This window comes from Rhinolophus hipposideros (genome assembly GCF_964194185.1).
Source record: "Rhinolophus hipposideros genome assembly, chromosome: 20".
NCBI classification, from domain to species: Eukaryota; Metazoa; Chordata; class Mammalia; order Chiroptera; family Rhinolophidae; genus Rhinolophus; species Rhinolophus hipposideros.
The window spans coordinates 31,402,646-31,614,137 of NC_138066.1; the positions used below are offsets into that span (position 1 = coordinate 31,402,646).

The 211,492-nt window shown below is 50.9% G+C and overlaps 7 protein-coding genes across 41 annotated transcripts; 1 reads left to right on the forward strand and 6 right to left on the reverse strand.

The window, feature by feature from the left end:
• Positions 1-3,570: 3,570 nt before the first annotated feature.
• On the reverse strand, positions 3,571-32,031 carry LUC7L3 (LUC7 like 3 pre-mRNA splicing factor). 5 transcript variants are annotated; one of them, XM_081027661.1, is made up of 13 exons: positions 27,078-27,143; positions 17,234-17,300; positions 16,087-16,172; positions 14,053-14,092; positions 13,428-13,546; positions 13,196-13,340; positions 12,743-12,817; positions 11,611-11,715; positions 10,657-10,818; positions 9,998-10,281; positions 9,350-9,510; positions 5,616-5,756; positions 3,571-5,510 (listed from the first exon to the last, which is right to left on the reverse strand). In XM_081027661.1, the coding sequence occupies exons 6-13, from the start codon at positions 13,316-13,318 to the stop codon at positions 5,260-5,262; spliced, it is 1,302 nt and encodes a 433-aa protein (XP_080883787.1). In that variant the 5' UTR covers positions 13,319-13,340; positions 13,428-13,546; positions 14,053-14,092; positions 16,087-16,172; positions 17,234-17,300; positions 27,078-27,143; the 3' UTR covers positions 3,571-5,259. The 5 variants fall into 5 exon arrangements, with proteins under 5 accessions (XP_080883787.1, XP_080883785.1, XP_080883786.1 ...); XM_081027659.1 differs by lacking the exon at positions 13,428-13,546 and having other exon boundaries at positions 27,078-27,743; XM_081027660.1 differs by lacking the exon at positions 16,087-16,172 and having other exon boundaries at positions 27,078-27,345.
• Positions 32,032-32,353: 322 nt separating this feature from the next.
• ANKRD40 (ankyrin repeat domain 40) lies at positions 32,354-43,216 on the forward strand. 2 transcript variants are annotated; one of them, XM_081027664.1, is made up of 5 exons: positions 32,354-32,611; positions 37,618-37,766; positions 38,132-38,611; positions 39,977-40,158; positions 40,814-43,216. In XM_081027664.1, the coding sequence occupies exons 1-5, from the start codon at positions 32,478-32,480 to the stop codon at positions 40,958-40,960; spliced, it is 1,092 nt and encodes a 363-aa protein (XP_080883790.1). In that variant the 5' UTR covers positions 32,354-32,477; the 3' UTR covers positions 40,961-43,216. The 2 variants fall into 2 exon arrangements, with proteins under 2 accessions (XP_080883790.1, XP_080883791.1); XM_081027665.1 differs by having other exon boundaries at positions 32,457-32,611; positions 37,683-37,766.
• A 572-nt stretch (positions 43,217-43,788) lies between these two features.
• Positions 43,789-86,311, reverse strand: ABCC3 (ATP binding cassette subfamily C member 3). The gene is made up of 31 exons (XM_081027663.1): positions 86,180-86,311; positions 75,284-75,460; positions 74,827-74,952; positions 74,468-74,605; positions 73,487-73,612; positions 73,201-73,262; positions 72,327-72,458; positions 71,027-71,218; positions 67,762-67,939; positions 67,495-67,656; positions 66,859-66,951; positions 65,391-65,594; positions 65,147-65,293; positions 64,653-64,740; positions 64,219-64,285; positions 63,859-63,985; positions 63,608-63,784; positions 59,113-59,280; positions 58,632-58,824; positions 57,548-57,662; positions 57,229-57,376; positions 56,922-57,129; positions 56,343-56,653; positions 54,779-54,978; positions 54,477-54,603; positions 53,320-53,421; positions 51,127-51,273; positions 50,791-50,949; positions 50,029-50,195; positions 47,385-47,579; positions 43,789-45,332 (listed from the first exon to the last, which is right to left on the reverse strand). The coding sequence occupies exons 1-31, from the start codon at positions 86,207-86,209 to the stop codon at positions 45,224-45,226; spliced, it is 4,575 nt and encodes a 1,524-aa protein (XP_080883789.1). The 5' UTR covers positions 86,210-86,311; the 3' UTR covers positions 43,789-45,223.
• Positions 86,312-93,594: 7,283 nt separating this feature from the next.
• CACNA1G (calcium voltage-gated channel subunit alpha1 G) lies at positions 93,595-156,321 on the reverse strand. Of its 17 annotated transcripts, none has more exons than XM_081029875.1 (38): positions 155,345-156,321; positions 148,103-148,214; positions 147,784-147,917; positions 147,347-147,444; positions 145,090-145,249; positions 144,301-144,601; positions 144,043-144,135; positions 141,001-141,784; positions 138,694-139,070; positions 126,537-126,688; positions 125,552-125,737; positions 125,352-125,466; positions 125,115-125,270; positions 122,221-122,289; positions 120,684-120,768; positions 120,407-120,600; positions 119,153-119,584; positions 118,164-118,264; positions 117,828-117,951; positions 115,965-116,033; positions 115,648-115,832; positions 114,615-114,741; positions 112,971-113,096; positions 112,315-112,404; positions 111,547-111,739; positions 109,601-109,654; positions 104,382-104,533; positions 103,528-103,637; positions 102,634-102,767; positions 102,282-102,352; positions 102,069-102,147; positions 101,843-101,964; positions 101,158-101,502; positions 100,319-100,462; positions 98,244-98,378; positions 96,377-96,551; positions 95,877-96,046; positions 93,595-94,689 (listed from the first exon to the last, which is right to left on the reverse strand). In XM_081029875.1, the coding sequence occupies exons 1-38, from the start codon at positions 155,584-155,586 to the stop codon at positions 93,958-93,960; spliced, it is 7,128 nt and encodes a 2,375-aa protein (XP_080886001.1). In that variant the 5' UTR covers positions 155,587-156,321; the 3' UTR covers positions 93,595-93,957. The 17 variants fall into 17 exon arrangements, with proteins under 17 accessions (XP_080886001.1, XP_080885992.1, XP_080886003.1 ...); XM_081029866.1 differs by having other exon boundaries at positions 111,526-111,739; XM_081029877.1 differs by lacking the exon at positions 122,221-122,289 and having other exon boundaries at positions 111,526-111,739.
• A 4,448-nt stretch (positions 156,322-160,769) lies between these two features.
• Positions 160,770-168,385, reverse strand: SPATA20 (spermatogenesis associated 20; the record flags this gene model as incomplete). 5 transcript variants are annotated; one of them, XM_081027101.1, is made up of 17 exons in its annotated part: positions 160,770-161,524; positions 161,669-161,749; positions 162,483-162,682; positions 163,556-163,767; positions 164,036-164,204; positions 164,545-164,737; positions 164,826-165,035; positions 165,133-165,207; positions 165,423-165,527; positions 165,631-165,761; positions 166,110-166,311; positions 166,410-166,553; positions 166,632-166,786; positions 166,961-167,025; positions 167,112-167,291; positions 167,409-167,527; positions 168,202-168,297. In XM_081027101.1, the coding sequence occupies 16 exons, from the start codon at positions 167,483-167,485 to the stop codon at positions 161,354-161,356; spliced, it is 2,370 nt and encodes a 789-aa protein (XP_080883227.1). In that variant the 3' UTR covers positions 160,770-161,353. The 5 variants fall into 5 exon arrangements, with proteins under 5 accessions (XP_080883227.1, XP_080883228.1, XP_080883226.1 ...); XM_081027102.1 differs by lacking the exon at positions 167,409-167,527 and having other exon boundaries at positions 166,653-166,786; positions 168,202-168,385; XM_081027100.1 differs by lacking the exon at positions 167,409-167,527 and having other exon boundaries at positions 168,202-168,383.
• Positions 168,386-170,866: 2,481 nt separating this feature from the next.
• On the reverse strand, positions 170,867-181,733 carry EPN3 (epsin 3). Of its 5 annotated transcripts, none has more exons than XM_081027112.1 (10): positions 181,580-181,733; positions 177,610-178,316; positions 176,513-176,631; positions 175,757-175,837; positions 175,414-175,539; positions 174,380-174,467; positions 173,676-173,942; positions 173,379-173,495; positions 173,024-173,251; positions 170,867-172,829 (listed from the first exon to the last, which is right to left on the reverse strand). In XM_081027112.1, exons 2-10 carry the CDS (start codon positions 178,169-178,171, stop codon positions 172,495-172,497), a joined length of 1,923 nt encoding a protein of 640 aa, XP_080883238.1. In that variant the 5' UTR covers positions 178,172-178,316; positions 181,580-181,733; the 3' UTR covers positions 170,867-172,494. The 5 variants fall into 5 exon arrangements, with proteins under 5 accessions (XP_080883238.1, XP_080883239.1, XP_080883236.1 ...); XM_081027113.1 differs by having other exon boundaries at positions 176,513-176,601; positions 181,436-181,694; XM_081027110.1 differs by having other exon boundaries at positions 181,436-181,694.
• Positions 181,734-183,008: 1,275 nt separating this feature from the next.
• Positions 183,009-201,801, reverse strand: MYCBPAP (MYCBP associated protein). 6 transcript variants are annotated; one of them, XM_081027109.1, is made up of 19 exons: positions 201,672-201,801; positions 195,528-195,655; positions 194,763-194,922; positions 194,516-194,619; positions 193,550-193,733; positions 193,186-193,301; positions 192,486-192,636; positions 191,232-191,347; positions 191,031-191,146; positions 190,436-190,547; positions 189,705-189,894; positions 189,066-189,253; positions 187,886-188,032; positions 186,991-187,416; positions 186,485-186,606; positions 185,656-185,771; positions 185,056-185,201; positions 184,696-184,866; positions 183,009-183,191 (listed from the first exon to the last, which is right to left on the reverse strand). In XM_081027109.1, the coding sequence occupies exons 1-19, from the start codon at positions 201,712-201,714 to the stop codon at positions 183,090-183,092; spliced, it is 2,838 nt and encodes a 945-aa protein (XP_080883235.1). In that variant the 5' UTR covers positions 201,715-201,801; the 3' UTR covers positions 183,009-183,089. The 6 variants fall into 6 exon arrangements, with proteins under 6 accessions (XP_080883235.1, XP_080883234.1, XP_080883233.1 ...); XM_081027108.1 differs by having other exon boundaries at positions 201,443-201,771; XM_081027107.1 differs by having other exon boundaries at positions 183,012-183,191; positions 184,696-184,869; positions 201,443-201,771.
• Between the last annotated feature and the right edge of the window lie 9,691 nt (positions 201,802-211,492).

Genomic DNA, 211,492 nt, shown 5'->3' on the forward strand with positions numbered 1-211,492 from the left:
CTTTTAAAGAACTATACTTAAGACCCTAAATTTGGCACTCAAGAAACCTTTTAAATCTGCCACACATTGAAGGCGGGTTCATTTTACGAAATAACATTGTTTCCACGTCTATTTTATTGTAGGCACTACCTACACAAAACCTTTCCCTTTTTTTAACTTTCAATTTTATTAAAAATATCATACATACAAAAGCACATAAACATACAGTTCAAAAAGAACCCGCCCACCCAGCTTGAGTAATAGAGCAGCACCACCAGTTCCTCTGAAGGCTTCTCCTCGGTCTCATTTCCCTCCTGCCCTCCAAGGCATAACAATGCATTTCTTGTTAATCATTTCCTGGCTGTTCTTTCATTGACCAGATATTTAATCAACAGCCTGGTTTTGACCTTCACAGAAATGGAACCAGAGTGGATGCCTCCTTCTGTCACTTGTTTGACCACTGAGATTCATCCGTGCTCACATCTGTAGCTGTAGTTCGGTTTGGCTTCTGTGGAATTCCATTGTAGGAATGTATCACAGTATTTATTCAGTGGACTGTTGATGGACATTTGGGGGGAGGGGAGTCTTTCCAGTTTTTTCCCTTTTCTCCCTATTTCAAATGATACTGTTACGACATTTTTACATCCATCTCCTGGCACACGTGTAAAGAGTTTCTCTAGGGTATGTATCTAGTGTAGAAGAGCCACAAGAGAAGTTATGGCACAGCAAGTTAGGCCAAATTGTTTTCCGTTGTTCCTAAACATTCTTAAATCTGTTGACAACTGATCTACTTGGAATGGCTGAGGGGAAGAAACAGATCAACTATGAAACTCTCAAATTGCATTTTTAAAATAGGAATTAAAAAATCTGATACAACAATGAAAAACATTTATTTCTCAGCTTTGGTATACTTGAAATGTACTTTTAAAAACTACATGTTAAAATGTAAGAGTGCTGTCTCCTATGCTTCAAATGTTTCTAAATATACTGACTGAAAACAGCAAGATTCAGAACACACGGTATTCTATTATATATATAAAAAAGATCTATACATATATGCTTACATCACCCACCTCCCACAAAAAAAAAACCACTCGGAAGAATAATTGCTAACAGTAGTAGCTCCTGGAAAGGAAGAACAGAGGGACGGGAGAAGGCAGACATAGATCACTAAATACTTCTACTGTTGTTTTCTGAACCATGTACAAGCATTATAATTGTAATACAATTATTTCAAAAAGCAGTCCCCTGTGGTTCTTTCATAAACAACTAAAAATCAGTCTGAACCCAAACTTGAAAACCTGAATGAAGTCCCATCCCACAGAAAATATACACAATAAATTCTCTAGTGTCCTTTCCGTTTCATGCACTTCAGAAAAAAATGTTTCAAAACATTCATACAGCTCATCTACAACGCATTTTTAAAAGCATAGAATGCAAGCTCAAAAAACTACCCTAAATTGTGCAGTTTTAACATCTTTAGAAACTTAATCAGAAGGTGGCTGAACTCAACCTGTATGTGGCCAAGGTGTTCTCAAACCTTGGACATAGGGTTAGTTATCCTATTACACTAACTCTGTTGAAGAAACCGGACAGATCGCCTGCAGGTGAGGGATAAGAAGAGGTAAATAACTAAGTTGGGAAATAGGACTAGTTTATTAGAAGCTCAAGAAGGCAAGAAATGTATTTTATTCCCAATTGAAAAATAAAGGTACTATGATTTAAGAACAAAAAAGTCTTAGCAGAGGGGAGGATGCCAGAGCAGGAGACTCAATTACCAGGTCCCTTTGAGCAGCACAATAGAAAGTAAGCTATCAGACCAGTACTATAGTTGGTAGCTGGCCAATTAAGGTTCAGTCAATTTATTTTAATTAATGAGCTGTTGTTTAAATCCTTGTCTTTTGGAGATATGTGCTGAAATATTTACAGATTTAAGACTTGCTTGAAAATAATAGGGGGTAGGGGATACACACACAAGAAGTAAGACTGGCCACTGAGTCTTAGAGGTGATGAGTTTTAACACAGGTTAATTACACTATTCTATTTTTGTCTTTGTTTTAAATTTTCCAAAAGAAAAACTGCTCTGATTCCAATCTTATCAAGTAATCTTCTGATTAATGAAAATTGAGGAAATATGCACTAATCAAATGACAACTTTTAGATCTGCAAGGCAGAAATGTGTATTTCTTGGAGTAAATTAGAACACAGCTTCCATACTGGATTCTTGTGAATTTGGTGAGTAAGCAACATTTCCCATTGAGCCTGATAAATTCTGGGTGTTGGGAGTGACCCAGCTTCTAGATCTCCACAACTAAGGCCAGATCTTAGTCACTGACACCTTATGGGACCAGGCCTCCCCCTCAAATCCTACATAACTTCAATATGATATAGAGATGAAGATGAAGCCTTTCATGAACTCATTCACTGTACTTCATTAAGTCAGCTATTAATTATAGGACAAAATAAATCTGGTATTTTAATACCTTGATGTAGTACCTTAGTACTTTAATAAATTTGTTTTGTTTTTCTTAATATTTAGTAATAGAATATGGTACTATCACTTTAAGTTCTTTATTCCTACAACCACAATCTTGTCAAACTACACAAAGCAGTGTGTTTAGGAGGTGGCTGGCTGGCTGTTAGATTTCTCCATGTTATCTTAATCCTCAGGAATCCTCTCTGACAAATTCAGAGATAATCCATTTGCTGCATCTCCAGGATCAACTAGGTAAGCCAGGAGTGCACTATCCCCATTTCATACAGGACCTCTGAAGTGGCAGTTTCATTATCTTCCAAAGCTTAGCGGAGGGTATTTTAGTAAATTCTGTAACAGTTCATTATGCCTGTTAGAACGAATAGAGGCATAACAGTGAGGCACTGGACCATGAAGCAGAAACCTAGAATCTATGTGCTAGCTCTCCAACACGGAGCCAGATCACTTTGGGTAAGTCATTTAACCCACTTACTCAGTTTCTCTACTTATAAACTGACGGTCATATTTGAAAATTATAAATCACAAAGAATTACTATGATATATGTAGCTGGAAATGATACTTTTATACAGTTAAGAAAGCTGGCTATAAGTAGAAATTTGGTTACCAAATTTGCCGTATGTGAGCAAAGGGAAAAAAAGTCACCTGCTTAACTACCAGTTTTTTAAAGAATCCCTGTTGTATGTACTACACACCACGTACATAGAAATACATTTGTAATCTGACAAGACCAGGTTAGAAGAAATCTTGATACAGGATTTAAAACAAAAACCAAAAACTAGTTAAAAGTTCTTGAATGCTCTTCTACATCATTATATCATAAATAGAGGATGATAATGTTTGTCAGAAGGGTATTCTGAATTTTCTGCTACTAAAGATCTCTCTCAGGGATGTAAAAATATATTCTAGTTCGCTGTACAGCTTTGCTATTAAAAAGCAAAATTCAAATTTATTCATAACCACCCCAAATTGAAGCACCATTATTTAAAACATTTAAACTGTGGAAATTCTATAAAAGTCTTCAACAGAACAATCAAATAAATTGTACACTGACACCTCTAGTAACAGTGTACTTCTTATATTTAAAACAAGGGACTAATTCAGAGTCAATAGCTTTATTAGAAAAAGATTAATACTAAAACTTTTCAATGACAGAGACAATCAGATTTGTAACAGAAACTCAGAGATACTTTATTTTCACTTCTAAATCCAAAGGCTAGGTATAGCAGAGTTGTAAAAATGGAATCCCACTTAGTCTGATTCACACGAATACTAACGTTTAATCCCGTTTTCAAAGTCCAAGAATGAAACTTGCAATTAAACACTGAGCAAGCCACATGTTTAGGTAATATTTCTTAAAAAGTCTTAAAGAAAAAAATATGATACAAGACCTAAGTTTTCAGTGGCATTCATATGCTATTAACACGTTCTGAAATCTGGTAGGTCACATCAGTCCTGAATTAATTTTTAATAATAATAAAAAAAAAAGCTAACTGAGCTTTATACTTTTTCTATGCCACTATAGTTTTCTTTCACCTCATTTTAATGTCGGTCTTCACTTTATGCCGTTTTCATTTTTCTTCCAAAAATCTTCGAACAGTAGTCCTATAATGCAAAATTTGGGGAAAAATGATAATTAGACAACATGTAAAAGGCAAACTTTTATGACTAAGTGTTGGCCCAGTCACTAACTGCTAATTAATATATGTATATGGAATGTTTGTATTCTTTTTAATTATCCAGGCATCAATGTGGTCTTAAAAGCCATGTGCCTGTGTAGGCTTGCCTATGTGGGAATGGCTCACACAGACATAACACTATATTGCTGTCCCAGAAAAGGAATGCCATCGACAAATCAACTAATTGGTACTTCCTTTCATTAGGAATCTTCTATCCCACGCCACTAGCCCAAAGAATGAACAGTTTATAGGTTTTAAGAACTCTTACAAAACCTGACTTTTAATAGTTCTTTAAAAACCCAAATTCATTCTATATGGTTCATTAGTACTTTGCAGATTGAAGGTGTCTATCCTTGCTATTCACTGCTGCTTTAAATGTATCAGCCAGTGATTACTCCTATATTCCTATGGCTGACTGCAAATTCTCCTACACAGTAGGAAATATTAAACACATACCTCTTAAAGACTTGAGAACTGCACTGAATGTAACAAGGCGAATAATATGAAGTGTTTATTGTATTTAAAATTCTTTAAAGATATCTAATTCTGGGCACCACTGCATCCCTACATACAGTTGAAAAAAAATTCCATTCTGTTAACATTTGATTTGTAAGTTTCCACGCAATACACAAAAAACCCCTCTGTGCTTCTTGTAAAGAACAAAAAAGATACACAACAGTTAAGCGGTAAAGATCACAGGCAATAGCATTCAAACATGGATGTGGGTAGAGAAAGGAGTACCTGGCATGAGTACCTGCTTAGTTTGACTGAATCCTTGATTTTTAATTTGGCTTTTCATGGGCCGCTCACAACACCAACGCTGTGTGAGGTATGGTAGTCAGCTGCAATAATTCATAAACCCTACACTTCCATCAATCCAATGCTACTGGCTCTCGAGTTACAGAACAAACTGCATTAGAATGCAAGGCAATAAAGCAAAAAACTAGAAACATCCTTGACAAAGAAATAACTAGCAGTTTAATTAAAACAAAGTAGTCCAACATGTGCCTCAGAAATATTTAAGTTTTTAAAGCATATGTCTCTGCCAATGTACCAACACAAGATGGACTTAATACCAAAAAGAAAAAAAAAACAGTTCAACCTTTTTATTAAAAAAAAAGAAATGACAGCAAAATCCCTAAAAAAAGGATAATTAACTTTTCAATGGCGACTATTATTACAAATGTGGGCAATAATTTCCAAAGAGGCACACTAATGGGCACGAGTCTGCTACAAAATAGCTGAGACAAAACAATGTACCTCAAAATGTTTTGCAGGACTACACTGTCTTTTCCTTCAGAAGATGTATGTCTTCTTACTCGGCTTAGTTCCATCTTCATCTGTGCATACTTACGCTGCACTGTCAAACAGTAACAAAAAGCCCTAATCAAAGTGAGAAACAATACACTTACCTCTGTCTGATCTGAGGTCTTATCAGATCAGTTTTAATTGGACTGAGTGTCACCTTCAGATTTAATGTCTTCACTGGTCCCATTGACCTCATTCTTAGTATCACTTTCCTTTGATTCAGTGTTTGTGTCTTCACTCTGTTTTTCTCGACTACTGGACTTCACACTACTTTTTTTATCATCAGATCCCCTCTTTTCTGCCATAAAAGAAGACATTGATCATGGATTTTCAAGTAAATAAAATACATACACGATACTTTGAAAAGTGAATCAAAAAATGAAAAAACAATCACTTCCCACAGACTGCAAGTAACAGTTTGGTGAATCTATCAAAAGCACAAAATCTGTAATTTATGGAGGAGGGGGGAATCAGGGAAAGCAAAAGCTAAAAGAGTGGGCAAATTTTCTCAAACTAGTGAGAAGCTATTAAGCACAGGCAACTCGAAATGACCACAGAATTTAGCATTTAAGTAAATTTCATTTAGAGTAAAAAACATCAAAAGCAATGGGAAAGATATGAAAGACAGTACACAGAAACTGTGTCCACATGAAATAAATTTTTAAAGGTAAAAAGAGTAACTGCAAAAGGTGAAAAAATGTTGAATAGGCATGTTTCTCCAACTATCTTTAAATGCAAAAAAGATTACGTGTGTGTGTGTGTGTGTGTGTGTGTATTTGAACGCCCATGAGGGACAAGCCCAATGAAAAGAAAGTAGATCTTATATCCCAATTCAAGTACTGAACTTCTGTGCTTTGCTAAGTAATATATAGGCCAACTCAGAGTTGTTTTTCCAAAAGGAGAAATTAAAGTTCAACTCATCTGCAAATAAAGAATGAAAAAAGTAAATCCCGATGGTTTTCTTCTGTTTTCTTTGGAATGGTGAAACCTCACATTAGAAATGAAAAGTGGTATAAAGAGAAAGGATATTCTAGCTTTTTTAGTTCCAAGTATTGCCCAACAAGATTTCTACAGAAAATGTTAAAAGAAACTACAAACTTTCTAGAAAAATTATTTTCCCCCTTATAACTAAGTTAAGAACAGCTGGTCTCGCAGAGCAGTTCATAAGATAGACGTTTTAAGAGAAGCAGAACCCTCTACAGATTCTGGACAAAGTTGTTAAGACACAACATTAATAACCAGAAGAGGAATGGTAATGAAAACAAAATATGGTATGGGGACACTCATTCAAAGAATGTAAGAATTGAAGATCTTGTGTGAAGGAGCATGTCCAGTCCGTAACACCTGCAAAATGCACAAAGCAATGTCCAAGTAGCTGACTTCAGGACTTGCTTCATGTTTGTCTGTCCACTTATGAGAACTGTGCCAGTACAGTGTGCTCTAACTGACCTTGTGGAAAAGTCCTCCCTTTGTGCCTTATGGGCTTCTCCGGTGCACAGGTAGCTTCAATGTGGAAGAGTCGTCTTGTTGCCCCGTAGAGGACTAGTAGTCAGTCCAATAATCTTATCTTCTGCCCTATGTAAATATGGTAGATCTTAATAGTCCTAAGGACATCCACGAAGTGTGGTGGATTTTAGGGCTATAGACTAAAAAAGGAAGCTCTCTTGACAAAGAGAGCGCACTAAATTGGTTGGTGGTAAGGAAGATAGGTTTGTGTGAGAAACCACTTTTCATTTGTGGAGTTAGATAAAGTGCTTCTATCACAACACCTGCAGTAGTGAACTCCCTCTTACTCATTTGCCATTATCAAATGCTTGCTACGGCTCATATCTGGTCTCAAGGTTCAGGCCTTCAGTCATTTATATACCTAGGAGTGCCTGAATGGCTACATGGCATTTTCAAAAGCCAATAAATCATATCACTTCTAAGAGATCCCAAAGTTATTAATGGCATATCCAATCTTTCAAGATAGACCTGATGCAGAGTTTTCTCTGAATCAAGTCCTCTTTCCATCCATCCATATCTCACCAGGAAAATCCCTATCCGTCCATAATCTAAACACAACGCAGTTCATTGCATTTAAAAGTTTCATTACATTCCACGATATCATTATTACAATTAGGATTATAGCCAATCCGTTCAAGATATCTTTTATCCAGAAATTACACAAACACATCTGTTTTTAGTCAGGCCAGTGCCATTTATTGCTTAACTGTGATCCCAGATAGTTACAAAGGCCAGCTAGCTTTTGTCCCTGAGAACTAATCCAACTATTTAAAGTGACATGGATGATAGAAATTTAGTTCTCAAAGATAAGTAATTTGATCTCTAACATCAACATCTGGCTCTTGAGAATTGACCGCTCACCCCAAAAAATACATTATAAGGAAAGTCTTCCAAAAGTGTTAGGTGAAACTTTCTTAAAACTAATGTAAAATGTTAACCCTTTGTAGCAATTGCCTTTTCAATCACAGAATTTCTAAACTTAAATGGCAAATAGTAAAGCTCATGAGACTAAGTTTTAAAAATTATCCTTGTTTCCTACTTTTTAACGTTTGCTCCATATTGAAAAACAAAAAAAGCCAATACATGGAAAATATTTTTTAAAAAGAAGTTGCACTTATTTAAGGAAAAATAAAAGAAGGCAAAAAGGAAAAAAACTATTGTTAGTGCTGCTTGTTCTCTAGCTCAATCTAGCAAAAACCTGTGCCTGGCCAAAAAAAAACACCAAAAAAAGAAAAAAAACACCACACCAAAAACCCAAAATAGGATAGTTCCATAAAAGAAAATAATAATAAATGGGTATCATATAAAAGTCCAGTATTATAAACTCAAACAGCAGCACACATATTATGTTGGTGACCAAACATGGACACAGATAGATAGAACAGGACAGAACAAGCAGAGCCAAGAAAATTAGGCCCTTTCTCTCATTCCAAAAATCCATGCAAAGCAGACCAGCCCAGTCAATACAAAATGAAAGATGCTCAAGGAAACTGAAGAAAATGCAGTAAGAAGATCCTGATGATTAAAAATTATCTTTCAATAAAGGCTAAGCTAAAAGATGAGAATATCCTTGTGAAAACATGCCAAAGACAAAACGAGGAAGTCCATTCATACTGCACAGTAAACCAGCTACTGGAATGCCACAGAAAACCAAAGAAAAAAGTAGAGGGAAAACAGCACAATGTTTCAATAGAACACGTGATTAAGACATGTAAGGAGTTCAACTTCTAAGAATTTAGAAGTTAATTACTGAGTTAAATGAAGGCTGTACAAATGAGGACCAACAAAACAATGTAAAACAATGTACATTTACTCTGCAAGACATATTATGGAACCCTACAGCAGATTAAAAAAAAAATGCTGCCAATAACCAAGTTAATGTATTCTAAAGCCTAAAAATCCTGAAAGGTAATGCAATACTTGGAAGAATCTAGATGATAAAACTTCAGGTTATCAACTGAAGGATGTAGTTTGTTTTTTGCTTTTTTAAAACTTTTATTTATTTAAGTGTGTTTTTCCAGGACCCATCAGCTCCAAGTCAAGTAGTTGTTTCAATCTAGTTGTGGAGGGTGCAGCTCACAGTGGCCCAAGTGGGGATCGAATCAGCAACCTTGTTGTTAAGAGCACTGCGCTCTAACCAACTGAGCTAACCGGCCGCCCTGAAGGGTATGGTTTTATTGTGTTCTAAGAAAACACCATGTCGACTGTCATTCTCACAAATCAAAAGCAGGAGAAGGGAAAATAATGCCTATCTCTTGCTGAATTTTAAGTGACAAGGAGTATAGCTTGAAATGGAACTCTGCCTGTGTCCAAACAAAAGTGAGTGAGGGGAGACAAGAGTATGAAAAGAGTCTCTTGCTGAATTAAATTGTCACATAAACTAACCTTTCTCCTTAGATTTTCTATCTTGTTCTCTGTCCCGACTTTTGCTCCTATGCTTGTATGACTTTCGATCCCGGCTTTTTGATCTTCTTCGATCCCGACTACGAGATCTATGTTTTCTTTCTGATCTGTCATGGCTTCTGCTTCTTCGTCGATCTCTACTTCTTAATAATTTAAAACAAATTAAAAGCAACTTTAACTGATCTTACAATGAGAAGAAACTTTGAAGAATTATAGATCATTGAATAAATATCAAGATTAAGCAAAACTTACCCTTAAAAGGCAAATGAATATTAATCTACTACTAAGACATATTTACATTACAAATCTTAAGAACAAAAAATTACTGAAAATCTTTCTCACTTGTAACCTCACTCAAAATAACTTATAATTTAAATGTTTTCTTAGGATCAATGAGAAGCACTTCGGGACCATCTAATACACTAACTTCCTAATAAGATTGCATCAAACCTCCGTAGACTGGTACTAGGAAATAGCAAAGAAGTTGCCTTGAAGATGCACAAGTTCACGGATTCAACTCTTATAATCCATCTGAGTGCTTAACAATACTTAAGAGCGTCTTAAGTACCAAGGAATAACACCAGTGACTACTGCTGTTTACTGCACATGCACTGTGTGCCAGGCACATACCTGCTTCTCCTCCTCTCTCTACTTCGTGATCTTTTGTGGTCCCGAGACCGGCTGCATCTCCGGTCAGAAGTTCGGCTTGAATGCCGACTTCGTGAACGACTTCTTTTTCTTCTCTCCCTGTCACGAGCCCTTTCTTTTTCTCTTTCTTCCTCTTCTCTTCGTCTTTTCCTTTCTCTTTCTTCTCTTTCTCTCTCCCGTTCTTTTTCTCTTTCTTCTCGTTCTTGCTTCTCCTTTTTTAAACGCTCATCACGATCAGGTTCTTCAGTTCTTTTTCTTAACTTTTCCTAAGGAAATCAAGTACAATTTTTATAGAACAATGACCTTTAAAAACACTTTCAAACAATGGTTAACTAATGAGAAGCATTTATAGACCAACGGAGGAAATTTGATGCCCTAAAAGGGAAATTCCCACATCATGTATGTAACACAAGATATCATTAACTAAATCCTCAGGAATATTCTTTCTCTGAATTCCTGGCACTAAACAGTGAAGAAAATAGAATACTTTGCTAATCTAATGACTAGCAAAATTTTACAGGGGTTGTATCACTGCTTCAAATAACACCACTGTCAACAAGAGGTTTATATCTATGGAATCAATTTTTAGCCATACTATAGTATTAGCTACAGCTAAAATGCATGTTTAAAACAAAACTTACTTTTAATTCTTCTACAGTAGCTTTAATTTTGGCATAGCCCATGTGCTGTTTTCCCATCAAATGATCATCTACCCGGGACTGGGCATCTCCTACTATCAAAAAAGCTCCACACACTTCACAAACTTCCATTTGTTTTTCTTGGGCAGCAAAACTTTCAATTGTCTAAAATGATAAATCAGTTATTATTAGTATAGTTGAGGAAGAGAGAAAAAAATCCCAAAAAAGTACTTATCATTTAGACTAGAGTTCCAATTTTGTGAATTGCTACTCTCCACTGTCTACCCCCACCCATCATTAATACCAAGCAGCAACTGGTCAACCTTTAGAAAGGGAAAGCATGGCAACAGCACCCAACTTTCCCTATCGTCCCGGAAGTGCTGAGACCCCCATTGCTCAACTGTAACCACCGAATTCCCCATACCACCTTGGGAAAGTTATACTACCTTTAAGAAAGTTACCCATTTCACTCTGAATTCATTTCTTGCTTAGGTTCAAAGGCTAAAGGTGTCACCTCCATATTAAAAATGTTTTTCAAAGTCATTAAGGAATTGAACTCAATGAGCATAATCTGAACATCTATTCAATATTTGGGAACCAATGATCAATTATATTCTACCATCGATATCTAAAACATACATATTTTCTAATTAAAAGTTTTAATAAGTCGACAATATTTTAAGAGTATACCAATTATGAACTAAGGTAAACATGTACTGAGTAACAAAAGAGAAAATAAAGCCCAAGCCCAAATGAATACTTATGATCTAAGACACCAGTTAGTTGGCAAGCCAGCAACTAGAAGCCTGTATTTGTAGTTTTATTGGATATACAGCCACACCCATTTATGTATTGTCTAAAGCAGTTTTCATAATATACAGAGCTTAGTAGCTGCAACAGTGTAGCCTACAAATCTAACATATTTACTACGCGTGCTTGAATGAAGTTGCTACTCACCGAAGTTGTGGACCTAAGTAATTCTCTCTCTTCTTTTAACTGTTCAACTAATTTCATCATTCCCTGGGCTTCTTCTACTTTTCCTTCAGATCCTAGTTCTTCAATCTAAGCGAGATTTTAAAAAAAAAAAAAGAAAGAAAAAGAAAAGCACTGAAGACTCCTTTCTAACCAAACTATCCAAATATTTTTTTCTTTTCTTCCCCAAGAGTCATTCACATTTAGTGGTTGTTTAGGGTCTTTTTACTTGGTTTTGTTTATTGAAGCCTCGTGTTTAATTTACCCTTTTGATTTTTTACATCATTAATGAAATGTACTTGACATGCAATAAGCTGCATTATTTTTAAGGTACACAACTTGGTAGTTTTGACACCCATGAAATCAATACCATCATCTACGTAATGAAAATACTCATCACCCCAAAGTTCCCTTGTGCCTCTATAGTACCTACTCCCCAAGCAACCACTGATCTACTTTCTTTCACTAAAGATTTTTTGCATTTTCTAGAATTTTATGTAAATGGACCCATGTACTTTTTTGGGGGGGTGAGGTTGGCTTCTTACTCCGCCTAATCATCCATAGGTTACATGTACCTATGTTACATGCACTTAATTCCTTTTTATTACTGAATAATTCCATTGTGTGAAACATCACAATTGCTTATCCATTCACTTGCTGATAGACATTTGAGTTTTTTGCTTTGTTTTGCCTTTTTTTTTTTTTTTAAGGGTTTTTGCCTATTATGAACAATAAGGCTGCTATACACAGCAGCGTATAACTCTTTATGGAAACATGCTTTCATTTCTCTTCAGTAAATATCTAGGAGACTGGCTCATGGTGTGTCTGTTAACTTAAGAAACAAAAAGTCTTGTCCAAAGCTGTACCATTTTACACCCCATGAGCAGTATATGATAGTTCTAGTTTGCCCACATCTTCACTAACACTTGATATGGTCAATCTTTGTAATTTTAACCATCCTGATAGGTATTCAATAAAAAACCCATTGTGGTTTTAATTTGTATTTCCCTAATGACTAATAACCTTTACATATATTTATTTATTTGCCATCTTTATATCTTCTTTGGTTAAGTGGTTTATTCCACGTATTTTCTGACATTAATGCACACAGTTTTACCTGTTGCAGGAGTACATCAATTTTATCTGTTAGAACCTGAATTTTTTCTTCATTTTTGCCTGTTGGGCCAGCTGCCTATTAAAGACAATAAAATGTATTATCAAAAAGTAAAAAAAAGGTAAATATTCAAACTCTCACATACCACACATATTTGTGTTTTACAATAAAAAAATATTGAATCACAAGGATAGTGACTTAATTATCTTCAATTTCTGTTAGCCAATTACATATTGTCAGTTACTAATATTCAAGAGAAAAATCTTATGTTAGTAAAATCAGTAGTACATTTACTAATAAAGACTGAAAAAATAAATGCCTTCTAAGTTTCATGTCATTCTAAAAGAACACAAAGTAATAAACGAACTTGAACACAAGTTTCAATACTAGGGAGGTCTCTGGGTCTCCAGAGAACAAGGACACTTTACAAAGACTGCAAATGAATTTCACACTCACCCCAGACGACTGCTGGTTTTGAGATAATGCCAAACGAGCATGGCCTCGTCTAATTCTACGTTCTACTTCTGCAAGTAAGCTCTGCAGATATCGCAAAAAATCTCTCTCATAGCCAACTTTCATAAAACGAGAGCTTTTCTCATACCTGATAAAAATGAAAATAAACAAGCGTTACACTTTTTCCAAGTCTTTATTACGACTCATATTCTATTTTTCCCCCCACATATTCTACCTTAACTAGTCTCGTGGACTACTGCATTTAGGCTGAAGAGTAAACCAGGTGTTTAAGAAGTGAATTTCTAGCTTTCCTTCATCCTGGTAAAGGGAAGGCTGTATTTAGCTTCCTTCATCCTGGTAAAGGGAAGGCAGTATTTAGCTTCCTTCATCCTGGTAAAGGGAAGGCAGTATTTAGCTTACTTCATCCTGGTAAAGGGAAGGCAGTATTTAGCTTCCTTTATCCTGGTAAAGGGAAGGCAGTATTTGGCTGCCATTATGGTTGGTAAGAGCATGGATTTTACAATCAGGCAAATCTAGGTGCTTCAACACCAACAATAGTACATTGGATCTGTGACCCCAGACAAGTCTCATTTATAAAATCAAGGCTATTAAAAAGCAACTGTGATGTTTTTAAAAAAGCTTAGGCTTTATGCTTGGCATTTAGTAATGTGTACTTATGTGGTGGCTAATAATATCATTAATGAAGCTACATGACTGTCTACCACCCCCAGCTAGTGAATAGGACCTCAATCAGACATTCATTTTACATTAATTCCAATTATTTCTTCAATCTTTGTCCCCTTTAAACTAAATAATGATGGGTGTGGGGTGAAAATGACCCCCCAAAAAGGGTAACTTACTGTTTTCGTAGATTTTCATCATGAATTTTTTCACATGGACCTGAAGAGAAAGAAATATGAATGCATAAAGTATTGGTGACGTTAACAGCTTTTTCTCTTGCCAAAAGAGTTTTCTTTAAAAAAAAAAAAAAAAAAAAAAAAGGAAAGAAGATCCATTTTATCATTGAGTAGTCTGCAGACGCCTAAATTGAGCCTACTGAATCATGAAGCAACACGCCCAAGTAAGCATAAAAACTGTTCTCCTCAGTCTTCAGGATCAGTTTAATGGAGAGCAACTATAAGGTAGGAAAAGAGAAGAGGGAACAGGAGGAAAGAGAACATTGTTCCTTACTGCCACCCAAGAAAAAAAACTGTGAGAAGGGCGGACAGGTCTGAATCACGACTGACATCTTACTAATTTTGAGTATTTGCGCATCAAATCAGACAATACAAGACTAGCTCCCTGGTCCCACCCCTTCCCACCACCAAAAGGCAACCAATTTTAACCCTTTTAGTTATTTCTTCCGGGATTTACCTCTGTATTCCTAAATCCTATGCTTATTTTACTTTCTCTTCATTTCTTAGACATCAAAATTTTAGGTTAAGTAAATATTCAGTGTTTATATTTTGTCTATGCAAATACTATTAACTGCTGAGCCAAACAAAAGGTGCATTATGATGACGCTTCTGATACACTCTACTTTGTTAGGATTTTGTCAGAATTCTTTCATTTTAACTTCTATTTCTAAATTGTTCCAAACACTTTTAACTCAACTACAGAAACTATCTCAACACTAATATCCCTCAAGATTCAAAAGATATCAGAAAATCAGCTTCATTTTCTTCTGTGAGCTTCCTGACCTGCTTCAATCTGGGCTGCTTACTTTCTAAGCTCTCTAACAGAGTTGTCATCCTGAGAAATTCCTTTTCTGGTCTGTATTGGATGCAGTTTACTGGATCTCTTGTTTTTCTCCTTCTTGGTTTATGCCCCTGTGTTGGTAGTTTCCACAGAAAAGGTTCATAGGAGATAAATTTGTTGATACCTTGCATATCTAAAAAATATCTTTTCACCCTCACACTTTCCTTTTGGCTATGTAGCTAACCTGGATAAAAATATTTTTCAGAATCCTCAGGGTGTTTCTCCAATGTCTTCAAGCTTCCCGTTTGCTACTGACAAATCTGAGGCCATTCCGATTCATAGTTCTGTGTGTCCCACCCCTAGGGTTCTGAAATTTCCCAACCCTGTGCCTTGCTATGGATCTTTCTTCACTCACTGCTGAGTATTCAAACACATTCGACCTAAAGACTAACGTCCTTCATTCAGCACTGCAAATTTTTAAATTTCCTCCCTTCTGTTTTCTCTATCTAGACCCTTCCTTACTCAGCTATTAGAATGCTAGACTGATATTTCAATCTTTTCTATCTGATTACCCAACATTCACAAACCTTTCCACTGATTTTTATTGCAGATTTCTCCAGGTCTAATTTCCAAGGGCTCTTTTGGTTTTTCAAAAGTTCCCTTTTTATATAGCATCCTATTCTTCCTAATATTTTCTTGTATTTCTCTGAGGATACTACTGTGATTCCCCGAAAATAAGACCCAGCTGGACCATCGGCTCTAATGCGTCTTTTGGAGCAAAAATTAATATAAGACCCAGTCTTATTTTAATATAAGACTGTGTATAATATAATACAATACCGGGTCTAATATTAATTTTTGCTCCAAAAGACGCATTAGAGTTGATGGTCCGGCTAGGTCTTATTTTCGGAGAAACGCAGTCAATTTAGTTAAAACTTTTCCATTTTGTTCTCCTGCTTTCCCCATTATCTCTAACTCCACTAAATTCTTTTTTTCTGTTGGCTTTGGTTAAACTTTCGTGTTGAAGGTTTTCTTCATATGTCTGACTGGTTGGTGTTCCTTGACTGGCAAAACACTTCCAAAATCTGACTGCAAGCTGGTATGCACAGGCAGCTTTTGTCAACTAATATGGGCTTTACCATTGCAAAATCAGGCAGCAAAGGCTTTCTTTTAGGAGACTCCCCAAGGGTCAGTACCTGTAGATCACTTCTCTGGAACTGTTCACTTTCTCTAAAGAATCCTCTTCTCTTCTGCCTGGGGAAAAACATCTGGCTGTATCCTTCTAGGAACAGGGCAGAGGAGGGAATGGGAAAACCCCACTATTAAGAATATAGACTTGTTTAATCTCTTACAATCTCATTTTTACTCTCTACTGCCCTGTGCTGTGTCTGGAATCCCAATATCTAGACTCATCCTAATGTGTTGTTAATGCTCTAGGGCAGGCAAGCATTGAGCATTAATTAACTTCTCTTTTATGTACCATCCTTGAGAGAAGAAGATAGTCACTCAATTATATATTTGTTTACATTTTATAGTTCAGTTGAACTAGTCTCTTTAGTCCAATTTCTCCAGAAAATAACCACCTAGTCTCTTGGGGTGTATGGATGGGAGAAGCAGAATCACCAAGTGCATAGGTTTTAAGAGCATGACACCTAGACTAGTGGTTCTTAACGGGTAGCAATTATGCCCCCCAGGGACATTTGGCAATGCCTGGAGACATCTTTGGTTGCCACAATTTGGGGGGGAGAGGAGGGCTGACATATAGTGGTGGGTAGAGGGCAGGGACGTTGCTAAACATCGTACAATGCACAGGACAGCCCCCCTAAAATAACAGTCTACCAGCTCAAAATGTCAAATGTCAAGGTTGGGAAACCCTAAACTAGACTAATACGTGATTTTCGGCCCATGACTCAACTCTGCCTTCTGCGGTACCTGGTGCCTCCAAATCCTGAGCCTGCCCAGGGTTCTGCTGATCAAACACTTGCTTCTGTTTATCCCCTTTTGCAGGCTTTCAGGGTACAGGTTTCTCTATTCTGTTGACTCTGCTGCTACTCTTCCATCCACTTGTTATCTTCCAAAATTTTGTTGACATTCTAATGTTATCTCTTCTTCTGTTTACACTTTTGTTTTAAAATTTTCATTTTAATGGAGGGATTTCAGGAAGGAGTGGAAATATGTATGTCATTTAACTAGACTGACATTTATTAACACATTTAAAAATCTAAGCCAGGAAAGAAATTACTTTATCAACAAACTTTTAAGAGAAAACTTTTCAGAATTATAAAGTACCAGTTCTTTTTTAAGTCACAAGTTTGGTAAGAGTTACACAGAAAATTCACTTACCAAGATCAGAACGAGTGTTGGTGAACAATTCCGCAGGACAAAAACCACAGAGATAATATTTACAAACCTAATGAAGAAAAACAAAGGTACTTAACGTTTTTAAATTGTTCAGTTTTAAAACTATACTGGAAAAGGATGCCAAATAACTATTTTCTCATTTCTTGAGCTCCATCTTTCAACCACGTAAGTTTCAGAACAATTTCATTTGTTAAACCATTTGTTAGGTAGTGATTTCTGGACTCCTGGATTTCAGTAAAAGATGTACAAGGCTGACAAGGAGTTACCAGTTTTTAAAATTACTGCCTACCCTCTCAACCACAACAAATATGGGAAGATGTCCAGAAAAAAGGAATATTTATTTTTTATTAAAAAACAAAAAACAAGGGAATGGTTCTTGCCATCTGTGGCAGCATGGATGGAACTGCCCAGGGTTCTGCTGATCAAACACTTGCTTCTGTTTATCCCCTTTTGCACGCAGTGCTAAGTCAGACAGAGAAAGACAGATGCAATGTCATTTCTCTTTTATGTGGAATTTAAAGAAAATGAACAAGCAAAACACAAACAACCTCATAGGTACAGAGAACGTTTTGGTGGTTGCCAGATGGGATTGGGGAGGGGGAGTGAAAAAGGGGAAGGGTTGTCACACAGCAGTCATGGGGATTTGGCGTATAGCACAAGGAATATAGTCATAATAAACGTGTGGAGTCACTGGAGTACTAGATTTATCTGGGTGATAGATGAAGGGTGGTTGAGAGCAGGGTGAAATAGGTGAAGGGATTAAGAAGTACAAATTGGTAGTTACAAAATAGTCATGGGGATATAAAGCAAAGCACAAGGAATGTAGTCAATATGGTAACAACTATGTATAGTGCCGGTGCCAGGTGGGTACTAGACTAGGCAGGGGGATTACTTCTTAAATTATATAAACATCTAATCTGTACACCTGAAATTAATGTAAAATAATACTGAATGTCAACTGTAATTGAAAAATTAAAAAGGGGGGGAAGGATAAAGGGGAACAAGAAGTTCAAATTTCCAGGTATAAGACAAATAAGTCATGGGGATGTAACGTACAACATAGGGAATATAGTCAATAATATTGTGGTAGCGTGATACGGTGTCAGATGGTTGCTGGACTTATGGTGATCGCTTCTTTAGGTATACAAATGTTGAATAACTATGGTGTACACCTGAAACTACTTTTACTTTGATGTATAAATTTATTTTAGTTTCTACTTCCCAAGTTTATAGAAGTATATACTAGCATTTTAGAGTGGGTTCTATCTAAAGACTAATTTTTACTGTTTTTTAAGAGGACTTCTATTGTCATTATACATAACTGATAAATATAAGACTGCTTGCTGTTCTTTATGTTTAAATGGGGCCAATCTCTACGACCCTCAAAAAGGCTCATCATTAAAACAAAAGGAATAAATATCTCTATGGTCCCTCCTGATTCTAAAACATAACCAAATACAAACTTCAAGTATATCTAGGAAAAAATCATGTAATTTTTGAGATAATGAAAAATCAATAGTTAAAATTAATTGAACCTATTTTTAATAATTTATCACTGAAATCAAATCGAATTTGGGCTTTACCATGTATTGTGTGACTTAACTTTTCTGTAAAACTGAGTACTACTAGTTCCAAGGTTTGTCATAAAATGTCTAATAAATGTTATTTTTTAAAAAGTAAAACACCTTTGTTTTTCCAGAGCTATTTAAATTTTTATTCTGAAACCTAAGCCTTATTTATATGAATAAGGCTTTCTAATGGTAGTAGATTCTAGATGGTCAAAACGCCAAGTCTAAATGTACTAAGTCCATTTTTTCAATAAAATACATGAATATGTGAATCTACTAAGTATTACATGAGATTTTAATTTAAAATGGCACAACAATCATTTAACATGAGCTATAACTGAGGCTGGAAATACAAAAACAAGACCCACTCCTCAAACTCAGTCTCGTAGGAGACAGACATGAAAACAAAAAATGGTATACTAGAACGTACATGCAATACTAGAAACCGACAAGGGAATTAGTTTAGTCAGGAATATCAAGTCATTACAGGTGGTGAAGCTTGACTGGTTCTTAAGTTCAGAAGTGGAAAGGTTGCAACACATGCTAGGTATATAAGGAAACAAGAGAAAGAAACAGCATGATATAGGCAAGTATTAATGGGTGCTCTTGGACAGCGCAGTTTGAATCTTGGTCACCACTTACCCACTGTGGAACTATAGATTGTAGTTTTTGCCTTGGTTTCCTCATTTTAAAAGAGACAACAAATATTCACAGTGGGATTGTGAGATTTGAACTGTTTGTTAAATTGAGAGAGACAGGCAAATCAGTCAAGATTTTTAAAATACTACCGACTATTTTAAAGAAAAAGTTTTTAGGGACTATATAGACCTATCTGTGGGCTAACCAGGTACTACCTATAATTTAGTCCAATCACCCCATTTGAGACAAGAAAACAGACCAACCACGTGACCTGTCCCGAAGGAATCTAGCTACTTCAGAATCTAAATTAGAACCCATTTTCTTAATCCAGTTCTGTGTGCTATTTCCACTCTTTAGCTCTCCTTAAGATACTGCCACAAAGCAATGAGTGGTACACCAAAATATTTGTTCCTCTATCCAATAAACTAGCTATTTAGACTGCTTCTTGTAACCCTAGGGCTCCCAGGGATTGGGGGTGTTTAACACTTAAGTATTTTATTCAGCAAATCTTTAATAAATGTCCTTCATGGATCTGATCTAACCATCTAATAACCAAAGGGGGAAGGGGGTGAGCAGAATTCTCATGACTAATTGTGATTTAACCTCTTGATAAATTTAAGGCAACACCAGTGACAGAAGAGTTCAATCTCAATAGTACACTTTAGTGAACTCACTACCAGCTAACAGAATGCAGAAATACAATCATCTTGGAAATTAACTAGAAAATTCTAACTGCAAATTTCCTTCATATTAAACAAAGTCAAACTGTCAAAAAATTTAACAATATCTGGCATTAGATATGGTGTTGGGAAAATAACGTTCCAAACAATACTAGAGGGTAGTGGGACAATTTGGTAGCATCCATCAAAATGTAAAATGTGCATTTAATTTCACCATCATCTTTCTAGGAACCTATCCTACAAGTGACTCAGCTGTATGTACTAGAATGTTCACTGCAGCTGGATTGGTAATGGCAAAAGAATTAGACATACTATACAGATCCACCAGGAAACAAATAATTAAATTCAGGTAGATTTGCATGTACCAACCAAAAGATTCCACAGTATAAATAGAAGTTTTTAAATATTTATATATTATATTAATATATCTATGACAATTTCACTTATAGGTATACATGTGTTATGTGTCTGTAAGTTGTTAGGAAAGATTTGGAAGCATGCATGCCCCTTTTATTTTATTTTATTTTTTTTTGCATACCAATTTTTAACTTATCCCAGAGATTTAGCGATGGGGAAGGGAGGCAAGGACACTTTCACAGTTTATTTCTATGTTAAATTTTAATCTTTTTATAGCAAGCATTTTTACTTTTGTAAAAAATAATTTTAACGGTTTAAACTCAGAAAACGAAATAATAAAATCAATTCCCAATATACTAATGGAATCAATCTTTAATTAGAAATTAATGTAAAGAAGATACAAATTTTGGGAGAGGGTTTAAGTATAACATACCAGCTAAGACTTACACCTTAACAAAAACAGTCCTGTTTTTTTAGCATTCACTTCTTCAAAGCACTAATCAGTTCTGGTCATCAATTTGGACCAAATCCAATCACAAAAATACCCTAAGAATATCTTACTGATTTTTTGTCTTTATGTAGTTGAATCCAACAGCAAGCAGTATCATTCTCTCTTGAGCTAATTAAATATTTTCAACGTTGTCCGCATTATTTTGTTAAACTGCTTTCCCGAAATCAATTGCATGCCTAGTTGTTCCACACCCCCGTGGTCAGGTCAGCTACATATTATTTACAAATAGTAAAGCCTTCAAGTCACTAAATCATACCGTGTTTCCCCGGATATAAGGGGACAATCAGCTGGACAATCACCTCTAATGCGTCTTTTGGAGCAAAAATTACTATAAGACCCACTCTTATTTTGCTATAAGACTGGGTATAATATAATTAATAATATACTATAATATATAATATAATAGGGTCTTATATTAATTTAAAAAAGGTCTTATATTAACTTTGCTTCAAAAGACACATCAGAGTTGATTGTCCCACTAGGTCTTATTTTCAGGGAAACGGTATATAAATATATTTTACAGGGTGACCGGATGGCTCAATGGGTTAGAGTGCGAGCTGTCAATAACAAGGTTGCCAGTTCGATTTACGCATAAAATGGTGGGCTGCGTCCCCTGCAATTAACATTGAAAACGGCCACTGGACTTGGGGCTGAGCGGCCCTGGCGAAACACACTGTTCCCCAAATTCCCCAATTTAAAAAAATTAAAAAATAAAAATAATAAAATATCTTTACAAACACCTACAAATATAGGTCCCTAGCTAAAATCTTGTGGGTGCTGTAAAGAACTTCTTTTGGAATTCTAGGTTACTAATAACCTTGATAAGCAATTGCTTCCAATAGATACCAAGTTCCATTTTATAAACAGTCATAAAGATAACTTATTCAATTTCTATTTCTGATAATCTAGGACTATTTTATACATTTCACTCTGTAGTCTTTGGTCACTTACACCATTAATAGTTTGACTACAACTAAGAAGTAAATGTTTCTTTTTAGCTAAGAGTCAAGTTCATTTTTTTAAAAAGATAAAACCACAAAAGAATAAAAATGTAAGAATTTGTAACAAAAATATTCAGTCCCCGATAACAGTTTCATGTTTCAGCTGTAGGATGATCACACTTTCTCCACTGTTATTCATTTCCATGCCTTTTATTGCATATACCTTTGCAGTCATGGGTCACTGTTTTTATTGCCTACATAGACTTTTGGTAAAAATTTGATCAATTTCCCACAGCAGCCAGATAGTAAATATCTCTCCTGCTTAGAAATCTTCAATTGTTCCCAACTGTAACTTAGTCCCAACTTTTAATAAGGCTTAAAAAACCATTCAAGGGGCAGCCGGTTGGCCTAGTTGGTTAGAGCGCAGTGCTCATAACACCATCACCACAGGTTCGATTCCCACGTGGGCCAGAGAGGTGCGGCCTCCACAACTAGAATGAAAACAACGATTTGACTTAGAGCTGATGGGTCCTGGAAAAACACACTGGTTCCCTAATAAAATTTTTTTTACAAAATGCAGCTGAGGTTACTTTAAAACAAAAACATTCAAATCCATGTTCCTGCCCATCTATCCACATGCCCCCTCCCTAAACAAAAACAAACAAGGGCCCCAGCTATAATACTAATTTACAATTTCTCAGGTCAAGAATTTTCCCCAGCCCCTAGGAACATTTATTTGTCTTCTCTCCCATTCCCTCAGGCTAATTCCTAAAAAACCCTTTAGGTCCCAGTATTTTTTTTTCTTTTTGGGGAGAAAATCAAAATTTTAATTACACGTGCATGGGAAATTCACATAAGTATGAAAATTCCAAAAACAGTGAGGCGACACTGGGTATGAGTAAAACATTTTAGACAAAGGAAAAAAAGGTTAGGATGGGTTTTAGATTTCAGAAGTGTGAATGGGAGATTTACAGGGAGTTGAGGAATGGGGGAGCACAAGTGGCAGGAAAATTCTTGCTAGACAACTCAGAAACAGCGGGACACAACGGGTATCTAGCTAACAAGCTTGGAGTCTTCCTTAGGTCCCAGTATTTAAGGGTCACTTTAAGATGTCTTTCCAGAGCACACCAGTCTGGGTTAGGTGTTCCTCTCATGTGTGCTTTTCTAGACCCTATACTTTTCCCCAATGGGTGTTTATCACTGTGCTATAAAAGCACTTTTACTCTTTCATATCTGCCACCAGACTGGTGGCTCTCTCAAGCCAAGTACTCTACACTATACTGTACGATAACTTAAATGATACTTTTTGTTGAATGAATAAAGGAATTCCCCCAACTTACAAGAAATGATGAGAAAGTTAAACATATTTCATAAAATAAAGCACTGTATTGTATTACTAATTTTAGCTACTTTCTCCCCTTGTGAAGAAATCAAGTCTAATGATCAAGTAGCCTGCGCGGACAGACAGGCACACACAAACACACACACATTCCCTAAAGCAATCAAATATTAAGGTAAGACCTTAATATTTTCAGTGTGGTAATAGTACTGTGGTGTGTTTTTTTTTTATTATTAGTTTCAGGTGTACAAGACAAAGTACTGTGGTTTTTTAAGTCTTTGTATTATAGAAATACATAATGATGTCTTTACTGTTGAAGTGATAGAACTGCTTCAAAATAACGAAAGGGGGAGGAAATAATACTGGCCATGTGCTGACACGCATAATGTCATATTGGGTATGGGTACATGGAGAGGTCATTATACTGCTCCCCTACTTCTTGTCTGTTTTTGGGAGAAAAAGCAAACAGCAGTTAAATACACATATAACACAGACTGCTGGCAATTCAAGAAGTCCAACACTTACCAGGAACTATATAGAATAAGGCAGGAAATGCCTCCATTTCTAACAGAAAGAACATTTTGGTGACTTTGAATTAAAACTATTAAAATACTAGATGTCTGGCACTATAATTATTATTTTTTTTGCTTCCAATCTTCCTTCCCAAATTCTGAATCCCTTTTTTTTAGATGTTAAAGTAAAAATGTGGACAGAAGCCTTAACTGTTTTTTTCTTTTCTAAATAACTTTTAGTGTCAATGACAACATTTGCTAACATTCTGAAGATTTTAGAAAAGAAACATTTAGTTCAATTCCCTTCATAAATCATTAAACCTTCACCGAGTAAAAGGCATAGCTGAATTTGATAAATGATGAAAGAAATCTCATTTTCGATATTAGAATCAGAGTTAAGCCAGAAGTTACATAACTTCACATTTGGGTTGAGCGCTATAATGTAAAAACCTCAATTTGAACTACAAAATTTCTGTTATCTATTCAGATGATTACAAGGCTACTAATGCCTTTTCTGGCAAACACTGAAATCTTCCCATGTGGGCATACTAACGGAAAGATGCTCACACTAGGCAGTTAAAATCACATGCTTTTGTCATCACTGTGGTTGGTGAGGATTAATAAAGCAGAGCAAACAAACTGCTCAATGCAAAATACTAATTAATCTCAAGAAAATATAAAATGTCAACAAACGAGGTAAGAACGTATGCCAATGACTCCTTGGAACAGTACTAAAGCTGATTTGACTTTAGCTCAGATCCAGAGCAATCTGCAAAGAAGGTGGAAACGCCTGTTAAATACTAATCCCAATCCCAGTAAGGCACTTTTCAAGATTCAATTTTGATTGTAGTTATACATACATCATTACAAAATAAATGAAAGGTCGATAATATGCATTACAGAATGCATCCTTCACTTAAAATCAAGCTTTCCCAAATGCTACTCAATTAAAAACCCAGAACTAATATAGGTCAGGAAGCAGTAGAATGTATGAGGCCATTTTTTAAAATGCAGATTTCCGGGGCCTTCCCCCAAACCTATAGAATTAAAATCAGAATTGGGGGCAGGGGTGAGATACAGATATCTGCAGTTTAATCCTACAGCTCAGATACAGACGTTTAGGAACTACTTTTAACACTAAGGTAAAGTTTCCATTTCAATTATTAAACAAAAGAACCCCACCCAGCTGAAATCTCTTTTCCCATCTAGTGCAAGTCTTGCAAAAAAATTTTTTTATATATAATAGCAATGCAAAAATATTTTGAAACATCAGGTTACAGTGATGGTGAAACCCTAACAGTATATGCTGGGGTTGTCCATTACTCCAAGATTTTGGCGCTAACAGCCAACAGCATAAAATACCCAAACGACCCGGAAGTGATGCCAGGAACCTCCCCAGGTTTATTATACCCTACAGTAATTCCGACTTATTTAGAAGAGGCCATGTGCTTTGTTCTTGGTTAATGCCAACCGTTTCCCTGCAGACCTGAATCTGAAAAACCAGTAACTGACTTTTTCAAATCCCTGAATCTAGAATGAAGTGCAATGTGTCAGTACAATGTCATTAAAGGCATAAAATATTTCGGTGACAAGTACCAAAGTGAGCAGCACTAAAACGGAAAGGAAAGCAGATTTATTACAGCTGAAATGACATAAAACCTAAATTGCTATTCTGAGAGCCTCACTGCTAATGTTATAAACCTGTAATATATCATGCAAGGTGGCAATAAATACCACCAAGAAAACAAAGTTTCTCCAAAACACGTGTTCAAAACCAAGGAGGCACAGACCTGGGCTGCTCCAGTTGATGAGCAGGCAATCAAAAGCAATTCTCTTTCCTTCAAAAATAGATAAATGTCCTCTCTGCACATCGACTAAATCATAATGTTGGTTTTGTTGTGTTTTGTTTATTTTTTTGGCAAAACTCAGATGGGAAGATTACTCAGTTAAGTGGTTAAAGTTACTTTACAGTGACAAAGAGATGCCTAGAAGAAAAAAAAAGGGTCTAGACGAGCAACAAAGTTACTGTCTTCTTTTGGACAAGTGGGGGGATCCCCCAAATATTACAGAAACAACAAAACAGCTTTTAAAAAGCTTCACCTCTCTTGAGGTCAACCACATATAGGTGAATCTGACCCCACTCAGTGAATTCTACAGTAACACTTCATACTTGGAAATCAGGCGGCATCCCAATACTTGGGTCAAACACGTTTTAAGGTACTGAAAGGACTCGTCTAGTACTAGCCTGTTTTCACACGCTGCAAAACAGATTCTACCGATCAAAGCCTCTGTTTAAAAAGAAGCAACTACCTTTCTACAAAAAGCAGCATTTAACTATTCCTTCATATTTTGATTAGCAACTGCTTTGAAATTACCCTGTTGTTTGGTTATAACCGCAAGCCAAGTGAAATTTAAGTTCTGTACCTCTTCTTCAGGTTAAGACCTGAAATAAACGTAGACTGCATGTTCAAAACACCTGATGCACATTATGGTATTTTCAGAGAATCAGCTGCATAGAACTGTGGAAAGGGAGCAGGATGACAGAGATTCAGTCCCTCCAGTCCACTCGCCAGCAGACCCGGGGTGGGCGAGCCTCTCAAGGCTCACCTGTGCCTGGGGTTCTCGTATTAGTCCTGACTCACGGGGTGTTACCGTTACTCCACTGAGTCGCACGTGGAAGGAAAGGCCTTGACAACCGTCTGTCTCCGTGAAGTGCTTACCAGAACGCACTGCTAGCAAACACTATTTGTACATCACAACGGCAAACCCCACCACGTTATGACCTCTTCCAAAAATTTATTTCCCTACAGGAGCGCCCATTCAGAAACTGGACCGTTCCTGAAGTAGCATACTGCCACGGTTTTTACCACGAATTTGGGCCACAAATTTCGGTCTAAATACGACGCTCAATCCAACTAACGGGCAAGAATTTGTCCTCCTATTTCATTAACGAGGTGAAAATTCAGGAGCCCCCTAGACGGAATACGCCTTTCCCGCGCTTCTTTGCCTGATTAAGGTGCTTTTCAATTCTGCCAAGAGCCCTCTGGACTTCCTCGATACTAAAACAACAACCACAACAAATCACCCCTCTTCCCCGGGTCCGCGCGGACTCCTCCCTCCCGGGCCATGCTCTCAGCTCCCGCCCGCCAAGGGGCCGGACACACTCAACCCCGGCGTGGCCCCGGCACCAAATCGCGCCGCGGGCCCTGCGGGCCCAAGTCCGCCCCGCTCCCTTCCCCCACGGCGCCCCGGCGGAGGCCCAAAGCCCGCGGGACTTACGCTCTCGTGGTCCCACCGCACGTTGCTGCGCTTCTCATCCGGGGCGAGGTTTCGGTCCCGGCCCATTAACTCATCCAACAATTGCGCCGCCGAAATCATGGTGCTTTCCTCGGGCGGCTGCTCCCACCAGCCCTGGCACCAACCGAAGACAACGCCAGCGACACCGTCGCTAACCTCTTCTGCCCGCTCGCAGGCCGAAAAAGCCTCCTCCGAAAAGGAGCCGATAAGACAAAATGGCCGCCGCGCGGGAGCTTTCCCAGCATGCCGTGCGCGCGCGTGCGCCCTTGGGGACACGCCCAAGCCTGGGAGGTGAGGTCGGGCCCGCTTCCGCCGGCCCAGGGGCGGGGCCTGCCGCCGCCAGGCCTGGATTCCGCGGTTTGCCTATTGCGCACGGTGGCTCAGCCCGTGGGTTTGCACGAGGCCGGTCGTGCCGGGCTCTTTCGCAGTGAGAAATAGGAGCCTACGTCTTGAAGTTTTGACACGGCTCCGAAATGGAGAAAAGGGCAGTGTATCCCTTTGTCCCACTCAACGCACCCGGTGCCATCTTCCAGTGGAGAAAAATTGAAGCTCAGGACTCATTCCATGTTCCGACTCCATTTTCCCAGTCGCTGCATTTGCCGCCTCTTCTACATGGCTTGGTCCTCGCACCCGGATTCCCCGGATTCCCTGGGTGGGAAATCACAACAGAAAGAGATAGGGCGGTTTCTAGAGGGTCACGTGGAGTATGGCTGTTTCCCAGTCTGGCGTTTTAAAAGAATTGTCGATTCATTCAACAAATACCTGAGTGCTTAGGTGCCAGGTAAGCGCTTGAAGCTTGAAGCTAAGCTCTGCAACTGTCAGACACGCTCCTTGCTCCCTTAGACCTCGAGATTCAGTGAGGGAGACACTCGCTAAAGAAATAATGCCAAATGTGTCAATATAAATTGTGGTAAGTACTCTAGGTAAGGGTGTGGACGCCAAAGCCAGATCTGGATTATTTTACTATAAGACCGGGTCTTATGTTAATTGTTTGCTCCAAAGAGCGCATTAGAGCTGATGGTCCGGCTAGGTCGTGTCTTCGGGGAAACACGGTGTGCCCCTGTGTGTCTTCCTTTCCCCATCTGCAAAGTGGGGCTTGTGACATTATGACAATAGTCCCCTGCACACATGAAGTTACTGTGAATATTAAATGAATCGATACAATGTAAGGCAGGTAGAACAGGCCCAACACATTTTGAGTTCATTCATTTAATCGTTAGCTATTATGATGAAGAGGAAATGCAGGGTTCTGTCAACCAGTAAGTGAGCAGCCTCTCTGTTGGAAATGACATAAGCCCTAAAAGATGGTAAGTCTCCAGCCAAGCAAAGAATTCAAGGCCTCATCCCTAGTACTTGAAAATGTGACTGTATTTGGAGATAAGGCCTTTAGGGGGTGATTAAGTTAAAATGAGGCCTTTAGGGCCGGCCTGGTGGCTCAGGCAGTTAGAGCTCCGTGCTCCTAACTCCGAAAGCTGCCGGTTCGATTCCCACATGGGCCAGTGGGCTCTCAACCACAAGGTTGCCAATTTGATTCCTAGACTCCCACAAGGGATGGCGGACAGCACCTCCTGCAACTACAAACGAACATGGCACCTTGAGCTGAGCTGCCGCTGAGCTCCCAGATGGCTCAGTTGGTTGGAGCGCATCCTCTCAACCACAAGGTTACTGGTTCGACTCCCGCAAGGGATGGTGGGCTGCACCCCCTGCAACTAGAAACGGCAACTGGACCTGGAGCTGAGCTGCGCCCTCCACAACTAAGACTGAAAGGACAACAACTTGAAGCTGAACGGCACCCTCCACAGCTAAGACTGAAAGGACAACAACTTGACTTGGAAAAAGTCCTGGAAGTACACATTGTTCCTCAATAAAGTCCTGTTCCCCTTCCCCAATAAAATCTTAAAAAAAAAAAAAAAGAAAGAAAGAAAGAAAGAAAAGAAAAGAAAAATGAGGCCTTGAGGGTGGGCCCCAATCCAATCTGGTGTCCTTAGAGGAAATTTGGACACACCGGACACCAGGGATGAACAACAGAGGAAAGATCATGTGAGGATGCAACCAGAAAGTGGCCAAGGAGAGAGGCCCCAGGAGAAACCAAACCTGCTGACACCTTGATCTTGGACTTTTAGAGAACAGAACTACGAGAAAGTTCTTTAGGCCAGATGCCATTTCTTATTCATCCTTCTAGTCTCACATTCTCCCACAGTATATAACACGTTAGGAGGTAGCTACGGTTCACTCCTAACCCCATTATAATCTGGTTGCCATCCCCACCACTCCATTGCAACCTCCCTCTCCAAGATCACCAATAATCTCCTTCTGGATAAATTCATTCTATACTTTTTAGTCCTTTCTTTCTTCTTGCCTTTTCTGCAGCATTTTACCCGCTGAATCACTCTTTTCTCCAAATCCTCCCACTCCATTGCTCTTCCTCCTACTATTCCAGCTGTTCCTCTTCAGTCTTATTTGAGGTTTTCTCCTTTTCTATCATTAAAATGTTGGGTATTCTTTGGGATTCTATCTTTGGCTATCTTCTTTCAGAACTCAATATACTCTCTTGGGGCGTCTCTTCCATTCCCATGTCTTCAACTAGCACTTTTTGCTGATGACTGCCAAATCCAAATCACTAGCCCAGAACTCCTTCCTAAGTGCCACACTCATATACACAACTGTTTAATGGGCAGCTCCACTTGAATGAAAATCAGAAAGGAAAGCACAGGTTCTGGAGTCTAACTGCTTGATTTCAAAACCTTGCTCCTTCATTAAGCTGCATGGCATTGAGCCTCAGATGATAATAATAATAATAATAATAATAATGGGTTATTTTGGGTGCTAAATGAAACCATTCATAGATAATTCATGTACAGCACTTAATGTATTGCCTAGCAATAAGTGTTGATAGTAGCGGTAATTAAAGGTCTTCAGAAAGCTCAATTCAATACATTCAAAAGTGAATTCATCACCTGTACCTGAGATCTCTTCATTCTTTGTCCCAAATCCCAATAAATGGCACCACTATCTACCCAGCCAGAAACCTGGGCGTTACCCTTGTTTCCTGACCTCCCATCCTATTGGGCTCCTCCTTGACTTAACCTTGTTGTAACATACCTACAATCCATTGAGTGTTTCCAGTGTCCAGGCTTTACACATAGTCATTCAATCCATAGAACAATCCTACAAAATAGGTGCTATGATTATCATCCCCATTTGGCAGATGCAGAATTTGAAGCACAGAAAGGTCAAGTAACTAACTCATCCAAGATTATATAAGAGGCAAACCTGGGATACAAACTGAGGCAATCCAGTCTCAATCTCCATGCTCACAACCAGTATGCCATATGCCATACTGTTCCTCTTGTAATACTTTTCACATTCTGTAGTTTGCCTCCTCTCTCCTGCTAGACTGTGTGTTCTTTGAAGTCAGGGACTCTGATTTAGTTTGCAGCAAGCAGCATCTTCAGTGGTTAGAACAGTGCCTGCTTAATACACCCAGTGAGTTCGATATAATTCCCTAGAGATAAGACAAAGTATAAATAAATTGAAGCAATAAAATAGCCATCAGCTTGCATTCAGCTATAGCCAAGATTAGAGATTTTGTTTGTGGAGAAAGGTGGGATTTTTTTGTTTTTTTTGTTGTTGTTTTTTTATGTGAGTGTAACCAGGAGCTTGGAGTTAAGAGATAAGCCAAGGATGAGTTTAAGAAATTAATATTCACCAATTCAATAGTTATTGCAGAGCACATGCTACAATCCTTTTAAGGAAGGGAAATTTGACAAAGAAACTGTTACAACAAGAACTCAGTCTTTCCAGTGCAGTCACTACTGATTTTTTTAAACTGCTTTTTAAAAAAAGAGGTGACTACCTACTCCCATGTCATTCAAATTGTGTTAAAGGGCCCAATTCCAGTGCCATGCAAGGCAGTTCAGATGAAGTACATGCTATATCTGAGAATTAAAATTTAAATTGGGAGACAAGTGAAAATGTAAGTTCAATCAGAGTTCCAGTGTGCAGTGGGGGTCAATTTAAGTGTGCAGTTAATTTATATTCACCACCACCTGGTATGCACTGTGTACTATGTTAATTATTGTGTCATAATAAGTAAACAGACACATGTTGGTTTTCTTAAACAGTAGCAAGAAAAATGCTTACTGCACAGGTCTTGGGCAGCCCCCAAAAGAGGGAAATGAAAACTCCATGCCTAAATTTGTTCATTTTTATTTCATCTCCTCCGTTTGTTCAGGCCTTCCTCCTTTTCACCACTGGGTTATTGCCTTCCTTAATCCTCCTGACCCCACTTGCAAGGTTCCATCCTGTGCCATATTGGAAAATGTCTTGCAGCACCTGAGCTCAGCAAAACAATTTTTTCTTTTTCTCCCACTGGGTAGTAAAATATTGCCAGGCCAGGCTCTGAGCATCATTAAACTGACTAGGCAAAGAGTCAGGCAAAATACTATTTATATCCACACCATCGCTCTCCCTGGAGCTCCTGGTATTAGGACCAGGTTAGCTCCAAAGCCTCTTTGGTGTTCTTTTCTTTCTTTTTTTCCTTGCATGACCTTACGTGAAGAGTAATTAATGGTGATTTATAAGCAGTAATAAATTACAGTTTATAGACTCGAGGCAGAATATAAATATTTTGCCTGAAAGCCAATTTAGAAGAAATCTCTGTTAGAAGAAATAAGATGCAAAACAACAGCAATTGAAATAAATATTAGAACTGAATGGTCCCAAGCACTGTCAAAAGAAGAAAGAACAGTGTAATCTATGTCTGCAATAATGGGCATATAATAGTAGGATCGTTTTCAGCCCATTTCCCCATCCTGCTGGGTAACAGTTGGCTCAAATAAGGAAAAAGAGCCAAACCGGGAAGGTGGAGGGGGGGAACCTACCAATTATTTTTGATGCCTGGTAAACAGCCTGCGCCAGAGGATAAGGCTTTTCTGGCTCTCAAGTATGCTTTTTTTTTTTTCTTTCCATGTGTCCGTCCTCCTCCCTTGAAGCTGTGGGGTAGGGAGGTCTAAAAATAGTCCATGAATCACAGCAGATAATATTGTGCAGCAGTTACATAAACAGCCTGCCCGGGCGCCAGGGCCCAGGGTAGGAACGGAAAATATCTGGGTCAGCGTTGTCACTCTGAATAGGGTCCCCCGGAGCCGGCCTGCGAGAGGCGCGGCCGGGGAGGAGGCCTGAGCCAGCCGCAGGCGGCCGGCGGGAGGGAGCAGAAGCCGCGGGCCGGGCGCAGGCGGCGGCGCGAGCAGGGCGGGCGGTGCCCACTCTCCCTCCCCATGGCCAGGAGTGGGCCGCCGCGGCGGCGGCGCTGACGGGCCCGGAGCGGAACGGGGCGGGGCGGGAGGGCGGGCCCAGGTGGGACCTGGGTCCGAGGGGAAGATGAGCGCTCTCCTAGAGCAGAAGGAGCAGCAGGAGAGGCTGCGGGAGGCCGCGGCCTTGGGGGACATTCGGGAGGTGCAGAAACTGGTGGAGAGCGGGGTGGATGTGAACTCCCAAAATGAGGTCAACGGCTGGTAAGTGGGGAGCGGGGGAGGCCCAGGGTCCCAGCTGCGGGCCCGGGCGCCGGACGGTCGCCCGTGATCGGGGCGACACCAGCAAAGGCGTGGCCTGGCGCCTGGGGCCTCGGAGGTTGTGAGCTCTGGAGGCCTGCCGGGCCCCCCTACCTGGTGTAGTCCGGAAGGCGGCCTGCCTAAATCCTGACCCACGTGGTCCTCCCGAGGCAGCGCCCACCCGACCCCTGGCGCCCCCGCGAGCCCCGCATCCCCCGGCGAAATTGGCTTGAACGGTGCAGGCTACGATTCTCACGCTAATACGGAGCTCATCCCGGTTTGAATGTTGAATTATTTTGCCAAAGCTGCTTCTGAAGAACACAACTGTGCAGAGCCAAAAGCATAAGCAACGGAGCAAATAGGAATCTTATAAATGAGTACGATTTCTTTTACCAAGACCAGGAAAAAAAAAAAAGTCACTTGCATCACTACTCTGCTTCTCTGTGTCTCACTGCAGCAGTGATTGCTGCTGCCTACAGCTGCCTGTTGAGGGAAGACTCATTCATTTATTCTCTACAGTGTTTTGCTTTGTTTTCCTTTTACAAGCTCAGAAACAGAATTTGATCCAAGGGTTTAGATGCCTGCCTGCAACTGAGTCCTTGCCAGTTAACTCAGAAGTCTCATTTTAAGATGTGCTGGTGGTCAAAGTTTTAGTGTTACGTTACTGAGTGTGGTATTATTCTGCCTTCTTCACATTTAAATTTAAAATATTCATTTGATCCAGTCTACTTTGCTGGCTTAGAGTAAAAATCGGTTTGCAAATGTTTTATTTTTTTAAGTGGAATCCTTTAGAACTGAAAGCAACAATGGAGATGGGTTTCACCCCAGAAAATAACTTGCTCTAGGTCACACAACTATTAATATAATAGCCAGGACCAGAACCACGGTTTCCTGACTCCTCACAAATCTATCTACCTCCTTACTCTAAAGAAAACAGCCTGGGTAACTTTTGAGAAACCTAGGAGACAGATACTGCTGTTTTGTTTTGTTTAAAAGTGTTTGCAAACAAGCTTGCTGTTTTGTGTGTACCTTTTCTGACATTCTTCGGTGTTTCACAAGCTGTGAATCACTGTTCTGGCACTGAGAGGCAGTGTTGTGTAGAAGAATGAGGCTGGTCTTTCCTGTCCATTCCTGCCTAGCTATTCCAACTTGATGGAGTCACTTCATTTTCAAATTATTTCAGGAGAATATTGTGAATATTTAACAAGATGAAGCATAACATAAATAGCTAACATTTATTGAGCTTGCTCAGTAGCACAAACGAGGTTCTTTACATGTATTATTCACAACTACTCAGGGACATAGCTATTGTTATTCTCTCCATTACAGATCAGGAAACTGAAGCCCAGAAAGGTTAAGTAATCTCCCCAAGGTCATAGCATTTACAGTACCTAGTGGAGCTGGGAAACAAACCCAGCATCTGACTTTCAGACCCCACTTTCCTAACCATAATGCCTGCCACACAGTAGGTACTGTTGGAAAAACAGTAACAGGCCCAAGGCCCCAAGGACAGCAAACCAAGACTTAATTGCAGTTTCAGCCCATCCCAGAAATGTGACCTTATGCCAATCAGTCTGGGATTTCCTAATCGATACTAGTGTGGTAATCTGCCTGATGAGAACCCTGTTGCCCTTCCCCAAAGAAAAGCACACTTGTCTGAAAAAAATTATCCTTCTTGCCCTATGTTGGTAAATTTCTTGTCCCGCCCAGTTTCTGCCTATAAAAATCTTCCATTTTGTGCAACTTCTCGGAGCTCCCTTCTGTTTGCTAGATGGGATACTGCCAAATTCATGAATCATTTAATAAAGCCACTTAGGTCTTAATGTAAGTTGAATGAAATAACCTAAAGAGGCTTCTCATAGACTTAATTGGGCCCGATGTTTAAATAGGCATTTCAAATTCAACATGTCAAAGGTTGAATTCCTAGTCTCCGTTCATATGTTTGACTGCCCAAGCCTGCTTCTCCGTGTTCTCATCTCCGTATCTGAGGTGTTCAAGCCAGAAGGTTCGGGTACCTTTCTTGCCTCCTGTCTTTTCCTCACACCCCACATCCAGTCATTGACTAATTCTGCCAGCTCCACTTCGGCTACCGTCAGAATCTGACTACTTCTCACTGGCTCTACCACTACACCTCTGGTACAGAGCTGCCGTCATTCTGTCGCCTGGATCATTGCTTCTAACCGTTATACCTTATAGTCTTTTTTCAACACAGCAGCCTAACTAAAACTATAGGCCAGATCATTTCACTCTCCTCAAAACCCTCTTATGGGTCCCATCTCACTCAGAGTAAGAGCCCATAGGAAGAGTCCTATAGCTTCTACTCCCTGTCCCCCAATCCTCCCTCCTTACCTCTATGCCTCATCTCCGGATTTGCCCTCTTGCTTTCTTCATTCTGCTCCCCTGGCCTCCTTGCTTTTCCTGAAACACCAGGGCACAGCCATAATTCAAGGCCTTTGTGTTTCCTCTCCTCTCCATCTAAAATGCTTTGGCTCCCTCACCTTCTTTAGGTCTTAGCTTAGACGTCACCTTGGTGAGCCTTTCATTGACCCTCAATTTAAAATTGCACCATGCCCCTCCCCTGCCTCTGGCATCCCCTAATCCCTTTCCTTGCTTTATTGTCCCTTTAACACTTACCACAAAGCACTATTTTGTTTATTTATTTGCTGACTGCCTTGGTTCCTCATCTGTGAAATGTTGATAACATTATTTAACTCATGGGTTGCTTAGATTGTTTACAAGATTAAATAAGTTAATATATGTAATGTTTTTAGACCAATGTCCAGCATTGTATCTGTGCTTATTTGCATTATATCTTAAAGCATTATATCTGTGTTTATTGTTAAGCAGTGTGCTGGATAATGAGATATAAAGATTATCCTCTAAAAACTTACTCTCTAACATAGAAAGCAGGATGGTTACTGCTGTCAGTTTTTGGTTGCTCAGTAACCACAATTTCTGCACTGATGAATGATGCCCTGGTCCCTTTGGTCTTGAAATACTTCCCAACACTAATAGGATATTCTGGCTGCAAATTTAAAGCTTCAGGAATTGAAGTTCAAAGATAGAACTCCCACATCAATTGTAATTGAAGTGTCATGCATACCCCGTGGCTTTAAGCAACCAGTATGGCTTATGAAGAAGTTGAAAATATAGCCTGGCGGCAGGGGCTCTGAGCTATGACTGCTCAGAGCCACACAGGTCTTGACTGTAAATGATCACGCAGGGCGCAGGGTTGACTTAACCCCACTTTAAGGGTGATATTTTAGCTAGGTGGCTTTTCCCAGTCTCTCAGACCCACTGGCCGTAAATTACCTCCTTCACTCTTAAGCTTGTCATGAACACGTTTGTCATGATTTACTACTAGCAAGTGAGCACTTTTTCCAAAAGCGAACATATTTTTCTCATCATGCTCCATTCATTTTTGAGCGCTCGCTTATTACAATTATTCACTTTTCAAACCTATGCCACAAATATCCACCCACAAACACAGTCTTGGCTGCAGTTTGCCCAGAGACAAGGACGCATTGGATCCTTCTACACCTGGCAACATCTATCTTCTTGGTTTACTCGTTCAGCAAAATGTTAATTAAGCCCATGTATGCCCAAGCAGACACTTTCTTATCTTCTCATGGAGCTTATGTTGTAGAAGTCTAGATCAAGACTCTGCCCTTGTATTTCCCAAATTGGCAGTCTTTTCGTCATAAAGTGCCCCTTAAAGGCACCTGAGTAATCTAATTCTAATGAATACTATTGTGGAATGTCACTCGGGAACCAATGGAGTTGCTCCCAGACAGCCAGACAAGCTGTAAGTCATGAATGTTAAGGTGCCCAGGGTAAAATCAGCTTTTTCCTGGAACCAGATGAACTTTCTAGCTATTCTATTTCCCAGGTTAGTGACCTAATCCTCACTATTGAACATATGTTCTGTGCTTTACCATATCTGTATTTGGCTATAAGCTCTAATTGAACTCTCAGTGCAATTGGAGAGTTGGTAAATGAGGGCATTTCAAAACAGAGCAGGAAAAAGTATTTTCCTTCCATTATATCATTCAACTTTGGCAACTGGGGATGAATTTAGTCGCTCCGAATCCTTTCATTTCTGCTAAGATGGAGTTTTTGCTGGCATACTAATTATATTTCTATGCAGTGTTAAAATAACCCTTCCGAGTGTGCATAATCTCCTCCTCCTCCTCCTCCTCCTCCTCCTGTACAATATTAAATAATTCATTTTACTTAAATGAGTCTCGTATGTTAGAAGAATTCTCAAGTTTTGGTGGTTGATAGACATTTTAACAGTGCCTTGGGAATTAAAGTCTGTGTGCAGTGCCTTACATTTAAGCCGATGAGTGTATATTTGTAGCCCAGAGAGAACTAGAGAAGCCAACTTTTTTAAAAATGGAAATTTGGAAATCCTTTTGTGTGTGTGTGTGAAGGAAAGAAAAAGAGGAAAAGAGTGAGCAACTGAGTGTCAGACAGGAATATCTGCTGTGATGATGATAATTTTAACAGCACAGCATGCTTGTAGATAGAAGATAGTTATTTGCCTGCTAATATTTATTCTTCTAGTGATATTTGCTGCATATGAAGCAAGTTTCCATAATCCCTGGAAAGGAATATGGCAATATAAAGATATATTTTAGAGAGACTGGGGCAATCTAATGAGTGATACTGACAGAGTAACACTCAGCAATACCATTAGAGTTCATCTAGCCAACCAGCCTGCCAGCCTTCTGGAAGCCATGGAAATTAAAGCTACTAGGATAAATTTGCTTCTCCCAAGGACCAGAAATGAAATTTAAAAATAAATTGTAAGCATACTAAATATTTTGATCGTCTGCTTTCTGAAAAGAAAAGTTGAGATTACCAGCCTGGTTCCCTGGTGCTAGCTGAACTCTTGCGTATATTTATTTACTAACACGCAGAATTTGAAATCTCAGATCACTCTATTTTTTTCCTTTTCTTTGGGACAGGACTTGTTTACACTGGGCATGTAAACGCAATCATGGTCAGGTAGTCTCTTACTTGTTAAAATCAGGAGCTGACAAAGAGATTCTTACCACAAAAGGAGAAATGCCAGTCCAATTAACATCAAGGAGAGAAATCAGGAAGATTATGGGAGGTGAGTCTGCATTTGTCAAATAAATTGAAGACTTGTGTTATTATTGGCTACATTCTTGATGCCATTCAAACAACCCGTCTGTTTCTAAAAGCAATGACTGTGTTACTATGCAAGATAGTAATTCCATGCTGTTTCTGGAAAGGTAGGCATTATAAGGTTTTATTTTTTAATCTGTAAAATTTAAGGTGATAAAAATGGTAATTATAAACCTAACGAAATATTCTTTTCTTTTTTGACTTGAAAAGGCACTAAACACTGACCAAAGTATTTGTCATATCCCAAAAGATACTAGCTTTCACAAGACAGTCTTTTCTTAGTAATGTTTAAAGGGCTATGTAAAAGTTCTGTGTTTTCTTCTTTTTAAGTGGAAGATGATGATGATGGCGAAAACCTACCCCAGCTGAAGGAGTCAGAACCGCCCTTTGTTCCCAACTATTTGGCCAACCCGGCTTTCCCTTTTAGCTACACCCCTGTGGAAGAGGATTCGGCCAAGCTGCAGAATGGGGGGCCTTCCACACCTCCTGCATCACCCCCTGCAGATGGGTCACCTCCATTACTCCCCGCTGGGGAACCTCCCCTGCTTGGGGCCTTTCCTCAGGACCGTACCTCTTTGGCACTCGTTCAAAACGGGGATGTGTCTGCCCCCTCTGCTATACTCAGAACACCAGAAAGCACAAAACCAGGTCCTGTTTGTCAGCCACCAGTGAGTCAGAGTCGCTCACTGTTCTCTTCTGTCCCGTCCAAGCCACCAGTGTCCCTGGAGCCTCAAAATGGGACATATGCAGGGCCAGCGCCAGCATTCCAGCCATTTTTCTTCACTGGAGCATTTCCATTTAATATGCAAGGTAACCCCTTATTAGCAAACAGCCTCTGCAAAGGGGCAGATGTGTCCAGAGGTGTAGTACTTTACTTCCTGGTTTTTTTGAGGGCGCTGGGGAGGGACTTATTTATTTTGAGCTTAATTACAGATTTCCAGAAAAGTTGCAAGACTTGTACAAGGAACTCTCTTTACTCAGATTCACAAATTGTTTACCTTTTGCCCATTTACTCTGAATTATTTATGCGTGTACTTCCTAAGAACACAGATAGTCTCTTACATAATTGTACACAGTACAATTATCAAATTTAGGAAATGTAATCTTGATATATAATACTGTTCTTTAATCCACAGTTCATATTTAAATTTTGTCAGTTGTTTCAACAATGGCCTTTGTAGCTATCGTCACATACTCCACTGTGCCCTCTGCCCAGGATCACCCGTTACATTTACTTATGTTGTTTTAGTCTCCTTTGATCTGTAACGTTTCCTCGGCCTTTCTCTATCATTTTGGACCTCAATATTTTTAAAGAATCCAGGCCAATTATTTTGTAGAATGTGATTTCCTGTCATTCTTTCTCTATTTATTAGTTGGTATTCTACTGTAAAGAAGGGATTTCCCTTCTCCATTCATATCAATATAAGCTCATAGATTCTTATTTTATTCATTGGGTTATAGTCCATTACTGTTACTTTGAGGCCATATTTGCCCAGAGGGAGCTTCTTCAAGCCAGTTCTTATGTCCCTTGGACATGTCCTATCATTCTTGGAGCATTTCCTTACTTCCTGGTGCAGTAAGATGTTTATTCCCAAAGCTAAAATGCCTCCCTTTATTAAGGTGTACTGAATTGAAATCCTAGTTAGACTCTAATTTTTATTAGTAGCTTTTTGCCCTTTTACTGTTTATTGCAGGGAATTTCATACTTCATAAATACCTTTAGATCCTCAATTGTTAAATCTTTTTAGAGTAACTCATGTACTCATATCTTACCCATGCCTTCTTTCATTTCTCTTCTTCCCCTGCTGTGCAGTTTGACTCCTAAACCCATTCTTAGCCTTTACCTCCTTAGTTCCAGCAGCAGAAGTAAATTATCCTTCTATACAGCTGTGATGGTTGTCCTCTTCCCCAACCCCCACCCCATCCCACCCCACCCCCTTTTTCTTTGTGAACCACAGTCTTAGATGTAGGGAAGACAATGCAGGAAACTATGCCAGCAGAGCCTGAATTAGGCCCGAGCAAATTCTGCTGATGGTGTTTAGTTTTTCTCATTTGGTGGCACAGGCCTCCAGCATGGGGCATGGTTAAATATAAACATCTTCTGGAAAAGACCTTAAATTACATAGGCTGATTATGCCAGAAACATTCATTGACATTTATCCCTCTTTTTTCTAGAGCTGGTACTCAAGGTGAGAATTCAGAACCCATCTCTTCGAGAAAATGATTTCATTGAAATTGAACTGGACCGACAGGAACTTACCTACCAAGAATTACTCAGAGTGAGTTGCTGTGAGCTGGGTGTTAATCCGGACCAGGTGGAAAAGATCAGAAAGTTACCCAATACGCTGGTAAGAAAGGTAAGGCAAGTCTGTTAAACATGAGTGGTTGGTTGCTTTTTGCATTTGGAAAACATCCAGTTTCCTCCTTGGTTATATACATACTTGAAGAAAGGAAAAGAAAATAGAAAGGGAGCAAAGGGTGGTTTTCCAAAGGTAATCACTGAGCTTTCTTTTCCTCTACTGGGGACATTGACATTTTTGAAAGTTGTAGGCTACCAGAGAGAATTTTCTGAACTATCATTCACATATACCCATTTTTAGCTATTTCTATAGTGATCTGTAAGGGTTACCTTAGTGCACTCTCAAAACCAGGTTAAATTATATGGCAAACCCACATACATTTGTGGTCCTCCCAACATCTCTGGGTTCTTTGAACACCAGGTTTCTGGCTTCTCGGAGCACCTGAGGAAAACTGATTCCTGCACTGCTTCTCCCTTCAAGGTGTGCTCATCTTATAGCAGCTTCTCTTAATGGCTTCCACCAGTCCAACCCCGCTCACACCCCTGGGGACCTCGCTGCCCTCTCACTGACAGCCTGCCAAAAGGAATTTTCTTTTTTCTTTTGCTTCTAGGCTTTAAAATGAGCCAAGATACTCATATCAACCCAACACAGGACACCAAACATATAGAGACAAATGGCTCCTCTTAATCTGTTTCACCCATTTTTGTTTTAGGATAAAGACGTTGCTCGACTCCAAGATTTCCAAGAGCTAGAACTGGTTCTAATGATAAGTGAAAATAATTTTCTGTTCAGAAATGCTGCATCCACACTGACTGAAAGGCCTTGCTACAACAGGAGAGCTTCAAAACTGACTTACTAATGCAGCAGGGACTTTTATCACTGAGCATTGTGACAGTGTGTGTCACCTCTGGGCCAAGGACAAGCCATTGATCTAAATGCCTTGGATGCCTGGGAGGGCCCCCGGTGCCACTGAGCAGTGCCCACTAACATCATTCTGCCAAGGTAGGAACCCCTGACCCCCAAGCAGCGGTGCCACTCTTCCAAGCCTCTTGGTGCACAATAAACCTATTGCTCGAAGCTGTGAACACCTGAGAAGTGGCCTGGAGAGGCAGAAGCGACAGTTCTCTAGCCAGTGTGTTTTATGTACAGCATGTAAGAGAGTTGTCTAAGCAGAAGCTGAGAGGGAGCAGAGCCTATTTCTAGCTACTCCTGTTAGTGCACCTAAGGCCCAGGATACACTTTTCTCGGTGTTGAGTGCTCACAATTCTCAAATGTGAACTAACTGGACAGGAAAACTGGGGAAGCACAGGTACTGGACAAACGGGCTTTAGTGTGTCTTGTGACTGAGGTTTCATATAACATATTTATAATATTACTCAGGTTAAAAGTATTTAAGAATACATTTACCTACTTGTAAATATGCTGTTAACCAAAAGAGCTTACCCTCCCCCACTTTTTCCTTTGTAAACATTCAGGACTGTTTCTCTAGTCTGCCATTGCCTAGACTGTCCTCACGGCATTAACTCCCCTCATGGTCACTAGAGGGCTCTCCGATGCTTCCCAACAGAGCAACCGCTTTTTTTTTTTTTTTTTTTTTAACTCTAAAGTGATTCCTGTCATCTATCTGTTTCATTGCACCGAACAAGAAGAGCACAAACATTGCCTGTCCATGTTCTCCACTTTCATTTTCCACTAGAAATGAAAAGCAATTTTTGAGACTGAATTTGTTGCTATTTTAAAGGTTATTGTGGGAAACTGAGCTAAAGGAGTTAGGATCTTTATTTTTGTATCAAAGATAAAGGTTATTTTGAAATTATTAGGATTTTTACACAACTCTGAAATCTGTTTCTTTTATAAGCAAATTGTTTGATCTTAGGGATTCCCCCACTACCCACACCAATCCACTTAACAAAGTCAATTGTGGGTCTACCAGGCTTTGTTCTGGAAAAAAACACACCCGATTAAACTCTTGAGCATGACATAAGAATTTTTTAAAAGAATGCATTCAAGTATTTTTTTTCTTTCCTTCAGTGTTATCAATGTTAAAAGAAAAGCCACTGTCTTGTTAAAATAGCTTAACTTTAGAAATAAGAATGAGCACACTTAGACAGGCGAGCCAGGGGTCTGAAGCCAGCTGTTGAAGAGCCTCCCTGTCTTAAGAAGCTTTTTCCCCATAGTGCCTATAGTTTCCAAAGAAACTTAACTTCCTAACTGTGTTAATTTTATTGGAACACGATTGAGAGAGAATGTGCAGAATATGTCAGTGGAAGCGAATGTGGTGCTAAGATGATGGCCTCCTGCTGCTGCCCAAATGCTGAGCTGAAGTTGAGGTGTTTTCATGGCCAGCTTCACGGAGTCACTGTTCAGTGACTTAACCTATATTCCACCCATTACTGAGGGTGACTTACTTACCCTTGTACAGTGTTTGCATAGCAGAGTAAAGGTTATTTATTACTCCCTTTGTCGGAAGTACTTTAAACAAGAAACCTCCCTTGATTTCAACCAATCAGAAGCTAGTTATTTAGATATACTAACCTTTTTCCCCCCTTTCCTTTGAAAAAAGTTACAATTGACTGATAAAATTAAGGCTAGTTCTACCTGGAGGAAATAAATTCAGTATTAATTCGTGTCTGTATCACTGGGGTTAAAACTCTTCCAGCCATCCAGGTCAAAGAGAGACTCTGAAGCAGTGGAGGCCCCTGGCCGGGAGGACTACAGAGTAGCTTCAGGACATTCCCAGGGCTTAAGAAACGGGGAGCGAGGGTCTTGGCATCTCAGGTGAGAGATGGGCCCTGCATTGACTGGTCCCTTTCCTCTATAAAGTCCTCTGTGGTTCAGTGACTTGTATGTATGGCAGTAGGATAAGACTGCACAGTTGCTGGTAGGTGAGTTTAAAGTCTTAATCTATGCATTCAGAGAAATATTTTTATATGCTTTGTGTAATTTATAACAAAGATTTCTTTTTAGTTTTGTTAACTGTGAATTCACCCCTCCTCCTCCACTGCATATTTAAAGCATGAGTTCACACTGTGTAAACATTCACTGAAGGTTTTTTTCCTTTGTGTGCTGACTGTTCAAATATAACAAGTATTATTAAAATTAAATATTAACTGACAGAGCCCATATTCTTTAATTTTGGCTTTCCTAAACAGCAGTATACTTCTAATCATAGGGGCTTCCAATTGTTGGACAGTCCCAGGGACGAGACACTCCGGAGGAGGAATAGAAGGGACCATTTCCCACCTGAGCCTGCATCCTGCTGCTGCTTTGGTGCTCATGCCTTATCAGTAACACCTGGAGACAGATATTTCGTGCGCTGTCTTTCCTCCCAGTTCACAGCAGTCAGCTTCATTTCCCCGGAGTAGCTGAGCCAGCTAGATGGAGGTCATCCTCTATTAACCACATTTTTTGATTATCCTATTTACTTTACACAACTGAGCCTCTCCTTTGGGCTGGCAGCACCTGTCAGGGCCTCAATGAGCTCAGAAGCAAACTCCCAAAACAGGAGAGGAAATACAGCCTTACACCTTCGAATCTTTAGTTGACAATGATGCTGAATGAATCTGCATTTCTGTTGGTTTAGGGCAGCCAGAGCCTCACAAAGCAGACGTCATGCCAAATTGGTCTAATAAATCAGTGAGCATAGCAGAGACCTTTTCTTAGCACCAAGCAGAGGCAGAATAATTTGGGCATTTGTGTTTTCATACTTGCTTTATCACAAGGATGGAAGTCTTCTTCCATACACTCACAAACATCCTGGGCAGAAAGAGCCTGCCAAAAAAAACAAAATGTGATTAACCTTTAACAAATGGTCCTGCAGCTCAGGCCAACCCAATGCATAAAGAAAAACCAGATCAGAGGAGACATCTCCACACCTACTGCAAACCAGTTAGGGTGGGGGCAGATAACAAACCATCACCCACAACCAGTCACATCATACTAAGAATAAAGGTAGAGGAAATGAGAGAGATCAGAAAACTTAGTAAGGTAACAAAGAAGAGATCCATTTCAAATATAAGGTCTTGTGCAGGTGGACTCTGACCTGTAGAAAATAAATGATTGGCTCAAGAAATCAAATTTAATTCACTCCCTCATCTCATTTACCAGCCTGGGACTGTCAGGGCAGGGGCAGCCTGGGCTGCTCTGTGCCCCTCCCACATTCAGCTTCAGCCGGACTGAGGAAGATGAGTGACTCGGAGGCCTCACTGGTTATGGGGACCTGTCCGGAACAGACTTCTAAAGGAGCAAGGAAATGAAGCACCACGCACTTCTCAGTCCCTAGAGAAGCAGGCTAAGAGGTCTGAGGGACGACATAAATGTGGAGGTGTTCACAGCAGCTTTCCCAAGAGGGCTTGGGTCAGATTTCAGGGGCTTTATTTTTCACCTTTTTATAATATCTGCACAGCAGAGCAGGAACTACTGGCAATTACCCAGTGAATTTTGGCTGTGAAGGCAATATTTCCAACCCAAAACTCTTGGATCTACAGTCTTCAGATAATTGCAGCTATATAGATGTGTATAAAGTCCATTTCTACTTCTTCCCCTTCCTCCCTGCCTCCCCCAAAGGTCCTAAGCCCCACACCTGTGACCAAGCAGAGAAAGCCTACATCTGGGTGTATATGTTGACCATGTAACTCCTTTACACCAGTGCTCTATTTTTAATGGATTCAGGCCAGCACTCCAGAGTACAGGACTCAGTTCCTGGGGACAACCTGGCCTGGCAATCTTTTGTTCCAAGAGGAAAAAAGCTTTATTGGAAAAAAAAAAGAATACTTCAGAGTAGAAAATATGAAAAATCATAGGGGGCAGGGAGGTCATTCCATGAAGTGAGTGAAAACAGTGTAGTGGGGAAATAACACAAGATTGGGTATCAGGACACCTGGGGACAAGTCTGGGCTCTGCACCTCAAACCAGCTGTGACCTCAGGCATATTGGGTACCTCTTGGGCCTCACGTTCTCATCTGCAGCATTTAGCACGATTACCCTGTGAGGTGCTTTACAGGCAAAAATCCCACAAATTCCCCAGCATTTGCCTTCAAGTCCATTCTGCAGACATATTTGGTGTCCTTTCCCTTCCTGAGGAAAACCAGGAATGGCCAGGAGGAAATCCCAGGAATATATTTTAGGCAAGTCCAGCATCTCTGGCCATCCCATAGAAGATGCCTCTGGCTGCAATGAGGTTGATTGGAGAATCAAATTCAGCTACTGTCCCTTTGTCCAGGACCAGGATCCTAGCCAAAGAAAAGAAGTGGTCAGGTATCTGTCCGCTCAGACCTAGCGTCACAGCCCAGCTCTGCCCTGGGTGTTGCTCAAGCCCTGCAGTGACATGCCAACCCTCCTGTTTCAGTCAACCCACCCAACGCAGCCGCTACACCACATGTGCACACTTGCAAGGCTGGTTATTTTAGCCACTCCGTTTGCTCTCCTGGCAGACGAGGCGGTTTCTGGGATCAAACACAAGGATCCTATTCATCTTTGCTAGTCGGGGCTCCGAAAACCTTCGCTAATGAGCCTTTACCCTGGCCAGGGTCACAGGACTGTGCGCAGGGAGCCACAGGCCTGTGCGCTGGGCCCTGTGCATTTCCATCTGCTTTGTGCCAACTCACAAAGGCACACGGCGGGAAACCGGGCTGCAGTGAGGCTTGACACTGGAATCTGGGCCTTTGGCTGCAAATCTGGCTGCCGCTGATGGGTGGATCTCCCCCCAACCCCATCCCCCCATACACATATAGTCAGGTTTGGGATTAGATTCTCCTGCCAACTAATCACAGGGTGCACCTGGTACAGACAACAGGCTGGCTCCCAGGGTGAAACCAGAGTAGAGAGAGGTCTCCCAAGCCTGGGGAGATGCCCCTCGATGGGACGGTGTGAACCACACTCTGTTTCCCCACCTATGAGGCGCCTGGAAACGTGTCCTTGGAAGGAGTGTGTGGACATCACTGCCTGGCCTCTGCCTATACTGGAGCCAAGGAGGCTGCCCCTCCCTTCAGGGTCTTCTCATTGCTCTTAGAGTACGGACTGAATGCTTTACTCTGGTCCTAGAAGTACAGCATGTAGGGCCTGTCCCGCTCTCCCCCTCATTTGATTTTCCTGCCCTTTTCGCCCTTTGTACCCCAGCCTCACATGGCCTTCCTACCTCACGGCCTCTGCATGTTTTGCATTCTTTGCCTGACATTTTCAGCTCCCTCCCTACCCCATCTCCTCCCCCGCTCCCAAACTCCTAGTTATCCTTTTGGGCCTGGCTGGGGCTTGCCTCCCCTTAGGAGACAAAGTGTCTTGGCTGCCCTGGATGAATTGGCTTCCTCAGGCCCACACAAGGACCCCTGCTTCCTTCCTGCAGCCTCTCATTACACATTCAGTAGCATGATTATTTGATTAATTTCTGCTGGCTCTACTAGAATAACTAACTGCCCACCCCCAAGGTCAATTGGAGGCTTTCTCCCCTCAGGGCTGCTGGTGAAAACCATTTTCAGTTAGGCCTGGAGACATCCTCTCAGCCCAGCCCTGTCCCTTCTCTGGACCCAGGGCCCAGCACTTCCTGCCCAGCCTCCCTTCTCTTCTCCCAGTGGGGTCCTGGATGGCAGTGGGGTGAGGATGGAACAGACAGACCATAGTATCTATCAGGCATTCTCAGCTTGGTGCCCAAGCCCCTGGGGGCTGCGTGGGCACACTTCTGAAAGAGGGATAAGGACCGCCCATTGCCCTGTCCATGGCGCAATCCCTGCCTCCCCATGCCCTATGGGTGTTTATTTTGTGAATGAAAGTCTGTCAGTGTATTCCCACCATACTCCTTCAGCATAGATTTGTGGCAGCGTCCTGCCTTCCCTTCGTCACTTTGAGCTCCCATGACTCCAAGGGAGCCAGCCTGCCATGCCAGCACCAGCTCACTTCCATGAGGCATCTGAGTCACCCAGTCCCACCCCTTGTTCTCCAGCACCACACCTTGACATTGGGCACAATGAGGGAATAGGTCACAATTCTTCCTTTTGGCTGAGTGAGCTGCCTCGCCAAGGAAGCCGTAAGATTCCGAGGGCAGGGTCCCTTCCCCAATCTCCTGAGGAAGGGTGCTAGGGAGAATTATGATAAGGGGATGTTTCCCGGGATCACGTGCACTTTAAACGCTTTATCTCATGGACTCTTCTATAACCCTGAGAGACAGAGGTTCATGAAGGTTTTGCAAATTGCTCAAGGTCACACATCTCTCCTACGTCCAATAACCCGCCCTTCCTGATGGCCCAGGTGACACCACTAGGCCCATCCTTGCTTGGGTTCTGGGTTCCCACCTGGTGTAGTCCATGATGGTGTTGAGCCGGTGTGCAATGGTCAGCACCGTGCAGGCCTCAAACTGGGTGCGGATGGTGGCCTGGATGAGGTCATCAGTCTCCAGGTCGATGGCTGCCGTCGCCTCGTCTAAAACCAGGATGCGGCTCTTGCGGAGAAGGGCTCGAGCCAGGCACACAAGCTGCCGCTGACCCACACTGGGAATTGGAAAGGCAGACGCCTTCAGCCGGCCACCCCCCACCTGTCTCCAGGCTTCATTCCCTGAACTGTTTCTGTCTCTACTCCTTTCCCATGGCCCGGGACTGGCTTTCTGTCTCACCTCTTTCATTTCTGCCTCCGCCCAGTCCTCTTGCAACAGAAGCTGGAGCCTAGGTCTGGACACTAGAGGATTAATGAGGGGCCTTGAGGGTAGAGTCCGTGCTCCACAACATTGAATCTCCAGTCTGTCTTTTTCTGTGCTTTCTTCCCCATCCTCACTCAACTAGTGCCATGAGGCTTCACTCTATCAGTCATTTACACCTTAGTAAGGGCACACTGAAATGGCTCTTCCTGGATATTTGCATATATGACACCATCTCACTGAGCGTCATATCACACAATTCAGACAGGCATCTCCCACTCCCTTGGGAAATACAGGCCAGGGCTCTGCTGTGGGAACAAGGAAGGGGCAGGGCAGGGGAGGACCTGGGGGACTCCCCGTGTCTGGTCACTGGGGAAGTGGAGGAGGGGGCGGGATGTATACCTTCAACCTCTTGCCTTGGACGCCAGGGCTAGGGAACAAAGTGAGGCTGTGTTCCCAACCACAGAAGCTGCAGCACCCCCACCCCAAGGACAAATACCTCAGTCCTTCCCCAAGGGGTGAGTCATCACTGCCCGAGTGAAGGCAAGACTCTCTCCCTGGCCCATTCCCGCAACTAATGAAGGTTTTGGCAGCAGAATGAGCCGCCAGATAGAACGCAGGGCTGATTTATGGTGGGACTGGCACAGGATACAGGTTATATTTAAAGTGGCTACGAGCTCAGCGAAGGAGGAGGGGAGCCCATTTCTGTCTCAGATCCTGGTATATGTGGGGATGGAGGGGACGCTCTGGGGGAGGTGCTGATGGCAAGGAAGGAGGGGAGAATGGGCCAAAACCCAACTACCGTATGGGATGATGGGGTGCAGGGTCTGGAAGCCTAGGCTTGTCCACCAGCCGCCCCCAATATTGTTGGGTAAGTGAAATCCCGCTAAAATGCACATTTAGTCTCACAGGACTGCTTGGGGAGTGGAAGTGTCTCACTGGTGGCTATAACGCAGCAAGGAAGGGTTTCGGGCAAAAGCCCTCGCTTCCCTGAGTTCCTGCTCCTCCCCTTGCTAGCTGAGCAGCTTTGGGCAAATAACTTTACACGATGAAGCCTCATTTCTGGCCCACAGGACTGTAGTAAAGATTAAACAAGACAGTGGAATCCAAAGTGTTGTGAAGACTACTAAGTGCCGAGCAAATATAAAGGTGTTTTGTTTGCTTTTGAGGTCTGGGGAGAGTCTGTGTATGGACCAAGTAGAGTAATAAGAGTAAATAGGAGTAGCTAAACGTCTCCGGAGTAAATCTCGGCCAAGTGCCTTCCATTTCATCACAATGGCCCTAAGACTGCTCTGTTCAAACAGTAGCCACTGGCCACGTGTGGCGATTGAGCACTTGAAATGTGGCCAGTCTGAATGGGGATGTGCTGTAAATGTAAAAATACACATGGGATTTCAAACTTAGCAAGGAAAAATGGAAAATATCCCTAGTAACCTTTACGTCAATTATACGTTGAAAAGGCAACATTTTCAATATACTGGGCTAAATAAAATACACTATGAAAATGTATTTCATCTGTGTGTTTTTTCTCTTTTGGCTACTAGAAATGTGGCTACTAGAAAAAATTTTAATTATACGTGGATGGCTTACATTATGTTTTTATTGGGCAGCATGGTGCAAAGAGGTATGAGACTGTTATTATTCCCATTTTAAAGTGAAGGGAAAGGAGGTAGAGAGAGGTTAAGCAACTTGCCCCAAATCACACAGCTAACACAGGTATGGGACGCTCAAGTCTATAGATTCAGTGAGAAGCGACTTCTGGCTCTCCCTGACGCACAGCCCAGCGGCTGGGGATATAAAATCTGAGGCTATGAGAAAGCAAAGGAGGGCCTGGAGAGCTCATTTTGCCCATTCCTAAACTACAGAAGAGATTGCATCCCTCTTGGAAAATATCTATGATTTCCCTAAAACACTGGCGGTTTCCTTTTACCTGCTCCACAGGTTTCAGTCCACAACCCTCCCAGGCCAGCATGGCATTGACAACCTACTGGACAAGACTGAATGGGGCTTTGGAATCTCCCAGACCTGGTTCAAGTCCCAGGCATGGCTTCTCCCAGCTATGTGACTTTGGGCCTGCCTCAGTTTCCTCATTTGTGAAGTGCGACCTCTGAGGAATCAGTGAGACAGTGCTCTGTGCCTGGTACACAGAATATGTTCAAGACAAAACAAGGTCCCCTAAATGCACCCAGGCTGAGAAGGGAGTGAGAAGGGCAGGAGGAGGGAGCCTTGACTCTGTGTCATTTGATGCGAGATTCCCTAGCTGTAAAGGGTGTGCCGTTTCTGACCCACCCACCCCCAGCTGTTACCTGAGATTCTCTCCTCCCTCAGAGCACTGGAAGTCCAGGCCTCCAGGCTGGGAGCTCACAAAAGTGTGCAGGTGGGACAACTCCAAGGCCCGCCATAGGTCTTCTTCTGAGTAATTGTCAAAGGGGTCCAGGTTCATACGCAGGGTCCCCGAGAACAGGATAGGGTCCTGGGGACACAACAAGGCCTTAGACGGGAGGCCCCATAAGGTGCCATGGGCCCCAGGGTCAGGGAAAAAGAAAGGATTGAGGTGGCAGCATTTACACTCTGTCCCTAGCCCTCCAGGAGGGAGGCAATGGCCAAGGAGATAGAAAAATGCCTGTGGGGCAGTGATAACCCTCAGCTCTGCCAATCACAAAATCCTCCGCTAAAGCAGAGACCGGAGCGCTAATCTGACTCCCAAGTGTCCAGTCAGCAGGAAAAAAATACCTCAAGGAGCCAGTAAAAGTGAAATGTAATTCAGACCTGTGAAACAAGGAAGCCAGGACAGAATACCTCAGAGGTGGGGAGACGCTTCTGGGCTCTGATGTCTCTGGCCTCATTTGTTGGCCCAGGAGGTTGAAGGGCAGGGTCTGATTGGGCCAGGGTACATCTGAGCCTTCCAGGTCCATGACATGTGGCCGCTCTATGGCTCTGCTCTTACTGTCTGGCTCTCCAGCCTCCCAGACAGAGGTCCCAGTCTTGGACCTCAAGCTACAGAACAGGGGTAGGGTCTGCTCCCCAGGGTCACTGGCCAGTGTGGCCAATGCACATCAAGCTCGTACCTGGGGGATGATTGTCAGCCGAGAACGCAGGTCGTGGAGTCCAATGTCTGCCACGTTGAGGCCATCGATGAGAATTTCACCCTCTGCGGCCTCCAGGATGCGGAACAAGCAGAGGGTCATGGACGATTTGCCAGCCCCAGTGCGGCCCACAATCCCCACCTGGAGGAGGTGTGGAAGGGCCGTCAGGGGGAGGCCAAGGGGTTAGTGGGGACACCTGCAGGACTTCTCCAGAAAGGCCAAACAAACATTCGAGCTGGAACACTAGCTCTCCCAAAGACCCACACTCCCCACAAGGAGTATGGCCACTTCCCAGGCACAAACCCACCCCATGCGCACCTTTTCGCCACCATGCACGCGCAGACTGAGGTCCTTCAGCACCAGTTCCAGGCCAGGCCTGTAGCGCACAGAGTAATTCCGGAACTCCACCTCGCCCTGCTGGGGCCAGTTCACGGGAGGCCTGCTGCCCTCAACAACCCAGGGGGCCTGGCCATGAGCGGAAGACAGGTTCTGCATCAGGGTGGCACGTCTCCCCGAGCCTGGGCCCTCCCACTTTTCAGTTTCCTTCTCTCCCATGGTCCCTGGGGGAGAGTCCCTAATGCTACTATGGACCACCATGTGCTTCAACGAATCCTTTATCCCTCTGCCTTTATTTCCCACAGAGTTGCTCCAAAACCTCCCCATCCTGCCCTCTCCCCTCTCTCCTTGTGCCCCATGCTCCTGAGCTGCCTGCCCGACCCCCCCAACCTGCCCTAGCTCCTCCTTTCCTCCTTGAGTGGCTACTCTGACAGAGACTGGGGTCACAGTGGTGAGCAAGACAAAGTCCTTGCTCCCCTGGGGCTTACATTCTGGTAGAGAGACGCATACAATCAACAGATAAGCAAATCTACATAATGTAAGAAGGTGATGAGTGCTGAGAAGCACTTGGTGTTGCTGTACTATACAGGGTGGTCCGGGAAAAATTCCTGGAGGAGGTGATATTTAAATAAAGACCTGAAGGAAGTGAGAGAAGAAGCCAAGTAAACATTTGGGGGAAGGACATGCCAGGCAGAGGGAATAGCAAGTACAAATGCCTCCAGGTGTGTCCTGGAGCACAGGGACAAAGGTGAGAGGGAGGAGACGTGTAGTGGGTGGCCCCATCATGGGAGCCAAAATGCCTTTGCAGGCCATTTTAAGGATTAAGATGAAGAGCTATTAGAGAGCTGTGCACAGAGAAATGATGTGATTTGATGTGTTTTTAAAGGATCCCTCTAGCTGCCACCAGGTAAAGGGAGAGGAGAAAGTGGAAACAGTGACTAGTTAGGCTTTTAACATAAATTGGGCATAAGATGATGGTGGCTTTGAGACAGACTGACTGCATAATTTGGGAGGCCCAGTGGAACATGGAAACATGGGGCCTTTTGTCCAAACATTACTAAGAATGTCCAGGTGGCAACAGCAGAGCATTAAATCAAGTATGAGGCCCTTCTAAGCGTGGGGCCTTTTTAAGAGTGGGGACCTGTGTGACTGCACAGGTCACACACCCATGAAGTCAGCCGTGCTTCATGGCAGAGGAAGCCAGACTGTCAGCAGTCAAGACAGCAAAGCAGCTAGAACGGACCAAGAGGTAACAAAAGAATGGGCAGCAGTGTTGATGGCAGAATTTTTTAGGATATGGAAACAGGATTATGTGTGTAAACAGGGGAAATAGGAATAGTAGACATAAAGACGGAGAATTTGAAGCTCCCAGTGAGTGGGGGATGATGGGGGCATGCTTGGGGAAGGCAGGGTACATGAGTGCGAGAGAGAGAGAGAGAGAGAGAGAGAGAGAGAGAGAGAGAGAGAGAGAGAGAAGGGCAGCAAGGGAGGTGAAAGCACTGGCATCGGTGGAACATAGAATCCAGGTTAGATGAGCCGATGGACAGAGGGACAAAGGCCGGTCACAGGATTGGAAGTCCCAGCGAGGACAAAATACTGTGATAGCAGAGGGCATGGAATACATGAGCTGAGAAGGACGCGAAGGGTGGTCTGAAAAAGGGATCCTTGACACAGAGATCTCAGGGATGGTGCGGCTTCTGGGCATGAAGAGGTCTGTGGTGTGGCCATGGAGGGTGTGAATGGAGAAAAGTTTGAATCTCCCAGTGGAGGACAACTCGCTCCCTTTCCCCAACAAAGGGCAGGCTGCCCCACCGCTGCTCCTTCAACCAAGCTGGTACCTTTGGCTGGAGGCTCACCTTCTCTGATCACGCCAGCTGAACGACCCCCCCTTATTTGCCCTCTTTGGGTGTACGGCCCCAGAGCCCTGCAGGGTGTCTTACTCCCCCTACTACATCAGAATGTGCTTAAGGGCGGATCTTTATCTTGCTCAATGGGGAACCCTCTACACCTCCTAGCGTGGAACTCTGGTTGATACTCAATAACGGCTGAATGGATGAAGGAAGAAATGAAGGGCCACCTGAGTAACTGGCTATGGGGTATAGGGATGGCAGGCCACCTAGCACCCTTCCCCAGCCATTCCAGATCCCCCCACCCCAGTCTCATCCCTTTACCCACCTCGGTCTCCGTCCTGGAGTACTCTTTGACTCTCTCCACAGCCACAATATTAGACTCCAACTCTGATAACATTCGTATCATCCAGTTCAGAGCAAATGTCACCTGGCCAAAGGGACTGGGTCATGGGAAGGGCGATCTCCACTCCCCCCAAAATGGCTTTGGGAGGAGTTCAGACTCCTTGATTATGCTCCTGTCCCATGTATGACCCGGGAAGTTCTGGGTAAGCCCATAGGTGTACCACCTGGAGCTCTAATCACAACTATACCTCAGTGAGAATGCAGACTTAACCAAGGGCCACCTCACCCAGTGTTTCCCAAACACTAATATGTACAAGAAAGACTTCCCCGATAACTTTCTGATGTAGTAGGTCTGTGGTGGGACCGGAGATTCTGCATTTCTAACATCCTCCCAGGTGATGTTGACACACTGGTCCCTGAACCGCATTTTGTGTTCCAAGGAGTCTTGACAGACATGCAGGATCCCGAACCCCACCCTGGGCCTACTGTATCGGAATCTACATTTTAACGAGATCTCTAGGTGATTCACATGCACATTAAAGTTTGAGAAGATTGATCTGTCTGGATCATCCTTTGTTTACCAAAGCATTCAAGACTTGAGCCAGCTGAGGCATTGAAAATGTGATCTACTTCACAAAATTCCAGTTGCAGTTATGTAACCCTTTGGCAATACAGGCTGATATCAGAGTGACCTGCCTGGCCTCCAGCCCAGGCTCCGGTCATCTTCTCCATGTACTTTCTCTGAAGGCATGTAAAATGAGGTGTATTCCAGCCCACACTTCCCTGCTCCAGGAACTGTCCAGATGGACCTTCTAGACCTTGTACACAGTCAAGACAAGTTCTGTTTTGTCTTTTGGGGACAAGCTGCGAGATAATTGTTCCAACTCCCCAAGGTAAAGACTCTCCTCCATGCTCTTATGACATTTTGTTCTTCCCTCTACCAAGACCTGCTCACCCGGCATTACAATCCCCTGCTTGTGGAGTGTCTCTCCGTACTTAACTGAGTTCACAGGCCTGGCAAGCTGAAGTTGTGGCTGGTTCCCACCCTGGGCAGAGCAAGGTGCTCAGGAGATACCTGTAACACCTGTGTGGCCTCTGTCCCAGTGGGGGCCCCGCCCTGGGACACAGACCCCTGTGTACCTGTAGCGCATAGGACACAGAAAGGCCCACCATCCCTGGACTCAGGGTGCTTCTCCCAATCACAGCGAAGAGTGCAGCAAATAGCACAACACAGTTCCCCACAAACTCCACTCGGACCCCCAGCCACCTGCGGGGATCAGACAAGGAGGAAATGGGGCAGGTGCAGGAAGGGGGGCAGTTTTCTGTTCAGGAGGAAGGAGGGGCTAGGACGCAGAACACCAGGGTCCCTCCTGCACAGCCCCTAATGGGAGCTCCAGGAGGAGTGTGCGTAGGGGGGAGTGGGAGGTGGGGAGGCTTCTGACCTGTTGGAAGCAATGTTGGGGTAGCAGCTCCTCTGGTTGGTGTCTACCCTAACGTCATTAATGGCCTCAAAGTCCCGGCTGCGGCTGTAGGCCCGGATGACACTGGAGCCAGTCACCGTCTCCGAAAAATGGGAGTAAACGGGTGAGCGGCTGACAGATTCCAGCCGCTTCAGTTGCCGTGATGTGGCCACATAGAAGCGCTGACAGAGGATGGAGAAAGAGCTTGGGGTCAGAACCATGGAAGCCCCAGCTCAGTTCTGCATACCCTCTTAACCTATCTGGGCTCCTCCCAGCTACCCCCACTCGCCCATATGACCTCGCTCCCTTCCCCTACTTGAAAGAATCTGAGACTGGGGGTCCTGATGTGGCTTCACAAACTCATTCCGCCCTTTCCCTCTGCTCAGCTCTGCTTAGTCTTCTAGGCTTCCCACAAAGCCTTTCCTGATTCCTTCCCGCTGTCAACCCCCTTCACCCTCTGTGTGGGCCTGAATTACAGCACTGACCTTGCTTTGCCTCCTAAGTCAGTGAATATGCCTATCTCTACGTAAGGGCCCTAGCAATGTGCTCCCACTGTCAAATGTTTTTGCAAAAATAAGATAATCTTATCTTCTTTTTATTAAAGAGCCTCTCCTTCCCGTGCCCCTATCCAATTGTTTAAGTTTCAGCCCTGCAAAAACACAGTTCTGCCTCTAGCTTCCATCCTCGACCCTGTGGATCCCAAGTTGGCTGGAGCCGTACAGGACGTGTGTCTGAGAGTCTCCTGCCCAGATCACAGTCTCCACACACAGGGGCTGCTACCGTGTTTCCCCGAAAGAAAGACCTAGCCGGACCATCAGCTCTAATGCGTCTTTTGGAGCAAAAATTAATGTAAGACCGGGTCTTATTTTAATGGAATATAAGACTGGATATAATATAATATAATATAATATAATATAATATGATATAATATAACACAATACAATACAATACAATACAATACAATACAATACAATACAATACAATATAATACCAGGTCTTATATTAATTTTTGCTCCAAAAGACACATTAGAGCTGATTGTCTGGCTAGGTCTTAGTTTTGGGGAAACAGTAGTCACCTTGTGGATTAACTTCAGCAACTGGTTAATTCATGGCAGCACAGGGATTCAGCCATACGAATGCCTTTTACAGTTAGCTCTATCTGAAAGTTATCAATTCATCTTAGAAATATACATACATATATATGTTTAGAAATGTAGAAAAAGAAGGGAAGGATAATGTACCTCAAACTCTTAACAACATTTTTTTAAAAAATAGCCAGCAGGAAGAAGTTCCAGGATCAGTCACAATTTACAAGGATATCATGTTATCCTAGCAACAACCTTATGGGGCATGTTCTATGATTCTCTGTATTTTATAGGTGAGGAAAATGAGTTTCAAAGAGGGAAAATAACTGACTGCCATCCCTAACCAAATCCAGCTGCAACCCTGGGGTCTGACTCCCTGGTCACCTGCCCACACAAAAGCTCCACCCACACAAGCACCTCGCCCTCCCTCCCACAGCCATGCCCACCCACTTGCTGCGCACCTGCACAAAGACGTAGAGGGCAGCCAGAGGCAGGATGACCACAGCGAAGAGCGGCGTGCTGACCACAATGACCACGATGGTGGAGATGGCGTTGTAGAAGGAACCCAGCAGCGTGAGGATGGTGGGGGCCAGAACCTCATCGATGACGTAGATGTCCTTGGAGAAGCGGTTGAGGATACGGCCTGAGGGCGTCGTGTCGAAGAAGGACTGTGGCGAGCGCATCTTGTTGTGCAGCAGCATCTGGTGAAGCAGGCGTGCAGCCTGGACACTGCCCACCGCCATCGTGATGGCCGACAGCACCACCAGGAGCCCTGTTAGAGGAGGCAGAGGGGCACTCACTCACCTGGGCCAGGTGACAGGCATGCAGGGGCAGGTTCCGGGACAAGGGATAGCCGCGGTGGGCTAGACAGGCTCAGAGGCACGTGGACCACTAAGAAGGGTTAGAGAGGCATGGGGGCAGGGCAATGGCTGTGATGGTGAAGGGAGACTCAGAGGCAAACACGTGGTTCGGGGGCCCTAGCAGCCGAGAGGTAAGGAAGGGGCCGTTGGAGCCCCTCCCAGGTATCTCTGCAGGCTCACCTTGCAGAATTCCCAAGGAGGCATAGACACCCAGCCTCAGGGAGGTGTTGTTCTGTTTGCCAGCCACCACAGCCTCGTCGGTCCAGGCACTGAGCCATATGTTGGCCCCAATGGCAGCTGCACTTTGACCCGCGTACAGCAGACAGATGACCAGTGCGGTGCAGAACCCGACAGCCTTGGCATAGTCCCAGAACACCTTCAGCTTCACCTACGTGGCCGTGGCAGTGAGGGCAGAGGACTCCCGCGAGCCCTAGGACTGCCAGAGGCCTGCCCACCCTCTCCAGCCCTCCTCGTTCACCCTACTCACCCTGCCCGTCTCCATCTTCTCCTCTTCGATCAGCATCCCATTTGCCTTCATTTCTCCTGACTGCGCTACCTTTTCTGCTGGACCCAGGCGTCTTCGGGGCATAGTTCGAACCTGGCCCTCCCCTTCCGAGGACATGGCACTCAGCTGTCTGTAGAGGCAGCTGGTCAGGCCCAGAGAGGAGGCCTCGGACACACCCACAGGACAGAGCCCCAGGTAGAGGCCCAGGATGTGAGTCCCAGGGAGAAAGCACCCCACCTGGCAGGCCTTGGGGAGCCCTGGCGCAGCTTCCCAGAGGGTCTGAGAACTCTCAGGAGCTCACCTCATAAACTGCTTCCGGACCTCATACATAACTGACTCATTATCCATCAGGTCCGTGTGGCTGCTGAGTGTGTCTTCAATCAGCAGCACCCCCTCACCCTCTATATCCTCCAAGGCTGCCACGGGGCGGAGGGGTGGGGAGAGGGAGAGAGGAGACAGAGGTCAGCCAGCTCCCTGTAAGCCCCGTATCCCCCATCCCTACGCCAATGAAGGGGCCCAAATGAACAAGCGTGAGATAAGATGAGAGGGGTTGAAAGGGCAGCAAAAACAATAACGACAAAAAGAAATAACCAATTCTGTGTTGGGAAAAAGGGGGCAGCAAGAAAGAATTAGGTTAGACAAGAAGAAAAACTTCTCATTAGGAGAAGGGGATTCAACTATAAAGGTTAGGAGCTTGGGCTCTGAGTCAGGCTGGCCGAGCTTAAAGCCCTCTTCCTCACTGCATGACTTTAGGCAGGCATACCATTGTGAGAATTAAAGGAACAAATGTGTGTCAAGTGCTTAGCAAGGAGCAGAGCACTTAGTAAAAGCTCAAGACATGTTAGCTCTACATATAGCAAAAGGCAAGAAAAACCAGGAAAAGGTCTGTGAGGCAGCCCAGAGTTTGGGGTTGGGGAGCTGCGACTAGACAAGTGTGGGGTGTCTCATGAGCCCATGCTCTTCAGTATACCCCACGGGATTTTTCTGTTTGTTCATTGTTTCATCTCAGTGCCTGGAATAGTGCCTGGTCATTAGCTCAATAAATATTTGTTGATGAATAAATGACATTTCCAAGCACTTGCATATGTAACAAACAATTTAGCTATGAAACAGCCTTGCTGTACAGAGTAGGCCTGGGCCTTTCTGCCCTTTTGGCAATTGGGAAAACTAAGGGTCTGGGTGCTGAGCTGCTGACCCAAGGTCTCACAGTGAGGTGAGAGGAGGAGAAAGGACTTGACGATATCCAGTTCCCTTTCCTTCTTGGAGATGTCTGACCATCACACAGATAGCCCAAGCACCTCCCTTATACAACACTGGGTCTGTCCAGAGATACTCAGAGACCCCCAAGACAGGGAAGACGTCGGGAAATAGAGGGCCAGGGATACCGGTCCCGCCGTCTTCTTCCAAGTGCTCCTTGCCCTCATCAGGAGCATAGTTGTGGAGGAAGTTGGCAAAGGAGTTGTTACGCTGCAGGAGGGCTGGGTAGGTGCCCACTTCAGACACCTGTCCGTCAGCTAGCACTATGATGAAGTCTGTCTGGGGCAGAAAGCTGATGCCATGCGTCACCAATACTCGTGTCTGGGGAGAAGGCAGCAGGCGATCACTCCCACCACCCTCCAGCACAGGTGCAGAGCCACAGAGTGAGCGTGAGGCACCCATGTACCAGGCAGTATAGACAGGCACTTCAGGAACTCACCCCCTGCCCACCACAGCTGGCTCAGTGCCTCAGTTTCCCCTGCTGCCCATCCCACACTCCTGCCCATCAGACTCCCACATATCCAGGTCTCACCCAAACCCCATGGCCATCAGTTCTTTCCTAGGGCCCTAGATCTCACCTTAGCCCCCTTAGCCTCCCGAAGGCCTCACCTTGCCTGCCAGCACACCTTCTGGCCCGATGACTTGGTCAAAGATATGCTTGGCCACGTGGGAGTCCACAGCTGACAGTGGGTCATCCAGCAAAAAAATGTCAGCGTCACTGTAAACAGCCCGGGCCAGACTGACCCGCTGCCGCTGGCCCCCAGACAGGTTAATGCCCTGGATGGAGGAGGGAGGTAGGAAGTGGGTACAGGGTAGACACACGAGAGGGATAAGGGCCCTGTCCATTGTCATTCAGCAAGGCAGACCTCTAAATTCACATTTCACATGCCTGGTCCTGTCCTTGTGAAGCTGTAAGACCATGGAAGGAGGGTGGTGGCTCTCAGAGTCCTCCTGGGGCAGGTGAGGACATCCTGCTCCCTTTGCTCCATCACCACGCCCAGCTGGTTTCCCTGCCTGCCACCTTTGTTCCCTGGGAGACTGGAAATTCCCAGGAGGTCCTTAATATACCTTTTAATCTTCCACCACCCATAGAGTTTGCAGGTGACTTTCATAACAATTATCCCATTTGGTCCTCACATCAGTCCTTCCAGGGAGATATCATTAGCCCCATTTTCTAGATGAAGAAATTAAAGCCCAAGATGTAAATGGCTTTGTCCAAGGTCCTGGACTATTAAGGGCCCAAGCACGGACAGAAAACCAGCATCAACCCCAAGATCAGGTGCTAGAGGGGAGGTAAGACATCTCCTTAAACCCCCTCCATGATAAGGAAACTGAGGCACATAGCAGCAGAGTTGTGCCCAGAGGGCAGACCCTAGATGTATAGCTTGCTTTCCTACCATCAGGTCCCTCATTCCCTCTGCAATATGGCCCAGCTCTTTGGGGTACCCTGAGAAATTCATCCCTGGGGAGAGCAAATTTGAGGCATGGGGAGCTGGAGCAGCAAGTGTAGTGACTGAAGCATGTAGGCATGCCTGCATTCAGCCAAACAGTCTTTCTTGAGTGCCTACTATGTGCTGGACACTATATTAGGTTTGTGTGTGTGTGCGGTCCAAGAGAGATGGGAAGGAGCATGTCATAGATGGGGAGTTCTCTGGGTTCCTATAACTCCAGACTCCTACCTAAAAGTCCCCATTCCCACTGCTCAGTCTCAGGCCCTCATTGACCCAGACCACCATGGAGCCTCCTCACTGGGGCCTGTGACTTTGGGCCCCTCCACACTAGGGCCAGAGCAGCTTTTCAGCTGTTCCAGTTTAAAACCCTTCACTCACATGTCGAATATCAAAATAAATAACGACGGTAATGGATTATAACCCATTGAATCAAATAAGAATCCATGAGCCCATGTTGATAAAAAGAAATTGATGAAAAATAAAAAAGAGGAAAAGAAGAAAAAGTTCTTTCTTACAGTAAAATGCCAGCTAATAACTACTAAAGGAATGGAGTTCGAAAATTACCATTTGGCAAACATCATAGGAAACACTGACTCAGGTAAGAATCATCAGTGAATGTCATGAAATAAAATCATCAATGAAAGACAGCACCTCAATCAAATGATCAAAGTTAACATTGTCAATAAGGCACAAATTGACATCTTGTGCCTCCAGATAGGATGCATGAAAAAACCCCACATATAATCCAGACCTAATTGTGTTCAGATTGAGAGACATTCTACAAAATAACTGGCCTATACTCTTCAAACTGTTCAGGGCCTGGAAGACAAAGACTGAGGAGTTACCCAGATTGATAGAGAATAAAGAGATACTACAAGTAAATGCACCGCATGATCCTGGACTGGATCTGAGACCAGGGAAGAAAAGAGCTTAAAAACAAAAAGACATTATTGGGACAAATGATGACGTTAAAATACAGTCTGTGAATTAGATAATAATATTGTATCAATGTTAAATTTCTTGATTTTGATAAATCAACCACAGATATGCAAGAGAATGTCATTGTTTTAAGGGAATACACACTGAAATTTTTAGTATTAAAAAAGCACTAAAACTGTAAAACTCTTAGAAGAAATCATAGGAGATAAGTTTCGTGACATTGGATTTGGCAATGACTTTTTGGATACAACACCAAAAACACAGGCAATAAAAGTAAAAATAGATCAATTGAATCACATCCAAATTAAAAACTTCTGTGCATCAAAGCACACAATCAACAGAGTGAAAAGGCAACCTTGAGAATAGGAGAAAATGTTTGCAGCTCATATATCTGATAAGAAGATAATATCCAGTACAGGAAGTCCTCACTCACTGTAAGTCATTGATAGGTTCTGCAACTTGAAGCTAAACAACATATAATGAAACCAATGTTACCATAGGCTAACTGACATAAACAAGAATTAAGTTCCTACAGCATCTCATCAACATTATAACAAAACAATATTGAATAAAATAATGCTATTGAAGACCTATGATATACATAAAGAACTTGTACAATTCAACAACAACCACAACAAAATAAACAACTTGATCAAAAAATGGGTAGAGGACTCAACCAGACATTTCTCTAAAGAAGATATACAAATGGCCAACAAGCACATGAAAAGATGTTCACCATCGTTAATCATTAGGGAAATGCAAATCCAAACCTCAATGAGATACCATGTCACACCCATTAGGATGGCTAGTACCGTGTTTTCCCGAAAATAAGACCTAGCCGGACAATCAGCTCTAAGGCATCTTTTGGAGCAAAAATTAATATAAGACCCAGTATCTGTTATGTTATGTTATGTTATGTTATGTTATGTTATTCTTATACTAATTTTTGCTCCAAAAAACAAATTAGAGCTGATTGTCCGGCTAGGTCTTATTTTTGGGGAAACACGGTATCAAAAACCAAAACCACAACCCCCTTCCAAATGGCACAGGTGTGTGGCCAGGATGTGTAGAAGTAGGAACCCCTATGCATTATTGGTGAACTGTAAAACGGTGCAGCAATTATGGAAAACAACATGGTAGTTCTCCAAAAAATAAAATAGAATTACTGTATTATCTAGCACTTCCGCTTCTGGGTATATACTCAAAAGAATCAAAGGTAGGGTCTCGAGGAGATATTTGCACACCCATGTTCATAGTAGCAGTGTTATTCACAATAGCTAAAAGGTGGAAGCAACCTAAGTGTCTATTGACAGGTGAATGAATAAACAAAATGTGATATATACATACAATGGAATATTATTCAGCCTTAAAAAGGAAAGAAATTTTGATACATCCTATAACATGGATGAACCTTGAGTATATTATGCTAAGTAAAATAAGCCAGTCACAAAAAAAGCCAGATACTGTATGACTCCATTTATGTGAAGTACCTGGAGTAGTCAAATGCATAGAGACAGGAAGTAGAATGGTGATTCCCAAGGACTGGGGGAAGACAGGAATGAGGAGCGGTTGTTTAACAGGTACAGAGTTTTAGCTTTGCAAGATGAAGAGTTTTAGAGACTAGTTGCACAACAATGTGAATCTACTTAACGCTCCTGAACTGTACACTTAAAAATGGTGAAGAAGGTAAATTTTACATTATGCGTATGTTGCAACAATTAAAAATAAATACATAAACTAAAAAGCAAAAACTTTCACTGATGTCTTATGGTAAAACCTTAACCAAGGTCTTCAAAGCTCTGCCTTGCCCTATCCTCTCCCTGCCCCTTCCTAACCCATCCACCCACCATTCCTCAGCTCGCACCTTCAAAGACTTTCCATCACTCTTGGTAAACGCCACAGTTCTTACAGTGGCCTGCAAGGCCCTCTGTGACCTGGCTGCCTGGATAGCAACCTAGCCTCATCTCCTCCTCCTCACCCCTGCTCACTTCCAGACACTCTGGCCTCCGTGCTGATCCTTAAATGCCCCAATCACTCTGCTGCCTCAGGGGCTTTGCACTTGCTGTTCTCTGCCTCTAAGACCTTTCCTGCAGACAGGCCTCCATGTCCCCAGACATGGCCCACTCCCTCCCTTTGTTCAGGTTTCCTATTCTCAGTAAGGCTTTGCCACGGCACTCGGACAATACAGCCCAGCACATATTCCTATATCCTTTCCCTGTTTCATTCTTTCCCCCTTAGGATTTATCTAATATATTATATTATCTAATATATTTTTTACTTCTTTATCTTGCTTATCATCTTCCCCCCACTAGAATGTAAGCTACATGAAGGCAGAGATTTTAGTCTAGTGTGGTCACTATTATATAACATTGCCTGGCATATAGTAGGTGTGTAATAAAATCTGATGAATGAATGAATAAATGAATGAATAGATAATTCTTTCTCAGCTGTTAAGATTCAGCTCAAAAGTGAGGGTTTGCCTTATGCAGACTGCCCCCTCACTGCCCTTCCTGTACCCTGCACAGGCCTTGAGCCCCTACATGTTCACAAGTTGGTCTCCCTCAGTAACAGGTGTTTCCCCAGTGCCTAGTACACAGCTGGGCATATCACATGAATGTGTGAATGAATGCACGCATGCACATATGGACCTGGGCTGGGTTAAGGTGAACAGCTGTATATGCTGACGCCCCAGAGGACGGGAGGGGACCATGTACCTTCTCTCCAATCTCTGTCTGGTCCCCACCAGGCAGCACCTCCAGGTCAGCTAGCAGGGCACAGGCCTCCAGAGCCCGTTGGTAGCGCTTGGGGTCCAGCGCTTGGCCAAATAGCACATTTTCCTGAAGAGTGCGGTTCTGGATCCATGCCTGCTGGGGCACGTAGGCCACGGAGCCCTGGCCACAGGAGAATCCCACAGTTACCTTGGGGTTTGCAAACTTCCTTTCCCAGGAGTCCTCACCCCTCTCACCTTCATATACACTTTGCCTTCCAGCTTCTCCATCTCTCCCAGCAGGGCAGATACCAGGGAGGTCTTCCCACAGCCCACGGGCCCCACCACGGCCACCAGTGCCCCTTTTGGCACCTGGATGTCTAGGCTGGGGACAAGGAAATCAAGAGCCCAGTCAAACTAAAGATCAGGTTTTTAGCCCCCACCTTCCACTTAGAGACCCAAGTCCTGCTCGCTTCCAGATAACCACCCTGACAAGTGAGGCTTTTCTGGCTTTCCAGGCCAAAGACTGGGGGGTGAAGATTGGGGGGGTAGGCGCTGCTATGGATCTGACATTCGGTCCCCTTTAGGCATCTGAGAAGGGGTGGGAGAAGTTAGTACCTGTGCAGGGTCGGGGGCAGGTCCGGGGCCCAGGTAAAGGTGCCACTGTCTATGATGATGGCATAGCCTGGAAGGGTCAAGGTGTACAGGGTCAGGGGGGCCCAGGGCACAGGGGAGAAGGTCGCTGGGGATGGGGTGGTGGGAGAGGTGTGGGGAGCCCTAGGGGAAGGGGCTAAGGTATGAAGGCAGGGAAACATGGGGGCAGGGAGAAAGGGCAGGAAGTCCTGTGGCAGTAGGAGCCCCAGGGGAGGAAGAAGAGTGGTGGTGGGGGGCCTGGGAAGGAGTCAAGGAGAGGAGAGCAGAGAGCTGGAGAAAGGAGAAGGAGGACATAGAGGAAGAAGAAAAGGGGTCACAAGAGAAAAGTTCAAAGCTTGGAACAAGGATTTTCTGTAGCAGGGCTGTGGCAAGGGCAGCCCAGGTAGAGGTGTCTGGACCTGGAGTGATGGTCTTTCTTTCCACACACTGGGGGTCAAGTTCATCTTGGCTCAGGAAATGCTGGATCCGTTTCAGAGACACACTGGTCTGTAGGAGGGTGTGAGTCATCCTGGAAGCTGTGCTTTTTCTATCCCACTCCCTCCAAACTTGCCTGGCCCCCAACTTCCCGGGTGAGGCAGAGCCCCCTGAAGGCCCAGACACAGGTTCTGGGGCCCCTCCCATGCCTGAGTCTTCCCTGGCTCCCACTGCCAAAGACAGGGTCCAGGTTGGTAAGAAGAGGCTGTCTCCAGAACTCAGGTTTCCAGGGACCCCACCTGACCTTCTCAGACCCCAAATGACCACTGATTCTCATGACCTCATTCAACTTTGCATAATTCTCCATAAGGCCAGATGGAGATTCCAGGAACTCTCCTTGATTATCCCTGACCCGAAGTGACCCCAAAAACCTTCCCTCCCTCACTCCAGCAGAACCTCCAGTCCCCCCGGGGATTACCTGGGTCAGGCTGCTGATTACAAAGGGCAGCATGCTGAGGGGGTTCTTTAAGATATTGAACAGGGTCACAGACACAAAGGCCTTCTCGGCGTCCAGCACGTTGTTTGGGTCCACGGACACGTACACACTGATGGTGATGAGAGTCACCTGGGTAGCAGTGAGGGTGGGTGTCAGGGTGGAGTCTACTGGGCCCAGAGGCCTGGGCTGGCCAGGTGGGAGGGCAGCCCCGGAGGGAGGGCCTCACCAGGAAGGGGGTACAGATCCAAATGAAGACAGATATAGCATAAAGGTAGGTAGCCTGGCGCAGCAGCCTGAGCTCGTCTTGTCGAATGCCTTCCACCTGCTGCAAGAAGCTGGGTTCCCAGGCATACAGTTTCAGCAACTTGATGCCACCCAGGATCTCGCTCATCAGCTTGATGCGGGAGTCCTTGAACTTCATTTGTTCTACCTGCGGAAAGAATAGCATTGGCATGCTCCACTCCCTTCCTCAGAACTGTACCCACAGGGGCTCATACCATCCATGTACTGGCACACACTGCAGCCATTCAGGCTGCTTATCATTCTTCCTCCCTGCTGGGCCTGTGCTGTACCTCAGCCTGGAATGCCCCCACCAGCCTCCCCTCCCCCCCACACACAAAATCCAGCTCCAACCTCAGTGCCAGTGGCAAGGTCCCTCCCAGGCAGCATCCTCTGCCTTCTTCCCGGGGTTTCTAAGGCACATTGTACTTGCCTTTTGTCCCTAGAGCAATCTCTGTGCATGGATTCTTCCCCAGTTGGACTGCCAGCCTTCTGACCCTAACCCAGGGTGTAGCATGCCAAATTACTTTATTCATCTAACCCCTATTTATTGAGTGCCACTATGTGCCAGGCCACGTGCTAGGTTTAGACATAGGGCAGATAATGCTGAACGAGTCAAACAAGGCCCTGGCCATCATGAAGCTGACAGTCTGATGGGGGAGGCAGGTAGGAAGCAAACAATTACCTGAACAAATGCCTAATAAATTAGTATGCGTACTCTGACGAGAAACAACAGGATTCTGTGAGTCTGGGAAATCAGGGTTTATGCTGGAAGGTGGGGGAAGGGAAGGAGTTGGGCAAGGAAGGGAGGAAAAGCATTCCAGGAAACCGTGTGTGTGTGTGTGTGTGTGTGTGTGTGTGTGTGTGTGTGTGTGTGTGTGTGTGTGTGTGTGGTGGCGCACCGGTACCTAGAGCTTGGTGCTTTTGGAGAAAAGGAAGGCCAGCTTGGCTGAAATTTGGCCATATTTTAGGGGTGAGGTCTTGCAAGGTGAGCAGGGGCCTGGTGGGTGATCCTAGGGACATGGTCATTTATACTGTGTGCAGGGGGAAGCTGCTAGACTTCAATACATGTTTGTAAATAAAGGACTGGATGACTGGCTAGTTACAGTCAACACAGTGTGGCAGGAGAAACTCTCATTAGACCAGAAGACGTAGGTTCAAGTTCCAGCTCTGCCAGATTCTGGACTGCCATAATCTCTCTGGGCCTTGGTTCCTCAGCTGCAAAATAAAAATATTTCTAAAATGCTTTCAGAGTTGTTGTGAGGATAGAGGGAACTAAGGTTTGTGCAAGTGGCTTTTAGCCATCCATACTCAGTAAGCAAGGTCCCTGAGAGGCCCCAGGTTAGTGAATGCCTTTCCCTAGGTACCTCGCCAGGTGCTCCAGGCAGGAGCAGTGCACCTGTGACAGCACCCACCTGGAAAGCACGCATCTTCATGGCCACAGCTCCGTTGAGTGGGATCAGCAAGACCACGAGAGCAACTCCAGCCAGCACAGAGGGACCCAGGTTCTAAGGCGGCACCGGTGGGCAGATAAGACAACCAGGTAACCAAAGTGTACAGGTAAACAGAATCCAACAGACAAACGGAGGCTTATGGATCTGCAACATAGAGATGGGCAGGAAGCAATAGATGGGGGTCAGCCATATAGACAAAGAAAAGCAGACGTACTGGTGGAAAACCAACAGGATGAAAAAATGTGCAGAAGCAGCCAGCCATCAGAGAATGACAACAGATAGGGACAAACAGCGGACATGAAAGGGTGTCCAAACAGACAGGAAGGCAAATACAGACAGACAGACAGACAATGACCGCCAGTCACACCCACCCTGCCCCTAGTCCCTCTTTCCTCCCCTGGGATCTTCGAGAAGGATAGTCGCCCAGGCCGGAAAGATTCCAGCGTCTTCACAGTCATGGCCCCCAACCCCAGCCTCTAGGGAAACACTTGTGTCCATTACGTAGCCCCCCTGCTGACCCAGAATAACCCTCTCTTGTCCCTTCTCAGCAAAGTCAAGGTCAGAGGAAGGGGGCAGAGGTCAGAGTGTAAGAGTCACCTGCCAGAGGAAGTAGATGGCCAGTATGATCTGCAGAGGTGTTGACCATAGCAGGTTGAGGAAGGGGGCAAGGTCCATGAAATGCTGGGCATCTACTGACATGAGGTTGACCATTTCTCCCACAGTGGACTCACGTTTCACTGCACTGGTGATAACCAGAGCCTGCAGGTGGGCAGCAAGGGAGGGACGGGGCCTGTGAGCCTCTCCAAAGCTTCCAGGGCCAGCCTCGCAGCCCCTCCCCCCACCCCGGGCCTTGCTCCAGCTAACCTTCCTGTAGATGACACCTATGATTGCCGTACGAAGCCGCAACCCCATGGCAAACATGCAGTGGTAATACTGGTGTAAGATCACAGTCTGCATCAAGGAGCACACGAACATCAGCCCAGCTATCAGGAAGCCCCACCAGCTGGGGGCCGTGGGGTTTGAAATAAATCTGATCAGGAGGCTGCAAAAGCAGGAGAGAGGCGTGAAGGTGGGGAGGGCTACCTGGGCTACTACCCTCTACTACTGCCCTCCTTTCAGCCTCAGCCTCTGCTTTGCCCCAACCTCTGAAACCTCTCAGGTGAGGGCTGCTGGCCCTCCACTCCCCCAACCAGACCAGGGGGACACAGCCTGGTGTTGCCTCAAGACCACGATCCTCCATCCTTGCCCCCTTTCACTTTCAAATCCTTTTCTATCTACTGTGGCCCCCACCACCCAGTCCTATCACTTTTACCACCAGCCTCACCTTCCTAACGTTCTTGCTTCCTGGGACCACATGGCAGGAAGTAATGCCAGATGTTCCTTGATTCGACTGTCTTATGCCCTATCTTGGGCTACTGAGCGCTCAGAGCCCACTGCATGAGCACACAGACTCTTGTCCCTGAAATCCATTCTCTCCAACATCAGCTGGCCCCAGTGCTGCCCGTGACCTTTCCTAGGGCCCTAACCCACCTACTCCCACAGCCTTCTTTACCTCTTCTCTCACCTTTTAGCCAGTCTCCACTCCCTGCCCCTCTCCGCAGCTACCCACTTAAGTCTTCCCACTTAACTATCCACTGAGAACTCCCCACCAACCACAAACTTCCCTCCCAACACTTGCCCTCTTCCCTTTCTCTTGTTTCAGGAGAGGTGTCCCTCTGGCTTTCCAGTCTTGATCCTGTCCCCCTGAACCCTGGATCCCATTCACCTCCTCAGGTATATGCTCCACCATTGCCCCCTTTTCTCCTGACTCTCAATAGCTTCATCTCTGCTGGCAGTGCTGTCCCTTCTCCGGTTGACATGAGCAAGTCTATTCCATGTTAGGAGAAACCTCCCCTCTACCTCCGTACTCGTAGCCCGGCCTCTCCTGCTGTGGGTTGAGAGTGTCTCCCAAAAAGGTATGTTCAAGTCCTAACCCCTGGTACCTATGAATGTGACTTTATTTGGAAGTAGGGTCTTTACAGATATAATCAATATGAAGTCACATTGGAGTAGGGTGGGCCCTAATGCATTGATGGTGTCTTCATAAGAGACAGGAGAGGGAGATTTGCACACACACACACACACACACACACACACACACACACACACACACTAAGGCCATGTAAAGATGGAGGCAGAGATTGGAATGATGCATCTACTCCAAAGTTTAGGAATGCCCAGGGTTACAGGCAAACACCAGAGGCCAGGAGGCATGGAAGAGATTCTCATTCAGAGCCTCCAGAAGGAACCAACCCCATCGACCCCTTCATTTCAGACTTCTGGCCTCCAGAACTTTGAGAGGATAAATTTCCGTTGTTTTAAGCCACAAAGTTTGTGGTGATTTGTTACAGCAGCCACAGGAAACTACGATACCTTTCTTCACAGGAAGCTCCTAGATCTCTGTGGCCCCTGTCTCTAGAGTAGACGCCCGGCTCTCAGGCCCTTCCCCTCTATCTCAGCCTCTATTTTTGGAAGTCACTAACAAACTCCACGTTGCCTTCCTCAGGCTCTATTTTACTGGCCACCTTGTTTCACTGGAGGCCACGTCTTGTCCTGGAAGTGCTCTGCTCCTCCATCTCTGGACCCTCCAAGCCAGGTAGGTTTCTGTTAATCCCTTACCTGTCAGAATTCCCTAGGGCTCTGGCTGGGGCCTCTGCACGGGCTGTCTGGCAAAGCTTAGCCACAGATATGAAACCCTGGGCTTCCACCCCATGCCTCAGAAAATGTAATCGCTAGCTAGCTGGGAGTCTCAGCTTGGAGGGCCCACCAGCACCTCAGGCTCAGTGTGGCCAAGACTCAACTCAGCACCTTGCCCTGAGCCCAGGCTCCTCCTCCCACTGAGGTCATCATCTCAGAGAAAGATCTAGCATCCTCCAGTTACCCAGGCCAGAACCCAGTCACCCTTGACCCCTCCTTCTTCCTGGCACACCCCCATCTCCCGAGTAGCTTCTGAATCCTACCTCATTCCTGGCCTGGACTCTTGTCTGCCCTGGTTGGCCCACTTCCATTTGGCCACCTGTCCTACATCGCCCACACTACTGGCAGGGAATCCTTCCAAAATGCAAACCAGACGCCCCTCCCTGGCTGCACATCTTTCAAGGATTTCCTTAGCTCTCCCCCTTTCCCTTCATTTTTTTCTGCTTCTCCCTCTGGTCACGCTCTCCTCCAGCATTCAGAAATCCCTGGAGTGCCTGAGACATGCTGTCTCAGGCCTTTGTGACGGCCTGGGCTGCGTCTTCCCCTCCTTCCTCACCTGGTTAACTAACTCCTGCTGTCCTTCCAAACTTGATAACCTCCCTGACTGGCAAGTGTACCCTGCTCCTTCCCAAGCTGGCTTCTTTACCCCTCCCAGCATTGTCCACACACTGAGTACACCTCTGCCTGCACGGTACTCTAATGGATTTCTACATTGGTTTCTCCCACAAGACTGTAATACTACATCTTATTTATATCTGTATCCCTAGCATCTGACACCATTTTGGTACGCTGGGGCTCCACAAACATTCATTGAATGGAGGGGCAAAGTGTTGGCGGCTCAGCTGCTAGGCAGCTCTCCTTCCCACCCTCTCATCCAGACCTCCTTCAAGTCCAAGCCATTCCTGTGACAGATGATGGAGCCTATCACGTGGAAAGAGCACAGTAGCTGGAGTTCAGAGCCCTGGACTCAAATCCATCTTTGTCAGCGGTGAGCCTTTGGGCAAGTCATTTCACTTCTCTGAATTTCTGCTTCCTCACTTGTTTCTTTGGTTGTTACTGTTTTTCATTCAGTTTTTCTGCTCCCTCATTTGTAAAATGGGAATAGGGCCACCTCTATTGGATTTAAGAGAGACTATTGGTTAACACATCCACCAGGGAGCGTGGCACACAGGATGTACCTGGTTAATATAAGTTGGATGTGAAGGGGGAAACTGAGGTGCAGAGGCATTGGCACTGCCAAAGGGCACACAGACAGTGGGGAGAGCCCCTTTGGTTCCTGGTCTGGGGCCCTTTTCACTACATGTTGTCCCATCGTCTGAGCGCAGTCCTCAGGGCCAGCCAGCCAGCCCCCCTGCCCAGGGAAGGGCCACAGCAAGGAGGAGCGTGGTGAGACCTGAGCAGCTGTGGGCTGACGAAGGAGAGGAGGTCCTGGATCAACATGAAGCACATGCTGAGAAGGAAGCTGGGGCCAAAGGCGGACAGCAGGGCCTGCAGGAAGGAGGCCTCTCGGGGCCTGGGCCGGTCCCCCAGCAACTCCTCATCCTCACTGGAGACTGTCTTCCCACGTGCCGCCATGGCCTTGTGTCTGGTCCAGGAGGAAGGAGCAGTGAGTAGGAATAGGCACCCGTGAAACCAAATGCTGGAGAGCAGTGGGGAGAGGGGAGATGGCTCTCAGGACTCGGGGGGGGGGAGGTGAGTGATGGACAACATGACCTTCCAGGTGCTCTAGGGCAGATGAGGGGTATAACCCCTCATGAGGTTCTGTATGAGAAATATAACCCAGCAATGCCCAGCTTCTCGCCTGCCCAGGGAGGATGCTGAGAGGGAAGGGACCATGGGCAGGGGAGACAAGTGGCCTCATCACCAGGGAGCTAAGCAAGGAGGGAAGGAGAGAGAAGGGGTGCCCAGGCAGACTGGGGGAACCGTAGGAAGCCATGGAACCCAAGACACTGCTGACAAAGCCCAAGTCCCTTGCTTCTCTGACAGCCAGTCGGCTCCTGACAGAACAAACACCGAACTCTTGGTTGTGGCGGGAAGGGAAGGGGTCAGTCCTCGGGTCAGAAGTGGGCAGGGAAGGAGAATTGGGAGTTCCAGCTCTCTTGACTGGGCAGTTGGCCAGAGACAACAGGGGACTGCCAGTCTCAGCTGGAGGGTCATCTTCTCCAGCCCCCACCTCCAGACAGGAGGAAGCAGGATGAGAGGAGAGGCCGGCTTCCACCTTCTTCCCCCAGCCCTTCCTCTCCTGAGGGAAGTTTCTAGAGTCTACCCTTCATGTCAGGCAGGGTGGCACAGTGGTAAGAGCAGCGGAGCCAGACAGGTGGGTGTGGATTCCGACTCCGCCACCACCAACTAAGGGACCTTGGGTGTGTCATTAAACCACTGTGCCTCAGTGTCCCAATCTGTAACATGGGGATAATAGAACTTACACCATAGGGCTGTTGGAGATTGAGTTCATCTACGTGCTCAGTGCTGTGCCTAAGGCAGAGTAAGTATTCCGAAAGTGGCAGCCATTCTCTGGCTTCAGTCGAGTGGGGGAGAGCTGGTCTCAGATCCTACCTCAGGGCCACCTGCACCTGCTCTTCTATTGACCGACACCAAGCCATGTGTCATCCCAGGTTAACCAGCCTCCCTTCCGGAGACCTGGGTGCATGAAGGCGCTGGGTGGCGGGGCGTGGGGACGGGGAGGGCCTCACCGTGCCGTCTGCTTCTGATGCTTCTTCCAGGACTCCAGCAACCTCTGTACCACCACCTCAGAATGGTCCTCCTTGTTCAGAGACCAGAGGTCCTGTTCCTGCAGGGGACGCCGGTAGCCGAGGATGGCCATCCTGAGGCAGGCAGATGGCCCCACATGGGATCAGAGTTTAGCAGCCTATAGCCAGGACCAGGGTCTCCAGAAAGGAGGCTCTCCCTAGGGTGCTGTGGCCAAGGGAGGGGTCTCCTTTACTGCCACAGTGAATAGGCTGTGGGGTGGGAGGTCACAGCCTCCCACCCCAAGTTCCTACCTCACGCCCCTTCTTTGCCTCCTCCCCAGATGCCCCATTGACTCCTGGGGCCTGGTGATGAAATCCATGCTGGCTGGCACCCGGGATGAGGGCAAAGCCAGGTGGATGGAGCCCCAGCCTTAGGTGCCTCTTCAGTGCAGCATGGTTAACGAGCTGTCACCCAGGTCACAGACACAATTATCCTGCTCAAGCTGCTTTGAGGGGTGGCCAAGGAGATGACAAGCTGCAAGCTTACCCCAGACAGAAAAGCTTGGAACTAATTACAGTTTCCCTCCAGTCCCTGAGCCTGTCCCCATCGCCTGCCAGGTGCAGGGCTGGCCTATGGCCTGGGATCAGAGCGGGGCCAGGCCTGGCCTTTGCACTCAGCCCTCAGCCCAGACAGCTTTCCCCAGCCTCACCAGCCCCGCTGCCTGCTGGGGGGAGGGTTTGGGATGGGGTGGGGGGGCAGCCCAGCCCAGTTCCTCAGGCTCCTGAACCTCCAGCCTGTTCCCCTTCCTCCGTCTTTCTCTCTATCTCCCACCCTCTTCCCTCTGGCCCAGGATGAATGGAGGAAGAGCAAACTCACTTTGTGAACCACGAGAAAAACAGACGGGAGAAGAAGCCAGCGTTGGCCTCAGGGCACGGGTTCTAGAAGGTGAGAGGGGGATGGGGGAAATCAGGAGTGCCTACCACCCTCTCAAGGCAGATTAGAGGAAGGAGGCCCCCACATCTTCCAGCTCCAAACCCCAGGTTACAGATTGTGGAGAGGACCTGGAGATGGAAGGGATGAACTGGAAGGGATGTGGGAGGCCGGTAAGGGCTAGGAGTGGGCGTGGAACCCCAACTACCACCGGCTTCCATGGAAAACTCACAGGATCGACGTTTTTGGGGGAGAAAAATGGTGGCTTCTCCATGAAGCAGGACAGGATGAAGGCAGAGAGCACCAGGGCAAAGTAGATGTAGAAGGTGGTGAAGCGGAAGGGGTCCAAGATCTTGCCCTGGGAGGACAACGGGCAAGAACATCAGAATGTCAGGCTCCTCCAGGGTAGGAGGTGGCCCCCAAGGGCACCTGGGTCCCTTACCCAGAGGATTCGGAGAGAGGGGAAGGGTCACCTAGGGGCTGCCGTTCAATAAGGGCTTGCCCTGCCCTAGGCACGTGTTGAGCTCCTTACCTGCATCACACGTCCAACCCTGCCGACAAGGAAATCTATGACACCTGGCTGGCAATTAAGGAAATGAGGCTCCAAAAGGCTAAGGAATTTGCCCAAGATCACACAGAGAGTAAGTGGGCGATTCCAAGCCTTATGAATATACTTGACGGCCTCCCCTCAGATGGAGAAATGGGGAGATGCTGGATTGATCCTCAGCGTTCCTACCCCCATGCCATCACCACCACCAAAGATCAAGAGGAAGGCCAGGAATTGAGAAAGGTGGGAAGAAAAAGATCGTGGGACTTCCAGGTAAAGCCAGAACTACCCATGCTTGTTTGCACACATGTGTTCATTACACGGACATTAGCGGACACGCCTGTCAGACACTGCAGTTGGTGGTGGAGGCGGCTACAACACAGCCCCCTGCACTCCCACAAATATCCAATAATGACTCCATTCCCCTGAGTTACAGCGGTCCTCAGCACCCCCTACCCCCCACACCCCCACCACCCTACATCCCACTAGTCTGTTTCCAGACAGAGATACAGCAAGTAGAGAACAACACAAAAAGGACTGAGCCACAGAGGAGGTCCTGGGAGCCACAGAGGGGTAGAGGGGAGGAGCCTGAGACCCAGCAGTGACCTTGAGCCCTGAGGTCACCTCCTAGCAGCGCGGACCAGGCAGGTGCCCCTTTCCCCTTACCTTTTCCACGGCTGAAAGGATCTTGGAGCGGAAGGGGATGATGGCGCAGAGCACACACAGGAACCAGAAGACGATGAGGACCCCTGAGGACTGCACCCCCTTCAGCCGCTCATACTGGATCAGCAGGGTGGCCAGCAGCTGTGCAGGGAGGGCGGGGAGGCTGGGCCAGAGCACACACACATCTGGACCTACCTCTGTTCCTCTCTATCCCGTGTGGCCAGATGTTTCTGGGGGCAACCCCCTCCTCTTTCCACTGCTAAAGTGTCCAGCCTTCTCCTCAGAGTCCATGGTTCCCCCACTGCAATCCCCAAACCCACGGAAGACCTTCTCCCACTCAGCTTCCCGGGCCCCACACTGACCATGGTGACCCCCACCACCAAAGGGGTGACAAAGAAGACAGGAGCAGGGGCCCAGCCGTGGACCAGGCCGTGGAAGGAGTAGAAGAGATCAGCCCAGGAGACGCACCACAGCAGGATACCCAAGACCTACAAAAGGGACACATGCTGGAGCCTCCATCCTGAGGTAGGGACAGTCCCTCTTTGCTCCTGAAGCCACCAGACCTGCCGGGTCTTGGCCCTGAGGGCCTGAGGGCTGGGCGCTGGCCAGAAACTTCTCGATGGTGGGAGAGGCTGGATGGAAAATCTGCTTGCACCTCCCCAAACAGAGACTCCCTGAGTTGGCCACAAACCCACCTGGCAAGCTGCCATGGTGCCCAGCACCGGGCAGTGAGGTCAGGGAACCCTGTCCAGCTGCTGCGTTTGGGGAACCTCCCCCCAGGTCCCAGCTCCCCCCGAAGTTGAGCCCTGAGCCCCTGACCGTCTTGAGCCTGGAGAGGCGGGAGAGGACGATGTAACCCCGGTGGCAATGCCGCAGGTAGAACAGGTAGCAGGGCAGGGCGGTCCACAGATACATGCAGGGCACCCAGGCCAGCAGGGAGCTCTGGAAGCAGGGCGTGAGGTCCGGGTTGTCTGTGTGCACCGACAGATTGGAGTCCTGGGGACAGAGGGGACAATTCAGTGCTGTGGCTGCCTCCTGCAGAATTGGGCTTTCCCACAAGGGAGGAGGCTGGACCACAGAGACGCTCCATGCACAACGGGGGTCAGAAGGTGTGCGAAGACGAGAGAGGGTAAGTGTGCAAACAGGCATCTGTGAGTTGTGAACTCTCCTAGGAGGCTGTGGTTGCCCCCACTTCCTCATATTTTCTCTCTCTCTCGAACTGCGGTAGAATTTAAGTACAATAAACTGCACCCATTTAAAGCACACAATCCAATGGGTTTGACAGCGGTGCACACCTGCGAAACCACTCTTACAGGAGAGATAGAGAATATTTCCATCATTCTACGAGTTTCCTTTACTCCTTTACAGTTCATCCCACCCAGGCAACCATTGATCTGCTCTCTGTCATTCTAGTTTTCTACTCATTTTTAAAATTAAGTTTATTTTATCAAAGTAACATAGGATTGAAGAGCCCACTTCCTGTCTAAGCCTCTCCCAGGAAGGGACAGGGAGCTTCCTTGAGCCTGTGTGGCCTCTCCTTTAAAATGAGGGAGGCCAATCCCCACCCCACCTACCTCACTGGGTGGGTGTGAGTGCAAAGGAGCAAGGGGATGTGGAGAGAGCGTTGTAAATTACCAAGCTTAGGGTGACCAACCATCCCGGTTTGTGTAGAACTGTCTGGGTTCTAGCACCAAAAGCCTGGTGCTAGAATCACTGGGGAATCACTGAGTCCAGACAAGACCCCCTCTCGTTGTTGACTATAACTCTTTTTGGAAAGAGAGGCAGTTATACATTCAAACATATTTTACTGAGATTCTTTCCTCCAACACCGTCAATCAACTCATCTTTTTCCCCCTTCTTGCTTAGACAGCTCTACCTTTTTAAAACTGTGTGACACTAAGTCTTTCTTCAGGCGTAACACTAGGAGGATAACATCTCCCAGCTGGTCCCTCTCACCTGGCCCCTTGGCCATCCTACCAGCTCAGGCTCTCACCTCTTCCTAGGTAATTCTTATGGGATTTTCGTCTCTGCCTGTCTGTGCTTTAGGGGTCTATATTCCTGTCCACACTCTCCTAGTCTTCCCCTTACTCCCTGGTCTTTTCTTCTAAGTCTCTTCACCAGTTTCCCCCTCTTGGCATTGGAGTTCTCCAGGGCTCAGTGCTTTCCTCTTCTCCATCTCCTTTTCCATCTGCTCTCACCCCCTTGGCAATCTCATCTAGTCTCATTTGCATGCTACTGACTCCCAAGTTTATCTCTCCAGCCCACCACTTTCCAAATCCCCAGTTCAATGTCCAGCTACCTACTGGACATCTCCACTTTCCACCCCTACAAGAGCCTGTAAGTGACACCTGTGCAGTGTCCCTTTCCACCAGCCTCTGACCTGTCTCACTGCCTCTCCTGCATCACTCTAGCCAATGACCCCCTTGCTGTTTCTGAACACACCAGGCCCATTCCTGACGCAGGGCCTTTGCATTTCCTGTTCTTTTTGCCTGGAACACTCCTCCCTCAAGCACACTTAAATCTTCCTTTTTCAATGAGACCTACCCTGACCACCTTCAGCATTCCCAATCTACCCTCCTTACCCTTCCCTGCTTTTTCTTTTTCTCTGTAGTATCTATCACCTTCTAACACGCTATATAATTCAGTAGTTTACTATATTTTTTCTCATCTCTTCCAGTTGGCATGTGAGTTCCTGGAAGGAAAGAATCTTTATTTCACTTAGTGATGTATCCTATAATAGAGTGCCCAGCACATAGTAGGTGCTCAGCAAAAATTTGCTTAAATAAGTTAAATTCAATATGTATTGAATAAATGAATGAATGAACGAAAGGATAATCTTACACCCTTCCTCTAAACCTTCAGTGTCTCCCTACTGCCTAGAAGACAAAGTCCAAGCATGTCGCTATGGCTTTCAAGACCTCCAGCTGGACTTGAATTATCTATCTATGGGAATGATTAAACTATCTATGTTTATGCTTGAGTTCTCCCATCTTAAGAAAATATTTCATGGAGTGATCTGCAAAGCCCACCTTCCTTTACTCACCTTACTTTTACTCTTTAATCCCATGCGGGTCAGCTGTCTGCCCTCCAGTGCCCTGGCCCACTGCTGCGAGACGACCCTCCCTGAAATGCAGCTTTGTGCCCCTTGCCTCAGGCCCAGTAGAGGCTCCTGCTGCTTATGGAATCAAATCCAAGCACTCTACAGCCTTCTCTTTCCACCTCTCTTCCCACTGCTCCCTCCTCCTGCTCACTTCACTCGACATTGGCTCTGAGACTCCTATTCCTACACCTTTGCTCAACCTGGTCCGTCTTTCTTCCATTTACCAAAACCCTAACAACTACAGGGAAGGCGTGGTGGGCCCAGCTTAGCATCTACCTCTTCCATCTTGAGTACTCTTCGTCCTCTGAAGTCAGCATCTACTGAGAGAGCCACCTTCTGGGAGCATCGGTCTTCCACCTGACAATGCTTTGGCGAGGGTCTGCTATGAGTCAGGCAGTAGCTTGGGCATACCCAGGATAAACCTGTCCCTGCCTTTGGACACCATGCAGTCCAGGGACACACGGCTTTGGGACATTTCACTCAAGCCCCGGTGAGCAGAGGTTTACATCGTGTACTCTAGAGCCCTGTATTCGGTAATTGCTCAAGGAATATGAGCAAAGGACCCACCAACTCCTGCTGAGCCCCTGGCATGCTGGCGTGGGACTGGGCACTGGGTCACAGCAGAGCTGGGCACCTCATTCGGCTTGGTCAGGCACCACAAGAGGAGGGCTGCCGACACAGCTAATCCAGCCCTGGCCCATGTTTCGTTTTGTTTTTATCCCTTTTGAAAACATTTCTTATTCAAGTATAATATACATACAGGAAAGCACACACATCTTAAGTACACAGCCCAAGTTATTTTCACATACTGAACACACCTGTGTAACCAGCACCCAAATCAAGAAACAAAACATTACTGGCACCCAGAAGCCCCCTGTGTCCCCTCCCAGCCACTATTCACCCCAGAGAAATGTGATCCTTACTGTTAATCACGTGGATTACTTTTTCCCATTTGGGAATCTTCCTATAAAAGAAATTGTACAGTATGTATCTTTTATGTCTGGTTTTTGTCACTCAACACTACGCTCGTGGGTGTCACGCTTGGGGTTGAGAGTGAGTAGGAACACGCCATCCTCATGTCTGCAAAGTGGTCTATTGTATGAAAGGACCCATGTGTATATCCATAACACGGTCAATGGCAGCCCCACCCTGCTTTCAACTCAGACATCCCATTAATCTCATCTACTTAGTTGCCATCCAGATAGCCTGCCCAAGGCCACCTCTAAGCCTGCAGTGCACTTCCCACCGCTGGGCCCAGCCCAAGCCTCACCTCCTACAGGAAGCCTTTCTGGGGCACCCCAGCCTCTGACCGGGCTTTTCCTTCCTTTGTCCTACATGGCCTTGGCAGCCAGGTAAGTGACTATTACCCGAGAGTGATAAAGGCCCCTTCTATTTCACTGGCACTTAATGGCAGCACGTGTGTGGTCATTAACTGATTGGCTGATTCAGAACAACTTCCAGACGTAGAGAGGACGAACAATATTAGGCTCGGCCTGCAAAAGAGAAAGCAGGCTCCACCTGATCTGGCAACACGTTCACAGACATCAAGGAGTAGGGGTCTGGGACAGGCACCCAGGCCTTGTGATGCCAACCTGGGGTTTCGCCCCACCCCGTACCACCTATATCTGTACCTGTGAAACCTTCCTAAAGCGACATGAGACTGTGAGGAGAGACACCAGGCCCTACTCCTATTTCTCTCCTCTCCTGCCCCACACCCTGCAACTCCCAACACAGGGCCAGGTATGCAGGAGCAGCCCACAAATGGTCTATGAGTTGATTGACAGGGAGCCCGAGTACAAGGGCATGAAAGGCAATCCATGCACGGGTGTACATGTTGTTGGCACGGCTCTTTGAGGCCGGCAGGGAGAGGCCACAAGAATAAACAAACCCCGATACAGAAGACCCCACGTGAGCGGCCACTTTTGAGCCATGGAACTGAACCGTGGGCGAACTCCTTCATCTCCCTGCATTTCAGTCTCCATGTGTGAGTCATAATGAGAGTAACGACAGCGTCCTGGCCAGCTCCCCACAGGGGAGAGAATGAACAAAGCACCTTGACTCAAATAGGGCGACGCTTGGGAAAGTAGGTGATGGAGCAACAGGCTGTTGGGACCTTGTTTCGGTTGCACAGGTAACTTGGACTGTGGCCACAACCAAGAGATCTTAGGTGTGTAAGGACTCAGGCAGCTGCTTTGACCCACGAGGAGGTCCAGCCGGGCTCCTTTCTTTCAGATAAGCATGTCCCAAACGGGCAGAACCCTCTCCAGAAGACAGCGGGTACCTATCTATGCCTGTGTCCCTAGACTGTTGACCCCAGAGCCCTAGCTAGGACATCGACGGGACATGTCCTACACAACATGTCCAGAACTGAACTCCCGCCCATGCCCTCCTCTTCAGCCTTCACACCTTGATGGATGGTAACTCCTTCCTTGTCCCAGGCCAGGCTCCTTGGAATTGCCCTTGATTCTTCTCTTTCTCTCACAGCCCATATCCAACCTTTCCGCAAATCCTGACCTCTCTACCTTCAAATGATCAGGCTGAACTAGATGAGAGTACTATATTCAACTATTCTTATCCATAAAAAATGCAACTTCATCTGGCTCTCCCTGATGCCTCCAGAATCCAACCGATTCCCTGAGCCCCACTCTCTCACCTGGATCACTGCCATAGCCCCCTCTCTAGTCTGCCTGCTTCCACCCCTGCCCCTTGCCCTGGCACAGCAGCTAAAGGCAGACCTTTATGAAATCTAAGCCAGACCATGCTACTATGTTCAAAGCCACCAAGGGCTCTCCACTGTGCTCAGAGTAAAAGCCAAAGTTCCCACATGGCCCTCAAGACCCTCATTATCTGCCTCCCCCATCTCTCTGACCTCATCTCCCCACCCCCCTCTCTCTGCAGCTGTCACCCACACAATTCCCACAGCAACAACACTTTCCTTAATAATGCCATTAAACAGCTGGATGGAGCTGATAAAGTGTGGCACCTAGAATAGACTACACACCAGGGTCTCCTTCAGGGGCACGGAGGCTGAAAACCCTATAGACCCAAGCAGGGGACAGGTAGGAGTGAGGACCCTGGTACCCTCTGCCCACCTAGGCCATGGCTCTGTCAGGGACTTCCCAGCCAGCCCTCCACCCCCACCCCCACATGGCTGCCCAGGCTTGCTGACAGCCTCTGTCCTGAGAAGAGTAATTACTTCCCTAATCCTCTGGGGTGGGGGAGGGGGAAGAAAGTATCAACTGACAAGTTCATTTATCTCAGCAGAAATGGAAGCGCAGAAAGAGCGAGGTTGGGCTCCGATCTCCATTCACACTCACTGACCTACCATGTCTGAAACAGCAGCCTTTGGAAAGGCCTGGGGTGGGGGGCAAAGCCTGGCTGTGCGGGGCCGGTCTACAGCCCACAGGCCTGGCTGGACTGGCCAAACCACAAACTCTGCCAGTTATTTGAACACCACTGTATTCCAGGATTAAATGTTCACATCAGCTGAGACCCACCCACGGCTGGAAAGTGACTGGCCCCAGTTCACATGGGCTGATATCAGGACTTGAATACAGGAAGTTTAGCTCCTGCATCCCCACTCCAAACCATGGGCTTCTGTGGTACTTTCTCTGTGCTCTATAGGGCTCCAGCATGACATCCCACCTTGGGGATAGAACACATGTATCCAGATCACCTGAAACATTTAAAAATCTCCTTTCAGCTTTGCAGCCCCCTCTCAAATCACCTCCTTGCTGTGGTTCTTCTCACAGAGCTGAGGGGAAGGGGCTGCCATCTCACAGTAACAGACTAGCTGGGGTTCTGGTTGCTGCTGGATTAGAAACCTGAATATCCAGTTAGAAGGAGAAATCCAATCTGAGGTCTGGCTTCCCCCCCATTAGCCCCCCCTCCCCCAGTATGGGAAACAGCTCTAGGTGGGGGAAGGGGAGGCCCAGCCACCCAGCACTTCCAAGTGTCAGCCCTCTCAGGGGTCCTGCTCCACCTGTTGCCCCTGAAACAGTCCCACCAGGGAGGGGTAGACACAGCCCAAGCACTCTGACCCTGCCTTGTGAGTGGGTCAGCCAGTACTCCCCGAGGGGACCTCCCTCCCTGGGGACAGGCCTGGTGCTCCGAGACCATTTCCCAGTCTGGGGTCCAGTAGGCAGTCTTGGCAAAGTTCACTCCCAAATGCTACTTCCCTGACTCACTTCCTTTCCTAAGTCCAGGGGTCAAGGCAGAGCAGCAGGGTGGGAAGAAGCCAGCCTGGGGCCACAGGGACTAGGGGCCAGGAGCTCAGAAGTTAAAGCCACCCAGAACCAGCTTCCATGCCCTCAGCTGGGATGGAGAGGGGGGTTCTAGAAACCCTGGCATGGCAGGGAAGACTGGGTTTCTGAGGTGGGGAGCTTTGGTGCCCACCTGCCTACCTCTGGGGCCCTGCTTCTACCAGTTCCCCACAGCTTCATATGTCATTATCTTTTAGAGTCAAAGTTCAGTGAAATCAGAGTTTTGTTCAAGTGACCACCTACTCAGTCTAGGCAGCAATCCAAGAGGAAGCCTGGAAAGACCATGATACCCAGGAGCCCAAAATTTTGGAGGGCCCTAATCATGGCCTGAGGCTGAGTCCCAGAATCAGCACTGGGCTACTAGACCTCAAGGGGGCCCCAGAGACACCTAAATCCAGCTGGAGCTCAGAGACAGGTGAGTGATTTGCCCAAAGTCACACAGCTAGTGAGTGACAGCATAGGACTAATTAGAACAGAGCAGGAGACACAGGAAGCTGAGCCCCGGAGGGACTAGAGTTCCACTCCCTCCCTAGGGTGGGTAACCAGTGAAAAACCCATAGGCCTTTACCAAAGCTGCTACTAAGTAAACTCCATGTCTAAAGTGGGGAGAGAGCCAGGGAAAGAGAGATCTGGAAATCTCAGAGGAGGAACCAGCCAATCTCCTATTGGCCACATCTTCCCTCTTTCCAATTGGTCACAGAATTTCAGGGTGGTACTCCAACACCTTCCTTGGCTTCAATCCTCTCTCCAGCATCCCCACCAAGTGATCACTAACCATGTACTTGTTCACCCCCAGGGATGGGGAGCTCATTACTTCTCGAGCAATCAGCACCATCTTTGGACAGCTCTCATGGTCAGGACCTTCAGGTTACTGAGCCCTCATCAGCCTCCCAAGAGCTTCTTGGAGCCATCAGATCAAGACTCATTCTGCATATAGGTCAAGATCTCCTGAGGGTAAAAAGTCCCAGGCCCTTCTCCATGCACTCTCTTCACCACCTGGGTGCTGTTCAGAACAGAGAGCAATCTTCCAGGCGGGGGACAAAGAGGCACAGCAAAGGGACCACCTTTGTTCTAGAGGCATCTGTGGCTTCATGAGCCCTAGGCAGTTTGGTCACGGTTCATTCTTTTGGAATTTATATCTATGGAAACTAGCAAGGCTCAGTCAGAAATGTTGGTTATCTGCCCAAAAGTAGGTAGAGGTGAGAGAGAGATTTAAACAAACAGATAAACCATTCACTTAGTGCATGGTGTGTGTGCAAATGTCCAGGGCCCATGGGTCCCCTTGAGTTTGCTACCCTCACATTCGTCTGGGGCTGAGGCTGATGGATTTAGCCACAAAATCCCCAGCAAACAGCTGGAAAGGAAGCCCATGGCCTAATGGCTCTGCCAGCCGCTTTCTTGTAGGTCTTGCCAAATCTAACACCCTCTTCTGACCTCATTTTTCTTCTCTTCATTCCTCTTCCCAGGAATATCACATCTTGTCACCTATAGAGAGTTTTTCAGTTCTCAGAATCATTTCACATTCCCTATCTCATTTGATCGCCACAAGAATCTTGTGAGGTGATTAGGAGATGGGTTATTTTCCTATTTCTCAGGTGGAGAAACTGAGGCTGTGAGGATAAGCTACTGAAAATGCTTCATAAACAAGTGGCTCAGAGGAACCTGAATCATGTCCATTCCTACCCCCACCTCTTCACTCCCCACCTTTCCACTTCCAGCTCAGGTACTTTCTGGCTGCCCTGAACTACCTCCCACAAGGTAGGTCACCCCTAGACCCCTATGATAAAAGATTCAGGGCAGGTATACCTGAATAATTTACTACACAATGCAAATGAGGTGCAAACTAGCACAACATAAAATAAGTAGCCGAGAGCTCCAGGTCTTTTGGGTAACTGAGCTAGAGCTGAGGCTACAGCTCTAGCCTCCTGGCCTCAGATCCTCCCTGTCTCAGCTCTGCAAACCCTCGGAGGATGGGCTGGGAACCTTCCTGCTTTCTCCCCACCACACTGGGTGCAGCCTACAACAGCATTCAGGAGCCAAGAAGATAATATGGAAAACCGGGGTAAAGGAAGAGGAGTAGTCAGTTTCCTTGTCCTTTGAGTATCCAAGCTGACATCCCACATGGCATTCATCCCTTGGGCCTAAGATAGATGCACTGACTCCCATGGACCCTGAGGTCCTCATAGAAGGTATATATACCTCATAAGCCACAGGACATTCAGGAACAAGGGGGACCAGAAGCTTAATAGAGCACAGTCAGGCAATGGCAAAGTTGGAACCACATCGCAGGGGTCCTGCTTCCCAGTCCAGCACTTGGCAAATGATTGCTGTGTGACTTTGACAAGTCCATTCCCTCCCTGGCCCTCAGTTTCCCCAACTCTACAATGATGGGCTAGGCCAGCTGCTCCAAGTCCCCAAGCTCTGACACTCTTGGATTCCCCAATATCATGGGAGGGTAGAGCCAAAGGATTACTCTAAACTTGGAATAAGAAGGGAGGCCTGAGTATCCCAGCTCCAAGTTCCTTAAAGCCTGTCCCTGCACAGTCCTAAGCTCTCAGGGTTAACTGTCCACCCAGGAACAGGGGGCCCTTGAACTTGAGGTTTGGACACATTTGCGCCCTTGATTTGTAAGTCGTCTGCCTGTCCACCCAAGACGGCACGACCATGCCACAGCCACACCAGCCAGGCTCAAGTGGGCAGTGAAAAGAAATACAGTTGACCCTTGAACAATGCTGGTTTGAACTGCACGGCTCTACTTATACACCGAATTTTTTAAATGGACACACTCAGCTCCACTGACCCATTGAGTTCAATTGTCTGGCACAGTTCAAACCCACACTATTTGAGGGTCCACTGACAGTTGGGATTCCACGTATGAAAAAGGCCAACTTAAATTATGCACAGACTTTCGACTGCACGGGTGGTTGGCACCACTAACCCCTGCGTTGTTCAAGCGTCAACTGTGCTACCTCCAGACTCTGGTGACAAGTGATCTTGTCACCAGGCTGGATGACAGATGGGATTCATATGGGGCTAGACAAGAAGGGTAGATGCAAAGAAGTTGCACCATCTCTGATTACCCTTTAGTGACCCAGTGAAAAAGATTCCTCAAAGGTACTTTTTTACAGGTTTGCCGTTGCCCCAAGTTTCAAAAATCCATGTAACCCCCACAGCCTATCCCAAACAGCCCACGAGTGGGGTTCCTGACGGTATACACATGCTTATAACACACACCCACACAAACACACACCCATAGGTAACACACACAGGACACATATGTACAAATACTCGAAATGGGAAAAAGGTTTAGAGACTGGGATGCAGAGGCCCCGCATTTTTCTTTTTCTTTCAATCTTAGTTACAGGGGACGCAGCCCACCATCCCATGCAGGAATTGAACCGGCAACCTTGTTACTGAGAGTTTTTGCTCTAACCAAATGAGCCATCTGGCTGGCCCCAGAGGCCCTAGATTTGGAGCTAGCTCACAGACAAGCCCTTTGAATCTGAGCCCAATGATAAAATGGAGACACCCTACTACTTGCCTCCCAGAGCTACAATGAAGATCAAGGTCGCTGCTGTGAGTGAGTTTTGAAAACTGTAAGAAAGCGCTTCAGACATGTACACTTAATGTACCTGAGCTGTGCTGGGTGGCTGGAGTCAGCAGCCTGATGTCTTAGAAAGGGGTTTGGAAGTCAGTCAAAAGACCTGCTTTTCTACTCCAGTTTTCCTGTCTTCTAACTAGGTGACTTGGGCAAGTCCCTTCCCTTCTCTGGGCCTCCTTTTCCCCATCTGTAGAAGGAGAGAGGTGAACCAGGAAATCCTGGGATTCTGTACCTGTAAGGACCTGCCTCTCCCTCCAGAGGCCAGGCCATTGAGGACCACCTGCTGTTCCGTGGCTCTTGCCCCCAGAAAAGAAGGTGGCAGGAACCCTTTCCAAGAAGGGCAGAGCCCTGTAGAGCCAACCTCCCAAAGTACCTGGTTGAATAGCAGCTCTGGATGCCCTGGGCCACGGGGCGCTGTGGGGGTGCGGAACTGAGCCCTAGCCCAGGGTCATCAGGACCGTAGTAAATGGGGAAATGCCCCTTCTGCACCCTGCGGTCAGGGACAGGGGCGAGGAGGCAAGTAGGGGCACCTTGGATTCCAGGACTCCACCCACTGCGCCCGCGGGAACCTACTGCCTCTCCTCCCCAGCTTCTCCAGGAGGCGGGGGAGGGCAGGGCAGGTCCGGGACGCCGTGAGGGACCTGGCTCTGGGTGGCGCGGTCAGACGCCCTCCCGGCGTTGAATCGCCCCCTCCCCCGGGCCGTCTCCGGGGCTCGCCGGTGCGCGCCCTCTGTTCCAGGACCCCTCCTTACCCAAAACTTGGAGCCGCACAGGGTGTCCATGGGGGCGAGGCGCGGCAGCCAGGAAGGCGAGTGTGGTCCCAACCCAGCCCGGGACGCGCAACGGGCTCTTGGAACCTCCTCCGCCCGGCGCTCCGCCCCGCCCGGCCCGCCGAGCCCTACCCCAAGGCCCTTTGGGTTGAATTCTCGTGTCCCGGCGATTACGACAGAGCTTCCCAGGAGCTGCGGCACTGGGAGGGACTTTGGGACAGGAGGAGGGAGCCATTAACACAGCGACAGCCCCTTCGGGTGGCCACTGAGACGCGCAGGAGGGATGCTTTTCCTGGTACTGAGGCTGATAGGACCCGAGCAGGGTCTGTTTCCCAGGGTCTCATACCCGCTCCCACTGCGCGCAACTCTGCGGGGGTCGATGCGCCAAGGGGACGAGGAGCGGTACCTATTCCCTCAGGGAATAGATCCTCGAAAAGTTCTTCTCTGGAGCTCAGTCTCCTTATCGGAGAAATGGGAAAAGTGTGTGTACGCAGACAATCCGGAAGTCCACCCCTCCTCAGAAGTTGCCAGAGAACCGGCAGACACCCACACATAATGTGCATGTGTGTACACATACCGGAGGAGGGGGGGCGGGGCGGGTGGCCCAGCATCATCCAGATGGTGGCTTCCTATGATTACCTTAAATTGCTGCCTTCCTGAGGTTCTGTGGCTCCCTGAGCTTGTGGGTGTTGCTTCAGCGCCAATCTGTGCCTCTACTTCCACTTCTGTAAAACAGGGATAATCACAGTACCTCCCTCCGTAGAGTTACTTTGAGGATTAAATGGAAAAGGTATGTAAAGCATCAAGCATACTGCGGGCACACTTCGTAGGCACCCAACCTGTGCTCATTTCCTCCACTTCAGCCTGGTCAGGATGGGGGATGGGCAGTTGAGGCCCCAGGAAGAGCCTCACCTTAGCACCCTCCTCCTAAAGCTGAGTTTCTACATTCCCTATGTGTAAAATGGGTTTGGGGTCAGTGACCTCCTTCTCCTGCTTGCCCCAGCTTGGCCACTCTGGGTTCCATCCCTCCCTCCATCTCTCACTCCCCCAGTCACACTCTCTTCCCTAACAAAATTCCAAAAAGCCACTTCACTATCCCTTCTAGGGGCTGAGAAGAAATGTCAACCACCCACCCCCACAGCTGCTCCTCCTGGTCTCTCTCTCCCCTGCCCTCACCTCTCCAACCTTGTCTCTGTCTGCAGGGTCTGCCCAAGTTCACCTTGGTCATCCCTTCCCTGGCACTTGTTCTCAGCAGCAGGCGTGGGCAAACACCAGCAAGATAAATAGCAGCCAGCCACCACCTGTTCCTCTGGGCAGGCAGGAAATCTCCCGAAGGAAGTATCTTCAGCCATGGGTTATCAAAACAGAGATAGGAGTCCGAATGGGGTGCGGCATGGGAGCAGGGTGGACAAGGCACCCCCTTCCCAGGCAGTGGGATAGGTGCTTCTCCCCTCCACTGGGCAAGTCTTCTCAGCCTTTTGTCTGCCCTACTCCCCTCCACTCACAGGGTCACCCCCTTCACCCCCATGGCTGAGCCAAAGACTTTATAGAGGTTTCATACTCTTGTCACAGTATGCCTTGGGTTATATTTAGTTGTGAAGTCTGCCTTCCCGGCCAGTCTGAGAGGTCCCCAAGGGCAGGGATCCACTGAGTCACCTTCAATCCCCAACCATGCCTTGGGCAGTGCCTTTTGTATACTGTGTGACCTTAACAAGCCCCTTGATGTCTCTAGGACTCAGTTTCTTAAGCAACTTGGACAAGATGCCATCTAATATCTCTCCCAGCCCTGGTTTCTCCAGCCCGAGCAGCTGGGAACTGTCCTCCAACCCTTCCCCTAGCCCTGGTTTTGGTTTCACCAGCACCTCCTGCCCCGGTGTTTTCGCCTTGGTCTACGCATCTCCAGCCTCTCTCTCCTCTCCTATTCCTTCTCTAAGGCACCAAAGAACCTGGTGCCTAAGGCTGACTGAGGGCTTAGGGAGACGGGGACTTCCTTCAGGGACATTCGGGAAGTGAGCTCCCCAAGCAGTTCTCCATCCTGAAATGGGGAGCCCAGGACCAGCCAAGGCTCCCAGTCAAGACACTAGTCTTGGAGCTGGCAGGGTATCCAATGGTTAGAACTCTAGCTTGGGGCCAGGCCCTTGGGTTCTGTTTTCAGCATTGAGGCTGCAGCACCATGTCCTTTGGCCCCAACCTTCTCATGTTGCCATTGTAGAGCCCTTCTCAAGCTGGTGGCCGTGGGTGGGAGTGCTGGGCAAGCCTCGCCTCTCCCATCTCTCTTGAGGCACTGAGAGTTTGCCCTTCCTGGCCCCGCATGGAATGTGGCCCCTTCCACACAGCCCTTGAATAATAACCACAATGTTCCAAGGGTATTATGGTTTGGGTTGTTCTCAACAGAGCAAGGACACTGAGGCCTTGAGATGTCTTGTCATGGCAGAGGCAGGATGAACTCCACATCTCCTGAATGCCAGCTGTTTCCAAGCAGCCTCCCCGGCAGGATGCATTTCCTATATCCTCAGCTGTTGCACTTATGCCCTCCTCCCACCTTGAAGGTTACTTGGGCTACTCTCCCCCCCATGCCTCACCTTCCTTTCTGCACCTGGCAAACTATTCATCCTTGAAGATTTCACTGAAATCTTCCCTAAGCCTTCTACCCCCAAGCCTTCCTTAAACCTCCCCCACTGAAATTCTGGGCTAGGGACCATTCCTCTGCATAGCCTTCCCTCCTTGTGTTGTATGCACTGATTGTCTCGCTCACCTCTCCCAGAAGAGGGCAGACAGATTAAGGATAGGGACCAAGTCTCGTTTTTTGGCTGTATCCTCAGCACCCAGGACAGTGCCTGGCAAAGTTGATCCTCAGGAAATATTTGTTGACTAACTAAACAAATATCTCATGTCCTAACAAGAGGTCATAGGTAACAAGGCTACTGTGCTATTAGGCACAGTTCCAGCAGTGGGCACTGTCTACTCTGCTTTTTAGTTTTCACAACCAAGATGTTTCCAACTCAAGACTCCTGAGATGAGCAGTAAAAAGCTGTGGGTTGGGCTGCAGCAGAGAGAGGGACTGAACTTCCCCCAGCTTGAGTGGCCCCCCAGCCCCAGCCTCCCTCCCCAACTGCCTGCATCTCCAGGAAGGTTGGACAGAGCATGAGCTGTCCCTCCCTGCCAGTGAGCATCCCAGGGGAACCCAGCATCGGGGATTTCCTGGCAGGGAGATGGAAAGATAAGATAATTGCAAGGTACAGTTCCCAGTAGGAATGACAGCAGAGAGCAGAAAGCAGAGCAAGGCGGGGACAGGGAGATCCAGGGACAGGAAACGCTGCAAATTGGGAGAGTCAGGTGGGAAATGACATGACAGGGGGAAGAGTGTGAAATAGCAAAGACAGGATGTTAGCTCTCCCCTCTGCTCACTGCCCGATTTCTTTGAGCCCCTTTTGGCTCTTTGAAGGCCTGGAGCACCTCCAATCCAGCCTCCAGCTCCCAAACTCTGGGCTCAACCTTTCTCTCCTGTTTCCTCCAGACCCAGCCTGGTGAGGGCCACACTGGCCCTACTCTTGGCCTCAGCAAAGCTGCCCTCTGTCTCCACCCTGCACTTGATCGGATTTGGCATGAATGTGAGCACTGGCTGCTGTGCTCGATTCAAGAATCTTCAAGACAAGAAGAATTAATTAGCTCCATGGGCTACAGTCAGCAGTTCCCACACCTGGACCAGGGCTAAGACACACAGACTTCCCAAGTTCCTTGGCAGAATTCCTGCCTGGCCATTCGCTGGAGCTGCCACCTCTTCGACCTGCCCTTCTGTGCCCTCAAAGCAGGGCTCCAGCTCACAACTAACCTCTTTTCTGACAGTTAATTCCCCCCTGGCAACCTCTGTCCTGAATTTGTCCTGGTTCACTGGCCTCAGGCAAGGATCCCTGGGCACCATGGCTCAACGCTCCGAAGGCCAGTCTTCCCTACACACAGGCAAGTCCTTCATTGGACCCTGCGAGCCCATTTTCTCCTTTTTTTGGGGGGGCGGTGTGATGCAGGGCACCTACCCATAGAAGGTGGCCATCAGCATTGGTTCTCTCACTGGATTGGTCTCTCTGCAGAGGGGGCACTGGGGTGGCGCCCGGTGAAGGTGCCTTATGCTGCCACCTGGTGTCTGATGTTATCACTGCACTGCTGTAGCCAGCCCTACAGGTTGGGCTGATCAATTGGCCCAGGAGAGTGGACAGGAGGCCGTCGGGTATGGGGCTGTGAGGCGTGGGGACCAGGAAGATGGAGGCAAAGGCTGTTTGGAAAGTGGGAGAGGTCTGGGTGGGGCAGGGGGAGAGGACAGGAAGAGGTAAGGGAGTGGGAGGAAGAGGAGGAGAGCAGGTGCTCTGGGATATCAGGGAAAGCTGGTTCCTGGGAAACTGGGTGATTGCAGAGCCAGCCTTGGCCAGCCATTGGGGTGTCCCTAGAGCTGAGGGACACCTTCTCTTATAGTTGAATCTCCCCATGCAAGGTGGAGGGCTGTGGGCTTCTCTAAGCCTCTGAGTATGCCAAGCTGGGAGCTTGTCTGTACCTTTCTGTGAACACAAATGTGACTACTTTGGAAAAGGCCATCCTGGCAAATCACTTTGTGAGCAGGATTCCTTGCACTATGCCCCCATTCCCTCCACAATGAGAAAAGGCTAGGGCAGTGTGAAGCCAATGAGCTGGAGGTTGGCCAGACCTAGGATGAAATCCCAACTCTGCCATTACCTGGCTGTGTGACCTTGGGCAAGTCACTTAACCTCAACAGCCTCATGGAAAAATGAGAGCGATGATATGTCCCTGGCTAGGGTGTTGCAAGGAGTAAGTGAGAGACTTCAGATGAGCCTCAGGTTTGTTTTTAGCACCAGCTCAGCTCACTCCTCCTCCTAGTCCCCCCACCCCCAGACAGACCTTTTTCTGGAGTCTTGTGGTAGAGTTAACAGGAGCAGCCAAGCCCGACATGCGGGCCTGAAGTTCTTGACACAATTTTCTTTGAACCCCCAAAGAGAAGGCTGAGACCAGAAGTGCCAGGGTAGATGTTCTGACTTCCAAAAGCCCCCAAATCCCTTTAATTCCTGGCCAGTTCCAACTCTGACCCTGGAGGCCCTAATCCAAGACCAGTTGCCCCCACCAGCCCCTTTCCACCCCAGCCTTAGACCCTTCTACCTACTCCCCATCCTGATATATCCTGGAGCAGAATCAAATAACCATTCAGACAAGCAGCAAGAGGCTAGCATCACCGTTATTATTACTGCTGCTAACTTTCAGTATCATCATTATTTCCATTTCAAAACCCTTTTAATGGGACACAAGTTTCCCTCATTGATAAAGATTTTACATTGTTGGGAGAGAAGCCACAATTTCCTCCCCCCATATATCCACTTTGACTCTGGAGGGTCCTGGCGGGGTGGGGGTGGGGGCTGGGATGGAGGGGAGGGGGTAGTAGTTTAGCTCTCTAGCTTTATCTCGGCCCCAGAATCCACCAACAATTAAAAGAAAAAAAGGCCCAGAGCCCCCTTCCCAAATCCCCCACCCTCGCTACGGAATAGACAGCTACAGAATTTTATAAAAATATAAAAGCTTAATCTGCAGGTCTAGGTGACAAAACTCTAGGAATTTTGTACAGTTTTGCTTAAAAAAAAACACCACACAAGACAGCTCTATAAGCACCCCCCTCTCCCCACCCAAGGAGGACAGAGGAAAAAGAAATTGACAGTATTGCATACCCAAAAGGATCAAACCAGGTGTTTGCTTCAAGGAGAGGTGTCATTTCTGTCCAAAAGAGCAATTAGAAAAGGTTTCACCAGCTTAGGAAACACAGGTCGGAAAAAGCCCCCAGGTCCATCGCCCAGCAGTCTGGCATCCCCTCCCCCAACCCCCAGCTCTCAGGTGTGAGGGCTGCCAGCTGCCATTAAGGTTGCAAGAAATCTGGGGTTTGAAGGTGCTGGGCCTGTTCAAGGGAGTGGGGTTGGGGTGGCTGTTTGGGGTGGTTGGCAGGGAACAGGCTGGTTGAGCCTGTAGTCCGTGCCGCCTCTTGGCACCAGGGTTTCAGACAACATTGCCTAGGGCAGCACCAGAAAGGAGGCTCTGGGCCACGCCACTAGCCCCTCCCACTCCTCGCCCTCCCTCCTCCCTTCGAGCTCCCACAGGGCAGGCAGCAGCAGGCCATGTAAACACCTTGATGGTGCCCATTCATCACCCCCCAGGGGGCCGGCTCCCCACTCAGCAGCCTGGCTTCCCTACCCTATCAACTCCAAGGGAAGGCTGCCTCTAGACACCTGGGCCAGACCCCCTCCATCTCGGGAGGGAGCAGTCCACTCCGTAGTTTAATCCCACTGGCACCTCAGCCCCAATGGGCCAGTGCCTGCAGTGCTGTCAGCAGCCCCCACCCCCACAAAGCGGGAGACTGAAGCCCAGACCGCTCAGGTCACCCGAGCTGAAGCCTGGGAAAGGAAAACCTAGAAGTGCTGGCCCCCTCCCCCACCAACCCAGGGATCAGATCTCAGCAGCCGAGGCGGTGTCCCCCAGCCTCAGTCAGACCCATTAACTAAAACAGCTTCATTATGCCAATTTCCAGCTTTCAATGTGTGGCTGATAGCTGTCAGCAGAAATAAGAGTTAATCTGGAATTACTCACATTTACAGAGCTGCCTGGCTCAGAGGGAGCGATAAAGCTTTGATAGAAGCAGGACGAGATCCTGCCTGCCCAGCCTTCTGCCATGCAGAGGAGATTCTCCCCTCCTCCCTCGCACCTGGGAGGTGAGGCCCAAGGGTTGCAGCCCTCCAGGGAGAGGCATTTGTTCTATTTCTCTCTCTCTCTCTCTCTCTCTCTCTCTCTCTCTCTCTCTCTCTCTATCTCACACACACACACACACACACACACACACACACATACACTCATGCACACGCTCAGACACACACACTCTTTCATACACACGCAGAGGCAGCTCTGACCCCTTTTCTCCCCACCACCCACTCCTCTTCTCCAGGAATCTCTGTCCAACACCATCTGGAAATGCCTAACTGTCCGTTTTGCTTTTACTCTGGACCGTGATTAACTTTTTATTTTGGAAAATTAGTTTATTATATAGATATAGATATAGATATGTATGTATGTATATATAAAAAGGTTCCATTTCATTTGTAAAATCTTTTTTCTTTTTCTCTGTTTTTTTCCTACAGAAAATGATGACGAGGTTCAAGGAGAAAATAAGTTACATTACAGTTTCCAAAATGGTTCTCGCTCTCCGCTGAAGATGGGCCACCGTCATAGTTGTAATGCACTCGCGGTCCCAGCTTGTGCTTTGCAAGAAGAGGGAATATAACTAGACTGGTTATTTTAGGTTAAAATAGCCAAGAGACAGACACCTTCGCCTCAAAAATATTCTGAGACACATAAAAGTAGAAGGAAACAAGTCTCTTCAGTCACAAAATGTCGTACATCCCGCATATACTAGATTCAATTAATTTAATAAAATAGAATATACATAGAGATTCTGCACAAACGTATTGCTTTCTCCCAACAGCTCCTGGTGTTGGGAACCTCAGCTACACTGGACCTCTCTTTCTGCCTGGAGCCAGGGTCGTCAGGGCTGCTGTTTCCAACTGTCTGGAAATTCTGCTTGCCAGTGCCCAGTGCCACTGAGGCAGGGAGGAGCCCCTCCTTGGTGCCCACGTAGAACTTTTTTCAGGAATATAGTCCAGGAGGAAGAGCTAGGATTTGGCACCCAGTGGAGAAAGGTGAGTGGGAGAGTGGGACAGGACTCAGGGGTCCAGGTCTGCTGGGTCAGAGGATAAACCAGAGACACTCAGCATGTCTTTCTTTTGGGGGGGCGAGGCAGCCATGCTGTCAGGGGGGCCGGAGGCCAAGAGATCCTTGGAGTCACTGGATGGAGCCCTCCGCCGGAGGCAGACACCAGGACTGGGTGGGGGCCGAGGGCCCTGGCTCTCTGGGGGGTCTATAGAGATACTGGGTGGACTGAGTTTTTTCTTGGGCCGGCTCCCAGGTCCCCCCAGAGGCTGCCCCCCAAGGCCAGAGGAGCCAGGGTCCAGGTGGGGTTGGGAGCCACTGTCCAGGCAGCTGACAGCGATGGAGTGCCGCCTCTGTTCCTCCAGCCAGGACACAGGCCGGGGTCGGCAGCTCTGGGCCTCCACACTGTAGCACTTCTTCAGGTCCCGCGGGGATGGGGGTTCCTCCTGGCTGCCAACCGGCAGGAGGTCTCCTGAAATCCAGCTCAGCTCTGTGTCCAGCTGTAAGCTGCTTCTGGGCTCTGGTGGGCCTTTGCCCCAGGTGGGCTCTGGGCCTGGGCAGGGAGCTGGCGGGGGGGTGTGCTTCGAGATCTTACTCTGGCTGCAGGAACGCTGCTGCGCCTCGGTACCCAAGCGGCCCCAGAAGGAGGAGGTCCAGGCCAGCGGTGGGGAGGGCCCACTCACCTCTAACAGGTCCTCCCTACTGCCCAGGCCCTGAACATCCAGGGAATCAGTCCTTATTGCTGCCTGTATGGGGGGAGGGAGGCGGAGAAGGGCTCAGCTTAGGGGCTTCCTCTCCCCCATGACTGTCCCATCAATCAAGCCAGATAGTCCCCGCCTCCCCCTCCAGGGAGCTGCAGATCACCCTAAGCAGGGGTACCAGTATATAATCTTGTTGGGAGACGGGGCCTTGTGCAGCCTGCCCTCTATTGTCTTCCATGCCCCGTCCCCAACCCTCCCCCAAGACTGCAACTCCCAGCCCCTGGGACACAAGAAAGCACGGGGCCAGCTCTGCTCCTCAGCTGGCTCCATCAGACCCCCCAGCCTCTGCATAGGCTATTTCTTTGGCCTTAAATACTTTCCCGAAGCACCCCTCAACTTTACGGGCTCAGCTGCTCTGTGACGTAGTGCCTGACATATGCCCACCCTCAAGTCAAACGGATGGACCCCTTCCTCATCTTTGCTCCCTGCTGCACCAGGCACACGAGCCTCCCAGCAGTGACCCTTCCACTGCGATGCTGATGGGATGGATGTCTCCGCTATGAGACCATGAGCTCCAGAGGGCAGGAGCTGTCTCATTCGCTGTGTCCCCAGGGCATGGCACACAGAGGCTGCTCCGTGAATATCTGCACAATGAATGACTGCCTGCTCCCCCAAATGGGTGGGATTGAGCAGGTCCTCATGGGGCCATGCACACACGGAAGGGCACATATAGCATGGGCTGTGGACTTGCCTCTGGGGTCACACAAGCCTCACCAGGCTATGTGAGCCTCCGCTCTATGGCTCTGGAGTGCGGGCTCCAGAAGGTGGGCCCTGGACTTGGCCAGAGGGAGGGACATCTAAAATGTGCCTCGCACCCCTTACCTAGGTCTAGAAATACAGAGAATAGGGAAGTAGCTCTGGGCTGGGGAAAGGGAGGCAGAGACCTGGGCTCTGCCTCCAGCCTGTCATGTGTCCCTGGGCAACCCTGGCCCCCCTCTGGTCTCCAGGCCACCTCAGTGAAACAAGGGAGGGGTGCAAATGCCAAGAGGGCACAGGCCCCTTCTGCTTTGCTCGGTATTGGGTCGCTGGTAGCTAGTCTGGTTCATCACTGGCACACAATACATGTTTGCTAAGAGAATGAAAGTGGCAACCCTGGTCATCATCAATAGCCGAGGATTCCCAGGAGAAAGGCCAGCCCCCAGGCCCATGCCTACCTTTCCACACCTGCTCACCTGGCGCCTAAGTGGCCTCTGAGCCAAAGGGGAGCGGCCTGGTGGGGGCAGTTTGGGGATGGTGCCCCAGGTGGGAGCACTGTGGGGCTGGAGCAGATGGGGTGCGTCTTTGGGAAGCTGCAGGATGTAGCTGGTGTCTGCTGGCTGGGAGTGAACAGACAGGATGGAGCCTGTGGGGGAAAGGAGGGAGAAGGATGAGAGAGAAGAGCTGGAGAGTCAACCAGTCTAGCTCCCACCTGAATCCCCTGCCTGTCACTCTCCCTCCCCCATCAGGGCTTCCACCCTTACCACATAACCGTCACCCTGGATTGAAAGCCACCTCCAGCAAGCAGGTGCTGGGCTGGGCTTCATTCAGGCTGGGGGCTCTTCAGAGGTAGGAGAGACCTCGTTTGCTGCCTCAATTTCCCCCCAGGTCAAGACTGAGCTCAGTTTCCCCCCAGGTCAGGTCAAGGATGAGATCCCTGGTGTGAGCCAAGCCGGCCTGCCCCCACCCCTGGTACCTGACTGAGCTTTGGGGAGCCCCCAGCCCCTGTGTCCCAGGGACCCCTCCGCAGTGCTTCCATCTCGGCACATATAGCTGTCATTGGGCAGAGAGTGTGTTCGGCTGACCCCAGACTTCCGCACACTCAGCAGGTCTGGTCCCAGTGTGACAGGCACCTCTGGGTGGGGCTCCATCTGCAAAAGAAACAGGGGCGGGAGATGGGAGGAAGAGGGGGCATCCAGATTGGGTAACTGAGGCAGAGCTGGACAACAGAAACCAAAAGCCCTACCACCACCCAAGGCCCTGGCCCCCATCCCCTTCTCGGACAAGGTGGTAATGGGATGAGTGTGGTCGGGCAGAAAGGGCAGACATATGGACGAGCCCTCCACACACGGGGAGAAAGGAGGTGGGAGGAGGCCCTGCCCCTCCCCCCAAAACCATCCACACTGCAACACCTTGGAGCCTTCCAGTGGGGATGGTGGAAGGGTGAGGAGGTGTCCAAGGGAGGGAGAGCAGCCCCCAGCCCCCAGCCCTGCAGGTGGTTCAAGAGTGCATTCTCAAGGCCCCACTGAGAGGAACTGAAGCACCACAATGAAGGATTAAAAGCTAACAGCTGCCCCAACTTTAATCCCGTGCTGGGGGTGTGGGGGATTGGGAAGTGGGGAAGGACCCTCCCAGTGGCAGCCTGGGACTGCCTGCAGAGAAGCGGCTGTTTCCCCATCCAGTTCTTTTAAGGCAGTCTCAGTCCCCAGCACTGGGCATCAGCTGGGTTAATATGGATCGAATGACATGAACACTAGGGAATGCCACAGCTGGCTCTCCCACCTGTCTCCCCCCTCCCCTTTTAATTACACAGTGACCCTGGCAGGGTGGGGATGGGTTAAGGTCTGGGTACTATGGACTCAGGTCCTCCCTTAGAGGACAGACTGGGGGTTAAGGCGGGTTTTTAAAAAATCGGTTTCAAAGAAAGGCAGTAATCAGCCTTTGACGCAGCCAGAGGGAGAAAAGGTTTGCTTCCCAAGAGACTTCTCCATCACCCTGTCTGTGCCTAGTTCTTAGAGAGGCTATAGGGTTCCTGTCCTTACACAGGCCCAGTCAGTTAAGCAGCCTCACCAGACCTGAAAATGGCTTTGTTGGAAGACAATCTGGATCCTTTGCTCCCCTTCTCCGCCCAGGTTCCACTTTTGCACCCATCCCCAAGAACCCTAGGGACTCCCAGCCTGTGGTCGACACAGAACCCTGCTGTGAGGAAGGGGGACCCTGTCCCCTCTTAAGTCTCAGGAGGAGGGGGCTGCTCAGAGTGGGAAGGGGCCAGGGTTTGGCCAAGGGTAAAGAAGCTGTCGAAACACAAAGAAGACCCCCAGGACGTAAGGACACACAGGGACAATGACAGAGGAGACAAGGACGGCCCCCCAGGTGGAGAAGGGCATGGTGGTGGCAGCAGAGATGTGGCTCTCACCCATTACATGGTAGCGGATGGCTCATGTTGGGGGGAGGTGGGAAGGAAGGGTGCAAGGAGGGGGAGGGCTGGCTTGCACAGGGCTCCAAACTTGGAGACTGATTCTGCAACCAGGCGGGCCCTATGGTCAGCGGCCTGATGCCACCTCTTCTGGGGCCGTGTCACTCCTGATTGTCTGGATTAACTCTTTCACAACTGCCGCCCCTGGGCCCTTCTGGGGGAGGCCCCAATATAATCTTATCTGATTTCTTTCTCCACAGTGGGGGACCTGAAAGACTTAGCCAAGCCTGGGGCACTAAGTGCCTGCTGGTTGTGCCCCAGAGTGTGGGCCTGGTGGCCGAGTGAGGGGTGGGGAAGGATCTGGAGCCCTGCTGCCAGCCTGGCCCCTGGGGGAGGCTCGGGGAGCAGTGAGGGGCTGTACATGTACATTGCTCTCCAGGGCACTAAGTAAGAGTGTGTTAGTGTCATCAGGCAAAGAGTCATCCGTCAGAGCTAGAGAGCAGGATGGTTCAGACACAATCTCTGACGTCAGAGACAGAGCCTCCATCTCCGCTAGAGGGATCTAGACAGGGAGAGAGAGGATCAGGCATAAGAAACCATGACCGCGCACACTCTTGCGTGGGCACCACACACATGCAATGCACACGCGCGTACACAGAGCCCCTCTTTGCCCCTTTTCACAGAGCATAGGGAGAAAAGGCCTCCCTTCTCTCTCCCCACCCTTCTCCCAAGTAAACTGACAGTGCCTCCCTGCCCCCCGCCCCCCACCCCACTTCAAACCCAGACTCTGATCAGAGAGGCTGCGGCAGGCACCAAAGAGCCAGAGCAAACACCGACAAAGCGGGAGACACAGAAACATATTCTAAAGATACCCCAGGAACCTTAACAGCACCCTCCCACACCACCACACCCAGGGAGGGAGCGGGATGGGGAAGGGCTTTCGACTCTCATAAAGATGATACCAGGGGGGAAAAAAACAAAAAACGAAGAAAGGCCAGCAAAGCACCTCTCTGCTCTCAGCACAGACAGAGCGGCATGGGGGGTGCTGGGGACAAAGCCGCCAATCTGATGACTGTTTTCTGCCTATTCTCTCCGCTTCCAAAAGCCTGGCAGGATTTGGCATGTCCCCAGATTCTGGCTTCTCCCCTCCTGGGCCCTCCTCCGCCTGTCGGCAGCATGCCCGTCCTCTCAAGCTTGGGTTCTAGGAGATGCTTTCCTCCTGCCAGCCTGAAATGGGCACACCTGGGTGGGCTGCCACACCATCTGGCTGGGTCACCTGGGATCTGCAGGGGGGCTTTAGTGTCTACAGGACCCAGAGGGAGAGTGGGGCCATCCCTCCCAGATGAGCTGGCTGCGCTAATTACCTCTCATCACATTCTCTTCTATCCCAGCACCTTTCCCCATGAGTCTCCTCCAGGATGGGAGGCCTCGGGAAGGCCTCACTCTCCCGCTGGTCACTCTAGGTCATGGCCAGGTTCATGTAGCCTATCTGAGACTGAATCCCAACAAGATGTCAGAAACCCTAGAGGCAAGGTCCCTTCCCATGTGAGGATCACAGTGCCTTTCTTTAGATCAGGCTACAGGTGTCCCAGGCCCTAGGAAACTGCCTGCCCACCCCTCCACCCAACAGGCCTGTGGAACTCGAGGCTGTTCTGTCTCCAGCTGATACCTGTTTCCTTGCCTACACTCCAGGTCTCCTGTAGCCCCTGACCTAGGAGGGGGATGGTGGTGTGTTCTGCCATGCGGAGGGGGTCAAAGGCAGCCAGACAGGTCACAAGGGGAGAAGAGTAGGACCCCAGAAACTAGACGATCCATGTTTAGATGGGACTGGGGGAGAAAAACATGTGACACTGTGGGAAGGGGCTGGGCTTGGGGAAGAAATCAAGTCCTATGTCACACCAGGGTCTCCAGTCTTCTATTCCCTCTCGGGACCAGGTCAGAATCCACTGGCTCCTGACAGCACCCATCATGCCCAATGGGTTCCATGGCTTAAAAAGTCACCAAACAAAGGACTGGATGGTGGTGGTGGTGGTGGTGGTGGTGGCGGTTACTGTATTCAGAGAAGAAGCAGACTGTGGGCTAAGACATGTCCCTCAGTGGGTACCCCAGACTCCTGCACTATTCCCAGAGACCTTTTGCCCCTGGAACTGGCACCTCACTTCCTCCACTCCCCAAGGTCCCACTGCCAACTGCTCTTCTGCTCCATCCTCCTCTTCCAGGTTCTTTCTTACCAATGCTCTCTCCAAACCCCTCTTCCATCCGTCCTCTCACTCAGAAGTGCAATCTCAGCATCTCTACCTTCCAACTATGGGTTTCAGAGGTTGATATCAGCCTGAGGGCCCCTGCCTGCCTCCTGCCAAGCCCAAAGCTCAACTGAGGCCCTAACGCTGCTCTTTCTCCAGGTCCCCAATGAGCAGGAAATACCCCACCTCCCCAGAAGCAGGCACAGCATGGCATAGCTCGGCATGGTCAGGGGAGGGGGCACAGCACGGGCACAGTAACCTGTGGGTCGGAGCCACCCGGGCTGCTGGCCGGAGGGTAGGCAGAGGGCTGGCCCTCCGGGCCCGCCAGCTCGTCCATCAGCTTCAGCTCCCCTTCCAGGGAGCCCTGGATCAGCAGGGATATGGTGTCAAACAGCTGTCTGTCCTGGGAAGGACCAGCGCATAGGGGGAGCCGGAGAGTCAGAGGAATGGGGTCAGAGGGGCAGTGATGGGAAGTGTTGTGGCAGGGGATTGGCAAGAGACACAGGGAGAAAGAGGAGGTCACACACACACGTACACACATGCACACACAGCAACAAGGAAACGGAGAAAGAGGAGGGATGGGGATGGTGGGAAAGAGGGAAGGGTGGGAAGAGGAAGGAGAGATTGGAGATGGAAGATAAGAAGAGCCCACAGGGAAAGGGAGAAGGAAGGAAAGAGAAGATCGGGGAAAAGGAAGATGGAATCGGGTAGGTTGAGGGTGGGAAGGAAAGGTGTGGCAATTGGGCGAGGGTAAGAAAGAAACAGGAAGGAAACAGAAAACTTAGCCTTGAACCTAAGAGCCAGGAAAGGGAGGCCAGGCCACGCTGGAGGCAAAGGGGATAGATGGGCCAGCACGTATACCGGCGACTTGTTGGGATGGCCCCAGGTAGTGAGTACGGGCAGCCATCTCTGGGGACGGGCAGGGAACTCCTGGTCCCTCCACATCCAGGCAGGAGAAGCAGAAGGATCCAGGGGGTGCCCTTGGGTCTGCTGTGCTGCCCGCTCCCTGTACACCCCCCACCTACCACGCCTCTGCCCACCATTCCCACCCATCTCTGTCCCCACACCCCCTGCAGCGGGGGGGCGGGGTGTGCTCACCGTGGGGTGCTCCAGGGAGAAGCGGGAGGCTGTTCCAGTGTGGGCCACGGCATGCGGGGCCCCAGGCTTGGGGCTGTCCGGGCCCTCGACCCCAGGCCAGAGGAAGGGGCTGCCCAGTGGCGAGTGCGGCTGCGGGCTGAGCGTTTTCATCTCCAGCTCGAGCTCGGCCTCCAGCTCCGCCTCCTCCTTCGCCTCCTTGTTGCTCTCTTCCAGGTGCTTCATCAGCACAGCGATCACCACGTTGACCAGCACAAACTGGGCCGTCAGCACAAAGGACACGAAGTAGATGGGGGAGATGACTGTGTTGTAGCAGGTGGACTCCTGGTCACAGTCCCGGAGCGTGTCCTGGGGGAAGCGGGTTAGAGGGCTGAGGCTGGGAGGACAGCAGACTAAGCTGTCATGGGAAATCGGGTCACTGGTGTCACAGAGCATTGAAAGAGGAGAAGGAAGGGCAGGAGGAGGGAGCTACAGTGTCCTGGGAGCAGAAGAGCATTACACACTGGCCTGGGAAGCGTGAGTCAGAGCATGTCCCAGGGAGAGGGAGTTCTAGAGTGTTCTGGCATGGGGGACACAAGCACCCATGCTTGTATTCACATCTTGCCAAGGAATCTTGGCTCAAGAAGTAGGCCTGCTTCCTTGGGGCCTAGCCAGCCCTGGGGCATATCCCACTGCAGGGAGCTCTTACCTTCATGATGCCATTCCAGTTGTCACCTGTGGAGACTCGGAAGAGGGTTAAGAAGGCCATGCCAAAGTTCCGGAAGGTGGCATGCCGGCCCAGGCCCTCACAGGGGTGCGTCTCGTCACACTCTGGAGGAGAGAAGGGGAAAGACGCCCAAGTTAATCCAGGAGGCCCTGGGTCGCTGGACCCAGGGTGCAGCCTTGGCTCCTGCACCCTCCCCACCCCAACTCACCCAGGTCTCCAAAGAGCTCCACACCCAGAGCTGCAAAGATGAAAAACAACAACATGAAGAGAAGTCCCAGGTTCCCCACCTGGAAAAGAGGAAAAGAAATGGGAAAGGTGCCGCGGGATCTCCCGGCCAGCTTCCCTGAGCCCCCCGCCCCTTTGGAGAGCACCCCCTCCTCCCCTAGAGGACCCCTCACGCCCACTCCCACCTCCTAGCTACCTGGGGCAGGGCCTGCATCACCGTGTCCAGCAGCGCCCGCATACCCACAGCCATCTTCAGCAGCTTTAGCACTGCAGAAAGGACAAAGTCGTGAGCTGGCCCCTCTGGGTCCCAGGTCACACCACTGGTAGAGCCAGAGCCAGGGCTGAGGTGGTTAGGATGGCCAGCCCCGGCCAGTCAGGCTGCCACGGCTCCACGGCCGCCCTCAGTCCAGCCCCAGCCTTCCCCTTTGGCGGAGGCTGAGAAAGACCCACAGGAAGCCACACCCACCCAGTCCCTGGCCACCAGAGCTGATCACTGCTGTCTCTCCCGGGGCCAGTCACCCTGGGAGGGCAGGCACGTGGGCACTGACCTCGGGCAATGCGCAGCACCCTCATGATGCGGATGATGGTGGGGTTGATAGGCAACGAGGCATTGACCTCGATCTCCTCCAGCGTTATGCCCATGATAGACAGCAACACAATGGCCAGGTCCAGCTGGTTCCACCTGAAAGCCCAGGACAAGTCCCTGAGTTGGGGGTGGGGAGGCACTGCAAAGGAGGGGGCAGTTGTGGCTACAGAAAGGAGGGTGGTGGTCCGCTGGTCCAGCCTTCCCATCCTGCAGAGAAGACATGGCTTATCTCCGGTCACCCAGCCAATTGGTGGCATGGGCAGGACTATGATTAGCTCGAGGGCCTCTGCTTTTCACTTTTATTCATTTGCTTTTTAAATGTTTTATTTTAGTTTGTATTCATTTCATTTGCTTCTTTATTTAGCACGTACATGGTGTTTACTATACGCCAAGCACTGTTTCTAGGGCTTTACAAATAGGAACTCTTCACAACTCTGATGTGGATACTATTATTATCTCCCATTCTACAGGTGAGGAAACGGAGGCATGGAGAGGTTAAGTAACTTACCCAAGGTCACCAATTTCTAAGTGGTAGAGCCAAGATTCAAATCTGGTCCAGACAGTCTGGCTCCAGGCTCTGTGTACTTAAGCCTGTCTAGGCCACATTGATTTCCAGCTGCCAGTGTCCCCCAGGCCCCGTCTTGTCAAATTCCCTCCCTACCCTCCCATCTCCCAGGCTTTGGAGGCCCCTCCACTCCACCCCATCATTAGCCCCGGGAAGGTCCTAGAAGGAGGGCTGAACCTCCAGAGTTAAAATCACTAGACCCTCTTCAGTATTTCCCTGGTATTCCCATGCACTTTCCCTACTCCTACAAACCCCTCCCCATAATTACCTGCCCCCTCCCCTCCCTGTTACCTGTCCTGGAAGAAGCGACGGAAGCCAAAGGCCACAAGTTTGAAAACGGACTCCAAGACAAAGATGACGGTGAAGATGTAGTTGCAGATCTTCAGAGCCTCGTCCAGGATCTGGCAGGGATGGGGCACAAGGCAGGGACCGGTCCCTGAGGCCCAGGGACACTGCCTGCCCCTTGGCCTCCATCATACCTCCCCGATCTGGGAGACAGGGTGAGTTAAGGGGACCTTCCTTCTCTGTTTCGGCCATGATGGCTGACCACTACTCCAGGATAGAGCAGAGTCCTCATTCACATGCTTCACCCAAACTTTGTGCTAAAGTATCTCCCTCCTTGAGAAATGGAGAGGAGCTCACATGAAAATGTGCTAGAAGGCACAGGCTGCAAGAACTAGAACGGGCCTTGTGTATTGCCAATTCAACATCCCTATTTTACAGATGGGGAAACTGAGGCCTGGAGGGCAGGCAACAGATGCTGACTTGAGAAGCGGCAAGATCATTGATGAGTGCTGGAGCTGGACATTCACTAGAATCTGAACTCCAGAAGGGCAGGCCACTAGTCTGCCTTCTTTACCCTTAAAGGTCCAGCCTATCCCAGAGTAGGCACTCAATAGATACTTGCTGGATAAAGAAACTAGGTCTTCCACTTCTTGGCTATGTGACCTTGGTCAAGTCAACTAACCTCTCTGAGCCTCAATGTCCTCATCTGTAAATCCAAGATGAGACCCACCTCCAAGGATGGCTTCAAGGAGTACAAGAGGAACCCCTGCAGAGTGGTCAGCTCAGGCTGGGTTAGGCTCACCCCTGCGGTGGTCCCGTGGTTGGAGGCAGGGCCCAGGAGGCCGGTCACTCACTCCTACCTGGGGCTGCTGGTAGTGCTCCATGGCCATGGTGACCACGTTCAGCCCAATGACACCCGTGATGAAGAGATCCAGGTAGTGGCTGGTGCACAAGTGGTGGACAAGGAGCCGGAAGCGGGAGTAATCGGAGTAGTAAGGTTTGCTCTGGGCCTCTGGTGGGGTGGGGAGGAGAGCAGAGCAGCCATTGGGCCCTGCCCCCTATGCCACCTCCACCCAGTCCCTCACAGCCACCAGCTTCTTACCCCCCACCCACCCCAGCTGAAACATTCCAGTGTCATCAGCCCCCTCACCCTCCACATACTTCCTTTATTAGGGGGCAAGGGGAGCTCTCTTGGCACCGCCCCTCCAAAGCATCTGTTCTACTGTCTACATTTGGGTGCAGAAGGGGCCAGGACATGCAGAGCTCCCCGCCACATTAGACACCAGGTGAGCCCCTGCCCCGAGGCAGCTTCCAAAATCCACCAGCCCCTCATAACACCCTCGACTCGGTGTTCTGCAGCGAGGTCAGATCAATAAGATGAAAAACAACTGGTCTTATCGGGCTCAGAGGAAGCTCCATCAACAGAGAGGCAAAGGCTCTTGCTCTTTCACCAAGCTCAGCCCTCAAGGGGCGTGGAGGAGATTACACAGAGCTGGGAATTGGAGATAAAACCGGAGATTGGAAATTGGACTTCTTCTTGGCTGGCTGCACTGACCTCTGGGGGGCAGGGCCTGGGCCTCCTGCACCCTCATGTGGGGGAGGGCTGAGGGGAGGCCGCAGGGCTCTGCTCTGTCCCAGACTCATCTGGGAGGACCCCACTTGAAGGACTCACCCAGTTTCTAATAAGGCAATGCCCAGCCTGCTCCTGTGTGTCAGGGTAGCATTAGACTACAGGCTGGGCTGGAAGCACTGTCTGAGATCTGTCAGAGGCATAATATTTCTCTTGTAATTAGTGAACCACTTAGTTATAAAAATCATGGTGCCAGAAGGTTGGCCTGCTAAGCCAGCAGAATGAATCTGGGGGCAGAAGATTTCCTCCTCCAGGTGCTGAGGAAAGGTCAGGTCAAGTTGGTGATACATGTCATCTGGGGGTGGTTGACAGATTGGTGTCCGAGGCAGCCACAAAGAAAGAAGAGGCTCCCCCTGGGAGGCTTGGGGCAGCCTCAGGTCCCAGACAGCCCTTCCCCCTCAGGAAGTCTAGGGTGAAAGCCAGCTCGCAAAGCCTGCAGCCTCTGAGGCCTGTGCCAGGGGTGGCTGGCTCAGGGGCAGCAGGAAGCTTTGGGCCCAGGCCAGCTCAGACATAACTGTCCTTTCCCATGCAGAGGACTATTTAACAGAGAGGTAAACTGAGGCAGGGAGCGGCCTGGGTGGGCCCCCACCGAAGGCCGAAGGAAGAAGAGCGCCCAAGAGCTGCATGTTCAGCCTCGACCCAGATGCCACTCTCTAGTATCAGCCTTGAAGTGTGGATAACCAAGAGGCAGCAGGTCTGGAATGTCCTGGCTCTGCAAGGTGCATTAGGCCATCTTTTTGTTTCCCCAGACATGGGCCAGCCAACTGTGGCTTTGTTTGCTCAGGCAGCCCTCCTGACCCCCAGGAGGGTGGGGGTGGAGAGGCCCGGGAGAGGGGACAACATGAGGCCTCGGGTCATCCACAGGGCGATTGTGGAGGGTGGACCTGGCGAGCAGGCTTCTCTTCTTTCCTTCAGTACCCACAAGAACCAGAGGGCGCTAGTCGCCTTGTGTTGCCTTAGCAGCTGGAACTCTTTCTCTGCATTAATCTCCATAAGTGCCGAGAGCACCGATCCCATTATGCTAAAATATGAATGGAGAATTAACTAAAATGTTTGAATACAATTAGGTTAGAAAAAGCAGCTCCTTATTAGCCCCATTATTAGCTGAGAGAATGCAGAGGAGAGGTTAGAAGAGTCCCCACTCTCCCATCTCACCCCAGTCTCATCGTATAGGCAGCCCCAGGCCCAATTAAGCTTCCACAACCACCTCTGCCTTCTGGCCAGGGGCCCTCCTCCAAGTGGCCCAGGGGGAAGATGGGGGCAGAAGGACTGAGGCAGGACATCTGCTCACAGCACAGGTCCGGTCCCAGGTCCCTGGGTGTCTGCACAAACACCCGTCCACCTCAGCCCCACCCCAGACCAGCAGGTGCCCAGGCTGCTGGAAATCCCCTATGAGAGCGCCGGTCCAAAGTGTACCAGGGCCAACCTGATCAGCCTCTCCTTGGCCAATCCCTTTATTTTACAGAGGGAGAGAATGAGGCCAGCAAAAAGCAAGTCGTTCCTATACTGTGAGGCAGTGACCAAGCTAGGAGCCCAACTCCCAGCTCAAGTCCCTTGCCAGCTGCCAGGTGGGTTTAGACACAAGGCCTTGGGGCCTGGGCCCAGGGGGTGCCCTCGGACAGTTTGCACAAAGGCTCTTGCTGTCGGGCTCTGGATGACGGTGCTGCCTTGCTGCTCCCCAGATCTTGGTTTTATAGGCAGCATCTGGGCTCAGAGCAGAACTAGAGACCCTCCCTCACCTCCACCCTGCCCCCAGAGGAGGGAGGAGCCTTGGGTGGATCTGCTCTCCAGCGGTTGCCCAGGAGGGGCCTGGACCACTGGTCACTAGCGTGTTGGCAGCTCTGGCCCAGCGTCCTGCATCCCATCAGTATGAGCTGCCTTAGGCAGAGAAAGTACCAGAGTCAGACAGTGGGGAGGAGGGCACCCCAGGACTGCCCAGCCCTCAGTCAGGCAGGAGCAGAGGAGACGTACAAGGAAGGGTGTGAGGCGGTGAGTGAAGGCAGCAGGCACGGTGAGTTAGTAGGTGTCACTAGGAGCCTGAGGCACGGCCAGGAGAATGGCAGGGAGTAGGGACGGCAGGGACACAGGCCCCCACAGCAGACGCCACACCATCAGCTTTGGTGGCCAGGCCTGATCACTGGGTCCCAGTGAAAGGAGAGAGGGCGAGTGGAGGCAGGTACCACAGGTGGCTGTTGGAATAGAGCTGGCACCAGAGGCCAGGCGGTCACTTGGGGCCAACCTGATCACCTGGGCTGGACCCAGGTGTCTGGTCAGGCCCATTGCCCAGACAACCAAAGCCTTTCCCCTGCTGCCCCTCCCCGGGGTCTGGGAGGCCCACCTCCCACTGGGCGCAGTACCTGGTGGGCATGGGAGGTGTGCTGCGTGTTTGATTCCTGCAGCCCCAGACTACGGGCTGTGACTTCATCCCCATAACACTGTTGGGTAGGCTAGTGCACCAGCACTGCCAGCCCTGGTTGCTGATGGGAGATGCAGATGCTCACCTCCTACCCCAGAGCACGCCATGAGTATTTCTAGACGGGGCTCAGGAATCTGTGTTTTAACATGTTCTCCAGATAATTCTTACGCACAGTGAGGTTTGAAAAGTTCTGGTATAGACCACGCAGAACACCAGGTCTGGGAAAGAGGGATCTGGGGTGATCTGAGCCCTCCTTCAGGGTCTCTGAGGGCTCATTAGCAGCTGGAAAGGTAAGACACACTGTTGTAATCAGGGGACGTAGCTGCATGTGCCAACAGGAGCACAGCATAATGCCCCCAGAATGGGGGTGCAGCATGAGAGTCACACGCGTGTTTAGCATCAACTGGGCATGTCAGGAGCAGTTGGTTCTTGGTGGCCACGAGAGTCTGCGTGTGTTGGTTCTTGGTGGAAAAGCTTCTGTAGGCCAGCCCTATGCTAGGGTGGTGTTGGGATGAGTGTAGGTGTGGACACTTTAGTCTACAGACCAGGTGAACCCACAGGGAAACGTTGAAGGCCACTTCCTCCCACCCACTTCTCACCCACTACGTATCAGGGGTTTGCAACACGGCCTGACACAGAGACATGGGACCCAGGCAATCCAGACACAAACCAGCTAGACATGCCTGAGCCCCAGAGAGAGGGTCTCTCAGTGCCAAACAGCAGAACTCAGTAGTGTGGTGACAGCAGACATCAATCCACTTCAGGCTTCGTGAATGACCTCTCAAATGGTGGCCCAGGGAGTCTCCCGTGGGTGGGTCCCTGAATCCCCCTAGGTCAGACAGCCCAACACCCACAGGGCAGCATCTGCCAGGGCTGGTTTCTGGGGGAGTGCAGAATAGCGGAGAAAGGTACAGCCCAGTGGTCCCCAGCCTGACGTACCAAGTCCTCAGCAGCCTGAGAAGGCAGTCACATGGGGGGTCCTTACATTCTTTTCAATATTTCTAAAGCTTAAAAAAAATTATACATATATGCCTGTGTTAGGACCCCACAGATGAATTTAATGGCAAAATGGTCTCCCCCCCCACCATCATTCACTGTGAAACCTTCTGCAGCTCAGAAACTCTGATTAGCAATTATATGTGCCTTTGGTTAGTAAAAACAGTGAAACAAAGTCATTATTGAAGAGCTCTTAACTTCAAAGGCAGTCTTTTAAAATGCAGGGCCTGTTGGAGATGATAAGAAGGGCCCTTGGGAATAAACAGGTTGGGAACCACCGTGTGGCGACAGCAGAGGTTGTAAAGCCCTGTCCCAGATTCTTGGAATCTCAGCCCCTCCGTGCGGGGACTGTGTTGGGAGGAGCAAGGGCCAGAGGACCAGGACAGGGCAGAACCAGGAGGGCCTTCCCAGAGATACGGCTCTTAAAGAGAAGGGCCCAACTCACTCCCAAATCTTTGGTTTTGGGAAGAAGCTATGGCTACCTCAGGCCTTTGATTCCCAATTGCTGCTGTTTGTAGCAATGACATAGCCACTGAGATTACTTGACTATTAATGAGTCTGTTCAATTATTCATTATTACATTTTTAAAACAAATCCTTCCCCTTTCTGCTCCTCTCATCCTGCTCACTTTTGATCAAAGTCTCCCCTTCAGACAAAAAGAGACAGGAGATATTTGAAGCTCTAATAATCGAACAATGTGGCCTGGGAAAAGGAGCAGGAGTGGGGAGAGGCAGCAGGGGGCTGGGGAGCTCGGACGTTGGAAGACTTGGAAGAGAAGGTGGGTCCTTCAAGAGGTGTCCGAGGGAGAGCGGTGCTGAGGCCCTCACCTCCCGTCCAGCGTAGCACAGGTCTATGGGATGACACAGAGCCCAGCACCTTAGAGACTCTTACCCACTCGCCCCGAGGGGACAGAATCAATGAGCCATGGAGAGGGAGCAAAGAGGATGTCCCCCGCACACATGAGGCGGGCCTGGGGGCAGGCAGGGCCTGACCACCCCCAGGCCACACCCTGGAACCCACAACCCCAGACGCAGTACCTGGCGCCGCGCTGGCTGAGCTGCCGGAAGCAATTACATCGTCCAGCATTAGATCTAAAAGAACGAAACACGACATTGGTCACTGGCCGGACCAGGTGGGCTGGGCAGGGCCCCCTCAGCAGCTCGCTCCCCCTCGGCTCCGACCCTCCTTTTGCCTATAAATGGGGTGTGCTGAGCATGGGTGGCTTGTCCTGAATGTCCAGCCCCAAACTCTGGGGCATAGGGCACTTGAGGAAGACAAACAATTCAGCCAACTCATCAGGGTTGCAGGGATGGAATCGGAGGCACAGGGAGCGGCAGGCAGCCTGTCATCAGAATAGACGTCCACTCCTACCCGTGCCACAGTCTCAGCAGCACCTGGGGTGGCTACAGACCCCAGAAGGGGAGCCAGCTGGTCAGGCAGGGCCACAAGTAACTCCTGCCAAGAGAATTCCATCTGCAGAGGCCCTGCAGAGACAGCAGACTGCAAGGATGGGAGGGCGGATGGACCAGCGGTAGGAGCATCGCTGCTGGGGGTACTGCACCTGCTCAGCTTCAGACATCCACAGGGAGAGCAGAGATGGGACCCCTACCCTAGAGCCGAGCAGGGTGCCTTGGGCACAGGTACTGAGGATGTAAGATATAGACAAGTGCATCACTCACTGTTGCCCAGAGGCCAGTATCCCCTCAACACCCACCGTGACCAGCCCCCGCCTCTAACAGGGCACAGGGGCTCTGTCCCACACTCACCCACGCCCACACTCTCCCACACTCTCTCCCCTTGCTCCAGGTGCCCCCCACAAGCAACAGGAGCTAGCGCCAGGGGCAGAGGGGTGGGAGGGCGCACCGCAGCCCCTGACCCATTTGGTGGTACTCACATTTCAACAAACCAAAGAGAAAACTCAGAGCACTGCACACATCTTATCGGCGTAAGGAAGACGGTTTGTGCAAAGGTGGAGAGAGGAAAGGAAACCCGTACACCAAACAGAGAGACACACAAAGGCTTAGAGAAACCCACACAGAAAGACATGACAGAGAGAGTCATGGAAATTATCGAGAACCAGACAGACAGGCAGGAGCCCTGAAGACAGACAGACAGGTGCAAACACACCTGGAGACACTACAAAATAAAGGGGCTCCCACACCTGTCACTTCTCTTGCATTCTTCCTGTAATTTGTGTGTCTTTTCGCTTAGTCTCAGCCCAACCATGGCAGAAGAACACGAGGAGGGAATGAGATGGGGGCCTCGCCCAGCCAAGGCCAAAAGACGCTGGAGGTCACAGGTGAGGGGGCTGGGGGCTCTAGGGCCAGAGAGTCATGTGTGTAGAGTTCCTGTGACCTCAGACCTTCACTAAACCAGGAGGAGATTTTTTTCTTTTTTTTTTTTTTTACAGCTAGAGCAAAATATGACCGTCAGAAAGCCTGGGAGTTCTGCTGGAGATAGTGAGGGAGCGTGGATTTGGGGTCCTTTCATACTGCTCTCCATTTGCAGCCTCTGCCGAGGTCTTACTCAGCAGATACGGACACTAGGCAGGAACGGTTCAAGATGCTTGCTCACCAACCCTGGGGCAGGCAAGGCGGCACCTGGACCAATCCCTGGGTCTCTGGACACCAACCGAGGACAACGGAGCAGGATTCTCATCCCATGAGGCTCCTCTGAGAGTCGAGCTGGGAGAGGCCGTGCATAACTCCCACCTGGAATCATCTGGGGAGTACGAGGCTGAGACCCGGGAAGCCCCGCAGCAGGGGGATAGCTCCCCCTACCCCGCGGGGCAGAACTGGTCTGCTTCATGCTGGCTCTAAAGGCTGACATGCTCTTGCAGGGAAAGGAGGTGAGGAAAGGGGAGGGAGCATCTTCTCCCTGCCCCCAGCCCCAGCCCCTGGCCCCATCTCATCGCAAGGCCAAAGTCAAGCACGACTCAGAGAGATGTGGAAAGACTACCGACCAGCCATCTGCTTCTCCTTACTCCTTCTCTTTTTCTCCAGTCTTCTCAGACGCTTCTCTTCCCGCCGCCGGGCCTCCTCCTCCTCCTGGTGCTGCCGACACTTGTGGAAGTTCTCCACCACCACGCCCACAAACATGTTCAGGACAAAGAAGGCCACAATGAGCAGGAACGAGATGAAATACAGCAACATCCAGGGGTTGTGGTTCATGACGGGCTGGCAGGGAGCAGGAAGGACAGGAGGAGCCATCAGACCGTGGACGACTGTCTCAGATGCTGGCCCATAGTCTGGGTTCTTTAAGACAGAGCCCACAGACTCAATTAGCTACAGGGACCCAACAGGGGATGTCAATGGATCACGTGGGTTTGGTGTCAAGCAGTAGGGAGGGTTGGCAACTGTAGCAAAGTGGAGGGTAGCTCTATTCAAAAGGGGCCGCTGCTTCTTTTGTTCCAGCTGACTCCCGCCTTGAGGGAATGCAAGACCAGTGTTTCCAGATCTTTGGATTTCTCCTAAGCAGGCTCAAATCTGGACTTTCATGTGAAATCAGCCAATTTTTAAATGTTCACCACTAAATAAAAATGTAAACATGTTGCCAGCCAATGAAACATGCCAGGATTTGGCCCTTAAGCTAAGAGTTACAGCCTCTCCTGTAAGAGGCTATGTCTCTTTGATGGCATTTTGCCAACCTGCTTTGCCCTCTTTCTGTCTAGTGTCTGCACCCGTCATGCTTGGAGTTGGCCCATGCTGAGTGACCTGAGCCCAAAGATGGATCCTGCCCACCTCAGCCCTACCTGCTGGTCTACACCCACAGCATCCAGCCCATCGTACATGATGTCCACCCAGCCATCCTTGGAGGCCAGCACGAACAGGGACATCAGAGCCTAGGGGAGGGGTGAGGAGGAGAGGAGACCATCTGAAATCTAGGATGTGTGGCTGAACCAACCACCATCTGTCCTCAAAGCACCTCCCAGCAGCAGCTTGAGGGATCCCAGCCCTTCCAAGGTGAGGCTGGAGTCACACTCCAGGCCCCAAGAGAGCTCTCTGTCCCAGGGCTCCATGGCTAGTATGAAGCCAGAGGAGTCAGGGGAAATGATCAGACCCTCTAAAATCCAGAAACCCAAACCAGTGTGGGTCAGGGAAACACCAGCAAAACCGAACAAATGACTTCATTTCCTACATCTCTGTTTCTATAAATGTGGGGTAAGGAAAGGACTCGTCTTGACAGTATACCTGCACCCTGTACCATGCTAAGCAAACATACATATGATCTCATCACATCCTTACTATGAGCCTCCAAGGAGACACCATTATTACCCATTCACCAGATGGTAAAACTGAGGCCCTGGCAAGTAAATCAATTGCCCTGCAGGCATCACTAAGCCCGGACCTCTGTCCTCTCCAGACCCCTTCCATCACGCCTACCCCCGCCTCGGAGCCTGGGGCTCACCTGGCCAAGGTTGTCAAAGTTGTACTTGTGCCGGACCCACCGGTAACTGGCCTCGGCACAGTCAGATTTGTTGGTGATGTTCCTGGTGTCCTCGCCCTGGCACACGAAGAACTTCCCTTTGAAGAGCTAGACACACATGTACCAGAGACAGAGAGAAGTGAGCTGTGACCCAGGAGGCCCCGAACTCCCCAGCCCTACCTCCCTTGGGTAGGGTGGGGCACTCAGCCTTGGGGTCAGTTAAGTCAGGGAACCTGCCCTGAAGGCACCCCGTCCTTTGGGCTCCTTGGACAGAGCCCTAGAGAGAGGAGGAAAGGTCATGGGGTGGGTACTGAAAAAGGGTGGAAGGAGGGGAGCAGTCATTTGTTTTCTACAAAGGGCTAGGTCAGGTTTTTTCCCAGTGGGGTCCCTAGATGGGCATCATCACCATCTGGGAATGTGCTAGCAGTGCAAACGCTCAGGTCCACCCCAGACCCTCTGAATCAGACACTCTGGGGGAGGGGCCAAGTGATCTGGTTTAATGGTGGGGGTAGGCGAGGTATTATTGACCCCACTTTACAGATGGGGAAAACTGAGGCTCAGGGAAGTAAATTCACTATGGTTGTATTACCAGCAGATGGCAGAAAAAAGGGGGCTCGAACTCAGGTCTGTGTGACTGGAAAGCTGACCCTCAGTCCAGAACAGACCAGGCTATGACTGTAGGTGGGGAAGGGATATGAAGGATGGGAGACCAAGAGGCCTGGGCAGCTGCTCAAGACATCTAAATCCGATGGAAGAAGCCTGGACTGGGCTCAACAATGGTTCCCTCTATTCCCCCAAGCAGGCCAGGAAGAGAGGGAAGGGAAGGGGCACTGGGTGTGTAGGGAGGCACCACACAGCCTTGGCAATTGTACCCCAGTCGGGTCCCTGGGGCTAGGGAATTCTAGGAAACCAGGAACAGCCCCCACCCCCTCCCCAGGAAGTCGAAGGAAGGGAGGGAGATGAGGGTAGCCACCCAGGAGCTCCCCTGCTGCCCCAATAGCCAGCTGTCTACCCTGCAGCTGAAACAGCTGGAGCCAGGGGCTCAGGACGATGGAGGTGGAGGGGCGCCCAGAGGCGCCTGCTGAATCTTGCAAACAGTTCCCGCTCTTTTTCTTCCAACACCAAGTTCCCTCCCTGGGCCAGAGGCCAATTTTCCCCTGCAGCCCCCATTTCCTGCCTCGTCTGGGGTCTGCACCCGCCTGCCTGCCAGCACGTCGCTAACCTGGCCCAGCTGTCTGGGCTCTGGATCCATGGGGCTGGCCTGCAGCCCATCCACTCAAGCAGGGAAGGCGGGGAGGGGATCCCAGAGCAGACTGTGGGCCGGGGCCAGTGCCTCCACTCCAGAGTGCAGTGCGTGAAGGGGGTAGAACAGCAGCCTGCAGCTGTCACAGGTCAGAAGCCTCTCTAAGGCGCTTGTCCCCTTAGAGGCCCTGTTCCAGGCTCCCAGTTTTCAGCAAAATGCCCAGGAGGCAAAGGGGCCTGAGGTGTAAGATCTTGAGGGAAGTGTCCCTGTGTGTTTCTTTCTGGAATAAAGGCAGCAGCAGCTTGGGCCTCAGTATCCAGGGTCCAAGAGGAAGACCACTCCTCAGGCTTCTGCCGACAGCTGGCCCCCAGACCCTCACAAACCTGCACCCCCAGGATGCCAAAAATGATGAAGAAGGCACAACAAATGACCACGATGTTGCCGATGGGCTTCAGTGAGGACATGAGCGTTTCCACCACCAGCTTCAGGCCCTGTGCCCGGCTGATTACCCTGGGGAGAGGGGGGGCGTGATAAGAGGGGTTCCCCCAGCTTGGACACTCCCCTGTCCCTGCCCCTCAATCTTGGCCCAATGGCTCCGGGCTTGGGCTCTGGCTAAGGGAAGACGATGGCTTTGTGGGCTGGCTATGCAGAACAGTCCTCTCTTCCCAGGACCCCTGGCATGGGGATTCCCATCCATAAACTCTCAAAACAGGAAGCAGACACCCCCACTCCACCCTCACTTCCACTCCCAGGATGTCAAAGGATTACCTGATGGGGCTGGGTAGGGACTCAACTCAAGGGAGGTGTTGCCAAGGGACAAAGAATGGCAGTGTGTTGTGAGGACAGGGAGATGCACTTGCAGGGGTCAGGCAGGGAGGGGAAGGGACAGGGGTGCATTGTCACAGCAAGGAAAGCATCACTAGTCAGTCAGTATTGTCCCCATCCACGGAAAGTTGTGACTCTTGGGTGTGGGGGGGTGATTGCCTCATTGGGGAAGGTTTCCCAAGACGGCAGATGTCCCACTCGATCTGGTGGGTGGCTCCTGAGAGGCACGGAGGTGAGGAAAGCAGGGAAGAAGAGTCTCGTACCTCCCTGGGGAGGGCCGAGTGTCACCCCTGAGGATACCAGCCAAGCGAGAGCTTTAGCTGAAGGCGATGAGGCCCTGACTAGGACCCCGTGTATTGCGCCCTGCACAAGGCCAGGGGGACAGTAGCCCTGAGCAGCACATCATGTGGGGAGTGTCACTGAGGGGGGCCCAGGGACAGAAACTCCTAGGCCCATAGTTGAAGCCGAGTGATGACAACGTTCCCTGGGGGGGTCACAGGCAGGAAGCAGGGGCAGGTGGGGCTCTTACTCCACTGTGGGGCGGCTGGTGGTTGGGGGTGTCCTCGAGGAAGACACCTGGCTGGGGCTCACCTGAGCGGGCGCAGGGTCCGCAGCAGCCGCAGCACCCTCAGCATGCCAAGGATCTTGGTGCCGCTGTCGGACACCATGGACACCAGGATATCGATGATGGAGATGAGCACCAGCAGCCCGTCCAGCACGTTCCAGCTGCTTCGCAGGTATGCTTGCTCCCCAAAGCACCAGCCCAGGGCCACCACCTGGGGACGCCCGTCACGCCACGGTCACCGCCACCTCCCTGCAGTCCCCCGCCCTGCCCTCCATTTGTGGCCCATCCTCTCCACCCCACCAGGAACCAGACAGCACCCAACCAACATCGACCCCTGCGTCACCTTCACGGTCATCTCTGCCAGAAAGACTGCGGTGAAGACATAATTAGAGAGGGTCAGGAAGATGCGTTCCTACAAGAGAGAGCAGGTAGGTGTTGCCCACCAGGGCCCCCCTCCTTGGGCCACGTCTGCTCTGCATACGGAAGCCAGGAACTGCCTCCAACATTTGACTCAGAGAAAAAGACCCCTTCCCTCCCCAACAAAGCAGACAATCTCCATTCCCCACTTCCACCCCTCACACACACACACACACACACACACACACACACACACACACACACAGCCAGTGCCAGGCCCCCTGACTCACTTGCACCCCTGCCCTGAACAGAGCTGCTTCCCACAGCTCCCCAGAGTGTCCTGGAGGGGAAATAATCCCACTACGGTGCCGTCACCTGAGACCCATATTTCAGGCCCTATCCTGATTTCTTTCTTAAAACTGGGGCAGGATTTAACTTGATCTCTGACCTCCCCATTCTACTCTCCTCCCTGCTCCATGGACTTGCTTTCCTGCTGTGTGCCCCAGAAATGGAGCTGCAGGACAAGCTGGGGGCCCGAGGACAGGCAGTGCATCCCCAGGCACAGTATGTATGCTGGGCCTAGGCTTGGGCAGGGAGAGAAAGGTGGCGGCCCTGATATCCATGGGCTGATTTCGTCACTGGGTGGCCAAGAGAGGAGTGTAAAGAGCTGGAGAGGCAGCAGGCAGAGAGTGAGCGTCAGAGAGAGTGAGAAACAGAGAAAGGGGACAGAGAGACGTGTGCATGTGACAGGTAGAGGCAAAGGAGCTGAGTGGAAGGATGAGGGGAGAGATGGGACGACAGTGGCAGAGAGCTGTGCGGCGGGGCCTTGGGCAGGAGGTGGACGAGACGTCCAGTGTGACCAGCTGCCTTTGCTCCGCCCCACACAGGCCCAGGGGTGGGGATCCCCAGTGCTATGCTCCTTCCCCCACCTCTTCCGGGGCTGGCCCCTCCACCCCTCAAGACTCCCTCGATCCCCACCCTGGCCTGGCTGAAGCGCACCCTCATGGAAGCCCCAACAGTACTGAAATCTGGACAATGCTGCAGAGGCAGCGAGGAGGGCAGGGGGCCAACTCCTAGCAAGTGGTGTAACATGCCACCTCCCTGTGCTTGGACCAGAATCATTGTCGGGGGCAGGAGCTATGACACCAGATGAGGGACAGAGTTCCCAGAACAGGTGGGCCCATCCCACCAGAGGTGCGGGCCCTGGGAGCATGTCCAGATACTCAGGCCTCTGGCCTCTCCTTTCCTTCTGAGGACTGACAGGCCAAGCAGAAGTGACCCCTCAGACCCTGGAAAACCTGCTTGTTTGTGACGTAGCAGGACCAAGAGGAGCCAGAGCAGCTCCCTCTCCCCTTCTGCATTGCCCATGGGGCAGGCTGGACTAGATGTCTCCCCCATCGGTGCATGGGGCACGGGTGAAACTGAGACCCTTTGCCAGGAGCAGGAAAAGCATGACTGCTCTGCGCAGCCAGGACCAGTCTCGCTGTTCGCATCATCCCCACACTCACCGACTCACACAGGGGCCTCACAAGTCTCTGGCTCACGAGAACACGCCGTCTGCAAATAGCCAGGGTGCGACGGAGCTCACTTTTCACCCAAGTAAGGAACAGGGCCCACTCCCTTAGCTGGACTGAGGTTCCACAGAAGGGAGACGGAAGTAGAAGAAGGACACAGGAGGTATCTTGGGGTGCCCGTTGCAAGGGTGGGAGTCAGGGGAGACCTACGGGAGAGTCCTGGCTCCCTCCCTCTGTCTTTCTGGGCCTCCTTGCCCGCCCTGCTCACTACCCCGGGAGGGGCCTGGCACCGAGCAGGCACTCAACAGCCACCGTGGTTAGCCCTGGGGACTCACAGCACTGTGCGGGTCAATCTTGGGGCGCTCCATGGCGATGGTGATGCAATTGAGGAAAATGATGACAAGGACCACGTGGTCGAACATCTTGTGCGTGATGATTCGGTGACACAAGAGGCGGAACCTGCTCCAGGACAGAGGCCAAAGCTGAGCGGGAGGCAGGCAGGGCGGCAGTGAGAGGCATTGCCCCGAGGCTCCTACCCATCCTGGGTGCTCCAGCCTGAGGCTCCTCTCTCACACATCCCCACGTCGGGGAACACTTCTAGCACCGGCATCACAGGATAGTTTCCCGTGAGAAGGAGAGGTTGGGGCCCAGGTCAGGGACCCCCTGCTTACCTTGACTGAGGAGGGAAGATGTAGGCAGACCAAGAGTCTCGCTCACGGCAGCAGGCAGGGAGCCGGGCTCGAATCCATGCCCTTATCCGTTCCCCTTTGCTCTGTGGAAGGATCAGCAGGGTTGTAAGAAGGGCCAGGCCGCCAAGTTCCCCCGCCCCTCACTCTTTCCCAGCCTTCACTCTGTGTCAACCTTTCCTAGCCCTCTTCCCTGCTTCTCTCCCCGTATTCCTAACACCACCTTCCCATGTCCCCCCAAGCCCCCTCTTGTCCCCTGACATCCCTCACATCCTTTATCTCCCCCCTCCTCCCTTGCACCCCTTTTCTCCTCCTGCAAACTCGGCACTCTTCCCATCTCTACCTCCTGTCCAGCCCCCACCTGCCCTCCCTTTCTCCTTCCCTGCCCGCTGGGCTTGGAAGCCACATCAATTATCAAACATTACACTCATCATAGCTGTCTGTTCAAAGACACACCTGGGATGAAGCCACACTGGCCCCTTCTCCTCACATGCTAACCCAGAGGTCCTGAGTGCCTGGGCCCCATCCCAGGGTTAAAGGTGGGGGTGGGGGAGGGAAGCTAGGGGAAGGGTAATGGGTAAGGCGGGTGTGAAGTCAAGGCTGTCATGAGGTCAAGATGAGAGAGGGGGACAGGAGAGGGCATCCGTGTGGAGAGATGAGTGATGGGTCTTTCTGAGTCACAGGGGGAGAGCCATGAAAGATTCATACACATCTGCCTGAAACCATTCCTATCCACCAAGGACCTCAGAGCCACAGCCCCAGGCATGACGAGGATCTGGGGCTAGGCAGGGTGAACACAAGGAGAAACGAGGGTGTTTGGAGCTCCGCCTCCAGGGCCAGCACCCCTGAGATCCCTTGGGCGTGATGGTAACTTCCTGAATGCCACAGAACTGGGATGGGTTGTTTGTCCAGCCCTGCCCCAGGCCGGGCACAGCTCTCCTTGCTCAAGGTCACTGTGTGCACAGGGGACTCACCAGGTTGCCCTCGTCATCACCATCATCCCCATCCAGTGGGGGTTCGTCGGGCCGCAGGGCCCGGGCCAGGCGCCCTGGGGCCGACTTGCCATTGCAGTCCTGGTGCTCAGAGGCTGAGCTGCGGCCACTGGCTGTGCGGTGTAAGCCGGGAACCTGCAGTGTGTCTGGCAGGTCAAAAGAGTTCTTGGCTTCTCGCTCCAGGGGGCCCCCGTGGCGACGGTCGCTGCCCACTGGGCTGGCCCGCTCCTCTTCCGAGCTCTCTTCCTCATCCTGGCTCTCCTGGCCCTCGCCTGACAACAGGGACCGCCGCTCCCCACTCGGGCTCCTCCGCTTCAGGCTGGGGGCACGGCCCAGGCTGTTCCTGCTGGAGCGCCTGCTGGCCCAGCTGCTTGCTGCACTCCAAGGGCTGTGTGGAGAGCTACGGGCGCTTGGCTGGAGGGTGAGCAGAGGAGAGGGTGGTCTCAGCCAGGGCCATGCAGCCCTGTACCCCCACATGCACCCCCTCTCCAGTCGGCCTCCCTGGCATCACACCAGGCATAGAGGCACAATGAGCAGGAGCTCTGGTCTTGGATGCCTAGATTCAGGACCTGCTTTACTCCCATCAGCTGTGTGAGCTTGGGCAAGTTATTAAACCTCTCTGTACCTCAGTTCCTCATCTCTAAAGTAGGTATGACACTAGCACCTATTCTTCGTTTAGTGAGAGAAGTCTTATCACTACCAGATGAGCGGCAGTATAACATAATGGCCAGAGCATGGGCCCTCACACCAGCCTCCGGGATTAAAATGCTGGCTCTGTCATCTACTTGCTTCGGAGCTTCCCACACATCACTTCAGGAACCCGAGACGCAGGACCCCATCTGTAAAATGGGGAGAGTAACAGTACCTACCTCACAGGGTTGCTGTGAAGATTAAATGGCTCTAGAACATTTATGAGCAGTGTTTAGAATGGTGTCTGGCCCAGAATCAGTGACTGGATGGGGTTTACTATTATTATGATGAGGTATTAAGGAGGTAGGAACCCCCCACTTTATAGAGTACACTCAGAGGTTGAGTCTCACCCAAGGTCACTCAGGGAACAGAAGAAGCAGGATTAGAACCGAAGGCCCGGGCTCCTCCACCTGCCTGCACTGCCAGCCCTGACTGACCCCCCTGGGGCTTGTCCAGCCCATGGCTCAGGGGTATCTTCTCGGGCCTTCCCACCTCCATCCTCTCTCCCCTTCTGATATCCTCACATTTCCCATCGGGCACCCCTACCGGTGACTTAATCTCGTGGGCCGCCCCGGGCTCGGCTGACCCACTGCTGCTGGTGCGGCGTGAGGAGGGGCCCAGCGCCTCTGCCAGGCCTGTGCTGGAGCTCTTGGGCAGCGACATGGGTGTGGCGGCCGTATGGATGATGAGAGGCGGCAACAAGCTCCTCCGCAGCTCCGGGTGCTCCCCCAGGGACACCACTGCAGGAGAGAGGCAGGGAGACCCTGAGTCCATTCAAGGTTGGCCCAGGGCCAGGGGCCACACCCCCAGGATAGATACTCACAGGCCAAGTGCTTCTTCCTGTCCCCATCGCCATCCAGACTGGGAGAGAAGAAATCGGGCTCGGACTCAGACTTGGTGGCATCTCCCTAGGGTGGGGGAGCAGCGGGCCATTAGGGAGCTGGCTGGGCAGGGGTCAGAGGGAGGCGCGGAGGTCTTCCTGTCTTCACACGCACACACTACATATAGGCCACAGGAACCAGCAACCACGGCACGAGACATGCACTGGCATAAACCAGACCACCCAGGCTTGGGGCCCAGGGCTCCTCAGGGCACCCAACACCTCTGCCTCCTGCCAGCCACACCTCAGAGAATGCCAATGCTAACCCCAGAGCCCACAGCACAACCAGCCTGTCTGGGACCGGCTCCAAGAATGGCTGAGGGAAAAGGGGATAGCCTGGTGGGGTGGGTGGGTGGCATGGGGATCTGAGGACCTGAGGCATCTCTAGAGCCTCAGTTCTAAAGGCCACTTGTGCCCTGTGCTCTCCCTCCATGGCTGCCCTCCTGAGCCTCAGACCCGAGGACCCCAGAAGGAAATTGAAAGACCCCAGACGAAGTGGCTCAGCCCAGCGACGCCACTTCCATCCCTCTGCGTCTCCCTCCATCTTCCCCAAGCCCCTGCCCCCTCCCCTGGCCCCATTTTTACTTCTCTCCCTGTCTCTAGGAGAGTTTTTTCTTCTTTCTTAGCAGGTCAGTAGGTTCCCCAGTAATTACACACTTCTCCTTAAGAAGTTATTAAAAAATACTTGATTGCTACTTTTGATAAGGACATAAATATTGCGTAATTGGCATCTCAGGGGATCATTTTCATTAACTCAGTTTTCGTCCCTAACGAGGCCTTTCATTATCAAGTGGGATCTCCAGGGGGCTGCTCGGGATGTGCAGGACTGTGAAGTCCTGCGGGAATCCTGACTTCGCCCCGAATTCTGGTGCCAATGCAGGAAACAACAGGGCGCAGGCTCAGTGTGGGGGCCAGAGAAAGACCACGCCCCGTAATACCTGCCGGACCTCCTGGGTGGTCAAGGAGCCAGAAATTGGGAAGTGGCTTTAAAATTCTGGCACATTCTGGCAAGAGCCATCTCTACTCCCTCCGAAGACTTGTCCTGAGCTGAGGTAGCTTGCCTGAGCAGAGGTTCAGGACAAAATGGAGGGGAGAGAGATAGGGGAGCACAGTCTGTGGCCAGGAATCCCAACTCCACTGAGAGCTGATGACTGGGACTCCTGGGGGCCTTCCGCGTAGGCAGGCACACGCGGTGTACCACACACGTGCATACAGAGGATTCTAAGTCCCTTCCTTCTCCCTCCATCCACCAGTCTGTCGAGGATGGGAACGTGCCCTTTGCAGGTTGCTGGGGGCGAGGCAAGGAGGCTCCTCCCCTCGATGTCCTCAAGGGAGAAGGGACTTAAAATCGAAGCCAGCCTCACAACACCAATGACCACCACGGCGACCACAGGTTGCACAGCAGCTGAGCGTGAACACGAGCACAGAGACACGGAGGCGGAGTGGAGGGGGGCATGCTGACTCATGATTGCGTACCTACCCCCTGGGAGTCGACAGGCAGCTGAATACAGCTTAACTGTCCACTCGCATCTTCCCGTTTGCTGATTTCCTACAGGGAGAGGGGGAGGCAGGGGACGGGCGCTGGTCACAGGCGCTCAGGCTTTCAAACATCAGCAGTGTCCAAAGAGGATGAAGAAAAGGAGGAATGCAAACCCGACAGCAGGGGAAACAAGACACGGGGGTGGGAGGAGTGGAAAGGGGACAGAATGGCCTTCCAGAATTCAACCACAGGCCCTTAGGCCAGAATGAATCTGAAGGGTGAGGGCTCAGGCCACAAAGATGGGGACAAGGGCAGGAAAGGAGATCAAGCCCAGATAATCCTAATAGCAGCTACCATTCACTAGAGCGTGCCAGGCTCCGTGGAATTGCTTCATTAACACTAGCTTGCTTCCTCGAAAGGGGAGAAGCAGGGACCGCCAGCACCATCTTACAGGAGGTACCCAAAGTTTGGAGAAGTTCAGAAAATGTCCCAAGTCGTACGGAGAGTAAGAGGTGCATGTGGGCCTCAGACCCAAGTCTACAACTCCCCCTTCCTCGCTAGAAGGCAGCAGGCTTAGGGAATGGGTAGGGAGGGTGGGAAGAAGAGACTGGAGAGGAGACGAGGTCAGGAGCAGGAACAGGCCTCCTAACCCCCATATACTCTGCCTGCATCCCTCCCAATCAGAACAGGTCCAGCTGCTCCAACTGGGATGGGATGTGACAAGTAACATCGGGATGACGGCTATGATATTGTTTATTACCAATTAATGGCCTCACACAGGGCCTGCTGCCCGTTCATTTAATTAAGTGAGTGGATGATAAATATACAGGGATTCAGGGCACTGCCCCCTGCAAGTCGGGAAATGAACAGCCAGCCGGCCCCATCCCTTTGGCCACCTCCTCCTACCTCTCGGCAGGGTGGCAAGACCAGCAGGGGGCCACTCTTGAGGCCTCATGCTGGTGACACCTAACAAAATGGCGGCAGCTACTTCCTCCACTGACGTGGGGTGGCCTCATGCTATCACAACAGCAATAATCAGCCTCTCCTGCAAGATTGTGAGGCCCCCTCAGAACCACAGATACAGCCCCCTGAAACTCCATACAGGAGAGGGCAGGTGCCTCTGGAGGTGTTCAAGTCACTAGCATTGAGTGACCACAAGCCCCCCCTACCCAGGAGTTGGCCACCACATGCAAGACAATGAGCAGCAGGTGCAGCCGCTCCCCCGGGCACTTGAGGGCCATGCCACTGCCCACCCCCATGGAGGGAGTATTGATCCTGAAATCCTTTCTCCATCCCACCCTGAGTGAGACCCTCACTATAGTCACTTGTACTCTGAAGGGTGAAGAGGGTGTGGCCCCGGGTCCTAGCTGACCTCTTAGGCTGAGGCAGCCACAGGCCCCCAGCAGGGCCGGAATGACCAGGCCAGGGCCGAGGGCCAGGCTGCTCTCATTCCCATGCATAGACTTTGCTTTGCTGCTGCCTAGCAACCAGGCTGGCTTTGTGGCACTCAGTCTAACAAGGTGTTTGCTGAAAGAGCCAGTGGTGGGGAGGGGGCTGTTTGTGCCAGGCATCACCAGGACTGCCGAGGTGGCTGCTCAGCCAGTTGGGGAGGTGGCGGGGAATAGGTTTGGGGTATTTTCCATTTCCTTCCACAGGGCTCCACAGGAATTTTTCTGAGGGAATCTTAGCTGTCAGGACCTGTGGTTTGGAAGGATCTGAAAGACCCAAGTCCCCACTGAACTTCTCTGACAAATCAAGACCAGTGGCTGAGAGTGGTGGGTCTCCAAAGAGACCCTGGTCCATGTGGGAGCACGGTGGCGCCTCTTAACCCTTCAGGCCCCAAAGAACCCCCAAACAATTGTCCTGTCCCAGGGAGAGTACCAAGGTCCCTCCCTCCTGCAAGAGGCCCAGCCATCACCAAGGCAGGGCTCAACCCCCTACCAGCTGCCCTCACTGTCACCCAGCAGGAGGAAATGCAATAATGGGTACCTACAGAATTACAACGAGCAGGAAAAGGCCAGCGCAGGACAGATGCCCCCGCACCCCACCAGCCCAGCCTGGCCCTCGGGGAACAGCCCTCCCTCTCAAGGCTGGGAAAGAGGCGGAAAATAGATTTTTGTTTTTCCACCGTGTGCTAGGTATTTATAGACCAGGCCGCAGCGGGAGTTTCCATCCGGGTCACCTGGAGAGAACTGGACCAAGAGCTTCTCCAGCCCAACCTGGAGCATTTCTAGGTTGGGTCAACCTGCCCTGTGCAAGGTGCTGGGCTGGGCCTGGAGTGGGGAGAGGGGCAGAGCTGAGGGAGAAGAGGGGGTTCAGCCCGTTAGGCAGAGGCTGTGCCCTGTCAAGACAAGGGCAGGATCAATGTAAATCAATATTAATTGATGACGCTGCCTGTGACGAACGTGATGGAGTCCAGGCTGGAAATAGGACGTTCATCTCTGCCATGCCCGCAGCTAATTGGGCTCATTTCTCACCCTGGGCAGCTCAGCCCTGCCCGAGCCCTGGTGGTATCTTCATCAGCTCAGCCAGAGCTCAGATGACTTGCACACAAGCTTCCCCCACCTCTTGGCTCAGATGTGTCCCCTCTGAATGTCCCCAAGAGCACCTGTTCTCAAGGGTCTAGCTGCACCGTGTGGCGACACTTGTCCAGCTCTCTGGGGAAGGGTCTAGCTGACTTTGAGGGGGAAGCCCACTTGGCAGCTAACCTGGGACCCAGGGACCCCCCCCCACAACCACCGAGTGCCGAGGGGATGCCTGAGACCCAGAGCCCCCCATCCTTAGTTGCCTCACTGAGTCTGAAGGGTGCTTCCTGCAGGACCTCCCAGGCTACTAAAGCTTAAGCCAGGCAGCCGATCCCTCCTAGAAGTGAGCTGTTTAAAGCAGGGGGTTACCTCCGCCTGGAAGCCCTCCACCAGAATGGCCACAAGCAGATTAAAGAGCACATAGTTGCCAAAAGTCATGAGGGCGATGAAGTAAAGGGCGGCCCAGGACGACGTGGAGGCCATTCCGTTGTACAGCACCTTGTTCCAGTCCTCCTGGGTCAGGATCTGCGAGCAGACGACAGGAGTCAGCGCTCTTACCAGGGGCACCCCACGGCCCTCACCCACCCTGCCCTGTTTCCCTCGCACCTGAAAGACGGTGACGATGGCCCAGAGCAGGGAGTCAAAATTCTTCCGGTCCGGCAGCGTGTCTCCGTCACGCTCAGATGCAAATTTGCAGCCGAAGAGATGCATGCCCAGTATGCTGAAGACACAGGAGCCACAGGCTGGGGATCAGGCCCCAGCACCCCTGCCCTGAGGCCCTGCTCCCGGCCGGCACCCGCCCTCACCTGAAGATGAAGATGAAGAGCATGAGCAGCATGCAGAAGGTGGCCACGTTGTCCATGGTCTTCATGAGCACCACAAGCTGCCGCTGCAGCGCCGGCAGGAAGCGCACCAGCTTCAGCACCCGCATCAGGCGGAAGGTCCGCAGCACCGACAGGCCGCCCCCTTGCTGGCCCACGATCTCCCACACACTGCAAGAGGGGCGGGGAGCCTGAGCCCGCTGCGTGCTCACCCTCCGCCCGCTGCTCCCTTTGCCAGGGGCCAGCAGCACTTGGGGCCTGAACTGGCCAGCACAGCCTGAGAAAGTGGCGTACAGACTGGCCCTCAGGCCTCCAGGCAGGAGCCTCCAGGGTGGCAAGGATCTGGGTGACAGTGCCAGCCTTCTCCACTCTCTCATATCCTGGCAGCAGACAGCCCTCTCCCTCAATCCGGGCAAAGCAACAACAAGTTATGGAATATTTGCTTTGTTCTCTTTTAACAAGATCGAAAGCCAATCCCGAAAAAGCAATAAAGGAGTTCTCCTGGCCCTAAGCCTGGGGCAATGGAGCATTCTCCCAAGGTTTTGGAAACCTGAAAGGAAGCTGCCAGCGTCTGAGATGGTTTCCAAGCACTTTGCAAGCAGGGGCAGCTGGCTGGGCCTCATACGCCCTCCAATTCCTCTCCAAAGCCAACTCCCCAGTCCTCACCCACAGCAGGCCTACGTGGGGTCGAGGACAAGAAGTAGAAGTTGGGAGAGAAGACTGTAGAGGGGCCCGGCCAAAGGAGATGAGAGGCCACGTCCCTCCTGAGCAATGTAAGGCCGAGGGAGAGGGTGGATGGAGCAGGGGAGGCCCAGAGAGTCCCCACCTGGGGCAGTGGCAGGGCCTGGGGGTCAGTGGGGCCTGACTCCAGACGCCTTCAGCCCAGAGGAACAGGCTGTGTGGCTCTTTGCCGCAACCCTCCCCGCGGGCGTTCCTCAGGGGAGAGGCAGCAGTCAAGGGGTAGTCATACCTGATGACAACAATGACGCCATCAAAGATGTTGTAGGGGTTCTTGATGTAGCCAAAGGGACCATAGACGAGCAGTTTCAGCAGCATCTCCAGGGCAAAGAGGCTGGTGAAGACGATGTTGCTGATTTCCAGGGCATTGGTAAGCTCCTCGGGCTGGAGGGCAGGGCAGGCATGAAGCAGCCATGGCTTGTTCCTGAGCCCCTCATCCCAGCCCTCCCGCACGCAGGGCCACAGGGAGAGGAGGAGCAGGAACAGCAAGATGCTGGATGCTCAGGCTTATGGGGAGGGCACTCCCTCAAAGGGTCCATGAGGACACGCACCGAGGGACAGCAGGACATGCAGCCCTCGGCCCCTTGCCATTCCCAGGTCTGGGTCTCAGATCCTGGAGGAACTGAGCTGTGCGTTCTGCCACTTACTGCTGGGAGCTCCGAGACCCATCCTTACCTGTGCTGCCCGGTCAGGTCAGCAGGCCCAGACCAGCAGCACAATGATGCTGGCCCATGTCACAGGGCAATTGCTAAGGCCTCACACGCATACCAGTCACACAGCCACACGCAGTCACACATGCGCTACTCTGTGGACTTGGCAGTCTTCTCTTGGACAACGGTTGGCTACACTGCTTCCTTCCAGACACAAACATGCATATACACACAAACATGCACATACACACAAACACACGCACAAACAAGCATACGGCACAAACACACATACCCACACACACCCATGCACGCATGCACATACAAACATGCCAATGGGCAGAAGGGAAATTCCAAGAAGGGCTGTCACAGATGAGGAGGCTCTTGGAGCCGCTGCCTGAGACTAGGACACCTCGGTTAATTCTCAGCCTAGCGTCTCAACTCACTGTGTGACCTTCGTCAAGATTCTCAACCTCTCTGGCCAAATAAAACACTGGAGCTAATTTCTTTTTTGCTCCAGGGGGGATTAAGACCAAGGACACATATTAGAGAGGTCATCAGAACTAATGACAGACTATCTCATCTGCTATTCCAGCTCACCAGTCACCTCCCTCCCTTCCTCCTCTTTCTAGCAATGCCTCACGTCTAGCAATACACCAGGTATAAAAGGGGCTGCAAAAACATGTCAGCCATGCTCCCTGCCTCCCAAGAGCTTAGCATCTAGCCGGAAACAAGTTGTACACACACACAACAGCTGAATAACCACAAGAAGCCTTAGATGCTTTGATAACAAAATAAATTATCCAGACAGTAAATCCAGGAGTTCAGGGACAGGAGATGATGGAAAACACACTGGGAAAGCCTTAGTCAGGAGCTTATACTTGAAATGAACTCTGAAGGGTGAGCGGGGTCTCTCCAAGCAAAGGGGAAGGGAAGGCATCACTGGTCGAACACAAGGAATGAACCCAGGGAGAATGGGGGTGTGCGTGGCCAGGCTGGGGATTCAGGGTGGAGATGATTGGCTCAATGGAACCCACTGCCTACCTCATGGAGTGTGTGACCCCTCAAAAGCCCCAGGTCCATGGTAGCCACTCAAGAATAATAAATAAATAACCAAATGAAGCTCTTAGTCCATCAGACATCTCCCCCTGTTTACCCAGCTGCCTCATTTGACCAGCTGCCCAGGTAGGTCACCCAAGCATGGAACCAGGCCCTGGGCACCACCAAATGGATCCAAACGGCCCCTATCTGTGTGGCTAGCCTGGGTGGGAGGTGGGGAGAGTTGGAAGGAAGGGCATTCTGACTGTCAAGTGTTTGAGGGTCTATGGCTGCTCCGAGGGAGAGATGTTCTCAGCCAGGCATTGATTCTTTCTAAAGGCAGGTCTGGGGGCAGAGCCAGGATCAGTAGGCAGGACCGAGAGCCAGCTGTGTAGAGTGCGTGGCTGTTGTAGGGGCTGGTGAGACACAGAACCCATCACTCCAGCAGATCTGGAGTGATTTTTTTTGCTCCCCAGATTGGGAGTGGGGGCAGAAGGGGGCACTGCCACATGACCTAATGAATGGGGTCAGAGAGACAGGACCTTCAGTCCCTTCATGCAAGCAGTGCAGCTGGTGGGAAGGGGCCATTGTCAAGACAGACAAAGCCCAAAACTCAGACCTCTGCTAACAGAGTAGATGCCCCACTCTGTGCTCCCAAGTCCAGTTTGCCAGGAAGCCATGGTGAGTAAACCTACCTCCCTGTCCCCTCTGCCACCTGCCCAGTTATTCATCCTTGGATTGGATGAAGATAAAGAGCACAGACCACACAGGTGCGATGTTTTGCAGGTGCCCAGGCTCCCGTATGTCTCACCTCATGCCATCTACACAGCAGCCATCACACCCTCGTTTTACAGAGGAGCTAAAGAGATCAAGAGATGGAGGGTGACTGGTTCAAAGTCACAGGTCGGGGAGAGCCAGGGAGTGGGCTCCCATCCCACGTCACTCTGAGTCCAGTAACACCAGTCAGGACCCAAACGCAGCCTAGGTGACAGTGACAGGCCTGTAACTCCAGACACACGGATGGACTGAATACACGATATGTCTTCTAATGTATATAACTTTATATTTCACATGAACATAGATGTATGAATAAAGAACAAGTCGATCTGAAAGCCTAGCTGAGGTACACTTACAGTGGGTGAATGGTGAATGACGTATAAATTATACCTCCCTCAACAAAAGCTGCCAAAAATAAAAATAAAACTTTTTTTTAAATAGCTGAACACCCCGTAGCTTTTGCTATCCTGTATTTACTCAATGAGTGAGCCCTAAAAGGACAACTACTACCAGGCATGTGGAGGGAGGGTGTTCTCATCATTTTCTGATGTTATCCAGGGGTCAAGACAGTTTGTACCTTATGGCTCATGAACACACACAGACACACACATGCCCGCTCACCCACACACCAAGAGCCTCATCGGAAGGAGGGTGCGGGGCTCCTCCAAGGCCTGCATCACCAGTCCTCATCAAGGAGGGTGGCAAGAAATCCTGAAGCCCCCGCCTTGCCTCTCCAAGCAGGTCTGGGACTGGAGAAGCAGGTGGGGTGGAGGGCCGGGCATTCTCCGTTGGCCTGCACTCTCTCTCCTCCACGCTTTCACTGGGAATACTTAAGGGCAATGCCTATTCTCTCCCAGGGCCCTAGGATCCTCCGTGATCCATGGGAAAGAAGCCCTCCTCCCCGAAACCAAGTTACTAAATTGGAGGCTGGGAACATTCTGCAAACGTAGGACAAGGACGCAGAGACACAATCTTAGCAACACAGTTACCCCAGGGACCAGAGCTGTGATCCTAGCAAAGGAGAGGGGAGGGAGCCAAACTCTGCTAGTACCCTCCACGGGCCCTGCACTGGCTAATACGTTCCTCCCAAGATGTCATTTCCTCCCTGCCTCCTAGATGGCTCGTTCCACTCCGAGAAGTGTGGTGATTTAAAGGAGGTCACACCTGTGATTTAAAGGCCTGCACTCTTAGGAAGGTGCAGAGCTAGGTCTGCCTTTTTCTCTGCATCTTTCAACACTGCCACCCCCCTCCATACCCACACCCACACAGAACCCATGCAGACACACACACCAGCCCATCAGGTGGACACCAGCTTTCCCTCGTGGACTCTCCCCAGCAGCAATGAAGTCCTTTCTCAGGTCTAGACTGTATCCTCCCTCCTGTTCACAGATGTCAAGGCCCAGTGGTAGCTTCCATGAGTTGAAGCCAGGCAGCCTGAGTTTCTTCCACCCAGTGTTCCCAGGCTCTCCTCTGGGCTGATGCTAACTGTCGACCTCCCATCTCCAATTTCCCAAAACTTCCCCTCCCTCAGTCTATCACCTTAGAGCACCTGTGGCCCCAGGTAAGCTGTTCAATAGTTCTGAGAACCAGGACTCCTCTGAATTTCCTAGCACCTCCATCAACTAACCGTCAAAGTACCCACAGTATGCACAACACTGAGGAAAAAAGGTGGGGCTAAATCTGAACACAGGAAGTCTGCCAACTCTGACACTTTCTACCTGTGTGACCTCTCTGATCCGCAGTGGTGTCTTCTGTTAAACAGGGTACCAGCACCTCATGGCGAGGCTGTTCTGCAGAATGCAGGAGTTCAAGCCTGCGAATACACGCAGCTGAGAGCCGTGCTCAGGTGGCCCCATGAACACTGACAGTGGACGCAAGCCTCACACGTGGCAGGACAGAGTGCCTGCAAGGCTGTGACACCAGGAGCACCCCAGGAACTCAAACACAGCTGACGTCAGTGGGCCAGTGAGGAGATGGAGGCAGGAGAACCCGTGGAGGGCATGCCCAGCTGGGGGCAGTGTGAGCCAAGGTGCAGAGGAAGGAGTGAGTGCCCACGGCATCTTGGAGACCAAGAATGAAATGGTCTGCCTGCGTCAGAGCGTGGAGGGGCTGGTAGGGAACAAGGATGCCAGACAGGCAGGGCCAGGCAGAATGCACAACTGCACAACTCAGGCTGGTCTTGCCTCTGCCCATATGCTGCCATTGAGGCTTCTGGGGCGGAGAGAGGAGATGTGCAAAGCGGTGTATTAAGAAGATTAATCTGGCTGCAGTGGTGGCAGCACGCGGACGGCTTGGAGAGACAAAGAGACGGAGACCAATTAGGGGATACTGCAGAGGTCCAAGCGGGAGGCTTGAGAGCTGGCTCTGGCACATGATGATGTAACTTTTGCAGGGAACATGCAAGGGGGTGGACAACCAGGTAAGAGCTGAACGAGTCACCCCAGCCCTACCCAAGTGCCACTCCCACCCCATCTCCTCAGCTCCCATCTGCTCCACTGACCTTGAAATCTCTGCTCCTAATTCTGACTCCTTGGCTCACCTCACCTATTTTCCAAGTCCTGCCTTCCTAGGTCCTTCCACACACCTAGGAGAGGTGGTCCAGGTGGACCACAGTGATAGGGTAAGGGTCACTAGGTCAGTAGACCTCCTTCCTCTTCCTCCTCCTCCTCCTTCAAGGAGGTGTGGGAAGTCAGGGGATACCTGTGTGGTAGGAGGTTTCCAGGAAACCCCACAGGACTCAGCATATAGATCCCAGCATTGCTCTTCACTGTCCCCCTGGAAACTCTCCAGCTTGGAACATTGCCTGCTGGAGTGTCACTGTGCCTCAGTGCTTCCAAAGCAGGGGGCTTTAGCTCCTCCCTTACAACCTCCCACCAGCTCCCGGAAGTCACTCCAAGTAAACATACAAGCTAAGAAGGCACAAGACACCAGCAGTGCTCACTCAGCTTGGAGACAGCCAACCCTAAGCGCCTGCGCCTTACAAGTCTGCGGCTGTGGCCCCTGCCCCTTACCTGCCAGGACAACCTCAAAGCCCTGGAGCCCACGGCGAACCATTTAAAGGCTGGCCTCATGTCACAGACCTTGGAGCACTCCTGTTCTTCCAGCCCAGCTAAGTCCTTAACCTCTCTACCTCTCTGCTGCAGCCGTCGAATTGCTGAGCATTGCCAGAGTCACAAACCTGCGCTGAGTGGACAGGGTGATGCCCTGCTGAGGGCCCCACGGCTGCTCTGTACCTTTATCCACCATCCTCTCTTGCTGGGCTTCCGTCGCTCTCCCTAGGAGCTTCCTCAAACCTCTTCCTCCCCTTGGTCCCCATCCTCATTCCCAAGCTGGTCTCCTGCTTCATGGGGCTCCACTTCCTTCCCTTCCTCAACCAGCTCTGGTCCTGCAGCCTCTCTCTTCCCCTCCTGGAAGGGAGACAGCCCCTCCTCCACCTGCATCTCCACCTCACCCCCCCCCCAGGCTCCCCTGGGTCCCATTCTGTTTCATCCGTTAGTTATGCGTATTTCCCGAACTACTCCAGTCTCCTTTCCCCTGCCAAAAGCAGAAACCTTCATGTGAATCCAGGCTCATTCACCTTTGGACCATGGGCGCCACCACTGCAGCTCTCTCCAAGAACCCTCTTCCCAATCCTCCTCTTAGTGGATGCCTGAGGAGCATCAGAGCCAGCTGCCAGCCCTTCCGACCTGATGTCCCACCTGCTCTGACTTCCCTGACCCTGTGCTGGCCGCCACCTCCTGCCCTCCTAGGCTGCCTTCCTCCTCTCAGGCCAATATTCTTCAGAGTTGAGTCTATGCCCACTCCCTCCCCTTGGCTCCCCCCTCTGCCATCTCCTCCACTCCCACCTCCCCAGCTGTCACTGGGTGTAGAGGATACTGAACAATCTCCCCCAAGCCTTTGGCTTCTCACCTCGAGAGCCAGACTGCCGGCGAGCCTTCCCAGGATGGCCCACAGCCAGCTCAAAAGCAGCACGTCCAAAACAAAGCCTCTCACCTCCTCTCCCAAACCTGTCCTTCCCCGACCGCCCGGCTCTATCACTCTCCAGGATTCTGTCTTGGAACCCAGGAGTTATCCAGGACTCAGGCCTGCCCTTCTATAGGTGCCAGGCGGCAGGCCCTGCCAATGGAATGGCTTTCCCCTCACCTCCTTGCTTTCCCCGCCACCACCAGACGTGGGGCCCTTGTGGTCTCTGATCTCAATGACAGAAATAGCCTCCAGCCCCTCCCCCAACCCAGCCCTCACCTACTGGAATCTCAGGCTTCCTTCAACTCTGCTGGATTCACATCACTCCTACTCAGGGTGGGGGTGGGAAGGCAACATGACTGTCCCTCAGAGCTTCCCATGCCACCCTGTGCAGTTCCAGGCCAGGCTGCCGGAATTTGCTTGAATCCCCCCACCTGGACCTCTCAGCTCCTGGCCCTGGCTGCCAATCCCACTTGTCTTTCAAGGCCCGTCTCACAAGCTACCTCCTTCATGAAGCCCTTCCAAATCCCCTACCTGGGTGTAAGCATGTCTCTCTGTCCCCAGAAGCCTCCCTTACGGCATTTGGCATAATCGTCCATGAAGCAGCACAATTTTTCCGCTAGAACCTAAATTTCGTGGGTGCTTCTGGGTCCCCCCCCCCAGCCCTGCCACTCTATTACTCTATTCTAGCGTTCTGTGCACAGGAGGTGCTCCCCATGCTTGCTGAATTGGGGGAGCCTAGAGCCAGAGGATGAAGGAATGTGAGCACCCTTTTAGCTGGTCATCTCTGAAACAACACCTTTTTCCCTCTATCTGGAGATCCTTGGAAAGTCTGGAGCCATGGCAGTTGTGAAAGGATCATCCCCCAGAGTCCTGCTTGGACCTCAGCACCAGCTCCTCTGCCTGGAGGCAAGGACTTCTGGGAGGCCCAAGGAATAGGCTTGGAATCAGAGGTGTCCATAAACCTTGGTCCTCAAAGGTCATATTTGGGGTGTCCATGCATATATGTGTTTTCTAGGGAGAGGGTATGCAGCTTTCAGCAGAATCCAAAAGGGGTCTGCCAATCCCCTCAAAAGTTAATTAAGCCCTACCACATCGGGACTCTTTCCCACCCCCACCCCCAGCTTCCCTCGCCTTGAACAGCCGACCTTACTCACTTATAAATAGAAACGCTCTCTGGACGTGTATCTAGAGTGACAGGATGGGCCCAGAGTTGGAACAGGGAGCAGCGTCATCACCTGCTCTGTCCTCTCGTGCACTGAAAGGCCGTCTTCTCTGGACCACCCTCCCCTCTGCAGCCCAGGAGACCACTAGGCCACATACCCTTCCCCTCCTTCCCACATGCTGTTGTCTCTCTTCTAGAATATGAGGTTAGCCCCTGCCCTCAGCAACCCAGAGCCAGGAAGGGGATGGTTAGGAAGCTCCTATGTCCCCAAGATCCCCTCCCACAGACACACACATGCCTGCTCACCCAGTACCCTCCCCTCCTCCTGCAGTGGCCTTGACCCCATGCAGACCCAGGCAGAGACAGGTTCCAGGAGACGACCTCTCTACTGAGCTCCAGCAACCTGCGGTGTAGTTACCAGGATGTCACATGGGGATCTTGTACGCATTGTCCTCCAGCCCACATCTGCTCAAGCCCTGGTGCTCCCACCCCAAGCAGAAACCTAGGTGTCCTCCCTACTGCCACATTCTTCCAGATATCCAATTGGTGTTGAGTCCTGCAGATGCAGTCACCTGCCAGCTCTGCCCAGCCTTCTCCTTTCCATCTCCAGGGACAGAGGTGTATGAACTGCCCAGACCACTACAATAGACCTCTTGTTGGCCTCCCTGACTCTTATTTCCCCTCTCCCCCTTCTACTCCCCACATGGCTTCCATGAGCACAAACCTGCTCATATTGACCTGCTTAAAACCTCTGTTGGAAATCTATTACCTTCAGGATAAAATCCAAAATCCATCTATGCCTCTCAGGACCTAGCCCTGAGTTTTTTCCGAACTCATCTCTTATCACTTGCCCATCCAGCCCCTACCCAGCACCCCACTCAGTCTGAACTCCTCATAAACCTCTCCCTTCTGGTGCCTGCTGCCTCTGGCCCTCCCCCACACTGTGCCCTATCTTCTCCCTTCCGCTTGCTAAGTCCCAGTCGTCAGACTCAGTTCCAAGGTCATGTCCTACATGGAGCCCTCCCTGAATCCTTTCCCGAGTCTGGTCACAGTCTGAGCCGTTGTGCACCCCACCCCCCCGAACTTGTACTAATCAAGCAAATGTGACTATTTACTTATTGGTGACTTCTGCGAGGAGAAGGACAAAGTGCCTCAGGCCCAGTGGTGTGTGGAGCAGTTTTGCACCAGCTCAGGAGAAAAAGTTGTGCACATCCCTTCCCAGCTCCACATTCAGCAACATCACATTAGTTGCTTGAAGTTGGCCATGATGGGGACATTTACACCATGGTAATTGGCAAATGCTACAAACACTACACATCAGGACTTCTTTTTCTTTCCTTTTTTTAAAGGGCTAGTTAAACATGTATCAGTATGACACTCTTAGGCCCAACTCTGACGCACAGGAAATGGATGTGCAAGGGATGGATAAATGGATGGATGGATGGGTGGATGGATGGATGGATGGATGGATGGGTAGGTGGATGGATGGGAAATTCCCTGTTCAGTTCCTTGCTCCACGCACTGCCCTCTAGTGGATAGGGCACACATATGCTCATCAGAACATACTCTGGCTTCCTCCTCAGTGTACTGTGTCTTTGCCATCTTCACCAGTCCTTCTGGGAAAACCAGTCCTGCCAGTTCTCCACCAGCTGGTGGGTTAAGAGGTGGGGGAAGCAGAGGAGTGGGGACAGCAGGAGGTCTCCCTTGGGTAGGGTGGGGTATGACCACCTGGGTGCTTTCTTAGCCAATATGTTGGTGGAACGGGGCAGGAGGGGTATCACCATCCCTGGCAGGAAAACTGCATGACGGGTACGGCAGGTGACAGTAGAGAGGACAGGCCAGGCCTGGGGAGGGCAGCAGCACTAGGCCACGAAGAGGGTTGGCTCCTCCCCCAGGGAAGCCCCAGCAACAGCCTCTCCAGTGCCCCCCAGTTTGATCAATACCAAGATCGATGGACACAATCACCTCACTAAGGGCTCTGCAGGGAAATTACGAGCCTCAGTCGGCATCTGCTGCAGCTCTCGCAGCTGTCTCGCTCAGCCCTCTCCCTGAACTGGCTCCCCCTCTCTCCTCCAGTCTGCGAGGCTTCACCTGAGCCTGTCTCCCTGTCCCGGCCCTGTCTGTCCTCTTCTTGGTCTTGGTCTCTGTCTTCAGCTCCCTCTCAGTATCTCTCTGTTTCTGTCACCTCTATGTCTCTGTGCCTCCATCTCTCTCTGTCTCCATCTCCCCCTTATCTCTCTGTCCCTCTTGTCTCTGTCTTCCTGTCTTTATATCTGCCTCGCTCCTCTGGGGCTCCATCTTGCCTGCTGTGCCCCGTCCCCCCCTTTCTCTCTCTCGCCGTCTCCTCTGCTATGTTTCCATCTATATCTCTGTCTCCCTCCGTGTCTCCATCTCCCCCTCTGTGTCTCTGTCTCTCGGCCCCCGCATTTCCTCACTCCCCTCCCCCACCACCCCGACTGTTCAGGCTCTGGGGCCCAGATGGCGGGACGTTCACGCTGCAGTGCCTGCGAGCAGAGGGCCGTAGCAGCTTCTGGGACTTCTCACCACCCCCGGCCCCTGGGCCTTCCAGGCAGCAGCCAGTCATCTGCCTGGTCTGCTGGGGACTCCCACTCACCCCTATGGGACCCGCAGGTATTGGAAAAAACTCCTCCCTGGAGCAGACATTGTGCCACCCCTGAATGGGGACTCCCTGCCACTGAGGGCTTGGGGAGGCATGCTCTGTTCTCCTCAGGAACTTGGGCAAGGAGATGCGGCAGGCACCGCTGACTGATCGCTTTTACTTCCTCCCCAAGGGGGTGTCCTTCTTGGCATCTAACTGAAAGCCCTCTAGCTGCAGCTTCACCTACCCTCGGTCTCTGTGACTCAGCTCCTTCCTAGTGCAAAGCCTTCAACATCCAGCTGGGCACAGATTGCTGGGAGCACTGTCCTCCCTCCCCAGGGAAGGCACTGAGGAGGTGCCCCCTGGGGGTCGGGTACTGACTGTGGCCAGATCTGGGGTGAGGGAGAGGAGGCTGAGGTTCAGGCTTGGGGAACTGGGGTAATGGAAGGTTGGGGCTACCACCACCTGGGTCCCAGCAGCAGAAAATGCTGCCCCCACCAGCCTGGTGGAGCAGAGCACCTCTTCCCAGGAGGCTGGCTGAACAGGCACGGGGCCAAACCCCCACACCCACTACGCCCAGACACAACACACCCACCACAGGGTCATAGTCCCCACCCGCTGCTCCCGCACTGGGTGTCCTGCCCCTCTTGCAGCTCACCTCCACAGGGAGAGAATCTAGCACAGCAGGCTGGGTGAGGGGGGAGGCGGGGAACACTGAGGCCAGAGGAAGGGGTGCCAATACGGTATGATGGTCATGGGGGAGAGGCTAAGTGTGCGGCACATTTGTCTGGACAGGGCAGTTGGGGTAAGAACCAAATGCTCACAATACTGTGGGCAAAGAAGTCAGTGAGGGGGGAGGGGCTTTTATCACCTCCACCCCACGGAAAATGAACATCTTACATCTGTCCAGCCCCAGCTTTGACCTAGGCTCCCCAACCTCACCCTAGGCCCCCACTCCTTCCACCTCCACCAGTCAACTGAACCCAGGCTCCCTCCCATGGCTGCACCACCCCCTCCCACCCACGTGGTGCCCCTCCACACTCTGGCCCCGACATGCCTCTACCCGCGACTAGCGAGGTGGAGGGAGCACGCAGTGTTGGTTTCACGCCAAGAAAGGTCAGATTCCGGTGGCCCAGTCCCCTCCCTGAGCCCCAGGGAGGCAAGAACACGCACGAGAGAACAGCACAGAAGGGCCTGTGGACTATAGCACCTGCCTGCTGCTTCCCTCCTTTTCCAAGAATCAGCCAAGGGGTGACCTGGAAGGCCTCACGGCGGGGGACACGGGGGTTGCCTTCTGGAAGGAACCTTATGGGGAGGTAACCAAACCCAGTTGTGAAGCCCCGTGGTACCTGCTCCCCCCGCAGTCAATGTGCGGGGTGGGGCTCAGTGGGTTCCTTAGGCCACACTGTCCTTGCACAGCTCTGAAAGTGACAACGGCCTCCTCCCCCTCAGCCCATGTCCCATTGCTTACAGCCGTCACCCCACAAAACAAGCCTGCTCCCTCTTCCACATGACAGCCCTTCAAATATTTGAAGACAGCTCGCTGTCCCTGCTGAGTCTCCACTTCTCCTGACTAAACATCCCGGTTCTTAGAATGATTCCTCAAACACGATGGTTTCAAGTCCCCTCACCATACTGAGCCCTCTCACCTACCTAGCACCTCTCTGCTCACAGCAAGCCTCCCAGAACAGAGATGAGGAGCAGATGGCTTGGCTCGATCCAGATACTGCCACCAACCCTCCACACCTCACCCCCACCTACTACACAAGCCCCCTTCCGCCTCCAGTCAATCACATCCCTAATTACTGAGTCAGATGAATGCTGGGGGATCCCCCAACACCTCCCCTCCCCCTATATCTTCTCCAAAGTCCCAGACCTCTTCCAGTGACTTGGCCCTCCAAAGAGGCTTTGCCACATCTGATGCTCGTCACTCATTCACATCCTTCAAAGATCGCCTCCTCTGGGAAGCCTTCCCAGACAGCACATGCCCAGCTCAGACCCTGCCCCTGCCTTGGGCAAACTCTATACTCAGAGACTGCATGATATTTACTGGTTTTGCGTCTCCACATGTTGCTGCATCTCCCTCCTTTCCTCTTCCCTGCCATCCAAGCTAGCAGCAGGGAGAGGAAACTGAACATAGCGGGTGGGAGGAGAGGAAGGCAGAGGGTCCCCAGCCAAAGGGACCGTGCCCTTGCCCTACCTGCTCATGGTACTCGATGCCCATGCTGAGTGTGTTGACCAGGATAGCAATCATGATTCCCCGACCAAAGTACTTGCTGTCCACAATCTTCCGGAAGGTGTCACAAATCAGCCTCCAGAAGGCGAGTACAGAGTTGGGCTCCAAGTCCAGCCTCAGGCTCCTTTGCCGCCGGCTGTGGGGGTCCCGGAGGTCACCATGCTGGGTATCCTGTGTGACCTCATGAACTGCCTCGCTGTCTGAGTCAGGCAGCTCGTGGCCGGCGAGCTCCACCTCCCCTGCCCCAGCCCGGGCACAGTAGGGGCAGCTGTCTGGGCCACAGGCTCCACTGTCTGCCTTCAAGCAAGGGCTGGAGATCTTGCAAGAGCTTTGGCAGGCACCTGGGACAGGAGGGTAGAGGTTAGAGGCTCCAGGGTTTCTTAGTTGGGTGGCCCTTCCCTCAGTGTGCGTATAAAATGAATTGAGGAGCTTTGGGTTGTTACAATGATGGGAGTAATTAGGGGTGTGATTGACTTAGTGAGCCAGGGGTGCTGGGTACCCTGCAATGTGGGCAGTGCTGAGCAACAGAAGGCCCCCAAATGTCACTAGCATCCCACTGACAGTCATTGCTGGGTGTCCTAGGGTCAGACATGTGGCCTTGATGTCTTTTGAAATCTTGGGCAGCTCTTATGTCCCAGGAGCCTTCAGCAAGGAGCCTAGATCATGTCTACGTCCCAGGCAAGGCTGCTCTGTGCCAACACTGCTCTGAGTATCGTTTTCCAAGGGATCCTTGAGACACACCCACACAACACACACACACACACGAGCACGAGATAGACACTTCATGTACATAACACATGTACTATGTACCCATGCATACTATTTGCATACCCCACATCACGCACAGCCAAACACACGTGTACATAGATATGTGCACTTCACACAATGTACATGTTCCAGGCACGTGCAAACATGGGCACGCATACAAACCAAACAAAAGCACCACTCTTGCACACATGCACCTACACACATCAGACATGTGCACACATACACACGAACACCAGACACATACCCACACACATGCACATACACTAGACACCTTCATGCACACATGCAAACATGTTAGACTGCATGTGCGCATGCACACAGTGACCTATCCCAAGATATCACTGTCCATTTAAAATGATCTTCGATCATAGACTGAGCACTGAAAGGAACCTCAGGGACCACCCAGGGAAAGCGTGTATGTGAAGGCACCAGGCTCAGGGCCCAGCCCCCAGCAGATATCCAACAGTGGTTCCCCTTCTAAGTGCACGAAGGAGGGAGTCAGTAAGCCTCCACTGACAGTGACGGTACCAGCCCTGCCTTTTATACAGGAGGAAACATGCGCATGTGCATGAGGCTAGCTCACGTCCCGTGGCAGGGTAGTGGAAGAGCTGGCATAAGTACCATTCACACTGCGTCCTGTGATGGCACCTTCCTGTCCCAGCCCACATGCCCACATAACATCCCACAAATACACCACTTCTCCCACGTGCCAAATCCTTTCTGAAACACAGGCTCTGGTCGGCGGCTACCGTGAGTCTGCATGTGGAAGAGGGCCCACCATCTCTGTCCAACTGGGGACGCGAGTATCTCAGGCAGCGAGCATCTCACTTTCCCTATGACACTAGGTGTACCTCCCATCAGACTAACAGTCCCCTGAGGACTTGCTGCTCCAGGCCCCTGGTCTCCCTGTGGGGAGGGAATGGAACTCATGTTCACAAGAGTCCCCTTAGTTGGGGGCACGGTGCTGGCTACCGTCATACACCATTTCCCCTCTGAGCCTTGCAACAAGGAGTACAGAGTGTGGGCTTCACAGTTAGAAGGTCCTGAGTCCACGCCTCATCAACAGTACAACCTTGGACAAGTCATTCAACCTCTCCAAGCCTCCTTTTTCTCATCAGTAAAATGGGAACGATAAGAAAAGCTTATCACCTAAACTGTTTGGAGGAACCAATGGGATTTTTGCATGCAAAGCCTGTGACACGCATATAGCAATGGGTCAACTATTAGGTATTGTCTCAAACAGTGCAGAGAAAAGCACATAGCAGGTGCCCATTACATGATGGTTACTGTTATTATTACAATGTGGGAATTATGATTCCCATTTTAACAGATGAGAAAATTAGGGTTCAAAGAAGCGATGTGATTGGTGGAAAGTCCTAAGGCTGCAAATGGCAGAATGGGAATCCAAGCCCAGTCCTTCTGACTCCAGACCCCTGATCCTCTCTGAGAAACCACCTGGCCCTCGATCGAGGGTCACTGACATGGCCCACCCAGAGTTCTCACCTGTACTCTGTGTCTCCAGCAGCTTGTGCATGGAGCTGTAGCGCTCAGGTCGAATGTTGAGGCTGGTGAGGGTGGGGGGTCCAGAGGTGGGGACTACCTCCACAAGTGCCTTCTCCTTCAGCATCTCTGGTGGAGGGCTGGTATGCACAGTGGGGTATACCTTCCCGCTGCTCACAGTCCTGCCTGATGCCTCAGATGGTGACCTGGGAGGGGGCGCCTGGCAGCGGACCGGCTCCAAGTGGCAGTCGGCATGATAGAAGCTGTGCACAGCCTCTGCACCCCCTGGAGGACCCCCAGAGAGGGCAGGTGTTGAGGGCGGTGGCAGCATGAGTTGGCGGGACCCGTTGGCATCCCTGTCCTGGATCTCCGGGCTGGCCCGGGGGCCCCGCAGTGTCCCATTGCCCAGATGGTAGTGGTGGTGATGGTGGTGGTGGTGGTGTACCAGGTGATGGACAGATGGGCGGCGGTGGGAGCGCGAGCAGCTGCTGCTGGGCTGGGGTTCCTGGCCCCCACGGGGCGCGGGGCTGCTCAGCAGCCCCGCCCGCACGCCAGCTGCCCGGGAGACCTGGGCCAGCCTGCGGGCTGCTTTACGGAGAATGTAGACAAGGTACTTGAGCAGCTCCTCATAGCAGCTGCCCGGCTCAGAGAAGCTGGCCAGGGTGCTGGCGTTTGACAGGAACCGCACGCGCTGCTCCCGCATCAGCTGGCTTTCCCGCTGCTTGGTCTCTGAGAACTGCGTGGCAATCACCACCAAACACAGGTTGATCATGAAGAAGGAGCCCACCTGTTGGGGTGGGGACAGCAAGAGGAGACGTCCTGAAGAAAAGGGAATCACAATGCCAGCCACAGTGTACCGAGCACTTCCTAGGAGCCAGGCACTGGGCTCAATAGCTGTCATTTTATTCTCAGGACAGTCTCAAGAGGCAATACTTTTATTATCTCCATCTGACCATTGAGGAAACTGAGGCTCCTCGAGGAATTTGCCCAAGAGCATTCAGCTAATGCACAGCAAAGCGAAGACTTAAACCAAGCTCTGTGGAATTCTAAGGCCTTGCTATTGATCCTGATGCAACCCCGCAAGGATATCTCCCCAACTCTCTGCCCCTAAACATCCCATCCACACAGATTCTGAGCACCCCTCCCCAGTTCCCATTAGGAGCAGAGGAGGCTGTGGAAATGAATGCAATCTTGGCAACATGGGGTTTTCACATTGGATAGAGCCTTTGAGATCTTGACAAAAGCCATGTTCACCAGACTCCTGCTTCTAGTCCCAAGTCTAGCCGTGTGGCCTTCAGTGAGACCCGTACCCATGGGGCCTCAGAAGCCTCATGACCATCGGCCTTGCCTGTATCTCTTTTCCCTGTGCCTCTCCCCTCCCCCAGCCGGGTGATGGGCTGAACCCTGAACCCTAGACTAGCCAAGTTGCCACAGTGACTTGTCCACAATTCCATGTCTCCATCCCATGCCTGAGTTTCCCCAGGATTCTGGGATGGCCATTGTTTGGACAACAAGCCAGAATGAAGGAAATGAATATTTTGGGTGACAAAGCAGATATATTTTTTTTTTCTTTCTAGATTGTGTCCTAGTAATTATGATAATTAGTTTCACTAGTGTGATTCCAGAGAGTCGTTTGGAAAGATTTTTCAGGGTGTGTGTGGGAGGGTGGAAACTAGGCCCCTTACCTCCCTGTCTGATTCCTTCCCCCTCCGCCAAACCCAGGGAGAGCAGCATAGTGAAAAGCCCAGTCTTCCCAAAGGCACTGGCCATGCCACCCCAGGTGCTGGTAGGGGAGGGAACAGGCCCCAAGCCTGTCCTGACCGCTCTTCTACACCAGGGAACATTGCAGGGGCAGGAGGGAGTACCTGGAGGACTTGCTCTTTCTCAGCACCTATAGGGCTATTTCTCACTCACCAAGAACTGCCTTATTTTGTTTCCACCTTTCTCTGGAACTTATCCTAAACCCTGACTAGATCTTAATCTCTTTCTCTCAATATCTGTCCTTCTATTGACTGTCATTGGCCTCTTAGTGATATGGAGAAAAGGCTGGACTTGGAGTCGGTAGTCTGGGGTTGAATTCTTAGCTCCAGCCACTCACTTATTCTGGTGACCATGCTCTCTGGAGCTCTGAGTTCTCCTTTAGGAGCTGGGGTCACAATCCCTGCGTGCCTCCCTCTCACAGGGACGATGAAAATTCAGCAGGCAGCAGAAGCTACAGCACACATCAGGCCCGATGCCCTACCCAGTCAGATTGATTCACAGCACATACCAAACCCACGGTGGGGTCAGACAAATGAAGAAATGTTGGTTTCCTCATCTGTTGGTTTCCTCATCCTCATATCGTCTGGACACGATAACAGGATCATGGTGAGGATTAAAAGCACCAGCACATAAAAAGTGCTTAGAGCAGAGACTAGACGTAGTAAGTGCTCAATAAATATTAGCTATTAAGTACTAGCAATTAAATTGTTAACTATGAATGGTAGTGATTTAAACTATTAAATATTGCTACTTCTGCTTTGGTCTTCTGCCCTCATTAAGTCTTGGAACTTCTGAGCTGGAAGGAACCAGCGATCATGCAGTGTTTCTCAACACTGAATGATGGGAATGTGGGGTGGAACAATGCTTTGTTTGCAAGATGTTTACCATCTCCTGCCTGCTGTCCAACAAAGTGCCAATAGTGCTCTCCTACTCCTCGTAAAAAGCAGGACCACCCTTTGCCACTTCCAAATGACCCCTGGGAGAGGTGGTATCGTCCTAGGTTGAGAACCACCCATTTTACTGATGAAAAAACAGAGGTCCAGGGTGGGGCCTTGTGGGGAATGACTTGTCCCAGGTTCTAAGTGGTGACAAGTGATATAGAGTCAGGCCTTGACCTTGGATTTCCTCCTGACTCCTTTTGACATGGGCCTTCTCTGCCTACCTTTCGATAGGAGCTGTCCTCACAGCGAGAACTTCAGACTGAGCAAGCTTTCCCCTCGCTGGACTTCCCCAACCCATTTCCCCAGGATCCCCCACCCCCTCGGGGCCTGAGGAATCACTCACAATGATGAGGAGGATGAAGTAGATGAAGTTGTAGAAGGAATGAGCGTCCATCACAAAGTACATGATGTCGACCCAGCCCTCCAGCGTGATGACCTGGGGAGGCAGCAGAGGGGCAGGCTGACGCTGGGCCCCCTAAAGCCTCCTGCAGTCTCCTCCAGAGGCCCTGACCCCAGCCCCACCCTCAGAACGACCACTCGAGCCTGGACTGTGTCCTGGTGCTTGTGTTCTGGGGAATGTCTCGGGCCCAGGCTGCCCCACCTGGAAGATGGCGATCCAGGCATAGCCGATGTTGTCGAAGTTGATGGCGCCCTTGAAGGGGTTGTGCTCCCCTGGGGAGCAGTTGGTGTAGTACTGGTTCCAGTTGACACAGGTGGTGTTGCTGGAGCTGTTGTAGGCCTCGTAGTCCAGGCCACAGGGTGGGCCACCGCCCCCCTCCCCTCGAAGGGTAGGCACACTCCTGCAGGAACGCATGCCGTTCTCCCGCGGCTGGGAGCAGATGAAGGGGTTCTCGTCCTCGTTCTCGGTCTGGTAATAGCGCTCCAGGTCCACACTCAGGGGGCTGTGGAGGGCACAGGGATGAGGCTGAGGGCAGCTTCCCCTGGGAAAAAGCCCAGGAAGGGAGAGCTGGGTGAGGGCACTGGGGCATGCAGGGTGAGCAGGGCGGGGAACAGAGTGGGGCAAGCACCAGGCAGGCGCAGGGATTTGTGTGTGTGGATGGGGAGTGTGAGGACAGAGGGTGAAACTCCGGAGTCAGGATGTTGGAAGGTTCCGTCCTGGAGCAGTGGTTTCCCAAGATGGCTGCACGCTAGGCTCACTGAGGAGCTTTTAAAAATCTCCACACCCAGGCTGAACCCCAGACCGATGAAATCAGAATGAGTGGAGATGGGACCCAGGCCTCAGTAATTTTTTAAGCTCCCCAGGTGACTCCAGGGTGTAAGTTTGAGAACCAGACGTGTCACTGCTAGGAGAACAGATATGTTACCAGCACCAGGGTGGTCCCCGCCCCACAGCCACTCCCAGGTCACCCCCGCCCCATGAGCCACTCACAGGCTGAAGTTCTCCGGCAGGAAGCATCGGTTCCGAAGCAGCCCTGCCCACAGCTGGACTCCCACGATGCCGAAGATGAAGAAAACGAAGAAGCAGAGCAGCAGGACGTTGCCCAGCATGGGCAGTGTGTCCAGCAGCAGCGTGACGAGGATGCGCATGCCTGTGGGGGCAGAAGCCACGCTGGGGGCGCCAGGCTGGCCGGGCTAGGCTGGCTGCCAGGAGCCTGGCAGCACTCTCAGAGGGGGCCCCCCGGGGCCTCTGAGGCTGAGACAGCCCGGCTCAAGCTGGAGGGGAGACCAACAGACACCTCTAACTCCGCAGGCGGCCCATGCAGCTGCTAACCCCTCCCCACTGCCCCTCTGGCCTCCCCCATTAACCAGCGTGCAGCACCACCAAGGATGAGCCAGAGTAACTGCAGTTTCTGAAGCACCCTCCTGCAATGCAGCCCGCCTAACTCTCCCAACGTCGTCATGGCGTGGATAGCACCAATTCGCAGATGAGGACTGAGACTCAGAGAACCGACATGACTTGTCCAGTATCACAGAACGGGTGCCGGTAGGTAGTACCAGGACTTAAACCAGGCTTTCTGCTCCCGAATCCCATTACACACACACACACACACACACACACACACACACACACACACACACTCCCCTCTGACTTTCTGCCGTCACCACACACAGTCAGCAAACCCTTCTAAGTTATCACCACTTCAGTCACTGCAGAAACTGACGCAGACAACTCCAGGAGGGATGTTAGCCGACAGGAATCTCCCTTGGAGATCCAGGCCCTCAGCAAGGGCCAAGGTACCCTGTGGCTTTACCATGGTTCTCAGCCCTCTGCCCTGAGGCTACTCTCTGTGCAGTCGAGGTCCCCACACCAGGACCTGAGGGGACACAAAGCGGTCTTCTCAGGTGGCCACCAATTAACAATCCCCTCCCTAGGGAAAGCCACCACAAGCCTGCCCCACTCCAGTTCTAAGACCAACCAGCCCACAAGGTCTGAACCAGCCCCCAGGCCACCAAGCCCATTGTCAAGTACACAGACTTCTAATGGCCGGTTTTGACCCCTAAAGTGCCAGTCACGGCCTCCTGCCCCCTTCCAGGGGAAAAGCTTCTAAGTGGAAGCTAATTAACCCTCTTGGTAACTGCAGAGGCCCTTTGCAGCTGTGTTCTCACTCAATCCTTCTCCACCCCCTCCAGCCCCATCCCCCCCTTCAGTTCCTCAGTGCTCCAACTGAGATCAATTCCTTAGGGTTTGCATTAAGGGAATTACACCGGTGGTTAGACAGAGGCCTATAAATCTGCCAGCCATCACCTGGGGTGGGAGAAGAGGCGAAGGCATGCCTCGTCTGGAGCTCCTGTTAACACCAGCACACCCCAAGGCCTGGAGGACACCCAGAGGCAGCTTCATCACACACACACAAGTACACGCATGGGCCTCGTGCACGTGTGCGTGCACGCACACATGTGTGTGTACAAACACTCTCACACACACAGCGAAGGGGGCTGCTGCTACATCAGGCACAAAGCCCCAGAAATCTGCTCCCCCACACCTCCACTCCTGGGACTGCAGTAGAAACCATCTGCAGCTTGTGTAGGTTGGGGAGTTGCAAAGGGGGCCTGAGCAAGGGTGGGGGGCAGGATGTAGAGGAAGCTAGAACTGCCAAAGCTTCCCTGGCTCGGGAAACCAATGCGGTTTAATTTAGATAATGGTCCCGGCAGTGAGTTGCTGCAACGGGTTGGAAGGGAGTGGGAAGGAGGAAGGGGATACAGGCGGAGCACGAGGCATGGAGTTGCCTTGTCTTGAGAGAAGTCACGCTCAGCGTGGCCAGTGGTGGTTCTGACCAATGAGAAGCAGACTGCATGAGAGGCTGTTCTGGCTAGAAAAGGCCATTGCACTTTGCACCGACTCCTCCTGGCCTGCCAGCCCCTCTACCCCATTCCCACCACCCCTATTCCAGGGCAGAGTGGTCATCTAGCTGAAGGGACAGGGTCATCTGAGACATTTCTGAGACTCTGACCAAAAATCAGGCTAAAATGAGGGGGAAGGGTCTTTCCAGGTAATTCTACAGTCCACAGCCAGAGGTGCAGACTTCATTTGGCTCCTGTGACCCAACTCCCCTCTGGGGTCTGCCTCAAAGTATCAGGTCCTGATGAGGCCTGGGAGTGGTCAGGAAGTAGGGGTGGGGTCTGAGATTTCCATATTTCCTCTTGGGGCTCTCTGTCCAGGGACTGAAGGCCAAGGGGACACTCACTGGGCACCCGGTTAATGGCCCTGAGCGGTCGCAGCACACGGACTGTCCTGACAGCTGAGAAGCTGACGTTCTGCAGGTCCAGCGAATACTCCAGCATCCTGCAGGGAGGGGCCCAAAGGGAGGCCCTTTGAGTCTGAGGCCACCATGGGTATCAAAAGAGGTCAATGAGGAATCCTGCTGCAGAGGGGCAGCACAACCTCAGACTCCTCCCCTCCTCCCCCCAGGGACCCTGGAGAGGGAGTGGGTAAAGGGGCCATGGATTCAGAGCAGTACAGGTTGGAGCTCTATAGACAGGACAGCCTTGGACCCTTAGTGGACAGCCAGGGAGAAAGCAGCACTATAGGTGGGCTGCGGGCAGGGGCCAGGCCTAGGACTCTGGCCCTGGGTAAGGGATTGATCTGACCTGTTGCTTGCCCACCCCCAGCCCAAGCCCTCACCCTGCAATAACGATGAAAAAGTCCAGCCGGTTCCAAGTGTCTCCCAGGTAACACTTCTTCCCAAAGATTCCCAAGGCTACCATCTTTACCACCATCTCCACGGCGAAGAAGGCAAAGATGAAGTCATCGAAGGCCTGAAGTGAGAACGAGAGATTGTTAAAACTGAGAGGGAGGTGGAGGAAAACCCTTCATCCCCACCTCCATCTGTGGGGTCAGGGCCTCTTGCAGAGAAGGGGTCAGGTCATTAAGATCAGGAGCTTTCCCCTCCCCCAACCACACACACACACACACACACACACACACACACACACACACACACCTGCAGGATCCGGCAGCGCTGGGAGTCACAGGCGATATCCTCACATGGCCGGAACATGCCCAGAGTCACACAGTTGAGAAGGATGACCAGCATGCTGATACGCTCAAACCAGGTAAATAGGCAGTCAAGGAAACAGTTGGCCAGGGCTGAGCTTGAACCCGGGCCCCGACGCCCCACTCCACTTCTTCCTGCTTCTTGACCTTCCAATCCTATCTGACACATAACCAGGTGCAATGAGAAGGCCCTGGCCCAGTCCCACCTTGGTCAGCTCACCCCGCTGGGCCACGCTTTCTCTTCTGTAAAGCAAGAAAAGCCACAAATACCCTGACTATTTGCACAAGCCATTTGGGGGATAAAATCGATCACGCTTATGGAAATGCCAGACACCAAGAGTTTGCTGCTGAATCTGATTCTCCCTCTCTCCCAGGGAAGATGTGAGAAGCAAGTGAGATAACGTATGCGAATGTGTGACACAAACCTCGTCAGATTATGTCTGCCTTACAGTTTACCAAGCACTTTCACACCATGCCACATTTGATGCTCACAACAGCCCCGTGAAGTCTGGAGCAGATAGATCATTTTCTTCCCTAGAACCCAAGGAAACCGAGGCCCACAGAGCTAAAGTCATGTGCTGAAGGTCACGAGAGAAGTCAGGATGTGACTGAGGTTTCCAAGCTCCTGATTTGGGATAGCTGCTGGCATGCTGCTCAGGCATGAAGGGAAGGGGCTCTCAGGAGCATGCTGGCACCAGACAGACAGGCAGAGGCAGACAGCTCCGGAGCCTGAAGCTGCCTCTGCCACCTCAAAGTCCTCAGATGGCCTCTAGACACAATCATGCATTTAAATAATGAGGACCCCCGACGCCCCATGCCCTGCGCTGGACTTAAGTCCCCAGCCGGTGCAGAGTGGACAGTACCCTGTACATACAGACCAGGCTGCCATTACACCTTCTTGTGGCTTCCAGCAAAGCCCAGACCAGATCAACCAAAATAGACTATTCTGCAGCAGAGAGGAGAGAGGGGTCTGTCTAACTCCGAGTCTTTCCACATAGTGGATTTTATTGAGGGGCTGACTTCCAGCCCATCCACAGGAGAATGTACAAAATGGCCTTAGAAGGTTCTGGACACCAGACTCACAGCTAAATGACCAAGCGTCCTATTTTTCTCAAGGAAAATATAAGAGGGGTGGAGAAGAGCAAAGAGGCTGGAAAGAAACAGAGGGGGGTCTGGGGATAGAAGGCCTTGGGATGAAGCGAGGGAGGGTGTCATCGCAGCTCACAGTATGACCTGCAAAGCCAAACGAAGTGAGGTAGAAAGGGGCCAGAGCAGATGGGATCTCCTGTTGTAACCTCCTTCTGGATTGAGAAGCCTTTGGCCAAGAACCCAGTGACTTTCCTCCTAGCTGATCCCAGCCACATCCCATCTCTGTCCTGAACCTCAGACCGTGCCCCCTCTCCAGGAGCTCATGACTCCCTCAGTCCCCTCATAGCCTTCCTCTGTCACCCAGGCCCTTTTCCCTGAGACTCACATCACTTCCCACCAACAGGTACCCAACTGTCCCAAGGCACTGCAGTTTACTTAACCTCCACCTCCTTACAAGAATAAAAGTATAAAAAAATTTTTTTAAAAGTTCTAGAGTTTTTGGGGGTAAGTAAAATGAAAGTAGAAAATAAAAAGAGTGCTGTTTCCATGGAGCTGTTTTCCGGAGTGGAGCAGGAACCCAATGGATCTCTCCCCAGAATACAGGTCAGCCAGGGGTCACCCTGGAAAAAGGGGGACAGGGAGGGAGCTCCCTTAGAGCCATCATCTGGAAAGGGAAGAACATGGTTACCCTAAATAACTGGCCTGCTTTCCCCAAGCTAGCTTCCTCCTTTCTTCTGTAGGGAAAGGACCCATGGAGCATATACCTTTACATGGGGGAAGGTGGTTAGTTCTGAGAAGAGGGGTTCCTGGGACACCTGTTGGGGCACCTCTAATGGGAATGATTCCACCATGTCATCTGTGCACTTTGCTCATCCCCCTTGCTGAGGCAGGGGCACGCTGATCCATCTTTATATCCCCTACAAAGCTTAGAATAATGCCTGGCATGCAGCAGGTGATCAAGGCACGCAAAGAATAAATGAACAAATAAACGAATGAATGAATGAATGAGTCAATCGCTTAACCAATCAATCTCCTGCCTAGAAGCCAGATGTATCTCCCCATTCATGTTTTCCTGCCTTATTTTCCTCGATAGTGATGAACTAATGATAATTATGGAAGGGGTGCAGAAGTGACACTATAGGGGAATTGTCCCTCCTTTCCCCACCTTACACATGTTCACACTTGGGCCTCTTATAGCCAGAGCCTATCTCCAAATAACCCCACCGAAAGCTCTTAACCACGGAAGTCCCTTCTCAAGGGTCCCCTTGGCAATTCAGCTTCCTCCCAGGTACATCCTGCTCTCTCTTCTTCTCTCCTTTCCCTACAGGTAAACATAATGGAAAGAGAGCCACCAAGGCACAGGAAAATTTGGGACCATTTGAATTGAAGAATAATTAATGGGGGTGGGGGGTCTTTCACCCTTGTCAGGATAGGGCTCCTTTCCTTGGGAACATGGCCGTATGCCACTGTGTGATATTCCTGTTGCCATAACCACAGGATGTGTCACCAGGTGGCGTGGATTTGTTGCCATGGTAATTAAAGGGACCCCTCACACATGAACTCCCCTTATCCAGGCTGCTGTCTTGTACTCAACAGGGGAGGGGAAGCGGGGAGACCCACAGGTTATTAGGTTGGGGGGAAACCATATGACAAATTTCCATGGCAACCAAGGGAACGGGGACACTGGTTGCCATAGTGACTATGAGAGACCTGTGCAGTCACATGTCTACTGTTGCTATGGTGACTGTCCGGGCTGGAGTGGATCCCAAAGGGGGAGGTGGGTAGGAGAGGGGAGGATCTTTCTTTTCCCTACAACCCACCATCAAAAGCAGAGAAAAAGGAAATGGCAGGGTGAGAAACCCCACTTCCATCCCTCCTCCTCTTCTCCCTCCAGGAGAAAGAACTAGAGCATGTTATCTGTACAACTGAGTCCTCTCCGTGGGGCTGCCTAACCTGACAGCTGCAACAGAGAGAGGGGTGGGGAGAGGAGGGAGGAGGGCTGGGGCACCTCCAGAGGCATGGGGGCTCTAAGCAGGGCATGACTGAGAAGGGAAAGCAGGCCCTCCAGCCGCCCCATTCCCCATTAGGAGCCTGGAAATCTGAGACTGAGGAGTGGTGAGGAGGAATCGGGCCTGGACCCAGGAATCCTGACCTCCTAGTACTTGGTGGGAAGGTGGGGTGCTGTTCTCACCCACCCCATGGAGAGACTGGTATCTATGAGATTCAGCATTACCCGGGGTGGGGTGGGATATGGGGTTCAGCAGCAAGGCTCCTGCTAGGAAGGCAGAAAGGGGGATTCCCTCGCCAAGCCCCTACTCCCACATGCCTGTTTCCCAGTGGTCTTCCCAGTCACTGGCTCCAACGTGTGGGTGTGTGGGGAGAGAGGTTTCCAGGCGAACTGAAAACTGAAGCCTGAAGAAAGGCAGCCGGCCCCACCCAGAGACAGAGACGTGAGACAGAGACACAAGAGAGCCGGTCCGCTGGAATCCTTGGAGGGGAAATAGGCCAGAAATCTGATTCAAATGTCTGTGACTGTATGTGTGTGTGTGTGTGTGTGTGTGTGTGTGTGTGTACATGTCTGCGTGTGTGAGCAGCTGTGTCTGTCGCCATCCTGGCTGAGGCAGGCAGGGCGGGGTGAGAGCTGGGGCGGGAGCAGACGAGGGGTGAGGGGTACTGTGTGTGGGGGTAATCCCAGGAATGGATCCAACTGGCACTCCTGGTGATGGGGAGTCCCCCAACAGGTCAGTGGAGAAGAGTGGGTGTGTAACCCAGAAAGAAGGTCGACCTGGGACAAAAAGAGTGCCCGGGGGTGTTCCCAATGCCAACCCCCAGTCCTATTCAATTCCCCCCCAGCCTCAGTCCTTCTCCCCAGAATCCCCTCTGGAGAGCCTTGAGTTTGAAAAGGAGAGGAGAGCATTGGTGAGGGGACAGAAAGAACACCCCGCCTCCCATTTACTCTGAGGACCAAAATGGAGATTTCTCCCTAGGTAAGAGAAACAGGCAAACTTGGGGGCACGGGGACAGTGGCAAGGAAAGCTCCAGAAATTCTGGGTGCCCCCTCCCCTCCAGACGCACACACTCAGACACACACAGTGACGCAGACTCACACTCATACTCACTTCTGGAAGCCATTAGGGCTCCTGCCCATTCAGGCCTCCCCCTTCTACTCCTCCCCACTCCTGGCAGGCTCCCCTCTCCTCCTTTGGCCCCCCTCCCCCTCTCAGCATCCCAAATGCCAGCCTGTGATTTCCAAATGAGAAAAAGCTGTGCTGGGCTCTGAGCTTGGAGAAACTCCTACACAAACTTCCAGATGTGACAACAGCCGGAGAGGGAATGCTTAGGATCTCCTTCCCGGGAGGGGAAATGCACTCCCTCACACTTGAAGAAACACATACTGGAAAGTCCACCACCCTTCTCTATAACCTGGGAGCGTGGAGGCGCCTTTCTGACTGTGAAGCGACTGTCGGGGAACAACTCTGGTCTCCCGAATACCAAAACATTCCCCATTCCCTTCCCAGCCCCTCTTCCTTTTGCTGCCTCCCTCCGTCCCCAACACACACACACACACACACACACACACACACACACACACACACACACCACTTCTACCTGGGTCTAGACCTCCTCTCTAGGAAACCTGGTCTTTCTTAAATAGGCTAAGAAAGGAAGGGGATGAGAAGAATGCCAAGAGACTAACTAGCTTCAGTTAGTTGGGGGAAGGAGTCCTTACATCACTTACATCCCTCAGGCTCTGAGGTACAGAGAGGAACCTTGCAGAGCCAAGGGAATCTTCACAGAAACCAAAAAAAGAGAGAAAGGGAAACACTGAGGCCCAAGAGTCAGTTTGGAGCCCCTCTGGTAGTGAAAATATAGGTTTCCCTTGACACTTGGTTGTGATGGGAGTGGAGGGGGCACACTTACCCCCTTGCCTAGAAATTGCTCTCCACCCATCCTCAGACAATCTAGCCTTAGTGGCTTGTCCATACCTAGTGATACATTGCCCCGTTCCTGGACTCCCACCACCCCAGAGGAAAGCCTGCTCCCCAACCTGCAAAGCAAGCACTGGGCTCCCATCTCTCTTCTCATTCCAGCCCTCTCCACTTGCCCCCTCCCAGAACACCTCCAAGGAAGGAACCTTCCCTCCCCAGACCACCCATTAGCACCTAGAGATAAGGCACGTGGGGAGATGCTAACCCAGAGGTCTGGTTTTTGTGGAGGGAGAGGGAAAGGAGAGAGATCTCTCTACCTCACCCGAACCCCCGAGGAGGGGATAGGACTGGTGCTTTTTCCCATTCATGGAGAGAGTGGTAGTTAAGGGTGGAGAGGCCAGATGGCCAGAGCCCATCCCTCTCAGAGACATTTGTTCCCCATCTCCATTCCCTCTCTGCCACCGAGAAAGGGGCCTAGTGGCAGGGGGTGGGGGACGAGGGAGGAGTCATGCCCAAGATATGCCTATTCAGCAGGTCCACAGACCTCTGAGGCCCCCATCTCTCTCCTCCTGCAACTCAGAGAGAAAGGAAGAAGGGATAGGGGGTGGAGAGAGGGTGTGATGAGGGGAGCTTCCTAGAGACCCATGGGGTGTACAGGATGGGGGTTAAGGGGGACACCCAAGCTCACATCCCTGCTTTGCGCACTAGAGGCAGCAGAGCTGCAGAGAGTGAGGGCGGCACCAAGCTTCCCCCCCACCTCCCCAAAGCAGAGTCCAGGTTGGGCTCTCAGGGGTTACAGGGGAGACCTGCAGTCTCTCACTCTGGGTCCAAAAGAGTCTCTGAGCTAGGAGGAAGGAGCCAAGAGAGGCCAGGAGCCTGGGACAGCCGTGCACCCCTTCTCCTTTCCTTCCGGCAGTGGCAGGACCCACCCGGGAGGCTGGAGCCCCTCGTTAGTTAAGCAGTGCTTTGTGCTAGGGGATTAGGGGGAGAGACCGTGGGGATGAAGGAGTTGGGGTCTCCTATACCACTACAGACTGGTCAGAGGACAGGGGCAGTGCTAAATCTATCCCCTTGGAATGTGGGGCTTGCATTCCATAAACCCATCCAAGGAGTAGACACTGGGGTGGTTTGACCCCAGTCTTCCTTAGCAAACCAGCTCATATCTCACTGCCCCCCACCCCACAGTACTTTCTTGAAGGGCTTCGGTCTCCCATACCTGCTCTGTGATCCAGTAGAAGCACTCTTTATTTGTGAAAGGAATGGATAACTTAAAGCGGCTTAATCCCATCCCCCGCTTGCCAAAGCTCTTGCCACAGTCTTTCCCTCCACAAGAAAAAATCTAGCACAAAACTCCCAACCCAACCTTAAGCACCCCGCATTGAATAAAGAATCGGGGAGAAGGAAGGCCCTCTGGGAACTGGGCTCCAGCTGAAAAGGTCTCTATTCCAGCTCTGGGGGCAGACAGCTACCCCTCCACGACATCTTGTTCTCATTCTGCGCCCCTGACATCAGCCGCCGCCGGAATCTCCTTGTTGTGCCTCCAACCCGCGGGATGAGAGTGGGGGGGCTAGGAGCTGGTCCCCGCCCCCCAATATTTCCCTCTGGGTCAGTAGAAACCTCAGCCTCAAGAGCAGGTGGGGGGATCAGACCCTAAAATCCACTGCAAACTTTGGAGCAGGGGCAGAAGGGAAACCCAGGAGATTGCGGTCCCCCTTCCCCCGTCCCCGCAGCTTTCTCCCCACCCCACCCCCCAAACTCGGAAACCAAACCCAGCTCGCTAACCGGCGGCGGGCGGAGTAGAGCTCCCAGGCTCCCGAAGCTACCCACATCTGGAAGATGACGACCCTCCCCTGCCCACATCTGGAGAGTATCCAGCTGCAAAGCAACGGGGCACGTCTCCTCCTCTCTTTTCCTGGCCTGGATCCCAACCCCCGCAAGGAGGACTGAGGTGTGTGTACCGAGGTGGGGCTCCTCTGGGGTAACTGCCAAACCTGCTCGCTTCTCCGCTCCCTCTCTGACGCCCCCTTTCCTCCTAAGCAGCCCCCCTCTCATCTGCCCACCTTCCAGGCTCACTTCTCCAACTCACCTGGCTTTTGGTCCCCTCCGGCGGTGTGGCCCGCCACCCTGCGGACCCCCCACCCGCATCCCGGCCGTCGTGCCCCGGAGGATATGGGTTACAGACCGTGCGGAGACACCAGCTCCGCGGGCGGCTGTCCTGGCTCAAGTAGAAGAAGACCACCGGGGCCAGCGCCGGATACGGCAGCCCCTCCGCCTCGGAGTCCACGCTGCCCGGGTCCTTTTCCGCCGACCCCGGCCCCGGCCGTCCCCTGGCTCCCGACAGGTCGTTGAGCCGCATGAAGCTCCGGGGCTGTCCTGAATCCTCGGCGCCCGCTCCATCCTCCTCCTCGTCCATCCTCTGGCCAGCCGGGGCCCCGGGCTGTCTCGAGAGGGGCGAGCGGCGCCCCTCAGAGGAGGTGTCCTCACGCAACCGGGGGGTCCCGGAGGGGGCGCATCTGGGGGGCTCTAGGGCGCAGGCTGAGCCCCCGGGAGGGCCAGTTCAGCCCAGCTCCCCCAGCCCGCAGGGGCATGCTGCCCGCGGGGCGCCGGGTCGCAGGGAAGCCCCGCCCGGCGCGAGTCCCGCTTCCCCAGGGCCCCTGGGGCCCCCCGGGCCAGCCAGCCGGCTCCCCCTCACTTTGTTCCGGCTTCTTCGCTTCGCGCCTAGGCTCCGGTCGCCCGATTTGGAGCTACCTTCGGCGAAGCGGCCCCGAGAGGGGGAGAGAAAAAGGGGGCTGAGGGCGGGGGGTCCGGGGAGGGGAGCCCCCTCTTCCAGCGCCGCAGCTGGAGCAGGATCTAAGGGGTCAGCATTGTCCCGGCTCCGCGCCAGCGACGGCGGGGGGAGGGGAGGAGGGATCTCTTTGAGGGTGGGTTTGGAGGGGGTGGGGGCCGGCTCCTTCCTCCGCCCCGCGGCGGGCTCACGGTCCGGGAGGGGCGGGGAGACGGTGGGGGGCCGTCCCGGGCGGGGGTGGAGGCGGAGATGCAGCCGCCGCAGCCGCCGCGGTGGCTGCCGCTGCCGTAGCAGTCGCCGGCGCCACTGCCTCCTCCTCCGGCCGAGACGCGGAGCGAGCAAGCGAAAGCGGCGGCGAGGAGCCCGGCGCACACCACAGCTGGATCCCTCACTCCAACTTCAAGCCTCGGCCCCGCCTCTCCCCTGCCAGCCTCGCAGCCAATCGCCACGCGCCTTCGGCCCCGAGCCGCGCGCCCATTGGCCGGCCGCCGTGGCAGTGCGGGCGGGGGCTCCCGGGGAGAGAACCACAGCTGGAATCCGGTTCCCACCCCAAAGCCCAGGACCGCCCCTCTCCCTTCCCCTTGCCCTGGGTCGGTTCTCGAAGGCCGGAGCCAATTAGACGGCTACCCAGACCGAACCCACTTTCCTATTGGCCACTGGGGTCTCCGGGACTCCCCTGGTGGAAGCCCCGAGAAATCAGAGTATTCCGCGCGGGGTCCTGGGATAGCGCCGCCGGCCCCCGGGCATCCTTTGTCCAAGACCCTTGAATTGGACCACAGCCGGAGGGCGGGGCTCAGCTCTGGGCGGGCCAGAAGAAGAAGGGAGGACGGCGGCTGCGAGTGTGGTGGGGAGTGCTAGGGTCCCAGAACGAAATCCTAGGTATCCACCTGATTAATCTCCCACTCTGGAGTTAAGCTTGGGAGCGGGACTGAGGAAGGAGAGGAGCGGAGCAGGAGGTCTCAGGGGGAGCGCTTCAAGTTGGAGGGAGCTAGTCTTGGCGAAGCAGGCGGAGCCAAGGAAAGGCGGGTGGGTAAGGTCTGGGCGTGGCCTCCACCAACCTCTTGGGCTTGTTGATCCAGCTCCTTGTCCATTCCTGCGACTTTGACCCTGACCGCCTCACCTTAACCCGCTGACCCTGACCTGACGTTGACACTCCTGAGCTTCATCCCCTCTGCCCCTAGGGATCCTATGGAGGGTGTGCATTCCACGCGGGGGCTTCGCACTGGAACACGTGGCCCCAGGCAGGTCACGCCGGACCCACAGGCCGGATCCCCAAGAGCAGCTGTGGAGCACAGATAGGCTCCTGCGAAGGGACCTCGGGGGCCCTCAAGTCTGTAGGAGGGAGTGGAAGCCCAGAGTTGGGCTTTGCCGATTCTTAACCTGCAAAGTTTCACCAATCCCCCACTCCACGCCCCAGTTTCTCCCTCTCGAGTTCCAATATGACTTATGGGAAGCTGCCCGCAGGACAGGAGTTTCGCGGTGCTGCTGTGCTCGCACACCTCCAACCTACCCGGAGCGGGTGCTAGAGGGTCTGCGGCTTCCCACGCGCGCACACGCACGTCCAGACCCCGGCTCTCGCTCCGCCTCACCTTCCCGAGTTCCCGGGCTCAGTCAGCTCCTGCTCCGGTTCGCCGCCGGCACCACCTCAAAAGGCTGTGGGTACCCAAGAGCGGAGCGCCGCGGGAGTGCTGGGCGCTGCGGTGCGGTGGGCGGAGAGGGCATCGAGGATTAGACGTTGGGAAGCACTTCCCCACCTCTGCGAAAGGTAGACACGGCGAAACCAAGCAAGTCAGTCTCTCCCGAGCCTTTGGGGTGTATACGCCACTGCGGAGAGGCATATGGATGGACCAAATGACCTCCCGCGCCCGTCCCCCCTCCCCCGACTCCCCGGAGTGTTGAGCTCCCCCAAGGCTGCGCCACCCACGCAACCCCCAGCGCGCCTCCCCGGCAGGCGGGTTTCAGATAGTGAGATGGGAAGGACATAGCGGTTGCTGCGCTGTCGCCTCCCAGGTTGCCCTTTCGCCGAATCCGGGCACCGAGTTGTGCAAATGAGGCCGGGTTCATTTGCATTTCATGCTAATGAGCAGATCCCTTAAGTGCCTTTCTCTCCTGGCGGGAGTCTCTGCTCTCATTCTGCGTGTGCCCAGCCCGTCTTGAACTCGCTGCGGTCTTCTGGGAGAGGGACCTATTTACATGGTTGGCTCCACTGTCTGACACCTTCTTCCCTCCCGCCGGTCCTCAGTCTGCCAGGTCGGCCTGCCTTTCTGGACAGGGTCAAGAGGCCCTAGGAAAAGTAGTGACTCTTATCATCTCCTTTTTGCAAAGGGGAAAATGAGGCCAGAGAGGCTTGCCCAGCCCAATGGTCGTTTCCTGGTGGTCAGCAGGCCCTACACCTTCGTTTATCATCCAGGCCACCCCAATCTCTGGTCTAAACTCTGTTCTAGCACATACGCAGAAAGGAGGGCAGATATACGCACGCACCGTTTGGGCAAATTGAGACCCACATTTACTTCCCTGGGCTAGAATCCTGGTGTGACCTGCCACCTAAGGCATCCTGGTCTCTGTGCGGGACACCAGGGGATTCTGACATCCCTGTCAGATATGCTCACTATTAGCCCGAGTGGGGGAGGGGAGAGGAGAGGCAGAACCCACAGATAAGGCAAAGAAAGGAAGCCCCGACACCATCTTTAACTCCCACCTCCAAGCCTCAGCTCTGACATCACCTCCTCAGAGTGGCCTTCTTTCAGCAAGTATTGCAGTGCTTAAGTGCCAACATACTGAGGACACAGTGCTAAGCCAGACAAGAGTCTGGAACGTCATAGCATTTTGCCTAGGCTGGTACTATATGTTTGTTTGTCGCAGTTAAATGATTGTCTCCTCCTCTAGGCTCTATGTTTCTCTCCTGAGGGCAGGGGCTATGTCCATTTTGTTTACCAGGACCTAATCCAGTGTTTGGCACATAGTAGGTACTTAATGGATCTGTTAGATGAATGAATAACCGCAGGCAGGGAGAGGAAATGAGAGGGGGAAAAAAATCCCTTCCTTTGGTCCTCCGTTTCCCAACAAAAAAGTTAGGTCTAAGTGCTGTCTAAGATCTCTCTGGGTTTGAGGGAATGTCCCCATGTAGGTCCTACTCCACCAGCCCTCTCCCCTCTCCACTTCCCTCACGTCCTGGCTGGCTTCCTCAGGAACCGAGATAATGTTCCCATCTGTGATGCTCTCTGCTAAGCGATGATACATTGTCCTATTTAGTCAACTTGCAGCCTTGGGAGTTGGATGGTGGTGAAATTACTTAAGTGACTGCCCAAACCACGAGACCCTGTCTCCAATGACCCTGGCCCACAGCTTATCCAGGACAGTCCTGCCAGCAGAGCAAGGAGCATAGCCTAGAGGGACCCACACAGGGAAGAGAGGCTGCAAACTTAAAATCCCACATCTGAGCAAGAATTATGTTCAGCCATTTTCCTCTTTAGAAAATGCAAGCACTCCCCTGAGAACTAACCCTTTAAGGCCCTAACTCCTTCCTCTGAACCCATGTATAAAATCCCAGTGTCAGGTGTATGCCTGGTACCAGCAGAAGGGAAAAAGGAGACACAGAGCAGAAGGAAGACTGGAAGGAGGAGCAGAATATACCAAATACATCCTCCCTCACAGCTGTACCCACACCTCCTGGGGGTAGAGGAAGCCTGAGTCGTTTTTACTGTACCCTTAAGGCCCCAGAAAGAACCAGATGTATTGGGTGGCCTCAGGCCAGTCTCTTACCCACTCTGGGCTTTAGGTATCTTTATTCATACGAGGCCAAAGGTATCTGCCTTGCCACCTCGTTCATCAGGGTCAATGGGACTAGAGACACAAGCAGACTTTGCAAACTGCCTAGACCTTTCCAAAGCCAAGGCTGGGGCTGCCAAAAAGGCCACCTGCTCTTCTCCACCCTCCACACTCCCTCCTCACTGCCCCCAGACCAGGCTCTACTTGCCCAGCCCTCAGATTTCCTGGCAAGGATGAGCAGGCTCCAGCCAGAAAGAGGACAGCTGACCTTGTTGGCCGGAGCGCTAATCCTCTCCAGATGGGCTGGTGGCTTGCACCAAGGGCTACCCAGATAAAACCTGGCCCCAGTGACCATGTGTGGCTGTGTGTGACCATGTGCGGCTCTGTATAACCATGTCCAGGGAGTGGCCAAGGTCCTCAGTGGACCTTGGAGTGACTCCGTCCAGTCTCTCAGCTCTTTCCTGCCCCACTCCTCCCCAGCGCAGACATCCCCACAACCAGTGGCCCCATTTGGGTCTTACATCCAGCAGCCTCTTCTGGCTATCTGTACTGCTTGGCCATGGGGCTACAAGGGTACCCAGGCTCAGCAGAGCCCTGAAGGTCTGGGGTAGGGGGGCATCTCCATCCCCTCCTTCCTGCCTGTCAGCCCCACCACCCTATACCTGCCCTTCCCAAAACTCACTTCCTAGTCCCCTTCCCACAGTGGAAGCTAAATGGGGTTTCTGGGGCCTGTGAAGAGGTCGGTGCCAAGAACAGGACTTGTGCGCATTTCCTAACGTTGAAGGGACAGGAGGTCACAGGAAGGCACTTGCTTTCCCTGCAGCAGGAAGGACTCAGATTTGGAGAAGGACTTCCAACCCAACAGATGTTACAAATGAAAGAGAACTTTCCCTGGCCTGGCTTGTGTACAAGCAGGGGGATGAACAATATAACTAACCTCCCATGGGAAGGCTTTGGCTCCATTCTAGTGAGGCTAGGGGCTGGATGGATACCCCAAAAGAAATGTCCTTGGTCCTGATAACAGCAGCTCTCACTATGTACCTGAGCATATGCAAATGTTGCCATTTCATGAAAAATAAAAATTCATGTACAACATCTTCCCCACCTTAAAACAGGAGACAGTGGGAAGGGGAAGGCAGGCCCCTTGTTTAACCCTGCCTCAGGACAAGGATTGGCCTTTCCCCCTCCTGGACAAGTCCATACCCCCATCCCCACTCCTGGCAGTAATTACTGGTCCCCTGACCTCAGTTTCACTCAGGCTGCAATGGCTGGAGGCAGGATCAGCCTGGTGACCTCTGAAGGTGCAGGAGGAAGGCGAGAAGGGCAGAGGGGTCAGCTAGCAGCTCCCAGAGGAAGGGGCCCTGGGCTGCTGGTTCCCAGGCTGGAGCCCAAGGCTCCTCTCTCACAAGCAAGGCCAAGGTCCTGAGGTTACCACGGGACGCTGTTAGGTTTATTCCAGGGTGAGTTGGTGCCCATGGCGGGGGCGCAGTGAGGATGGCCAAGGTCACATGGTGACAGGGTGCCCAGGGATGGCTGCAGGCTCTGCAGGGTCCTGCAGAGCCCAGTCTCTGGTCAGTGGGGGAGCTCCGCCTCCTGCCCCAGCCCCAGCCCTAGAGGGGCGAGGTGGTCACTGATGCAACAGTTTTCGCAGTTCGCTAGGCTCAGTGATAGGCATGGAACAGGCTTGATTCTCACACACATAGGCGGTGGCTCTATCTTCTAGCCGTCGCAAAGTATTCAGAAAGGGCAGTTGGCGGGACAGGAAGCTTGAGGGGTCCCCGTTGGCCAAAATCAGCACCTGGGGTAGCAACAGACGAAAGAGGGTCACCTGGGGCTGCTGGGATCCTGGCAAGGCTCACTGGAGGGGTTTTTCTCCCCAGGCCTTCAGAGAAAGAGACATTGGGTAGTAGGGGAGGGGGGGGCTGGGCTCACAGGTGCGAACCTTGTTAGGGATGTAGGTGGAGTGCACACACTGCGCCAGAGCCTTGGTGTCCTTGGCCTGGGGGTCTCCACAGATGACGATCTGGCCGCAACAGAAAGGTAACTCCAGTGCCAGGTGCAGGGCCTGGACCAGACCTACCAGGGCTGCCCTATCCTCCCTCCATCCCCACTATATCCCTAAGAAAGAATGGTACTCAACTCAGCATCCCCCAGACCAGCTGCCAGGAGGCTGCCTCAGATTCACTGCTCAGCAAGTGGGAATACACACACACACACACACACACACACGTAAACCTTAACACGGGGCACATGCACGCAGACAGGCAAGCACACACTGGAAAACACTCACACTCAGAAAGGCAGACACACAGTCACGCTCCACCAGATGTGCACACATAGCAATAATGCACATAGGGACACACATGCAGATTAGCATATACCTGCACACACACCGGCAGACTCAGCTACACGAATACACAGAGACATACAGAAAAACACTTCACCAACCCCAGGGACCCCTGCCTGCCGCCCCCTACTCTGAGAGCCCCAGTCACAGGCACTCGCAGAGGCTCCTGCCTGTGCCACAGACCTGTCTCAGACACACATGCGCAGACTCCTCCACCTGCACTGAGCAGCCCTTACAGACGTTCTGAGGAGACACGTGCACACTCCCTCCTACACGGCCACACACTCACAGACCTGAGCTCTGGGGAACAGCCCCAGGAGCCCCACCCTACGTCCCCCTCCCCCACTGTGGCCCCAGCTCCCCCACCCACCCAGGGTCCCAGCCCGATTGCCCTGACATCCCCCCACACCTGCTTGAGGGTCAGCTGGTGGGCTGAGAGGGCTCGGACCATCTCAGGCAACGCCACAGGGACACGGCGCATGCGCTCAGAGAAGGCAGTCAGCAGGCACACACACTTGTCCAGCCAGTCCTTGTGACCCGTGAAGCCGTGCAGCCGAAGCAGATTGTGGGCCGACACGGAGTTGGCACTAGGCTCTGCGCCATCCTGGTCTGCAGGGGGCAAAGGGGTGGGGGCCATGAGGGAGGGCCGCTGGGTCCCAGGACCCTGCCCCGGGACCATGGCCAGGGAGGCTGGGATGGAGAGGAGTCCCTCTCAACCCACCGTGGCCCAGGTCCGAGTGGAATGCCAGCACCAGCAGTTACAGATCCTTCACTCTCACGTGTGCGTACTACATTCCCTTGCCCCTGGCTCAACTGTGGGTCCCTCCTCTTCCCCATCTCAGTCCCCCATCCTTCTTGTTCCTCCCTTTTCTAATTCCTCCCTTTTCTAATTCCTCCATAAAACTGCCAGGTCTGCAGCCAGAATAGACCCAAATCCTTTCACTTCTCCCATCTCACATTCCTCCCTTGTCTGGGCCTTCACCAGCACTTGCCTGGACTGAATGTCATTAGCAGCCTCCTAACGGGTCTTCCTGTTTCCCCTGCTCCACCCCTTCTCCACCATCAGTCACAGTGACATTCTTAGATCTAACCAGAGCGGGTCACAATCCACTGAAAACCCTTCAGAGCCTTCCACTCCTTTTCATGCCTACAAGACCCTGCAGGGAGCTCGCCCCTACTCATACGCTGGCCTCTGCCCCGTGCCCCCATCTTCCATAGCACAGGCCGCCCCTCCCAGGTCTCTCACAGGTTGTTCTCTCTGACTGAAATCCCTCCCCACATATTAAGAAACTGAAGCTCTAAAATATAACAAGACCAACCCAAGGTCACTTGGTTAACGAGTGGTGGTGATGTGAGCCCAGGAGGGCCTGGACCCTGCCCATGCCAGCTCTTCACCACCACACTGAGCTTACACCTCGCCCAGGGAAAACCGAGTCCCAGTTGAGTCCAGGAAACCAGGCCACCTCTGCACCCGCTACTGACCGTCCTTCAGACGCAGGGGCAGGCCAGCCCCCAGCTCAGCCTCACTGCAGAAGTAGCCGCCACCCCGAGAGTCCCAGAAGAGCCTGTCCTGTGTGTCCTGAAGCCGCAGAGCCCACTCGAGCCATGCACTCTCCAGCGAGGCCTCGTACAGGTCCAGCAGGCCCCTCACTACAAAGGCGTAGTCCTCCAGGAAGCCCCAGCAGGGTGGGTTGCTAGAGGGACAGGCATGGGGGAAGAGAGAGGGAGGCTTTCCCAGAGGAGGCCCCTTTCACATATTCTTTCATTTAATCCTCAAAACCTATCTCTCTGGGTACCATTAGCCTATTTCCTGGATGAGCAAGTGGGTCCAAGGAGGTCGAGAGTTTACAGTGGGCAGACGGTAGAGCCAGGATTGGAGTCTACCCGGTGGGGAGGAGACAGGCAGAGACAGGCCTGGGGTGCCCTGGGAGACAAGCTTTCCCTGGCTGCCCATCCCCCCACCTGTGCTCCAGGGTCCCCCCAGAGCCTGCGTAGCAGGTCCTCATCAGGCGGCCACTGGACACGTCAAACATGTGCCGCTTCAGGAACTTGGCACCATTGGTGGCGTAGTTGATCAGCCTCTCCATGCCCAGGACAGCCCCAGTCACGGCATAACCAGACACCATCAGTCCTGGAGGGAGGAGACACCGGTAGCTGTGAGAAGCTGGCCAGGGTCTTCCAGGTGTTTCCCCCCTAACCCCCCTCTCCCAAGCCCCAGTGCCTCTCTGGAGCAATGCAGTGAACAGGTAGGACCTGGGCTCCAGCACCAGGCAGGGCTGGGCTCCTGGCCCCTGGGCATGACCTAGAGCAAGTTACTTAAATTCTCTTAGCCTCAGTTCACTCATTTGCAAATTGAGACAATAAACCTGACAAAGGAAGGATTAATATTCAGCAAGCGCCTGACCCACAGAAGGGGCCTTGCAAAAGGTAACTCTATGAATTGGATCGGGCCACAGACAGAGCTGCCCCACCGTTCCAGGCAGCCAGCATCTTGTTGTCCAGGTGCGGCTTCGGCCGATGTTTCCGGGCCTGGAAGAGCTTCTCCAGCCCTGTATTGAGCAAAGTCCGTACAGCCTCCACTTCCAGGCCAAAGCGAGCAGCAGTCAACTCCAGTGAATACCGGACAGTCAGCACGTTTTGACCCTGCAGCTCCCCCTTGGGGTCCTGAGGAAAACAGCCCTTGTCCAAGAGTCCACTCACCTGTCTGCCTGTCCGGCTTCAGGACCCCTCCCACAACCCCAGGAGTCCTCACCTGACTGGGGCTGATGTTGCCGGCCTCCGTGAGCCCGTAGTGCTTCATGAAGAGCTGGCCTGAGGTCAGTGGCTCGCTGGCACCCAGCACAGGCTCTGAGAGCAGCTGCTGGACCTCTTTGACAGTCCACACATAGAAGGCGCCCTCTTTGGGTCGCATGCCCCGCTCTGGGGGCGAGTCCGCGTCCTCTGCACTGTAGAAGCCTCCAGACTGTGGGGAGGGAAGAGTTGGCTGGCCCCAACTTTCCAGGCAGTGGAGGTCCCAAGCCCTCCCGCAGCCAGGCCCTCCTGCCTCAGTGGACACACACCCGGTGACTCAGGCTCCGAGCTACGTATTGCAGGATGCCTTTGGCAACGTCTGAATAGAACTCGTCACCAGAGATCTGAGGAGGAGGAAGGAGGTCCCGTCAGCAGAGGTCCCTAGGGCAGCGTAGGTATGGGGGGGCAGTTAACATTTTCCCAAGAGGGTTGGAAGGAAGCATGGGTACCGAGCATACGGGAAGGGGTTAGGGGCGAGGTCAACACGGAGTCACAAGTCACCAGGAAGGCCCTGGAAGGGGCAGCCATGGTGGGAAGACAGGCTGGGGTTAGGGGTCACCTGGTAGGCCTGTGAATAAGCCACCACGAGCTGCCCCTGGTCATACAGCATCTTCTCGAAGTGGGGGACATGCCACTGGCGGTCCGTGGAGTAGCGGTGGAAGCCCTATACCATATGGCAGAGCGGGCTGGAAGCTGATCCCAGCCTCTGCCCCCACCCCACTGCCTCCTACTGCTGCCCCCTCCAGGGAGTGCCTAGGCCCCTTCACCTGCCCCACGTGGTCTCGAATGCCCCCATTGGCCATCATTTTCAGGGTGTGCAAGGCCATCTGCTGGGCCCGAGAGCCATCTTGGGTGAGTCGATGACTGAGCCAGTAGGAGAACAGGAAGTTCAGGATTACTGTGGGAACCAAGGGCACATGGGTGAGAGAATGGGTAGCAGGCTACAGATCTGGGTGGTCAGCAAGCCTCTGGCCAGGCTAGGGTTAGAAGTTCACTCAACAGACAGTCTCTCTGTCAGACTTGGGGTCAGGAGGTCAATTGAGGCCAGAGGACAGAAGATCGATACCAGGTCTGTGTCAGGGTCACTGCTAAGGCCAGAAGTCAGGTCTTCATTAGATAGCTACTGACAGGTTGGGGGCAAGGAGAACAGGAAGTTAATGACCAAGCCAGGGGTCAGAACATCATTGACCAGGACAGGCATCAGAAGGCCAGGCTGGGATGGGGCAGGCATGGGGTGGGCACAGACCTGGCGTGGGGAACTTGGGGGCCTCAGCGAAGCCACCGTACTCCTCATCATAGCCCTCATCCAGCTGCTGGAAGCAGCGGCTGTTCATGGTGGCAGCGGAGGGTGGCACCTGGCGGTCACCCGTGCTGATCTCCGACCGGGCCAGCAGGGCTGTGGTGACACGCTGGCTATTTTCTAGCAAGGTATTCTTATTCTGTTTCCACTGTGTGAGGCAGGGGCAGACCTGGAGGTTAGCATGGGCTGGGGGCGACCTTGTTCCCTCGCTTTTGACACTTGCCCTCCTCCCTGTTGCACACCTACCTGCTCCCGTATTCTCAGCAACACTGTGCGGAAGCCAACTCGAGTCAAGCCATCCTCAGGGGGGAAATAGGTGCCCCCCACAAAGGGCTGGAGGTTGGGAGTCAACCACACACTCATGGGCCAGCCCCCACCACTGCTGGTGGCCTGGTGGAGAGAGGGCAAGGGTAAGGGGAGTGGCCCCCTGTGCATGGGCAATCCCCCCCCCATGGGAAGACCACTCACCTGCACAAAGGTCATATATACCTTGTCCACATCCGGCCGCTCCTCCCGGTCCACCTTCACACTGATAAAGTCCTCATTAAGCAGGCGGCCAATCTCCTCATTCTGGAAGGACTCCTCCTCCATCATGTGGCACCAGTGGCAGGTAGAGTACCCCACTAGAATGGGGCCATGGAACCAGTGACTGGTCAGAGGGGTGCCAGCCAAGGGGCCCCAGCTGGACTGAAGAGGCCCTGACCTCTGGTTTCCAGGGAGGCCCCCAGGCAAAGAAAACCTTTCACCTATCCACCACCACTCCGCTCCCCCTATCCCAGGGAAGGTGGGTGCATTACCTGAAAGGAAAATTGGCTTGTTTTCTTTCCTGGCCTTGTCGAAGGCTTCCTGTCCCCAGGGGTACCTAGGCCCAGCAGGGTCAGGCATCACTCACTGGCTTGGGCTGTAGGAGCCCCGCTGCCCAGGAAAGGCATCAGGAGAGGCACTCACCAGCCCACCGGGTTGTAGGCATGTTGTTGGAGGTATGGTGACTTCTCGTTGATCAAGCGGTTGGGGACCCTCTGGGGTGTGGACTGGGAACAGTTGGTGCGGCTTCCCTTTCCTCCAGCAGGCATGGGCACTGAACTACTGACCGTCACACTTCGGTCCTTGTCCCGGGAGGAGCTACCCCTGGCATGGGCAGGTGGGTCAGGCCAGGCGTCTTCCCCTGACGCCCTCAGAGGCCCGCTCCACCCAACCGCCCCTCTGGCACCCCTTCCAGAACACCCTGCTCCCAGCCTAACCCACCTTTCTGAACCACGGGGGAGACCGTGGCCTTTGTGCTCCCCCTTGTGTTTTGGGGGGGGTGAAGAAAAGTGGCTCATTGGGGGCTCCCTGCCAGGTCAGTCTCCCCCAACCTCTTGGACCTGGCGGTGGGAAGCATGATGATTGTGAGGTCAGAGTGAGTCACAGTGGGCAGAATGGTGGTTTAGGCTCCATTCTCTCCTCCTAACTGGGCCCCTCCCTGGGCTGGTGGCACTCTCTGGCATGCCTGGGTGCGTGATCTGAACAGGAAGGCCACCCGCTGCTGGTGGCTGGTCAGGGCAAGAAGAGTTGGGTCTGGACTGGACCAGGTGAGAGGCAATGAGAGGAAAATTAACACAGGGGACTTCCTCACTCAGCATCAATCTTCTGTGGGGCACTTCTGTGGGGCCAGGTTCTATGCCAGACCCCCTGGACCCTGATCTCTGGAGGCTCAAGCTGGGAGGGTGGCGCTGCGGGGCAGGCCTAAATAATAATAGGTTCTGCAGCAATCAGGCCAGCCCAGGGTGCTGTTGGATAAAGACCCCCTCGCCCAGCATTGGGATTCAAGGAAGGCGTCCTGGAGGTGATGTCAGGACAGAGTCCCAGAGGGGAGGGAGGGAAGGAGGGCCGGAGGGCATTCCTGCCTGAGCTTGGTCTCAGGAGCCGACTGGGAGGGCAGGGTGGGGTCAGGTATGAGGGGGTGGCCTGGCAGGCACTGAGGGCCAGCGCCCGGATGCCCAGCCCTTGGTCCCGCCGGCGCAGGGCGCGCCGCAGCGGCCCACTCGCCCGCCAGTACCTGCGGCTCACGGAGAGGCCTGGCCCAGAGCGGGGCAGCAGGAGGCAACGGCACAGCCGGGCCCGCGCGCCCAGCATGGCTGCTCCAGGCCACGGGACTTGGCGCCGCGGACTGGGAGGGAAGACGGGAGGCCGCGAGGGGCCGGCCCAGACACGGACCCAACCGCGGGCGGGCCCTAGCGGAGACTTTGGACGAGTGGCTGGTCTACGAGCGCCACACGGTGGCTGAGCGCGGGATCGCAGACCGTACAACCCGAGCTTGGGAGGACCCCGGTCTGTGCACAAAATTGGGCGGGCTCAACTGGACCTAAACTAGCTGCCTGAGGGAGAATCACCCTCATGAGAACAAGGAGGACTGTGAAGATGCCAGGGCCATGGAATGCCAGAGCCTGGGCTCACATCGTCCAACCCTTACCCATTTTACGAATGAAAAAGGAGGCCGGAGCAAAAAGTATGGCTTGTCCAGTCCCATTCAGCCAGTGAGCTTTGCCTATGCACCGCCTCCCCATCTCAAGGTCCTGTTCGAATCCCACACATTCCAGGAAACCTCCCCTGACTAATAATGACGAGCCAACTTTATGTCCTGTGATATACTTTACACACTTGTCTCATTTGCTACATTCTGCCAATATTTATTGAGTGCCCACTGCCTGCCAGACACTGCTAGGTACAATGGTGGCCAGACACTGTCAGGCTCCTGCCCTTGTGTTGTTCAGTCTTGTGAGGAAGGTAGACGCTAATCCAACAGCCATACAAATGAATGTACAACCACCCACTGCGAGCAGTGGCATGACTAAATATAACAAGGAACACTGGTCTGGTGGGAGAGGTGGGGGAAGGCTTCCCTGAGGAAATCCCATTTGTGTAGCAGCCTTCAAGAGGATGGAATCTGGAGAGGGAGTGGGGGTGGGGTGCTACTGGGGAAGCAGGAGGAACAGATGTGCAAAGGCCCTGTGGCATCACAGTGAGTCAGGGCTGAGGCACTGCAGGAGGCAGGCCTGGCTGCAGGACAAAGCAAAGGAAAGAGAGTCAGTAGACGAGGTTGAGGGTGGGTGGGGACGACAGGGTCTTGGAGGGACTCATGAACTGTGAGAAGGAGTTCTGGTTATCGATGAGAGCAGAAGAAAGCTATTAGCTATTGAAGGGCTTTAGTCAGGGGAGTGACCCTGTATTTTAGAAAGTTCCCTCTGTTTTCCTGGTGGAGAATGGACTGGAAAGGGTCAAGAGCGGCAGCAGGAGTGGTTAGACCACAGCAGGACCAGGAGAGATGGTGGAGGTCTGCCCCAGGTGGAGGTAGACAAAGGGGATGGGCTTGAGGTCTGTAGAGGAGGAAACATCACCATGACTGGCGGTGAGGAAGATGTCCTTTGCAGAGTGGGACTCGTGCTGGGTGGTGGGACCATTTGCTGAGGGTGGCACAGGGAGAGGCTCGGGTGGGGGTTCGTTTTTGGGTATGTTGGTTTGAGGTGCCTTTAGATATACATATGAAGATGACAAGGCTTTGGAATGCAGAGGAGGCTGGTGGGAGAGAGGAATTGGTGTGGAGCCAGTGCGAGCGTGGGAGAGAAGATCCAGGAAGTCAGCAAGAGGAGACAAGCAGGCTCGGGACAGGGCTCAGGGATCGCTGGAGTGCACCCGTGAAAGACACACAGAGGAAACAGCCAGAATGTCAAGGGAAAACCAGGAAAGGGTGGCGCCCCAGAGGCAAAGGGACAGAGAGTTGCAAGGAGGGAGGGTATGCATGGTCAGAGGCTGGTGGAGTGGGTTGAGGGTGGAGGGGAAAGAAAGGGGACATAGAGAGATAGGATGGACACTTGATGTGAAGGGAAAGACACTTTCAAGATGAATGAGGCTAATTATGACAAATGAAGGGGAAGGATTCAGTTGAGAGAAGACGATTAATGATATGGAGATCTCTGAGAAGGTGGAGGTGGGATAGCAAAAGGGTTAACAGGCCAGGCAGGAGGGTCTGGTGGGTGTGCCCTGGAAGAAATGAGGGTAAGAACAGATAATAGGAAGACTGCCTTGAATGTGGAGGAATTTGGGGTGATGACAACCCCCAAAGTGTGACCATGGGTGAGGGTAGCTGACAGATCAGGGAGCGGCAAGGTCATCCTCTTGGACAATGGTGTCACATGGGATTGAGCAAAATCTGGGTGAGAAGACTGTGAGCCAAGACTGAAGCATGGCAAGAATGAGGCGGAACACAGCCCTAGACAGGGAGGAGACAGGACAGCCCAGTGGCTCCAGCATCTAAGGAGAGGTTTTACAGGAGGAAGGTGGCTGGAAGCAGCTATGGGGGGCAAGGCTACCAACCTCTTTTTTGTGGGAATCAAAATAGCACCCCTTGGGAGAGAGGGTCAGGGAAGCAGTATCTGCAGAGAGAGCCAGTTTAGAGGAGGGCCCAAGTAGGGGAGGGTTGAAGGATGGGTCAGTACCAAGGATGGAGACGCACTTATTTGTGCAGCAGAAGATAGATATGGACTGGAGTCTGGGTAGTGCCTGGCAAACCAGGAATGAGGGGGTATGGTAGGTTCATTCCTCATGGTTAGTCTCTGAAGAGGGTGGACCCAGGGCCAAATGGACAGTGGCCTGGAAGGAGCCACATAGCAACCTCATAAGGAAGGAACTCTTGTTCCCATTTGACAAGGAAACAGAGGCAGAGTCAGAGAGAGGTTAAGTAATTTACTCCTGGTCAGGAAGCATAACCACTTATTACTAAGTGATTATTATTATTAAGTGCAAACCTTGGAGCAGAGTTTTGAACTATTTGGTCTGACTCCTTACTAGGTGCTCTTGTCCATCCTGCCTTTAACAGCCAAGGTGGGACTCCCGCCCTCCAAAACAGCAAAGCAGCTCCTTTCCCCACCCACTCCCTTTAGGAAGGAGAGCAGCAGTGTGTTTGTCCCCGCCACCCCCAACTTTGGTATTTCTGGCCTATACAAGGCCATTTTTCCCCAGAGCTCCAAAAGGGGGTGGGGCTGGCAGCAGGCTGCCAGGCAGGACCAGACCCTGAGCACTGAGGACACATCAGTGTCCAGTGGTCCAGTGGTTGGAGAGCACTGAGTAGAAAAGGAGGGAGGGTGACCTTGGTGGCCCACAGGATGAGGTACTAGGCCCTGCCCCTCCCCTTGGTTTCCCAGACCCCACATAAACCTGCAGAAGGGGTCAGGCCCCCTCTGCATGACTGAGATTGAGTTTATTGCCAGCCCTGGAGGAGAGGAGGGTAAAGCCAGACTTAAGGTGACTTAAAACAAAAAAGCATGGAGGCTCCTGTACCTGGCTTGCCTGCCCCACTGAGTTCTGAGCTACTGGAGGCTGTAGGTTTAGCAATTCTTGGTTCCCTCCCAGGTGAGTCCAGCACTTTGTTCACAGTCAGTCAATATTTGCGAATTAAACCTGCTGCACAGCCAGGGAGTGTAAAGCTGTGAAGCCAGACTGTCTGACTCTGAATCCTAGCCCCACTCCATGCTAGTTTTGTGACTTTGAGCATGCCATTTAACCTCTCTGAGCCTCAGTTTCATCACCTATAAAATGGGAACAGGGCCAAGGGCTTTGCACTTGGTTTAATGCTCTGCTGGCTCTATTTTGAAATTCTTAACCCAACTTTGAACAAGAGGCCCCACATTTCCATTTTGCACTGGACCCCACAAATTAGCCGGTATTGAATGGGAGTAATATTATTATCTACCTCAGAGGGTTGTTGCAAGGGTTAAATGAAATAATCTGTCTAAAGTGCTTAGCACGGATAGTGTGCAATAAATGGGAACAACTGCCTATTGTTCCTTGCTATTAGATCATCCCCAGCGCCTATGTGTGATAAATGAATGAAATGATCGAATGAGTGAGAGCGTGGGGAGCATCTGGAAGCGAAGGTGCCAGGCTGAGGTGGTTGTGTGGGAAGTGGGAGCATTTTTGTGCCCCACATTGTGGAGCAGTTGTTTCCAAGGCAGCCGGTCATTCGTGCTGTGGTCCAGACCCGGCTGCCACGTCCCGTAAAAAGTCCACTTGGTGAGAGCTGAGGCCGTGGGTTCAGCTCTTTATTACGGGGGCGTGCTCTCGGTGCCCGGGAAGTCCTCAGTCTCTAGCTCCCGGAACCGCCAAGCGTCTGCGGAGGCCACGACCAGCATCCGTGCAGGCCTCGGGGCGGAGTCTCAGCCGTTCTGGGCTTCCCGGGGCGGGCTCTGGATGGAAGCCCCGCCCCGCCGAGGGCCTAGGGAGGCGGGTCCAGCGCGGTCTGCGCCGGGGGCGGGGCTTCGCGCGCATGCGCCGGGTGCCCCGGGCCAGGCGGTTCTCAGAGGAAAGGGTTGGTTCCAGCTTGTGCGGAGGGGTGGAGCGGCCCGGCAGATCCTGACATGGGCAGTAACGGCGGCGGCAGGCCGGCGGGCGGCGGCGTGAAGGCGCCGGCCCGCGGGAAGACGCTGACCGAGGCGGGGAGGGTGATGCCGGCCGGCACGCTGCTGAGTGGGAGGGGCAGGGAGGCGCTGTAGCTCATGGAGCCCAAGGGCGCACCGATTGGCCCGCCGACCGCCAGGCCGAGCGCCGGCGACCCGGTGCGCATCTGGTTCAGGCTCGGCCTCCCTTGCTCGCCCCCGCCGAACGGGTTGGTGGGGGATGGAACGCTGAGATCTGCAGAACAAGAGTGGGTGGGGGGTGTGAAGCGGGCCGGGGACGTAACCCTGAAATGGGAGGGAGACGAGATCTGGCATCTTAGAGGGGAGAAGAGTGAGACTCTAGTTCAGCGGCTGGGCTCTGAAAGGAGGGGGGGAGAGAGAGAGAGCACCCCAGTGTTGAGACCTGGCAGGGACTAGGGGGTGTCCTACCTGTCAGGAAGGGGTTCCGGGTCTTTGCAGCCTGCGGTGCCTTGACTAAGGAGTCAAGGTTGACCAAGGAGGAGGCTGAGGGGCCCAGGAAAGACTCAGGAGTGCGAGCTCGGGCCTCCTTGCTGGGCTGGGTTAGTGCTTCCTCCACGACCCCCAAGTCAAAGACATCTGGCTCCTTGGTGCCATTTTGCTTGGAACTGGGGATAGGGTCTCCAAACAGGTCCAGCTCTGGAATAGAAATGATAGAACGCATGAGGAGGGGGACAGGTCACTCTGCGGGAGGAAGAGGGCACAGGCCCGCTTTGCGTGCACCTGTCATTCCTCAGAGCGGCATCATCCCCTGCCTCCTGCTTACCCACAGGACTGCTGGATTTCCCAGAGGGCAGGGCCTGGGCACCCTCCAGCCCCTCCTTGGTCTCTGTGGATACTGGAGGTTTGGCAAACGGGTCAAAGGTTGATGTACCACCTAGAGCTAGCCAAGGAAGAAAAAGGAGATGAGGTGGGTTGGCAAAAAAGGCAGGCACTGGACTGAGCCCTTTCCAGGCAAGCAGCCCTCCTAACAGAGACAGAATCTGTTGTCCCTTGGTCCTGGAGAGAGGGGTACCCAGAAGTCCTCTAGCCCCTCACCCACGCCCTCTGGCCCTTCACTTACCAGGTGTGTTGGAGGTCTCCACCAAGGTCCCCCAAGGGTCAGCCCCAGTGTTGAGTTTGTGGTTGGGGGAGTTCTGTGCCCAGGGGTCTGTGGAGGTGGGTCTGGCAGGCAGCACTGGGGTCCGGCCCCAGGGCTCAGAGGAGGAGAGTGTAGGGGGCAGGTCCCACGGCTGGCTTCGGGACAGGATGCTTCCCGAGGGGACTGGAGACCAGGGGTCTGCAGAAGGCCCCCAGGAGGCGCCAATGGGCTCTGTGTTGGGCCTAAGACCTGAAATGGGAACAACACAGACATGACCCCGGGGTTCACCCTTACCCCCAGTCCAGGGCCTTCCCAGTTACCCAGACCAAGTTGGGAGGCCAAAGGACCCATTTCACAGATAGGATGGCGACTCAGAACCACCCAGCAAGCTGGAGCTCATATTCAGCATGGGCAGCTCAAACTACCTTCCCAGTCAGGGATGGACTAGGGCAGGAAAGCCAGGGTGACCGGGGCAACAAAAGCACATTTCTGAGATCGTTTCCCATGAGACGTGCTCCCTCTTCCTCATTATGACACCATGTCACAGAGCAAGCTTAGGCTCAGAGACATGAGTGACTTGCCCAGTGGCCTTGAGCGGTGGAGGGGAAGGGGTGCCAGCTAGTGACCAGGAAGAAAGGGGCTCTCTGAGGCCAGCCTGGGAGGCTCTTGCAGCCCTGCATGCCCACCTGGGATGTCCCATGGGTCAGCAGAGCAGTGTGTGGAGGGCGGGGCCGGGGCAGGCGCGAAGATGTCTGCCAAGTCCAGGATGGAGGACTGTGGAGGGGAGAGGCAGCCATGGCTCAGAGGAGGTGGGACCCAGAGGAAGAGTGGGCCCTGACCTGTCATTCTGACTCCAGTTCATTCTCTCTTCCATTCATTCTATAAGTATCTAGTGATGATCCTGTACCTCTGCATAGTGCTTTCCAGTTTATAAAATGTTTCCTCATCCATTCAGTGCCTGATTTCCCTAACAACCCTGTGTAGTAGGTAGGGAAGTTGGTGGTGTGCCCATTTTACAGATGTGCCAGCGGAGGCCCAGAGAAAGAAAACAATTTGCCTGACATCAGCCAGGGAGAGGCAAAGCTGGGCTAGAACCCAGGTCTGCCTGACCCCTTCCTCAGCTAGGCTGCTTCTCAGCACATTAGTGGGAAGGCAGATTTTACAACCAGCCTACCTCTGTCAATGTCTAAGTGAAACTGGCTGCAGTGAACATGGGCAGAAAGAGGACAGAGACACCCCCGGGGTAGAATGGACAGCTTTGGAGGGTGGCCTTGCTCCTAGAAACTACCTGCTCCCCGCTCTTGGAAAGCATACATATGAGCCCAGGATGTTTTCAGCACCGTATGCCTGGGTCCACTCCCAGTCTCGAGCCACAGCATCGCATATTCCTAGCATGTCAGAGCTGGAACTGTCCAATAAGCCCACCGCACAGGTGAGGAAACGGGCCAAGACTGAAGTGCCCAACTCAATCAAGTCGCAGCAAATCCAGAACCCAACCTAGGGGTCTCAGATCAGGATTCTTTGCATCCCATTTTGCCATCAGCTGTCACCAGCCCATGCAGTATGGGACCAGGACTGCTGCACACCCACCCCCGTTTTCACTGAATAAACACGTTAAGTAGTGCTAACTATACACCAAGTATTGTTCTGTCCTCTACAAATACGAACTCAGTTCGTTTCCCAGGCTCTGCCTGCCCGCTCACCCCAGCCCCCTCACTACCTGGCTGGTTTTCAGCTTCTCCTCCTTTCTCTCTTCTCTCTCGGATTCTCTGTCCCGCCGACGGTGGACTACTGCGCCAGCACCATTGGCCATGGGGGAATCATCTCCCCGCCAGGATCTCACCTCCTGCAGAAAGCACAGATGTGTAAGGAGAGCATGGGCAGCTCAGGTTGGACTTGAGGGGACCTGAGCTGAGTTGAGAAGAGGGCAGGGTGGGAGACGGCTAGGAGCAGCAGAGCCACCAGGTGAAGCGGGAGGAGCCTGGTTAGTGCCCGTTTAGCACCTCCACCAGCACCAGCACCAGCACCAGCACCAGCACCAGCATGGAGGCTCGGCCCACTACCTTCGCGTGCTCCTGCTGGCTCAGGCGCAGAGCCAGCTGCAGCTGCAGATCCTCATCCCTGTGGGAGGCTGGGGGGACTGGCTGCGAGGGAGGAAGACAGGGGTGAACTTGGCCCAGCACGCCCACTCCTGAACGGGGATACGGGTAGAGAAAGAAATGCCCATCCCAGACAGCAATGTGGGTGTGGCCTTCTCCCTGTCCAGAGCCAAGACGCAGTTTAAAACTCAAGATTGATCCTTTTCTTCTGGGCTCCTGGAGTCTCCCAAGCCCTGCTATGTGAGGACCAGCCGCTTTCTGTCTGGTCTGTCTGGGTCCATGGAGGTGAGGGCACAGAGAATGATAGCATAGGGGCTGTCCTTGCCCCCCAAAAAGATAGCAGAGGTGGGGTGGCGGTAGTGGCAGCACGTCTCTGTCTCCTCCTAGGAAGGGTTGTCAGCACACTCATCCCCTTCCCGTCCCTTAGGTGGCAGCAGGGCCATATGACACTCCTCTAGCCCCATCCCACTACACACTGTCCTTTCCAAGCCCCGCCAGAGAGTACGGGAGGCAGGGAGGTGGTCCCTGCTGGGACAGTCCCAGGGACACACAGGCCCTGTGCTGTCCTTGGGAGCAAGACTAGAGCTTTAGGGCCCAGGGTAGGGGAACCTAAACGTCAGGGTGCAGTGCATCCAGGCACCTCTCCCTCCTCCAGTCCCTTCTCCGTGTCCCCCCAGCCCAGCTATGGGGCCTCCTAGGCTGCCCTAAGAGGGGCCTCACCTTCTCAGCCTCCTCACGGCTCATGGCCAGGGCCAGCTGCAGCTGGAGCTCCTCTTCTCCTGACGTCTGGGGCCGGGCCTGCTCCAGGTCTGAGGTGTAGCGGGGGGATGAGGAGGGAGCTGTAATGAGCATTATGACTTCTGTAACCACACTGGTGCCCACAGGCTTTCACACCCTTTCCCCTCCAGTAGGCGAAGGCTCAGAGTGGGAAATGGGAACAGAACAACAGGCAGCTGCAGGCCCCAGGGCCAGGCTGTGTGCTTGGCACTTTCTGTGAGGTTTTCCATTCCACCCCATAAAGATGCCAATCCCTCCTTTACAGATTTGCAAACAGCTCTGAGGGAGGGGCGCCCGGCCAGAGTCTCGCATCAAGACTTGAACCCAGGTCCCCTGACTCCAGACCCTGATTCTTCCAGCTGGGACCCCTTTCAGCCTGGGGTCAAGTGGGGTGGGAGGGCAAGAGGCTCCAATCAATCAAGGTCACAGCTCCCAGCCCATGGCACACTGTCAAGGGCTTTACGAAAGGGGGACCATGCTGAGTATCCCTCAGATCAGGGAAGCCCCACCACAGTGGGGAAGAGAGTCAAGAACTGCTCACCGGCCACCCCCATTTTCAAAGCCACGGCCCTCGCGTTGGGGGATTATGGGGAATGCCACTGATGGAGCACCATGTGCCATGTGTCTGGGCACAGGGCCAAGGACATTCCTGGGCCTGATCTCATTAATTCTCACATCAAACAATCGAGGTAGATAAGACTATCCCTACGGTATAGATGGGAAACTGAGGTTCAGAGAGGTTGTTCTCCAGATCACACAGGCTGGAAGGGGCAGAGTAAGGAATGCTGCTGGACTCCAGAGCCTATGCTTCTGTCACCACACCGTCCTGCCTGACAGCGAATTAACAATAATAACAAATGCATGAGGATATTACTGTTGGTGCTAACTTGTTGAGCTCCTACGGTGTTCAGGGCAGTGTGCCTTGAACTTGACATTCCTTATCTCGCTGAATCCCCATGACATCCCTCGGAGGTCACAGAGCCAGGACTGGAACTCAGGCTGCCTCCCAGGCCCCAGCCACACTCCCAGCGCTCACTCACAGTTGTACGAGGATGGGGAACCCTTGGAGCGGCTGTAGTCCTCGCCATGGCGGCGGCTGAAGCCCAGCTGCCCGCTGCCCATGGACATGCCCTCCAGTGCCATGCGCTCCTTGGTCTTGAGGGCGTGGGTCCGCTCCTGCCGGAGTCGCTCCTCATCCTTGAGCAGGGCCATCACCTGTTTGACCTTCTCGCGCACATTGACGCCCTGGTCCTTGCCATCACGATCAATGTACTGGAAGTCCTTGAGCGTCTGAATGGTGAAGAGGTTCTCGCGGCACTGGTGGGCCACCCGCTCGGAGCCTGTCTTGAGCAGGTAGTCCAGCAGTGTTAGCGCCTTGTACACATGCCTCCAATTCTTGCCACTGTCATTGAGCCGCCGCCACAGCATGCCCATGACCTCAGCAAAGGCTACCGTGTTGAAGGTCAGGTCGGCAATCTCCGACATGAGCGAGCTGGGCGGGCCCCAGGGGTCATTGCTGGTGGCCTCTCGCACCTTGATTTCTGCCTCGGAGTAGTTGTGCACAATGTTTTTCACCTGGCGCCGCAGCGCTGAGGTCGTCATGGCTGGGGACTTGGAGATGGGTGCCCCCCGCCCCAGCCGGAGGTGGAGGGCTGAGGGCCACCGTCGTCGTCGCGAGGTCACGGTTTCCAAGGATGGGCCGCCGTGCTCTCAGCAGGGCGGCTGCGTCCTTGGGTTCCACATGGGTCTAAGGAAGAGAGGGTCTGGAACTCAGGGGCCATGGCCCACTTCACTGGCCACTTAGTCACCAACTTAAGGCCTGGCTAGAGCGTCCCACTGCCAGGAACAACCTTTAGCAGGCACTTTTTAATTTTTCTTATTTTATTTATTTATTATTCAGGCACGTCAAGCTTTGCATGCTCATTTATCTTCATCATCACACTACAAAGATGCTATTATTATTATCTCCATCCATAGGGGGGAAAGTGAGGTTTAGGGAAGGATTAAATGGGAAGTGGGGAGCCAGGCTTAACTCAGGCAGACATAGTCCTTACCTTAGTGAGGGACAGTGACCCCCCAGGAATGCCTGCTTGCCTAGCTTCTGCTTGGCTACCTCTCCCATTTCCGCTAGGATCTAGCTTCCAACTTCTCAGTCCTTACTTTCTTCTCAGATTGTTAATTTTGTAGCTTGATTCATTCAATGCCTATTTCCTGGGGCTTTCTCTGAGCCAAGCCCTATGGCAGGCACAGGGCACATGTCCTGGTGCACCCAAGTCCAACAGAGAGAATACAGACAATCGTAGCCCAGTGTGGGAGTACAGAGGCGCACAGGAGTACCCAAGCTAGGAAAATCAGGGGAGACTTCCCAGAGGAGGTGACGGCTCAGCTGAGACCAGAGATCTGAAGGGAAGAGAGAGGAGGAGTGAACCAGTAAGTTGAGGAGGGGCAGATCAGAGGGAATACTGTGAGCTGAGCCAGGTAAGAGAGGAAAGGGCATTGGGGATAGCTGCCTCTCAAAGAAATCTAGCCAGCACCACCCACTTGTACACACAAGCACACCGAAAACAGAGAGGGGATGTGGCCTGCCCACAGTCACATAGTATGTAGGCGGCAGAGCTGGGACTAACACCTAGATCTCCGGAAGACTAATCCAATACTCATTGTCAGTGTCACCAGTTTTGTAATAAATTAATCTGATTGCTTTACTATCTCAGCCCCACCTTCTCAGCCAGAATGTAAGCTTCTTGTGGGCAGGGCCAGTCTGGGCTCCCCAACCCCCAAGGTCCAGGCCACATGACAGACCTCTGATACCCCAGCGATGGGGGGGAAGGGTGGTTAGGGCCCGCCTGATGCCTTCTCCACAGCCCCAGGACCAGGACATCTGCTGAAAGCAAATCTAGGCCCAAGACAGAGAAATGTTCTCCCAGGGCTCTACCAGAAACCCAAACTGGAGTACCCCTGCCATCATCATTCCTTTGGAATGGGTACACACACACACACACACACACACACACACACACACACACACACGCTGGCTGGACCTGCAGAGCCTCCCCTCCACTTCACCAATGAACCCCCACCAACACCAACACCCAGAGACTGCAACTTTCAGCTCTACCCTGAGAACTCAGCAGGAGTCAGAAGGAATTTGTCTTACCCCCCATTTTACCCCCCCCAAATTTGACTCTCCCTCCACTCAGTTCTGTCAACGCACAGGGCTCAGTTCAGATGGGGCGGCAGTTTTGTTCAGGGCGCAGGTGCCTGGGAGAGCTTCGCCCTTGGTGAGGGATGGAGAGTGCGGGCTGAAAGCGCTGCCTACCTTGCCTGTTGTCTTTCTGTCCAGCCGGTGGCAGGTTTTCTGTGGGGATGTCACAGCCAACACTAGTTTAACTCCTGTCCTCCCCCTCACTAGTGACTCAGACCTGTCTTTACCTCTCTAACCGGTGGGCTGGAAGGTGGCAAGAGTCAAGATGAAAAATAATTGTGCCCCAAAGCCTGCCCCGTGTGCATGCCCCTCCCAGTGCTGGCCACTGAAACCAGCAGAACCAGTCAGGCATCGTGACTCCAGCAGGAGCTCTACTTGGCCCTCCAGCCCGGCCTGGGGTAGTGGGAGGGGCCCTCCGTGTGGGCCCTACAGCCCTGCCTGGATTTTTCTCCTGGAAGGTGGGCATGGAAGAGCCTTCTCTGCATACCTCGGCCAGGGGTGGGGGAAGGGAGGGATCAGAAACACCTGAAGTCAGAGGGGGACAAGGTAGGGAGGAAGAGGGGGTAGGGTGAAGCCCAGGGAGCACTGAGAGGAGGGAGGAGGAGGAAAGGAAGGAACGCAGGAGGGAGCGGCTGGGAGCGCTGCCAGCGGTGTTACAAGCAAAGGGTTTTATCGAACACAATATGCCCAGAAATAAAAGGGAGTGAAACAGAAACCCAGCAGCCGATAAGGCGGCAGTGGTGGCGGCAGCGGCAGCCCTGGCAGCCGGGTATGGAATTACTGCAGTGACCTTGAGCCAGACCCTGTCAGGTGGAGGGAAGGACACTGAGAAGGCAGGGCCCGGGAGGCCAATTCAGAGATGGGGAGAGAGGGCAGGAGAGGAAGGAGGCTGGAGGGCAGGGGGCTGGGGGATGCAGGAGGGAAGAATCTGCTGGGGGAGATGGGGTGGGCCGGCTTTGGGGAGGGTGGTATCAGCACTGTCCTATACACAGAGTTCCAAAGAGAATTTGGGGGTGGGGTGGGAGGCTACCCTTCTCAGGGCCCAGAGGACTGGGGGAACTGTAAGGATTAAGGAAGCAGATGGCATCCCCAGAGTAGGGGTTCAAAGAAATAGAAAGAACCCAGATATGTCCAGTCACGTGTGTGAGTTTGTCCAAAGTCTGTGCGTACCCCAGGAACCCACACCCCCTCCCAAACTCTGCTAAGGCAGCCAGGGCCCCTGCCCCCCAGCAGGTCCAGCTGGAGCTGTGGGGGTGTGGCCGTGCCCTAACTCTTGCTGCTGGAGGAACCGGGGAGTGCACTCTGGCTCTAAGCTTATGTCAGCCCTGAGGAAGCTGTGTGCTGGAGCCATGGAGTGGGGCAGGGGGCTGCCCTGACGCCAGAGGTGCCTCAGGGGCTGAGCAGAAGGGATCAGTAGAGATGAGCAGGAGTCTGGAGGGAATGTCACCAAAGATGCTAGTCTCAGGATGGGGAGTAAGCCCCCCAGTCGTCCTTCCTGAAGGCAGCAGGGAGGAAGGAGCTGCAGGCAAGAGGGACCCTTGAGGCAATAAGCCCACTCTCCCACCCTGCCCTCTTTGGCCCTCTCCCTGGAACGTGGGAGGGAGGCTAAGACCCAAGCCTTCCATACCGGTGTCGGGGCTGCCAGGGAGGGGCCAGCTTACCTCCGATGTAGGCTCCCTTGGCCCCAGCCCCGGGACCACGAGCAGCCTCTGCAGTGACCCTCCAACCTGCGCAGCACGGGCACGGCACAGCTTCGGGAGCGCCCCCAGAGCCATCCACCACAGACTCTCGACTAGGAGACCCACCTTCTCCCAGGAGGCACAGACCCCTCACCAGCGTGGCGGCAGGGTCCCCAGGAAGGGCTGCAGCCCTACTTCTTGTCCGCTGGTCGCTGGTCTCTTGGATGCCCCGCCGGCAGGCAGTACTCAGGAGGAAAGTTGCTCAGCTGGCCAGGCAGGTCTGCCTCAGCAGTAACAGGACACAGGAGGAAGCACAGGGCGTGTTAACCCCTTCCTGCTGGCCAGGCTGTCGGCACTCTCAGAGGTGGGAGGCTCGCCTGCAGGCGGTCCCCAGGAGCTGAGTCCGGAGTCTGGGCTGACAACCCACTCCCACCCTGCAGTGAGTTAACCCTTCCCTTGCCTCCTCAACAGGAAACAGGGCCAGAGGGCGCCAACACCCACCCCACCTGTCCCCGCCCACTCTGGGCCAGGACGACCTCTCTCAGAGGTGGCCCTTCTGTGAGCTCCGAGCTGGCCCCCTCACCCACCTGACAGGCATCAGGACTCCAGGCATAGCCCCTCTTTCCCTCTCCAACACGAAGTACCCTGCTCTCACCCAACCATCTCCTCCCCTATCTCCACAGGGAGGATGCCTGAGGCCTATGGGTCCTTATCAGAAGAATCAAATGGGTGGGAGACTGTGGCTACTCCCCTAGCCTCCTACTCACATCTCTGCCCCATCAGCACTTAAGGCAATAAGCCCACCATTGGCAACGTCGATCTTCGAACTCTGGGAGGCTAGAGCCTGCTCCACACAGGAAGCCTGGCCCAGAATGACGATTACTAACAGAAAAGAATTATGGTACTGAGTTTATGGTACCGAGTTTCGGCTGACACTACCTTTCTTTCCAAGACCCATCTCTTCCCCACTTCACATTTCTCGGAGCAAGGGAGGGAGCATAAAGTCCAGAGGCTGGTTTTAAGGCAGAAAAATGGCTCAAAGAGGTCAGATGGTTTGATATGAGGAAGAGTAGGACGGACTGGAATCCAAAATAATAACCTCTGTCCGGGGGCAAAGGGTTCCAGCCTCTAAGGGTTAAGAGTGTGGAGAGCATGATCCTCAGATATGGAAGGGGCCCGTGGACCCAGCCAGTGTAGGAGCATCTCAGGAGCCAGGGCCCGTGGGGTCTAGTTCTCCTAGTCTCATACTTGGTCATACTTGGTAATGACAGTTGGGGAAGACCTGGCTCCAGGAAGCCAAAAGTGTGGACCAAAGAAGGCCAGAACTATAAGGGATGACGCTATCCGTCCTGTCACCTGGTTCGTTCCTTGTCCTGCTACCAATTTGCTCTTTAGTTCATCGTCCTACACATTACCTCCCCAGGTGTGTTCCTCCTGTTGGATGACTCCAGGAACTGGGACAAGGTGGGTGGGGATTCTGAGGGCAGATGGGACATGGGAGGACCTGGGCCATGAGCTGACCTCGTCAAGAGCTGGCATTCAAGACAAAAGGCATGATGGAAATGGTAGGAACCTAAAGGTTCTTTATTGATTTGTTTGTTAACCAGTTGCCCAGAAAGCTGCTTAGGCACAGGAGTCAGGTGCAGAGACGCAAAGGCTCCTCAACATTCTTTATGGGGCTGAGCTCATCAGCCAGGACCATCAGGTCAGTCACCAGGGTGTCCAGCAGCCCATAGACCTGGAAGAATGGGACAAACATCACAGGCAAAGATTTGCTCTGTGGAAGGCACCTACACAAGGACATACCCACGTGCTACGAAGGTGATTATCTCTACACCAGAAAGAACAGCTGGGGAGGGGATGAAACTGAAGTGGTGAGCGTTTCTGCAGAACTTTTGATTTTGCAAATAGTCTGGGGAGGTAATCCTGCACTAGCCCCTACGACATATGGGGAACATTAGAGCCTACCGTGGTTAAAGGGGCAATTCCAGGGAGGCCAGCGAGCCATGCTCATTTAGCCCCTTGGCGTGACCCCATCTTACCCTGGCCTCCTGAAGGCCAGCTTTCCTTCCTGTAAGATCACAGATCCACATACTGAAATGTCGCCAAGACTGTGCTCTCAGTGGGGCTGGACCACACAAGCCTCAGCAAGTTGGTTCTTCATCTCAGAAAGCCAAGGACGAGCCCACCGCATGGGTCTGCAGAGCCCTCTGATTACTTTCTAGACTCTATCAGCCTTCAGAAATTGCAGGATGTCACCAGCAGTAAATGGAGCTTCTGATCACATGAGTTCCAGAGTGTTACCACAATGCACGACATAATCCCAGCTACCCCGCTTTTCACAACAGAGGAAGACAAAGCTTCACCATTAGACTGATAAATCGAATGTGGTTTTGTGGACCTCCCTCTAAAACAAACAGCGACAATAACAAAGAACCCAACACAACACCTGGGTGAGTTTCTAAGGACCTACTGCTTAAGAATTCATCATTATGAAGTCTCTCTGGTGTTTCGAAACCCTTTCATTTGTTGGAAATCTACTCTGCATGGTGTTCCCCCAAGGAACACATCTGCCAAGACACGTCTAACACCGAGAGGAAGCGGGAGTGGCAGAAAGGAAGTGCTTCTGCTCTGTCCACCCCTAGTCTGTTTTCAAGGCAGCCAGAGTGATCTTCTAAAGCATGAGTCTACCATGTCACTCTTCTATTCAAAATCCTGTGTGATTTCTTGTGTCACTCAGAAAAACCCTGAGTCCTCACATGGCCCACAATGCCCACATGCCTGCTCCCTCTGTGGCCTCTGCTCTCTGTCCTCCTGGCTACTCTCTGCCCCTGTATTAGTTGCTCCCTCTCCCTAGGGCTCGCTTGCTTAGGGGCCCACATGGCCACCCCTCACCTCCCTTCAAGTCTCTGTTTGATGTCACCTGCTCGATGAGGCCCACCTGCACCACTTGGGCCTTCCTTGACCCCCCTGGCTCTCCTCTCTCTCTCTCTCTCTCTCTCTCTCTCTCTCTCTCTCTCTCCTTTCCTTTGTGCTCATCACCTAACATACCAGATGTGTTACTTATTCATGAAGTCTGTCTTGCACGCTAGGATGCCCTTCACCAGGGCAGTTCTGCTTCCATCATGGATACAGTAAGTGCTTATCCCTTGTGGAATAAATGGAATGAATGAAGGAGAGGAGGAAGGTGCGCAGGGCAGGTGTGAGTGAGGGGAGGGCTGAGTGCCAGGCTCTGCCTTCACCTCAGTGTGCAGCCTCTGGGTGTATTTCTCCATGACCATGGGATCCATGGGTTCCTGAGAAGGGGTGGTGCTCTCAGGGGTAGGGTCTTCCAAGGAAAGCCTGTCCCGACTTAAAGATTTCATAGGTTTCTTGTCATCCTTTGCCTTGTGCTTCTTGCTGTTTAACCGGTCCTGCTTGGAGAGACGAGACAAGCATAGCCTTCAATAGCTCCCAAGGGAGGTCCAGGACTGTCTTAAGAGCAGTTCTCTGGGTGAGTTAGGGCATCATGCTGGAGTGACCACCCACCTTCTGCAGCCCCTCCGGTGCCTAGCCCCCCCAACTCCCAGCCCAGCCCCAGGTCAGACCATGTCCTAGCATACCTCTTTCCCTGGCGGCTTGGCTCCTTTTTTATCTTCTTTGTCTTTGATTCCCAACTGCTTCTTTTCCTGGGTTGCTCCTTTCCGGTCCTCCTTCCCAACTTTCCCAGAAGTCACCTTCACTTCTATGACAGGAGGTGATTTTTGATCTAAGGGAGGTGAATGGAAGACAACGTGGCCTGTTAGCCTCCCTGACCACACAGGCAGGAGTTGAGCAAAGCAAAGTGCTCTCAGCAGCTTTGAGAGAATTCCCACAGACTAAGAGCAGAGTCCTGGCTCAGGCGCATGGCTTTGTGGGGACTGTGGGGCAGGGGTGAGGCCTGGTTCTAGTCTCAGCTCTGCCACACTCCTATGTATGGCACGGACAAGTCATTTAACCTCTCTGGGACTCCACCTGTGAAAATGAGGGGACTGAACTAAAGTGATCACTAAGGTCACTTCTGGGTCCCAAATCCTGGCAGCAGATAAAATGATAGCAGGGGCCTATTCCATGGATCAGCCTAACAGAGGTTCTACCAGAATCGTGTGAACGGCTGGGACGCCACTGCTCTCTGGGCACAGGGATGGGGAAGGCTGTGCAGAGGTGTGGCTGCAGTGTCTGACCTTGCTCTTCTGGCATGTTCAAATAGATGGTCTCCTTATCAGGAAGGCCCAGCAGAGCCCTCAGCCATAGGGAATGGCTCACCAGGCTGTCAATCACATCCCGCCACAGCTGCAAACTGGAGGGCAAGACAATAGAGAAAAGCTATCACCCCTCATTTGCCCTGGAACCTGCAGAGGCTTGGATTCTTCCCTTCCAAGACACTGATGCCAAGAGCTGCCATGAAAATGCCGTGCCCCTGTCCAGCCAGCATCCTCACCCGCACCTGTGCAAGTGTTCAGATGGGAATCTGGCTTCCTTTGGGCAGCAGCCAAGAAAAAGTCACCCAGAGCCAGGGTTAAGATCAGTCTTTACTCCAGCTTGAAACCATGGCTGGACCTTGCATGAGATTTCCAGCATGAGGCTCCTGGGATATGTTCTGGGGAGTCTTGCCAACACCTACCCCCCAAGCCTATCCAAGCAAGTCCCAAACAGGGGATGGGAAGGGAAGGCTGACAACCAAGAAGTGAGGCTTTTCATGAAATATGCCCCTCTTCTCACAGCCCTCTGGTTTCTCCTCTGTTCATTCCTCTGCTCATTGAGAAGGAACAAGGAAAGAGAAAAAGAACAAAAGGTCGAGGTGCTTACTCTGCTGTGAAAGCTCCCCAGGGAGCAGCAGGTGGCTGTAGGGGATGCTGTGGCAGGTGCCACCCGTGGAATGTTTGCAGCATCTTTTAGCAGCCTGAGCTCAAGGGGAGCTCAGCCTTGAGTCCTGGGACTGCCTGCTCAGAACCCCTGGCCAGATGTCACAAAGGGAAGAAGATGGGCCAACTCTCCTGGTGGGGCACCTACCACATCTGGTACAGGATGTCAGACTGCAATGGCCTCTGTTTTTGGCACAGCTCCAGGGCTGCTTTGTTGAGCCTGATTAAGGCGTCTTCTCTCTGGTTCTCCTCAGGGAGCGTCATCACTGCCTGGCAGGGTCATAGGTATTATGGGCAACCCTTCTGCCCAGGGCACCAAGGGTCCCTGTGTCCTCTAGTGATGGGCATGATGTGGTGAGGAGATAAAGCCATGGAGAATCTGTCTGGGGTGCCTTCTGTGGGAGCCTGAGACCTCCTTTAGGAATGTGTACCTATGAACCCCTTTTCCAAGGTTTGCCAGAGTCAGAGAGGGAGCCCCTCCCGCACCATAGTGATCTAGGTGCCTGAGACAAAAAGAGATGACCCAAGAGACTGCTTTCTCTGGGCCCTCAGGTTATATTTCTTTGCCCTTGGAGGCAAGAGGCACTGCTGGGGCCCTCCCTCACCGGCTGTGCCAGGGCCATTCTCCCCCACCCTTCAGGGTCAGAGAAGCACCTTTCTGAAGTCCTCCAAGCAGAGGTTCCACTTGGGCAGGGGAAGGCCCTCCAGCTCCCAGGGGCTCTTGGCACTCTCCAGGTCTGGGCTCCCCTCCACCAGGATCTCCTCCATGATGCTCTTCCACCCAGAACTCCTGACCCCCACTCCAGTCTTCTTGGACCTGAAAGAATCTTGGGAGTCTCTGAGGGTCATATGCTCGTGCCGGGACTGTTGGGGTTCCACGACCAGGCTCCTAAAGTACGCCAAAGACTCGGTGTTCATCGGAGTCTTCTCTAAAGAGGCTGGCTGGGCCATTGTCGCCTGGGCCCAGGGGCTGAGGCGCTCCTCCTCGCCTGGCCTCGCCCCCTCGGCCTTCGGGGGTGGGATCACATACTGGTACCACAGTCTGTGCAGGTCTTGCACCACTCGGTGCTGGTAATGCAGCTGTAGCAGAAGCAAGGGAAAACACGTGATGAGGAGGCCAGGCGTGGGGCACCCAGAACCCGTCCGCCTGCTTAGGTTTCCCTGTTCCCTCAAGAGCACTGACGGAGGAGGCAGGGAACGAGCCAGCAGGAGCGCTGTGGCCAGAGGGGATCCCTACTCTCCCTTCAACTTGAGCATCTCCAACGTAAAGCATGTTTTTGCATGTGGGCTGCCAGAGTAAGGTTGGGTTTGAATGAAAGAGTCTGTGAAGCTCTGTTCACACCAAGCATCCACTTAGGAGCTAAGTTATTTTGGGCAAATTATTTAACCTCCTGGGCCTCAGTTTCCCCCATTTAAAGTGAGGATATAAACAGTGTCCATCTCACAGAGCTGCTGTGAGGAGAAGGTGAGTGACTCATGATTTTGGAGGGTTTGCTTTTCCTTTCACCCAGGGCACACACACGGGGCAGGGGCCATGCTGGGCCTGTACTTGAGGATTCCTGTGGTGGAACAAGTCCTCCTCTGTGAGATAGGTATCCACAGGTGACTGCGCACGCTCTGGGGTCAGGATCCCTCCCAGCAGCTCCTGCAGCACACTCTGCACGATGGTGACTGCTTCGTGGCATGCCAGCTTGGTCTGGGAAAGAAAAGGTGGCACGAGATGGCAGCTCAGGCTTTCAAAACCCATGTTGCACCCCGAAGGGGAGATCCTTCAGGATGATTTTGTCCCTTCCTAGGGGTTGAGTTCCTGCCATTATCACACACACACACACACACACACACACACACACACACACACTTATTCCCAGACTCCAAACCCCATGGGTCTCCCCAAACATCCTTGTTCCCTAAAGAAGCTGAAAGGATCCTGATGAGGGGCCAGTTGTAAAGATGTTGCTCCTTTGTGGGGCCAGGAGGTCACATAGTCAGCATTTCCCACCGATTAGGAAGAAGGGCCAGGGCCAGGAGCCACACGGTTGGGCCTCACTGAGAATGTGATCTGGCCACAGAGTCAGTGTCACAGAAACAGGGGAGGGGCATCTCAAGGGAGAGGCTAGTCCTATCGTAGTGAGTAAAGCAGCCATGGCATTTGTCAAAACTACCTCTGATCACCATCCATTGAGCCCCAGCTGAAGTAGCTGGCTTCTATTTGTGGACCACAGTGAATGAAAGGCACAGTTTCGAAAGAATCCCACAAAGCCCAGCACCAGGTGGCTGGACTATGGACTTGGCCAGGGTGGCAGATTCCCAGCTCCTACCTCATACTCACACCTGGGGGCCACCCCACTGGTTAAATTGTCCTCTCTGGTGTTGCCTGGTTTTGAAGTCTTGCCCGTTAAGCGTAACACCACTGGATGGTACCAGACAGCAGTGAACAAACACAGTACCAGGGCACAGGGTCTTTTGCTGCATGTACTCAAGCAAGTACTTTGCGCAGTCTGCATCTTAAGGCCCAGTCTCATCTCTTTCTGGCGGTGGGAGCAATGCTTGGTGGAGCTCAATTGCCCGTCTGATTGCCTGCCCACCCATCTTTAACATCACAAAGCCCCGAGGAGTGTTTGTTGAGCAAGAATAGCAGGGAGAAATAAGATCCCTGCAGGCAGTGCCAAGAAGCACACCAGCTAGCGTATCTGGTGTGTGCACAGGGGCCAAGATCCGGGGTCTCTTACCTCCAGTAACTTCCTCTCATCCATAAAAATGTCCTGAGCCAAGGAGACTGCGTAGAGATTGACCTGTAGGACAGCACCTCCTAACAGGATAGGGTGGGTTCCGAATGCCCAACATTCCCTGAAGATCCCAGCATTCAAAGACTTGAAGAAGAAGGTAAAGGTTTTAGTTTCTCCAGGCAGAATCACACCTGAGAGGGACAGACAGAGGTTTTCACTGAGGAGGAGCTAGCTGAGCCCCGAGCCTGTCCCCATGCAGATACATTTAACTGAGCCCCACGTAGGGTGACCGATTGCCCTGGTTTGCTCAGGACTGAGGTGTTTCCTGGGTTCAGTACCAAAATTAAGAAAGTCCCAGGCAAACAGGGACAGCTGGCCTCAGGCTTGTGCCTGGAGGTAACTGAACCCTTAGAATGCCCTTTAGAATGTTCCCTGGTGTCTCACACTTCCCTGTGTCCCCAAGAGTTCTACTCTTCCTCCAACAGACACGAATAGTTAGATGACACACATCACAGAAGAAATGGGGTGGCGGGGATGAGGCGGGGAAGAGGGAGCTTGAGGAGCCGGGCATTCGCTAGACTTTGGCTTCTCAGACATCCAGGACGGACGGAGCCGGTGAGTAGGGCCACTTCTCCCAGGTACCTTCCCGATTGTTAAAGTAGAATCGTTGCATTCTGTTTCTCTTTAGGGCTTGAAAAGAGTCCGGCTGGGACTGCCGCCGCCAGTCATACCAAATGGCCACAGTGCCGTTATTGACCACGGTCAGTTCTGAAGATGTTTTCTGCCCTTCCAGAGTTTCAAAGGTCAAGCGGACAGCAATTCCAACATGCTTCTGGGGAAGGAGGAGGAATGGAGACATGTCTTTGAGGGAGGCCCTTGCCTCAGGTGGCCAACTTATCCTGGTTTACCTGGGACTTTTCCAGGTTTGGCACTGAAAGTCCTGTGTCCCAGGCCTCTCGGGCCTGGCCACTGTCAGACAGAGTGGTGTCATACCCCAATAGTGGCTGGCTCTGAGGTGTCATCAACAGTAAGAAGAGGAGATAAAACAGATTTTATATCTGATGAACACTTCTGTTCCTCAGCACCTGAAGAATATTTTGGAAACTTCTTCAAGCCATACCTGTTTGAGGTTTGCTTATTTACGTGATGGGGGCTAGGGACAAACTGGGTCGCTTGTGACATTCTCTTCTCAGTCTTGTGACTTTATTCTGGCTCACATTAGCATTGCTGTTACCATTTTCAGACATGCTGAATGCGTGACCAGATACACATGCAAGTGGGAGACTGTAGGCTCCCTGTGATACCACAGTCACCTAAGGACTGCAGCCGAGGGGGGCCTGTCCAGCAGGTGGGTGAGGCGAAGGCAGGTTTACCTTGTCCTGTGGGTTACTGCCTCTGATCCAGCAGGCCGGCTTCCCACAGAATAGCAGAGAAGGGCCAAGAACAGGCATGGGGACCACGTCAGGGTAATTGGCCAATAAGTCTCTGTAAGAAAAACCAATAACATCGTCTTCCTGAGACTGCCACAGTCTTGCCACTTGTAGCCCCCAGAAATGGTTGCCAATAAGTCTGGAGTGGTGCCCGGCTCTGCCCTCCAATGGAGTATCATCAGCTCCACTTGAGCTCAGCTTTATCTTGCTCCATTCCCGTAGGGGAGAGGGTCTTGAACACACAGAGACCCTTCTTGCCGGGCCACTCAGTGTGGGTCACTCTGAAGGAGCCCCACTTACCAGCAAAGGAATGTCTGGGAAATCCCCAGGAGGAGTTGGTTGCTGGGAGGGAACAGATGGCCATAGAGACACTGGCACAGGTGTGGAAGTGGGCTAGAGGAGCGGGAGGCAGCCACTAGCGAGAGGCTGGGATGGGGGCATCCTGATTTCAGGAAGGGAAGCCTGCCCTGTAATACTGTGGGTGCTGGGGGAAGCCGTACTCTCCCACCGCTCTCCTTAGAGCCCAGGCCCAACTCACAAGCTCACTGTGTCTTCAGAGGAACTTCTCTGGCCCTCTTCAATCACTGAAAAGTCTTCCACTGTAACAGTCGAGAAAGGCTGCCCTCTGCCCACCACCTCCAGGCCATGAATATCCTCAGAGAAACCAAGAAAGGAAAGATTAGCTGAAGATAGCCGCCACCCTAAGGGGCTTCAGACTGGGCTCGGAGGCATTACCAACCTGCTGGCTAAAATCCAGCTCTGCCATGATACTCTGCAGCTCCTTGCGACGGTAAATCAGAAACAGACTCCGATCCCAGGTGTAGCGGTACCAAGCATCTTTCTGGGCCAGCAATCCTAGGGCAGGGTCCAAGGATCCTCAGTACTGCTGAGGATCTGTGCCGCCTTTCTCACTCACTCTACAGGGCTCTGAACTCACCCATCCCAGCACTGTTTCTGGGAAAGGGGAAAATGCAGCTTCCCTGTGCAGCTGGCTCCAGTCCTCACACCCCATACCTACCGCTTCCGCAACACTAGACAGGACTCCTGCAAAATTACCTTCCAAACCATCAAATCTTTGGATTGTAATAAAAGCAATAGCAGACACCTTTTACTGAGTGTTCACCAATGGGTCAGAATCTCTTAATACACATCATGTTTCATTTTAACCCTCTCACAGACCCATCAGTACTTTACGGATGGGGACACTGAGGGCCAGAGAGGTCAAATAACGCGCTTACGTTCACAAACCCAACGGGGCTGGGATCTGAACCTAGGCAGTCTGGTAGCGTTTAAAGTAGAACTGCCCAATACAAATACCATGCAAACCACAAATGCGAGGCATGTATGTACTTTAAAAATTGTCTAGATGGTTTAAAAAGGTAAAAAGAAACAGGTGGAATTAATTTTAGTGACATAGTTTAACTCACTATATCAAAAACATTATCATTTCAACATATAATCAATATAAACATCAGAATATATTTTTTTAATACGAATCTTCGAAACCCAGCGTGTGGTTTCCACTTACAGTATGTCTCCGTTCTGACTAGCTACATTCCAGGTGCTCAGTAGCCACAGTAGTTTGCAGCTGCCACACTGGACAGCGTAGCCCTAGACCAGGGGTGTCCAAACTTTTTTCAACGTTCACCAAGGGCCATATGCGGTAAAATACACAAACAGCCGGGCCACTCACTCGAGGTGAAGAACGTATCTCCTCACCTGGTTTATGTAAGTAAACTAAATATATTTTTGGAATTTGCTGAGGGCCCATTAACAATGGATTGCGGGCCGCAGTTGGCCCGCGGGCCGCAGTTTGGACACCCCTGCCCTAGAGCTTCCACTCGCCTCTGTTTCTGCCACCTCTTCTATCACTGTCTTACTGAACAGGGAACTGGACCTCTATAGGGTTACGGGACTTGATCCTAGGTTGGCTTCATAGGAGGGCCATGCTGTCCCACCTCCTAGGCCAGTCACAAGCTGCCTCACTCCTCACCCATCTCCGCCTGGATGGAGTGTGGCTTCCTGATGTGAGTAATTGGTTCCAGGAGGCCTCGCTGCGCTTTTGTTTTCGTCATTACCAGCCCTGTGATTTCATCTCCCAAGTATTCCAGTCGACTCCAGAACCCACTGGTCTCGTCACAGCACTGGCAAGGAAAGGTAGATGAGTCAGATCACCTGGACACCTTGGAGCGCGGCTGGGGGTGGGGGGCATGCCTGGGAGATAAGAGCACCCGCAGACTACAGAAGCTTGCTCTGGGGGATTCGCTGCTGCCAGGAGAGGAGAGAAGCATCTACTTCTTTCTTGTTTTCAGGATGTCCTGTTGTAGCCTTCACCTGGCCCAGACAGACAGTGTGGGTGATACAGGTACTGCACTGACATACGAGACACAGCATGGTGGCCTAGGTCATCCAAAAGCTGGAGCCTCAGCTTTTAGGAGAGAACACTAAGACTATTCTAATAATCCAGTATCTGTGCTATCTTTCTCCTCAGATTGACTACCAGTGATTGCCACAGGCTGGATTACTTAACTGGTCAGTCCCTAAACACCCAATAATAGGACCAATACTATCATTTGTAAAGGACTTGAGGGCTCGACAATGCTTTGCAATGGATACATTTGTCCCCACTGTGCAGGCAGCCATCCCTGTGTCCAGACCCCCTGCTCACTGGGGCTTGGGAACTCGGTCCTTACCTTCCCATCGTGCTGCGTTGGAAGTGCTCGATCAATGAGCTCCCGTTTCTCCTGGGTCTGTCTGTAGGTCTCTCCCATATGCATCAGCAACTCACCCACAGGCTTCTTCAGGCGTTCTAGAGAGGGAGCCAAGAATGTAGCCCCTCCACCAAATCAGAACAAACAGGGGCACAGCACTCGGCACTGCTCAGCCCCATCACTGGGCTGATTTCAGGACCCACTGGGAGCGAGAAGCACTGGGAAGCAAAAGGCACAAACATGCTCAGCCTGAATGGAGGCTCTGGACAGGTGGGGGAGAGAAAACGCACAGCCGCAGAGCCTAGATGCCAGAAGAGGCCAAGCGGACCCCATCCACTCAGCTCACCGCTGAGGGCTTCCTGTTGCCTCTTCCGCAGGGCTACGTTGCGCTGCCAGTTTTTCAGAAAGTTGTGCTGAGGAGGTGGGGCCCAGGGATGTGCCTTCTCTTCTTTAGGGGCTTTCTGCTTCTGCTCTTCTGTAGCTGAGATGAGGGTCATCAGACAGGACGGAGTGTGTATCAGCTCAGCCAGCTGAAAAGTACAACATGAGTGTGTGCAGGGTAGTGCGAAGGCGCTAAACCGGGGCTGAGCAGAGATTTGTCCAGATCTAAATCCCTGTGGTCCTCCTGCTCTGCTGAGGAACCCTCCTCCTCAGGACCCTAAAGTAGCAAGTGACAGAAAAATCACAGAACCAGGGGCCCTCTCCCCCAGAGTGGGGACCTCTGTTCTAAGACTGTGGTCAAAATCTTTCCATAGCTCTGTCCTCCTCACAACTGATGTTAATTGACACCTTCACTGGCAGGGTAACCGAGACATTTTTATATGACCCCTTAGCACCTGACCAATCAGAGATTCTTCGCCTGGAACCAGAGAAGCAAAGACCTGAGAGACAGAGAGCACCATGATGGGAAAGTTGGTAAGACCGGCCAACTCTACGTGTGGCCCTGGGAGCTGTGAGAAGGCCAGTCTTTGGAGATGGGAAAATGTAGCCAGTGCAAGAGGAGCAGGGCCAATGAGGGAGCATGGGCTCAGAGCCCTGATGCCTTTCTGGGTTCATTCTAACCAAGCCAGACACACTCTCGCCTTTGGATTCTTCAAGGCACCTCTGTATCCCTATAGTGACTTCTTGACTTCAGCTGAAGCCAGCTTAAGTTGGCTTCGCTATTTCAGGGGGAGGGTCACTTATCACTTCAAACTCCAGGAACCAGAGACTGGACTGCCTTTTAAACCCCAGACCTGCTTGACTCTGCCAGGTATGAGACTGAAATGACTTCAGTGACTTTTCTTGTCCAGGCAGCTCTGTACAAACGAACCTGGGTGTTCCCTCGAGCAACTGCAATTCTCTTAAAGTCCTGGAGACTCCCCAAGATGTGGTGGGGAAGGATCTGGTCACTGCCATGGAAACTGTCACCTGGACCTGGAGGGAGGGGTGGAAAGGGAAAGACATGCTGTAGCTAGCGGATGTAATTCAAGGGGGCTACTTTCTGACGGAGACACTGCTTTCTTTCAAGGCTGACTCATGAATTCAGAGATCAATACCAGGGTCAACGCTGAGCTTACCAGAGTAGTCCAGGGGCTTTGTGGCTGCCTCTGGAATAGCAGGATGTGCTACTAAGTGGCAGACTCTCCTGCTAGGATCCTTGGGTTTGAGTTTACGGATGAAAAATTTCTGAGTAATGACATGCTTATCTTCTGTTTCAATAAAGCGAGGAATGTGTTGCTAAAAAGAAACAAAACAGAGGAGAATTCCACTTGAGATCAGGAGGAGGAAAAATACCACCCATCTCCTCTGTCCTAATTCTTCGTGGAATTCCTGAAGGCTGACAAATCTGTTTCTCCAGCTCTTCCCGTATGTTCTGTTGAGGAAATGCCTATGCAACAGACATGAGACTTAATAATGTTCTGGAGGGAAAAAAGAATAACATCTTATACCTCCAGACAGTTGATGTGAGAAGTGGCTGACTCTTCCAGGTAAAGCATGGGGTTAGGGTTTATCAGCTTATCCACATCTGTAACTTTGCTCCTGAAACTCGTTTTCCCATCTGTGAAATGGGGAGGATGGCACTTGCCTCCATGAGAAGCAAGGCACCTCATCATCTCATTCCCCTGTGGTTCTAGAAGAGTCTCAGGAATTTTAAAACAAACAGTAAATTCTTTTAGATGTAAAAGTGAAAAGAATTTGAGTTCAATGGATTTTTCCATGGAATTAGACATTCCCTGTGAGTACGGAGGTGGTAGAGATGGTGGACACGGTTGATATTCCAGACCATGTATACTGGTAGGGGAAAGTTCCTGCAGGAAGGAATCCCTGGACTTCATCCTTACCTTCTTCAAGTCTTCCTTCTTAATGGCTAAGGCAAGAATGTCGTCTCCTTGTAAGATGTTGCTAACAGGCTCAGGTTCTTCCTGAATGGGGGGTGTGGGCTGTTCAGGTAACTTTGCCCGCTTTTTTTCTGAAGAGAAGCAGAAGATTACAGGTGCTTAAAAATAGATATATATTAGATTCCATGGGGGGGGGACACAGCTGGCCCCATGGACGGACAGCGGTGGTTGCCAAGGTGACCTGGGCAGCACTTGACTGGGGCGACAGGAGTTCTCTCTTGAAGGGCCCCCTACCCATTGCCCTTGACCTGCCACAGTGACTGAAGCTTCTGTAGCCGGAATTGAGATCAGAAGATGTTCCATTTCAGGCTGTGCTACTTCTAAGCTGGGCAGCCTTGGGTACATCACTTAACCTCTTTTGGCTGCAGTCTTCTCTTTTGCTGTGCTAAATCATTAGTTCCCAAATATCAGTCAAACATCTGCCTCAGAATGTCCTCAGAAGTTTTACAAATACAGCTTCCTGGCTCCTGTGTGGAGTCAGGGTCTGGGAAGCTGTATGTTTTAAAACTCCCCAGGTGGTTCTGATGCGTCCAGGTTTGGGACAGCTGGACTAGTTGCTTTCTCAGCCTCTTCCATTGCTGGCACTGATCCGTTCTTCTGGGTGAAGGCATCAGGTTTTTCAAGACATTGGTTAACATATAAATGTTCTGAGGGAGGAAGCACAACATTCACAGCTGACCATTTATTTCATGTTCTTTCATTTAATAAATACTGTTTTAAGTATCTTCTATGCGCCAGGCACTGTGCTTGACCCTGGGGATATAAGGCCTCTAGAGATTCAGGCTTCACCCATGGGAGACAAGGCTGTCAGGCTGAACTTGGGTTACCATGGGAGCAGCAGGGGGCCCCAGTTCAGTGCGTGGGGTAGTCAGGGAAGGCTTCCTAAGATGGTGATGTTTAAACTGAGAGCTGAAAGAGAACACTGACAAGGGAAAGGGCTTGGGGAATAGGCATTCCAAAAAGACTAGCGTGAAGGGGCCTAGAGGCAAGAGAGAATGGTGCACACTCCTGGAACTCAAAGCATGTGCTTTAAAAATAGTTGGAGTGTAGCGAGGTGGGAGGTAGGAAGCAGTGCCTGGGGAGGGAAGTAGAAGCCTTATCACGAAAAGCTCAGTGAGCCGTGGAAAGGACTTCAGTCTTCCTGCCGTGGGCCGTCACATGGCAAAGAATGCATTAGGGGTTGCAAGACTGAGGACAAGATTATTTAGGCGTCGACTGCAGTAATGAAGTGGTTGACAATGATAGTAGCTCATGGGACTGGAGAAAAGTGGAGAGATCTGAGCCTATTTCTCTCAGGTGCCATGCCAACACATGGCATTGAGAACTCATGGGGGAGAAGTGAGTTATTCTCCAACGAGAACACACTCTCCGCCTTCCTTCCAGGGGTGGGTTAACAGTTTGAAAAGCATCTCATTTCTCTGGCTGGGATCCTCCTGTCCGCTGCCCTCAGGTTTAGAATGGTTTGATAGAAGGCCCGACAGAAAATAATCGAAAGACAACTTGAGCCCTGACTTTGGGGACTTTAAAACAGAACTTGGTTTTGTCCACTGCTTCTCACAGTATTCTAATTTTTCAGAAGTAATATCACTAAAACATCAAAGCAGATGTTTTGGTTACCAAACACAAACTCTTTTTTTAGGCAATGTCCACATAGTTGGTGGCAAAAAAGCAAAACAAAACAAACACCAAACGCCAAGCCAGAATCATTCCAAACATAACTCTAAATTCGCCTATGGGCTAGAGTCCATCTCCTCAGCCGTGGGGTCAGCTAAGCTGCATGGCTCTGGTCCCATCCACTGCCAAGCATGGACACGCACCCTTAGGTTTCGATTTCTACTTCCCTTCTCCCTTCTACCGTCACTAAAGCTGGTGGCAGCCCAAGAGAGAATTGGTACCAGCTGAAGTTCTGCTTCTACAAATATTTCTGCGTTTCTATTTTCTAGGACATCTCCTTCCTCTGTGCCTCACCTTGGCTCCTTCTACGTCGTCCCCATGCTTTTTACTGGTGGGTGTATAATTACCAGGTGTGAATTTATAAACCTTCAACATTGTTCAAGGTTTCTAGAACGGTCAGTGACACTCTGGTCAGAGGTTTTTCTGAGAAGGTTATCTTAATATACCGTCAGGGAATGGTGTGTTCCAGTTAATAAAATAGTCACAAAAATGATATGTACATTTGAAACTTCAATTCACCCTGCAGAATATTTACCAAGCACTTTGTGTGTGCTATAAACTGCAGAGAGGGTGAAGATATGGCTCCTTAACCTATAAAAGGTGAAGATATGGCTCCTTCTCCTGAGGAACTAAAAAATGCAGCAGACACTAACTCACACCCATCACAACGGAAGGGCCTCTAATTAGTGGCACAGGCAATAGGTTACACATCAAGGCAGGAACAGATGGATGTGGATCATACAGTTTAGGGCTCTAAGCAAAGGTTCAGAAGAGCAGCTGCAAGCGTCAGAAGCTGCTTCACTGTTAGGCCTTGAAGTACAGGAAGGCTTAGCACAGGTGGAGCAGCAGAGGTGTTCCAGGTGGGTTCACAGTTGGAAGAAAGGTGGAGGCAGGACTGAGCATGGCAAACGTGAGGCATGGCTTGTTGGGGGAGGTGGGGGTGATATTGGAGATGAGAGGAAAACCAGGGCTTTGTAAAGCTGAAGCATCTGATCTTCCTTTGTCAGCAGGAAGGAGGTTTGGGCCAGAAGAGTGAAATGAAAGCAGTATTTCAGAGTGATTCATCCAGTGAGGGTAAACCAGGTAGGCTGGAGGGGCAGAGGCAAGTTGGGGAGACCAGGGAGGAAGGATAATCCCGCAGGGGTCACTTCAGGACCTCCGGGAGGACTCCGCTGGGTCAGGGTGTCTCACTACTGAACCTGTAGGGGCCCAGCTATTTCCTGTTCTTTGGTCTGGAAACCCAAGCTAAGTGGGGCTCCTGGTGAGCCATACAGCTAGCATTTCTCCCTTGACCCTGACAGCTTCGAGGGGGTCAGAGACCAGCCCCCTTGCACTTGACACCTAGTGTGGAGCTAGGCCAGGTGGCTAGAGGCAAGGTGTTCAAGCCGGGTAGGGGAGAGGATACTGCTATAGAGGGAGAAGAAATCTGGACTCTATTTTTCTGCTTCTTGTTTTAGCTAAATGTTACTCTTCTTTGTGTTGATTAAAGCCTTCAGAAAATTCTGACCTCAGGGTTGCTGTTGGGGCAACCCCAGGAGGGGCTGTCCCTACCAGGGCTGAGCTTTACTTGATGGGGGAGGGGGATGTGATACTCCTGAGAGTCCCCCGCACCCTATTTCTTAACAACAAGACCTGGGAGTCAAAGGGCTAGGATCTCTAAACAGGTTTAGTCACAATATTTGTTTGCTTTTTTGCTTATAATTCAGAGACGTTGGAGAAACACAGCACAAGATTACAAGATTACATGTGTTGACTAGCGGTATTATAGTGGGGTGGGAGGAAGTTGTGTCCTTCTACATTAGAGGTTTCCCCTGAGATACTTACGGGGCTATCCTCACCCTGGTGCACGTTCTTAACTCAAGGGCTAGTTAATAAACTCAATTTCCTCTTATTGAAAATAAATATGCAATGAAAAATCTTTCCTTGATTTATTCAAACCTGATAAGATCTCCAGAAACTAGGGTGAGCAATGGCTAGGAAAGCCCTTGACTGCCCTTGGGAAAGGAGACCAGCTATTTTCTCTTTCTCTCTTAACTGTTTAAAAGTATATCATGAAACAGCATCTCAATGCAGCCTAAATCAGACTTTCATACCAGAAAGAAGCATTAAAGAAAGCCATATTGAAAAGTGGCCAAGATCCTGTTAGTTGAATTCTAAGCCCCTCTCCTCAAACTGCTTTCACCACGACTCTGGGCTGGGTCTCCCCAAGGCCTGCAAGGGCACGCCCAGACTATCCGACCTAGCAGAAAAGCCCTTTCTTGGAAAGTCCCTGTCCACTTATGCAGGTCCCTCTGGCTCCCTTCCCTCTCCTCCACCCTCACCTCTGCCCTGGCCACCAAGGTCATACATGTTCACAGTTACATGCCTCAGCTCATGCTGCTCCCTAGACCTGGAGAAGTAAACCCACCACCATTTATTTCTGGTCGGCCACAAATGTCACCCTCTCCAGAAAACCTCTCCTCTTGAGTTTACCATCTAAGGCCTGCGTCAGGTGCTCTGAGTCCCCTTAATGCCTATATCACAGCATTTATATTGTCTGGTTGTTCCTCCAGAAGTTCACTAGATTCAGTTTCCCGAGGGCTGCAGTCACACAGTTAATACCAAAGACGCGTGTTGTCCAGCACAGTGCCCCCACACAGCAGGCCTTCAGTAAATGGAAACAGCAAAAAAAAAGATGGAAGAGAGGGTGAGTTGCAAACGGGAACGTGTTCATGGAGTCAATCTGTTGTCAGGCACCCTGGGGCTCTCCCACATGCTAACCAGAGGGTAGCTGCAGAGGCCAGGGAGCAGTCCTGCTTGGTGACTGTCTGTACGTTAAACAAGTGGGACAGTGTATAGAGCTTATAAAATGTATTATATATGTTGGATTGAGGTTTGCAAAACAAGTTGTTTACTAGTAGGGACAGGACTATGGCCGCACATGTGTGAGACTAAAAGTAAAGTGAAAGTAAACATGTTGATGTTTAGAGCATGTACATGAAAGGAAACATTTATGTTGTGTGTGAAAGTGAGCGTAACAAAATTGAGTGATAAACATGTTTACCTTAGAGGTAAACGACTCCTGGCAAATTTCTGGTTATCACCTGAGAAGTAAACAAGTCCAAGGAAAAGAGGATAAAAGCAGAACTCCAGAGCAATGCCGTGAGTAGTCTGGACACTCCGGCTAAGACCCTCTGCAAGGTGCAAGCCGCGATAACTCCCGGACTCTCCGAAGTTCTTCCTTACAAGACCAGCTTGCCTCAGATCCATCGTGGGCCCAGTCATCTCTCCTGGACCAGGGACCTTCGCCATCTCAATTGACTCTGGGACTTGGTTCGTTATTAAATTCTATTCTATTCTGTATAACCTTCTGTGCCTACCAGAGCACTGGCCTCTGGAGGGACATTGGCTCCTAAATAAAGCTGTGTTACTCACTCTATCTGAACCTGTGTGTCGGGACTTTGTTCCCCACTCGCATCACGAGTACCACACAGGGACATAGGGCCCTGCAGAGGGGTTAATGTCCCCTTGACTTTCAGGAATAGACTGAAGTGTGGCGACTGCCTTCCAGGCGCTCACAACAGACAGGTGTCACCCAGCTGGAAAAGGTACGTGATGGGAAAAGGTGGTCAGAAACAGAACTAACCAAGTTAGGTTATTTCTTCGGTTTTTGCCAGCAGGACCCTTAAGTGACACCCCCAAAGAATCCCACCCCCAAAGAATCCCACCAAGGCTGTTGGTTTCACCACCTCAACATGTTTCTTGCATTTTTTCCTGAATTTCTTTTCCCAAGGACCCCATGTCCTTCTTGGCCCTTCTAGACTTTGACTCTTTCCTGGCTCGTCCGCACCACCCCAATAGCGGGATCCTGCCTCTGTACCCCATCTTAAGACATGGTTCCAGGTAGGGGTCTCCTAGGCCTTCCTGACCCCGGCCATCTCCCCAACAATTGATCCCTGAGTGTCTGTCAGTTCCACACTTCCTATGTCAAGGCCCCAGTGCCCTGTGCCCCCTTCCTTTGCGGGTCTCTGCCTTGTCCATCATCCCTAAGGTATGGGGTACACCTTGCCCCGTGCCCCATTCCCCCGTGATCTTTACCTCCATCTTGGTGTTACCCCACCCTCCAGGCCCCTTTTCATGAATCCCATCCAAGAACCCCTGACCCTGTCGGGTTCTTCTGAGCTCCCAAGGCAGCCAGCGCCAACCTTTTAAGTTTTCTGCGGCCTCCAAAAATCTGCTTGGAGGTATTCTGAGGCGGGATTCCTTCTTTAGAGACTTCATGGCACCGCCCGAGCCGAGAGCGTGGCCCTGCTCCGCGGGGACCTGGGATAACGCGGCCGTGTGGCGGCCCCCGCGCCCCTGCGCGCGCCCGCCCGCCAGCGGTCGCAGCTGCGTCCATAGCAACCAATGCCCCTCGCGGGGACGCGCACCCACCGAACAACCTGGGCGGAGAGTGCCTGGAAGTCACTTTTTTCATCGGGCCGCCCCCACGCGCGCGCCAAGGGCCGCTGCTCCCCCGCGCGGACCTTGAAAACACCCCGGGCCCGACCGTGACGTCACAAGCGACGCCGGCGAGCGCCGTGGCGTCACCAGCCTTAGAGGCAGGGATGGGACCAGGCCCCCGGGAGCTGGAGGAGGTGGGGGAGGGGCTGCAAGAACCGGCCCGCCCCTCCCGGCACTACGAGCGGGTGTCCCAGCTGCAAGCCTCTCCCCGGGTTGCCCAGACTCCCGCCTCCTTCCTTTTCCCGGTCCACACCGCCGCCACGGGATTGTTCCTTTCACCCCGTGCCCAAAACCCTGGAGGGCTTCCAGTGGATTTCATCCCCCGGGGTTCCTTGCCTGTCCCCTACATGCGCCTGGTGACCTCCCCCCACGCTCCCTGCAGCCACTTTAGCCTTCCATCACTTCCCTAACCAGCCGAGCTTCTCTCCCCGCGTCCCCCCTTCCCCTCTCCCAACCACTTGGAGCCTTCTCATAATGCTGGTTTCAGTCCTTGGAGATGCTGATCTTGACTCCTATTTTAAAATAGCCCCTCTGTTACCTCAACTTTATAATTACACCTGGTTCATTTTTTCACAGAGCCCTAAATGCACTCTGGAATTATGTTGTTTGTTTATGTGGTTGCCTGTTGTTCAAGCTTGCTGTGAAAATGTAAACTGCATGAGAGCAGAGAGGCCTGTCCCTTGTCCCTACCCCAACCCAACATTTAGCCCATAATGGTCACTCTGTGGAATAATGAAGGGGCTCTAGAGCCATACAGAACTGGGTTCCAATCCCAGCTCTGCCTGCTTGCCAGCTGTGTGTTCTTGGGCCAGTCCTTTGACCTCTCTGAGCCAGTTTTCTCTCTTATAAGGTGGAGGTTATCAGGGGCCACTGTAAAGATTACACAGGGCCATGGTAAGGATTAACTGAGAGTTTGCGTTTAAACCACCCAACATTCCATACACTGTAGTGTTTTCTTAGTCAATTCTCAAAAATCATGCTGGGGTTGGAGAGAGCAGATGCACTCTGTACCCATTTTACAAATGGAAAAACAACTTCAGAGGGTAGAAGGATGTAAAGTCATCAGACTAGCGAGAAACACAATTTGAACCTGGTTCTCCCAAGTCCGAGGCCAGCGCTTTCTGTACCCTGTCTCTTAGGCCATTTCTGAGCTTTGCTGTAGTCTGCCCTCAGATGGGAGGAACAAGGGAGCATGCTAGGAGGGCTGGTCAATCCCAGCACTCCCTGTGTGTTCTCCACTACCAGGCCTCTCCAGGGGCATGGCCCCTTCTCTATGCCCCGCTAAACTTTCACTCTTCTTATGACTGAGATAGCCCTCATGTGTAGCCTCTCCTCTCCTGCTCTCTGAGGCCCAGGCAACAACTTCCTTAGGCTCTCCAGAGAGTCCCCAGTTCAGTTCACCCCATGAACATTTACTGAGCACGTATGATTCTGGAGACTGTGTCATTTGGGCCCTGCAGGAAGCAGATACTGTGATGGAGCTAATACACAAAGTTTATTGTCAGGAGCGATGGGGGCAGTGTAAAGCCTATGGAAGATGAAGGGAAAAGAAGCAGGACTGGGTTGGGAGAGCTTCAGATTGTGTTGCAGATCTGACAGTCTTGGCCAACTCAATGTGGACCTCTGGGTCAAAGAATATTCCTCAGAGGTTGTCAGCTCACTGCCCTCCTTGCAGGTGAACAGCAAGGTCTTCCTCGAAAGGGAATAGAAACTGTTCATGTCCATGGCTGCCACAGGAGCTCTGTGGGATATAGAAGAAAATAAATATTTTCTCTTGCCCTCAAGGAGCTCAGAGTTCCCTCTAGAGCGAAAGATAAACACATGGAACTAATCTGTTTGCCCAGCTTCAGGAGAGCCTTTTAACTTTGGGAAGTTGCAGAACTTGTGGGGAGCCTGGCTGGGGCAGGAAAGAGGCCTGGGGAGCTCTTCAGGGTGGATTCAGTGGAGGTTAAAGGACAAGGGAAGAAGGGAATGGGAGAGGTGCGTGGTCAGGCAGGTAAGCAACCTGGCTGGGCTCTGCCATCAGCCCCAATGACCTGAACAGGTCTCATCCCCTCTTTGGGCCTTTTATTACCATCTACATCATGAAGGTGTCAGACCAGATTAGAGCTGCTTAATCCTTTTTGAATCTGATCAAAGCTAAGACAGGTTCCCAGAAATGTGCTTTTTTTCTTTTTTGGTGGTAAAATACACGTGGCACAAAATTCACCATTTTAACAAATACAATGCAGTGTTATTTAGTTCATTCACAATGTTGTGCAACTGTCACCACTGTCTGGTTTCAGAATTTTTTCATCATCTCAAAACAAACCTTATATCCACTAAACATTCACTCCTCTTTTCCCTTCTCCCGCAGGCCTTGACAGACACTAATCTACTTTTTGATTGTCTGTCTTTATTGATTTATCTGTTCTGGATATTTCCTGTAAGTGGAACCATACAGTATTTGGCCTTTTGTGTCTGCCTTCTTTCACTTAGCATATTTTTAAGGTTCATCCATGTTGTAACATGTACTATCAGTACTCTAGTCCTTTTCATGGCTGAATAATATTCCATTGTATACCACATTTTGTTTATCCATTCATCTGCGCATTTGATTGTGCACATGACTTTTTTATTCAATTCCAGGGATTCTTGCAGTTCATTCATGTGCCCCAGAGGTGGGGCTGAGATCAGTGTGACTTAAACACAGAGCTGGGCCATCTGAAAGTGGGTTTCCAACTCTAAAGTGCTCAGGGGCTAGTGATTAATCACAACTTGGGAAAGGCAAAGTGGATATTAAGGAAGCCTTCTTGGAGGAGGAGTATTTGAGGTGGGCCACTAAAGATAAGAGTTCAACAGGAAGGTCAGCATGGCAGGTACTCCAGATGAAGACACAGTAGGAACCAAGGCCCAGAGGGAATCAAGCACAAGTTAGCATCATTTAGCCACCACAGCTTTAGCAGTCTTCTCTCAGTTTGGCAACTCTGAGCAAGCTCCTCGAGCCTGGGGAGGAGGAGGTGACCAGGTTGACAGAGGACAAGACGTCAATTATTGCTTCATGTCTTTGTTTTTTTCCACCCAGCCAGGTGCCGGGCATGTCGTAAGCTCCTCTTTGCAGAAGCTAAATAGTCTCCCTAAATAGAAAGTATGTTTCCTGTACAGCCTGCATCACCCCTTTCCAGGGACAGCCACCCTCCAAAGCCTGAGGTTGGGGCAGTCTGTTCTTAAGCCCCTCCAGCTAGCTCAGCCCTTCATGTCTGCCTCCCTCTTCCCAGTTCACCTCCATACAGACTCAGCCCTCTCCCCTATCATCTGCATTGCCCTCCCTTACACTGGCCATGCCCCCTGCACACCTGGCTCACTCTCCACATCTTGGTCATTCCCCTCAAATCCAGCGGCTGCCCCCCTTTAACAATGCATTGCACCACTACCCTCCTTATTAGACCCTTGCTCAGCTAACACACAGCAGGAATCTTCCATTTCTCTTGGCCCTGAAGTCAGGCCACTGTTCCCAGAATGGCCTAACTTCAGCCTCATGGATGATGTGAATGCAGACCCTGAGCATCACCCCTAGGCTCAAATTGCTCTTATTCTCTTCCGGAGAAGGACACCGGGGGCGGGGGTGGGGGGATGTTTTGGAGGCCACGTAGAATTGGGGTTAGGAGCCAGGGGGACTTTGGAGCAAAATGTGGTTTTGCCTCTCAGTATTGCCCCTTCCTAGGCCATCTCCCTCTTCTTTAGAGTGAGGACAGTGCCAATCTCACAGAGTTGCCATCACTCTCCATTATTTCATCCAGTTTTGCTATGCTCAGAATCCTTTCCCCATACTTCTGTACAGTCTGTCTGCCCCCACTAAAGCATAAGGTCCAGGGCAGCAGGGGCCTTGTTTGTCAGACTCACAGCTGTATCCCAGTTCCTGGAATAGTGTCTGGCACACATGGGTCATCGATAATAGATAGGGATGGGGGAAGCCTGGAGAGGCATCAATGGAGGTAGCCGCCTTCCAATATCTGGGGGGCAGGGAAACAGTCTGGTTCCTTCTATGCAGCACCCAAGGGCAAAACTATGAACCAGCTGGGAGATTTGCTATAAGACTTTTCTAAGAATCAGAGCACGCTCCTGGTACAGGAGTTCCAGTTCAGGACCTGGGACCATCGGCCTGGGCTGCTGCTGACGACATGCTGAGATGGATGGATGGACACTGAGCTGTGGGCCTCTGTGCTGAGCTCTCCACTAAAAGGAAGGCTCTCTGCTCCACGCCTTCCTCCTTGTCCTGGTTGGGAGAAGGCTGATTGCTGTGGGCATGCTGATGGCTGAGGGAGCTGGCTTACCTTGGGGCTTCTTCCTCTAGATTGTGGGGGTACCCGAGGAATTGCCCCTTTCCACCAGTGAAAACATTGTTCTAGTGGCGCATAGCTTGGAACTGGGGCGGGGGGTGGGGGGAATGAGGTGGGAAAATGCTGAATTAAAAGCCCTGGGCCCTAGTCTCTGACCAGCTGTGTGACCCAGGCATTGTGCCCCCCCCCCACTCCACCCGCCAATCAGTTTCATCTACTTCCCTTACAGAATGGCCTCAATACAGCCTTTGTCGGCTTCCCAGGATCAATGCAAGCAGGAAAAAACAAGTTGTGGAAGTACTCTGAAAACTGTACAGATGAAAGGGATTTAGTTAAGGCCCAGAACACTCCAATTCCACTAGATGATTTATCTTTTAGTGTGGTAGGCAGAATAATGGCTCCCCACAAAATGTCCACATCTCTGGAAGCTGTGAACTTGTTACCTTACGTGGCAAAAAAGACTTTGCAGATATGATGAAGGATTCTGAGATGGGGAGATTATCCTGGATCATCCAGATGGGTCCAATGTAAGCACAAGGGTCCTCATTAGAGGGAGGCAGGAAGGCTAGAGTCAGAGAAGGAGCTGTGATGATGGAAGCAGAGGTCAAAGTGATGAGGCCATGGGCCAAGAAATACCGCAAGGCTTTAGAAGCTGGAAAAGGCAAGGAATGGATTCTTTCCTAGAGCCCCCAGGAGGAAGACAGCTCTGCTGACACCTTGAATTTTAGCCATTTCAGACTTCTGGCCTCCAGAACTGTAAGACAATAAATTTGTGTTGTTTTAAACCACTGAGCTTCTGGTACTGTGTTATGGCAACAATAGGAAATCAGTATAGACAAAATCATATAAACAGTGTTTCAAATCTAACTCTCCAGCTCCCTTTTTCAATATTCCCTTTCAGTCGATGAAATCTTCTGTTCTTACCAGGTTAGCTCAGGACTCCCATGTTATCATTAAGTAGATCACTGCTTATCTGTCTTGAGTTCCATTTTAGCAGAGCATGCCAAACTTGATACACCTGAGTTCAAATCCCAGCTCAATAATTTTCTAGCTGAGCGGCCTTAGGCTTGGTCACATAACCTCTCTGAGTCAGTCTCTTCTGTGGCAAAAATAGGGAGTCATGAGAATTAAATATGATTCCACTCAAAAACTCCTTTCACAGAAATTAAGGGTTGTCAGATAAAATACAGAGTGCTCAGTTACATTTGAATTTCAGATAAAACAAATATCTATCTATCTATACATACATACATACATATACATAAATATGTCTCATGCAATATTTGGGACATATACTAAATACTTATTGGTTTATCTGAAATTCAAATGTAACTGGGTGTTTATATTTTTATTTGCTAAATCTAGCAACCTTAATCTTGTCCCAGGTCACATAGTTTGGAAGCCAAAGAGCTAAGCCTCAATCTCAGATCTTTAAGCCCTAAGGTCAGTGAGCACCCTCCTCCATCACAGGCCTGACCTTGAGCAGACAAGCTGAGCCACGCGGTTCACAGCCGTGGACTCACAACGCAATCGAAGCTTCAAAAACAGATGCAATTTGAGCTTTGGAAACCTATTTCATAACCTTAAAAATATCTAAAGTGATCATGAAAATAAAATTTAAAAACCACACAAATAAATGCTTATATATTATATATGTATACATGTGTATAAAGTACGTAAAATCAAAACTAAGTAGGAAATTGTCTTGTACACCTGAAACTAATACAAAAAATAAAAATAAAAAAAATAAAGTGATTAGAAAAAGTAAAAAAAAAAATAAGTAGGAAAGTAAGTGAAAGAAGAAACCACATGCAAAAAAATCTTTAACATATATTAAGTATGTGAATTCAATCTCTAAAGGTCATGTGCCTTTTAGGAGTTTTTTTCCTTCTGCCTGATCCAAACACCCAAGTCCAGTGGAGTTAATAAACTAAATGGCAACTGATTTTACTGTGTGCTTATCATGGACTGGGTAGCCTTTTAAGCACTTTATGTGTCCCAACATTTTTTTTTTAATTGAAATATAATTCACATAATATAAAATTTTATATAATATAAAATGTACCATTTAAAGTGTACAATTCAGTGTTTGTTATTATATTCACAAAGTTGTATGACTATCACCACTAGCTAGTTCCAAAACATTTCCATCACCCAAAAAGAAACCTTGTACCCATTAGTAGTCACTTCCCCATTCCCTCTCTTCCCTGCCCCTAGCAAACAATATCCTACGTTCTGTCTCTATGGATTTGCTTATTCTAAACATTTCATATATACATGAAATCACATAATATGTGGCCTTTCATGTCTGGTTTCTTTCACTTAGCAAAATGCTTTCAAGTTTCATCCATGTAACATGTATCAGTACTTCATTTCTTTTTATTGCTGAATAATATTTCATCGTATGAATATACCACATTTTACTTATCCATTCATCAGTTAATGGACATTTGAGTTCCCACTTTGTGGCTATTATGAATAATGCTACTAGGAACATTTGTGTACAAGTTTTTGTGTGAACATATGTTTTCAATTCTCTTAGCCAAATACCTAGGAGTGGAATTGCCGGGTCATATGGTAACTCTATGTTTAACTTTTTGAGGAACTACCAGGTTGTTTTTCACAGTGGTTGCACCATTTTACATTGACAACAGCAATGTATGAGGGTTCTCAATTCTCCACATACTGGCCAACACTTGTTATTTTCATTTTTTAAACAAAGTATAAGTATCCCTGTGGGTGTGGAATGGTTTTGATTTGCATTTCCTTAATAGCTTAATAGATTAAGCAGCTTTTCATGTGTTGTCTATTTGTACATCTTCTTCGGAGACATATTTATTCACATCCTTTGCCAGTTTTTTTTATTGGGTTGTTTATCTTTTTTGTTATTACATTGTAGGGATTCTTTACATATACTGGATATGAAACCTTTATCAGATGTAAGATTTGCAAATATTTTCTCCCATTCTGTGGGGTTTCCTTTTACGTCTTTTTTTTTGGGGGGGGGGAAGGGGAACAGGACTTTATTGGGGAACAGTGTGTACTTCCAGGACTTTTTTTTTTCCTTCAAGTCAAGTTGTTGTCCTTTCACTCCTAGTTGTGGAGGGCACAGCTCAGCTCCAGGTCCAGTTGCCGTTTCTAGTTGCAGCCCACCATCCCTTGCGAGAGAGTCGAGGAGTTGAACTGGCAACCTTGTGGTTGAGAGCCCACTGGCCCATGTGGAAATCGAACTGGCAGCCTTCGGAGTTAGGAGCACCAATCTCCAACCGCCTGAGCCACCAGACCGGCCCTCCTTTTACTTTCTTGATAGTGTTCTTTGATGCACAAAAGTTTTAAATTTTGATGAAATCTATATATATTTGTTTGGTTGTTTTAGTCGTGTGTGCTAACTCCTTGAATGTTTACAACAACCACATGAGACAGAATATCAATAGTATTCGCATTTTACAGATGAGGAAACTGAGGCATAGAAATGTTAAGTACCTTGCCTGAGATTAAGCAGCTAACAGGAGGTAGAGCTGGGATCTGAATACAAGCACTCACACTCCAGGGCCCAGGTGGGAACCATTCACAGTTCCTGTGCTCAACCTGGTGTGCATGAGTAGGATTCTTAAATTATCCCTGGACCTTCAGGCCTTGTTCAAGCAGGATTGTCTGCTTGACAGTTTTCATAGCTCACATTGTATTGTTCATAAATTAATGTGTAGGGTGAGTTCGGGGTGGGGATTGGGAGGAGGGGTGTTTCCACAGCAACTTCCTCAGTGATCTAAGGCAGTCTCCCTGAGCTGAGGTCCTGTCCACCTTGTCCCTCATCAGTGCTGCCAAGACTCTCAGAAAGGGATTCTGGCCTCTCACCGTGGTCTTAGTCACTATAAGAAAGGTCAGCAAAGCAAGTGAGGCCTGTGTAAATTGGTCAGGTTCAAGGGCAGGGGAAGCGCCAGGCTGAGGCAGGGACAGCAGGAATGGAGGTAAAAAGGCCCAAGGTCTACAGAAGGATGAGGAGAGACCTAATCCGGAGGTGAGGGCAAAGGAACAGCACACGCTGGGTGAGTGTCCCACGTTAGGGTCTGGGAGGCAGGTGGCGGTGGTCCCTGCCTACATAGGTCAGCCACCAGAGGAATGGTGCTGCTCCGGTGTGACCTGATGGGCAAGAGCAAGGGGCTGGTATGAGGAATCACCTAGTGGAGGCCCTTCCTTTCATTGTGGGTGCTGCTGCCAGGAGCTGTCAGTCTGCCCTGTGGCACATGCCCTCCCAGCTACTTGAGAGGTGGCAAGTTCTACACTGGGCCAGGGAAATTTCTTCTAAAAGCCCAGGGTTACCTACCAACATGTTTCAATATCACAGGGAAACAACAGGTTTCTCTGTCTTGTCAGGCACCAGGAATTCCTGTTTGGGACCGGTCTTCTTTAGGATTAGCATGCCCAGGGCAGTGTAAATCACAATGGTAACACTAATAGTTATTAATGACCACATTTGTCAAATGTGCATTTTTGTGCCAGGAACTGCACTAGGCTCTTCCCATCCATCCAATTATCCATCCATCATTACCAACCTTGTAATAACCTTGAAGAAGGCACAGTCCCTGCTTTCAGAGGTAAAGAAATGGAGTAGGGGGACTTTCAGGGAGCGCTTTATAGAGGGTTGATTCAGCTGGGAAAACATACCGTTGCCCTCCCAGCCTTTCTCCTTCTCATGGCCTGGAATGTAGACGTGGTGGCTGGAGCTCCGGGGACCACATTCAACCATGTGTAGACCTTGGTGGAAGGAAGGAAGCTATAAAGTGAGGAGCATCAAGACAGAAGCCTGAGTTCTTCATGACCAATGAGCATGGGTCCACCACACTAGCCCTGAAATGCTTCGTCCAGACTTCTTTGATACGGAAGAAACATAAATTTGTTTAATCTTATGTCACTTTGATTTTAGGTCATATAGAGTTAAACGTAAACTTAACTGATAACACACATCAAACCCCTGTGGAAGTGTAGAGAACTTTCACACTTTACTTTCTATGCGATGGTATTGTGTGCATTTATCATTAGTTTTACAATAAGAGTGGATTCATGTATTATCTGTATAAGCATCTGTTTTGGAGCCCCAGAGAACTCAAGTTGAGTGCCAGCCTCACTACACCCTACGTATGTGACCTTGGGCAGTCAGTTTCTCTGAGCCTGTTTACTCATCTGCAAAATGTATAATAATAGGACTTATCTCATTGGGTTGTTGTGGAGCTTAAAGGAGCTAAGGCAGATAACATTGGTGGCACGTGCCTGGCTCACAGCTATTACTGTACTACATTATGGTACCACATAGGCACTGGTGGTGGCAGAACCAATTAGAAAAGCCCAGGAAATATTGTTGAGGAAAAAGCACAGGTTGCAAAACTGGCACATGAGTATGATCCCTTTTGTGAAAAATTATTTTTATTTCCACAT

Excerpts from the sequence above, each read along its gene's own strand:
- LUC7L3 (XM_081027659.1), bottom strand. The coding sequence starts at position 13,318 with ATGAAAGTTGGCTATGAGAGAGATTTTTTGCGATATCTGCAGAGCTTA. Across the intron at positions 10,819-11,610 it reads TACTTAGGTCCACAACTTCG|ACAATTGAAAGTTTTGCTGC; the intron begins GTGAGTAGCAAC and ends TTATCATTTTAG. Across the intron at positions 9,511-9,997 it reads AGAGAGAGGAGGAGAAGCAG|AAGTAGAGATCGACGAAGAA; the intron begins GTATGTGCCTGG and ends TAAATTATTAAG.
- ANKRD40 (XM_081027664.1), top strand. The coding sequence starts at position 32,478 with ATGAGCGCTCTCCTAGAGCAGAAGGAGCAGCAGGAGAGGCTGCGGGAG. Across the intron at positions 37,767-38,131 it reads AATCAGGAAGATTATGGGAG|TGGAAGATGATGATGATGGC; the intron begins GTGAGTCTGCAT and ends CTTCTTTTTAAG. Across the intron at positions 40,159-40,813 it reads CCAATACGCTGGTAAGAAAG|GATAAAGACGTTGCTCGACT; the intron begins GTAAGGCAAGTC and ends TTTTTGTTTTAG.
- ABCC3 (XM_081027663.1), bottom strand. The coding sequence starts at position 86,209 with ATGGACACCCTGTGCGGCTCCAAGTTTTGG. Across the intron at positions 63,986-64,218 it reads CTGCCCCCGACCCTGCACAG|CCTAGACATCCAGGTGCCAA; the intron begins GTACTAACTTCT and ends CCTTGTCCCCAG. Across the intron at positions 57,130-57,228 it reads AGAAGATGGAGACGGGCAGG|GTGAAGCTGAAGGTGTTCTG; the intron begins GTGAGTAGGGTG and ends ACGGCCACGTAG.
- CACNA1G (XM_081029866.1), bottom strand. The coding sequence starts at position 155,586 with ATGGACGAGGAGGAGGATGGAGCGGGCGCCGAGGATTCAGGACAGCCC. Across the intron at positions 148,215-155,344 it reads CTCCGCACGGTCTGTAACCC|CTGGTTTGAGCGTATCAGCA; the intron begins ATATCCTCCGGG and ends CTGCCTATTTAC. Across the intron at positions 122,290-125,114 it reads TGGAGGGCTTCCAGGCGGAG|GAAATCAGCAAACGGGAAGA; the intron begins GTAACCCCCTGC and ends CTCTCCCTGTAG.
- EPN3 (XM_081027112.1), bottom strand. The coding sequence starts at position 178,171 with ATGACGACCTCAGCGCTGCGGCGCCAGGTGAAAAACATTGTGCACAAC. Across the intron at positions 176,632-177,609 it reads TTCCCCATCCTCGTACAACT|CTCCCTCCTCATCCCCCCGC; the intron begins GTGAGTGAGCGC and ends TGCTCATTACAG. Across the intron at positions 173,496-173,675 it reads GGAGACCTCCAACACACCTG|CTCTAGGTGGTACATCAACC; the intron begins GTAAGTGAAGGG and ends TTCCTTGGCTAG.
- MYCBPAP (XM_081027104.1), bottom strand. The coding sequence starts at position 201,518 with ATGAAGTCTCTAAAGAAGGAATCCCGCCTCAGAATACCTCCAAGCAGA. Across the intron at positions 191,147-191,231 it reads AGCTGGATTTTAGCCAGCAG|GATATTCATGGCCTGGAGGT; the intron begins GTTGGTAATGCC and ends GGTTTCTCTGAG. Across the intron at positions 187,417-187,885 it reads TCCACCACAGGAATCCTCAA|CTGCATTACCAGCACCGAGT; the intron begins GTACAGGCCCAG and ends CTTCTGCTACAG.